The following is a 288,358-nucleotide window of genomic DNA, read 5'->3' on the forward strand; positions in this document are numbered from 1 at the left end:
CAGATGAGGTAACTCAGGCCCAGAGAAGTTAAGTGACTTGCCCAAAGTCACACAGCTGACAGTTGGCAGAGCCAAGAATTGAATTCTTAGAACCTGGCCAATATGAGATTATATAAGTAGGTGGGAATGCAATGGTAGCTCTAGGGAGGAGGTAACAGAGGGAGAGGGAAGGTAAATGAGGTAGATAAAGGGGAAAAAAATACTTGGTACTTCCCTCTCCTAAAATATTAGCCACATTTTTACCATACACCATACTTAAGACTGAAATATATAATTATTATATAATATATATTTATGCATAAATATATTTCAGTCTCAAGTATGGTGTATGGTAGAAATGTGGTGCAATATTGTGTTATTATTATTAATAATAATAATAATGGTATTTGTTAAGCACTTAAAAATGTGCCGAGTACTGTTCTAAGCACTGGGGCAGATACCAGATAATCAGGTTGTCCCACATGGGGCTCATAGTCCCAATCCCCATTTTACAGATGAGGTAACTGAAGCCCAGAGAAATTAAGTGACTTGCCCAATGTCACACAGGTAAGTGACAAAACTGGGATTAGAACCCATGACCTCTGGATCCCAAGCCCAGGCTCTTACCACTAGGCAATGCTGCTTCTCTGTGCTGCTTGTAGGAGAGGGAAATATGTATATATATATATATATATTTCAGTCTTCTTTTGGTATTTAAGTTTCTACTATGTACCAGGCATTGTATTAAATGTATTAATTATTTGTTAAATGGGGATTAAGACTGTGTCCTACCTATCCCCAGTGCTTAGAACAGTGCCTAGCACAATAGTAAGTGCTTAACAAATGTCATAATTAACTATTATTATTAGTTGTACTTAGAACAGTGTTTTGCACAGAGTAAGTGCTTAACAAATGCCAAAATTATTATTAAAATTATTTCAGTCAGGCATGATTTCTGAATGGCCCAGATTCACAGTGATTTAGCAGGTGGGATACCACTCCTGATCTATATGCAAGCAGTTCACCATCTTCCCCTGCCTTTATCTTGGTGAAGTTCTGGAAAAACTGAGAAACCACATGGTCTGGGGCCAATGAAATGGAGACAGACAGCTTACATATTTCTGTTCCATTAGCATTCAAGTATTTTAATGAACACCAGATTTTAACATTTTAACAGAGATATTTAAGTTTATAGTGGACTGTTATGTTTTCAAGGTTTAAAAAAAAACCTCCTTGATGAGATGTTACTGTAATTACCATTTCAAGGAGCCATGCTGCATTTGGTTAATGGAACAATTTTTATAAACAGTTACAAAAATTAATTTCGCATCCTTTCCATTTGTGATGCTACACGTGGTGCTTTTCATTTTCTTTAGAAAGCGCAAAATGTCTTTAAGTTGACCCTCTTCCTGTGAAGCATGAATACAAATGCACTAACTCATAAGAGACTAAGCAAGTACATTTAAAGGAAAACTGTACGACATAAAAGATATTCAAATTTTCCCTCTAAACACAAAGAATGAGTCATCCACAAACCCTAAAAAGTGTTTTAAAGACAGAAAGTTGAGAACTAAATTTACAGCTGACATCTTGACAGTCTGATGACCTAGTTTCAATCACAAGGATGAAAAAGTGCAAGATAGAAGAGGAAGCGGAAGAATGAGAGAAGGCTGGGAGGTTGGGGAAGAGAGAAAGAAAAAGAGAGATAGAGATATTTACATAGTGAATGCTCAGTGACTTCCTTTATGCAATTGTTTATATTGTTTATTCATGGGACCACTCATTGGAGCTATGACTACTTGCCTAGTTCCTCTGGTACTAGCTTAAAGATACACAGGATTTCACAAGATCCAGCTGACAATGACTTTGGATTCAAATGGTACAAAAGGAGCTAGAAGGATAAAACTATGCTGGTAAGAGAAAGTACGACTGTTGGTTAGTGGGGTCAGTCCTTTTAACAATTCATCATCATCATCATCATCAATTGTATTTATTGAGCGCTTACTATGTGCAGAGCACTGTACTAAGCGCTTGGGAAGTACAAATTGGCAGCATATAGAGACAGTCCCTACCCAACAGTGGGCTCACAGTCTAAAAGGGGGAGACAGAGACCAAACATACTAACAAAATAAAATAAATAGAATAGATATGTACAAATAAATTAAATAAATAGAGTAAAAAAAATATGTACAAACATATATACATATATACAGGTGCTGTGGGGAAGGGAGGGAGGTAAGATGGGGGGATGGAGAGGGGGACGAGGGGGAGAGGAAGGAAGGGGCTCAGTCTGGGAATTAGTCTAGGTCAATCAGTCTAGGTCAATTCAGAGTTGAATTTTGCTCCAAGTTAGCCTAGAAGCTCCATGTGGACAGGAACTATGTTCATACTGGCTATCTCATACCTACCTCAGTGTTTAGAACACAACTTGACACATAATAAACATTTGACAAGTACAATTAAAACACACACAGAGAGTCCTTACCTAACAGGAGTTCTTCTGGCTAGAATTGGTGTAGCATTAGTGGAATGTCCTCCTCCAACAGGACCAACAGCCAACAGAAGAGTTTTGCTCCCTGGGAAGACCCAACTCTTATTCCTAACAAGTGGCTAGGGTACCTAGGACCAACATCACATGGTGAAAAGCTCTTGCCCACTCATCTTTGAATCAACCCCACCTGAAGTAGAGTGCTTGCATCCTTTATCCTGAATAAGTGCTGCCTGGTGGAGCAACGTTGCAGCTGTGATTCTGACCCCATACCAAGCCAATAACACCCGAGGAAAACCTATTACAGACCAGCAAAAATGATCGAAACCTTCTCTCTAGGCACAAAGACTGTAGCTGCTTCAAAATCAGTGATCTGTAAACCTCCTAGACTGTGAGATTCATCAGGGCAGGGATCATGAATCCTAATTTCTATTGCACAGTCCCCAGTGCTTAGTACCATGCTTGGCATGCAGTGGGTGCTCAATAGTTTATTCATTCATTCAATCGTATTTACTGAGCGCTTACTGTGTGCAGAGCACTGTACTAAGTGCTTGGAAAGTACAATCTGGCAACATCTGAGCCCACTGTTGGGTAGGGACCATCTCTATATGTTGCCAACTTGTACTTCCCAAGCGCTTAGTACAGTGCTCTGCACACAGTAAGTGCTTAATAAATATGATTGATTGATTGATTGACCCCTACCCAACAACGGGCTCATAGTCTTACTATTGACTAATTGATCAACACATAGGTGGTGTTTACTAAATGCTACTAATGGACCAATCTGGTATGCCAGATTTTCTTTAGCACAAGACCAGTCCTGCATCCCCATCAGAGACTAGGATAGTGGCTGGGGTTGTATCTGCTGAGGCTGTTGCCCTCTCCATCCCCCCCATCTTACCTCCTTCCCTTCCCCATAGCACCTGTATATATGTATATCTCTTTGTACATATTTATTACTCTATTTATTTATTTATTTTACTTGTACATATCTATTCTATTTATTTTATTTTGTTAATATGTTTGGTTTTGTTCTCTGTCTCCCCCTTCCAGACTGTGAGCCCACTGTTGGGTAGGGACTGTCTCTATATGTTGCCTACTTGTACTTCCCAAGCGCTTAGTACAGTACTCTACACACAGTAAGTGCTCAATAAATACGATTGATTGATTGATTGATTAAAGCGCCAAGATGGGTGCCTTGGAGATTCTTCCAAGACCCAATAAGCCATTCTTATTTTGCATTTACCAGTGGATCAATCAATCAATCAATCGTATTTATTGAGCACTTACTATGTGCAGAGCACTGTACTAAGCGCTTGGGAAGTACAAATTGGCAACACATAGAGACAGTCCCTACCCAACAGTGGGCTCACAGTCTAAAAGGGGGAGACAGAGAACAGAACCAAACATACCAACAAAATAAAATAAATAGGATAGAAATGTATAAGTAAAATAAATAAATAAATAGAGTAATAAATATGTACAACCATATATACATATATACAGGTGCTGTGGAGAAGGGAAGGAGGTAAGATGGGGGGGATGGAGAGGGGGACGAGGGGGAGAAGAAGGAAGGGGCTCAGTGTGGGAAGGCCTCCTGGAGGAGGTGAGCTCTCAGCAGGGCCTTGAAGGGAGGAAGAGAGCTAGCTTGACGGAGGGGCAGAGGGAGGGCATTCCAGTGGATGTGAACATTAAGTACTCCTAGGACCAATCACTGTTCCAGGGTTCAAGGGGAGGAGGGCCTCGAGTCTAGGATCAGAAGGTTTCCCTAAACTGAAAAATCCTTCAATTAGCAGCAATCCCCAACACTCAGATTCAGTGGGCAATTGTCACAGATGAGCATCTGTGAAGCTGATTTGCCCTTGGTAGGCCCTAAGAGATAGAGTGAACCCCAAAAGTCACAAAGCCCTCCATTCCGACCTTTCTCTGCTATCTTCATTAGAGAAGCAGCACGGCCTAGAGGAAAGAGCATGAGCCTGGGAGTTAGAAAGTCATGGGTTCTAATCCCTGTTCTGCCACTTGTCTGTTGTGTGACCTTGGTCAAATCGCTTCGCTTCTTTGTGCCTCAATTACCTTATCTGTAAAATGGGGATTGAAGCTGGGAGCCCCATGTGGGATAAGGACTGTGTCCAATCCTATTTGCTTGTGTCCACCCCAGCACTTAGTACAGAGAAGCAGCGTGGCTCAGTGGAAAGAGCACAGGCTTTGGAGTCAGAGGTCATGGGTTCAAATCCCGGCTCTGCCACTTGTCAGCTGTGTGACTTCAGGCAAGTTACTTAACTTCTCTGTGCCTCAGTTACCTCATCTGTAAAATAGGGATTGACTGTGAGCCCCACGTGGGACAACTTGATCACCTTGTAACCTCCCCAGTGCTTAGAACAGTGCTTTGCACATAGTAAGTACTTAATAAATGCCATCATTATTATTATTATTATTACAATGTCTGGCATATATTAAGTGCTTACCAAATACCGTAATTACTATTATTTTTATTATTATTACTATTATTATCAATGGTTTTTATTGAGCACTGTATGCTGAGCACTGAATTATGTCATTCATTCAGTCATATTTATTGAGCGTTTACTGTGTGCAGAGCACTGTACTAAGTGCTTGGAAAGTACAATTCAGCAACACATAGAGACAATCCCTACCCAACAACAGGCTCACAGTCTAGAAGTGGGGAGACAGACAACAAAACAAAACAAATAGAGCAGCAAGGCTCAGTGGAAAGAGCCCGGGCTTGGGAGTCAGAGGTTATGAGTTCTAATCCCGGCTCTGCCACTGGTCAGCTGTGTGACTTTGGGCAAGTCACTTAACTTCTCTGTGCCTCAGTTACCTCATCTGTAAAGTGGGGATTAAGACTGTCAGCCCCACGTGGGAAAACCTGATTACCTTGTATCCCCTGCCAGCGCTCAGAACAGTGCTTGACACATGGTAAGCACTTAACAAATACCATCATAAAAAAGGAGAGAGGCATCAATAGCATCAAAATCAAGATAAATAGAATTACAGATATATACATACATAGATATGTACTAAGCACTTGTGAGATTACAGAGCTGGTAGACACTTTCATTGCCCACAATAAACTCTATCAAAAAAGACCCATGCCCCACCCATGAAAATCCCATCTTTATAGAGTCTGCCCTATGCCATACAAGTAACCTGAATTAGTTTCTTTGATCGATCTACACGGTGATAATGACTATTTGCTGTTACTGCACACTTTGCAGGGACTCTCAGTCTTTTCCCAATTTCCTCCAGAGATGGCTCTCAGCTGTTCCTGTATTCTACTTTACTGGGCTCTTCCCTAAATTCTCGTTTAGACTCATGACTCTCCCTCTATACTGTAAGCCTGCTGTGGGCAGAGAATGTGAAGACCAACTCTGTACTCTCCCATGCATTTAATAGAGTGCACACATTAAACACTCAATGAATATGATTGATTAATTGATTGACTGATCTGACCTGTGAAGTGACAAGAGCTCTTCTGGGTGTTTATGTTGAGTTTTTGGAGTAATCTAGCCAGAGGATAATTCATCACAAGTCCAATAATAACGATGATTGTGATATCTGTTAAATAATTATTAGGGGCCAAATCTTGTATTAAGTGCTGGAGATAAATCCGGTGCAGTCAGATCATTGAAAATTCAATCCATCATGAAATCCTGTCGATCCCACTTTCACATCATTGCTAAAATCCACCTTTCCTCTCCATCCAAACTTCTACCACATTAATACAGTCGCTCATCCTAGGTCACCTGGAGTACTGTACCAGCCTCCTTGCTGAACTCCCAGCCTCCTATCTCTCACCACTCCAGTCCATACTTCACTCTCCTGCCTGGATCATTTTTCTATGAAAACACTTGGGACTTATCAAACCTGCTCCTCAAAAAACTCCAGTGGTGGCCCTTCCACCTCTGCATCGAACAAAAACTCATAACCATTGGCTTAAAAGCACTCCACAGACTTGCCCCCTCTTATCTCAGGTCACTACTCTCCTTCTACAACACAGCCCACACATTTTGCTACTCTAGTGCTAACCATCTTACTGTGCCTCAGTTTCACCTATCTCACCACAAACCTCTAGCTCAAGTCCTGCCACTGGTCTGGAGCTCCTTCCCTCTTCAAATCCAAAAATTACTCTTCTCCCCAACCCCCATTCCTTCAAAGCCTGAGTGAAGGGACATCTTTTCCAAGAGGCATTCCCAGAATAAGCACCCCCCTTTCCTCTTCTCCCACTCCCTTCTGGGTCTCTCTGACTTACTCCCTTTGTTTTCCTCTACCCACCCCGCAGCCGCATAGCACTTACGTACATATCTGAAATGTATTTATTTTTACTGATATCTGTCTCTTCCCCTCTAGACTCTTAGCTCTTTGTGGGCAGGGAATGTATCTTTTATTGTTGTAATGTACTCTCCCATGTTCTTAGTACAGTGATTTGCACAAAGTCCTCAAAAAATACAGTTGAATAAATAAGTGAATTTATTGAGCACTTACTATGTGCAGAGCACTGTACTAAGCACTAGGGAGAGTACACTACAAGAGAATTAGCCCATAGCAAGCTTACAGTCTGGAGGGGGAGACAGACACTGAATGATTATGAATAAATAAGTACTTGAATATGAATAAATAAGTACTTAAATATGAATAAATAGATCAGTACTTCATAATACATAATTTGAAGATATGCTATGGGGTTGGGAGTGGGGAGAATAGCCAGTGTACCTGAATAACCCCTCATTTTTACTCTTCACCCTCCCTGCTGCATTCACTTGGATATGTATTCCTCAAGAACTTAATATTCAGCCCCCACCAGGCCCACAGCATTTATGTACATACCCTATAGACTGTAAGCTCATTGTGCACATGGAATGTGAATGCGTTGTCTGTTTATTGTTGTATTGTACTTTCCCTAATGCTTAGTACAGTGCTCTACACACAGTAAGACCTTAGTGAATCTCCCCCTTCTAGACTGTGAGCCTGTTGGTGATTAGGCCCCGTCTCTATCTGTTGCCAAAGTGGACTTCCCCAGCACTTAGCACAGTGCTCTGCATACAGTAAGCGCTCAGTAAATACGATTGATTGAATGAATGAATGAATATCATTAATTGTTAATCATAGATGGTTCCTCTCCCACTTAGAGATCACTGTCTAAGGGGAAGGGAAAACAGGTTTTTAATTAAATTATTATTCTGCAGATGAAGAAGATGAGGCACAGAGAAGTTAAGTGATTTACCCAAGATCACCAAGCACTAATAATATTTGTGGAATTTGTTAAGGGCTTACTAGGTACCAACACTGTACTACTGGGGTATGTACACATTAATAAGGTAGGATACAGTCCCTGTCCCTTATCAGACTCACATCATCATCATCATCAATTGTATTTATTGAGCGCTTACTATGTGCAGAGCACTGTACTAAGTGCTTGGGAAGTACAAATTGGCAACATATAGAGACAGTCCCTACCCAACAGTGGGCTCACAGTCTAAAAGACTCACATGCCAAGTGTGAGGCAAAGAGGTATCCAATCCCCACTTTACAGATGAGGAAACTGAGGCCCAGAGAAGTTAAGTGACTTGTCCAAGGTCATATAGCTAGCTCAGCATGCTAGATTTATCTTTTGGTGAAACTCTCCCCACCGAGCTACAGGAGTTCAAATCTCCTTTACACTGGAAGTGGCAGGGCCTAGTGGATAGAGCACGGCCCTGGGAGTCATAAGGACTTGTGTTCTAATCTCGGCTCTGCCACTTTCATTCATTCATTATCATTCACTCAATCGTATTTATTGAGCACTTACTGTGTGCAGAGCACTGTACTAAGTGCTTGGGAAGTACAAGTTGGCAACATGTAGAGACGGTCCCTACCCAACAAGAGGCTCACAGTCTAGAAAGGGGAGAGAGACAACCAAACAAAGCACATGGACACTTGTCTGCTGTGTGACCTAGAGCAAGTCACTTCACTTCTCTGTGCCTCAGTTACCTCATCTGGAAAATGAAGATTAAGACTGTGAGCCCCATGTGGGACAGGGACTGTGTCCAGCCTAATTACTACCTTGTATCTACCCCAGTGCTTAGAACAGTGCCTGACACATAGTAAGTGCTGAACAAGCACTGTAAAAGCAATAAGTACCAGACCTAGGATTAGAATTTAGCCTTTGTTCTAGGTTACACTTCTTCTCAAGTGGAAAATCCATTTTCTCCTTGTCTATTTAGACGAAGGACAAATTTTTTTTCACAATTTCACAACTATATGCACACACACTCACTCAACACCACACACCACACACAAACACTCATCCTACACCATCCATTGCTTCCAAGCAATAATAGAAGTAATGATAATGAAAGTATAAATAATGGTGATATTTGTTAAGCACTTACTGTTTGCCAAGCACTGTGCTATGCACTGATAGATATAAGCAAATCAGGGTGGACACTGTCTTAATCCCCATTTGAGAGATGAGGTTACTGAGAAACAGAGACATGAAGTGACTTGTCCAAGGTCACACAGCAGACAAGTGGTGGAGCCAGAATTAGAACCCCGGTCCTTCTGACGCCCAGGCCTGTGTTCTATCCATAGGCCATGCTGCTAAATCAATCAATCAATCAGTCATATTTATTGAGTGTTTAATGTTTGCAGAGTGCTGTACTAAATGCTTGGGAGAGTACAATCACAGCTATCCCTTTCTACTATCCCCTCCGCAAATCCCTCTTCCTTCAAAAAGCCATCTTTGATTAATTTCCAACACCTAAAGTTATGTCAACCTGACGTAACTTGAAACACATCACTTAAATATATTTACCCCATCCTCAGCACTTGGGAACAGAGGTATTCAATTACTTTTTTCAGTTCTCATACTGAAATACAAGTACAACTCCCTGTAATATCCTTGTTATTTCTGTTTCTTCTACTCCCAGTGCAGAGAATGTGGAAATCATTTCCTTATAAAATTTTACTCCTTTTAGAATGGAAATTTGAACAGCATGGAAAGTTAGGGTATGCCCTTTTGTAAATTCTCAAAATCAACTATTGGAATATAAGGATTCAACATATGTAAGATCCTAAAGTATTATAAATGATGAATCCCTGCTAAAATGATAGTTCTGTTTGGAAACCATAAAGGAATTACTTTGGCATATTGATTGGTAGGCATTTTAAATTCATATTAATACAGGCTATCTTTCCAGAGTTTAAGGAAAAGTAATGTAGTTCTTGATTACTGATTTAACCCAAAGGTTGAAATAAAACCCAAAGATACTGGACATGTCTTCATGAGCCTAACTAATCAATCAGTGGTATTTATTGGGTGCTTACTGTGTACAGAGCACGGTTCTAGGTGCTTGGGAAAGCCAATAAAATAGAATTGGTAGACATGATCCAGACCTAACCAGCAATAAATTTCCCCCCAGAATACCAAACACTGGATTTTCTTAACAGCACTAGCAAAGTCTACTTTAATATGATTCACATTGAAAAGAAATGGGAAGAAATATTTTTATTTAGTGTTTCGGGAGTATTCATTAGTTTTGAGTACCTATTGAAGAAGTAGCATGGCCTAGCAGAAACAGCATGGATCTGAGGTTCAGAGAAGTTAGGTTCTAATTCTGGCTCTGCCACTCGTCTGTTGTGTGACCTTGGGCAAATCACTTAACTTCTCTGTGTCTCAGCTACCTCATCCATAAAATGGGAGTAAGATCATGAGCCCCATAGGGGACAAAGACTGTGTCCCACTCAATTATATTTTATATACCTAACCACAAATACCACAATTATTATTACAGCTACCTCATCCGTAAAATGGGGATTAAGAGCGTGAGTCTCATAGGGGACAGGAACTGTGTCCCACCCATTTATATTTTATCTACCCAACCACAAATACCACAATTGTTATTATTGTTAGTAATAACATAAATAATAATAATAAAGGAGAAGGTCTGAAATGGGGGTAGCTGAATGCCAAGGAGGATGCCCCTCAGAACTTTTCCCCTGCCATCCCGCCTCTTAATAATAATAATAATGATGATGGCATTTATTAAGCACTTACTATGTGCGAAGAACTGTTCTAAGTGCTGGGGAGGTTACAAGGTGAGCAGGTTGTCCTATGGGAGGCTCACAGTCTTAATCCCCATTTTACAGATGAGGTAACTGAGGCTCAGAGAAGTTTAGTGACTTGCCCAAAGTCACACAGCTGACAAGTGGCAGAGCCAGGATTTGAACCCATGATGTCTGACTCCAAAGCCCGGGTTCTTTCCACTGAGCCACGCTGCTTCTCTTATCAGTCAATCAATCAATGGTATTTATTGGGCACTTACAGTGAGTAGATTTTTGTACTAAGTTCTTGGGAGAGAACAGTACAATAGAGTTGGTAGGCAAAATCCCTGCCTATAAGAAGTTTACCATCTACAGGTGGAGACAGAAATTAAAAAAATTACAGGTGGCTATACATGTATAGGAAAAAATATAGACAAAGGATCAAATAAATTCCAGTGCATACTGAACAAGAAATAATCCCTAGAGTAAGGCAATTAAATGCTAGAATTCCACAGTAGCCCCTCTCAGGGTCACACCTGGAGGGTTTCCAGTACTCTACCAGTCTCAACTACAGGAGGGAAAGTCCAGCAGAAGCATATCCATTGCATTCCTATCTTGGGCTGTGGCTAGCGAGTGGAAGGGAATCTGTTACAAGTCTAAACTCACCTGTGCTGGGCAGCAGCAGCACGGGAGAGAGTCGAGGGCAGAGATTCAGGTTTACTGTGTGGAAGGAGGCAAAGGTAAACCACTCCAATATTTTTACCAAGAAAACACTATGGACACACTACCAAAACGATTGCAGGTGAAGGTGGGACGTTCTGAGAGAGATGTGTCCATGGCAACGTGATAAATTCATTCAATCGTTCAATCATTCATTCATTGTCAGTCATATTTATTGAGCGCTTACTGTGTGCAGAGCACTGTACTAAGTGCTTGGAAAGTACAATTCAGCAACAGATAGAGACAATCCCTACCCACCAACGGGCTCACAGTCTAGAAGGGGAAGACAGACAACAAAACAAAACAAGGAGACAGGCATCAATAGCATCAAAATAGATAAATAGAATTATAGATATATGCACATCGTTAGTAAAGTGAATAGTGTAATAAATATGTACAAATATACACAAGTGCTGTGGGGCAGGGAAGGGGGTAGAGCAGAGGGAGGGAGTAGGGGTGATGGGGAGCAGAGGAGGAGCAGGGGAAAAGGGGGACTCAGTCTGGGAAGACCACCTGGAGGAAGTGTGCACTCAGAAGGGTTTTGAAGAGGGGGAGAAAGCTAGTCAGGTGGATATGAGGAGGGAGGGCATTCCAGGCCAGAGGTAGGACGTGGGTCAGGGGTCGACTGCGGGATAGGCGAGAACAAAGAACCGTGTGGACGTTGGTGGCAAAGGGGTGGAGTGTGCGGGCTGGGCTGTAGAAGGAGAGAAGGGAGGTGAGGTAGGAGGGGGCGAGGTGATGGACAGCCTTGAAGCCCAGGGGGAGGAGTTTCTGCCTGATGTGCAGATTGGCAGCCACTGGAGATTTTTGAGGAGGGGAGTAACATGCCCAGAGCATTTCTGTACAAAGATAATCCGGACAGCAGTGTGAAGTATAGACTGAAGCGGGGAGAGACAGGAAGATGGGAGATCAGAGAGGAGACTGATGCAGTAGACCATTCTGGATAAGATGAGCGGTTTGAATGGAGAGTAAAGGGTGGATCTTGGCGATGTTGTGAAGGTGAGACTGGCAGAATTTGGTGACAGATTGGATGTGTGGGGTGAATGAGAGAGCAGAATCAAGGATGACACCAAAGTTGCGGGCTTGTGAGATGAGAAGGATGGTAGTGCTTTCCACAGTGACGGGAAAGCCAGGGAGAGGACAGGATTTGGGAGGGAAGATAAGGTGCTCAGTCTTGGTCATGTTGATTTTTAGGTGGTGGGCAGACATCCAGGAGGAAGTGTCCTGAAAGCAGGAGGAGATACGAGCCTGGAGGGAGGGAGAGAGAACAGGGGAGGAGATATAGACTTGGGTGTCATCTGCATAGAGATGATATTTGAAGCCGTGGGAGCGAATGAGTTCACCAAGGGAGTGAGTGTAGATGGAGAACAGAAGGGGACCAAGAACTGACCCTTGAGGAATCCCTACAGTTAAGGGATGGGAGGGGGAGGAGGAGCCCACGAAGGAGACTGAGAATGAACAGCAAGAGAGATAAGAGGAGAACCAGGAGAGGACGGAGTCCATGAAACCAAGGTTGGATAACGTGTTGAGGAGAAGGGGATAATCAACAGTGTCAAAGGCAGCTGAGAGGTCAGAAGGATTAGGATAGAGTAGGAGCCATTGGATTTGGCAAGAAGAAGAATACTTGTATGTATTGAGTCCTTACTGGGGGCAGAGCACTCTACGTAGAGCTTGGTAAAGTACAATACAACAACAAAGAGACACATTCCCTGCCCACAAAGAGTTCATAGTCTAGAGGAGGAGATATGAACCTAAGTGCAGTGGGGCTGTAACAAAATGCTTAAGGAGTCCAAACCAAGTGTGCCTTTTACTACCTTACTGCCACCTCTTTGCCCGACCTCATTCTATCCTGGCCTAACTCCACCTTCCTGTTTTTTTAGCCCCAGAAGGAGGGCAATGCTGGATGCGGAGCAGAGAGGTCAACGATGGAACCCAGCACCAGCAGCAGCTGTTCCCAAAGTGAACAAAAGCTAAGAGAGCAACTGTCATGACCCCTATGCCCTAGACCCCTCGTCTCGTGATTCTTGCTAGTAAATCACACTCCTTGAAAGTAGAAGTCATCTGGAAAAGATATCAAGATGGAACCAAGAAGGACAGGGTGATCAAAGAGTCTCATAGGTCAAACTGAAGCCAGTCCCCTTTAAGAGTTTTTCTTCCCCAAAACACTATCCTAAATCCACTCCCTTTCCCCTCCTCCCTCAGGTGGAAATAATGTAGGACCAGCCAGATAGACGTGGTCTATATATTTATTCTACACAATTAAGAACTGACTAAGTGCCCTGCACAGAGTAGGCATTCAATGAACTCCATTGATTAATTGATTGTTGACTTAGGGTAGGGGAAAATGAATTGGGGAACGCTTCCTGGAAGAGAAGGAATTTCAGGAATTCTTAACAAGCATGGCCTAGTGGATAAAGCATGGGCCTGGGAGCCAGGAGGTCATAGGTTCTAATCTTAGCTCTGCCACTTGTGTGCTGTGTGACCTTGGGCAAGTCACTTCACTTCTCTGTGCCTCAGTTACCTCATCTGTAAAATGGGGATTGAGACTGTGAACCCCATGAGGGAAAGGGACTGTGCCCAACCCAATTTGCTTGAATCTACGCCACTGCTTAAGTGCCTGGCACATAGTAAGCACTTAACAAATACCATAATTATTACTATTATTATTATTATTATGTCGTATTTGTTAAGCATTCACTTCCACTCCTTCCACTCCTCTCCAGCTGCCATCACTCCCATATGCCCTGCCCGCCCTGGAAAAGGCTGCTAGCCAGTGGAGCCAGACATGACAATGGGAGGGGCCAAAATGGCCTAATCTTCAAAACATATCAGGATAAATAATAATAATTATAATAATGGCATTTATTAAGCACTTACTCTGTGCAAAGCACTGTTCTAAGAGCTGGGGAGGTTACAAAGTGATCAGGTTGTCCCATGGGGGGCTCACAGTCTTAATCCCATGGAGGGTTCACAGTCTTAATCCCCATTTTACAGATGAGGTAACTGAGGCCCAGAGAAGTTAAGTGACATGCCCAAAGTCACACAGCTGACAATTGGCAGAGCTGGGATTCAAACCCATGACCTCTGACTCCAAAGCCCGGGCTCTTTCCACTGAGCCACGCTGCTTCTCAAATAAAGATCCCAGTTTGGTGACTTGACTGGTGCATTTCAAAAGACTTATTCATGTAGAGATCCATTATTTTAATCTATTAAGTTAAATGTTTTTCTTCTAACCTATATTTAAAATAATACATTTTCGAAGATGGGCACATCTTGGAAAACATGCAGAAACTTTTTATGCTTCCTATCATGATTGCCCTGATCCATTCATTCTGTATAAATGTAAATCCCTTATACATGCATTACGATTCATATTTCACAAAAATAGCTAATGCAACCATACCAAAAAAAAATTTATGCAGATCTTATGACAATGTCTGTAAGCTTGCTGTGGGCAGGGAATGTGTCTGACAACACTGTTGTATTGTACTTTCCCAAGCACTTAGTTCAGCACTCTGCACAAAGTAAGCACTCAAAAAATATTATTGATGGATTGACTGATTGATCATTTACAGAGTATTTATAGCAAATCCTTAATCTAGAGGGCAGGGAACAGGTCTAGTAATTCTATTGTACTCCCCCAGGTGATTTGTACAGTGCTCTGGAAACATATTCAATAAATATTATTGATTTAGTGAGGCCTCATTTAACTTTTCAGAGACCTTTATACCCGTAAGTAAAGTGAATTGTGTCTTCTTTGAACACAAAAGATTTTTAGTGGAACTTGTTAAGCACTTACTATGTTCTGGGCACTGTACTAAGCACGCAGATAGATACAAGTTTATCAGGTTGGATTTAGTCTCTGCACTTGGAGGGAGAGAGATTAGAATGAGGATTCCAGAGTTTGGTTAAATCCTGGCAGTGACAAAATTCCTCACTAGTGTTACGCCATTGGGGTGGGTGTTGACCTCTATTAACGATGATGGTGTTTATCAAGCGCTTACTATGTGCAAAGCACTGTTCTAAGCGCTGGGGAAGTTACAAGGTGATCAGGTTGTCCCACGGGGGCTCACAGTCTTCATCCCCATTTTACAGATGAGGTAACTGAGGCACAGAGAAGTTAAGTGACTTGCCCAAAGTCACACAGCTGACAATTGGTGGAGCCGGGATTTGAACCCATGACCTCTGACTCCAGAGCCCATGCTCTTTTCCACTGAGCCACGCTGCTTCTCTATTAAGCCTTTAGGGTTTCATGTGGGACCAGGGTACATGAAGGCAATACTGTTTTGTGGAGACATAAGCTAGTTCTTGAGTGAATGAATAGTGTTTTGAAAGCTGCAGAACCAGATCCTCCCATGAAAACGTTCTATCAGAACAAACTATTTGAATTAATCCATTTATTCACAGGGGCCCTGTCTACAGAGTTCAAGCCACCACTAATTTCAGAAAAACAAACAAAATACTAAATAGTGCCTTACTCCATTTTCACTCAGATATGTCTCAGTGGAAAAGAGCATGGGCTTTGGAGTCAGAGATCATGGGTTCAAATCCCAGCTCTGTCAATTGTCAGCCGTGTGACTTTGGGCAAGTCACCGAACTTCTCTGTGCCTCGGTTACCTCATCTGTAAAATGGGGATTAAGACTGCGAGCCCCTAGTGGGACAACCTGATCACCTTGTAACATCCCCAGTTCTTAGAACAGTTCTTTGCACATAGTAAGCGCTTAATAAATGCCATTATTATTATTATTATTATCATTATTATTGTTGTCCAAAACCATTAATTTGGCTCAAGTTCAGCTGATATCATTGGGTTTGTCGAGGTTAGTTGGATTCTGAGTCAATCTGGATTCCTCGGTGCCTTCAGATTGAGCTGGGAAGCCACACTACAAGCAATTTATATTTTTTGTTGTTGTTCAGCTACTAAATGATTTCCATAGTCTCTCCTCTCACCCTCTTCTCAGCCAAAGAGATTGCCTGAATTGGAGGACACTGGAGAGGCTGGTCACCTTGCCTGAATCCCTTCACTCATTTCTTTGACTTAATGCCTCCATGTTGCCTCCTGACTGTGAGCCCACTGTTGGGTAGGGACTGTCTCTATATGTTGCCAACTTGTACTTCCCAAGCGCTTAGTACAGTGCTCTGCACACAGTAAGCGCTCAATAAATATGATTGATGATGATTCCCCCCATCCCATCCCGCCCACCCCCGACCCCAATGCCCCAATGGGTAGTGATCCTTTGGCTTGGAAAAACAAGCTCTTGAATTTGCATCTCGAATCTCAATTTGAATTTGAATCTTAAATCTCAAAAAAACTCTTGAATTTCTAGGATATTCCTTCTAGAGTTCTTAAACCCAACCACCGTAGCAGACTTTGCCATGGGAAAAAGAAATTTTGGTATTAGGGCTGAAGAAGAAGAAAGAGAGCACTTCTCTGACCCACCCCCTAAGGTATCAGCCAGGTTGCCCAATCCCCCCTCTCTCTCCTTCAGTATCAGGTGCCCTGTCCCCATCCATGTTCAGCCCCTGGAAAGGATATACTAGCAGGTCTGTCCCCCTTCACACCCCTTTCAGATGCTCCACGTATTCTCACCACACTAATCACAGGCTTTAGGACAAACATATTAATAATTATAATAATAATGGTATTTCTTTAGTGCTTACTATGTGCCAAGCACTCTTCTAAGTGCTGGGGTAGATACGAGGTAATCAGGTTGTCCCATGTGGGACTCACAGTCTTAATATCCCATTTTACAGGTGAGGTAACTGAGGCACAGAGAAATTAAGTGACTTGCCTAAGGTCACACAGCAGACAAGTGATGGGGCCAGGATTAGAACCCAAGTCCTCCGACTCCCAAGCCCATGCTCTTTCCATTAAGCCACGCTGCCTCTTATTGTCATCCGTATTGTGGGATGACCTATTGAAGCAGTGTGGCTCAGTGGAAAGAGCACGGGCTTGGGAGTCAGAGGTCATGGGTTCTAATCCTGCTTCACCACAGGTCTGCTGTGTCACCTTGGGCAATTCACTTAAATTCTCTGAGCCTCAGTTCCCTCATCTGTAAAATGGAGATTAAGACTGGGAGCCCCACGTGGGACAACCTGATCACCTTGTATCCCCCAGCACCTAGAACAGTGCCTTGCACATAGTAAGCACTCAACAAATAATAATAGTAATAATGATGGTATTTGTTAAGAGCTTACTATGTGCAAAGCACTGTTCTAAGCGCTGGGGAGGTTACAAGGCAATCAGGTTGTCCCACGGGGGGCTCACAGTCTTAATCCCCATTTTACAGATGAGGTAACTGAGGCCCAGAGAAGTTAAGTGACTTGCCCAAAGTCACACAGCTGACAGTTGACGGAGCTGGGATTTGAACCCATGACCTCTGACTCCAAAGCCCAGGCTCTTTCCACTGAGCCGCACTGCTTCTCTGCCATCATTATTATTATTATTAATCCCATAATTAATCACATTAATTAATAATTAATTATTAATTAATCTGATGCATCAAATGCCATCATTATTATTATTCTAATCATTATTATTGACCTATTGTCATCCCATGGCCCATTTTGTTGGCATAATCAGACATTTATAACAACCCATTATCAACTATAAATGAATATTAACCATTAAGATTAATTAATTTTAATTGAATCCTATTCAGTTCATAATAATGATAATAATTGTGGTATTTGTCAAGAGCTTACTATGTGCCTGGCACTGTAAAAACCACTATGGTAGGTACAAGATAATCAGGTCAGACACAATCCCTGTCCCACCTAGGTCTCCCAGCCTTAATCCTCATTTTGCAGATGAGGTAACTGAGGCCCAGAGAAGTGAAGTGACTTGTCCAAGGTCACACAGCAGACAAATGGCAGAGCCAGGATTAGAACCCAGATCCTCTGACTCCTTAGACTGTGCTCTTTCTATTAAGCCATGACGAGTCCATGTTTCCCCACTCCTCCTCAACAACCTCCTGTGGATACCCATCCACCTCTACATCCAACAGAACCTTGTTTCGTCACTCCTCTAATGCCAACCTAGTTAACATTTTTGTCTTAATTGACTACTAAACTATGCGCCAACCACTGTAGTAGATTCAAGATAATTAACTTGGATTTAGTTCCTCCTCCACATGGAGCTCAAGTCAAAGAGGGAGGGACAACAGTTGGTGCATCCTCATTTTGCAATTGAGGAAACTAAGACACAAAGAAGTTAAGTGATTTACTTAAAGTCAATCAATCAATCAATCAATCGTATTTATTGAGCACTTACTGTGTGCAGAGCACTGTACTAAACGCTTGGGAAGTACAAGTTGGCAATATATAAAGACAGTCCCTACCCAACAGTGGGCTCAGTCTAAAAGTCCCACAACAGGCAAATGGCAAAGCCATGTCTGAAACCCTGGTCTCCTCACTCCCCAGTCTGTGTCATCATCAGTCGTATTTATTGAGCGCTTACTATGTGCAGAGCACTGTGTCCTTTCCACTAGGCTATCAAAGAATAAATGCATCTTCCGAAGTGGCTGACTAGCTCGCAAAAACAAGCACTCCCTGGTTCTGGATCTGGTTGATCGAAATAATACAAGCAAAACCACACACACGCAGAATCATTTTATCAGAAATATAGTTTAGCAGTGCCATTTTTTATCTATATTTGCAAAGACTAATGTCATCCACTGCAGGGAATGATAGAGATTTTCATTCTGCAAATAAAATAAAATTACATTACATACTCCCGATACAAAATCAAATGTACATGGAAGGAAACTCAGCGTTTGACACATCATAAACAGCCACAATTCATCTTCACTCATATCTATGGTCTACATCAACGAAAGCACTTGGGTACAAGACATTTTAAACAGTAACAGATTTTAGCTCATTTTGCATTTTACCAACAAATTTGACGGACAATGTTGGTAATTAGCTAAATTGAAAAAATATTCAGCATGATTAATTAGCTATATCTTTTAGTTACAAGTCAGAATTATAAGTCAGGCAGCAAGGCACAGGCATGGCAAAGGGACCAACCTTCTGCAATGGAATTATTAGGAAGATTATGGGATGAGACTGGCCCTTCTGCCAATAACAAGACAGCTCCACCCCTGGGGTGGAACTAAATTGTCCTGAACTCAGAGCAAAGGAAACTCCTCATCTTCATTCACTTCCCTAGACACACTGGGAAAGGGGGGAGGAATCAGCTTCTTTCTTCCTTCCCAATGCTGCTTTCCCACCATTCCCTCATCCCTTTCTTTCCCAAACAACATCTGCCTTTAACACCCATTCCAAATATTAGTCACAGTTAATAATCATAATAATAGCATTTGTTAAGCACTTACTATGTGCAAACACTGTTCTAAGCGCTGGGGGGATACAAGGTGATCAGGTTGCCCCACACGGGGCTCAGTCTTCATCCCCATTTTACAGATGAGGTAACTGAGGCTCCGAGAAATTAAGTGACTTGCCCAAGGTCACACAGCAGACATGTGGCGGAGCCGGGATTCAAACCCATGACCACTGACTCCAAAGCCCATGCTCTTTCCACTGAGCCACGCTGCTGTTATCTATCACCACCCCCCAAGGTCCCACCTGCAAATTATTGAACAATTTCAATCCCTTCCTAACATTCTTTCTCTCTTTCTCCAACCCTACACTGATCCTTGGGTACTTCATTATCCACATAAAGCTTCCTGATGACCCATCCATTCTCTGTTTTCTATTGCTCCTCAACTCCACTGACCTCCTCCTGATCCACTCCAGCTCCCCCATTGCCCTACTTGGACACACACTTGATCTCATCATCTCTAGTCTCTATACAACCTCTACTCTCTACTAGATTTATTACTCTATTTTACTTGTACATATTTACTATTTTATTTATTTTGTTAACGACGTGCATCTAGCTTTAATTCTATTTGTTCTGACAACTTGACACCTGTCCACGTGTTTTGTTTTGTTGTCTGTCTCCCCCTTCTAGACTGTGAGCCCATTGTTGGGTAGGGACCGTTTCTATATGTTGCTTACTTGTACTTCCCAAGCGCTTAGTACAGTGATCTGCGCACAGTAAGTGCTCAATAAATATGATTGAATGAATGAATACTCTCACCAGCTCTGAAATTGCTTTGCCTGACCGCAACCTCCTCACCTGCCTTTTCTCCCACACACTTCCCGCCCACAAATCCATGCTCTTCCCTGACAGAGGTCTCCGATCTTTTGACCCCATCCAATTTTTCCCAACTCATCGTGCTTCGTTTTAGCCTCCCTATCCAAACTACCTTCCCTCGACGGCCAAGTTGACATGCTTAACACCACCCTCTCTACCGAACTCAACTCACTTGCCCATCTATCCCTTTGTCAATCTCGTACTATCAACCACAGCCCTGGATCACTTCCACAGTCCACTTCTTCACTTCTGTGTATGAGCTGCAGAGTGCTGCTGGCAGAAGTCTAGAAGTCTGGAAGTCTATCAGGCTGACCTTATTCACCTCAAACTTATAATAACTATAGTGATTATTATTATGGCATTGTTAAGTGCTTACTATGTCCAGACTGAGACAAACTAGCTCTCTTCCTCCCTTCAAAGCCTTACTAAGAGCTCACCTACTCCAGGAGGCCGTCCCAGACTGAGCCCCATTTTTCCTATCCTCCTCCCCATCCCCTCACCCTACCTCCTTCCCCTCCCTACAGCACTTGCATATATTTGTACAGATTTATTACTCTATTTATTTGGTTTGTACATGTTTATTACTCTATTTATTTTGTTAATGATGTGCATATAGCTGTAATTATTTTTATTCTGATGATTTTGACACCTGTCTACATGTTTTGTTTTCTTGTCTTTCTCCCCCTTCTAGACTGTGAGCCTGTTGTTGGGTAGGGACTGTCTCTTTATGTTGCCAACTTGTACTTTCCAAGCACTTAGTACAGTGCTCTGCACACAATAAGTGCTCAATAAATATGATTGATTGAATGAATGAATGAATGTGCCAGGCACTGTTCTAAGTGCTGGAGTAGACAAAAGATAGTCAGGTTGGACACAGTCCTTGTCCCACATAAAGCTCACAGCCATAATCCCCATTTTACAGATAAGGGAACTGAGACCCAGAAAATTTAAGTGACTTGCCCAAGGTGACACAGCAGACAAATGTTAGAGTCACGATTAGAACCCATGACCTTCTAACTGCCAGGCCCAAGCTCTATCTACTAGGCCATGCTGCTTCCCTATAATTATGGTATTTGTTAAGCACTTACTATGTGCCATGCACTGTATGAAACACTGGGGTGGATATAAGCAAATTGGGTTAGATACAGTGCCTGGGCCAAGTGAGGCTCACAGTCTTGGTCTCCATTTTACAGATGAGGCAACTGAGGCACAGAGAAGTGAAGTGACTTGCCCATCAACCTTGTGGGCATTAACTCTGCCCTCTCCTCTGCCCGGCAAAATTATTTCTCCATCCTTATTGATACCCATGCCCATTTCCCTTGCCAGTTTTTCCAGTCGTTTAACTTCCCCCTCAAACTTTCTGTCCCCACACCTCCCCTATATCTTGCCACAAATGACCTGACCACCTACTTCACTGAGAAAATTAAAACTACCGTGCATAACCTCCCCCAAATCTCCCCTGCTCCTCTTCAGTCCTTCCCTCTTGCTGTTTCAACTCTCTCATAATAATAATAATAATAAAAATGGCATTTATTAAGCACTTACTATGTGCAAAGCACTGTTCTAAGTGCTGGGGGGATACCAGGTGATCAGATTGTCCCACGGGGGGCTCACAGTCAACCCCCATTTTACAGATGAGGTAACTGAGGCCCAGAGAAGTGAAGTGACTTGCCCAAGGTCACACAGCTGACAATTGGCAGAGGCGGGATCTTTCCCAGCAGGACCTCAAAAGGAGATCTCTTGCCTGCTCTCAAAATTCACCCGATCCACCTGCATATCCAACTCCCTTCCTTCACATGTTATCAAAGCATTCGGCCCTTCCCGTCTTCTCTCCCTGTCCTCCATCTTCAATCATTCTCTCTCCAATGGCTTCTTCTCCACTGTTTTCAAACATGCTCCCCTATCCTAAAAAAGCCTCCCTTGACCCAACAGCTCCCTCCAGTTATTGCCCCCTCCCCCTCCTACCATTTCTCTCCAAACTCCTTGAACAAGTTGTCTACACCCAACCGTCTCAAGTTCTCTTCCAAGTCTCCCTTTGACCCCCTCCAATTTGGCTTCCATCCCCTTCACTCCACAGAAACTGCCCTCTCAAAGGTCACAAATTACCTACTCAAGCTCTTGGCCACCTTCAACACTGTCAACCTACCCTTTTTCCTGGAAACATTACCCAAACTCGGCTTCACTGACACCAACCTCTTCTGTTTCTCTTCCTATCTCTTTGGCTGTTCATTCTCAGTCTCTTTCACAGTCTCCTCCTCTGCCTCAAGGTTCATTTCTGGGTCTCCTTCTATTTTCCATCTACACCCATGCCCTTAGAGAATTCATTCACTCCCATGGCTTCAACTACCACCCTCTATTTGGATGATTCCCAAATCAACATTTCCAGCCCCGATCTTTCTCCCTCTCTCCAGATCCACATTTCCTCCTGCCTTAGAGCATGGCTCAGGGGAAAGAGCACAGGCTTTGGAGTCAGATGTCAGGGGTTCAGATCCAGGCTCCATCAGTTGTCAGCTGTGTGATTTTGGGCAAGTCATTTAACTTCTCTGTGCCTCAGTAACCTCATCTTTCAAACGGGGATTAAGACTGTGAGCCCTCCATGGGACAACCTGATCACCTCATAACCTCCCCATTGCTTAGAACAGTGCTTTGCACATAGTAAGCACCTAACAAATGCCATCATTATTGTTATTATTATGATTATTATTAAAGACATCTCTACTTGGATGTTCTCCCATCACCTCAAGCTTACCATGCCCAAAACAGAACTCTTTATCTTCCCGCCCAAACCCTGTCCTTCCCCTGATGTTCACGGCACTCTAGACAGCACCACCATCCTTCCTGCCTCACAAAAATGCAACCTTGGCATTATCCTTGACTCATCTCCCTCTCATTCAATCCACATATTCAATTTACCCCTAGATCCTGTTGGTTCAATTTCCATAAAAGTGTTAAAATCCCCCCTTTCGTCTCCATACAAACTACTACCATGTTAATCCAAGCATTTATCCTATCCCGCTTTGATTACTGTATCAGCCTCTTTGCTGAATTCCCTGCCTCTGATCTCTCCCCATTCCAGTCCACACTTCACTCTGATGCTCAATCAGTTTTCTACAGAAATGTTCACTCCTTAAGAACCTTCACTGGTTACCCATCCACCTCCATATCAAACAGAAACTCCTATCAACTTTAAAGCACTCAATCACCTTGCCCCCTCTTACTTTATCTTGCTGTTCTCCTGCAACCCAGCCCACACACCTAGCTTCTCTAATGCCAACCTACTCACTGTACCTCGATCTAGTCTATTTTCACTGTTGACCTCTTGCCCACATCCCTCCTCTGACCTAGAATGACCTCCCTCTTCATATCCCCCTGCTTCAAAGCCTTATTGAAGGCACATCATCTCCTCCAAGAGGCCTTCCCTGACTAAGCCCTCATTTTCTCTTCTCTGACTCCTTACTGAATCACCTTGACTTACTGCCTTTATTCACCCCTCCCTCAGCCCCACAGCACATATGTACATATCCACAATTTATTTATATTCATGCTGTCTCCCCCTCTATACTGTAAGCTCGTTATAGGATGGGAATGTGTCTACCAACTCCCAAGTGCTTATTACAGTGCTCTGCACACAGCATTAAGTGCTCAATAAATGATTGACTGACATTGACTGAAAACATTCTTATTGTTGTGAGCTGTATATAATCTGCTTCTCTGAGAGCCAACAATCTCTCTACCTCAACTATCATGAATTAAAAAAGGAAACTGGGCAGAGGGTGCCGTTAATCTAAATTAATCTAATCTAAATTACCATAATTTATGCTTTGACTTGGACTAAACTCTATTTCCCAGCTTCTGCTTCAAGCAAAGCTGTCGAGATGGCCCCAGACATCTACCTTCTATTAGTCAAATCTTCCACTTGGTCCTGATGGCCTTGAACCTCAGTGGCTCAACAATATATAAGTATTACCTTCAAACCTTGACTTTCTGTTGAATGTTTTCCGATCTAGAAGCAGCATGGTGTAGTGGATAGAGCATGGTCTGGGAGTGAGAAGGTCATGGGTTCTAATCCTGGCTCTGCCACTTGTCTGATGTGTGACCTTGGGTAACTCACAACAATAATAATAATAATAATAATGACATTTATTAAGCGCTTACTATGTGCAAAGCACTGTTCTAAGTGCTGGGGAGGTTACAAGGTGATCAGGTTGTCCCACAGGGGGCTCACAGTCTTCATCCCCATTTTACAGATGGGGTAACTGAGGCACAGGGAAGTGAAGTGACCTGCCCAAAGTCACACAGCTGACAATTGGCAGAGTTGGGATTTGAACCCATGACCTCTGACTCCAAAGCCCATGCTCTTTCCACTGAGCCACACTGCTTCTCTGATGAGGTTACTTCCCTGTGCCTCAGTTACCTCATCTGTAAAATGGGGATTGAGAATGTGAGCCCCACATGGGACAAGGGACTGTGTCCAAACCAATTTTTTTATATCCATCCCAGCGCTTAGTACAGTGCCTGGCACATAGCATTAACAAATGCCATCATTATTATTATTAATTATTATCTCAACTTGAATCTTGTCTCTTTGGGAATCTGTTTCAGCCATGGTCACTGGAACCTACCCAAGACTCGACTGCATCCCGGGCAGAGTTTTTAATCCCATATCTACCTTGGATAATATCAACCTAGGGTTAACAGAAATGCAGGTCCAATTTCTACCTCTTTTTGTTAATATACCTGTTAAGGCAGAATTGTATTTGCTTTGGAGCTAAATCTTAGATTTCCATCTGAATATATGTTCTTAGAGAAAATGAGCAATAAATTAACTAAATAGGATCAACTTGGAGATGCTCAGATGACCAAACTCTTCAGCAAGCATTTCCAAAGTAATGAGAATCCCATTATGTGACAATATGTAAATGCACTCAGTTATCAAATTTATTTACTATGCATTAAATAATATTTTCATGAAAGATCTGAAAAATGGCTTGGATATCAGTAAAGCACGTCATCAACCCACATGTCTTTCACTAGTAAGGATAGAATGGTACTTTTCCCCCTGAAAGTAGGATGGTTCTATATCATGGGATTATTGCAAAAACTCGTTTAAAAGAGTTTCAAGAACATTCCTGTTCACCCACACGGACTCCTTCTATTAGTGTCACTGCTGAATTTTTACAAATGATTGTCACATAAAATGGCTCAGTAGGCTAAGCAATAGACTAGATCTCAGACGTTTCTAAATGAATTATTTTATCTATAACCTATCAATGTCATTCCTTCTAAAATGGCTATTTTAGATTATTCCTCAGGGAATTTTCCAGGTCCTTCCCTTCTCTGACTTCTCTCACCTGGCCCCTCCATTTTTGTCCATGGCGATGAAGGTTCACAGGCAGAGGAAAAGCAGACAAAATTTAGAACGGTTAACTCATGTCTGTCTATTACTCTTTGTGGAGGATGACACGGTGATTCTAATTACATTTTTGGATTATTCACAGATAAATGAGATCTGTGATATCCCTATCTCCAATGGGAGGAATGACTCAGTGATGACTATTATGAAATGAATATATCTGGCACAAATGTGAACAATAGCTAGAAAAGTGTGGCAATGGGATTGGCACTTGAATGCCAACCCAGGCACAGAGCTGAAAACGGGAACGGGGCTGGATGTAGGAGGGACGCATCTGTTCAGAGTTGTCTGGGGGCACATCAATCAATCAGTTAATCAATCAATATAATTTATTGAGCATTTAATAATAATAATAATAATCATGGTATTTGCTAAGTGCTTACTATGGGCGAAGCACTGTTCTAAGCACTGGGGGGATGCAACGTGATCAGGTTGTCCCACCTGGGGCTCACAGTCTTAATCCCCATTTAACAGATGAGGTAACTGAGGCACGGAGAAGTTAAGTGACTTGCCCAAGGTCACACAGCTGACAGGTTGTGGAGCGGGGAATCAAATCCATGATCTCTGACTCCCAAGCTTGGGCTCTTTCCACTGAGCCAAGCTGCTTCTCTTTACTGTGTGCAGAGCACTGTACTGAGCTTGGGAAAACACAGCACAAAATCAATCAATCAATCAATCAATCGTATTTATTGAGCGCTTACTATGTGCAGAGCACTGTACTAAGTGCTTAGGACTACAAATTGGCAACATATAGAGACAGTCCCTACCCAACAGTGGGCTCACAGTCTAAAAGAGTAGGGGGAGACAATGCCTGCTCACAAAGGGCTTATAGAGTATAGGGAAGACAGTCATTAAATGAATTAGAAAGAGGGGAAAGAGTAGAGTATAAGGATATTTACATAAGTGTTGTGAGGCTGGGGTGAGTATCAAAATGCTTAAAGGGTATGTGGCTAAATGCATCCCCTAGCCTTCCTGCCTCAGGGCATTGCACTTTTAAATGCCCAAAAGCTGGGTGTAGGGAGGTGGTGAAAGATTGAGAGATGATGGGGCTTCACACTACTGCTATGTGCAGACAGTATTGTGAACTTTAAAAATGTAAAGACATTCACACCGGAAAACTGAGAAAGGATCACCAAAGGCAGAGAATCAACACTAATAAGACCTAGAGAAATGTTAGATCACAATGACATTTATTTTCATCCCAACAAATAGCCCTAGTGCACTTAACTAGAGATGTCTAAGGTCAGTGAAAATATAATTTGGTCTCTCCATTGTGTTATTTATTGTAGGAAGCTTTAAATCAGAAGAACTGAATATGGAACAGGGGACAGTGATTGCATCATTGGCTCTGCATACTGTCACTCTGAAAATCAGAACATCAAACACAACTGAGGTTGAGAACTGTGCTTGACTCAATCACATAATATGCATACTTCTTATGTAACATGAGGAGAGAAATCAGGTTTTATTGCCAGATGGGAAACAAAACTGTTTTATTTAAGGTGGGGAAACTGTGGACAGGGTTTCAAATTTAAAGCTAAAACTTCTCTGCTAGGATGGCAGGGCTAATGAGAACAGGTATAAGTAGCTCTAGGTCTTCACATAAGCTACTTTGACTTTCAGATGAGCTGGTTTTCATTCACAAGTCATTTTTTTTTTCTCCTTTTTAGCTTGACCCACCCCCTCAATTTATGTAGCTCTACAAGATCAAATTTTGGAGATTAGTATTGCATTGGATCAGGACAATTTATTCAGAATTCAATTTTATAAACACCAGGCACATGTCAATATTTCTCCATACGATTTTCATGAAAAGCACACCCATTTATCAATGGAACCCTGAGTGTTCCTTACCAGGACTTTCAATCGCATTGCATGATTGCTACAGACGGACATTACTGTTTTAAAAATTTAAAATATATCTTTGTTATCCAACCTAGGTGGAACTAATTCTTTGATTTCATATCACACATGATAATTCAACTAATAAATCTGTGAATTCACTGGAGAGTGTAGTAAAATACACATATATTTTTCATCCTAAATATTAGATTTCCTGTTTCAAAATTTGAAACAGTTCAATGGTCTAAGTGGTCTGGTTTCGGAAATTCATTCAATCATATTAATTGAGGTCTTACTGTGTGCAGAGCAGGAAAGAGCCTGGGCCTGAGATTCAGGGGACCTGGGTTCTAATGCTGGCTCTTCCACTTCCCTGCTGTGTGACCTTGGGCAAAACACTTAACTTCTCTGTGCCTCAACTTCCTCAGTTTTCCTCTGGCCCTCTAAAGTTGTGGAGGGGGGTGGTAAAAGCATTAAAGGGTATGAGGTTGGAGAAGTGGGTGTGAGATATACACAAGGCCTGTGAACCCATTTTTGGGTAGGGACTGTCTCTATCATCATCATCAATCGTATTTATTGAGCACTTACTATGTGCAGAGCACTGCACTAAGCGCTTGGGAAGTACAAATTGGCAACATATAGAGACAGTCACTACCCAACAGTGGGCTCACAGTCTAAAAGGGGGAGACAGAGAACAAAACCAAACATACTAACAAAATAAAATAAATAGAATAGATATGTACAAATAAATTAAATAAATAAATAAATGAGTAAAAAAAATATGTACAAACATATATACATATATACAGGTGCTGTGGGGAAGGGAGGGAGGTAAGATGGGGGGATGGAGATGGGGACGAGGGGGAGAGAAAGGAAGGGGCTCAGTCTGGGCCCCTCTATAGTCTTCTATAGTCTTCTATAGTCTTCTCTATATGTTGAAGACTTGTATTTCCCAAGCGCTTAGTACAGTGCTTTGCACACAGTAAGCGCTCAATAAATACGATTGAATGAATGAATGAATGAACACTTACCTAAGTGCTTAGGAGATTTCAACGCACTTCACTGCCTTCAAGAAGCCTGCAGTCTTAAGGCAGCAGCCTTGGCAGATAGCCCTAGTGACTGTGAGGAGTAGGTGGTTGGCACTTATAATAATAATAATAATAATAATAATGGCATTTCTTAAGCGCTTACTATATGCAAAGCACTGTTCTAAGCGCTGGGGAGGTTACAAGGTGATCAGGTTGTCCCACGGGGGACTCACAGTCTTCATCTGCATTTTACAGATGAGGTAACTGAGGCCCAGAGAAGTTAAGTGACTTGCCCCCAGTCACACAGCTGACAAGTGGAGAAGCTGGGATTTGAACCCATGACCTCTGACTCCAAAGCCCATGCTCTTTCCACTGAGCCACGCTGCTTCAAGGCATTTAGGGCAGAGTAAGGTCATGCCAGTGGCAGTGGAAGTTGTTTAGGTCCTGCACCCACCCCTTCACCTTCTGACCCTTCTCCACAGCTGGAGCTCAGAGGGAATACTGTGAGAGTCCAGAGGACCAGCCATTCGGGGCACCCTGAGAAGCAGGAAGGAATCCAGGGGCATCTGTGCCACAGAGAATAGAAATGGACACTGAGGCATAGAAGAGGAGCGGCCCCTTCCTTCAGTCTCCTCCTAGCACCTGCTGAGGGCCCAGGCGGTGCAGAGTGTCTCATCTGGATAGAACACAGAAGAGAAGCAGTCTGGCTCAGTGGAAAGAGCCCAGGCTTTGGAGCCAGAGGTCATGGGTTCGAATCCCAACTCCACCACGTCTGCTGTGTGACCTTGGGCAAGTCACTTAACTTCTCTGAGCCTCAGTTACCTCATCTGTAAAACGGGGATTAAGACTGTGAGCCCCACGTGGGACAACTTGATCACCTTGTATCCCCCCCCAGTGCTTAGAACAGTGCTCTGCACATAGTAAGCGCTTAACAAATGCCATCATTATAAAGAAGCAGCGTGGCTCAGTGGAAAGAGCACGGGCTTTGGAGTCAGAGGTCATGGGTTCGAATCCCGCTCCACCACATGTCTGCTGTGTGACACTGGGCAAGTCACTTAACTTCTCTGAGCCTCAGTTACCTCATCTGTAAAATGGGGATTAAGACTGTGAGCCCCCCGTGGGACAACCTGATCACCTTGTATCCCCCCAGTGCTTAGAACAGTACTTTGCACGTAGTAAGCACTTAATAAATGCCATTAAAAAAAACACAAAAAAAACACAGGCCTGGGAAGCAGAAGGACTCCCAGCTATAATTCCATTTATTCTGACGATTTTGACACCTGTCTACATGCTTTGTTTTGTTGTCTGTCTCTCCCTTCTAGACTGTGAGCCCGTTGTTGGGTAGGGACCATCTCTATATGTGTGCCGACTTCTACTTCCCAAGCACTTAGTACAGTGCTCTGCACACAGTAAGTGCTCAATAAGTACTATTGAATGAATGAAATGAATGAATGAAAGACTCAGGTTCTAATCTCGGCTCTGAGATTTGTCCATTGCGTGACCTTGGGCAAATCGCTTCAGTCCTCTGGGCCTCCATTACCTTATCTGTAAAATGGGGATTAAGACTGTGAGTCCTATGTGGGAAAGGCACTGTGTCCAACCCAATTACCTTGTATCTACCCCAGCACTTAGTACAGTGCTTGACACATAGTAAGCATTAACCAATACCACAATTATTTGTGAGCAGGGAATGTTTCTTCTGTAGTGTTATAGTGAACTCTCCCAAATGCTTAGCACAGCGTTCAGCTCACAGTAAACACTCAATGAATATGTTGCCAACTTGTACTTCCCAAGTGCTTAGTACAGTGCTCTGCACACAGTAAGTGCTCAATAAATACAATTGATTGATTGATTGATTGAATATGATTGACTGACTATTATTGGAGGTAAAAGAGAGGTTCTGGATTGGCTTGGGAGTATATCTCTCATCATACATCCCATATCCCCTTCTGGCCAGACTCCCCCCCCCCGCCTCTCTCTTTCTTTCTTTATTTTTCCTTTTCAGTTTGAGAGAGGAAGAGACAGATGCCAAAAGTGATTCATTGAGACACAAAGAGGTATATAGAAGGAGAAGAGGAATTGAGGCAGTCACAGATTGAAAAGGGTGGGCAAAGAGACAAACCCAGAGCGATGCAAATTGATGCCGCTGTGAGGGAACTATACATAGCCACAGTCTGTGGATCTGGCTCCTGCAGGGGTGCTCACTATAATACCACCAGAAGGGAACTCCTACCTAACCAATCAACATAGTTGGAGGAAGGGCATCCCCCTTGTTACCTAGACTTCACCAATCGATTAACCAACCCATCCATGTGTGCAGAGCACTGTATTAAACATTTGGGAAAGTACTGTACAACAGAGTTGATAGACACGATGTCTACCCACAAGGAATTTGTAGCCTAGCGTGGGACATCAAGATAAATTACAGATTCAGAGTGCAAAGATTTTCCTTTTTGAAGGCATAACTCCTCCAAGAGGCCTACCCTGACTAAGCCCTCATTTCCTCTTCTTCCACTCCCTTCTGCATCACTCTTGCACTTGGAGTTGCTCCCTTTATTCACCCTCCCAGCCCTACAACACTTATGTACATATCTGTAATCTTTTATTTATATTAATGCCCATCTCCACCTCCAGACTATAAGCTTGTGTTGGTCAGGGAACACATCTACCAACTCTATTACATTGTACGCTCCCAAGTGCTTAGTGTAGTGCTCTGCATACAGTAAAAACTTAATAAATATGACTGATTTAGTGATTGATCAATTTATTAAAGGTATGTATTGGATCTGAAGGAGGGGGGAATATCAAGTGCTTAAGGGGTACAAATCGAATGACAGGAAATGCAGAGGTGGGGGCAGGTAGGAGAAATGAGGGCTTAGGCAGGAAAGGCCTCTTGGAAGAGACATGGTTTTTGGATGACTGCAAAGGTGGGCCCCTCTCAGGGTCTCACCTGGAGAGTTTCCAGTACTCTACCAATCTCAGCTATGAAAGGGAAAGTCAAGCAGAGGCAAACCCATTCCATTCCTAGCTTGGGTAGTGGCTAGCAAGTGGAAGGCAATCTGCTACAAGTCAAAACTCACCCATGCTGAGCAGCAGTGGCACAGGAGAGAGTCAAGGGTGGAGACTCAAGTTTACTGCACGGAAGAAGGCAGTGGTAAACCACTTCTGTATTTTTACCAAGAAAACTCTATGGATCCACTAACAGAATGATTGCAGATGGAGAGTGGGGCGTTCTGGGAGAGATGTATCCATGGTGTCACTATGGGTTGGAAATGACTTGACGGCATAAGACAAGACAAAACGAAGGTGGGGCAACATCCAAAGGGGCAGGGAAGGGTTAACCACTCCAAACCTGTTGAGTTCAGGACTAGGAAGCTACTGCCCGCAACAATTAGGATCCTCCTGGCAATTGTTGCCAACTTGTACTTCCCAAGCGCTTAGTACAGTGCTCTGCACACAGTAAGCGCTCAATAAATACGATTGAAATTGCGGAAGGCAAGTCGACAGTAGAAACCACAGCTACAGAAACGCTCCTCCATGAAATATTGAATATGATATCATTCCTTTGTAATCTGCGCATGGCACAGTGTGATTCCCTCATGCCTCGTGTCGCGGGGTGATATTTTCAATCCTTGCATCAGGATAGCTGATGGCTGAAGCCGGCCCTGACTAATATTGTCAGAGATTTCCCTTTTCTGACTAAAGCAGTATTTGTGGGGGTGGTCTTTGTCTCCCCAGGGATGTCCCCAAACCTGCCTCTGCACTTCGCCTCAAAGGACTGAGAGCATTTAAGGCTTTGTTGCTTCCTCATCCCAGTCTGTGGTTCCTCTCCAGGTGACCTTAGAAAAGTTCTCAGAGTCCAAGCAAACTAGAGGTAGGACTGGGGAGGGAAGAATATCTGTGACCACCCCAAGATATCAACTGAGAATTGGGTAGATTCCAGAGCCCATCGGAAGGTGACTAAAGTATGCCGTCTCTCACCAATCCCATTCCATCTATGTGGTCGTCCTTTCATGTTGAATTATGGCAAAAAGTAATAGAAGCAGCGCAAATCTTGATTTTGCTAGTTCCATAGAAAACTTTTTTTTAACTTTTTCCAATCTAGAACTGTGTTCAGCCAGCAAGGGTATGGGCAGGGATTGGGTGTTTTATATTGCAAATAGGCCAAAGAAGCAGACCAGTAAAACTGAGTGTCTTTTTGAAAAGTACCACAGTGGGCAAGGAATGTGACAACCAACTCTGTTTGTACAGTGCTTGCACATAGTAAGTGCTCAATATATACCGTTGATGATGATAGAAGGATCACTTAAGGCCAAATATCTAGATAACTGAAGCAAAACAGTCACTTTGGTTTCAATTATCCGGACATTCCTTCTTTGGCCAACTAACTGGATTTTTGCTGATATTTAGAAAAACAATGTGATCTAGTGGAAAGAGCATGGGCCTGCAAGTCAGAAAGACCTTGGTTCCAACCCCAGGTCTGCCACTTGTCTGCTGTGTGACCTTGGGCAAGTCACTTAACTTCCCTGTGCCTCAGTTACCTCATCTGTAAAATGAGAATTAAGACTGTGAGACCCATGTGGGACACGGAATTTGTCCAAACTAATTTGTTTGTATCCATCTCAGTGCACAGTACTGTGCCTGGCATACAGTAAGCACGTAACAAATGCCACAATCATTGCTGAAAAAATATTTAGATATTTGAGGCCAAAGGGTGCTTTCTTACCTCAATTTTCCATATAACTTCTTAGAGACATACTATTTACAACAAAGGGTAGAAGATCCCGGAGACTGATAACAATATAAGGGGGACTTAAACATACCCTGACTACTTATACTTCCGTAAAAGAATAAGAAAGCATCTCACAATCCCAGACAAATGATTGTTCTATCTCGGGTACATTACATATCATAAGTTGAAATATGAGAACCATTCAGGGGCCTTATGTTCCCTGAAATCCAAAATATTTCTTACTGTCGTGGTTCTTTTTTCCTCCTAAGTGTGAATAACAAAAGATTGGCTCAGTTGGTAATCAACAATTAAGATTAAGAGAGGTGATGAAATAGAAACCATATGATTTTTCATAATCTAAAGAACTGCAGCTGAATCCTATTTACTTGTTTGCAATTAAAACACTTTTGTAGAGTTATTACTATTTTGGACCATGGTTCTACAAGTGCTTCTAATTTAAGCAATGGCAGGCTTCTTCTTCAGGCTGTTCTGGGGTTCGCTATTATTTCTTTCAGGTTTAGCGTTTGTTTTCAAAATAGTAATCTGGAGATCTTTTAGTTATGATTAAAAATATGTCAACCAGGGAAATACCAAACCAAATGTTAAATTGAGTTTATTCTAAAACCAGTTTTGGAAAGTCACAATAAGTTAACCTTCTGGCACCTCTCTAGTTTCCCTTAAGGGAGGTTTTGAAAGTTTCACAGTTTCAAGAGACAGAAATGACACACCTTATGCTTGGCACCTGTGGCTCCCTTTAGACTGTGAGCTCGTTGTGGCCAGAAAATATGTCCGTTTATGGTTATAGTGTATTCTTCCAAGCTGTCAGTACAGTGCTTTGCACACAGTAAGCACTCAATAAATATGATTGAACAAGTGATTCCAGCTAGGTCACTCTCTGTTAGTGTGTCTCTAGTCCCGCACCCCTCAACTTTCCAGGATCTGTCCTAAACCACTGGTGATGTCATAGCTCTTCACTATCATGGAGTCCCCTATCAAGAGTGATACACAATCCTCAGTCCTGAGTCCTGAGGACTGAAATCAATCAATCATAGTTATTGAACGCTTACTGTGTGCAGAGCACTGTACTAAGCACTTGGGAGAGTACAACACAACAATATAACTCACACATTCCCTGCCCACAGTGAGCTTACAGTCTAGAGCGGGAGACTGAAAACCTACTCTAGTAATTAATTTTTGGTCTCATGTTCCTACTGGGGCATGAATGGCAATGAGCAATTAGGAAGGCAGGGATGCAGCACCACGTGAAGTGCACATAGAGGCTTTAACATACATGACCCACTTATGGCCAAAGTGACCGCAGCGTAACACCACTCCTCTATTGCAGCACCTTAACATAGCAGGCTGCGTTGATGCTTCAGTCTTCTCTACCCATATTGTCTTGCCATTTTTCAGGATTCCTATTGTGCCTGTCCATCTCACAGAATGTCCCAGGTGGTCTTTCCTCAGAAAACTTCATCACTGATGGCCAGCCCCAGCAGGCATTCCCCTATTTGCCAAGATGGGACTAATAATAATGATCGTTGTGGTATTTGGTAAGCACTTACTATATGCTGGGCACTTTACCAAGCACCTGAGTGAATACAAGCAAGTCGGGTTGGACACCGTCCCTGTCCCACATCGGGCTCACAGACTTAATCACCAATTTTCAGATGAGGTAACTGAGGTACAGAGAAGTGAGTGACTTGCCCAAGGACATACAGCAGACAAGTGGCAGAGCAGAATTAGAACCCATGACCTTCATTAATTCATTCAATCGCATTTATTGAGCACTTACTGTGTGCAGAGCACCTAACTAAGCACTTGGGAAGTACAATTCAGCAACAAATAGAGACAGTCCCTGCCCACAATGGGCTCACAGTCTAGAAGTGGGGAAACAGACATCAAAACAAGGAAACAGGTGTAGAAGCAGCGTGGCTTAGTGGAAAGTGCACGGGCTTGGGAATCAGAGGTTGTGAGTTCTAATCCTGGCTCCACCACTTATCAGCTATGTGACTTGGGGCAAGTCTCTTAATTTCTCTGTGCCTCAGTGACTTCATCAGTAAAATGGAGATTAAGACTATTAGCCCCACGTGGGACAACCTGATTACCTTGTAACTACCCCAGGGCTTAGAACAGTGCTTGGCACATAGTAAGCACTTACCAAATATCATCATTATTATTATCAGTAGTATCATTAAAAATACATAGAATTATGGATATATAAATATCATTAATAAATATATAATTATGAATATGTACATATACACACAAGTGCTGTGGGGCAGGGAATAGGGGTAGAGTAGAGGGAACGGGTCGAGACAATGGGGAGGAGAGGGGGAGTGGAGGAAAAGGGGGGCTTAGTCTGGGAAGGCCCCCTTGGAGGATGTGAGCTATCAGCAGGGACCTTCTGATGCCCAGGACCATGCTCTATCCACTAAGCCCTTAGAACAGCGATTTGCACATAGTAAGCACTTAATAAATGCCATTATTATTATTATTATTATTATTATTATTATTATTATTATTAAGCCATGCTGTTACTCAGTTCAGCTCTCTTTATTTCCAGGGTTGTGCTCTGTGTATTGAGCCAACAATAAACCCATCTTTTGGGGGGGACAGAGGGGGTTTGGGTATTTTTGAGGGGGAACAGGTATTTGTTAAGTACTTATTATGTACTAATGATTAATATAATACATGATTCCAGCTGGGAGGTCACTCTCTACTAGTGTGTCTCTAGTCCAGCACCCCTCTACTCTCCAGGATCTGTCCCAGACCACTGTACTAGTATTAGTACAGAATTATACTTCAGTGATTCTAGTGCATTATAGTACTAGAAGACTAATCACTGTTCTAAGTGCTGGTATTGACACAAGTTTATCAGGTTGGACAAAGGGGCTGTTCCACATGGGGTTTACAGTCTAAGTAGGAGGGAGTTGATTTAATCTCCATTTTACACTTCAGGAAATGTGGCACAGAAAAGTTAAATAACTTGTCCAAGGTCACATAGCAAGCTAAGTCAGAGCTGGGTTTAGAACCCAGGTTGTCTAACTAGTAGGCCCATGCTCTTTCCACTAGGCCACACTGCTTCTCATACTGTCTGGAATTCCTGTTTCCTGATCATTAGGATCAGGGTCTTCAGCTTCAGCTTTGCTAATCAAAAATTACTTTGTGAGTAATTCTGTTCTATTTCCTTCTCCATCTATCATCATCATCATCATCAATCATATTTATTGAGCGCTTACTATGTGCAGAGCACTGTACTAAGCGCTTGGGAAGTACAAATTGGCAACATATAGAGACAGTCCCTACCCAACAGTGGGCTCACAGTCTAAAAGGACTGTGGGCTCACAGTCTATGCCTACTCCCTTGGAGAATTCATTCGCTCCCAGGGTTTCAACTACCACCAACTACATCTCCAGCTCTGATCTCTCTCCCTCTCTCCAGGCTCACATCTCCTCCTTCCTTCAAGACATCTCTACTTGGATGTCCTCCTGCCACCTCAAGCTTAACAGGTCCAAATGTTTAACATGTCCAAGACTGAGGTCCTTATCTTCCTACCCAAACCCTGTCTTCTCCCTGACTTTCTCATCACTTTGGACAGCACTGCCATCCTTCCCATATAACAAGCCCATAAAGTTGCTGTCATCCCTGACTCTGCTTTCTCATTCGTCCCATATATCCAATCTGTCACCAAAGCCTGCTGGTCTCACTTTCACAATACCGCTAAAATCTACCCTTTCCTCTCCATCCAAATTGCTACTTCATTAATGCACTCATCCTATCCCACCTGGATTACTGCCTCAGCCTTCTGGCTGACCTCCCAGCCTCCTTTCTCTCTCTACTCCAGTCCATATCTCACTCTGTTGCCCAGATCATTTTTCTACAAAAATGTTCAGGACAAAAAGTCCAGTGTTTGCCCATCCACCTCCACATCAAACAAAAACTCCTTACCATTGACTTTAAAGTACTCCACCACCTTGCCCCTCCTACCTCTCCTCCCTTCTCTCCTTCTACAACCCAGTGTGCATACTTTGCTCCTCTAGTGCTAACCTTCTCACTGTGCCTTGATCTCACCTATTTCGCCACCAACCCCTAGCCTATGTCTTGTCTCTGGCCTGGAACACCCTCCCTCCTCAAATCCGACAGACAATTACTCTCTCCATCTTTAAAGACTCACTGAAGACACACCTCCTCCAATAGGCCCTCCCAGACTAAGCCCCACTTTTCCTCATCTCCCACCCCCTTCTGCATAAGCCGACTTGCTTCCTTTGCTCTTCCCCTCTCCCAGCTCCACAGCACTTATGTACATACCTGTAATTTTTTAAAAAAATTTTATTGACGTCTGTCTCCCCGCCTCTAAACTATAAGCTCATTGTGGGCAGGGAATGTGACTGTTTATTGTTGTAACGTAATGTAATGAGAAGCAGCATGGCTCAGTGGAAAGAGCACGGGCTTTGGAGTCAAAGGACATGGGTTCAAATCCTGGCTCCACCACTTGTCTGCTGTGTGACTTTGGGCAAGTCACAACTTCTATGGGCCTCAGTTACCTCATCTGTAAAATGGGGCTGAAGACTGTGAGACCCCCCGTGGGACAACCTGATAAACTTGTAACCTCCCCAGTGCTTAGAACTGTGCTTTGCACATAGTAAGCACTTAATAAGTACCATCATTATTATTATTATTATTAATGTCCTCTGCCAAGCACTTAGAACAGTGTTCTGCACACAGTAAACGCTTGAATGAATGATTAAATGAATGAGTGATAGAAACACAGTAGCCCAGAACTGTGATGATCTGATGACAGTGATGAAGGTGATTGCAATGGAGTGAAGCTACTGGAGGCCAGACATTTCAAAACTCCAGTCGTGACCTGGCTCCAAGGAGTATCTATCTTTCGTCTTCATCGTTAGCAAATATTGTTGTCTGACACCAAATGACTGTCTATGCCTTATAGAGATGATACTTCAGAAGTAGAAGTCCATTAGCCACGAATGAGAAACAATGCTCTCATTTTTGCAGACTTTAATCAAGCAAAACTTCAAATACCAGAGAGTTTAGCCTATACTTTTAAGCAATCTTGATTACACTTAATGTTTCTAAAGTCTCTGGCAGGATATGGTACACAAAGTATGAGTAATATATGAGCAACAAAGACAGTCCTTTAACTATTGCTTATTATTTGCTTAGCACGTCTGTTTTCAAAGAGCTTTATAACCATTAATTAATCATTTCTTACAGCATCCTGGAGTGATGTGTTTTGTCAGCCTCTTCTTCCTGATGAGGCAACAGACATATTGAGATCAGGTGATTCTCCCAAAGTCATACCACAATTAAATGAGAGCATTGATAATAATGATAATAATAATAATGGCATTTATTAAGTGCTTACTATGTGCAAAGAACTGTTCTAAGTGCTGGGGAGGTTACAAGGTGATCAGGTTGTCCCACAGGGGGTTCACAGTCTTAATCCCCATTTTACAGGTGAGGTACTGAGACGCAGAGAAGTTAAGTGACCTGCCCAAAGTCACACAGCTGACAATTGGCAGAGCTGAGGTTTGAACCCATGATCTCTGACTCCAAAGCCCGTGCTCTTTCCACCGAGCCACGCTGCTTTCAGATCCTCTGTGCTCTCTTCTGTGGGTGGAAGGAAGGCAAAAAGGGGGACCAGTGAAAGGAGCAGTGCCAGTGTACCCCATCAATTATTCAGGTACCAGTCTATTTTTATGTCCAGCCCTTCAAGTACTATAAACTATCTCAGCTTGAAAGGCACAGTATATCTAACCTGAGACAACAGAGCTTGCTTCCAGAAGGGATCACAGCTTTCAATCTATTTTTTCAATTCAACTGTATTTAGTGAGAACTGCCAGAAACACCACTTTAATTTTGCAAAATACATTTAGAAGGAGAAAATAGGTATGCAGTGGCAAACTGATTATCTATACTGATCAGGACCACTTAAGATATGGACAATCTAAGTGACATTTGTTACCATACATGGTTTTGCATGCGGTTTTGTTTGGCTAGCCAAACTTTAAAGAAACTTTAACCAAACTTAAACCAAACTAAATCAGTGCATCCGTGGCTCCTTTTTAATGCCTCTAAGCTTATGTATAAATGTTGAGTCAATTTTTCCTACTTGGTTCTGAGAAACCAGGAGAAGACAAGTTTTAGGACACACAGGAATGTTTTAGAACCCGTGTGCCCTTGTGCAGAAGATGTGGGGAAATTCTACTTGCATGGGATAAATGGTGTGTCATGGAATCACCCCATGTATGAGGAGGTTAAGTAAACATCCTCTCAAAGGACTAAGGGCCTGGGGCAGACCCCTGGAAGTGGAGTGGGAAGAATTCTCCTGCACCATCGTTCTTCTCCAAAGCACTGATGAAAATGCCCATTCAGCAGCACTTCAGGGAATCAGATAATTCAGTCAAAGTGTTGTTAGACATCTGACTTGGGGATCTTTTACTTCTAGACCCTCAGCTCGTGGTGGGCAAGGAACATGTTGATCAACTCTATTATATTGTTCATTTGTACTCTCGCAAGTGCTCATTGCACACATTAAGTATTCAATAACTATGATTGATTGATTGATTGATTTGGGGGCAGAATTGTCCAAAAAAATGAAACCTTTCAGCAGTTAGTATGTGGTCAGCCTTACAATTTTAACATATATTAACTTACTTCATTATGAATTTAACTGCTTTGAGTGCTTCACCCCTGCTCATTCCACAGATCACGAGCAACATTTGGTTCCAAGATATGCCTCCTCAGCCTTGGGTTGCTGACATTTGACCTGGCTGCCGGCTCTATTTCCCACTGGTCAGATTTAGTCCTTAGGTAGTGAAAGATGGGAAAGCAAACAAGGAAATGAGTCCCCAGGAGAATACTCAGCTAGCAACCTTCTGCTTCTTCAAGGGGTGAATTTGACCCACAGTTTATGCTGAGAAGATTCTCTAAATGATAAGGATAGGACTTAATTCTTAAATCATAATCATAATAATAATGGTATTTGTTAAGCACTTACTATGTGCCAAGCAGTGCTCTAAGCGCTGGGGTAGATACAAGATAAGCAGGTTGTCCCAAGTGGGGCTCACAATCTTAATCCTCATTTTACAGATGAGATAACTGAGGCCCAGAGAAGTTAAGTGATTTGCCCAAGGTCACACAACAGACAAGTGGCAGAACCAGGATTAGAACCCATGACCTCTGACTACCAAGCCCGTGGTCTTTCCATTAAGCCATGGTACTTCTCTAAATGACTATCAATAGCTTTTCTGGTAGGCCCAAATGTTTCTAATGAAAATTACATAGATCGTGGTGATATAAATGGAGTCTAGGAGTCACTGTAGTCTATCATCAATCATCATAATCAAAGGTATTTATTGAGCACTTACTGTGTGCAGAGCACTTTACCAAATGCTTATGAGAATACAACATGAAAATATAACAGATAACATTCCCTACCTATAATGAGCATACAGCCTAGAAGGGGAGACTGACATTAATATAAATAGAAACTTTATATTATACAATTTATAGAAATGTGTATAGTCTAGCAAAGAATGTGGATTTGGGAGTCAAAGGACTTGGATTTTAATCACATGTCTGCCACTCCCATATAAATTAATGTCTCTGAGCTTTAGTTTCCTTATCTGCAAAGTGGAGATAACAAAGCCTGCTCTTCACTCTACCTCATAGGTATGTTGTGAGGATAAAAAACATAAAGTCTGTGAACATGCTTTGAAAAATAAAAGTATTTTACAAATTCAAGGGGTTATTAGACCCATTCAAGCATTATTACCTCAATCACATATAATTTATGATAGAAAATTGAGTCCAATATCATTTTTCTGAGCTGTGATGTATTTCCTTCAACAGCAAAAATACGTTCAGAACTGATGCCTTGTTAAGCTAATCAGAAAGATTCATTAATTAAGCTAATAAGCAACATTCATGGGTCCTGCAAAGAGGAGGAAATAGATTGATTATGTTTGTCTAGTAGATTTTCATGGAACATCTTTACAGATGAAATTTCCAGTAACCTAATGGGTCTGGGAAGTATTTTTGATTTTTCCAGAGTGGGCCTTCAGGAACTCTAAGAGGACAGCCACATTCTGAAGCAATTGGCAACTTGGACTCTATTGTCTCAGCCAGTATCCACCAACAGCCCACAAGTCACCATTCGTAACTTTTCTCTTCAAGCCCCAGCCACAGGTTGTGCAGGAGAGGAGCAGGGACAGACTAGCACAGCAATGAGTGTTTTCTCTGTGTGTTTTGAAGAGCCGGCTGTTAGGGATTTGGGGAACATTGTTCCAACAACTCACAACTTTCTGAATAGAGTTGATGTTCCATTCAACTTCTGATGTTAGAAGAATTGGCTATGGGAGTACTTGTGGTTTTGACACTATCAAAGCATGAATATACCAACTTTAGAGAATGTGGTGAGCCTTATGGTACAACAGAATGTTCGATCAAAATGAAAAGGATAGAAGAAGGGCTGGGAAAAAGTACTAAGTTTAAATTAAACTCTCTAGATAATTGAGGTCAACGTATTTTTTCCTCGTGTCTCTCTCCACTTCAATCCATACTTCATGCTGCTGCCCGGATTATCTTTGTCCAGAAACGCTCTGGACATATTACTCCCCTCCTCAAAAACCTCCAGTGGCTACCGATCAATCTGCGCATCAGGCAGAAACTCCTCACCCTGGGCTTCAAGGCTGTCCATCACCTCGCCCCCTCCTACCTCACCTCCCTTCTCTCCTTCTACTGCCCAGCCCACACCCTCCGCTCCTCCACCACTAATCTCCTCACCGTACCTCGCTCTCGCCTGTCCCGCCATCGACCCCCGGCCCACGTCATCCCCCGGGCCTGGAATGGCCTCCCTCTGCCCATCCGCCAAGCTCGCTCTCTTCCTCCCTTCAAGGCCCTGCTGAGAGCTCACCTCCTCCAGGAGGCCTTCCCAGACTGAGCCCCTTCTTTCCTCTCCCCCTCGTCCCCCTCTCCATCCCCCCGTCTTACCTCCTTCCCTTCCCCACAGCACCTGTATATATGTATATATGGTTGTACATATTTATTACTCTATTCATTTATTTTACTTTTTTTACTTTTATTTTTACATTTTCTATCCTACTTATTTTATTTTGTTGGTATGTTTGGTTCTGTTCTCTGTCTCCCCCTTTTAGACTGTGAGCCCACTGTTGGGTAGGGACTGTCTCTATGTGATGCCAATTTGTACTTCCCAAGCGCTTAGTACAGTGCTCTGCACATAGTAAGCGCTCAATAAATACGATTGATTGATTGATTGATTGATTGATTTTTCCTTCATTTTCCAAGTGCTTGTTCTGCATTTCCTTAGCACTGTAGACCTGTTGTTCTATCTCTGGGACCATTTATGAATTCTAAACTACAGAAAAATTATCATCACTAAGAGCAATCTTCAGTTCCATTTGGATTGGATTTCATCAAAGTTTTCCCAACCTCTTTGATCTCACATGAATTACAGAACTGGCAAAAGCTAAATCCCAATTACAATAATCAGTACATGCCAGTCGCAAATATTTTTCAAATAGGAGTTGTGTTCCTGAAACAAGCTTTTAGTTTAGTTTACCCTTAGTAGCAAAATATTTGATCATTTTGAAAATTTGTAATTTTCCAGGGAATATTTCACGTTGTAAATATTTGAATGGTTCCTTAAATGAAAACAAAATTTGATTTAGTGGACATTTGATTACAAATATGTCATTTTTTTGCATCAGTAGGAAGATGCAAACTGATGGAAATGTTTAAAACTGTAAACTTAGAAGAGTCTACACATTACCAAAAATATTTGGCAAACAGATGAGGTCAGGCTATCCCTGGCAAGTATTTTGCAAAATGCTGGGTGAACTTCCCTACAAATGTTCGATTAGGCAAGGACCAAATAGATGGACGTGAGTCTGAAAAGCAAATGACCATTTTTGTGATTTGAAATCAAAATGACTGAGTACTCTCATGCAGAATATGACACAATTACTAGCTATAATTCAGACCTATAAAGCCACTTTTGCCACTTTGTTCATCTTGACTGAAAGTGACTTGTTTCAAAAATAAGCATATGGCATGTAGCAAGTGTTGTGTTATCCATACAACAGCAATTAAGGCTAAGATACATAACATAATTTAACAGAGATACATCAACTGGCCTGGTAGAGATTTCTGTAATTAAAACTTTTTTTAATCAACTGAAATATGAAAAAATATCCTTGAAAGTCCAGGATCAATCAGCTAAGTAAGCTTAAAATATGCAGTCAGCTACTCCTGATTGGATTTAGTGAGATGAAATTGGATTTGCTGTGACTTCAACTCCACCCACTTTCCAAACTAATTAAAAAAGCACAGCAGCAATAGACTAAATCCAATGAGGAAGATAAGAAGGCTTCAAAACTAATCAAGAGCACAACTCAAATGAGAATGGCAATATATCATCCCAGGGCTTCAGAAAGCATAAGAATTACAGAAGCCCAGGGAAGAAGAAAGGAAAATGCCAAAGGAATGAACACTAAGGGAAAAATATTCTGCTGAACATCACCAAGAAGATAGCTATTTGGGAGAAATTAAGAGATGGAGAGAAAGAAGACTTGGGAAAAATCTCCCAGTTTCAATTTAGCCACTCTTCCATTGAGTGAGGGCAAAATGAATTATTCATTCATTCATTCATTCAATCGTATTTATTGAGCGCTTACTGTGTGCAGAGCACTGTACTAAGTGCTTTGGAAGCACAAGTTTGCAACATATAGAGATGGTCCCTACCGAACAGCGGGCTCACAGTCTAGAAGGGAGAGACAGATAACAAAACAAAACATATAAACCAAATAAAATAGAATAGAATGGAATAGAATAAATTACTGCCTTAACTCAGCCTTCTCCTCTGCCAGACAAAACTATTTCTCCTCCCTTATTAACACCTATGCCCATCATCCCCGTCAGCTCTTCCGTGCATTCAACTCCCTTCTCAGGCCCCCGGTTCCTCCCCCTTCTCCTTCCCTCACCCCCAACGATCTGGCCTCCTACTTCATTAACAAAATTAAATCCATCAGGTCCGACCTCCCCAAAGTCACTCCCCTACCTTCTCCAACCGCCCGGCTCTCAACACTCCCTGCTACTCTCCCATCCTTCCCAGCAGTATCCTCAGAGGAGCTCTCCTCCCTCCTCTCAAGTGCTACTCCGGCCACCTGTGCTTCTGACCCCATTCCCTCTCATCTCATGAAATCTCTCGCTCCATCCCTTCTCCCCTCCTTAACTTCCATCTTCAACCGCTCACTCTCCACTGGTTCCTTCCCCTCTGCCTTCAAACATGCCCATGTCTCTCCCATCCTAAAAAAACCCTCTCTTGACCCCATCTCACCTTCTAGTTATCGCCCCATATCCCTCCTACCATTCCTTTCCAAACTCCTTGAACGAGTTGTCTACACGCGCTGCCTCGAATTCCTCAACAACAACTCTCTCCTCAACCCCCTCCAGTCTGGCTTCCGTCCCCTACATTCCACGGAAACTGCCTCTCAAAGGTCACCAATGACCTCCTGTTTGCCAAATCCAATGGCTCATACTCTATCCTAATCCTCCTCGACCTCTCAGCTGCCTTCGACACTGTGGACCACCCCATTCTCCTCGACACACTATCCAACCTTGGCTTCACAGACTCCGTCCTCTCCTGGTTCGCCTGTTATCTCTCCAGGTGTTCATTCTCAGTCTCTTTTTCAGGCTCCTCCTCCCCCTCCCATCCCCTTACTGTGGGGTTTCCCCAAGGTTCAATTCATGGTCCCCTTCTGTTCTCGATCTACACTCACTCCCTTGGTGACCTCATTCACTCCCACAGCTTCAACTATCATCTCTACACTGATGACACCCAGATCTACATCTCTGCCCCTGCTCTCTCCCCCTCCCTCCAGGCTCGCATCTCCTCCTGCCTTCAGGACATCTCCATCTGGATGTCTGCCCGCCACCTAAAACTCAACATGTCCAAGACTGAACTCCTTGTCTTTCCTCCCAAACCCTGCCCTCTCCCTGACTTTCCCATCTCTGTTGACGGCACTACCATCCTTCCCGTCTCACAAGCCCACAACCTTGGTGTCATCCTCGACTCTGCTCTCTCATTCACCCCTCACATCCAAGCCGTCACCAAAACCTGCCGGCCTCAGCTCCACAACATTGCGAAGATCCACCCTTTCCTCTCCATCCAAACCACTACCCTGCTTGTTCAAGCTCTCATCCTATCCCGTCTGGACTACTGCATCAGCCTTCTCTCTGATCTCCCATCCTCATGTCTCTCCCCACTTCAATCCATATTTCATGCTGCTGCCCAGATTGTCTTTGTCCATAAATGCTCTGGGCATGTTACTCCCCGCCTCAAAAATCTCCAGTGGCTACCAATCTGTGCATCAGGCAGAAAATCCTCACTCTCGGCTTCAAGGCTGTCCATCCCCTTGCCCCCTCCTACCTCACCGCCCTTCTCTCCTTCTCCAGCCCAGCCCGCACCCTCCGCTCCTCTGCCACTAATCTCCTCACCGTGCCTCGTTCTCGCCTGCCCCGCCGTCGACCCCCGGCCCACATCATCCCCCGGGCCTGGAATGCCCTCCCTCTGCCCACCCGCCAAGCTAGCTCTCTTCCCCTCTTCAAGGCCCTACTGAGAGCTCAGCTCCTCCAGGAGGTCTTCCCAGACTGAGCCCCTTCCTTCCTCTCCCTTTGTCCCCCCTCCATCCCCCTCATCTTACCTCCTTCCATTCCCCACTGCACCTGTACATATGTATATATGTTTGTACATGTTTATTACTCCATTTATTTATTTATTTTACTTGTACATATCTATTCTATTTATTTTATTTTGTTAATATGTTTGGTTTTGTTCTCTGTCTCCCCCATCTAGACTGTGAGCACACTGTTGGGTAGGAACTGTCTCTATATGTTGCCACCTTGTACTTCCGAAGCGCTTAGTACAGTGCTCTGCACACAGTAAGCACTCAATAAATATGATTGATTGGAATGATTGATTGAAATAGAATAAATATGTACAAGTAAAATAAATAAATAGAGTAATAAATATGTACAAACATATATACATATATACAGGTGCTGTGGGGAGGGGAAGGAGGTAAGGCGGGGGGATGGGGAGGGGGAGTAGGGGGACAGGAAGGCAGGGGCTTAGTCTGGGAAGGCTTCCTGGAGGAGGTGAGCTCTCAGTAGGGTCTTGAAGGGAGGAAGAGAGCTAGCTTGGCAGATGTGCAGAGGGAGGGCATTCCAGGCCAGGGGGAGGATGTGGGCTGGGGGTAGATGGCGGGACAGGCGAGAACGAGGCACCGTGAGGAGGTTAGCGGCAGAGGAGTGGAGGGTGCAGGCTGGTCTGGAGAAGGAGAGAAGGGAGGTGACATAGGAGGGGGCGAGGTGATGGACAGCCTTGAAGCCGAGAGTGAGGAGTCTTTGCCTGATGCATAGGTTGATTGGTAGCAACTGGGGATTTTTGAGGAGGGAAGTAACATGCCCAGAGTGTTTCTGCACAGAGACGATCCAGGCAGCGGCATGAAGTATGGATTGAAGTGGGGAGAGACACGAGGATGGGAGATTGGAGAGGAGACTGATGCAGTAATCAAGTAGGGATAGGATGAGAGACTGAACAAGTAGGGTAGCGGTTTGGAGGGAGAGGAAAGGGCGGATCTTGGAGATGTTGCGGAGGTAAGACCGGCAGGATTTGGTGACGGATTGGATGTGAGGGGTGAACGAGAGAGCAGAGTCGAGGATCAATCAATCAATCAATAGTATTTATTGAGCACTTTTTGTGTGAAGAGCACTGTACTAAGCGCTTGGGAAGTACAAGTTGGCAAGGTTGCCGGCTTGTGAGACGGGAAGGATTGTAGTGCCATCAACAGTGATGGGAAAGTTGGGGAGAGGGCAGGGTTTGGAAGGAAAGATAAGGAGTTCAGTCTTGGACATGTTGAGTTTTAGATGGCGGGCAGACATCCAGATGGAGATGTCCTGAAGGCAGGAGGAGATACGAGCCTGGAGGGAGGGAGAGAGAGCAGGGGCAGAGATGTAGATTTGGGTGTCATCAGCGTAGAGATGAATAAGGCACAAGAATTGACAAGTCACAGCAAAAGATCCCAGCAAGGTCGGGTTTAGTGAAAGTCCTTTTTTTAACTGAATTTGTTAAGAGCTTACTGTGTACCAGGCACTGTATTAAATGCTAGGGTAGATGCAAGACAATCAGCTTGGACACCAGTCCATGTACCACATGGGGCTCACAGTCTTAATCCCCAGTTTACAGATGAGGTAACCAAGACACAGAAAAGTTAAGTGACATGCCCAAGATCAGACAAGAGGAGAAATCTGGATTAGAACCCAGGTCCTCTGACTCCCAAGTCCTGCTTTTTCCCCTAGGCCATGCTGCCTCTCATTTTATGTTCCTTGGAATCAGGGTCAGGCATATTTTTCATGGAGTAGGCAAAAGGGAAGAATGTTCCAGACACTGGCCCTACTGAGGCCCTACTGAGAGCTCACCTCCTCCAGGAGGCCTTCCCAGACTGAGCCCCTTCCTTCCTCTCCCCCTCGTCCCCCTCTCCATCCTCCCCATCTTACCTCCTTCCCTTCCCCACAGCACCTGTATATATGTTTGTACATATTTGTTACTCTATTTATTTATTTATTTATTTATTTATTTATTTATTTATTTTACTTGTACCTATCTATTCTATTTATTTTATTTTGTTAGTACGTTTGGTTTTGTTCTCTGTTTCCCCCTTTTAGACTGTGAGCCCACTGTTGGGTAGGGACTGTCTCTATATGTTGCCAACTTGTACTTCCCAAGCGCTTAGTACAGTGCTCTGCACACAGTAAGTGCTCAGTAAATACGATTGATGATGATGATGGTGAGCAAACTGTGACCTCACTGGTAACTGTAATCCTACTGGTTCCTAGGTAGATTGATCAATCAATCAGTGGTATTTATTCAGCACTTGTAATGTGCAGAGCATTTCACTATGTTCTTGGGAGGTACAATAGAATGGTATACATAATCCTTGCCCTCAAGGAGCTGACAATCCACCAGGGAAATAAGTTGGTGCTACCCAGACTGTGAGCTACCTTTAGATTGTAAGCTCACTGTAGGCAGGGAATATCATCATCATCATCATCATCAATCGTATTTATTGAGCTCTTACTATGTGCAGAGCACTGTATTAAGCGCTTGGGAAGTACAAATTGGCAACATATAGAGACAGTCCCTACCCAACAGTGGGCTCACAGTCTAAAAGGGGGAGACAGAGAACAAAACCAAACATACTAACAAAATAAAATAAATAGAATAGATATGTACAAGTAAAATAAATAAATAGAGTAATAAATATGTACAAACATATATACATATATACAGGTGCTGTGGGGAAGGGAAGGAGGTAAGATGGGGGGGTGGAGGGGGGACGAGGGGGAGAGGAAGGAAGGGGCTCAGTCTGGGAAGGCCTCCTGGAGGAGGGAATATGTCTGTTATATTGTTATATGGTACTCTCCCAAGCTCTCAGTACAGTGGTCCGCACAAGGTAAACACTCAATAAATATGATTGACTGGCTAACAGACTACAGACACTTCAGAAGTGAACTTAAAGCCAAGCTATTTCCAGCAGGAGGTTCTATGTTCCTCCTCCTCCGCCTTCTCTTCCTCCTCAGTATCGTAGCTATGTTAGTTCCAACCACATGGCCACCATGTTGGGGAGGTGGGGGAAGGGGCTATAGACAGTGTACTCTAGGCACCATCTGGTCTGGAGTACTCCTGGGTCACAGTGGCAAGTAATTTAAAACTTCTCCAAATACATAAGGCTGCAATCATCCTAAAAAGGAATAGGGGTTTATTAGATTATCTTTTGCAGTGAACATGGTCTGTGGATCACTCAAATGTTCTGTACTGCATCTCTGTCATTTGCTTTTCCTTCCCAGGCATAACGGAATAGTGTGTTGGAAAGCCCCGAATGACTGGAAACACTTCTGCTCACGTGCACCTGGTTTTCCAACTCATTTAATGGCACGGGGTTTTGTTTTTTTTTTCATCTGCAGTCAACTGGAAGCCAAAAGTCTATTTTCTTAATGAAAGACAGCTAGTCCTGAATTCGCTCGGTTCCATTAACAATCATGGCAGAACATTCAGAAAAAGTCTGAAGGAATACCATATTGGTCTCTGAGGATCAAATGCTAACATCCTTTGCCATTTGCTTGCAAAGGTATCCAATGATCAATCAATCAATCAATCATATTTATTGAGCACTTACTGTGTGCAGAGCACTGTACTAAGCGCTTGGGAAGCACAAGTTGGCAACACATTGATCCCAACTCTCTCCTAGCTGGGGACCGTCTGCATATCCCAGGGCACAGGAGAAAGAAGTGTCCTGTTTCTGGATTGTACTAATCCCCTAATTTTATAATTCAGCTTGGAAGCAATTACATTTGGAAGCTCTTTGATGTTAATAATCCTACTAACTCTAATTGCACTGTAGTCAGTCACTCAGTCAATCATATATATTGAGCATTTACTCAGTGTGGAGCACCATTCTAAATGCTTAGGAGAGGGCAATATAACAGGCATATTCCCCACAACCAGATTACAGTCTAGAGGGGAAGAATGACATTAATATAAATAAATAAATTACAGATATGTACATTAGTGCTGTGGGGCTGAGAGGGGGGATGTATACATGGAGCAAGTCAGGGGGATGCAGAAGGGAGTTGAAGAAAAGAAAGAAAGGGCTTAATCAGGGAAGTCTTCTTGGAAGAGATGTGCATTCAGTAAAGCTTTGAAGGGGGGAAAGTAATTGTCTGTCAGATAAGAAGAGGGAGGGCATTCCAGGCCAGTGGCAAGATGTGGGGGTGAGGTTAGTGGCAAGATAGGTGAGATCGAGGTACAGTGAAAAGTTCAGCGGAAAGCTCAGTGGAAAGAGCCCGGGCTTTGGAGTCAGAGGCCATGGGTTCAAATCCCGCCTCCGCCAAATGTCAGCTGTGTGACTTTGGGCAAGTCACTTCACTTCTCTAAGCCTCAGTTCCCTCATCTGTAAAACGGGGATTAAGACTGTGAGCCCCACGTGGGACAACCTGATCACCTTGTATCCCCCCCCCCCCCCCCCCCGGTGCTTAGAACAGTGCTTTGCACATAGTAAGCGCTTAACAAATGCCATCATTATTATTATTATTATTCAGCATTACTGGAGTGAAGTGAATGAGCTGGGTGTTAGTGGGAGAGTAGCAAGTTGAGATAAGAGGAGGCAAGGTGATTGAGTGCTTTAAAGCCAATAGTGAGGAGTTTCTGATTGATGCGGGGTCGAATGGAGCAGAGAGAAGTATGGGCTGTAAGCTCTTTGTAGGCAGCAAATGCATCTGTTTATTGTTAAATTATACTCTCCCAAGTGCTTAGTACAGTGCTCTGGACACAGTAAGAGCTCAATAAATATGACTGAATGAATGATTGAACGACTGGAGTGAGGAGCACTGTATGACTGGATCACAGCATTGAATGACTGGAGCACTGTACTCTTTCAAGTGCTTAGTACAATACTCGGCAAAGAGGAAGGGCTCAATAAATACCATTGTTGGACTGATTGATGGGTTGATTGAACTAGCCACACTCCCCAAGTCTTTTGCCACTGGCTGTAACCCCTTGAGGCCCCAACCACTCCTAGAGGGGGGGCACATCCCTCTCCCACCCCTCTCCCAGTTCCATATTGCTCCCGCATGCTGTTTCCTCTGAAGTAGGAGGAGCCGGTTGCTGGAAACCTTGTACTTCCCAAGCACTTATTGTACTTCCCAAGCGCTTAGTACAGTGCTCTGCACAAAGTAAGTGCTCAATAAATGCGATTGATTGATTGGAAACACAGGGACTTGAAAATAATGAATCAGAGCTTGGTGAGGGAGAAGGGAGACTCATGGCAGCAGCCACTGAGGCTAGAATTTCTCCTGAGGACTTGTCCAAAGGAAGTAATTCAAGAGTGGAGTTATGGAGTTAGCCATACCTACCTCCATCTTCAGTTGCGACAGGACTTCCAAACCTGCATAGGTCAGGCATCAATAGACCAAATGAAGACCAAAAAATTGTATTTCTCTGAAAAATCTAGATAGTTCAGACAAATGTTTGTTTAGCCACTCTTCTCCTAGCCTCCTCTTCACCTGACTAGTGTAGAGCAGAAAGTAAAATTAATAAAAGAACAGGCTCACCCTCCTTTGTAAAAAATGTCTTACCCCAACTCCTGGCCAACAATGTATCATTTTAACATATGACAAGAAATTATTTCAAAATGCTAAATGAAAAAATGACTATCGCCTTGAGTATTAATGAATCAGAGACTTTTCTACTAAATGGAAATAAATCTTTGAAGTGTCTGGCTGTAGCTCCACAAAGCCAGCAGGTATTTTGAAGCATTTGGAATCAGGTTTTCTAGTAAATATTCCTCTTTATAATCTTTAGCAGAAGATTCTGCATTTAATACCAACTGAAAAGCTCACCCTTGATGCCGAGTACTGAGCCCACCTCCTCCAGGAGGCCTTCCCGGACTGAGCCCCCCTTTTCCTCTGCTCCTCTTCCCTCCCCATCACCCCTACTCCTTCTCTCTGCTCTACCCCCGTCCCCTCCCCACAGCACTTGTGTATATTTGTACATATTTATTACTGTATTTTACTAATGATCAGTATATATCTATAATTCTATTCATCTATTCTGATGGTATTGACGCCTGTCTACTTGTTTTGTTTTGTTGTCTGTCACAACCCTCTAGACTGTGAGCCCATTCTTGGGTAGGGCTTGTCTCTATCTGTTGCCAAATTGTACGTTCCAAGTGCTTAGTACAGTGCTCAATAAATATGATTGAATGAATTAATGAATACTACAGTGAGTGGCCATTTCATATTGCACCTAAGCAATATGTACTGACTACTCCATGTACATATCCCCTTTACCTTCTTCAACCTCTCTATAATTATTGAAGCATCTGCCTCAATTGGTTTGTAACTTTATTGTTTGGAAGGGAATCATTTCTGCTAATTCTACCGTACTTGCCCAAGTAGTAGGTGCAGTGCTCTGCACACAGTAGACATTGATCCAATGATTGAATAAGTTCCTATTTTGTTCTAAGTACTATAATGACCGGAGGATGATTTAATAGAAGTATAAAACACAGTGCCTGCCCTGGAGGAGCCTTGCATTTTAATGGGGACTTAAAAGGGGCAAGCAGATATCAATCAGTTTATCAATCAATGATATTTATTGAGCACTTACTGAGAGTGGAGCACTGTACTAAGCATTTGGGAGAGGACAGCGTAGCAGAGTTTGTAGACACAGTCCCTGCCCATAACGAGCTTACATATATTGATAGAGCATGGGCCCAGGAGACAGCAGAACTTGGGTTCTAGTCCTAGCTCTGCCACTTTTCTCCTGTATGAACTTGGGCAAAGCACTTAACTTTTCGGTGCATCAGTTACCTCATCTGTAAAATGGGTATTATTACTGTGAGCCCCATGTGGGACATGAACATTTATTGATTACCTTGTTTCTACCCCAGTGTTTAGAACAGTGCCTGGCATATAGTAAGTGATTAAGTGCTTAGTACAGTGCTCTGCACAGAGTAAGTGCTCAATAAATACAATTGAATGAATTAATGAATTCTATGAAAATAGAAAAATATGGGAAAAGATAGAAATAGAAATACCCTTAGTGTTCACCCAGGCTCTTAGCTTCTCTGCCATAAGCCTAGGAATGGAGGAGGACTGACTGGCTCCAGAGTTATTTCCAGGAAATCCTGGCATGAATGCCTGAGGGTGGAAGTAGGAGAATTTGAGGAGCACATATTCTGCTTCCACTGCCTGTCACTCTCCTACCTGGCTCCAAACAGTTCTTTGCTTACTCTAAACTCCATGCCAATACCCAGACTATTAATGTACTCTGCACTAGTACTGGAGTCCAATTTGGCCCATATGGGCACCAGCCCACCAGGATTTCCCAAATATCCTCCCGGGCCAGACCAGCCCCACTAGTATCTACAGTTGTAAATATCGTTAGGTTTGTCATTCCATTTACAGTGTAAGCTCCTTGAGGGTAGGGAAACTGCTGCTTTCACAGTAAATAGCACCAAATGGATGCTCAATAAAAGATCCTTATTATCATACCCTTTCCTGATTCACAGAATAACCAGTTCTTTGGTTCTTCCTTTGGATCTCATATAATAATAATAACGATGATGGCATTTGTTAAGCACTTACTATGTGCAAAACACTGTTCTAAGCACTGGGGGGATTCAAGTTGATCAGGTTGTCCCACATGGGGCTCACAGTCTTAATCCCCATTTTACAGATGAGGTAACTGAGGCTCAGAGAAGTTAAGTGACTTGCCCAAAGTCACACAGCAGACATGTGGTGGAGCCGAGATTAGAACCCATGAGTTCTGACTCCCAAGCCCGGGCTCTTTCCACTGAGCCACGCTGCTTCTCATATTTCTTTCTTGTTCTGTGTTTTGGTTGTGGGGGACATCATTATGTTTACTCTGCCCATGAATGCAACAAATGCTTAGTATGGTGCTCTGCACACAATATGTAGTCAATAAATACAACAGTTTATCCAAAACTATATTTGATTTTTTTCCTCACAGATGAGTCTTTATTTTAGATATGAGACAGCTCTCTTCTAATTTTTGTCACTGAAAAGTGAACAGCGATGGGAAGCAGCATGGCTTAGTGAAAAGAGCACAGGCTTGGGAGTCAGAGGTCGTGGGTTCTAATCCAAGATCTGCCACTTGTCAGCCTTGTGACTTTGGGCAAGTCACTTCATTTCTCTGGGCCTCAGTTACCTCAACTGTAAAATGGGGAGTAAGATTGTAAGCCCCACTGGGGACCACCTGATTACTTTGTATCTACCCCAGTGCTTAAGACAGTGCTTGGTACATAGTAAGCGTTTAACAAATACTATCATCATTATTACTACTAACACAGTCCCAGGGACAGAGGAGAGAGAGCTTTCTACCCACCATTTCCAGATTCTTTCTAAAAGTCAGAATTCTCTATATTCCGGCAAAAGAGTTACCCTTTACTACTTCAAAAGTTTAACTGTGTTGGGCACATGGAAGTGGGTGGAGAGAATGAGAAGATGGGCAAGACATTGGGGCTGAAGTACCAAAGGAAGACTTACCATGGCGAGTAGTCCCACCAGTCTCTGTGCAGAAACCTCATATTTCACTAATGTCAGGGAGGAGTGATTCCTTCCCATGTGCTAGGTTCAGGTTTCCTCTCCTCCCTGTTATGGGCACCATAAATCACCCTCTTAGGTCATGAGGTATATCTACATACGTATTTAGACAGCTTACAGCTTCAAACTGTGTAGACCCAGAGGTCCACAGACACAGAGGGAAGTCATAAGTGGCCATCAAGGTAGCACAATTGCTCCCTTAATCCCTGGCTGTCAGCTTTCAAAGGTGCCATCAATAATAATCAATCAATCTTACTTATTGAGCATTTATTATGTGCAGAGTATTGTACAACACAGTGGGAGAGTACAGCACAGCAGAATTAGCAGACACATTTGTGGTGAGCCCACAACAAGCTTCTTTTTTTGTAACTGTGATTCTGTGAACGACAGCAATAAAGAAGAGACTTGTGAAGCACTGATGGGCTCTATTTGAGGCAGGTGATTGTAGACCTGTGGGGGTGGAGCATAGAGGGAGGTGCGGCTTTCTCTCCCTGTTGTACCCCATAATGGGCCCATACCATTCAATGACTGCTACGTAGAGTCCCGGCTGCTTTGTCTAAACCAGATAAAAGGCGGTTGTATTGAGGCATACCTGGGGTACCAGAAGCTATAGCATGCAGACAGAGGCATGCTGATGCAGAGAGAAGCAAGTACTGAAGCAGTAGAAGGCAGCAGCAAGAAGAAGCATTGGCAAAATGGGCTCCTTTGACCACAGATTGGTATTGGCCCCTTGGGTGGTGGAGTGATTGAGTGTATGTATGTGTCACTCCCTTGCATGTTGGTAAAACTAAGTAAAAATCTTTCCACAGTAACCTTGGTGATCAGAGGTGTGGTTTGAACTCTACTACATGTGACTGAATCTCCCCCAGTCCAGGAAGGTTGGTATCAAGTGGGGGCTCATGACAACATTCCCTGCCCATAACGAGCTTATAGTTTAGAGGGGAGGGACAGACAGTAATAAGAATGAATAAGTAATTTATCACATGTAATTTAAAGATATGTACATAAGTGCTGTGGAGTTGGGGGTGGGTCAAATATCCAGTGTCCAAAGGTCACAGATCCAAGTGCAAGGATGAAGCAGCATGGAGAGTGAGCCGGGGAAAAGAGAGCTTAATTGGAGAAGGCTTCTTGGAAAAAGTATGACCTTAATAATGCTTTGCAGGTGGAGAGAGGGGTGATCTGTTGAATGTGGAGGGGAAGGGAGTTCCAGGCTAGGGGGAGGATGTGGGAAAGAGGTGAGCAGTGAGACAGATGAGTTTGGGGTACAGTGACTAAAGTGGTGCTAGCGGAATGGAGGCGTGGGTTGGGCTGTAATAGTAGATTAGTGAGATGAAGTAGAATGGGGCACGCTGATAGCCAGGAGGTATGTTGAAGGAGCAATACTTTTGTGTCACTGTGGGCTTGAACAACCAGCCTCAGTGATGCCACAAATTCTAGGGCCAGTTGCACTTGGATTTTTTTTCCCATTTTTCACCCCTCCCTTAGTCTCACAGTCCCATATGCAGTTATGTACATACCCATAATTTTTTTATTCATACTAATGTCTGTCTCCCCCTCTAGGCTGAAAGCTCACTGTGGGCAGGGAATGTGTCTACCCTCCAGAATGTAAGTTCACTGTGGGCAGGGAATGTTGTCTGTTATATTGTTATAATTTACTCACCCAAGTAATTAATACAGTGCTCTGCGCAGTGTATGCATTGTATGCACTCAATAAATATGATTTTTTTTTAATGTGGGAGGCAGAATTATTTTTTTGTTGGCCATCCAGTCAAGCCTATCATCCCTGTACACAGACCATGGTCTTGATTCAGGCTGATGGTAAACTGTTTGCACTACCAACACTACTTTAAGGCTAGAACTGTATGAGCCATATGAAGCAGAGAACCAAGGCAGTTATCTAGATCATTAAAATTTATTGAGTGCCTTCTCTGAGCTGAGCATTATACTAGATTTCACTTTGCCTTGATTATCTGTGCATTACAAGATGGAAATTTTTTTATCGCTTAAAGTTTCTGGACAGTTAGCTTAATCTCAGTCTCTGCATTGGTTGATTAGAAACCTCACCCTGAGAACAATCCAATCTAGACTTCCCTTTCACGTATGTTATCAGAGTCCCAACTACATAGCCTGATTAATACAGAGATGCAAAATAATAGGTAGTTTAACAAAGATCCTTACTTCCTACTTTTATTCTAATGTTTCTAATCCTAAAACGAAGTTCCCTATGACTTTGAGAGCAGTTCCATTTTTTAAAAAGTGTCTCCAAGAAAACTTCATTTTGTGGTAAATATGATTTTGTAATGATATATAGAGGATAAACCACAAGCAAGTTGAAATTATGAAGCTAATAACCCATCAAGAGCCTCTAAACTTCAGTAATCGAGAGGAAAAAAATATTAAGACTGATACCAGGGGATCTTGAAACAACAGCATTATTTTGCTATACTATCCCTTGTCCACCTTTTAGGTTTTATGGTATTTGTATGAATGTTTCTTTCTGTTTCTGTCAAACAATTCATTGTGCTTCTGTGACTACTTACATTGTGAGCTGCAAGTGGGTCTCGGACTGCGTCCAAATTCAGTAACTTGTATCTACCACAGCGTTTAAAATAGTGCTTGATACATAGTAAGTGCTTAACAAATACCACAATTATTATGGAAAATATTATAGTCTCAATGCTGCTCTAGGACAGTTAAGAATAAACTGAGAAGCAGCATGGCTCAGTGGAAAGAGCCCGGGCTTGGGAGTCAGAGGTCAAGGGTTCTAATCCCTACTCTGCCACTTGTCAGCTGTGTGACTTTGGACAAGTCACTTAACTTCTCTGAGCCTCAGTTCCCTCATTTGTAAACTGGGGATTAAGACTGTGAGCCCCACGTGGGGCAACCAGATCACCTTGTATCCTCCCCTGTGCTTAGAACAGTGCTTTGCACATAGTAAGCACTTAACAAATGCCATTATTATTATTAGTAGTAACATTCACAGTGAGGGGTTGGGGGAAGATCAACAGTGTTAGAAGTGAATTTAATCAAATATATTTTATTAAAGCATCTGGTACAATCTGAGCCACTTTAAAGTGCATTTTTTGAAATAGAATTCTGAATATGCCATGCCAGACTGATTACAAAATACATGGTCTCGTTAGAATATGTCAGCCTGATTTCTAGGTAGTAATACAATGTAGATTACTAGGCTGTAATTGTAGCTATAGTATGTATCCAATATTTATGTTAAATGGAAGTATATTAGGGAAGTTATTTTTGTGGCTATCTTATCTAGCTAAACATAGATACATATATATATATATATATATATACACACACATATATTATAGCTATAGAGAGATACATATATGTATACATATATGTATATGCATTTATATATATATACACATATGTATATACATTTATATATATATATATATATATATAATTTTATGAGTGTTCATAGAGTTTTATGCAGGACTACCATAAACAAAGAATTATGTTCAGAGCTGCTACTAGAAATCAGATATGTCAAGAGGCCTATTACTCATTCAACTGGGAGTTAGTTGATGGCCCTAGGGTACTTCCTCTTGAGGGAAAGGGTAAAATAACTGAGTTTGAGGCCTGAAATGGAGCTGCAGTTCTTAATTACGTTGTTGATTTAAGTATACTGTGCATTTTTTTCATTGTCAAAATCTATTTTGGTGTGTTTGACATGGCTTGAAATTCAAAAGATGTCAACTGGGGGTCATGACTTTTCTTTCACTGTGCAATTCAGTACTTTAGTCCTGAAGCAACACACAAAGAAATTGGTAGCTGAAACATCATGCATGTTCCAAGAAAGCAATGTTTCCCCTGACTTGTACTCCAGGTACTAGTCTGATGGAGAAAATGTAGTCCCCTACATCGCCGGATGTCTAGAAGGGTGGGATTACCTTGACAGGTAGCTCATCTTCTAGAGTATACAATCATCCTTTAGACCGTAAGCTCATTGTGGGCAGGAAATGTCTCTGTTAATTGTTATATTGTAGTTTCCCAAGTGCTTAGTACAGTGCTGTGCACAAAGTAAGTGCTCAATAAATACAATTGATGTATTTGGTCATCTTACAAGCCCACAACCTTGGTGTCATCCTCGACTCCACTCTCTCGTTCACCCCATACATCCAATCTGTCACCAAAACCTGCCGGTCTCACCTCCACAACATTGCGAAGATCCGCCCTTTCCTCTCCATCCAAACCGCTACCCTGCTCTCTCAAGCTCTCATCCTATCCCATCTGGATTACTGCATCAACCTCCTCTTTGATCTCCCATCCTCCTGTCTCTCCCCACTTCAGTCTATACTTCACTCTCCTGCCCAGATTATCTCTGTGCAGAAACACTCTGGGCATGGTACTCCCCTCTTCAAAAATCTCCAGTGGCTGCCTGTCAACCTATGAATCAAGCAAAAGTTCCTCACTCTCAGCTTCAAGGCTGTCCATCACCTCTCCCCTCCTACCTCACCTCCCTTCTCTCCTTCTACAGCCCAGCCTGCACCCTCCGCTCCTCTGCCGCTAACCTCCTCACTGTACCTCATTCTCACCTGTCCTGCCATCGACCCCTGGCCCATGTCCTTCCCCTAGCCTGGAATGCCCTTCCTCCACACATCCTCCAAGCTTCCTCCATTCAAAGCCCTACTGAGAGCTCACCTCCTCCAGGAGGCCTTCCCAGACTGAGCCCCCTTTATCCTCTCCTCCTCCCCATCTCCCTTGCCCTACCTCCTTCCCCTCCCCACAGCACTTGTATATATTTGTACAGAATTATTACTCTATTCATTTTACTTGTACATATTTACTATTCTATTTTGTTAATGATGTGCATATTGCTTTATTTCTATTTGTTCTGATGATTTAGACACCTGTCTACATTTTTTGTTCTGTTGTCTGTCTCCCTCTTCTACACTGTGAGCCCATTGTTGGGTAGGGACCTTCTCTATATGTTACCAGCTTGTACTTCCCAAGTGCTTAGTACAGTGATCTGCATGCAGTAAGCCCTCAATAAATATGATTGAATGAATGAATGAACTGATTTAAACTGTGCCACAGTTTGACAATTGATATTAGCAGCTATAGTTACCAATTCCTATTCAAAGTTATTACTTGCTGTGGCTCATAGGCATGATTCCCCTCGTTCTACCTTCATTGGGACTCATCATTTTTTTTATATTGGAAAGCCATTTATAAGACCCTGCCCAGTTTCTCCAGACAGCCCCTTATCCCACTAGAAAAGTGGTTGTGGTTGGACAAGCATGTGTACTACTTTCAAGAAAAGATTATGTATTTTCTGAGTAAAACAAGGAATGAGAGACATGTCCTGACTGAGGTCAGGACTATGGGTTCCACATTCACCTTTTTGGTCACTCACACATGCATAGATGAATTTCACCACCAGTGGTGTTTTCTTCAAAAATGTAGGACAACTATATAAAAGAAAACTTATTTGATGATTCTTTATGGTCATTTTTTTAACCCTCAAACATTAATCTTTCTCTCAATTCATGATTGGAGCCCAGCATTCCAATATGGAATCTGTGTTATCAATGAAAGGTAGGTTGTGTTACACTCAGGTTCTCTCCTTCATATTTTCTTCTATTCTCATTGTTCTTACTGTTTTCTCCCACTTGCTCACCAAGTTTGAATTCCCAGCTGTTCTCTTCCCCTTTTCCCTTTTATAGGTGATTCTGCTTTTTGAATCTTCTTGGTCATCCTCTTTTGGTTAAGGTTCACTTTGGTGAATTTCAGTTTCATAGATAATCTCTCCCTGCTCTTTACTCTTCCCCACTTTCTCTAGTCTATCTATCCTATATTCTAATTGCCATTGTAGTAGTATGTTCCTTTCCTATAGGCCATTATTATTTCTTCTCTGAACCATTTCTCCAAATGAGAAGCAGCATGGCTCAGTGGAAAGCGCACGGGCTTTGAGGTCAGAGGTCATGGGTTCAAATCCCAGCGTTGCCAATTGTCAGCTGTGTGATGTTGGGCAAGTCACTTAACTTCTCTGTGCCTCAGTTACCTCATCCATAAACTGGGGATTAAGACTGTGAGCCCCTTGTGGGACATGATCACCTTGAAACCATCCCAGCGCTTAGAACAGTGCTTTGCATATAGTGAGCACTTAATAAATGCCATCATCATTATTATTATTATTGATGAATCATTAACTCTCAACTTGTAGCATTTGGAATGATTGTGGAGGAGGGGCATATTATGCTTAGTCTTAGGCTTCGGAGCATGAGATTCTAATTAAGAAAATTATCACTCATCTTTTGGAATATTACACTTAGGTTTTTGTGTTAAATATTTTTTTCCATTCATACCAAATCTTTTTTTTAAAAGTGGAAAGAATAACACAGCTAAATTCTAACTAAACTCATGCCCAATACAATACTCCAAATACAGTAAGCATTTAATAGGTAGGGAAAGGATCTACCAACTCGTTTGTATTGTATTCTCCAAATGCTTAGTACAATGCTCTGCACACAGTAAGCATTCAATAAATACCATTGACTGATTGATTGATACCACTGATTGAACTATATTACAGGTATCATACTTGCTTTGTAATGTCAGTGAACTGAAACACAGCACAAATCATAAACTGAGAACCAGACTATAATTTTTGTCCTTTATCCATAAGCATTCGAACAATTAATTGAGTTAGGATAAACAACCAGCACATTTTGACAAAAAAAAATTCTGGAAAGAGGTAAACAAGTTCCAGGTTTGTACAGCAACTACTTTATTATTTTCAAATGCAAACTTTTGCATTTAGTTTGCTATTTTACAATTTACAAACTAGGTATAAAAGACCATAAATAAATGACATAAGTTATGTGTACCTAAAGTTCATGGAGGGGAAAAAATTACAAATTAAACAAAATAGAAAATCTATATGTCTATGTCAGCATTCGCTCAAATTTATGACCCAAGCAATGTTCTGTTAGAATGTTTTCCAGTACGAACTAAATTAAAATATGCCTCATACATTCTAATTTTAACCACAGTCCTTGCATATTCCAGCATACTTGCAGTGATACAAAAAATAAATGCACTCTTCATTCTGTAGGTTCTTTGTTCGGAAGGTATCAAACACATGAACATTCTGTGTTTAAATCTTGTTTTCTGGTTTACATTTTTTTGTTCTATATGGTTATGCATTCTAATTAAGTACAGCAAGATACCTAGAAATACATCTACCAGCAGCGTGAAGGAACACAACTCTTTCAACGATCAAGAGCTGTTGTGCTGGTGTCCTATTGACAGTCTTTTTTTTAATTGGCAGTCAGTGGACAAAACTGGGATCGATTTGCTATTTTTTGGTGTTTTTTAAACCAATATTGATTGACACGTTGACATTCAAGCATGCTGAATTGGGAGCGCAAACACATGTCAAGACCCTACGAGGATCCCCTGCTTCCTGACCACCACAATGTCATGCACTCCGTAAGATGCTCAAAAGTTACTTTTTGACAGTGATTTTCTGTTTCATCCATGGCCTAGGCTCTTGGAAAACAATTTAGGATTCAACCCGTGGTTTTCTTCTGACATACAGAATTAGAGTTTCCATTATGATCACAGCCCTTCCTTAGCAACCATACTGTAAATAGAGAATGGCAGTCACTGAATTAAAAATGTAGAAAGACAGGAGGCTGCCCGGAGCTTAGGGTATTTCTGCCTGAGAAGGAAGAGCTTAATTCACACTGAACTCTTTAGCCTATAGATCTCAGATTATAGAAGGCTGGTGCTGTTCTTTGGGTCAGAGTAATTACCTTGATTGTACATCAATTCATTTACTATCTGCCTATGGAAACTGAGAAACTGATAGTTCTTAGGTACAGTTAACAACTGCAACCCCAACTATAAAAACTGATGCTTCATTCTCCTATGTTGGGACAGAAAGTGTTTCAACTACAGGATGTTATATTGTCAAGGTCGATACCTATATCCTTGTGCATCTTTGAAGTTATAAGAATTGCATATATCTGTTTGCATTTAACAAGTCCACCACTGTGAGCAAAAAAACGGCTACTTATTTTTCGGTTCAGGGTCACCAGATAAAGGTGTCCCCACCCTTCCTCTTTCATCAAGGAACTGATGACTCTGATAATGACCTTGATCAGAGTGAGAGATACTGATGTTGATTAATTTCACCGAAATGAAGTTTTGGTGTTTTTTTTTTCAATCACCACTTCAGAACTAAGGTGAAAATTCCTTCAGCCTAAATTGTGGAATTATTATTTAAGGTTAGTGTGGCAACTACAAAATACACTTAATAGGTACAGGAAATGGGAACGTTTTTGTATTTTCTTCCTAGTATGACAGACGTAGCCTATATAAGTCCACTATCTCATGTATCGCTTCAGCTTGGAACCAGTGGAGAACTAGAATGCCTGGCGGGGATCTTCCAAGCATTCACAGGCTGTTCTAAGCATGAAGAAAACTCATGCACACGCACACCCACGCGCACACATACATACATCAAGAGATAGCTCGTTATTTAGTCTAGAAAAAAAATATATTTATATCACTGCAATGGCACATCTTGTGTAAAATGTTACTTCAGCAATATATATAGGCAGCTCATGTGAACTGGGTTCTGAGTGGCGGCACCTAATCTGGCGTCCATGATAATACCTGTATTGCTCTGTCACTCGCATAGTCGTATGGATGCAACAGTGACATGCAGGAAAGATATATGGAAATATAGATAAATAAAACAAAGACAAAACAGGGGCTCTGCAGGGCTAGGGCTTTGATACAGTACATTCCTCGAGTGATCGTTGGAGGACAGATGCTGAATCTTTGAACGTGTTCATTTCTTCCACTGGAAAACAGTACTTGAAAGTCACACCCTCTTTAAGGGACCAGTGCTGTTTGCCGAGTGTCTCTGTTCCAGAATGTCTCTATCCCCGTAGTGAGTCTCTGTGCTGATGTGGAAGCAGGAGGCCCGTTGAATTTGGAAGGATTAGAGTTCAGTTGTTTTTGTTTTTCCCATGGTCGGTGTGATCGCTGTGTGATTGCAGTGTGATAGGAGGGGCTGTGAGGCCAAGGAAGCAGAATCTGTTTTCCCTAGAAAAGGAAGACAAGAATATAGGTCTAAATACAAAATGAACTGAAAACAGTTACAGGCCCAGACCTCCTTATTCCTCCCCCTCCCCTACACACCAATAAGGAAACAAGATCTCCTCTCTTTGCAGAAAGAACCAGGGTTGAATATAGCATCAAAATGAGGGCATACGGGTTATTAGTGCATCTTAGTTCTGCCACCACTGTCACTTTGAACAAGCAGATGAACTTTCCTGTCTTTTTGCTTTTGTTTCTTTCCCTCTGGCTCTAAAATCAAAATCCTGCCCTGCCTCAGAGGGCTACTGTGAGAAGCTGCTATTAAATTGAGTGAAAAACACTAAGTGGAGTAGCGTGGCTCGGTGGAAAGAGCTCGGGCTTTGGAGTCAGAGGTCCTGGGTTCGAATCCCGACTCCACCACCTGTCTGCTGTGTGACCTTGGGCAAGTCACTTAACTTCTCTGAGCCTCAGTTACCTCATCTGTAAAATGGGGATTAAGATTGTGAGCCCCACGTGGGACAACTTGATCACCTTGTAACCACCCTGGAGCTTAGAACAGTGCTCTACACATAGTAAGCGCTTAACAAATACCATTATTATTATTATAAGGTTTCCTAACTAGAAGACAAAACCAGGTTTGCCATATTTGGTCAACCACTTTAAATTCAAAAGAGAGCATGGGGAAATGCCAGGCAGTTGAACAAAACCTATAGGAAGAGGCAACCATCAAAGAACAAACAAGTAAGTGAGCAGCTAAGAATCAAGGAGCTAAAGACAGTTTTCCTCTACAATTAGATTGTGAGTCTCTGTGGTAGTGAGTGGGTTGGGGTCTTCACTGGATGTTCACTGCTCTAATAATGGCAGTCTAAAGCAGTCATAGACTACTTGGCAGTACGATGGGCTTTCAAGGACTTGTGCGGCTCAGTGGAAAGAGCACAGGCTTGGGAGCCAGAAGTCATGGGTTCTAATCCTGGCTCCGCCACTTGTCAGCTGTGTGACTTTGGACAAGTAACTTAATTTCTCTGCACCTCAGTTACCTGATCGGTAAAATGGGGATTAAAACTGCGAGCCTCACGTGGGACAACCTGATCACCTTGTATCCTCCCCCCAGTGCTTAGAACAATGCTTCACACATAGTAAGAGCTTAACATAGTTAAACAGCGTTGCTCAGTGGAAAGAGCCTGGACTTTGGAGTCAGAGGTCAGGGGTTCAAATCCCGGCTCCGCCACTTGTCAGCTGTGTGACTTTGGGCAAGTCATTTAACTTCTCTGGGCCTCAGTTCCCTCATCTGTAAAATGGGGATTAAGACTGTGAGCCCTACGTGGGACAACCTGATCACCTTGTAACCTCCCCAGTGCTTAGAACAGTGCTTTGCACATAGTAAGCGCTTAATAAATGCCATTATTATTAACAAATGTCATCATTATTATTATTATTATTGTTATTATTATTATTCTAGGGGAAACCTAGGGTCAAACAAGGTGAATGCAAAGCAATGAAATACTTTTTTGGCATCTTTATTTTTTTTGCTGCCCACTGAGCCATTTTCACCTTATTTCCACAAATCTCCTCAAAGGGAATGAAGTGATTTTCACTTCATTCATTTTAAATAGGTTAATACAGGCAATCTCATTAATCAGCTATCTCCAGCAGTGGCTGGCAGGATTTGGTACTATATCACCCCATGAGAAAAAATTGAAGCTTGGGCAAAAGTCTACCCTTGCATAATAGGCTGCTTTTTTCACATTCTCATTAAACGCCAGGAATTTTTGCCCAGAACCTGATAAATACGTTTTTTTTGTTTTTTGTTTTTTTAAAAAACCTCAGGAATATGAGGCTTTAGGGGATTCAGTAAGAAGGATTTGGCCATCTACAAATTCTTCTGTACACTATTTAAAATTACTAGTGCAGCTCCTAATTCATTCAGCTAGCACTTGATCTGTGCCATTCAGTGTGACTAATAAAGGATTTTTAGCTCTTAGGTTTTTCTTTTTTTACTATTCAGCCAGATTATCTCCCTGAAGTCCTTCTTGTGGCCAGAAGCTTGGGGAGATGCATTCTCTCCCATGGGCTGAGCAGCACTTACTACTGGAAGTGAGCATGGCAGTAGGGAGAATCTATTTCACATAAAGACTAAGGCTCAGTTTGGAAAATGAAGAAGAATGAAGACCCCTATCAGATGCAAATTTTTGGCTTCAGGATTAGGAATTCTGTCAGGGACCTCAAAGAACTTCTCTCATCTAATTCCCTTTGTTATTATTATCATAAGTATTACTATTAAGCAGTGTTGGGGTAGATAAAAGTTAATAAGGTCTAGCTGAAATAGTCACTGTCCCACATAGGGCTCACAGTCTAAGTAGGAGGAAGAACAGGCATTAATCCCCATTTTATAGATGAGGAAATTGAGGATAAGTGATTTGTCCAAGCTCATACGGCAGGAGACTGGCGGAGTCAGGGCTAGAACCCAAGTCCTCTGCCACCTATGTCCATTTCTTTCCACAAAGCCCTTCTGCTAACAATGATGTCATACAGCATTTTAACCAAAAATTAATCTCTTTTATTTTCCTGCTCCTCCCCATAAATGATTTTACTGTCCTCCCACTAGATTGCAAGATCACTGAGGGCAGGGATCAGATCTACCAAACCCACTGAACTCACCCAAGAGCTTAAGCTAATGCTCTACACACAGTGGGCATTCAATAAAGCAGTCTTGTGGCTAGTCCTGGGCCTGGGAGTTGAAAGGTCATGGTTTCTAATCCTGGCTTTGCCACTTTTCTGCTGTGTGACCCTGGGCAGTCCCTTCATTTCTCTGGGCCTTAGTTACCTCCTCTGTAAAATGGAGATTAAGACTGTGAGCCCCATGTGGGACAGGGACTGTGTCCAATCTCATCACCTCGTATCTACCCCAGCGCTTAGAACAGTGCTTGGCACATAGTAAGCACATAACAAATATGACTACTATTATTTTATTATCATTATCATTTTACTCGATTAATGATCTTACTGGGCAAGCCTTTATTGCCAAAGTCCTCTGGACTACGTGTATTTGGCTCACAGGACAGATTCATTTCAAGTGACCAAGTTTCAGTGGTCCATCCAAATTCAAAAACTAGACTTCATTTCATCCAGTCTTGGAGTTTTCAATTAAGAACAAAGAATCACTATGAAAGATGAATGAATAATAACATAGCAACAGCAACACCTTAATATCAGTGATTGCCTACTGCTTCCTCCAATATTCTATAGCCTTGTAACTCTCCTTCTGAGATTCGGGGGGCATCGTTATTCCTATTTTACAGATGAGGAAACTGAGGTACAAGAATGATGTGACCTTCTTAGGCTCACACTAAATATAATCTTTGAGATGGAAGCATTTCCAACTATGCTGTATTTTGTTTCATATTCCATCACATTTGTCTTCATGACAAGCTCTCAAGAGAGTCAGAGCAAAGGATTCTGGAGTTTAGTGATAATTTCTCTGCCACCCTGCTAGTTTTAGATCTAAGGAAACATCGAAAAATGGTAATTTGAAGCTGTTTTTGTTAAGAACAATATATTTTGAAGGTTCTTCAAGAAGAAGTTTTGTTTTTATTGAATGACTAAATTTTGCAACTGGTATATACACAAAGAAAATGACTGTCATTCTTAACACAACATCCAGGTCTCTAGCCTTCAGCTAAATGTGATAATGTCTGAATTGCTCATGTACTTTTTTTTAACAAAACAAATCCCAAATTCTTTCCTAACAAAAAAGCTTTTATGACTAATATTGCAGAGAAGGGTTTTACCAGGCTGTCATGATTTGACAGCATCAAATTTAATTTCCCATCTACTGAAGAAGTAACTTTGAGGATAAAGCTCAGGAAAGAAAGTGGCTAAAATCAACCTGTTACTGCAAAAAGTCATAAAAATGACAGATGCTAAAGTTAAATTTTTCCAATTGAAAAACCTAATGACTCTGCCTTTTGGAATAACAGAGACACTTCAAACTTCAACACATCACTTTCAAGAAAAAATATTTGGAATTTGCTGCTGTGATGTTGAAGTGGCACAAATTAAAGTTAACGTTATCAGCGACTGCTCCAGTCCTGTTCCAGAACCAGATTTCACACTGTTGAACTGGGCCCTTTTGATAGAGAGGTCCTACAGAACTGACCATGGTCTTGTCCCGACGGTCCAGTTTTTTACATGTTTTGCAGGGACATGGTGACGGGAGACAATAGAGGAGTGGGAACTGTCCTCTAGGCTTAGCCTTCTGGCCAGTGAACTCACAGGCCAGTGATGGTGAGAACTCACAGGATGTGTTGCAGAGGCCCCTTTTGTGCCAGCCCCATTCCTGTATAGAGTGGGAAAAGGGAAGGAGAGAGAGGAAAAGGCTCTTGTTCAGTGCCTGATCCCAATCCTTCTCCTGGAATCCCGGGCAAGCCAGGTTGATGTGAGAGGATAGAAGGTAGATTGCCCCATGTCAATAAGAACCTTCCTCCCACTCTCAAGGGATAACTGAGACAGTCCACAGATAGCTAAGATAGGCCTATTTCACTTCTACCTTCATGAGAGCAAAAGGTCTATTGAATCTAATCCCCGTAGTCAATCAATGAATCCATCAATCTTACTTACTGAGATCCAATTAGGTGAAGGGCACACTATTAAGTGATTGAGAGAATTAGTATATATGATCTCTGTTCTCAATAAGCTCACAGTCTAGCAGACTGATGTTGGACCTGGTTTTCTTCTATCTACCCCAATGCTTAGTACAGTATTTGGAAGGTAGTAAGAATTGAACAAATACCACAATTATTATTATTGCTATTATCATCATCATTTATATTCAAGACCATCCAATATATGGTGTCCTAGCAGAAAACCCAGGCAGTGGGGCTGAACTCTTCACCGAGAAGCATCATGGCATAGTGGATAGAGCACGGGCTTGGGAGTCAGAAGGTCATGGGTTCTAATCCTGCTCTGCCACTTGTCTGCTGTGTGACCTTGGGCAAGTCACTTCTCTTTGCTGTGCCTCAGTTACCTCAGCAGCAAAATGGGTATTGAGACTGTGAACCCCACATGGGACAGAGAATGTGTCCAACTCGATTTGCTTGAATCCTCCCCTTTGCTTTAATACAGTGCTCGGGACATAGGAAGCACTTAACAACTACCATTATTATAAACTTGAGGAAAGGAAAAAGACAAAATGAATGACAAACTCTCAGCATGTGGCAATGATGATGGGCTGCTGCCTTACAGCATCCCAATTTTTTTTTCTACTATACCTTCAGCTATACAGTTTCCCAATTCATTTACACTGTAGTCTATCCATGACACCAACTGACACTTGGCAGCTCTGACCTAATTCCCACAGGACTTGAGAGCAAGGAAAAACACAAGAAAATGAGGCAGCAGTGAAGCACTTGGGCCTGGTTTGGAAGCTCTAGGGAAGAGTTTTAACATGACAGTCATGGCAGTTTCAGCATGGTGGTAAAATGCCTGGTTGAGAAATATGTCAGGCAACAGGGCAGGGCACTGAAGAAAATAGTGAGTTATTCCTCACAAACATTTAAAGCTGGTTTACTGAGAAGAAGAGGAGAACTAAGGGCAAAGGCAAAGGAAACCAACTTATTTAGGGCTTTAGAAGGTAAATGGAGATTATCCTATCAACTGCTTCTCACTCTAGCTGAAAACCACTGTGTTGCAAGCTGTAAATGAAGAACACTTTCTCTGGTGGTATTTCAAGACAGAGACACGTACACCATTTCGAAAAAGAGAATGCTGGCTCTTTCCACTGACCTTTTAGCTTTAGGGTGGCTTCTTAAAAGGAGGTTAGTGTGAAAGTTCTCAAGAAAATCATCACAGCCAGTTGGCAGTAAGAGGGTTGCCATTCGTTCCAAGAGTTCATCACGTGAAGACTCAATTTGGCACAAAAGCAGCCAAAAAACACAGACCCATTCTGTCCAGCGTTTGGGATTTTGTTTGCTTGCTTGTTTCCATAATCCACCGGGTCACTAATGCCCTTGACTGGGCAAACACCGATGATGAGGCCCCGATCAACCAAACCAAATTCTCACTGAGGACTCTTTCCACGGTATCAGTGATGCCCTGCAAACCAAGACCAAGTCGGAAGAAAAAAATCCCAGGGCAGCCTCTTTGTTTCAGTAAAATATGCACAACTGTGGTTTATCCCACAAACAAAATACTCTGGTTGTAATTCCAAGAAGAGAAGTAAGTACAGTATCTGGCTGCAAACACGGAACCAAAACTTGAAGGTGATGCTATATTTATATAGATACATGTATATTACATACTGTTGATTGACAAGAGAAATATTATTTCGAGAAACAATTTGTTCCAGGTCTGGTTTAAATGACGGGTTGTCATTTCTGTAGGCCCCACAGTTTCAGCTATCTGTACACCAAGCAATGCTGCGGATTTTTATTTCAGAGGGCGAGGACGGAGTAAAAAAAGTGCAGTTCTTCAATTAAAGTGCATGGATGAGGTAAACTAATTTCAAGAGTTTTGAGTTTATTCAGTACTGTCTCAGACGGGAACCATTCTGCCGTGCATCTGTTGCATTTGGGTTCGCATTGACTGGACGCTGCCCAAAATCTTGTTCTGATGTGTGATGGCGGTGATGCCAATTCTTGTCAGGTCGCTGTGAACAAGAGAGGAAGAAAGAGAAACAAAGGCTGAGGATCTCGGGGGCCAACACAGCAGCAGAGATTCACAGTCGAATCAGCCACGGTTCATCCAGCAAAACAAGAAAGGTGTATAGAAATGTTTAATTAAGCAATTTAATGTGGCAATGAAGGTGCTCTATGGAGGCTTTGTGAAATTACACTCAATCAAAATGAGAGGCATTCCATTTTTAATGAGCAGAATGAAATGCAGCTCAAAGCGAAAGCAGACTGATTAAATCTAGATTTACCCTTTTTGGTTATATGGCGGAGTACTTACTCCTGGTTCATGTGCACCACAGCCTCTAGGGTGGTGTAGCCTGCAGCTGTGAAGTTATCCTTGTACCGTTCCATTTTAATGGCCTGGAGCCAGTCAGTCACTGACACCACAGCAGAGAATTCAGGAGAACTCGGGTCCAACAAGGCAGTATTAGGTCTGCATGGGAACAAAATGGGAACAGATAACAGAGAGCAATGAAAAAGCCGCACAACACTGAGGTATGTTGGGAGAAGTTCAGTATGAAAGGGTAACATTGGGATTTCCTCACCTGGCAATCGGCTGAAAAACATAATCGACATGATTTTTTTTTTTTAAACGGGGCCAGAAGTGACCATGTGACCTGCCAGACTCTATTGATGCACAGAAAACAGTGAGACTTCAGGTCAAGCATGTTTCCAGCTAAGTTGGCAAGCAGGCTCAGTGCTTTCAGACAAACCTGAGACAGCGGGGAGTTAATCCCTTCTTTAATCAATCCATTCCTGACCAGCACGTGTGCCAGAACTGCCGGGAATAATAGCCACTTTGATCGTTGTTTGTGCTGTGGAATGTGCTTCTTGAAGCCCCTCATTGGGACTGCAAAATAATGATTTTAACAAATTAAAGGCACTTATTATTATGTTATTTATTAGTGTATGCATTTCTTGCCCCAGGTGTTTTTCATTAGGCTACTGGAAAGCCCTCCCAAGGATCTAACAGGATTTCTGCAATCCCAACAGCATGAACCATGTCGGAAGAATGATCAAGCACGAGGGTTGTATTAGTTACCATCACCATGATCATGTTCTGGGAAAGATTTTTGAGTCTCTGGAGAATTAACCTTGGAAGATGCATATATTGCTACTGCTTTAATAAGACTGTTGTCTGTAAATTACATTTTTCAAGAAAATCAAAACTCAGAAAATGTACCCTGCCAATCATCTACCAATATTAGCAATGATTAGCATAGCATTTGGGATAGAGCATGGCCTGGGAATCAGATAACCTGGGTTCTAATACTGGCCCTGCCACATGTCTGTTGTGTGACCTTACGCAAGACATTTAACCTCTTTGGGCCTCAGTTCCCTTATCTGTAAAATGGGGATTAAAAGTGTACCCCATATGGGACTGTGTTCAGCCTGATTAGCTTGTATCTACCTTAGTACTTAGAACAGTGCCTGGCAAATGGTAACTGCTTAACAAAGACCATTAATATTATTTGATCTATACCTTTCAGTTTATCTTTGTGTGAATAGCTAGAGGGATCGATAGATACAAAGAAGGATGGGCATTTATTTGGAAATTAGATTGTGATCTAGCCTAACACTTCAAGGGATTTAATAGCAATATTACTCTTTCCATAATCAACTGAATATGTGAAAGTGGGGTACGCTTGAGATTATATAGCAACAATTAAGACAATGTAGAGGAACTATGGAGTAAAGAGATTAAGAATGCTAATGGTCTTTGGTACTGTAAATGGCAAGAAGTCATTAAAGTCTTTGCTTATATATACATGAAATACACCATTTTCTTTAAATACCAGTATATCAGAGGTTCTGCTAAGAATGTTCTGGTCTTCCAAATTGGTCTTTTGTTTCCAGAAAACATAGTCTGGAGGTCTTACTTCATTATATAGTGCTATTTGTAAAACACAGCAAGTTACTTGAGTGATATCTCTTTCACAAGTAAATGCGTACTTCTCTTGTTTCATGTGTCAAAATAATTAGATATCAAAAAGACTGATCACTTTGTAAACATTTTTCTTAGCCTACTTCATATTTTAGGTAGTATGACCTAGTGGAAAGAACAGGAGATTGGGAGTCAGAAGACCAGGATCCTACTCCTGGATCAGTCATTTGTCTACAGTGTGTGACCTTGGGCAAGTCACTTAAATTATTTTTGCCTCAACTACAGACTGGGGATTAAACACCTGTTTTTATTTCCTCTTAGACTGTGATCTTTGTGTGGGTCTGTGACTGTTTATGACCTTAGCACAGTGCTTGGCACATGGTAAGCACTTAAGATACCATTTTTATTCTTATTATCATTAATCCCAGATATAACTGAGTCACAAACAACATGCATTCAAAGGTGCTTTTATCTGGCTTTGTTACATTTTTGCAAAAGTTCCTACATGTAGCTTCATAGCTCAGTCTGCTTCTTGTATGACCACTCTACTTCTGTCCATTTTATTTAAAAAGTCCTACTGAAGGTACCATGGGAACTAAGAAAATATAGGGATTTTTTGCTAATCACTTTTTTCCATAAAATTCAACTACAGCATCACTCTGGGCTCCTGTATGGTTGAGTTCTACTGCTAGTTTTATCACTTGCAAATCCATTATGGATTTTTGGTTTATAAAGTGTGACTTTTTTGTTTTTCCTATGCAATCTCCCTTCTTATTCTTCTGTATCTGGTGCACCCTTCTAAGTCCTCTGTCATAAATGCTTCTACCTTGCTCATTATTCTCCTAAAAATTCAATTTTCTGGCACACTACTTTTTTTTACAAAGCCACACTCTCATCACTCTTTCAATATTTGCCAGGCAGGCAGCCCAGAGGTGATTGATTTGTATGTTTACTGTTTATTGCTCTTTGAACACCACCAGTTAGAGCAACCCCAACTAAGAATGGTCACAAAGATTGTTAGCAATAGGGCAGATTTTCCACTGGAAAAACAAAATTTCCCCAATTGGCGAGATTCTGTGAAGCATCTTCTAAAGGGGGAACAGGTGAGGGTACAGCTTGCTTGTCGACTTTAATACACTTCCTCATAGATCACCATTAAGCAAGGGCAGCTGACCTGGAGCTCTCTGTGCCCGTCCTCTTCAAGCTGTTTGGGTTGCGGATGAGTTTGTCCAACATATTGACAATCTGTCCAAATTTAGGCCTGTCGCTTCTTTCTTTCTGCCAGCAGTCAAGCATCAGCTGATGGAGTGCAATGGGACAGTCCATAGGGGGAGGTAGTCTATATCCTTCTTCGATGGCTTTAATTACCTGTCATTGACAAATGAAATGATTGTTATTGCAGTTTGATTTCTTGTTCCCAGCAATCTGGCCTGACAAGAGCTCCTGGGTGACTTTCAGATAAAGAAATCACTCTGGCTCTTTTGAGGTGGACATCTCCAAAGACATCTAAGCATCCCCTGACACAAAGCAAGTGCTTAACAAGTACCATAATTATTATTATTATCCCCAGAGATAACAGAAATCCATCACCTTAGTCTGCCACTTGGGTTGCCATTTGAGCTACAATGCGTCCTCGAGACATCTGAATTGGAAACTTATTTCCTATTCCCTCTCCCTGTTCCCATATTCTCTGCCTGTATTGTTCTAGTGGAAGATGAAATGTCTATTTCTACCAGGGACTTACTCCTTACATTACAACCTACTCCTTACTCCGCTTAAATGACAACTCCCAATACGCTCCCTGAAGCATATGGGAAGCCCATTGGATGGAGTGGTAGTGGCAGTTCAATTTACAGTATCATTAGAAAGAGGGCACCACCATTCTGACTCTGTTTCTGTCCCTGTGAACTTGAGTCATTTGTTGAAGGGATGGTGCAATGTAATTAAAACAATGTAAGCTTCAACAAAGTAATTTCTCCTTCTCCACTAAGCCTGTGTCTTTTCTGATAATATTTCCATGTGTGCAGCTAAGTTCAACTTCAAATGAATTATAATTTAGGCTCCTTGTTTTTGCATTTTGATTTAGAGGACTGCATTGTGGACTCATAGCCAATGTGTCATATCTACCCGAAACCATGAATTTTTTTTTTTTTTTTTTTTTGGTGTGTGTGTGTGTGTGTGCAAATAAGAGAAAATTGAAAAGGGACAAGTCATTCACATTCTGCATTTCTGGAGTTGGTTTTTTTTTCTCCCCAAGTGTACTCCCTTTGAAAATTCTTATTGAACTGCATCCTGCTTGCTTCCGATTACTTTTCCACCCCTTGGATTTTGATGTGAGTCATTCCCCTAAGCTATTCGCATTTCTGGATGTATGCTTTGAATTCCTTCTTCCATTTCCCTTATGGAAATGTTAAATACACAATACTAGGCCCAGCACTACCTGCTACAGAACTCCCAGGTTCACCCTCGTCTATTGCTCAATTATTTCCCACCAGTCATCTGTGAGAACTACCAAACAGCTGTGAGATATAGTCAACATTTCCCCCTGCAAACTGATCAATACTTCATGGAGGACAAAATTAGAGCCTTTCTAAAGTTAAGTAAAAAATGACTATCAGTTCTCTATGTGCCAGGATGTCATTAACTCCCAGGCCTGGAAATAATCTTTCAATTATATACATTCCATAAGGTAGAGATCATCTTGTGCCAGGATTTTAGAATATAACAGACCATAATATTTGAAGGTAGTCACTTCAGCACCAAGCAGAGTCAAGCACGTGAGGGTTCTCAAATGAATGCTATCTAATAGTGATAAATCTAGGCCCCGTTGGTTCTTACTCATAAGATTTCAAACAGCCAGACACATTCTATATATGAAATAGAGGGATCCAAAATACAAGGCAAAATATAAGCCTTGTCTAAAATCTCCAAAATTGCAAGAATTTGCTAAATATATACAGTCTTTGTCAGAGGCACAGGGCCCAAAAAAGTCATGGCAGGGAAATTGGCAACATCTGGATATATTTTTTAATGCTCTGCTTTTGTGGAACTTGACTTACTCCAAATTGTAGTAAGCACATTTTAAAAATAAAAACAGAAACATTGCATGTATTAGAGTGTTTATCTGCAACTCCTTAATAGTTTCCAAGCTGAATCAAAATTCATCTGGAGGAAGCATTTTAGGTTCTCGCCATAGCATAATTACACCGATTAATATATTGTACTACCCTTTACAAGTATGCAGTCTTTCCCAGCCCTTAATTATCTACAAGCTTCACTAGCTGCTGTCTTTCTTCCAGTAACTCCTCTTTGATAAGTTAATGCTAATGTCATATTAACATAACCAGCTCCACTCATTTTGGGAATCCTATGGATCCTTCTTGATCCAATAGATATAGAGGGCCACTTGTCTTCCTCTAGGAATCTTTCATCGATAAGGAGACGGCATCATGTTTCTTAAGTGCACCTGGTTCTTTGTTTAATTGTGAAGTCTTGATGACTTCCTGTTGATTCAGGAGGGCAAGGCAGCATGCCAGGAAACATTCCACATCAGAAGGAAATTAAAAGGAAATCCTTTTTAAAAAGAGATAGATTTAATACCATCCACATGTAAACTCTCATAGCCAGCATTCTGCCATACAAATGAAAGATAGCTTGAAAACTATCAAGTTGGCATTTTGTAATTCCACTTCCATCCTTTTTTCTAAACCTTTTCCAATCAAGCTCAAGGAATAGTAAAAAGGTATCACCTTGCAAATTCTCCAGGAAAACAATTCTGACCCAGATATTGCTATTTTTCACTGGAGACATTTTAAAACAAATTTTATTACTATGGAATCTTAATAGTGTCAGTATTGAATGCTTTTCTGAAATTGGTGATATATTCCCTCTGGCCTGAAGCTGTCCAGATGGTACAGTTAAAGGGATGTACATAATTTATGAAGGGTCATTTGGAGTAGCTTTTTTTGATGTCCTCTAGGAGCAGCTATTCTGCTATTGAGAGGATGGTGCAAGTTTTAATTAGAACTACAAAAGCTTTAAAATACTAACCTCCCCTCCTCCACTAAACCCATGTCTTTTTCAGAAATATTTCCACGTGTGAAACTGAGTTCAACTACAAATTACGTATAATTTTCCTCCAGATTTCATAGTATGATGATGCTTTTATCTTGGTTTCGAAAGTGAACAAAGTGAAATGATTTTCTAACCCTGGTTATGCTCGTTTTTAACTTGGAAATCACAGAATCACCATTTTACATTAGTATGCCACTTAAATTTGAAAAACACTTTGCAGGCTTCAGGATCTCAACCCCACCAATCTTTCAAAAATGCAGATGTTGTGGTATAATAATAATAATGATGGTATTTTGTTAAGTGCTCACTATGTGCTATGCACTGTTCTAAGCGCTGGGGTAGATACAAGGCAATCAGGTTGTCACACGTGGGTCTCACATTCTTAATCCCCATTTTACAGATGAGATAACTGAGGCACAGGGAAGTGAAGTGACTTGCCCAAAGTTACACAGCTGACAAGTGGTGGAGCCAGGATTAGAACCCACGACCTCTGACTCCCAAGCCTGTGCTCTTTCCATTAAGCCACATCCAAAATCATTTGTTGCAGAAACAGACAACTCACATCCTGATTGGACATGTCCCAGTACGGTCTCTCCCCATATGACATCACTTCCCACATTACAATTCCATAGCTCCACACATCACTTGCTGATGTGAATTTACGATATGCGATAGCTTCTGGTGCAGTCCACCGGATGGGAATCTTGCCGCCCTATGAACGGAAAGTTGTAAGTTACTTCTTAGGCACGTTGCTGATCTGACAGTATAATTTCAGAATGACATGACTGCTTTTTTAATGGCATACAGAATTTCTAAAATAGCTCCCTGAGCAATTTCAGAAGTTGATACCTCATTTTGTTTCACCTAACTCTTCTGTGATGAGAAAAGAGTCCATCCAATTATTTTTGTTAATCACACAGATGCAAAGCAGACTTCTTTTTTTTTTTTATCAACTCAGATCTCTGCTTTTGGTAACACGTGAAAATGCTTAGATTTACAACATCATTATTTTAAAAAAAAATAAGGATAAACAGCTAAAGAGGGACAGCACTCTTGTTTTTTTTCTGCTAGACCTGCTCATTGGCTACATAAAAACAGGTCAATCATGTGACACTGTAAAATTAAAAGGAACTAAATTGAGTGCTGGCTCTGAATTTATAATCTCTCTTCCATGCATAACTCCACTCTGATCCCCACAGTTGGAAAAGCATACCCAACATGGTTTGTATACTAGTAAAGTCAATAGAGAACAAGAAAAACATCAGAATTATCATAAATTTGAAAGACATTTATCTCAATGGCTAGAAAAGGAATTCTTTTTTTTTTAAGGTTGTGGAAATCTGATTCCTGTTTATTTAATTTTCTTTTACTGTACTAATCCAGTGCCAAAATTTCCTCTATTTGTTTATGCTACTGCACAAGGTGTTTTTAATTGATCATTTCCTTTCCTTCTCTTCCATCTGGGGAAACCTAACTTTACTTAAACTTTAACTTAACTTTTACATTAACTTTCCTTCTCATCCAACTGGGGAAATCGATTCAAGTTGAAATCAGGTTTTTAAAGTTTATTGTCTAGGCATACTTCCTTATGGATATTAATACACAACAACGCACTACTGAATAATAAAAATTTCATTGATTTGCTGCAATTTGTTCTTAAAAATATGGCACTGTACTGTATTTATCTCACTGTTTCAGTGGCTTTAACCTTACCCTTATACATATGCCTAACTTTTAGCTGTTTGACTTAGACTCTTTGTGGGCATGGAGCGTGTCTACCAATTCTGTTATAATGTACTCTGCCAAATACTTCTTAGAGTGCTCTGTACGCAGTAAATGCTCAATGAATACCAGTGATTGATTGACTGATTGGGCGTATGTTTCAATGTTTCTCTCAATCTTTTTAGCTATAGAAAATAGAGCATCTTAGTATTAACATTGAGATTAATTTAGTTTAGAACAATTATTTCCAAAACAGATGAACTGTGAATCGGGAATAAAAAGAAAAAGTAAAATTAGAAACTAGAGGAACAAAAATGGGGTATGGTAAATGCATTCTGTGCTTGGGAGAACAGTGGGATACTAGCAAGTGTATATATATATATATATATATATATATAAAATACCCAGATTCTGTAACTTTTTCTGTTTAATGTTAATTTTAATGGTGTTAGTCTTTACGGTCAGTAAATGTTTTTATGTGCCGCTGTGTTTATTCCATTAGTATTTTATATTGAAATTGCTAAAACCAAGACAGCTAGTCATTAAATGTGTACTGATAACTCTTAGTGGTGCCTGAATCCCTGCTTATCTCTGAACAATAAAATTCAGACCATTAGTAATGGGAAAAACATTTCCTTAATGGAAATGTGGAATAAATCCAATACTCAAATATCTTCTTTCTAAACCAATTGGAAAATGCTTTTTTCTTCAGTTAGTCCAAAAACATTTTAAAAGATCAGAAAAATTCCCTCTCAAAAACTCCAAAAGGGGGAATAAAGGAAAGAACAAAGTGAAGTACATGGGTTGACTAACTCATATTATATCCAGGGTTGAATGCCCAATTAGCGCAATGTTTTTCAAACATTGCCCTCCTGGCAGAGTTGGTAAGTTTCCAAAGTGTTGGCGAGCTCTGAATAGAGGCACAACCTCTCCACCCCTTATCGAGTTCTTCTCTTTTCCTAACTACTGCCTTTTCCTTCCTCTTAATACCACACTCCCTATCTTCATAATTATCAGCTCGTTCGAAGCAGGGCTCTTCTTGTTAACCTTTCTCATCAAAGGCAGATGTGATTATTACTTCTCTCTTCTCAAGATCACATAGGAGTGAGTGCAGGGAATAGAACCGTGAGTATGTCAGAGCCCTAGTGCCTCAGGAACAAGTTTGAGGTTAGCCGCGTCCTATATCCATGTCGCTTTCACCTCCTCTTCTTGCTGACTCTCTCAAACATTTTTCCATACATTAGAGCTTCCTCCAGAAACTGGCAGGGGAGACAAGATGGAAAACTGAAATCATTCTATCAAGTTACTAGTTGGTAGAATTGATACTGCTCTTGGTGTGGGTAGATGGTCAAAATGAAGCCATTCTTGGCAATTGCTCCTGTCTTTGTTTCTGCGGATTATAAAGATCTTCTTCTACCACAGAAAAAGTTTCCACCAAGTAAAATACCTCAATGGATAAGTCAAACCCTTTGCCATTTGGGGCGATCAGAAAAAGAGGAAGTGGGGGTATGCTTTGGGAGGACTAGAAACCTACAACTCTAAAGCAAGCTAAGAATCTGTGTGAGATTCTAGAAGCTAAGTCACTTACATTTTTCTGTTAGAGGAAATAATACAGAAGCTCTTTAATCTTACCCTTGTCGTATAAGCAGCTTCGGGATCATCCTCAAGTACTCGAGACATGCCAAAATCAGACACTTTGCAGACCAGGTTACTATTTACTAGGATGTTTCGGGCTGCTAGGTCCCTATGGACATAACTCATATCGGATAGATACTTCATTCCCGAGCCAATGCCACGAAGCATCCCCACCAACTGGATGACTGTAAATCTGCCATCATTCTTCTGTATGAGATAGGGAATAAGGAGAATCCTATTAACTATTAGCAAATGAAATATCACCTGATACATTACAACTTGTATCATTTCAATATCTTCTCATGAAATTAAGCCCATCACTGTTTCCTGGCATTTCTGACCAGAGCCACCAATTCACGAGAAACCTTTATGAAATCGTATCTTCTCCAGAAGGCCATCCCTCTATAATCTCTCATGTCCTAGTTAATTTCCCCCTCCAACTACTGATACTCCAAACTGCTGCATCACCTAAGCATTTGGATATCCACTTTCTCTACTCCACTATAGCTTAGAACAATGCCCGGCGCTTGAAAAGTGCTTGGCATACTGCGAGTGTTTAATAAGTATGATTATTATTATAGCATTTGTGAATATATCTGTGAACTCCACTGCTTCCTGTCATTTATTTCTGTGTCTGTCTCTCTGATAGACTGCAAGCTTTTTGAGAGCAGGGATCACATCTATGATCTCTCTTATGCTCTCCCAAGCATATGCTCTACACAGGGAAGCAGTGTGGCCTAGTGGAAAGAACAAGGACTTGGGAGTCAGAGGACCTGAGTTCTAACCCTGGTTCTGCCACTTATCCGCTGGGTGAACTTGGGCAAGTCACTTCTCTTCTCTGTGCCTCAGTTCCCTCATCTGTTAAATGGGGATCAAGATGGTAAGACAGGGACTGTGTCCAAGCTCATTATCTTGAACCTACCCCAGTATTTAGTTCAGTGCCTGGCACATAGTAAGCACTTAACAAATACCATAAAAAAGTAAGTGCTCCCTATATATGATTGACCGACTGATTGCTCGATTGGTAGATTGAAGAGAACCCAAGGGGTGGTTTCTAGCTTCCCTGTGAGAGACGAAATGCGTCCAGTTGAGATGAACCTATGGCACTCAACCGGCCACTCTGAGATGGAATAAATCAAAAGCAAACTAGATTAAACATGTATTATTTAATAGCCTCTTTTAAAAAACATTACCTTGACCCTTGTATTTCCTCTTGACTAAGTCAATAAATACAGTCAAACAGAAGGAATGCAAAGAACCCTTGTTTCCCAAGCACAAACATCCCTGGTTTTATTAAGAAGCAATCACATACCCTCAGGAACGCATCTAAGGATCCATTTTCCATGTACTCGGTTATGATCATTACTGGCTTACCTAGAGTTTTCAGAAAGAAAAACACAATTCCTTGATGAACTCTGCTGTTAATGAGATAAAAATAGGCTACACACAATTTTACTGCCAAGACACCTGTCTTGTGCGATCTAATTTAATTAAAAGAAGCCAAGCTTATGCTTCAGCTGTGGGAAGCTGGGAATGAAATATTAATAGGACGTGTAGGTTGAAGCTCCATCTGGAAGCTTAACCCTTTGGGTGATTTGTTGACAAGGTCTTTAGCTTAAGTGCCCTCCGGTATCCCGGGATCATGAGAACAAATAATTGCTCGTTTACAAAAATGGGGGTGAAAAAGATGGATAGGCCCCATTTAAACACACCACATTTTTAGGATAATGAGATATTTACTTCGAAGTTACACCTGTGTGGTATAACACAGAAACTGGAGCTCTTTTTCTTATTTAGACAAAACCTGACTTTCAGGAAGATGAAACTCAGTTATTTCATAGCTCTAGTCCTAAACATACATAATGTAAATGCCTTTCTCTTTGCATTTCTTGCACCAGAATCTGTTCCCTTTTTTCTCCGCTGACTATAAATAAACCTCATCCATTTGCCACACACCACGAAAAGCCCAACAGATAAGTGATTCAATGGACTGTGTCTTGTAAGGTACAGAATTGAATCCTGTAGCAGCATTTCACTGAACTTGCACAGTTCAGAGGAGAAAACCTACTGTATAAAATCGGGTGTTGGGGGGTCGGGGAGCAGGAGGGGGAGGGAATGACCTCCAAACCACTTTTCTTTCTTTTCCTTACAGTTTTCAGCTTCTTGGTTTCTGTGTCAAGACTCAATGCCTTAAAACGGCCTTTTTTTCCATGGAAACCTGCATTCTCATTTAGGCGATCTAAAAATCTCTTCCATAAAAAACAATTTTCAACTTTTTTGTCCAGGATCACTATGAACATGTCTTTGATGGAGAGCAAAATACTAGTTGGACCCATCACAATGTTTATGCTTTCCTTTCTGCATTTACCATCAGTTTTCCTTTTGCCATTCGGTAAGGGAAGATGGCTCTGGAAACCGTTCAACTTTCAAAAGCCCTTATCATTTTTCTACACCAAACCATTTCCTCCTCAACAGGCCCACTCTACTTGAAATTTGGAGCTCTTCATATCAGGAGTAGAATTTTTGGATTTGGGGAGCAATGCCACAGTGGATACTATTGTCTTTTAGACTGCGGAAGGCAGTCAATGGTTACACTTTTTACATGGTAAAAACAGAAAAGTATAAAGGCATTTTCTTTTTCCCTCCCCTTTACATAGTTGCAGAAAGAAAAAAAAAAAATCCACTAATGCCTCCATTAGTACAAATGGAAACCTCTAACCTGATCAGCATATATCCCAGTTTAATTTACCCTTTGCATCTGTGACTAGAGCCGTTTGACAGAACAAATACATCTAAATGAGATTTAATTAACCTGCTGCCATCAAAACACACTTTGTCAACTAACAAGAAAGGGTGACTCTCTCTTTCAGTACATTAACACATAATTCCATTACTCAGGAGCTGCTTGCGTTAAGGGGACAGAGAGGGAGGGTGAGAGAAACAGAGAACAGAAAGGAGGTGGTGGAGGGGATTTATGACAGTCCTGTCAATAAAAATGAAGTTACTCATCCAGTAATGAATTCATAATCTCCATCTCCTCCTGAAACTCTGCAAGTGTCACCACCACAATTTTTTAGGCATTGTTATGTTCAATTCATTAAACTCATCGTAGGCTTTTCAAGTGTTTAAGAGAAAGTGAGATGAATGTCAACTTAAGTGGCAGTGTTTGCAGAGCATCTACAGTTCCCAAGTAGCCAGGCTGGTCTACACCAGAATTCCATCTCAGCAGGAGACAGACAGAGGGAGGCAGGCAGGGGATCAGCTCACCCCCTCCTCCTCAGTGGAAATTTTAAATCATGTTAAATTCAGTGACAACTGCATTATGCAAATGCATCCAGGTCGTTTATAACAGTTACAGCTGTAATAGCTATGTCTTTTAGAGCCACACTGGGATTTGAATACAAAGATCCCCCTGTTGCAATTCTCCTTTCCAGAGGTGCTATTAAAATCACTGTCTATGGCAAAAAAAAAAAAAAAACCGACCAGCTGAACAGAGACCCCTTTTTAGAGGACAGACCTGCAGAAGTATTTAAACGGGCTGTTATGTTTTAATTAAAGTACCGAGGGGCTAGGAGCATTCCGCAGACCACGCACAACAACAGAATATTCCTTTCTCTGAAAGCATGCTTGAAAAACTTAATGCATTAGGATAGTCTACTCTAATTACATCCCCCAACATAGAAAAATATCAGCTGCATAACAAGGTGTTGTTTTAAAGACTCTGTCACAGGGAGAGTTATAGCGCTTAGGTTTGGTTGGGGAGATCTTTATATGATAGTTATTTCTCATCATAAAGGATGCTTTCCTTTTAGATGTCTCATTTCTTTAACTCTCTCCCCTGCCCCCATTCAATCCCTGATCCCACCAGGCTCTCTGTCACCTTATGCACCAGCAACTTTGAATCCTACATAGCGTGATGCACACACAACTTCACTGCTAATAAGACGAGCCATGTATTTCCTAGGCCTCATTGAAAACATACTTCTGTGCTTACAATATCCTTGACTTGGAGTAATTGTAGCGAGATCTGCACAAGTCTAGTGCACTGCCCCTGGAATTGAGCCATCGCAAACAGTAACAGCCTCTACCCCACCGTATCTGTGGCACTTTACGAAGCGGGGCCTTACCAGTCTCACAGATGCATTTCGGCTCTGGCTAAGAAACGGCATCTGTTGAGCTTTGCTGTATTTTAACTGAGGCATAGTTCATAGGCTCGGTGAACGTTAATGGACTGAAAATGAAAGGTCCAACCAGGTGTTACTGTAAACGGGAGCTAAGCCTCAATCATAAATCAGAAAGAGTGGACTAGCGAGTCTTGAAGCATGGTAGAGTCTCCCTGCATCTGCATCTTACATTTTCAGCAAATGGATGGTGAGATTTTGCTCTGTAGATTAAAAAGTAACCCTAAATACTAGCTAGACACGATCTGAACTCTGGCCCTGGCATCTCTGAAACCTGATGTATCCATTTCCCTGTACGTTGTTGCACAAATTGCCTTGAGATAAGGGGTATCAGTTGAAACATCAACCCATTTATAGCTGTCTGCAAGATTAATGACTTGTGCTGCACTGATTTCCTCCTATTAGCTATCAGTAGATCTGCTCCATCTGTCATTTCCCTGGAAAAAATGAGGATTTAATTTCCCGGTGACTTTTAACTCGGCCGTGTGGAAGTGACCTACTTACATTGGTGACGACGCCTTCTAAGTGGATGATATTAGGGTGGTCAAATTGCCCCATGATGCTGGCCTCGCTCAAGAAGTCTCTCCTTTGTTTGTCGGTATATCCTGCTTTGAGAGTCTTAATTGCCCACACAGATCTCCCTCTTGCCAGGCACTTTGAGACGCCCACTGCATACTTCGCCAAACTCACCTTTGGGAAAGAGACAATACTGTAGGTCTAGGAGACACATATGAAAGACTATGTGACCAAGATTACCTGGCACTTTCTAGGACAGAAATATACATATAATTATATATATATACACATACATATATAAATGATGACATTTGTTAAGCACTTACTATATGCCAAGCACTGTTCTAAGCACTGGGGTAGATACAAGGTAAACAGCTTGTCCCACGTGGGGCTCACAGCCTTAATCCCCATTTTACAGATGGGGGAACTGAGGCACAGAGAGATGAAGTGACTTGCCCAAATTCACACAGCAGACAAGTGGCAGGGCCATGATTAGAACCCATGTCCTCTGACCTCTCAAAACCCTTGCCTTGCCACTAGGCCATGCTGCTTCTCTCTCTATATATATATTTGCAAGTACATTTCTGCCTATTGAGCTCTTCCCTTTCCTTTGAGCTCTACAGTCCAATAATGTGTCCTGTCACAAGTGTTGGGGGAGAGAATGCTTCTTCTCTGACTTCTGCCATATTCTCCTTTTCAGACAACCAGGAGGGGAATTGGTCCTCAAATGCTAGCAACATCCATGGCTGCAACTTGCATAACTTCTAGGTATATCTCAAAGGCAGAAGCAGCACTGTAGCACCTAATTACAACCTTGGCAGAACCACCAGAGCATACAGCCACCACCCTCTTCTTAAATAGAACTGATCTAAGATAGGCATATGAGTTTGCATTTGTGGTCTGAAATACATCATAATATGCCCCTGAGTAAATGGGCTTTTCTTCATTTTCTCTCCTATGTAGATCAGGCAACTGGGCCCAAATACAATGTCTGGACAGAGCTGGGATGAACAAACTTCCCAAAACTCACTTGTGAGCTACTGAATCCTACAGACTTATTTGCTTGTATTTCTTGTGCAAGTCTGAGCCCCCCCTTTTCCTCTGCTCCTTCTCCCCTCCCCATCAGCCCCACTCCCTCCTTCTGCCCTACCCCATTCCCCTCCCCACAACACTTGTGTATAATTCTACATATTTATTACTCTATTTTATTAATGATGTGTATATAGCTATAATTCTATTTATTCTGATGGTATTGACTCCTGTCAACTTGTTTTGTTTTGTTGTCTGTCTCCCCCCTTGTAGACTGTGAGCCCATTACTGGGTAGGGACCATCTCTATATGTTGCTGATTTGTACTTCCCAAGTGCTTAGTACAATGCTCTGCACACAGTAAGTGCTCAATAAGTATGATTGAATGAATAAATGAATGAACAATATTAGGGCTTGGAAATGATTAATTCATGTCCCTGAATCTAGGAGGTTTTGGGGTTGGGTGGTATCATTGGGTAGACTCAATCAGAGAAGCAGCATGGCTCAGTGGAAAGAGCCCAGGCTTTGGAGTCAGAGGTCATGGGTTCAAATCCTGGCTCCACCAATTGTCAGCTATGTGACCTTGGGCAAGTCACTTCACTTCTCTGGGCCCTCAGTTGCCTCATTTGTAAAATGGGGACTGACTGTGAGCCCCACGGGGGAATACTTGATCACCTTGTAAACCTCCCCAGCACTTGGGAAGAGTGCTTTGTACATAGTAAATGCTTAATAAATGCCATCATTAGACTCATAGACTCTCTAGACTATAAACTTGTTGTGGGCAGGGGAATGTGTCTGTTTATTGCTGTATTGTATTCTCCCCAAGTGCTTAGTTCAGTGCTCTGCACACAGTAAGTGCTCAAGAAGCAGCATGGCATGGTGAATAGAGCATGGTCCATCATCATCATCATCAATCGTATTTATTGAGAGCTTACTATGTACAGAGCACTGTACTAAGCGCTTGGGAAATACAAATTGGCAACATATAGAGACAGTCCCTACCTCAGAGGGTCATGAATTCTACTCTCAGCTCCCTCACTTGTCTGCTTTGTGGCCTTGGGCAAGTCATTTAACTTCTCTGTGCCTCAGTTACCTCATCTGTAAAATGAGGATTAAGACTGTGAGTCCCAAGCGGAACAGGGGCTGTGTCCAACTCAATCTGCTTGTATCCATCCCAGTGCTTAGTACAGTGCTTGGCACATAGTAAGCACTTAACAAATACCACAATTATCTTCTAGACTGTGAGCCCGTTGTTGGGTAGGGATTGTCTCTATTTGTTGCCGAATTGTACTTTCCAAGTGCGTAATACAGTACTCTGCACACAGTAAGCACTCAATAAATATGATTGAATGAATGACTAAATGAATGAGTAAATATGATTGAATGAATTGAACGAATTCATTAAAAGTGGTCAAGGGATCAGCCTGCCAAACTGAGAACTGTTGATAAAGATACTGGTGATCTTCCCCACACTTCATCCTGCTCTATGTTCACCATTTCTCCCTTACCCTTCCTGAAAAAGGGTGAGGACTTGGAGTAGCTTGAAATATTCTCTCTCAATAAAGAAATCAACTAATATTAGGATTCCCGAGCTATCGTTGGAGGTGTAAGTCTTCAAACACTTTGATAATATCTCTACTGATCAATTTCTGCTAGAGTTCAAATGGGTGATTAACATTGGTCCAGCCCAGTACAGATTTGGAGAAAACTCAAATTTTCAACTAAAGTTTACCTTCAAAGAGTGAATTTCCTCGGCCAGATGAACCCGTAGAATCTTAGTAAAAATTAAATATTAAACTAGCAGCAATAATGTAAATATGTGAACACTTACCAACTCCAATGACTTTTTCAATCTTGATGCAAGAGGCATCTATTTCCTTGGGCAAATTCCCGGACAGCTTGGTTAGGATCTTCATAGGTAAAAGGATCTCCACATAGGTTCTCACCCCTAAGAGTAAAAAAGGTGTGACTTTGTTTGAAAATACTGGCTGTACCTACCACGCTACCTGAGATACATGTTTCCCTATTTCTACATATAGTTTGGTAACAGCTCAGCAATGGAAAAAACTCAGGTTGCTCATATTATTTCACTGTATTTACCGAGGGGCAACTAGTTCCTTAGCGTGGTACTGTAAAAGAAGTAAAAGACACAGTCTCTACCCTCAAACCATTTTGTATGTTAAATTTTAATTGTGAGTATTCTAGACCTGGAGCCCAAATGAATCTCTAGTTCATTCAGAGCTTTTGCACAACTTGGGTTTCAGATAAATATTAAAGAACAGTGAAAATGTCTTGATAGTAGGGATAAAATAGCCACACTTTCAATGAGATAGCAGCAATTTTGAGAGACCTGTCTGACTCTTCCTTCTACTTCCCAAATGTCTCATTTGGGATCTTATCAGGAGCAACTATTACCAACATAGAGTATTTGCTACTATGAATATAGCTAGAGTGAGCCAGCACCAAGATGGTGAGATGTCTGTGATCCTAGAGAAGATTCAGAAGTGCTGTAGGGTAACAGTGACTCACTCAATGGCTGCCTTATACCAATGACTACGGAGAAGGGAAGGCCTCTTGGATGTAGAAAGACTGTGGAACTATCTGGAAGAGATGGGATTCTAGAGCAGGATAATTCTGCACAATTCTGAAGAGTTCACAGGCATATTCATTCTCCCTCATCTTCAGAGACTATTTACTTAAAACCGCACAAGGGCTCAGTTGCCACAGTTTTCCCACAGAGGGATGCTGTAGACGTCTGGCCATCTTGTGAATGTGAGCGTGGGTGGATGAATCTGTTTGGATGAGAGCATGAATGTGTATGAGTAAGCTGATCCTTGGCACTGGAGGCTAAGTGTTGAGATAGAGCAGTTAGGAGACAGGTCAACAGGATGAAGCAGCTAGTTCCCTAATAGGAGGTGGAGAAAAAGATATGGGTGTGAGTGTGGGGTGTGTAGGTTTAAGTTGCATTTTGATGAGACAGGAAGGGAGACAGCATACATCTCCGCTGTCTCTGTCTCATGCTTGTATATATCTCTCTTGGTGTAACGTTCCTCGGCTCTTCTGCCGTTTCTCCCCACTAGTTTTAGGGACAAATGGTCTCGCTTTATGGATGCCCCATCCGTGCCCCACTTCAACTCTTCAAAATATAGAGAGAACTTTCAGTGATGAATTAAAACAACATTATGCCCTTGTTATGTTGGAACAAGTTGAGAGTAGGAAAAAAAACTGGGAGATTCCTGGAGAAATTCAGTTTCCCTTTTCTCACCATGCAGTCTTAAAAAATACTCCCTTGCAGCTTTCTAGCCATTAGAAGTGAATCATTTTGGAGGCTTGCACAAAGAAAAACAGAAATGCATATCATATTCCACTTCTTCACATAAAACATGAAGCAGTTTTATGGATAAGATTACAAAACCCAAGCTCTAAACCTTCTTACCTTGATTCAAATGTTTCTCTTCATCTGCCTCTTGCTTAGCCTTACTGTATTTACTGCGTTCTGTTGAAATGCAAAAAACAGCATTTAACTATTACAACTGAAAATAAATGTCTTGCTACATTAAGTCAAGGCGAGAGCCAGGCTCTTACCTACCAAAAATTTTAATCTGGGTTAGTTGATGACATCACTAACACCTAAAACAGAACAGGGAACTGCATTCTTTACCTTTGATGGAAGCTTTTAGTGATTCAGTTTCAGCAGAGAGAAAACAGATCCCCAAAGTGAGATTTCTTCATACAGGTAAAGAGAAATACACTTTCACAGAAAATATGATTCACTAGAATTTTTAAATCCTTAGCTTATCTGAGGTTCCCTTAACCTTTTTCCAGGAAGATTTTGTGTGCCTATGCTGACTATAAGATGCATCTTAAGGTCAGGATGAAAAAATGAATGATGATTGAATGAATGAAGGAATAAATGTTACTAGTAATCACTTTTTTAAAAACTGAAAGCAATTTACTTGAGTCTTACATATCTGTTGTTTTGTACACTCCCAATTAATAATAATAATAATGATGATGGAATTTGGTAAGCGCTTACTATGTGCAGAGCACTGTTCTAAGCACTGGGGAGGATACAAAGTGATCAGGTTGTCCCAAGTGGGGCTCACAGTCTTAATCCCCATTTTACGGATGAGGGAACTGAGGCACAGAGAAGTTAAGTGACTTGCCCAAAGTCACACAGCTGACAAGTGGCGGAGCTGGGATTTGAACCGATGAATGATGATGATTCTTACAGATATCAAGCATATTGGGGTGGGAAAGATGTTTACACTGCTCTAAATTTGAAAAAAACAACAACAAGAGATGGAGGGTAATGGAGAGCAAGAGAAGGGGGACACTTGTGCAAATAATAGTAACAATTAATTTTCTAAGCCTAATTTTTAATTCAATCCATTCATTCAATCATATTATGGAGTGCTTACCATGTGCAAAGCACTGTACTAAGTGACTTGGGAGAGTACAATGTAAAAAACAGACTCACATATTCCTGCCCACAATGAACCTCATAGTCTAGAGGGGGAGACAGACACTAATATAAATAAATAAATAGATACATAAAAAATAAATACATTTTCATCATTATCATTTTTACTAGAAGAATAATGGAAAATCATACCTTCCTAGGCTTGATACAATAGTGAAATCAGCTACTTGGCTTTAAAGAAATTGGAGTGAGAACTCCTATAAGCTCTTTGTTTGAAAAAAAAAAACACTTCACCTACATCATATCCTGAGTCAGCAATTGACTATTAATTCAAGCATTTTGAAATCCTTGGCTAGAAAATCTTCAGGAGTATAAAGTTCTTGAGCCTAGCACTCCACCTACACAGAGGTGTGAGTTGTCCTGTAGCCCCAACTGAAGACAGGCTTGCACGCAGACAAACTAGTTTGCTCTGGGCTGTTACACCCTCATTCTAATGCTTTCTCTTGTAGGGGTGGCTGTTCATCTGCTTCCATACTCAATCATCCAATTTTCAACTAGTCTGTTCTCAGTCTGGCACTGATATAACATGACCCCTTAATGTCTAGTATTTATCGTTTTAAAATGCACATCTTTCCTCTGCCTCACCTCGGGCCTCTGAGCCCTGTGGCTCAAAAGTGATGGACCTGTTTATAGAGACCTGGGAAAGAAATACAACAGATCTGTCACAAACTGAGTGGTCAGAAGGCTAAACCCTAAGTCCTGTACATTTCTCTTTTTTTATGGTATTTGTTAAATGTTTACTATTTGTCAGGCACTGTACTAAATGCTGGAGTAGATACAAGATAATCAAGGTGGACTTAGTCCATGTCTCACATGGGGCTCACCAATCTTAATCCCCATTTTGTTAGATGAGGTAACTGAGGCATAGAGAAGTTAAGTGACTTGCCACAAGTCACAGAGTAGACCTAGTGGCTGAGCCAGGATTATGAACCCTAGATCCTTCTAACTCTCAGGCCCATGTTCTAGCCATAAATGGCAGAGCTGGGATTAGAACCCATAACCTTCTAACTCCCAAGCCTGTGCTCTATCCATATACGCCATGCTGCTTTCATTTTGATACCTAGAATGCTGTTCTTTTGGAGCCCACAAGTTCTTTAAATTTCGGATGAGTGAGACTGAAAACTCTGTCTGTGTAAATCTGATGCAGTATCATGAAGAAAACTACACGAAAACACAATTAAGTATAAGTAAAACAAAACCTATTGATGCTAGAGAGAACCATGGCTGTACACAGAGGCTAGGATATGGCTCTTAATTCCTGCGGGACTTTCATGTTATCAGAACAACTAAAAAATGTTATGTAAAATTGTAAGAATGTCTTCAAAGTCACTTTAGATCTAAATATAGATTTAAGCCTGTTTCCTTTAAAAAAATGATACAAGGGACTGGTAACTTCTCTACTGAGTTTCAATTTTGAGATAAATTGGAAGAGACCCAACTTTTCCTTTATTCAGTGGCTTAGTACAGGGCATTGACTGCTCAAATGACTGCTCAAAAAAAGATCTCTATTACTATATCAAAAGTCAGGTATCCAGTGTAAATAGCCACAGGCCTGTAGCTCAAGTAGCAGTTTTTATTTTTAACCGTTTTATCTCACAAGATCCAATTCATTCTGGGGAAAGATCTTATTTAATTTTAATTCAACATTATATTTCAATTTAGGTATAACACTATCATCCTGAGACCATGGGGATGAGGAATGAATGCAAATGGGCTTAGGTGGTGGTGACATTTTCTCATTAAAAACTCTTTAATGTTACTTCAAAAAAAGGCGTTTCAGGGCATGTTAAAAAGGAAACCACAGGATTACTGTTTACTACACTAATTGTAGCTTACTAGCTTTTTAATACATACCTTCGAACCATAAAAATTCTCTACTTCCAGTTCTACCTTTGTCACCTGATGGACCTTTCCTCTCTGCCCTCATGGTGGAACCACTGCAGTCTCTTATTGTCCTGAAAAAAAAAACCCATGGAAACTCATTATTCAGTCAGTGAGCCAATGGGGAACCTAAACAGCAGACAGAGGAGTGGAGGATGAAATTGACATTCAGAGGCAACTCACCTGAATGACAGAAGGAACCTTTGTCGCCAGTTAGAATTTTATAAATTATAGGGATTTCGGGTGCTGAGAGTAAAGGTCGGGGGTGGAGGATGGGGGGAGAGGAGGGGAGTTGCTGGTTTTGGAGGGGGAGGTGGAGGTGATGCTAAGGAAGGGAATACAGAGCTTTCAGAACCACAGGGGCCAGAAAGTGAGGCAAGTCTCATCTGTAATATAATAATAATAGTAATAATAATAATAATAATAATGTTGGTATTTGTTGAGTGCTTACTATGTGCAAGCACTGTACTAAGTGCTGGGTGAATACAAGCAAATCAGGTTGGACACAGGGCCTGTCCCACATGGGGACTCACAGTCTCGAGCCCCAATTTTATAGATGAGGTAACAGAGGCTCAGAGAAGTGCAGTGACTTGCCCAAGGTCACACAGCAGACAAGTGGCAGAGCTGGGATTAGATCCCATGACTTTCTAACTCCCATGCCAGTGCTCTGTCTCCCAGAGGAGAGAGGGATTCCTCCCCAAACCTTTACATGCATATGATAGGGACATTAGTGGGTATATGTGGTATAGTAGCAAGTACCGTGCTTAGTTGCAGTGCCTGGTACATAGTAAGCCCTTAACAAATTCCATGAAAAAAGGAAAATTCCACCGTATCTCCCCCCGAACCAGTGTGCTGCTCAGGGCACCTTGACCATTCACAAACAAAACAAAAATGGGGGAAAGAGGGAACAGGAGGGTGAGGCCCGGCTTAGATTATAAGTGCTAAACTTTGGGGCGCAACGCAGAAGGTTTGATTGATGTGGTTCATCTGTTCCATAGACTAATTAGGTAAAAGGTAGGCAATTTATTCAACTTAAGTGCATATTAAAGAAGGAAAAGCAATCTAATAACAAGAATTGCTCCTCTCAGACATTTTTGAGGATTTAAGTAATTTACTAGTGAGGAGTCATAAAAGCCATTTTTCTTTTTTCTTCATTGTGTCTGTCCCTGAAGTTTTAAAATATCTGTTCTTTCTAAGTTCTCATTTGAAATCGTTGAATTAAGCACAGCAATTGGAAAAGCCTATTTAACACTACTCAGGCTTCCAGGCTGCCCACTAATTTACATGACACCATCAGAGTCATTTAAAGTGGATATATAGGGATTTCATTCTTTTGTGCTCACCAGTCTTTCAGAGAAGCATAAGTAATTCACTAAGGAAAGAGTGCAAGGTTGTTCAGTTTGTCATAAATTAATGGTTTCTCAGTGCCTCAAAGAATTTAACCTCCAACCAAATCACAAAGCAGTTTTTCACCATCTTCCTTTACCACACGTTATACTTCCCATGCTCATGTATATCGCAACTCGATTCCAGTTTGGGCACTTGCAGAAACAATAAGATTACAGAATACCACGACAGCTTTAAAGAATTTGCTCATGAAATGCCCGGGTCCTAATGCTCGCTAGCCAACCGGTAAAACTCATGGCTTGCTATACTCCTAAGCAGTCCAAGAAACTGCACATTCACAAGAAGTAGGACATTCAGCAAAGGGCATTGTTGAAGTTGAGCTACTTAGCATTTTCCAGGCTTTGTTCTGTCTATTTCTCTTCAAACCACAAGGAGACACATCTGAGGGACATCTTGGAACCCCCTTATCCCTTTTACCCCCCTTTTGTTCCCACTCCCACTAAGGCTAGCGCCAGGACTTTTGTCCCCATTACCAATCTGCTCTTTACCTGTTCTTGTCCTATTTAAGCACTCATGGGCTGAGATAACGAAACCAGACAGCCAGAACGGAGAGAAGAATTGGTTTCCTGTGCATCTGCCACAGGAGCCTGTCAGCTACCTGGGCTCCGGGCAGCCTTTCCTTCTGACAGCTTTATGGCTGATACTAAAGAGAGAATCAATATGAGGGCAAGGGGTTGACATTTCAATTTTCTAAAAAAGTGATCCATTGAGGGCCAATCACCAAGCAGTGTTTATCAGCCTTGGGAAGTGACAATTTTATTTTTATGGGGGAGGAGGGGAAAGGAATCACTCCCCATTGCTTCACCACAGGCTCGATCTCCAAGGTGGCGACTCATAATTAGAAATCGATGCAACCCTGCTATCAATCCTGCCTTAAATAATAAAGTGATCAATAAAAGCAGAAAGGAAATTAAGTCGTCATGCTAGATAATGTTCTTTTCTGTATGAATGGCTTATAATAAACCTGTCTCTCTGCATTACGTTTTCACATGTTCATTTTCCCTTTCTTCCTGCCAGCATGAATGCTTTAAGCGAACACCTCCACCCCCCAAACCCACTACAATGAATGTCTATCTGCAGCTGATTAGGTGGCCAAGGGTTTAGACCATTTTAAATGACATGGAATAAAACAAGAGTAAATCTGACCAGGATAACCATTGTATGAGCCACATTGTCCACCTTCCATACAAAGTCAGATTCCCATTTTCTGGGAGCCGCTTTTCATTGTAGAGATACCATAACCCCATACATCCTCTTTCTACATTTGTGACAGATAGAGAAGAAGCCCATACTGATCACAGAATGGGAAGGCTGTTTCCCCAAAGATTATAAGCCTCTTGAAAATGAACCCCCCCCCAAAAAGAAAAAAGCAAAACACATGCAACTCCCCTAACACTTTTGTTTTTTTTTTTACCGTTTTACACTCCCTTTAAACTGTGAGCCCCATGTGGGACAGGGACTGCACCTGACCTGATAATCTTGCAATCTACCCCAGCTGTCAGTATAGTACTTGGCATATAGCAACTGATTAAAATAGCACCCCAGGTATCATCATTTACTATTTATTCTGTGTTTATATTGGCATGTGGTGTCACTACCTAGTCATGGAAAAGGATTAACTCACAAATTGGTGGCATTCTTTACACTCAATTCATTCATTCAATCGTATTTATTGAGCACTTACTGTGTACAGAGCACTGCACTCAATGGAATTGCAAACCCCAACAGAGCAAATGGCCAATTCCAGACATGTGACTCTCCCCAACTTCTCTCATACTTAGCATCAAGTTCAATGTTGTCAGTATTTATTTAGCACTTACTGTCTGGATTGTAGGAAACACAAAATAGAAGTAATCTCTTCACTCAAGAAGTTTAGAATCTAAGAGGAGAGTCCTTAGAGAAGTTTGATTATATACCCTTCCTTTTTATTTTTTTTTTAACAGCATCTGTTAAGGACTTGCTATGTTCAAGGCTGGGGTAGGTAGAAGATAATCAAGTTGGACACAGTCCCTGTCCCACATGAGGCTCGCCGTCTTAATCCCCATTTTAAAGATGAGATAACTGAGGCACAGAGAAGTGAAGTGACTTGCCCAAGGTCACATAGCAGACAAGTGGCAGAGCTGGGTTGAGAACACAGGTCTTTTTGACACTCAGGTCCGGGATCTATCCTCTAGGCCACATTGCTTCCCTACTTTAGTTAATAAAGAGAAAACAGAAGTGAGGTTAGGCCAACTAGGCCCAACCAAAAAGAGATGGATTTCAGCTTGCCTGGAGCTTGGGCTGAGTCAGAACTCATCATTTTGGCCAATGAAGGGCACTGATACAAAATACATTCAAGACAGTAAAAGTCTTCCAGTACAGTTTCTCTTTCTATTGTGGGTATGCTAAATAAATACTGATGATATTGAATTTGGTGCTAAGTACGAGAGAAGTCGGGGAGAGTCACATGCCTGGAATGCTTTCTATTATGAATAGCGTAACCAGGCTAGGAAGATTCACTCTGCAGTATAATCAATGCCAAATCATAGGGTTCAGAAATTACCAACTGGCTTGTTTCTCCACAGCAGATTACCAGATTCTACTTTGCAGTTGACAGTGCATAGTTTCACCCTGCTGGGTACTAACACTAGAAAAACTAGGGCTCCAAGGGAGAGACTGTGTAATGCAAATCCACTGTTTTGGATGCTAATCAAGAAATGTAGCTTTCCTTGGAGAAGGCCCAAAGATCCTTCTTAAAATAGGATGAAGAACAGGAAAGGGGAAAGGGAGAGGAAAGAAGAGAAGGAGAAAGAGAAAGAAAATGAAAAAGAGGGTCTTACCTTCTGCTGATGACAAACGCAGCAATGAGAATGACTACCAGAACAACACTGCCCGCAACTGAAGCCAGGAGTACTGTGGAATTGGTACCATCTCCAATGATTCGTGAAGGGACTAAGTACAAAAAAAGTTACCATCAGGCACACTTCTTCTGTTTAACAACATCTATCAACGTTAAGGATATAAGGGATAGGAAATACTTCAATCTAATTTGCAGAGACTATTTATTTATTTATTTTACTTGTACATATCTATTCTATTTATTTTATTTTGTTAGTATGTTTGGTTTTGTTCTCTGTCTCCCCCTTTTAGACTGTGAGCCCACTGTTGGGTAGGGACTGTCTCTATATGTTGCCAACTTGTACTTCCCAAGTGCTTAGTACAGTGCTCTGCACACAGTAAGCGCTCAATAAATATGATTGATTGATTGATTGATTTTGCAGACTACTCTGAGCCTCTCATGAACCTTCACCAAATTCAGTTTCTAGGAGGCCGTAATGAAGACAGTCTATTCCATAATGATTTGGAAAACTTCAGCTTGCTAAGAACAAGGACCGTTTCTTGCTCCTTCTGTCTCTCATCTCAGATCAGCCTCTGATGAAGTATTTCATGGTTATTTTGATGCCCACTGAATTGTTGCCCCCAGATGCTCGTTACAAAAGGGAAATCCAGCTGAACAAGTAGTCTCTTAATATTCACCCTTGACCAGCTTTGCCGTATTTTGAGATTTGTCACTTCATCCCCAGGGTGTGTTAAAAAAGACTGGTCTGACCTGGCCTGGTTTAAACAGCATGTGCAAGAGAAAAAAATGCTTTTTTCACGCCTTCTGTTTAGGCTGGCTAATTAGCAAGACACTGAATTTAGTGTGGAAGGGTTCAAAATACCTGGGAAAGAATGGTGGCCAGGAAGCCCTTTGTTTATATCAAACTATTACAAAAGCATAAATGGCAAAGTGTTCTCTCTTCTTTTAGAGGAATAGATTTGTTAGAGGAATAATGCAGACTAGATTTAAGGCAATTCAAGAATTTCAAATGCTGACCCTGGGTGAAAAAATTACACTGAAAGAGAGTCTCTGGTTTTTCAGAAACACACTGAAATATACATGCCTAATGATTCTTAGGGCAAGATGTGTTGTTAACCTCATATTTATTGAATCGGTCACAATAGACCTGTATTCACGGGTCATTCACCATGTGGAAGAATTTGGAGTCAATACCATCTTCAAGGAGGTAAACAAAAGACTAATCTCACTACATAGTAGTGAGATTAGAATAAGTAGTGAAGCTAGAATAGAGTAGTGAAGCTAGAATAAGGTTGCTGTAATCAATATGAGAGATTTTCCTTTCTAAATGTAAGAAATTAGTTACCTGTGTTGGTTGTGAATTCAAATGGTTCGCTGAAATCTCCATATCCGGCTGCAGTCCGGGCCCGCACATGAAATACATAGGAAGTCAAAGGATTCAGGCCTTTGATATCAGTGTTTCTGGATGCCGTCCTAACAATTCGGTAGCTGCGTTCATTTTGATCCTATCACAAGAAAGGATGTGGGAAAGAATGAAGAAAAAATCCTCAGTGCATTGTGAAAATTGCTGGAGCCATTTGACTTAGACAAAGGATTGGGGGCCTGGAAGTAGATGGAGACAGAGTGTTTCAAAATATCTCCCAAATACTCATCATCATCATCAATCATATTTATTGAGCGCTTACTATGTGCAGAACACTGTACTAAGCGCTTGGGAAGTACAAATTGGCAACATATAGAGACAGTCCCTACCCAACAGTGGGCTCACAGTCTAAAAGGGGGAGACAGAGAACAAAACCAAACATACTAACAAAATAAAATAAATAGAATAGATATGTACAAATAAAATAAATAAATACATAAATAGAGTAATAAATATGTACAAACAGATATACATATGTACAGGTGCTGTGGGGAAGGGATTGCATTATTATGTTGGCTAGAAAAGACCCTAGAAATTCAGGAGTCAATGAGCATTTTTAATATGGGCCACTGGAAACCACTAGCAAACATCCTGACCTTCAGTACCTCTGTTTTTGAGACCAAAGAAGGTTATACGTTGATAGTTTGGCTTTTCTTCCTTCTACACCCAGGGACATGACTGCTAAAAGTTAAGTTAAAGTCCTCCTTTTGGGCTAGAAATTGTTCCAGGAAATATTGCAATCTATTTTCAAAGACAATATACTGCCCTTTTCCATTGGGATGATCTCAAAAGAGAAGAATAACTTGTTCTTTTTCATACAACTTAAAAGCAAAAATCAACTTTCAACATCCTATATTTATGCAGGCAAATTATTTGAAAATACCATTTTTCCCTAACTGAGCAAGTCTCATGAATGTAAATTTTTTTTTCATTATTTTTTTCTTCAAAGCTATTAAGCCCACACAATCATTCTGAGCAGCAGGTATCAACTTAAACAGATATTATGACTATATTATTATATGACTATAATCACTTTTCATGGCTTTCACCTATTACCCTAAGCTGTAAGTGGAGGCTCTGGATTTCTCTTGGTTCTATTGATTTAAAGTATAATGCCCTTTCAGTAATAGTGTAGAATTCTGTTTATAATAATTTAAGAGAAAAAAGAAAATAACCACATTAGATGCAGTATATTATTCTGATTGTTAGTGTACCATTCACGCACTTGAAGTCCACAACTGGATATGATTGTGAAGCCAAATATACATTGCCTGAAAATGAACTAGTTTAAGGAACTGGCGTTTAACAGCATTTATTGTGATATTACTGAGTGCAGAGTGTTATACTGAGTGCTTGGGGGGGGAAGATTACAATACAGAGTTGGTAGACACGTTTCCCTGCCCCCAACAAGCTTTATTAGTCTAGAGGGCGCACAAATAAATAACAATTAGCAATCAATTTTTTCCTTTAATTATTCATACCTTCTCATAATTTTGACTGCATACTCCAAGATGACTCCCATTTGGGCCTATCAGGCTCTAACCAAGCTAACGCAACTGCGTAATCTTGTTATTTCTTTAGGCCTGGATCAAAGCAATTGAAGGAAGGAGCTATGAGAGAAAAAAGACAAAATGGATTATTATTATTTCTTACCATTTATTATGGCAATTTCCATATTTGTTTAACCTTGATGATCTTGTCAGTCACGAGTTTCCTACCCAAGACTGGAGCTCACAGCAAAGGGCAGGAAAACAGGTAGTTCATCCCCATTATACAGTTGGATCAGAGAAGTTGTCACTTAACTATGATCACACCAGCATGTAAATTATCTGAGCCAGGGATTAGAACCCAGGTCTCCTGAGTCCCAGGGCCATGGTTTTTCTCACTAGGGCCATGTGGTTTGGCCTTAGCTATTAATGGTTTTATAATTCAAATGAGTCCTAAACGCCTTCGATTATATTATGACTCTCATGTGCTTTCCACACATATAATTAATAATAACTATGGTATTTTGTACCATACGATTGATTATTTGTTACGGCACTTACTATGTGCCAGACACTGCTCTAAGCGCTGGGGTGGAGAAAAGCAAGTCAGGTTGGAAACAGGTCCCTGGTCCCATGTGGGGCTCACAATCTTAATCCCTATTTTTACAGATAAGGGAACTGAGGGCCCAGGGAAGGTGAAGTGACTTGTCCGAGGTTACACAGCAGACAAGTGGCAGAGTTGGGATTTGAACCCATGACCTTTGTGACTACTAGCCCATGCGCTATCCACTATGCCATGCTGCTTCATCTCACTCATATTTCTTGATGCATTGAGAGGACTGAGTGCTGCAGTCCCTTAGGCCTGGAGTGCCACATTAAGGGCACTGGCAACTGTGTGTGGCCTTGGCAAAGTCACTTAACTTCTCTGTGCCTCAGTTACCTCATATGTAAAAATGGGGATTAAAACTGTGAGCCCCCGGGTGGGACTACCTGATTACTTGTAACCTCCCCAATGCTCAGAACAGTGCTTTGCATGTAGTAAGTGCTTATCATAATGGCCATTAGTTAAGGAAGGAGAGGGAGAGAAGAAAACAAGAGAGAACTAGAGGGCATGTCTTATTCAGGGGAAATGGTGATGGATCGCTAAAGATTGTCTCAGAAGTCACTCGAGTGGCAAAGGGTGCCATAGAGGTAATAGTATTTATTAAGTGCTTACTGTGAGTAGAGCACTGAAACTAAGGATTGGGGGAGAGAATAAACAGGTGGGAATTAGACAATGCTCCTCCTGTTCCTCTGGGTGGCAACAATGCTGACATAACCAGGACAGCTAGTTTTGGCTCTATAAACCTTATTGTCTTCCCTCCAGAATAATTCGTAGAAAGTCACTTTTATTGGTTTTTAACGTTCAAGTTACATTGAGAGGTTCACAGTTTCTGTTACAGAAAAGTGGTGGTTGCATCGTATACTTTTAATTCCCTTGAGAGGAAAACATGATTCTGTAAACAATGCACGGAATTCGCCATAGGAAATTAAAGTGCCGAATACCTTTATGAGCAATAGTGAGTACCTCTCAATTTTTTGCATCTGCAGGCGATAGAGATATGTCCAGCAAAGATATATACCAGTGGGATCATTTTCTGCCAGTTCCACAGCAGCCGGGGGGTTTGCTCTATATTGTCGAGCAAACAATGCCGTCCCCCTTCGACTGTGACGGGAACAGATTCGGGGGCTTTGCTCAGGATAACATTTTTCTAAAGATTTATGAACCAGACTGTCCAATTCTAGTTGTGCTGCTACTGTGTGGTCACGTCTCTAGCCAGCTGTTATCGAGCCAGGCCGCTACTGACAATAGCTGGTACAAGATGGGGGATCTCCAGGGATAAAGGGGGACATTCATGAAATTTTAAATCTTATCTAACAAAGCTGTTTCTGTAGAACTAGAGATTAGAGGTTTTTTCTTACAGAATGCATTTTTATTTTTTTGCCCTGGAACTGTGGAATTTTTACGAGGATATGAAAACGAATGGAAAAAGGACAGAAATGACGAAGTCATATGTCCTTTTCCCCCTTAAATTCAGAAAAGGACAGATAAGTAAAACTGTCACAGAAAATGGAAAGAAAATTGAGTGTAAAATGTTTCAAACTCTCTTGACCATATCGGACATCTCCGCTGACGGAAGTGAAACAACAACCAGGAGACATCACAAAATCGAGAAAAAGAGTCTCCCAGGGCTGAAGGGAGGCCATCAGGGGAGCAACTCAACTGATTTATTGTTCGACAAGCTCGGCATCTCTGTTAGAGATGTCACCAGCCTCTCTTTCTTAAAGCTTTTTTTTTCTCTCCCACCATTTGTCATTCCATGCCACAAAAACAAAATTTCAAAAAAGAGCTAAACAACAGGGAAGAATCGAAATATGTTTCATATACACCTGAAATCCCTCCAAATATGCCGTCTTTACAATAACAATCAAGCTATACCTGCCAAAACGTGAGTCACTGAATGAGGAAAACCTGGTTGCCTCACTTGGCCTCACTTGGGAGTTTACTAAGGATCCTCTTTTCTGGTGGCTCACCTTTGGGGTAAACTGCAAAGACTGGATTTCCTGAACAACATAATATAGCGTGGTGATCATTGACTGTGAGAGGAGCCATTTCCTTACAGGGTTTATTATACCGTCTTTCAGAATTCTTTAGGCATACACTCTGTGAAAAAGGGCTTTTTTTGGTTTGAATGCCTAGTACTAGAAAGAATGAATTGGGAAAGAGGAGGGCGGGAGCCAGCATGAAGAAGGGGAATTTATAAAATGAACCTTCTTCATCAAAGGATGGCTGGGGGTCAGATCAGGGTAATTGACAAATTCCCTTGGGAAAAAAATTGCCTGTCTGCCCTTGGTGTGGTGCACGTGATCAACTAAGCAGGTTTTTCTCTGGTTGGGTTTTTCACTAATCTTGCTGGGGGCATGTGGAAAATGAACCTTACTTCCATTTAGAGTAGTGTGAGTAGTGAATGCTAGTTGTCATGGAAAGCAAAGGGAATAAATCCTCAACTAAGGAAAGCCAGCAGAAACTAACCATAAAATGTTACATAAGATTCACTTCTCCATAACACCTGTTTTCACTGATAACTTTTGGATAGAACACTGTTAGGGAGTTAAGAATAGTCCTGGCAAAGCACATCTTTCTGGTACAACATGATTATCCTATCCCGTCTGGACTACTGCACTAGCCTTCTCTCCTGATCTCCCCATCCTCGTGTCTCTCTCCACTTCAATCCATACTTCATTGCTGCTGCCCGGGATTATCTTTGTCCAGAAACGCTCTGGACATATCATACTCCCCTCCTCAAAAACCTCCGAATGGCTACCGATCAATCTGCGCATCAGGCAGAGGACTCCTCACCCTGGGGCTTCAAGGCTCTCCATCACCTCGCCCCCTCCTACCTCAACCTCCCTTCTCTCCTTCTACTGCCCATCCCGCACCCTCCGCTCCTCCACCACTAATCTCCTCACTGTACCTCGCTCCCTCCGCCTGTCCCGCCATCGACCCCCGGCCCACGTCATCCCCCGGCGCCTGGAATGCCCTCCCTCTGCCCATCCGCCAAGCTAGCTCTCTTCCTCCCTTCAAGGCCCTGCTGAGAGCTCACCTCCTCCAGGGAGGCCTTCCCAGAATGAGCCCCCTTCTTTCCTCTCCCCCTCAGTCCCCCTCTCCATCTCCCCCCCCCCCCCTCCTTACCGCCCTTCCCCTCCCCACAGCACCTGTATATATGTATATAGGGTTGTAACATATTTATTACCTCTGTTTATTTATTTATTTATTTATATTTACTTGTACATTTCTATCCTACTTATTTTATTTTGTTGGTATGTTTGGTTTCTGTTCTCTGTCTCCCCCTTTTAGACTGTGAGCCCACACCTCTCACGGGTAGGGACTGTCTCTATGTGATGCCAATTTGGTACTTCCCCAGCGCTTAGTACAGTGCTCTGCACATAGTAAGCGCTCAATAAAATACGATTGATTGATCTGATTGATCTGAATTGATATATCAAAAAAAAAATGTTTAGTATGTGTGCAACATCAGTTGACCTATGTAGTGTTACCACACAAGTTTTCTTTGAAGTGAGTTTCTTTAGGAATGTTACCCCCCATAATTAATTCGGTATTTATAAATATTTCAGTACTCTCAAAAGTCCATGTGTGCAAATATCAGGTCAAAACAAAGCGGGGGGGTGCTCTGAGGAGAAGAGAATCGAAATCGTTCATGTAGCTGTCAAAATTCCTTTGCCGGAAGTGGAAAACACACAGAGATTGAGAAAAAAGAGGATATAGGTGTCCATAATGAAAAGAACCAAGAGGGGAAACCATGGTGGGAAGGATCAAAGAATCTGTGTTGAAGTTTGGGCAGGGGAGAAAGAACTGATTTTCCCAATGTTTCAGGGCCAGCAGAGCAGAGGGAAAACGGTTACAAAGAGGAGTTGTTTTCAAATCTTTGTTAATTATATTGTAATATTTAAGTTTATTTCATAGCCTTCCGTCTTGTCACCGTTTGCTTTCTAGCTAGATTTTTCAAGGGCATATAATGCAGTTGAACAACAATATTTTAATCTCAGGTCAGTCATTTGAAACAGTGGGCATGCGATGTGATCCAAAGCAAATTCTAAAATTCCCAGGCCCACACCCTATCACCAGGCCATGCTGCTTGTCATAATGTAGATATCCATATTTTATTCATTTAGTTTAATATCTGTCTCCCACTCTAGACTTGCAGTGTAGGCCTAGCAGATACAGCTTGAGCCTGGGAGTCAGAAGGTCGTGGATTCTAATCCTGGCTCCGCCACTTGTCTGCTGAGTTACCTTGGGCAAGTCACTTCACTTCTCTGGACCTCAGTTACCTCATCTGTAAAATTGGGGAATTGAGACTGTGAGCCCCACACCCGACAGGGACTGTTTTCAACCTCATTTGCTCATGTCCACCCCAGCACTTAGAACAATGCCCAAATACCATTTTTTTACTATTACTTTTATTATTATTACTACTAAGTAATAAAAAATGCAATTGATTGATTTGACTCACTTTAAGATCCTTAAATGTTATTACTACTCCAGGGGGAAACAAATGTAGAAGCAAACTATGATGAAGTAGTAATAGCAACCAAAGCTCTTTAAATTGGATAAATTTTACCTTCCAGATAATAGTGAATGTAGCAAATTGGAAGAGATTTCAGATTTTGTTTGGAGGTAATACACAGAATATGGAATCTATAAAATGTATATACGGGGGCTTTGGGATAATGCCCATAATACAATGCATATATCTCATTTCCCTTATTTTGCCCTCCCTACTTTCATTCCCCAAGCACTTGTATCCGTACCTCAAGCGTTTGATATTCATATCCCACTCCCAGTCCCACAGCATTTGTGTACATATCCTTATACTCTCCAATTTTCCCTACCTCTAATTTATTTTACTATCTGTCTCCCCATCTTAACAGTAAGCTTGTGGGGGGAAGGAATCACCTCTAAAAATTTTATTGCATTGTACTTTCCCCAGCACTTAGTCCAGAGCTCTGCACATGGAAAATGCTCAATAAATACCATTGATTGATTGATGTATATACTGTGTATATTGATAAGCAAAGATTATTGGGGGGTTCCCTAACTGATATAGTCTCACAATAAAGCATTATAGACCTCTCCTTTGGTATGAAACAAAAGTGGCTGTCTTTGATACAGTGGCACATTTAACTTTCTTTAGTTCAAAAAGCCCAGGATTTTCACCTGCATTAAAAACTTCACTCCCCACTGATGTGAATGCTGCAATTTTCTTTTATTCACTTCCTCAATAACCCACCATTAACACCTACTAGTAGTTTTACTGGCTGCAGTATGGCAACTCGTGGCCTTTGAACTGGGAAGTAAAGGTAAAGTGTGAAGAAGCAAAGGAAAAAGGGGGAGAGAGAATGTGAAACGGATGCAACTTCACTGGGATTCTATAAAAGCTATTTCTCGGGGCCACCTTTGTGCTAAATTTAAAAACTCTTTGAGGCATTTGAAAGAACAGCAGAAATAACCTAAATTAGGTGATAGGGAGGAGAGGGGGAGGAAGGAACAGGGAAATAAACACATGGGATGAAAGGTCTCAGGGCCTACAGGCAACTAGCAGTGAAAACAGACCCTTTATGAAGTCCTGAAACCAAAGCTCTTGGATGTCTGGCACACACAATGCCCACTGTTTTCAGTGAAGATGCCTTTTTAACCACAAAAGCATTTACTTTCCACTCCCCAGGATTTGAATTTAAAAGATTCTGTGTTTATTCAAGAGACCTTTGGCTGATTGAAATATATACCTATAGTTTATTACATTATCTACACTAAACCAAAAAGCATATTAAATTTAATTACTTGAAGCTTAAGATTTTTTTCTCCTGATTGAATTCTACTGTTCTTATTTTTCTTTATCAGTGACTGTGCCTTTCAGAATGCTGTCAAGCATCCAATCTAAATGCTTGAGAATGCTAATAATATTCCAGTGGTTATTGGTTTCACCTCTACAGGAGATTGAAGGAGTTGGTTCTATATTAATTGAATTTTTTTTCCTACATAGAGGGAGGGATTCTTAACCATTTACTCAGTATTGCCCAAGGAGCCTAATCCAAAATTTTGGTTTCTGTGGTCTTCAATCTGCTGAGTGTTTGACTTACCCTTGCAAGAATTGAAATGTGATCTTAGGTTAAGGGAAAACCCACAAAACTAGTCAGTGGCAGTAGTAGGATTCAAAGTTAGATTTGAATCTGCAACTCAGCAGATAAATACTCCAAAAATCAGAAGGGAAGTATTACTTTAATTTTAAAGTTAAGATCTTGTACACTTCACTACAACTAGAGGAAATCGTGAAAATCAAAAATACACATTAGTTTCTTTTCTTTTGTTCTGAAATTAAAAATCTAATTTATGCAGCCATTTAGGAAATTCTGAATGAAAGGAAACACATTTATATTTAACTCTCAAAAAAGACTGATTAACAATGAGTAAAAATTACTGAGACATAAAGAAGCAGCATTGGCCTAGTGAACAGAGCAGGGGCTGGGAACCAGAAGGATCTCGGTTCATATCCCAGCTCCAGTACTTGTCTGCTGGGATTTGTTGACCTTGAGCAAGTCACTTAAATTATCTCATCTTTAAAATGGGGATTAAGACTGTTGAGCCCCACGTGGAACAGGGCTGATGGGGTTTGTGTTTACCCTAGCACTTAATACAGTGTCTGGCACACAGTAAGCACTTAACAAATACCACAAAAAAATGGTTATCTCAGTTTCTTATGCTCTTCCTTTTCAGTTAAGTCAGAGAAGACAAGGTAAGAATGGTTGGCTTTAAGGAGCTGCTTGAACATAATGAAGACATAGATAGGGTGGAGCATTATATGCAAAGGGTGTGACCAGAGAAGCCTGGAGGCAAGAAGATGATAACCAAATGAAGGAAGCATTGAACACAATTATAGAAGAGTGAAGGGAGTAAACTGGGGAGTGGGAGGAGATAAGGGAATTAAGATAACCAGCTGAGCAAGTGAGGACTCCAGACTTGATTCCTGGAAAAAGGGAGTGCGGTGGTACGGAAAAGTCAACGACACAGATGGAGAAAACAATTTTAGCAGTAGTAATAAGAATCAAGAGGATGGTGTGCGATGTGTTGAGTTCAGGGAAGAGAAGTCCACACAAGAAATGATCATCCTAGACTGTGAGCCCGCTGTTGGGTAGGAGCCGTCTCTATATGTTGCCAACTTTGTACTTCCCAAGCGCTAAGTACAGTGCTCTGCACACAGTAAGCGCTCAATAAATACAATTGAATGGAATGAATGGTGTTTCTGCATACAGTAAGCACTGTATAAATACGATTGAATGAATCATTAAATTTTAGCTGCTCCCCTCTAGCACGGCAAAAGACTTGATGAAATGATGAAGAGAATTATATTCCAGAGCTTTTAAAGAGGACATATTTGTTGCCTTTCCTTTGTGACTTTTGTATTTACGGCATTTGTCAAGTGTTTACTGTGTACCAGGCACTGTACTATATGCTGGGGTAGATACAGGTTAATCAGTTTGGACAGAGTCCATGCCCCACATGGGGCTCACAGCTTCAATCTGCAAACAGTAAGCACTCAATAAATACGATTGAATAAATAATCTCCATTTTACAGATGAGGTAATAGGCACAGAGAAGTTAAGTGACATGTCCAAGGTCACACAGCAGACAAGTGCAGGAGCTGGGATTAGAACCCAGGTTTTCTGATACTTCAGGCCCATGCTCCTTCCACTAGGCCATTCTGCTTCTCATTGTTGAAGATTGCTGACTGTCTCAACTTGTTGAATATTTGATGCAGTTTATCCATGAAAGTCCAGTGAATTTTGTGTCACTTGTTTGATATAAAATAATGATCTCACAGCTCTGCACATCTGAACCTCACCATCTGGAGTGAGTACGCTATCAACCAGTGGTATTTATCGAGTGCTTACTGTGTGCAGAGCACTGCACTAAGCTCTTGGGAGAGTACAATATGACGGAGTTGGTAGACATGTTCTGTGCCCACAAGGAGCTTAGAGTCTAGAGGGGGAGATTGTGCTTTATGAGAAGCAGCGTGGCTCAGTGGAAAAGAGCACAGACTTTGGAGTCAGAGGTCATGGGTTCAAATCCTGGCTCTGCCAAATGTCAGCTGTGTGACTTTGGGCAAGTCACTTAACTTCTCTGTGCCTTAGTTGCCTCATCTGTAAAATGGGGATTAAGACTGTGAGCCCCCTGTGGGACAACCTGATCATCTTGTAACCTCCCCAGTGCTTAGAACAGTGCTTTGCACATAGTAAGCGCTTAATAAAATGCCATTATTATTATAATGCTAAATAATACTTCCACCATCATTGTAGCTATTGGTATGGCTTGGGCAATTGGCCATATAGTTATAATTGTATCATGCTACATAATTATTTTATGGCTAGAAACCAAACTGTGGAGGAAGTGGGTAGAAGGACTCATCCTGGCGTTATTTAGGCATTACAACTCAGGCAGGCTCTCTGTTTAGTCTGAGTGCCTGCTTGTTTTCTTAGTACTTGCTTGCTAAGACGTCCTATTGGCATGTTCTGACAAGGATAACCTAATACTTGCCAACAGAAACATGGCAGGATTTTGTATGTGTATTTCCTGCAAGTATGAATGCCAATTCAAAGCAAACAGGAAAACAGGGCTTTCAGCTGGAAATCAATTCATATAAATCTGAGTAATATGAATACTATATTAGAAAAACCAAGCCAAAAAATGCCTTAATGCCTTGGCTATAGTCATTACTCAAGGGAAGGTGGATTGGAGAGACCAACCTTTTTGAGAAGTTCCTCTTTCTAAACAAATGATCAGATGTGCAATTAATGAATGGCTTTTGCATTCCCTCATCTTGGGGTGGAGCGGTAGGGACGGGAAGTCAGAGAGGTGGAGTAGGAAGAGTTGAGTCCTGAAAAAATATGGAGCTCAAACAGTTTGAAAAAGATGCAAATGAAAAGGCCCACTAGACGGGGCAAAGGATTATCTGTTCTGCGTCATCCTTCTGATCTTCCAGCAGACATACTATTTGCAAGGCTTCAAGGAGTCCAGCTCTGGATAAATAAAAGCTGTGCTTCAGAGCTCTGGTTCTCTTTGTTACCTGGACAGTGTGTAATTGACCTAATCGATCAGTAACTAGGAGCACAATGGTGTAATATGTCTAAATAGGTCTCCAATTAAAGATGTATTAATCTGGAAGATTCTAACATCCTGACTAATCTCAACACACAGTAAATCTCTCCCTTTGCCTTTTCCTTTCTACACTGAGAATTTTGGCATTGATAAGCAGAAATGCTAAAAGCCTGCTGGAAAACCACCTGCTTACCCTCTATCAAACGCCTGAAGATTGCTACCTCTGGAATTCTTTTCAGGCAGAGAAGAAAGACATTCATCATTTTGTTATAGTAAACAGATCTGGTGAGGTGGTGTCATCTTGACTTCTAATGTGTTAAGTAAGGCTAACTCAGGAGTAAATTCATGCTTTCTGGGTTGCTAAATAAATCATGCTGTATCAGACTTCAGAGCATGTAAGAAATATAAACAATAAAAGAACACATATTTTGCATTCACACAAAGCTACATTCAGACTCCTTCCAGGACCTGTGATTTTGAAACTGGGCTTCAGTACAGGAATCCTAAAGCCATCTATTTCATTTGTTCAATATTAGATCAAGAAACTAGAATAATAGTTTAAATATACTAAGGCAAATGATGTTGTGATGATGAATGTCATCGAATCACCAGATTACAAAAATCAAAAACCCTGACTAGCATCAGCTTTAAGACATTCAATCAGCTCTTCCTTTGCAACCTTACCTCATTGCATTGTACTCCCCCAAGAGCTTAGTATATTGCTCTGCACATAATACGCACTTCAAAAAGATCATAATTGTACATATTTACAATTCTACATATTTTGTTAATGATGTGCATCTAGCTTTATTTCTGTTTGTTCTGATGACTTGACACCTGTCCACGTGTTTTGTTTTGTTGTCTGTCTCCCCCTTCTAGACTGTGAGCCCGTTGTTGGGTAGGGACCATATCTATATGTTTCCAACTTGTACTTCCCAAGTGCTTAGTACAGTGCTGTGCACACAGTAAGCGCTCAATAAATAAGATTGAATGAATGAATGAATGAATGAATCATTGATTGACCTCCTATTACGACCCAACCCCCACACTTACTCACAGGGCCTCGGTCTCATCTATTTTGCCACTGACCCAAAACGAGTGCTTGGTACAGAGCCTGGCTCATAGTAAGCGCTTAACAAATACCATATATTCTCTGGCCTGGAAAGTCCTCTCCCTTTACATCTGACAGACCACCACTCTTCCAAACATTAAAGATATATTAAAATCACATCTCCTCCAAGAGGCCTTCCCTGACTAAGCCCTCACTTCCCTTAAACCCCCTCCCTTCTGTGTTGCCTCTGCACTTGGGTCTGTACCCCTTACAAAGGGCAAACTCACCCCACCATCACCCCATAACACTTATGCACGTATCCTTAATCTCCACGCTTCCCCTATCAATCAATCAATCAATCATACCTATAGAGTCCTTATTGTGTGTAAAGCATGTATTAAGTGCTTGGAAGAGTACAATATAAGAGAGTTGGTAGGCACATTCTCTGCCCACAACAAGCCCTTTCTGTAATATATTTTGATGTCTGTCTCCCTAACTATATTGTAAAATCCTTGAGGGTAGGGATAGCACCTACCAACTATAACAAACTCTCCCAAGTACTTAATACAGTGCTCAGCACACAGTAAGTGCTCAATAAATACCATTGATTGATTGATTGATTGACTGAAATGGGCTCGATATGACTTTTCCTTCGTGCGATTAGTTCTTGCCAAATTCTATAGTTCTGCCATGGCAGAATAAGAATAAGAACTCACATTTCTGACTCCTTAAATTTAGAGGAATGCTTAGCATGAGGACTAGATTAAGGCCACTTCCAAAACTTTAATTTCTCTTCCTATGAAGGGAGTCTAAATATGTCTTGGATAGCCTCAAAGCAAGCTTTTTGTTACAGATTTTTATGTCCATGAGGCTCCATACATTTTCACTCAATCAGTGTCACTTGTAATACGAACACCTGTCAAATAAGACATGGACTAATCTATTTACATAAACCATCAAGAGGCTGTCAGATGGTAAACACTTGGGCCGCATTAATTTAGTCTATATTTAAGTGAGAACTTAAAGATATACCATTTAGCATGTGCCATCTAATTTTTTTATCACTTTTATCTTATATCCCTTTTTTATCTTCACTCAGTAGTAGAAGTAGTAGTAGTGGTAGTAGTTGTAGTATTTACCAAGTTTCTGTTTATTAAGATTTTCTATTTTTCTTAATTTTTCCTAATGACCATCTTAAAAGGCTAATTTGTGCACAGAAAATCAAAAAGTATGATAACCAAAGCGTGGCTAGCAAGACTCTCAGGGCTCAGCAACCCTTTGCATGTTTTTTTTTTCTGAACTTTATTTAGTTTTGAATTTACCTCACTGTTCCTTGACCCAGTTGAAATACACTACATATCATGGGTCAAAACATATGCCATGAAAATAATTTATGAAGAAGAGATAATGTTGCTGTAAACCACATACTTAAAAGGTAACAGTATCTCTGTGGCAGTTGAGTTAAAAGCCATGAAAATGGTTGAAAACTTGAATGTAATTTATGGGAAGAGACTTGGAGTCTGGAGACCTGTAACATTAGAATTAAACCCCAATTGTGGGGTGTCAGTCGGAGATTGTCACAGGCACGTGACTTTAAGCTCCCGTGAACATTAGAAACCTAAACTATCTGAACTATTTAATTTTGGGCCAAATAGATCATTTTCAATTGGTTCTGGATCTAGGAAACAAAGATCATTGTTGCACCAAAGACGAAACAAAGAATGATAATATCTTCAAAATTTCTAGGGATTTTCTCTTAACTGGGTTTTTCCTGGTGCTTTACTAACTATTGCCACCGGTGTTTTACAGTGTGTGCTCCAATGAGCACAGTCTTTCTCCCTGAGACATAGTCTTGAAAGATCAACATAGAAATCCAAGAAAATCTTTATGCCAATGTTTCCCCAATATGAATTTACCTAAAACGCTATTAGAGGTTTTATAACAACAACAACAATAACAATGTTGGCATTTTTTAAGCGCTTACTATGTGCAAAGCACTGTTCTAAGCACTGCGGGGGGATACAAAGTGATCAGGTTGTCCCATGTGGGGTTCACAGTCTTAATCCCCATTTTACAGATGAGGTAACTGAGGCTCAGAGAAGTTAAGTGTTTGTAAATCATAACTCCTATGTTTGTAGATCATGTGTCAACTCTGCATTCTGCAAACATTTCTCTCTGCCTCATGCCACCCTCGTTATTTCTTCAGGTCCTGTCTGAACATCGCTATAGCTGTTCTCACAGGCATGAAATGAAGAGAAGATATGGAAAAATTGCTGGAGCCTTAAGACTGTAATAACCACACACTCCACTTTGAATTTAAAAAACGAGGAAGATAGACGTAAAAGCATGAAAATCTCTTGGAAATACCCCACAGCTTCCATAAAGTCCTTGAACATCTATGATGACTTGCAAGATCCCAACCACAGATTTGCATGGGGCTATTGTTTCTATAATAGTAGGAAAGACCTTGATTATTTTAGGAATAGAAGTTAAAATAGGTTCAAGAAGGTGCTGGAAAAAACTCATGGAGAACAGTTCCAAAATAACTCATTTGAGAGAAAATTTAGGGATGATAGAGAGTACATCCCAGACCACTAGATTTGAAGTCAAGGAGGGCATCTATCACACTGTTTGACAAAGAATCATGCACTGTCCTTGTTAAAGCAGAATATTTGGCTGGATAGACCCAATGTGATCTGATAGACCCAGCCTGGATTAGGTCAGGAGATCTGGGTTCTAGTTTCCATTCTGGCACTAGCCAACTGGGTGACCTCAGGGCAAGTCATTAAACCTCTCAGTGCCTCAACTTTAAAATGGGGATAATCATACACCAAGGTGACTTTGTTGAGAAAAAAAATAATTGATGTGAAAGCGCTTTGAAAAAAATGAAGCAGACTAGACAAATTTAAGGGATCGTTACTATTAGCATCGACATCATCATGATCTTTACAGACCACTGCATAGGTTCTTTACACTTGAGTAAATAGTCTGATACTTGCACATTTGAAGCCCTTACCTCTGACTTACTTATGTCTGAACAGAGGTTTAGTGGTTTGCTTCTCTCTGTTTTTCCCATGCATACGCAATTATGCTCAAAATAGATTTAAAGGATGCAATATTTAATCTAGACAAATGCAATCTTCCCAGAGAGCTAGCAAACTAGTATGTCATGGGAGAATACTTGTCTGCTTTTTATGAGTGCTCAAGTGAATAATATGATAATAATGTATATGCACATTAGATAATGATATCTTCTCTTGTGATGGTATAGTAATAATTTTAGCCCTCACAATCATCACTATCTTTGTAAAGCTACAGAGATTACAATACAAATACAAATAAGTTTTCAAAGACATTTCATGACTGCCGTACAGCTTTTGGTAAAGGGGTCTTTTTCTTTGAAATACTGAAGCATGGTTATACCTTAAACTGCATCACAACATCATATTCCACATATCAGAGTTCCTCCTTGACAATGTCTTGATGAGGAAAAACAAAGATGAAATACACAAGAGTTTTATAGTCTCATTAACTTTCTATAAAATCTTTGAAAAAAGATTTTGGAACAGCCTCATCAATTTTAGTTACTATCAAGATGAAAAATATTGTTCTATAGGAATCCATTGTAAAGTTACTTTGTGGTTTATCTAACGATTAAGTCAGACTTTTGGAAGGTGGTTTTGAAATATAATAATGGTGGTAGCTTAGGTAAATCAAAGGTGACTTGGTGAAATCCTTCAAATGAATATTGGCCTTGTGCAAAATGCCACCTTGGGATGAAGAAATTTTCACTGCAGAACTACCAAACTATTGTAACATAGTAGCCAAGCCTGTATGGGACAAAACCAACATTCATTTCAATAGGAAATATTCAGTCTCCCTTATTCCATTATGACTTTTCTAATTCATCTGGCACAACGGTGCCTGTGTAGCACTTTTTCGTGCAACTCAGTAGGATAGAGTTGAAATATTATTATTAAAGTTGGGGTCACAGAAATGTATTTTTTTCTTTATGATGACATGACTATCCTGAAGCTCTGTAGGTTGGCATGTGGGAGAAGGTCTAGGACTGAGGCCTGGAAAAGTCTATAATTCAGTCAGTCTGTCAATCAGGCAGACAAGGTTTTCATCAATATTCCCGAGGCAGGCTTTGGTGGGACTAGTTTGGCCTAGCTCCATGTCTTCACTGGACAAGCCATCCTAAAGTCAGCTTCAATCTTAAAAGTTAGGCCCTTCCTAAAGTTAGCTTGGAAGCTAACTTACTAGCTTGCTTACTTACTAACTTACTTACTAACTTACTAGCTTGCTTGCTAGCTTGCTTACTAGCTAGCTTGATGAGTTCAATAGCTTGGAATGAAAATTATTATTATTAATGTTATTATTACTTGGATCTTAAGATTTAGTCTTTCCCCTCCGACATCCCAGACAAAAAGGAAATTTTCCAATGAAAGATTCTTTAGAAAATAATTTGCCCCATGTAAACTCGGCTTTTGTGTGGTGCAACTCCCACATGGGAAAAATGTGAAGTGACATTTCCTGAAGCAAGAGGCAGTGTTCACTAGGGAGGCAATCAAACAAATTTAAAGGTTTTCAAGCAACAGATTTTGGATTATGAATTTCAATTTATCATATTCAAAAGATAAGGAATGATACAGAACTGAATTTGCTTTAACCAGCTATTTGAGAAATTGTTGGTTTTGTCCATTTACAGTCACAATTTTTAAAACGCAAATGGACAAAGCCAACAATTTCTCAAATAGCGGTTTAAAAAAACCCTAACCACAAGTTAAATTCCTGAATTGAACAGATCTTTCCCTACCGCAGAAACAATTGCAAATAGTTTAAATAGCTAATTGCGATACAATCCAGAAACTTTGGGATGTAGAAACTGGCTGTGTTTACTCGTGCTACATTGCTTGGCATTTTAATTAGTTGCTCTGTGGATTTAAGACCTCTGAATGCACAACCAGGGTCAGTTGTGCAGTACTGCCTTTGTCTTTTCAGAGTGCAAAAAAATCCAGTTTGAAGACACCAGTGGGGGGCTAATGGAAGCTTTGATAAAGTTTCTCTGAAATTTGTTATTGATGCTCAACTGCAGACTGGGCTCTGGTGTCTTTCTGACTCCTTTCTGGATATAATAATTAAGAAAGTCAATTAGGGCAACAACTAAAAATGTAGAAGCCTGTTGGAAACATGTGGGAGCCACAAACGAGTGTCTTGCATTATTTTCAGTTCCTGGCTAAACATTTATTATTCTGAGATGTTGATGGCTCCTCCACAGGGTGTACAAGCTGGTAGTGTGTAATATCACAAGTGTACTGCCAAGAAATGAAAAAAAATCAGATCCTCACCTATCCCTGTGTTAAGTGAAAGCCAGGGAATTAATTTTCCTTCTAATATATGCATATGTAAAAATCTTGATGAGTTCAATCAGTGGGGTGAGGGAAGGAAGGACAGAGAGAGGAAGGGGAAGAAAGAACATAATTTTAGGTAGGCACTACTTAATGTTCATTTCACATAGCAAAACATTATCATTTCTTAAAAATAGATTTTAATGTAATCACGATTTGGTTCTATACATGTGCTAGTTCTCTAAGCTTATTTACTGAACCCTGGTGCTGGTAATTTATTAAGGTTCTTTGCAAAACTTCTATCCTCTTCCAGGGCTTGAGTCAACTGTCTAAAGTACAATTTTTTGGAGATACTACTCCTAACAGTAATAATAATGACCGGGTGTTAAGCACTTCCTATGTGACAAATGCTGTACTAAGCACTGGGGCAGATAGAAGATAATCAGGTCCCACATGGGGCTGAAATCCTAAATAGGATGGAGCACGGGTATTGAATCCCTATTTTGCAGACAAGGGAACTGAAGCAAAGAGGAGTTAAATGACTTGCCCAAGGTCACAGAGCAGACAAATGGCAAAGTCAGGATTAGAAACCAGCTCCTTCTGTCTCCCAAGCCCACGCTAATCCAACTAAGCCATGTTGTGTCTTGAGTAGTGCACATGTTTGCCTCAACAGTTAGTTATATCCTATTTGATTTTCATTACTCTCACCCTCACCTTCCACTTTCTTAATGTAATTAACAAGGAGAATTGTAATGATAATTGAAGACACTAAAATTCCCCTGAAAAGCAGACCTGTAATGATGAAAGCCTTTTTTTTTCATTTCTTATTTATGGGATCAATTTGAGCTTCTAAATATTCATTTGATATGTGCAATCAGTTAAACCAGCAGACCAAGTTTGGACAGACCAAGTCCCTTCTAGACTGTGAGCCCATTGTTGGGTAGGGACCATCTCTGTATGTTGCTGACTTGTACTTCCCAAGCACCTAGTACAGTGTTCTGCACACAGTAAGTGCTCAATAAATATGACTGAATGAAATGAATGAATGACAGAGTTGTTAATAAGGAAATTACAGCTGGGGTAAAATACTCCCTGTTCTAGTGTGATATCTCATGCCTGCAATATGATGAAAAAGGAAATACTTCATTGATCGTTGCTCTTTTCTAGTTTCTAAGATCTTGAGAGTTCTCATACCAACAGTCGAGGATGAGCAAATGAAAGAGATTTCTTAGGAAAGGAAATACATCTGATGCATTCTTTATTTCTCCTTTAGGTCACCTTGCTTATGAAAAGTTTCCCGAAATCAACTACTAAGCAGCATGGCATAGTAGCTAGAGCACAGGCTTGAGAGTCAGAAGGTTGTGGGTTCTAATCCTGGCTCCACCACTAATAATAATAATGATGGTGTTTATTAAGCACTTACTATGTGCAAAGCACTGTTCTAAGCGCTGGTCTGCTGTGTGACCTTGGGCAAGTTTCTTCACTTTTCTGTGCCTCAGTTATTTCATCTGTAAAATGGGTACTGAGACTGTGAACTCCATGTGAGATAGGGACTGTGTCCAACCTGATTACCTTAGATTCTCCCTAGCACATAGTAAGTGCTTAACAAATACTATTATATGAAGAAGCAACATGGTGTAGTGGATAGAACATAGGCCTCAGAGTCAGAAGATCATGAGTTTTAATCCCGGCTCCACCACTTGTCTGATGTGTGAATTTAGGCAAGTCACTTCACTTCTCTGGACCTCGGTTACCTCTTACCTCATCTGTAAAATGGGGATCGGGACTGTGAGCCCCATGCGGGGCAGGGACTGAGTCCAACCCAATTTACTTGTATCCACCCCAGTGCTTAGTACAGTTGTCTGGCACATAGTAAGTGCTTAACAAATACGATAATTATTCATTATTATTATTATTAATGTTGAGTCAGTATAGTCTAAAGTCATTAGAAATCAAACACAACAGAGAACTGTATTCCAATCTAATAAAGAAAATGCGATTTTTATAAGGAAGATGTCCAGAATTTATTTGAAAACATTAAGGACATCATTGTAACTAAAACTATAGCAATATCTAATATTTCATACTACTGTAAACCTATATAGCCAAGCAATTATAAGGCATAAACATGTTTGAAATTTGAAGTATTTTATGTAACCAGTTTTTGTCTTCTTAGACCCGAAGAATTTTAATAATAACTTCCTTAAATTCCATACAGCAACTGTAACTGGAAAGTAAATCAACCACTTAAATATATAACATTTGCCTACACTGAAGCACATTACACTGATCCTTTTAATTTGCCTTGTTAAGGAACTTTGGCCCTCCTCTCTCACTGTGAGTTTACTCTTAATTTTGAACAGCTTCCCAGCATTATTCTCTGTGAAAACTCGATATGAGTCCAAGAGTTGAGCTGTTCAAGCCTTCTGGCATTATTACTTGCTGAATTAACACACACACACACACACACTCCCCCACATACCCCCAACTCAGTTTCATAGAAGTGATTCTTGCCAGATGGATCCTGAATAATGTTTTTATGGATTCTTTTATTTTGAGAGGCTCATTAGACTTTCTTTCTCCTAAACTCTCATATCCAAATCAAGTTAAAATGTTGCCTTAGGTTCATACATACAGCTTTAAAGTCTTCAGAAAGAACAAATGCAATATTAATTTCAGTGGAAAAGGAAAAAAAAAATCTCCTCAGTTTCTGAAGCTGAGGGTGCCTGCCCTTAACACATATTCTAGTTGCTTCTCCTCAGCCATGCACATCATATTGATTTGACAGGATGGAGCATCACGAGACTTACTCTTTCTCACAACCCCAACTTGCAGCATCACTTAGAAACCATCAGTCCATTCCGCAAACACATTTTCATCTCCTGAATCAAACAGAAACTCTTTACCACTAACTTCAAAGTTCTACACCGATTATCTCTAACATATCCACTAGATTGTAAACTTGAGGGCAAGGAGCCTATATCTGACCTCTACTGCTCTCTTCTAGTGCTTAGTATGGTCCATATTGCAATAGACACTCAGGAGATGCCCGTGATTTCACATCAGCCCTCTTCACTATCTGGTCCCCATCTTGCACTCTTCGATTCTCCCAAACGCACTTTATAACTGAACCTCAACTTTCTCACCTCTGACCCCTCACTCCCACTGTTCCTCCGGCCCAGAACTCTTCTCCTTCCCAACACTACCAGACCACAGCTCCTTCTGTTTTCAGAGTCCTCCAAGCACTTAGTGCAGTGCTCTGCACACAGTAAGCATTTAATAAACATGATTGAATGGATATCCCACTTCCTCAAGGAAATATTCCCCAATTAATTCACAGCATCTCAGTTGCATCAACACAATACCCACTCTTAACACTTTGGTATTTTGTTCCTATCTTTGGCACTTGTATATATATATATATATATGTATGAATAATGTTTTTATTCATTGATTTACCTGTATATTTACCTTACATTCAGCCAAATGATCAGCTATTTCAGTCTGAGTTTGTTGTAGTGCTTTCTGTTTACTATCTCTACAATATTTTTGTCTGTCTCCTCCACTAAACTGTGAACACTTTGAGGGCAGGGTATGCGTGTCATGCTACTATTGTATTCTCCCAGGAGCTGAGTAATGTGACTAATCAATCAATCAATCAAATGTATTTAGTGCTTAGTGTGGAGAGCATTGCACAAAGAATTTGGAAATATGTTCCCTGCCCACAACAAGCTTACAGTCTAAAGGATATTGACCAGCACTCAGTAGTCACTGAAGAAATACATTGTGGTAAGCTCCTGGGGAAACACTGGACCTCAACCTTCAAACCTTATTTAAGGCACATCTCCTCCAAGAGGCCTTCCCTGACTAAGCCCCCTTTCCTTTTCTCCCCCTCACTTCTGCATAGTCTTGACTTGCTCCCTTTGTTCACAACACTTCTGCACTTAGCTGTAATTTATTTATTTATATTAATGCCTGCCTTCCCCCCACCCCAACTGTAAGCTCGTTGTGGGCAGGGAATGTCTTTCCTTTGCTGTGTTGTACTTTCTCAAGGGTGTACTGTGCTCTGCAGACAGTACGTGCTCAATAAATATGATTGATTGAATGAATGAAATAAACTAGATCGATCCCCTGGTCTGCAGGAGGGTGTTTGGACCTTCTAACCCCAAGGAGCTCTGCTGAGCCCAAACAGAGCTAATTCCCAAGGTGCAATGTCCACAACAGCATCTGCCTTCACCTGACTATGTAGGCAACAATGTGTTGTATTGGACATTACATCACTTTCCTCCATTTCTCTTTCCACTCAATTTAAGTAAAATTAATCAAGTTCATATCTATGGAATTAATGGTACTTTAGAAAATCACTTTAAAGAGAAATTAACAAGTAATTCAAAGCTCACTTCTGGTTCAATTGCTTTAGATAGCTGAAATTAAATACATTTAAAAAGAGCCCGAGTACATCTGCTCCCTGTTGATGAAGGAAAATGTGCCTCCTGAAATAGATGTGACCAAGTAAATTTTCATTCTTATTCAGTCCTATATTCAAATTTTCGGATTATCACCCCAATTCCACTGCCACTATTCCCCAAAGCTCTGTGTGTTAATGTCTTCAGAAAACCTGTGCATATGCTGGAGTGCCTGATAGCCATCCAATTTTTGTCCATATGAATCTAACATATTATGGCCAAATGTACTATAGGACATAGTACATATAGAATGTCATATAGAATCAAGACTAAAGGTTTAAATATTTAGGAAACTTCAATTTAGGATTATTTATTGTATAAAAATTAAGCAGGGAAAAATCAAACCTACATCAAATCCAAATATAACAGAAATAGATTGTCTGTTTGCAATCTTATTTGAAAGAGTCAGGCTGGGAAAAAGATTTGAAACCAAGATGAAGGTAACCATTTTGATCCTGCTGTCCGAGGAAAGTTCAACAAACCCATATAAACAATGAAGATATATTATTGCAAACATAGAAAGGAGTATGTTATTTATATGTTCAGATACCTATGCAAAGCCTATCAATGGCCCAAAGAATTCCAATGAAATTATTTCAAAAGCTACAGTGTTGGGATAGAAGAAAATGACACTCTTCAGTGACTTGAAAAAGAAAGTGAATTGAATCCCCAGTAAAAACATTCCGGGTAAAACATAGAAATAGTATTACTATTATTATCAATGGGGTCTTCATTTTCCTCCTGAGGGTGGGGAGAAGGGGGAGAATGCATAAACTTATGGAATGGGGAGGCTTTCCATTTAGCAAAAAATCTAAGCAAAATTGCTTGCTCATTCCACCAGACCGAACACTGTTCATGGACAATAAAATTGTAGATAAATACACATCAAAAGACATAAACAGGCATTAACATAAATAAATAGAATTATAGATATGTACATACATACCAAGTGCTATGGGGTGGAGGGTTTAGAGCAAAGGAGTGAGTTGGGACGATGGGGTGGGGAGGGGGAGATGAGGAAAGGGGGGCTTAGTCTCGGAAGGCCTCTTGAAGGAGGTGAGCCTTCAGTAGGGCTTTGAATGGGGAAAGTGTGATTGTTTGGTGGATTTGAAAAAGGAGGGCATTCTAGGCCAGAGGTAGGAATATGGCCAGGGGTCGACGGTGGGACAAGTGAGAATGAGGTACAGTGAGAAGGTTAGCACCAGAGGAGCAGAGGATGTAGAAGGAGAGAGGGAAGGGATGGGTAGGACACTGGTTTTGGAGAAATGGCAGGCGGGACCGTGTTTTGGATGTGTGTGTGTGTGTTGGGGGGGTGTTTGGGTGTCCATCCCCCCATTTTCTGACAGAATGGACAAGCAGAGTGCTTCAAGAACAGACGCCTCCACACACATCAGATGAGGGGTGGGGAGATGGAGCTCCTCTGGCAATCAGTCATTATGCTAAGTGATTAACAAATGCTAAAACAATAAAATCAGCAAACAGTAGAGCCGAACGGTCCAAAAATTGACTGTTTAGTTACTTTCCCTCTTGCCGTTTTGGTCACTAGAAGAAACATGAATTATTATCTCTGCATTCTTTACCATCATATGCACTCTTTACTTCACCAGAAAATCCCACATCTTTTAACATCACTCGCTAATTCAAAAGTCATGGTTACCTCTGCCCAATCAATACCAATATCTTTTCAAAAGGTGACCGAGATTCCTACCTGCTTGATTGGTTGTAACTGTGACAGAGACTGATTGGTCATGGCTGGGGTTGTGTTTGGATACTCCGTTCACGGCCCAGATTTCAAAGGTGTAGTTCGTGTGCGCCAAGAGGTCGGTAATGGAGACTTTGGTGCTCTTCAAACCATTTTGTTGGGGGGTGTAGTGTACTCCACTCCCACAGGACCGACATCGGCTGAGATCACTGGTGCCGCATTTCTTGCATACCACATTATAGGAAATATCCTGTCGACCACCCGTGTTCTGTGGACTGCTCCACTCCAAATTCACTGATGTCTCATTGACTTTGGAAATCAGGTTGAGGGGAGCTGAGGGAGGACCTGGGGAAAAAAAAAATAATGGACTCATAAATTGTAAAGATCTTTTCTGAATGTTAGGAACATCTGAACAAAGCATTCATTGCTGGTCCATTCCAGTGGTCATTCAGGCCCACTGTGTTATCTCTGACAGTGTCACCAGGATCATTCTTGACAACCACTATTTTGTTTTAGATATACCATCTTCCAACCCCTATATTTTCCCTTTGCATTTATAACTATCTTTTTACTAACCCACTATAGATATGTCATCCACAAAATTATCCAAATCTTTACCTTCAAGCTTCAGTGGATCTATTTTTGTGAGATTTAGTGGCCAATTCCATTTTTTCCCAGTCCACACCCATCCTGATTTGGTAGACTTCAATCTTGTTTCCTCTCAGTCCTCACCTTTCAAGCTGAAGAGAAACCTTTCTATTTATCCTCATATGAAAGCCTTTCTCTTCCCTCTGTCTCTCTCCAGACCTATTTTTAAGGACTTACATTGTGAATAATGATTACTGCTAGAAATAAAATGAGTTTAAGAAATGGAGAAAGAAATCACATATTTTGGGCTCAAGATCAAGGCTGCTTCCCGTGAATAAACTCGTATTATCTGCATTTATGATTCATGAGACAAACATGCATAGTCCCATGAACCAAGACATTTATGATTCATGAGACAAACATGCATAGTCCCATGAACCAAGACATTCACTTTGAAGGACTAGAGAAACGACATATGTTCTTTCCATGTCTCAATTACATTACCTGGAAAATAGGCAAAATAACACAATGCAGGTACCAGGACTGCTGTGGGACCCAGTTAATTCATGTTTTTAAAACAATTTGAGAGGATGAAAGTGTTCGTTACAATAGCAGAGAATACTGGATCATCATTATCATCATTTTAACAGGTGTATCACTGTGGCAGAACCTTGAATTTATGGGGTTAAATGGTTGACCAGTAATAGAAAGTACTGGTTCGTTCAGGTTGCAAAGATGCAGCAGATAGCTGTTCACTGATCTCATGTTTGGAACAGACTGGATTGGTACTAGACCCCACCTCTGTCTCTTCAAAAGCGACATACCCAAGACCCCATTGAGCCTTTAATTAGCACGCTTATTCCCGTCAACTTCAAACAGATTGCAAAACATGGTCTGAGGGCTCAATGTGGGTCCAACATATTCTCCAAAATGTGTGCTTGAAGGCCAGTGGTTGTTTGGAACAAGATCTATTGATCACTCACAGTTGCAGCTGGAGTGGAGAGAGAAGGGCAGCAATAACTCTGCAGCCCTTTCTTTTCCTGGATGTGCTCCTAGGTAGCAAATATTCAGCTGCCAGGAAGCTTCACACAGACAAGAAACACTGAGAGCATCTCTAACTAGTCCACTGACTCAGGCAACAAGAACTTTATTCACTCTTTATTTCTGGCATGTGGTAATAGACCTAAAAGAGTTTAGCTAGTAATATTTATTGAGATAACAGTTCTCTTTCCTTCACTCCTCACGCATATGAACTGAAGCCATTGTTCCCACCTTGTAAAATGTGCCATTTCTCCCAAGGGTCTACTTATCCTTAACCTCTCAACACCAGTATCTGCTCATCATTCTTCCATTACCTTAATAGGCAAAATCATTTTTAAACCATGACAGAACAGAAAAAGCCAAAAAGAATCACCTTAGCAGTACTCAAAAGATGGATGGGTATACGTTCCTTAGTCTTCAAAATACCTAATTTGCTCCCTTCAAGAGAACAGACAGTTGACACAACTCCCTATTATATTTCCCCACAGTTCACCCAATACAAGTTCTGCAGTTAAATAATAAAGTCATAAATAGAGGTCAGTGAGCTATAATTTTCTGTGAAAACTTGCTCAGACACTTTTTGAAATAATATAGAAGATGTTGTGTTGAGCCCTTCTGATGAAATGTTGCTGTGGTTCACCTTTCAGAACAGAGATGCAACCTGTTTCTATTTTGCAGGGCCTTTCAGTTTAACCAGGAATGACTCTGAAGTCCATTAAGCTACTTGCCAAGGTTCTACATCCAGTTTCACGTGGGAAAATGTGCCACAAAGAATCAAGCCTCATAGAAGCAAAAAGTCAGTAATTAGTATGTAGGACGGGGCATGGAAGTGTCTAAACAGAGAATCAGTGGAGTGGAAAACTAGGGAAGCAAAGGCTTGTAGGTCACAAAGATAAGTACACCCTCTTCAGCATGAAACGGAAGGGGAGTTACAAAATGAAAGGTTGGAGCTAAGAAATAGAGCTATACCAGGCCAGAGTTTCTGCACTGAACTACACTCACAGTGAACATTAATGTCTCATTCACTCCCCTCCTTCATCTTCCTCCATATTACTTTTCTACCTTGAACTATAAAGATTTGAAAAATATAAATATGAGAGATATATTTACCTACATTATATAAGAGGCTTTTGTCTGGCAAACTCAATTTCTTATGTCAGGAATAAACAATGCTTGGATTGAAACCGGTTTCCACATTTAAATCATTACCACCCACAAGTGAATGTACCAGGTAATTCTTTCCCCAAATGCTTGTTTACCACACTGCTGAGACAAAATATTTTGTTCCATCAGCCTTCCTTTTGTTCTCTCCTTACTTCCTTAGAGAGTTTAAGGGGTGGCGTTCAGGGAAGCAGTTTTCTTAGCAAATTCAGATCCTCTTAGATAACAGATAAATTTAATCTTAAAGGGATTTTCCATTAATAGACAGAACTGCATCTGTTTGTTACAAGAGGTAAGATTTCCTGCCTGATGGATGCAATGAGATATTTCTCTAAAAAAGAGAAGATTTCTCTCTATGCTGCAACAACCATCCTTAATATAAGATGACCAGATGCCCTGTGGAAGATTTTATCCTGCCACCCAAAAACCCATGGCAGGACTCACTGGTGTCTTCCCTTGAACTGGAATGACAGGAGTAAGCTCCTCTCTTGCAGAAGTGGTGGCAGGAAGGAAAAGCTAAGAGTGGGCAGAGAAGATGGGACAGCTGCTTCTCCTCCTTCTCTTCAGCAGTGGCAACAATTGCCACCATTTCTCTTGCTGAACTGGCCTTTGTGCACCATTACTGCAATCTCTGGCGCTGTTGTAGTCGTGTCTTCGAACCGTGCCAGAAACTCTGTCAGTGGTATGGAAGATTGCTGACCATGGGCATGGTATCTACAGCCAGTCATGCCTAACAGATGTGGCATTTCCAGGCTGTTACCTGTTCTTTGAGGACTGGATGGTGGTGGAGTACCAGGAGAATATGATGTTAGAGCTGGTGATGGCAGATGGGTGAGACCCCATTCTTTCTCTCTCTCTCTTTCTCCTCCTTTTTTACCTCCTTTGTTTCCCCCTGCTCTACATTCTATCTTTTAGTCCTCTTCCATTTATCCTCTCTTCCCCTGGCTCCTGTTTTCCTGTTTTCAGTCCCATTCCAACCCACCTTAGAACTTTGGAATCTGGTCATTTTATCTTAGCAATGCACACAAGAAAAAAATGATCCTTTTCTGCAGAGAAAATTAGGGACACTACCATCAAAATACCATTGCCTATGGAAAATCCTTTTAAAGCTACCATAAATTTCTGCCCACAACTATCTCATAACCACCACCCTCCTAAAAAAAAAAGCAAAAACACAATTAGGCCAGGTCTACAAAGAACCAAGCATCTTTTCAGAAGATATGGTTTTGATAAAGAAATCTGGGACCATTAATCTTTCTAGATCCCTATCCTCTCTACCTAGAGGCACTAAACTTAGCCTATGTTCTACTTCAATATCAAAGGCAAGGTGGTGATAACATAAAGGGAAAATCACCAGGACCCTGGTAAATTTCTGGGCCTATCAGAAGACACACATGAAGCAATCGTTCTTTGCTTACATCTACTCAATCCAACAACTGTCCCCAAAAAGTGCAGGCATCAAGCCACCCTTGTATTAACTAGTTAATGAGTCAGGCACCATTAGCACCATTTGGAAAGATCCATTTCACAAAGTCATGGCGAAACCTCCATGAAAGTCTTTATGTAATGATAGAAGAGCTAACGACTAAGAAGGATAGAATCATGGAAATGTAGAGCTGGAAGATACTTTAGGAGATCATCTGGTCAAGCCTGTAACCTTAGGAAAGTGAAAGAATAAGTCATTACTTAGAGTTCTTCAGGAGTGGGAATGCTACAACTTTTTCTTAGTAGTACACTCCAGTGTTTTATTGACTTGAAAGTAAAAATTGTCTAGCATTCAATCAAAATCTCTCCTTCAATGCAAGCCATTTGTTCTTTTCTGGCCTTCAGTGGACTCAGAGAACTGGTCAGTCTCATCATCAATGGTATTTATTAAGCTCGTACTACATTCAGAGCACTGTCTCCTCCCCATAAAACCCTTTCTTATAATTGAAATGTCATCCTTTAGTCTTCTCTTCTATAAACTAAACAGCTCCAAATTGCTCTCATCCTTTCTAATTCCTCAGGAATCTTATTTCCCAATGATCTAATTAAATTGATTATTCTTAACTAGATCCTTTTCAGCTTCCTACAACTTTTTTTTAAGTGTGGGTGATCAAACTGATACAAATATAAGGACTTGATCAATGCAGGAATGGGGAAAAGTATTCTATCTCTTGCATGTCAAACTCCAATAGATACTAATAATAATAATTTTGGTATCTGGTAAACCCTTACTATGTGCCAAGCACTGAACTAAGTGCTGGGCTAAATAACTGGGTTGGACACAGCCTCCAATGGGGTTCTCTCTCTAAGTAGAAGGCTGAGCAGGCACTGAATCCCCATTTTGTAAATAAGAAAACCGAGTCACCTAGACGTTGTGACTTACCCAAGGTCACACAAGGTGCAACCAGGATTAAAACCTGGTTAACGCTTAGAACTGTGCTTTGCACATAGTAAGCACCTAATAAATGCCATTAAAAAAAAAAAAACAGGTCTCCCGCCTTCCAGCCCCATGATCTTTCCACTAGGCCATGCTGCTTCTCATCCCAATACTGTACTGACATTGTCACTGGTGGTATTATATTGCTGAATCACATTCAGCTTTGGGTCTCTGTAACCAACAGGGTTGGGTTTTTTTTCTGCTGTACTTGTGCCTAAGCAGTCTTTTTCTAGCCTGCATCTGTGTTATTTTCCCACCTAAAGTTCACTGTTTCATGCTTGACCCCGTTGAATTTCATACTGTTTTATCAGAACCATTTTCCAATTTTTCCAAGTCAGTAAGGGGATACATCTTTCAGGTTTACTGAAGGACAACTGTTGCTGAATAACAAAGAAAGGCATAGTAGTAACAAAGGAAGCTGTCTGTATGTTCTTGTCTCTGCTCCACCTTCACTAAGAAGCAGACCTATCCCATCTCAAAGTGTCTCCTGTTTCTGAACATTCTAGGCACCTTCTAAATGCCTACAGAGATAAAAGAACTAAGCAGTTTACTTTCTTTCTGTCTTTTGCTTATTCAATTCCTTCCTTGGGTTGTTCTGAGGAGTTAGATAGTATCCTCTTTAGTGTCTGGTGTTAATGAGCAGGTTCTTCAACAGTACCATTAGCAGTAATAATGGTTTTGTGAATACACTATGCCACTAAATGCTTGGAAAAGCACAACAGAAGAGTAATAGAAGACAGGGAAGAGCCACAAGGAGCTTACACTCTCACTCACCCATCTCCACTTCTACTGCAGTTCTGATCTGTTTGCTCCCACCTATCCACTATCGGAATTTTTTGCTCTAAATTAACCTAGCTTTTGATTCATGGCACAGTAGCTGATTAAAGGTAAGACGTAGCAATTAAATGATAGTTGTGGCCCAGTAAGAGTTATCATAAGCAAAAGAGTTAAAATAAAAGTTCCCTTCTCTTTTTTATCACCTCAAAATCTCCTCAGGCTCCCATGTCTCTATGTGAAATCCTTAATAACTGGCTAACTCCCAGGTGATTCATACTTGTGTTTCAGGAAATTGTGGGTGAGCTGCTGCTGTGACTAAGATTTTAATATCCATGCTTTTACATATTATATTTTTATTAGCAATTTGCCTTGTAAGATGGTTCACTGGAAGCCTAAACCATTGTGTGTAGTCTGCTCACAGAATGAAGTTTTCCTTTAGCTGAACCAGATCGGCCAGTTTGGAGCAGTCAATGCCATACAGACAGGGTCAGTGTGTTAATAAGGACAGAAGTAAAAAGCCGTAAATATCCAAGAAGCAAAATGAATTCCTGGCAAAGAAGAATCTATGTCCCTTTGTTCTTTTAGTTCTATAACCATACTGTTATGCCTAGAATATATAGTGTGCTGTTCTATCAATCAATCTATTAATCATTTATTTAATCCTGGACAATGTGTTATTTTTTCAGCAAGAAATCTACAAATGTCAGCAGGAACCTTAAGAAGCTGGCCACACTCTGGCCTTTTCGATCCAGCTACAAGATTCACTTTCTTCCTCCTTCTTAAGCCCTCACTTTGTTTTTATTTCCCTCTCTCAAGTCTCTAGAAATACAATGAAAAACAGAAAAGGTTATCGTTTGTAAATGTCTGGGTGTTCCTGTGTCTGAGTGTCTCAATCCCCATGGCTGATATTCCCTGCATTTGGAAAACTGCGTAATAATTCCATACACTCCTTCCAACTGGCTGCCTTTCTTCCCCCTCAGGCCAATTCTTCCCCATTTTCCCCCTTTGTCTTCCATTCCTCATTCACTTCCCCTCCACAAATTCCTTCTTCCTGGGTAAACCTTATAGACTATAAGACTGTTCAACAAAGGTTCATGGCACAGCATCAAGTTCAGGAATCTCTCACCACATGTAAAATCTGTTAGATTCATGAATAAATTAAGATTTTGTAAAAAATGACCACCCAGCTTGCTTAGCAAAGAAGACAATTAGTTCTATAGTTTGTATTTCCTAAAATTATATATTCACTATCTTGTTTCATCTTAAAGGCCAAAGCTCTGCTCATTGACAGAATTTTGGCTAGGACACTGTTGGTGAAGTAGGGAATGAACACCTGAAAATGTGAATCTGTTCACAAACAGTGTGAAGTGGTGGTAGAAGATGGGTTTGCGTGTATCTCTAGACAGTGAGCTCATTTCTAGACTGTCCCCAGTTCTGTAGTATTGTATTCTCCCAACTCTCCAAAGCACTTAATACAGTGCTCTGCACATAGTAAGCCCTCAATAAGTAGCAATGATTGATTGATTGAATGGTCTGCAGGGTATTACAATGGATGAGTACTATGTGGACCGGGAATGTGTCTGTTATATTGTTGTGTTGTACTCTTCCAATCACTTAGTGCAGTGCCCTGAACACAATAAATGCTCAATAAATACAATTATTTGATATGTGGTGGATAGGTGATCCTTAATGCAAAGTTTTGCAAGACTACAACTCCCCTACTAGAGAACTGGAAATACAGAACACGCATTTATCACCATGTGGACTACCAAGTTGTGATTTATCCATTTTGGTTTCAAGTTGCTTCCATCCAGACCACCAGTTCTGTAGGGTTTCCTCACCTGTCACTCAAAGCCAGTCCCACATTCCTCCCCACCTCCTCTGTACTCCCAAACATGTCTCCTTTGAGGTTTCCTCTCTCCCTATCTTTAGTTCAAATGGTCCCATATTATTATAGATAATTGGAAATGTACTCTGTGATGCCTAAGTTGAGGAGCAAGAAAAATATCACCCCATGATAAGGAGAGAAGATGAAAAACAGATCATAGAGACTTTTAATTCCTTTCTGCTTTTACCTTTATGAAAAAACATGACATATAATCAGTTAACTGGAGCAAGTTCAACTGGCAGAAAATCAAACTGGAAGAGGGAAAGGAGTGGCTAATAAAACTAAAAAATAATAGCTTAAGAATATCTTCAGAATAGTTTTGAAGATGTGGCTTTGAGACTTGATGAATATTATTGCACAGCAGCTGTCTTTTAATTTAGGAGTGTTAGAGGAAGAAGTTCTTGAAAACTAAATCACAGGCAAGTAGTGGATCTACCATTTAAAGGGAGATAAGACTTTGATCAGTGCAGACCAGTCAACTGAATTTCCGTATATATTAAGATACCAAAATAATCAAGTAATCAATTTGTAAATACCTAGATATTCGGAAGCAAGCAACATGTATGTTAGGGTCAATACAAATCATTCTTGGGAGACTGAATAAAATAATCCATGTTAAAAGGTTAAAAGAATTGCATTTTTTAGCCTGAAGAGAAGGCTAGAAATGACTTATTATCTGGGTTCAGGTATATGGAGGCAGTTATGAAGAAAACAATGATCAGTTGTTCTCCAGTGCCAAAAAAGACTTAACAGAAGGAAATGGGTTTAAATAATAGTGAGAACGCTTGATTAGACATCAGATGGAACATCTTGTCTAGCAGGGTGATAAAATACTAGCATATGCAAGTAAAGATGGTTGAGGACTTTCTATCCTAGGAGTTCTTTATGAAAAGATTGGAAGCCATCTGTTCTCGAGGTAGGGAGTGAGGTAGATGAACTCAAAGTTGGGGATTTTTCTATTTGGAAAAAGTGGTAAATCTGTAAAATTTCAAATTAATTTACTATCTGAGAATCGATTTTGAACAAATCTATTAAGTAACTAACTCTCTTTTAATATATATTAAGGTTTAATATCTGTGTGTGTGAGCAAGTGTAGACATACATATGCAAATCTATATATTTATACAGTTATGGGCATATATACATATTACATGGATTATATATGCATATATATATATATATATATATATATATATATATATATATATTTCATTTGTCTTTGATTACAGTGCAAATAGTAGACTTCTTTTAAAAATACTATAAATTATAAACCTTCCCTAATACAGGAGTATAACAGAATCCATCTCATACCCCATCTAGTTTCCAAAGTACAATGTGACCAACTTCCATTCACCTTGATATGCTAGCTTGGTTCCTTCCCTGTAATTCTTTAATTTTTGACTCCTTTGATGGTAAAGTTGACAGGAATTCTGTTTGTGGCATTAAGTAGTGATAAGGTTGAGCTGAATTTTGGAACTAAACCTACCCTTGGGCCATGCATAAACGAAAGTGAAAATAAGCTTATTCTCTCCAGTTCCATATTAATCAATCAAGTGTTAATTGATAAAATTGAAACCATCAGGCATAATCTCCCTAAATTTTCCCCTGCTCTTCTTCAGTCCCTCCCTCGTGCTGCCCCTTCTTCAACATTCTCATCTTTCCCAGCAGTATTTCAAGAGACCTCCCTCCTCCTTTCAAATTCCACCCCCTTCATCTGTATCTCCAACCCCATTCCTTTGTACCTTACAAAAATACTTGCCTCATTTACCTCCTTCCATTTCTCTCCAAAATCTTTGAGTGAGTTGTCTACACACCCATTGGCTTCACTTCATCTCCTCCAAATCTCCCTTTGACCCCCTCCAATCTGACTTCCACCCCCTTTACTTTATGGAAATTACACTCTCCAGGGTCAACAATGACCTCCTTCTTGCCAAAACCAATGGCTTCTATAATAATAATAATAATAATAATAATAATAATAATTGTCATTTATTAAGTGCTTACTATGTGCAAAGCACTGTTCTAAGTGCTGGGGAGGATACAGGGTGATCAGGTTGTCCCACGTGGGGCTCACAGTCTTAATCCCCATTTTACAGATGAGGTAACTGAGGCCCAGAGAAGTTAAGTGACTTGCCCAAGATCACACAGCAGACATGTGGTGGAGTTGGGATTCGAACCCATGACCTCTGACTCCAAAGCCCGGGCTCTTTCCACTGAGCCACGCTGCTTCTTGGCTTTAGCCAAGATGGTAGCTGAGTCCTTTGCTCTTTTCATTCGTTCATTATCATCATCATCAATCGTATTTATTGAGTGCTTACTATGTGCAGAGCACTGTACTAAGCGCTTGTACACTGTCCTAATTCTCCTTGGCATTTCAGCTGCCTTCGACACTGTCAACCATTTCTTCTCTTGGAAACATTACCTAACCTTGGTTTCACTGACACCGCTTTCTCCTGATTCTCCTCTTCTCTCTTTGGCCACTCATTCTCAGTCTCTTTCATGGGCTTCTCCTCTGCACTCACCCCCTAATTGTGGGAGTCCCTCAAGGCTCAGGTCTGGGTACCCTTCTGTTCTCCATCTACACCACTCTCTTATTTGTTCCCAGCTCTATGAGGATGATTCCCAAATCTATCTGCATCCCTTATCTGTCTCCTCATCAGCAGCATCATATTTCCTCCTGCCATCAGTGCATCTCTACTTGGATGGCCCATTGACATCTTAAAATCAACAAGTCCAGCACAGAGTTCCTCATCTGTCCACACAAACCTGTCCTGCCCCTGACTTTCCCATCACTTTAGACAACACCAATCCATCAATTGTATTTACTGAGTTTTTACTGTGTGCAGAGAAGCTTATTAAGCCCTTGAAAGAGTACAATATAACACAATACATAGTCACATTCCCTGCCCACAAGGAATTTACAGTTTAGAGGGGGAGACCAACGTTAATATTAATTATCATTTGAATATATGCACATATGTACCACCATCCTTCCTGTCTCACAAACACGTAACCTTGGCATTATGCTCAATTCACCCATTTCATTCAACCCACATATTCACTCTGTCACCAAATCTTGTCAGGTCTACCTTCACAACGTTGCTAAACTTCATCCTTTCCTCTCCATCCACACTGTTATTATGCTGATCCAAGCACTTATCCTACCCTGTCTTGATTACTGAATCAGACTCCTCACTGACCTCCCTGCCTTCTTTCTCTCCCAACTTCAGTCCACTCCACTCTGCTACCCAGATGTTGAATCCATACTTCTCCACTCCTCAAGAATCTCCAGTAGATGCCCATCTACTACCACATCAAACAGAAACTCCTTACCATTGACTTTACCAGAGAACGAGTGTGGCTTAGTGGAAAAAGCACAGGCTTGGGACACAGTCAGAGGACCTGGGTTCTAATCCTGCTTTTGCAATTTACCTCCTATGTGACAGTAGGCAAGTTAATTAAGTCCTCTGAACCTCATTTCTCTCACCTGCAAAATGGAGATTCAATACCTGTTCTCACTCCTACTTAGACTGTAAGCTCCATGTGCGACCTGATGGGACTGTATCTGCCCCAGTGCTTAGTACAATACCTGGCACACATAAGAACTTAGCAAATACCACAGTTATCATTATTATTTAAATCGATTGATTTGTTCAGCACCTACTGTGAACTATAAGTGTTTAGGAGAATACAGTTGTTAGTTGTTAGTACACATGATCTTTGCCCGCATGTTGGAGAGAACAGTCACTAAAGCGATTTAGAAGAAAGTAAATGGGATATGTACATGAGTTAGTGCTTAAGGAATAGGATATGAAAGACAAATACCTAAGTGATATGGAAGTTGTAAATACACAAATTCTTAGTTGGCAAAGCACTAACACTAACGTGACCATTATAAGGACACTTAGGGAGAGTGGAAATTCATTGGAGAAGACCTCCTGGAAGAGCTGTGATTTCAGAAGGGCTTGAAGATTCATAGAGTTGCAGTCTGTCAGATTTGAAGGAGGATGCCCCAGGATGGGAAAGGGGTGTGAGCAAGAGGTTAGTGGCATGGAAAAAAACATTAAGAAAGAGCTCTCAAAAATGTATTCTTCAGTCTTTCCAAATGTCAGTTATTCTAAGTATTAGAAACAACATTTCTATCAAGTAGCAGTATCTTGAGATTCTCCTAGCTCACCTGGTCATGGGGAAGCACAGATGGCAAGTCTTGGTTGCAAGCTAATTGTCAATAATATGTGCCAGTTACTGAATTCATGGACCTATTCCTTCATTTGCTCATTGACTTGGCTTTATTTCTTGCTGTTATTAGTACATTTAATGAAATACTTGCTCCCTTCATTGATGTAAAATGATGTTTCCGAATCACACAGCAGGCAAAGCGATAGGTGTTACTTTGGATAATTATCATTTCCCAGTGAGTGTCACCCTGCACTTAGTCCACATTTACTTGACACTGTGACTCCCAATGGAACCTGTAGTCAATTTCCACCAAGTATTAGAGAAGTTCTTACTAGTGAAGAGGACCTTTACCATCTTTAATCACCTCTGTGCTCCCCACTGGGAAAAGAAAATCACCTATCTTGATTATTTCAGAAAGCTAACACCTTAAAAACTTGGCTATTGAAGATAGGGAACCACACGAACATCATAAGCAAAAAATAAAATTTTACAATCTCAGAATAGTATAAATCATTTTCCAAAAGCAAGTATGGCTCGTTACAAATTGCACTAGAAATCAGCATGGCCTAGTGGATAGAGTGGATGGTACAGCCTGGGAGTCAGAGGACCTGAGTTCTAATCCTGGTTCTGCCAATTGCTTGCTGTGTCATCTTGGGCAAGTCACTTAACTCCTCTGTAAAATAGGGATTAAATCCTACTCTCTCCAACTTCGAGTGTGATCTCCATGTGGGACAGGGACTGTGACCAACTTGATAAACTCATATGTGCCCCGATGCTTAGAACGGTGCTTGACACGGAGTAAGTGCTTTACAAATACCATGAAAAATATGGCTGAAAATAAAACTATTTAATATGGGAAAAGGACCTAGTGGTGTCATGAAGAGAAAAAAATAGTGCGCCTAGGATAAATCTATCAATGATATTTCTTGAGGGCTTACTACGTCCAGAGGGCTTGGAAGAGTACAACACCAAAGTTGGTAGACATGTTCCCTGTTGATAATGAACTTTCAATTTAAAGGGGGAGACAGACATTAATGTAAGTACATGATTTACAGATGCCTAAATAAATTCTGTGGGGCTGAAGGTGGGGTGAATCTCAATTGCTCAGAGGGTACAGGGCCAAGTGGTACAGAAGGGAGAGGGGATAGGAGAAAAGAGGACTTAATTGGGTAAGGCCTCTTGAAGAAGATGTGACCTTTGAAGATGGGGAATGTGCTGGTCAGGTGTATATGGAGGGGGAAGGAATTCCAGGCCAGTAGAAGGACATGGGAAAGAGTTGGCAGGGGGATCTGAGCACATAGAGTGAGCTGATGCTAGAAGAGCAAAGTGTGCAGGTTGGGCTGTAGTTGGGGATCAGTGAAGAAATGTAGAAGAGGACAAGCTGATTGAGTTGAGGAAAACTAGAAATTAATATATTCCTAAGCAGAAGGGTAAGTGTCCTAGGCTACTGACACCTACTGATATCTGTTGAAGCACTGCTAATCTACTAGTAAGCACTGAAAAGGAAAAATGTGGGTCATCAAAAGGAAATCTTTTTCTAAGGCTACAATAATGACAATACAAAGTGTCAGGAATAAGTAACCTGGCTGGGTTCCTGTAATGAGCGTTTTTCTGGGCTGTTAGAAGTCATTTAACAGTAAACTGTCTTTTAATCACTATTTCAAACTTCAACTTTCAAGCTGTGAAATACGATCTAAAGGGGACTGAAGAATTCCCAAGTGCATAGGCAGAAATGTAACTCTTAAATGATCAATTTTTTTAAGCTCTTATGTCTTCCCATTAAAATGCCAAGGCAACTGGTTCAAGATATATCTTCTAAAGACGCATCTAATACTTCTTGTTCCATTTCATAAGGTTTCATTAATCATGGACAACTTGGAACTATCACTAATGCTTCAGATTCCAGGCTGTAAAAGCCTTCAGATAAGCCTATATTATTAATCCCTCTCCCACTGAAAAACAACTCATAGGGTAAACACTGGGGATATTATGGCCTTTTAAACTCTGAAATAAAGCACATGTTTTCCCTGGACAGTTTTATCCACTGCTCCCAATAATGACTTATTTTCATCAGTTGTGTTCAGCCCTCTTGTTGAAGGCCTATATAGCTATTTCTATATTTATTCAGATTCACGTGTGTGTGTTGGGGGGGAGTGCGTGCGTGTGTGTGTGTGTGTGTGTGTGTGCATCTGTTTTTTCATGGTCAAAGACAATGTAAAGATGCAATGCAAAGACAAAAATGGGGAAATATACTAGGAAAATGTGGCTGACAGAACCAACGCATGAGGAACAATTCATTTTATCATATGGGTGAAGATTATAACTTCCTTAGCTGTAGTATTTATGATTCACAGCGCTTAACCCCATTTTTAACTCTCTCTCCTCGTATCATAATTTTCTACTCTAAAATAATCTCCCCTTCTAATTACTGTGCAACAGGATCGTCTATCTTCTGTTTTGTTTTGTTTTTCCCTTTTTAATGGTACCTACCAAGTGCTATGTGCCATGGTCATTGTACTAAGCTCCAGGGTAGATGTAATATAATTAAGTTGGATATAGAGCCTGTCTCAACTGGAGCTCACTGTCTAAATTGGAGAGAGAATTTATTCCCCATTTTACAGATGAGGTAATTGAGGCACAGGGAAGTTAAATGACTTGTCCGTGGTCTCTCAGCAGACAAGTGGCAGAGTCGGTATTAGAATCTAGGTCCTTTGACTCTTGGGCCCATGTTCTTTCCACTAGGCCATGCTGCTTCTGGTGTTGCCACTTGGCTGGCTATAGCTACAGTGTAGTGTTTTGCTTTGCTGTGTTCTTAAAACATATCTTCGGTATTCCTTGTTTTACTCCTTCTAAAAACCTTTTTAGACCAACATCTCAAATCTAATCCTCAGTAAAGATAGGTCATAAGGTGCATTGCTTTAAGACTGGTAGGTAAATTGTGTTTCAGGAACTCATCGTTTGATATCTTGCTATTTGTTGTAAAATAGGGCAGTAGATGGCCATGAAAGAATTGCTGTTGAAATAACTGGACTCAATATGCCCAAGACCGAACTCCTTATCTTCCCTCCCAAACCCTGCACTCTCCCTGACTTTCCCATCACTGTCTACGGCACTACCATCCTTCCCGTCTCACAAGCCTGCAACCTTGGTGTCATCCTCGACTCTGCTCTCTCTTTCACCCCTCACATCCAATCTGTCACCAAAAACTGCCGCTCTCACCTCCGCAACATCGCCAAGATCCACCCTTTCCTCTCCATCCAAACCGCTACCCTGCTGGTTCAGTCTCTCATCCTAACCCGACTGGATTACTGCATCAGCCTCCTCTCTGATGCCCCATCCTCCTTTCATTCATTCATTCATTCATTCAATTGTATTTATTGAGTGCACACTGTGTGTAGAGCACTGTTCTAAGCACTTGGGAAGTACAAGTCGGCAACATATAGAGACAGTCCCTCCTGTCTCTCCCCACTTCAGTCTACACTTCACGCTGCTGCCTGGATCATCTTTGTGCAGAAATATTCTGGCTATGTTACTCCCCTCCTCAAAAATCTCAAATGGCTACCAATCAACCTTCGCATCAGGCAAAAACTCCTCACTCTCGGCTTCAAGGCTGTCCATCACCTTGCCCCCTCCTACCTCACCTCCCTTCTTTCCTTCTACAGCCCAGCCCGCACCTTCTGCTCCTCTGCCGCTAACCTCCTCACTGGGCATCGTTCTCGCCTGTCCCACCGTCGACCCCCGGCCCACATCCTCCCCCTGGTCTGGAATGCCCTCCCTCTGCACATCCACCAAGCTAGCTCTCTTCCTCCCTTCAAAGCCCTACTAAGAGCTCACCTCCTCCAGGAGGCCTTCCCACACTGAGCCCTCTTTTTCCTCTCCCCCTCCCCACCCTCCCGCCCTACCTCCTTCCCCTCCCCACAGCACCTGTATATATGTTTGTATATATTTATTACTCTATTTATTTTGTACATGTGTACTATTATATTTGTTTTAATTTGTTAATATGTTTTATTTTGTTGTCTGTCTCCCCCCTCTAACTGTGTGCCCGCTGTGGGGTAGAGACTGTCTCTATATGTTGCCAACTTGTACTTCCCAAGCACTTAGTACAGTGTTCTGCACACAGTAAGTGCTCAATAAATATGATTGAATGAATGAATGAACTGCTCTACAAGTCATATGAGGCATATTTGGTAAGTCAGGAGTGCAGTACGGCTTATTGGATAGAGCCTGGTCCTCAGAGTCATTAGGACCTGAGCTCTAATCCTGGCTCTGCCCCTTGTCTGCTCTGTGACCTTGGGCAAGTCACTTCACTTCTCTATGTCTCAGTTTCCTCATCTCTAATATGGGGTTCAAGACTGTGAGCCCCATGTGGGACAGGGACTGTGTCCAACCTAGTTAGCCTGTATCTACCCCAGCACTTAATACAGTGCCTGGCACACAGTAAGTGCTTAACAAATACCTTAAAAAAGTTCAGTTGTCAAAACCACATTGAAGGTTGGACACTGCAGTTTCTCTTCTCATCTTTAGTTGAGGTGAAGCTCAATGGTATATGCCAGTGTAAGGCTGTCAGTTTCCCAACAGATATGCTGGCTTTCATGATATTTTTAGCTATCTTGTGTATCCTTGTAGCATTGGAATACATGCTGCTTTGGTGACGATATTCACTGACATCTATCAACTGTCACCAGTGGAGATTCCCAGTTTTATTTGTGTTTTATGAAACTGCAGCCTGGTTCACAAAGTTCTTCACACTAATTGTCGATCCATTTTGCTGGTTCTGAAAGTTGGCTCATAAGCACCGGCATGCTTTCTTGTGTGAATGCTGCGCTTCAAGTTCAGAGGTCAGAAGCCTATGACTTGGGAGGCCAATCTGGCTTTTCTTGGAAACCAACGTGGTCCTGAACTAGGGAGTGGTGGAGAGCCATTTAAAATGGCTGATTAGGATGAAAGCTAGACTGAGGGGAGGGCTTTGAAGAGCCAACAACCCGTTTAAAAGACAAAAGTCAGTGAATGGCTATTGGGCTCCATCCAGATCTCTGCTGGTGGGAGCAGGGAATGGAGGAAGCAGAGAGGCAGCAAGAGACAGCCCTCTAGGCCCTCCACTGGGTTGAGCAAGGGGCATCAATGCCCGGAAGGCCATGGACACAGCTCCACACACTAAGAACACCCAGAGGACTCTGGGGCTAAATGGGGCTGTATCCACAACCCTTGGACTTCCCACCCTATGCAGTTCAGACCAGGCAATCCTCACCCTTCTCTGCCTAGGGAGGAACTTCCTGGCCTTTGGGGAGCAGAATCCTCCCCATCCCAACTATGCAAACACCCAGCTCTTCAGAGATGGGAGGGAGGAAGGAGGAGTTGAGACACGGGACTAAGTTTTAGACAGACACCATACAGCACTGGGAAGCCTTATCCCCACATGAACAGCACAGATGAAACTTGGAGCTAGCCATGAGGTGGGGCAGAATGGTATCCTGATCTGAGCTGGCGAGAGGCAGACCAGCCTGTCCTCAGAGACTTCATTGCAGTCCCCATGAGGAAACAGAGAGGAGGTCCGGGTCTTGTGCTGGTGGATCCAGGTGGGAAATAAGGGGCAGCGTCAAGCCTAACTGTGCTTAAATGTATGGCCACTGTCTTCTCGTATCCCTGGGATGAGGAGAATAATAAGGACAGTATCTGTTAAGTACTTACTATATGCCAAGGCACTGTACTAAGCGGTAGGATGGATACAAGCAATTTGAGTTGAGCACAGTCCCTGTCCCATGTGGGGATCACAGTCTCAATCTCCATTTTCCAGATGAGGTCACTGAGGCCCAGTTAAGTGACGTGACTAGCTTAAGGCCACTCAGCAGACAAATGGTGGAGCCAGGATTAGAACCCATGATGTCCTGACTCCTGGGCCCGTGCTCTATCCACTATGCCATAGGGAGGAAAGAAGGAAGAAAGAAAGGAAGGAGGGAAGGAGGGAAGGAAGGAGGGAAGGAAGGAGGGAAGGAAGGAAGGAAGGAAGGAAGGAAGGAAGGAAGGAAGGAAGGAAGGAAGGAAGGAAGGAAGGAAGGAAGGAAGGAAGGAAGGAAGGGAGGGAGGGAGGGAGGGAGGGAGGGAGGAAGGGAGGGAGGGAGGAAGGAAGGGAGGAAGAAAGAAAGAAAGAAAGAAAGAAAGAAAGAAAGAAAGAAAGAAAGAAAGAAAGAAAGAAAGAAAGAAAGAAAGAAAAAGGGAGAGAGAAAGAAGAAGGAAGAAAGAAAGGAAGGAAGGAAGGAAGGAAGGAAGGAAGAAAGAAAGAAAGAAAGAAAGAAAGAAAGAAAGAAAGAAAGAAAGAAAGAAAGAAAGAAAGAAAAGAAAGAAAAAGAAGTTTAAGAATCCAGTGTTACACTTCTTCCTTCCCCTCTCCTCTCCTTTCTTTCCCTTTGCTACTGCTCTTCTCTTCCATTCCTCTATCCCACTTCCCCACTAGCAGCAACAGTTGTTTCTATGCATTTGCTGCAAGAACCAATGAAGACATCCAATTGTATTGTGCCCAGGGTGGCATAATGATAATAATAATAATAATAATAATAACGGTATTTGTTAAGTGCTTACTATGGGCCAAACACTTTACTAAGTACTGGGGTAGATACAAGGTAATCAGCTTGTCCCACGTGGGGCTCACAGGCTTCATTCCCATTTTACAGATGAGGTAACTGAGGCCCAGAGAAGCCAAGTGACTTTCCCCAAGTCACAGAGCTGACAAGTGGCAGAGGCAGGATTAGAATTCATGACCTCTGACTCCCAAGCCTGTACTACTTCCAGTAAGTCATGCTCTTTCTCGTTACATGGGGGCCCCATAAAACTAAGTAATCCTGGGTCCTAGGGAGTGGTAGTCAATTAGGCCAGCAAGGGCCTGCCAGCACTGAGTGGGTGTTGCATGGGGAAGGTTTGGTGGGGAGGCATGTGAGACAGTTAGATTCACAAAGAAATAAACTAGGTTAATATGGTTTAAATTGCATAATCATCTCTCTGTGTGTCAACTACTCAAAAGTTGCATTTTGGTTGGTTCTTCTGGACAATGCCCATTCTAGAGCAATTCTGCTGTGTATAGGATGACAGAGGAATCCTATAATTTGTAGAGAGATATGCACTTTTATCCTTGTAACAGTAAGGATTATGCATATTTACAAATGATGGGACAAAGTCCCAGCTGCCTCCCAAAACTGAAGCCCTGCCCTTATCAAACACATTGCCTCTCTTTGGAAAAGTTTAGGTTTTTAATAAATTAACCGAGTACCCCAGTCAGGGGTGGATTCCTCCTTTTTCTATTTACTCCTTCATGGTTCCTTCCAGCTAACCTTTGTGATAATCTTTTGTTTTTCCATTGCTGATCTGATGCCTGGCTAGGTTTCCTCATGTCTATACAAGTGTGACATTCAATTTTATATGGGATAGTTAATAAAGTTCACTTAACTGATACCTAAGAGTAGTAAAAAAAATACAACAAAAAACCTCCATTAGTGGCCAAAATGACCCTTCCAGAATTGAAAACGGTAAGACAATTGCATTGAACTCTAAATTATTCATAGGGAATGGGGAAAGCCTGGTTAAATGAAATGCACAAATAGCCCAAATACCTATAAATTCAACTTCTTCCTGTCTAGGCCTTTTGCCAGAGCTATTAACAAGAAGCAAAATGGAGTTTCACTTCCCCAGTTCTCTCTTTGCTAATGAGCATTGAAAAGGCAAAAGGCTGACAGCAGGAGGGAGAAGTAAAATATCTGGTTAATATACCAACTGTGTAAACAGTCCTTGAATAATCAAATTTTGACTACTGAAGCAGACTAGCTTTAGAAGTAAAGAACAGGTTTAACTCACACTTTTGCTAGCATATTCTAGACCTTAATGGGACTCTTACCTTTTTTGACCCATTCGTTCTAAGGATGCCTCTCTAAAAATGGTCACTGAAAGAACTTGAAAAAAAGGCAAAGTGCATGCTTAGAAATGTATGGTAGTTTCCCCAAAGCTGATATTAATATTTATTCAGAGCTGTGTACCCAACATCACCCAAAGCATTTGCCAGGATACCATGGATATAAATCTTCTAGGGGTTCATGATGGATGTTATTGCATTCACAGGCATAAATTAAAATGAATGTAAGATTTGCAAAATGAAAGTACTAAAAAAAAGCAAAACACATTTTTAATCTCTGTCCTTGGAAACAACTAAGGACAATGTTATTTTAATTTACATTCAAATTTTAACAACACAGTCACATAGCACCAGTGGAATCCACAGAGTTTCCACTGAAGATTGCTCATCATTTCATTATGGCTCATTATGATGATAACTGTCAGAAAGCATTAGAAGCAAGGGCTTTGAGTAATAGGGTTGAAATGCTAATTTAAAAACAATATACTTTCTGGAGGAAATACAGCAGTGCAGTAAATTCAATTAGAAAAGGCAACTGTAAAGACAAACTAAGGGATGTTTGTTGTTTGAACTAAGGTTACTTCAATTTCTTGCTAACCTAAAACTGTAGGTCACCTTGCAAATAGGCTTTTTCGGGAGACAACTTGGAAAATTTGCCCTTATTAGCGTTAAACTCCTCCAGTATAATCTGCCCTAAATGCTGCAATTTGAAGACTATTTTAAGGCCAGTCTAAACACCAGTCAATCGGTCTTTGTGCAGCACTGCTAACTAAATTATTCAAAGCCTTTTACCTAAAGACAGACCTATGGTAGTTCTCCAACTCACCCAGTGTTAAATACTCTTGAATTTAAAAAGCTTTCTTAATCATAAAGCACGAATAAATTTTACCAAATGTTAAATAAACTTCTCAAGCACTCCGAAAATGAAGTTCAAATGGCAAAATGGCATAAAATTATCTTTTGAACCAAGCTCAGAAAAAAAATCATGAAAAAAAGGTTACTGCTTCCCAGGAGTAGAAGCAGTCACAGTCTACTTAAAGACTGATCTCATGACAAATCCACCATCTCAGCAAATGCAGAAGTATAATGAAGACTGGACTGTTTGCATCAATATAACTTTGGCTCTGCTTCTATAAAGAAAATAAGACTCAGTTCTCCACAGTCTATTTTTAAAACCAGAAGTTGAAGTTTTGACTTGAGACACAAGTACGTGTGAATAGGTGAATAGGAAATGTGAATGCAGAGGACCAAAATCAGAAGATTAATTTCATCAGCAGCACTTATTTCTATTAAGCGCTATTTCTATTAAATTCATGATCATTCCCCAATATTAGGTGGTACTCTACTTTCTATTGCCTGCTAAAATAATGGAAAAAATGCCTGCTATCCCATCTGACATCTCGACTTCAGTGATGAGAATCATAAATAATAGTTTTTGAACTTTTGTTAGACTCTCTTAAATAGGAAACAAACTTCAGAGGTTCAGAAAGTTGAGTTGCATGGGGACACAGTATTTTATAAGGTACACCACAGCTATACTGACGTTCTGGCTTAATTTCCATCTGCATAGACACTTGTATATTTACTTCCCAAGCGCTTCGTACAGTGCTCTGCACACAGTAAGTGCTCAATAAATACTATTGAATGAATGAATGAATGGTGTGCTGTCAGCTAGTTCGGTGGTTTGAAAGTCAAGAGCTGTAGAGGACTGTTAGAGATGTAAGAGTGCACTTATTTATTCATACCTTCTCTCTGGCTTTAGGGCACTGGAGGAAAAGAAGGAGGGCAAACATGGCTAGGAGACCAGCACAAGAACTCATCAGAAATCATTCTGTTTTGGCCTTAAATCCACATTTTATGCTTACATGCTCACTCCCACCATCCAGGGCTAACCTGAAATGCATTCTAAAATCAAATTCTAAACTACACTTTAAATGTATTTTATTAACAGAAACACTTGCCAAAAAAATACTTTTAGTAAAGAATGATGTGAAGCCCAATAAGTTTTAGTACAATATAAAAAATATAAACAAATCACTGAAAACTAATATACTTATCTCACTACTTGCATACGGTTGGGGATCAAGAAATATCTTTAGCCAAACGTACACATTTCTTCCTCAACTGTGCTTCTTCCTCTTTTCTAATAAGGGTGGAAGGCAGACTCTGATTTACAGTTCTGCTCTTTTAAAAAAGAATCATGAAAAAAGCAACTCATAAATTCTGGTCAGACACAACAGTCTGTCAAAGTTTCCTTAGTTGATCTGGGAGACCTAACTCAGAATATTTGAGGGAATGAAGGGAAGAAAAATCTATGCACATTGTTAAACATATGAAAATAGGCCCTTTTCAATTTACCCTAACTGCTTGAGTTCATTGCTAATACCATCCCAACCCCTGCTATAACATCCCTACAAAACTCAGGTTAATCATGGCATCCTTTAGGAATTCACGGATAAAAACCATCAACTAGAACATATAAAGACTTTGGTCCACATCCCCACTGAACCGGTGATATGAGGATTCGGTTATTTACAGCGCAATGGAGTGAATTCATTTCCATCGGCAAGGGAAACATGGTAAAATTTCCATTATTTAAGTGTGGACAGGGCAACTTGAATGCTTTTCTAAAAGTACCAATATGTCAATGAGGGGACCTGGAAAATCAGAGTTAATCTCTTCCGGCTAGTAAAAGCGAGAAATGTTGAACTGGGTACTAGAGAGATCTTGACTCTTATCTTGGGCCAGGACTGCACCCAAGACAGCTTCCTATTGTCCTCTTAAAGCATCAAAAAAGGCATCTAATTATCTGACACAATAGCCCATTAGAGAGTCACCCAAATAACTACAGATCACTTTCATGAGCTATTATGGTTACCGAAATCAGTTCTCAAGGAATAGATGTTACCAGAAGTCCAAAGGAGGCTGAAGTTCATCTCACCATATCTGAAGCCAAAGGGTGGCCAGGGGAAGATATTCCAGGTGTTTTTCTCTAAATTGCCCAACGCTACTTTTATTCACCTGGTCTAATAGTTCTCCTGGTGAACAAAAACCTGATTTTACAAGCCAGTGGAGCAGAGTCTATCTGTTGCTAGAAGAATGGGTCTCAGATAGTGTGTTTTATTTCTTCATTAGTGTGCCGTCACACTGAGCGATCACTAAATGCAGGGCTGAATAAGAATGCCAGGGTTAAAGACAGCATAATGAACAAAGAAGGTGCCTGATTATTATGGCTGTCAGCACAAGGGAATTGGGTTTGTCACCTGGTTTAACCAACTGGTAAGAACTGATTAGAGCCTGAAATCAGTTTGAAAGAATCTCTGATGTTTATGTTCTCTTCCATCCCCACAACTTGTCAAGGGAACAGGACAAAGCTGAGGGGACTTCAGCCAGAAGGGTTATTTGAAACACAGGCCCTTTGAGAAGCTCAGATCCTCCCATCCCTTGAAATGTCTACAAAGCTCAAAATGTGCATTCTAATCGGAGGGTGAGAGTATAAGGTTAGGAGAGAAGACAAAAGGATTCCGTTCCTAATTCCGTCACTGACTCACTACTGAGTGACCTTGAATGACTTAAGTCATCTCTCTGATCCCCAGTCATTTTTAAAATGAGCATAATCATCCTTGCTGAACAGGAGACTTAGAGACAATAATTGATTCATTAATTAATCTCTGAAAATCCTCACAATGAAAGACAAGAAAACTGCAAAGCGGAGCTAGACCTAAACCATTGTTTGGATGTATTTGGTACACTCATCTTCTTGAGCAATGATAGCTTGACCAGTTGAAGGTTTTCTTTGTTTGTTTGCTTTATGGCATTTGTTAAGTGCTTATGTTCTAAGTACTGGGGTAGATACTAATTAATTAGGTTGGACATAGTCCCTGTCCCACATAGGGCTCACAGTCTAAGTAGGAGGAAGAGTAGGAGAACTGAGGCACAGAGAAGTTGAGTGACTTGCCCAAGATCACACAGTAAGTACTTGGCAGAGCTGAGATTAGAACTCAGGTCCTCTAACTCCCAGGCCCTTGCTCTTTCCACTAGGCCACACCACTTGTCATTGTTGAGATCATCTTAATGACTAAAGAAATCTGAAGTTAGAGATCATCATCATCATCAAGCGTATTTATTGAGCGCTTGCTATGTGCAGAGCACTGTACTAAGTGCTAGGGAAGTACAAATGAATGTGGGTTTCCAATGTCCTTAAATGTATATAGCTTTGAATCCATATTTACAAGTGTGTAGTAATACATGTATAACCATCAAAATACTGCAAGTATGAACAAGGTCATTGTTCAGCAAAGCTAAGCAGAAAAAAACTTTTCCATAGAGAGCATGCTGTCCAGAGAGAAAAAAAGAAAAGTTTAATAAGCATTATTACTTCTTCTTCCTTCTCACTTCCCCCACTATTTCCTTTTCTCTCTGCATGAAGGGAATGATGATATACCATTGGGCATGCTTCCAGAGCGGCTGTCTGTTTATCATTTCTAGCAGGAAAGTCTTCTTAAAGAGAGAAGAATTGAGAAAATGAAAATGAAAAAAAAATGTGTCTGACTTACGAGTGCAGGGCATAGAGGCGGCATCGTTGTCCGCTCGGAAAAATCCTCGGTCACAGGTGCAAGAAGTGGCTCCTTCCCAGACGGAATAGCTGTGAGGAGGACATTTGGCACAGGAAGCATCGGTGGAAAGGGCCTTGTAGTATCCAATTTTACAGGCTAAAAAAAAAAAAGTCGGGGAGGAGATGAAAAGCGTCAGTGTGTCATTTATCTGGGCTGGCAATTCATGGCCATCTTGTTGATTTGGAACAGAGGTGGGCACAAAGATTCCCATAACCATTGAGACCCAAGTTAGAGCCAGGTGTGAAAGGAACAAACCAATACATTTCTGATAGTTACTGCTACTGCAGGGTCACCAGAGTTATTTCAACAAAGACCTTAGAAATGACTGCTCATAAATTTAGCACTGGCATTGGCAAACCAGATATTTGTCTCAACTCCCGTGAAATTTTTTGTCCTCTTGCTACTGCGCATATGCTTAAACAAATGCTCTCCTCCCCACCCCTCCTGCTCGCCAAATGGGTAAAGGTCTGCGGTCTCTGATAAAATGAGACTTGTTTTACTCAGACAGAAGACACTGTTTGGGGAGTGAGAAATCTAACATCCAAAGTTATCGACAGTGAGTTTTGTGGGTTCAATCGTTCATGATATGTCTTCTCTGTGGTTTGACAAAAATTATATTTATACTCTCCTAAGAACTTAGTACAGTGCTTTGCACACAGTAAGCACTCAATAAATGCCAATGATTGATTGGTTGATTGCTAGCCAAAGGAGGAAAATCAGCACATTCTTTTTCTCCTTGCAGATAGGACAGAGGATATAGAGTAGATGACTGGAACGTCAGCTCTTTTTACTACTTAAGGTTTTCGTAACATCATTTTCATAAATGGTTTGCAAACCGTTCAAAGTCACATCAAAAAACACTCAGTAATATTTGCTGAAAAATAATCATTTAAGTAAGAGAATCCTACCACCACAATTCTATCATACTCAAAATCTTCCCCCTGGCCAGAGATAAAAGTGACTTAAAACTTAAGCGCTTAGTACAGTGCTCTGCATACAGTAAGCGCTCAATAAATACGATTGATGATGATTGTGGGCAGGGCATGTGTCTGTTTATTGTTGTTTTGTACTCCCCCAGTCACTTAGTACAGTGCTCTGTGCACAGTAAGCGCTCAATAAATGCGATTGATTAAAACCAATTTTTTTCAACCCTTTCAAGAATAAGATATTGGAAAAGAATTCAGTCATTCTATGAGATGAAAGAGCGAAAATGGGAGTTAGCCCCGATATTTCAAGTGTGACATTTTAATTTCTCTTCATTTATCACGCCATCCTTTGAGTTCCCTTGACGTTACTCATACACCAGGAATCAGTATGTCTCCCAGGCTAAAGTCTGTTGCTCTCCTTTGCACATCCTGTTGGTATTTTGTTAATCATGCAAGTCTAATGGTAAGCGGAAAGGGATTTCAGGAACGAGCTTAAGAAAGGAGCAAGTTACTTCACTCATTAACCAAGGCTGTTTATGGAATTTACTTTAACGAGCCTAAATTTTATGATGTGTGGCACCCAGACAATAAAAGTGCTAGGGGATCAATCTCTCACTCATTTGCTTTGTCCTTCACTGGACCGAAGAATCTTAGAAAAACAAGTTGCTCTACTGACTAAGATTTATGCTTCCACAGTTTATACACATCACATAATTAGATAAGGTTCAACTTGCAAGGTGCTTTTTGGCTACACTTCAAATGGCCCTAGGGTTTCGATTAAAATCAGAAACCACAGCTCTGGCAGGCAGAATCACTGGGGTCAAGCCTAGCCTCCCCACATCAAACACAATTAGTCCCTGAACACAAATACAAACCCACTGGGTACACAGCCTGTCACTCAGTCAGTCACAGTAAACAATGGCAACTTGTGTAGAACAGGTTATTCTGCAGATGGAAGGGCTGCCAAAAAGACACAAATTACTCTTATTATTATTATTCACCTTTGAGTTGAAATGTTTGAGGAATGAGCTGAAGGTTAGTTACTAGCTCTACTTCACAAATGCCATTTTTAAACTTTTTAAAATCAAATGAAAGAGACAGATGCATAGGGAATGCTTTATTATTATGTTAATAGGCAGGGAGTTGAAAGAATAAAGTCAGACATGGTATTTCCCATCTGTTCATCCCACAATAGGTATTTCCCGGTTCTTGGTCTGATCCACATGTAGATGCACTTTACAATCCTTCGGATTAATAAATTTCTAGTTCTGATAAATTGTGTGTGTGAGGGATGCTTGTATCACCCTAATATCAAAAACAGACCACACCACAAAGGTCACTTCTACCTGAGACAAGTGTTTTAAACTCATAATGGTTTTTTAGCTGACTCTGGGGCTCCAAGGCCCAAGTCGATCCAAGCAAACAGTTAATAAAGCATCTTAGGAAAACTAGCCTATCGCCCCATCCCAACAGGAAGATTCTCTTCTTTTCCCACCTAAAAGACGAGATTCCTGTTCCCTACTCAGCTGTAAGGCATGGAACGGCTCAACTCGGAGGACAGGTGTTGAAAGATCACGAAACTCTCAGAGGAGCGAATGGTCCACAAAAAAGCTCTTCTGTGTCTTTATAAGAGTTCCCAAGCCTGAGATCTATTAGTAAGGGTGACTGACTGCCTTTCACAGATGGACCAGAAGGATCAACTTGGAAATTTTAACAATTTGCCAGGTTAATGCCAACTAATCAAGACACAGACACAGGAGACCCAGTTGCCAACCAATCATGAAACAGTTACAAGAGTCCAACAGTTACAAGAGCCCCAGATGCCAATCAAATATGAGACGCACAAGAGGCCCAGCTGCTAACCAATCATGAGACATACAAGAGGCCCAGCTGCCAACCAATCATGTGACATATAGAGCCCCAGCTGCCTGATCAGCAATACTTGTTGTATTTCCATGGGAGAAATTTACTATGGTGCATAAAAAATTTGCAGCAGTGTGATGGAATAGCCGGTGCCCCTGTGCATCCTATGATCTGGCATGGAAACCGCCACAGGAACATCCGAATTAAGATCTGGATACATGTCTGGCCCTCTTTTGTTGTTTGTGTGTTTTTATGATACAATATTTGATTTGCTTCTGGGTTATATGAGGATATAAAAAGCACTCCTGCCGTGGATTTAACATTTGAATCGCAATATTAGAAGGCTGGTGTCATTTAAAGGTCCGACTAACCTTTACCCTTTTTTATATTCTAGGCTTTAATCAAGAGAAGCATGGGAAGATGCAATCTTGCAATTTTGTTATTCTTGGCAATTTCTCTTGCCCCACCCTAGTACCTCAGGACATCCTTTTCTTTTCTCTGACATTAAATAGCATCATTATATTAAGTAATTTTAGAAAAGCCCTTTCGATATGCATTGATGATTTTTTTGCAGCTCTTAGACATTTTGCTGTATATATTCTGCATGACCTGATTTAAATAGATGGCTGGGCATTTCAGTGTACTCCACTATTCCGTTTTTCAGGGCTGTTTAAATGAAATATTGCATTTATTTAACTATTCTTTTGACTTTCCTAGTTTACAGAACAACCAATACACTTGCCTTAATCGGTAATCAACTTTTTTGATGAGACACTACACTTTACTTTTGGATTTGCATGGTTAAACAGTCAGTATAGAGCCTCAAAGACTTAATAACTGCTCAAGAGTTTCCTTCATCCTACTCGTTTTCTGATGAGGATTTGCTGGATAGAACAGAGCCTGAATGGTCTTCCTACACAGCTTTCGAAGGGTGCTATTGTAGAAAGATTAGTTCACATGTGCAATGCAAACTTTGAATTTAATTCCTTTAGCTTTGCCTTAATTACTTCTTTCTGTTAGCTAAAAAATTGAAAAATAAAACCCTTTTCTTCCCACAGGATCAATCATCTCTCCTTGAGGATACATTTTAAGATATAATCTTCTTGGTGGTTTCCACGGTGAATTCTTAAACAAAAGTACTCAATAAAGAATAATAAATAAATGCAGGGCATCTGTTTTTTGGGGGGAGCTATCATTTCTTTCAAGATATTTGCTTACATTACATTTAACACTTATAGTTAGTAGACCTGTCTTCCCTCTACTTGATTTTTGAAGAGCTTAGTACAATGATCTACACACAGTAAGCACTCAATAAATATGATTGAATGAATGAATGAATGAATGAATCTCTTCTTTGGTATGCACCCTGGAAGAATACCTAGATTATCTGAACTCAAACCCTGTTATTTGTTCCCGTTTCTTTTCATTAGTAAACAGTCATTATATTTATGGAAGGATGGATATGGAACTTTCCTTTTTATATATCCTCTGTCATTCCAAACATACCAAATAATCTATTTTAAATGGTTAAGTTAATAAAGATGCTCCTTGGTTATCTATTTCTAAATTATGACAATTTTGCAACCTGCATAACTTGGAAATGATGATGGATGGGGGAAAACCGTTATTTTCAAGTCTTTAATATTTTCCAGGATAACAAATAAGCCACTACAATAAAACTTTTTTTAAAAAATGGCGAAAAATACTTTAATGAAAAATCGAAATAAAGTTAGACCTGCCGATATCTGATTAAATTTTCAACAACTCTGACAGCTTGGAAAATCTTTGAAAGTGCTATGCAATGAAAAACATAGAGCTAATTATTGGACCGCAAACTTCTTTAAACAGTGTTTCTCTCAACTGACATTATAAATGAATCACATAGCTACAATAAAACAAGCTAGTTATTTAAACCCTCTACTTGTTGGGATCAATTCTGAGTGCAATTACAGGACACAATTGTTTAGAAAGTTAGTACTTTTAGATGAGCTAGTGGCCCTGCACCATGACCACCCCCTCCTCACTGATTGTACAAATGCTTTAATTCCAGATGTTCTTATAGGATTTCCCATTGCAAAGATCTTCGAGTCTTGAATTCTTTTGACCCAGGATTAAGAGAAAGGGAGTCACTTTTGTCTCTTTGTCATGAATACCCTGGGCCTCTCTGTCTGGAAGATTTAGTGAGAGCCAAAAGCTTTTGAGAAAATCAATCAGTGGTATGCTTGCTGTGTGCCGCAGCAATGTACTAAGCACTTGGGAGAGTACAATACAACAGAGATGGTAGACATGCTCCTTGCTCACAAGGGGTTTACAGTCGAAAGAGGAGCTTACATCTAGAGAATTCTTACAGTCTAGAGAAAACGTCACCCCACTTCACCTACCCCTAACATCTGGTCCAGGAGGAGGAGCAAGATCTAGTGGATAGACAAGCCTGGGAGTCAAAAGATGCTGGGTTCTAACCCCGGCTCTGCCATTTGTCTGTGGCGTGACCCTGGGTCAGTCACTTCACTTCTCTGTTCCTCAATTACCTTATCCATAAAATGAGGATTAAGACTGTGAGCCCACTATGGGACAGGGACTGTGTCCAACCTGATTAGCTTGCATCAACCACAGCACGTAGAACAGTGCCTGGCACATAATAATAATAATAATAATATCATTGATTAACCACTTACTATGTGCAAAGCACTGTTCTAAGCACTGGGGGGGTTACAAGGTGATCAGGGTGTCCCACGAGGGCCTCACAGTCTTCACCCCCATTTTACAGATGAGGTAAATGAGGCACAGAGAAGTTAAGTGACTTGACCAGAGTCACACAGCTGACAACTGGCGGAGCCACGATTTGAACCCATGACCTCTGACTCCAAAGCCCGGGCCCTTTTCCACTAAGCCATGCTGCCTCTCTACGTAGTAAGTGCTTAACAAATACTATTAAAAAAAAATCTGGTTCAGTTCTAGGTCGACTTCAGTGTGGCAGCTCCATAGCCCTAGAAGGTCTGGTCAGGGAAAATCAGGTTGGGTCCAATTAATCAAAGGATTCTCATCCATGGGGGGGACACGGACTGCGAGTGGTCAATTATCCTGAATCTAACCCAGGGCTTAGCAATCAATCCGTGGTATTTACTGAGCACTTACTATGTGCCGAGCTCTGTATTGGGGGAGTACAATACAACAAAGTTGGTAGAAATGACCCCTTTTCTCAAGGGGCTTAGAGTCTAGAGGGGGAAACATTAAAGAAGACTACCAATAGGGGAATGGCAGAAGATAAGGCTACATATATAAGTGCTTGGGGGGCTGTAGGATGCAGTGACTATCAAAGTTCACAAACCCAAGTGCACAGGCAATACAAAAATGAGGGTGAATTGGATGGGTAAATGAAGGGAAAACCTCTTGGAGGAGATGTAATTTAAGTATGGCTTTGAAGGTGGGGAGAATGGTGGTCTGTAAGATATGAAGGAGACTGTGTTGCAGGCCAGAGGGTGGATGGTAATCAATTATTATTATTATTATGGTATTTATTAAATACTTTGTCTCAAGCATTGCTCTAAGCGCTGGGGTAGATACATGATAATTTAGTCATGTAAGGGGGTCAGTGATGGGACAGATGAGCTGAAGTGTGCTGGCTGGATTATAGGAAAATAGTAGCAAAGAATGGTAGGAAGGGGAGGGCTGATTGAGCAAATGGTTTATGAATACCCCATCCTACAAACTGACTCTTTGGCAGGCCTATTTGACCAAGGTGAAATCACTGGCTAAACAAAGTAATTCAACTGTCTCTGAACATCTTTCCTTGCCTGGAAGAGCCAGACCATGCTAGAGCAAGCCTACAAGGGGAAGAAAGTGAAAGGTCAGTCACCTAAATGGATGGCAAATCTCCACCCCTCCCACCAATTCTCAAATATCCTAGGGGAGGAGGCTATTCCAGATCATTAGATAATTGGTTTTGGGGTGGAAAAAAGAAGTTTTAAATAGAACGAATTAATGAGCTCTTTGTAAAGTTAAGTTATTCTTCTGGTCCAGTTTAATTACTCCCTGTAATTCCCTTAAGAATGATGATAAAACAGATCTCTAAGAGCCAATAGAAAAGGAAAAGGGAGGTGGAGTGAACACTTATGCAGAAAGACGTGTTCTTAGCTCTTCCTGAAAGTCAAATTGGGGGATTCTGTGGACCCAATATTTGTCACGAACAGACATAGTGCATTCCTCCCCTTTGGGGTACATTTTTATGGTGCCTATTCCACCATGCTTTTGAATGAGAAATGATTATTTCCCTAAAGGAAAGTTCAGAGGCTGCTATGGGAATTCCAAAAAACTGCTGACTGCACATGGAAAAATGCACCGGACAAAGGGTTTTTTTGTTGTTTTTATTGCTGTTGCTGTTTAAACACGGAACTGTTTTTGAAATTCATTTGAACTGTTGAAGGATTAATAAGAACAATTTTCTGCAACATACCCTGATGGAAGGAGATTCATTAGCAAAGTCTACACATTAATTAGCTCTAATCCCATTGCCAGTAAATCCTTAAAGCAGGCCTCTCCAGTCCACCTAAAAGTATTTAATGACATATAAGATCTATATCATTGGCCTAGGCTTTAGCTCTCATTGCCAAAATCTGCACAGTTCTGTAAAAGGCGGTCAAATTTCCTAAGTGGGATGAAAGCTAAGGACACACTAGCAACTAAAAATGTTTGTCAAAAGACCTAGCATGTTCTGTTCTCAGTTACAAGCTTGAAATGCCACATAATGCCATATCCCAACAATGGAATCCTGTGCTAACTCCCACCTACATGTCTGTTCTAGTGTTGTTCGTGCCCAGCTGGGAGGTGGGTAGCTCAGCGTGGGTACCAGGCAGGCATCCTCGGGCTTACCGAGGAGAGAGGAGAGCCTATGCAAAACCAGGGAAAAATACACAAACAGAAAAGGGATCTAAAATTCTGCCTCAAGGACAAAAGATATATTTTAAATCGCCCAGTCTGTGACTCACAGGGGACGGAAGAGATGTTCCGTCTTTGACTCAAGCAAAGCTAAAATTCAGAAGGTTCAGAGTGACACTCTTCTGAAGGAAATCCCACTGCTTTAAATAATTTTAAAAAACTCCCATAACCCTGCCCTTGTGCAGAAAGTTTAATCCCGGGAACATAATGTGAAGGAGATTTATCATCAGTATGAAAAATGACGATTAAAAAACAGACCAAATCATAGCTCTGTAGTTGAACATTAATTACAAAAACAGCCAAAAAAACTTCAGAAGTACTCAAAGAAGCATCATGGCATCCACTATCAATCCTCATCTAAGTAATACATCAATCAAAGTAGTGGCATGCAAATCACGATCCATTAGCAGCACCACACTTGATTACCCATGACATTTCAGAGAGGGTCATATAGTTGATGAGTTGCTTTTGTCTTCTTTACCCTTTGATATTTGGGGTACAGAAAGAATAGTATCTCATTATAGATTCACTGATTAAAAATAAAACATGTCACACTAATGAATAAGGAAGCAGTTGCCTTTCTTTGATTCCCCTTTTCATTAATCGATCTTTACCAAATTTTCTTCCCATTTCTATGTGTCTCTCGTCATTAAAAAAGCCAGAAGTCCTTATCCTGTACTGTCTGTGATCAGTATCAGAAAATTATACATAAACCAATCCTAAAATGTTCTGCCTTGCCAAATTAAAGAGAGCAGTTATTTGTAAAAAGAGGTCAAGAGTACTGAGTGTCAAGTATCCTGGCCCCCATTTCTAACTAATAATAATTATTTTTATGATGGCATTTGTTAAGCACTCATTATGTGTCAGGCACTGTTCTAAGCACTGGGGTAGGTACGAGATAATTGGGTTCAACACAGTCCCTGTCCCACAGGAGGCTCACAGTCTTAATCCCCGTTTTACAGATGAGGTAACTGAGACACAGAGAAGTGAAGTGACTTGGCACAGGTCACACAGCAGACAAGTGGAGGAGCCAGGACCAGACCCCAGGTCCTTCTGATTCCAAGACCCGTGCTCCAGCCACCAGGCCACGCCGCTAGCTCTTTGTGGAGTGTATTGCTTTTTACTTCAGTTTTTGTATTTGAAGATGAGGAAGACTAGATTCACTTCTCCCCACTGCAGAGGTAGAAATCGTGTTCGCTTAAGCCCATGGGGAGATGTATTTTTGCCATTCCTAGAATTTCAGCAGGGATGGGGGAATGTAATATCTTGCTACACCGAAGTTGTTGGATCGTATGACAGACATGATCTTTCACCCCATTTTATAAATGACCGTGCCTAATCTGAGATTTTGCTGATAGAGAAGTAGTACCAAGTATCTTTTGGTTCAAGGATGACACTACTGACATGGTGAGCTTGTGTCACACTGAAAATCCCTTGCTCACCTGAACACTTTAACCGTGACAATATGGTAGTATACCCCAAGAGAAGCAGCAGCCTCTACGACAAGACACTAAGATCATCATCAATCGTATTTATTGAGCGCTTACTATGTGCAGAGCACTGTACTAAGCGCTTGATGTGTATGAGACTGGTTCAGTGTTAATAATAATAATTATGGTATTTGTTAAGCACTTACAATCTGCCAGGCACTCACAAAGCACTGGGGTAGATACAAAGTAATCAGGTTGGGCACTGTCTCTGTCCCTCCCAGGGCTCACAGTTTCAATCCCCATTTTACAGATGAGGCAACTGAGGCACAGAGAAGTGAAGTGACTTGCCCAAGGTCCCACAGCAGGCAAGTGATGGAGCCGGGATTAGAACCTAGGTCCTTCTGACTTTTAGGCCTGTTCTCTATCCATCCATTAGGTCATGCTACTTTTCAGTTGTTGTTAGTGATAACAGAGACTAACAACTTTCTTACAGCAGTTTTCTCCCTTCATCCTTTATAAACCTGGTTCTGAGGGAGAATTTAAGGTGGGAGGGGAGAGAAAAAGAAGGGAAATAAAAGATGGTTCTGCTCCATGCTATCATTAGCCCAAGAGGGTACAATGTTGTGTTCTCTGGGGCCAAAAAAGAGTGAATTCAATTCAATGACAGTGCCTTGTGAAAAATCTGATTAATCAATCAACACATTCACTAAGTGCTTTCTGTGAACAGAGCATAATACTAAGCACTTGGAAGAGTACAATAGTGTAAGTAGACATGATCCCTGCTGCCCTTAAGGAGTTTACAATCTAGGAGTGGTAAGCAATTTTAAGAAAGTGTCTGGTCACTTCAAATTGGGCCCTAAAATATATTTTCAGACCTGAATTTTTCAAATTGGCTGCCCAAATTTCCCAAATCCTTAGATATTTGCAGTTTTCTTCATCAGAAATCACATCAGTTAATCAATGGTACTTATTGAATGTTTACTAGGTAAACTGTAAACCTTTTAGACTGTGAGCCCACTGTTGGGTAGGGACTGTCTCTATATGTTGCCAACTTGTACTTCCCAAGCACTTAGTACAGTGCTCTGCACACAGTAAGAGCTCAATAAATACGATTGATGATGAGGTACAGAGAACCTCACTAGGTACTAGGCACTTGGAAGAGTACAATACAGCATAATTAACAGATATGTTCCCTACCCCTAACGAGTTTAGGCCAGGAGGAAAAATAACAAGTGTGCTGTTGTAAATTACAGAGAGAGAGAGAGAGAGAGAGAGAGAGAGAGAGAGAGAGAGAGAGAGAAAGAGAAAAAGAGAGAGAAAAAGAGAAAGAGAGAGAGAGAAATTGAACATTTGGGCTTGGCACTGGGAGATCTGGAATAAAAACTTCAGGCAAGTGGCTGCCAGAATGACCAGACTGAATGTGTCAATATGCGATGGATCTGGATAACACAGAACATGACAAGAGGAAGGTCTAGGATGTGAAGACTTATAACAAAATGACCTGCTTAAGCATATTTAGCCAAATGATGAGAGTTTATGGGAAGCAGAGTTAAAATATCCAGACTGCGTTATTTTTAAGAGAAGCAGTGTGGCTCAGTGAAAAGAGCACAAGCTTTGGAGTCATGGGTTCAAATCCCAGCTCCACCAACTGTCAGCTGTGTGACTTCGGGCAAGTCACTTAGCTTCTCTGTACCTCAGTTCCCTCATCTGTAAAATGGGGATTAAGACTGTGAGCCCACCATGGGACAACCTGATCACCTTGTAACCTCCCCAGTGCTTAGAATAGTGCTTTGCACATAGTAAGCACTTAATAAATGCCATCATCATCATTATTATTATTATTTAAGCTACACTGGAAATATGACTGGGAGACAGTGCTTCTAAAGTAAGAATATATTGCATTTTCCACTCTGTTGTATTCAGTTTTCCTCGGGAAGAATGGATGCAATAATACCTTGTAGAGAAGTTTTCAATAATGTTTAGAAAATATGTTTTGAAAGCATCTAAAGAAAGGAGATGGGCTTGAAGTAGTTAGTATAAACAACTAACAAAAATGTAAAGTGAGGCCAATAAGCGCACAGATTTAACAGAGATGACAGAGAAACTTGTCAAGACTTGGCCGTGAGTTATCTGCATTACAGAATGTCAAAAGAATGCTCTCTAGAGCAGGTGGAGGAGGAGAAAGAAGCTATAGTCACTGAAAGTTACTCCAACAAGTCATAGTTCCCTGTTTCCATTTGGTATTAGGACATAGCTAAACTGAGGGAAAGAGCAATTGGTGAGGTATTTGTTACATCTCCCACTCTTTGGTGCTCTGATGGTTATACCTGGAATGTGCTGGGCAGCTGGCGCATTCTTCTGTCAGCTCTCTATTCCATGGGAAAAGGCAAAATGCCAAAAATGCTCACAGGTAAATTCTTTATCCCTTTCAAGTTCATCTGATTTACACCAATGCCTTGTGAGAATGTTTATCTTTGTGTTTTCTGCATTATGAAAAGGGTCAGTGAATTCCTTCTGTATATAAATTCTACGTCAAAAGTAGGAATGTCTGTCAGTCAGTCAGTCAATCTTATTGTGTGCAGAACACTGTACTAAGCTCTTGGGAGAGTACAATATAGCAAATACCAGACACTTCTCCTGCCCAGAATGGGCTTACAGTCCAGAGGAGGAGACAGACATTAATCCAAATAAATAAATTACAGATATGTACATAAGGGCTTTGGGGAATAAATGGAGCAAGTCAGGGTGGCACAGAAGGGAGTTGAAGAAAGGAAACAGGCTTAGTCAGGGAAGGCCTCTTGGAGGAGATGAGCTTCTAATAGGCTTTGAAGTGGGGAGGATAATTGTTTGTTTGATATGAGGAGGAAGAGCATTCCAGGTCAGAGGCGGAGGTTGGCAGTGAGTTAGACAAGATCAAGGTACATTCATTCATTCATACAATCGCTTTTATTGAGTGCTTACTGTGTGCAGAGCACTGTACTAAGCGCTTGGGAAGTACAAGTTGTCAACATATAGAGACGGTCCCTATCCAACAGCGGGCTCACAGTCTAGAAGGGGGAGACAGATAACAAAACAAAACATACTAACAAAATAAAATAAATAGAATAAATATGTACAAGGAAAATAAATAAATAAATGGAGTAATGAATATGGACAAACATGTATACATATATACAGGTGCTGTGGGGAGGGGAGAAGGTAAGGCGGGGGGGATGGGGATGGGAGGAGGGGGAGAAAAAGGAGGGGGCTCAGTCTGGGAAGGCCTCCTGGAGGAGGTGAGCTCTCAGTAGGGCTTTGAAGGGAAGAAGAGAGCTAGTTTGGCAGATGTGCGGAGGGAGGGCATTCCAGGCCAGGAGGAGGACGTGGGCCGGGAGTCGACGGCGGGACAGGCGAGAACGAGGCACAGTGAGGAGGTTAGCAGCAGAGGAGCAGAGGGTGCGGGCTGGGCTGGAGAAGGAAAGAAGGGAGGTTAGGTAGGAGGGGGTAAGGTGATGGACAGCCTTGAAGCCGAGAGTGAGGAGTTTTTGCCTGATGTGTAGGTTGATTGGTAGCCACTGGAGATTTTTGAGGAGGGGAGTAAAATGCTCAGAGCATTTCTGCACAAAGATGATCTGGGCAGCAGCATGAAGTATAGATTGAAGTGGGGAAAGACAGGAGGATGGGAGGCTGATGCAGTAACCCAGTCGGGATAGGATGTGAGATTGAACCAGTTGGGTAGCGGTTTGGATGGAGAGGAAAGGGCAGATCTTGGCGATGTTGTGGAGGTGAGAGCAGCACTTTTTGGAGATGGATTGGATGTGAGGGGTGAACAAGAGAGCAGAGTTGAGGATGATACCAAGGTTGCGGGCTTGTGAGACAGGAAGGATGGTAGTGCCGTCAACAGTGATAGGAAAGTCAGGGAGAGGGCAGGGTTTGGAAGGGAAGATAAGAAGCTCAGTCTTGGACATACTGAGTTTTAGATGGCGGGCAGACATCCAGATGGAGATGTCTTGAAGGCAGGAGGAGATGCGAGCCTGAAGGGATGGGGAGAGAGCAGGGGCAGAGATGTAGATTTGGGTGTCATCAGCGTAGAGATGATAGTTGAAGCCATGGGAGCGAATGAGGTCACCAAGGGAGTAAGTGTAGATAGAGAACAGAAGGGGACCAAGAACTGACCCTTGAGGAACCCCTACAGTAAGGGGATGGGAGGGGGAGGAGGAGCCCACAAAAGAGACTGAGAATGAATGACCGGAGAGATAAGAGGAGAACCAGGAGAGGACAGAGTCTGTGAAGCCAAGGTTGGATAGCGTGTTGAGGAGAAGAGGGTGGTCGACAGTGTTGAAGGCAGCTGAGAGGTTGAGGAGGATTAGGATAGAGTACGAGCCATTGGTTTTGGCAAACAGGAGGTCATTGGTGACCTTTGAGAGGGCAGTTTCTGTGGAATGTAGGGGACAGAAGCCAGACTGGAGGGGGTCGAGGAGAGAGTTGGCATTCAGGAATTCAAGGCAGTGGGTGTAGACGACTCATTCAAGGAGTTTGGAAAGGAATGGTAGGAGGGATATATGGTGATAACTAGAAGGTGAGGTGGGGTCAAGAGAGGGTTTTTTTAGGATGGGGAGACGTGGGCATGTGCAGTGAGGTTAGCATTAGGGGAGTGAAGTGTGCTAGCTGGGTTATAGTAAGGGAGTAGCAAGGTGAAGTAGGAGGGGGCAAGGGGATTGAGTGCTTGGTGAAGAGTTTCTATTTGATATGGAGATGGATGGGCAACCACTGGCGGTTCTTGAGGAGCTGGGAAATATAGTCTGAATGTTTTTGAAGGAAAATGATCTGCACAGCAGACTGGAGTAAGGACTGGGGTGGGGAGAGACTGGAGGCTAGGAGATCAGCAAGGAGGCTGGTACAGTATTCAAGATGGGATAGGATGAGTGATTGGAATGCCAACCAAATGATCAAACAGAATGAAAATCTGTTCATTTTTCCAGTATTTTCAAGTATGCTGAATTTTATGGACAAAGATTTTTTTCCCTGTCTCTTTATTTGCTTACCCAGGAAATGGAGAGTAAAATCATTTGAGCAAATAATACAAAATGTTTATGAGGCATTCATAAAAACCTGTAATGTCATTCTTGATGACTTAAACAAAAGGTATCCAAGAAAAACCTTAGTAGGACATTCAATGGTTCTGACCCTGGGTGCCCTGAATTAACTCTGGGAATTCCTACAGTCTTCACTCCCAACCCTGAGGCTGAGTTGAAGATGGTGTCAACAGAAAACCATTCCAAGAGACCGTTTTGCTAAGATAACTTGCCTTCTCTTCTTATCGTTCATAATTTCTTCAATGTCTCCATTGTGGGCACCGCCTCCTCCACACATTCATTCAACTGTAGGTGTTTGTCAAAACTTTGTCCTGGATCTATTACTGGTTTCCTTCTCTGCCACCAATCATGAGGAGCTCATCCACTTTCATGGTTTCTTCTATCATTAATGTCCAGATGAACCCGAAATCTATCTTTTGCCTCATGATTTCTCACTTTACAATCAGTCCCAGATTATCTAGCCCCTTTTTGATGCCTTGTTGCCATCTCAAACTCACTCCAAAGGCTCAACAACCCCAAGTCTTCTCTGTTGCCCAACTTCCCCACCACAATTAGGTCTCTTTTCTAGCAAAATGTGCTTCCTAAGAGCTTTCTGTAATGTTTACCTTCTCTCTTCTCCACAACTTTGCCCAAGCTCTCTTCCATATCACATGCCCCATACAACCCCCTGTTACAACCCTTCAATTTCCGAAGCTTTCACTAATTAACCCCATTCGTTTTTTTAATTTGCCGGCACAATCACTCACCCACTGCTCCTCCCCTTTCACCTCACTCTTGAAATTATTGTACCTATGTTATACAGTCTCAAATGTCGCATGTAGCAGAGCAGTTGATTCTTTGGAAGACAGCAGTGTCTTTGCCTCGTAAACAGCAACCAGGAAACAGAGAGTGCCCTGACAGTCAGTACTACAGAACAACATTTTCTCAACATATTCATTCAGTCATATTTATTGAATGCTTACTGTGTGCAGAGCACTGTGATAAGCGCTTGGGAGAGTACACCATGACAATAAGCAGACACATTCCCTGTCCAAAATGAGCTTAGCATTTCTACAAGAATGCAACTCCTGTGTCACAGAACTTGGGGGAGAACAAAGGAGTAAGCTGGACTACCAGATGGGCAACTCCTCCTCAGAACCTTTCACCTAGAGAGCAAAATTCATCCCTGTTAAAAACTGCTATCAATCTCTCCATTTGCATGTACAAACATATGATCTATTTGTGCATGTGGCTGTCCTTTGATTACAAAGATGGCATTGGTGAAGGTAAGCATTTGATCTGATTGTACAGGAATGCATCCCTGATATTCGGTCATGCTTGCGAAGACAAAGGCAGGATTGATGGGGAAAGGCCTAAGAAAGTTTCTGCTGTCATTGCTGTTTCCTTTCCTTTGCAAAATTCTCAGAATCTGGGCCAAGACCTAGAATATAACACCTGGCCTTGTTGGTCTTTCAAGCAGCCACTCAGTGGCTTATCAAGTGCTTATGATATACTGTACTAAGCTCATGGAAGAGAGAGTACAACGGAGTTAGTGGACATATTTCTTGCCCACAGTGAACTTGCAGTCTTTCATGGTGGATAATCATAAAGTAGGTAATAACATGAGAAGTTCTAAAGGGAGCTTTAAAGTCCAAACCATAGTAGGTGGGTAGACCACTCTAGACAGGGCAAACGGCCTAGGTTCCACCTTTCCCCCACCGAGGAGGATGTCAGCTATCGGCTGCTGCATGGGGAGGCGGGAAAAGAGCGGGAACAAAACTCTAACCAAGACCCGTGCCCTTATCTTTCCCCTTTGTCTGACCCATGTGATGACAGTTGCCCAGAGACATGATGGGAGGAGCCGAGATTGGGAAGATGACATGGCCATCTCCCGGAGTTTTGGGCTAGTGCTCTGGACATCCCAGGACTCCATGAGGTAGGAGGTCCAGCCCCTTTCACAGCTGTTCCTTGGCTGGAGAGTGGAGAAAAGACAAAGCCCAGAGAGGCTGCAGGGGAAGGGTGAGAACTGGTGGATTTTCTTAAAGGTCCACTGCTACACGATGTTGATTTGGGATGGGAGGGGCAATGAGACGTTGAATGGGATTTAAGGACAAGACTTCCGCTCTTTCAGTATGCTCTCTGACTGACAGGATCCAGGTTGCTTAGTTGCCCCGAGCTACTCCTGTCACTACAGAGGGCCGTGGCTCAAGCTTACAACTGAGACATTGAGATGGAGTCCTGGCTCTTACTGATTACAAAATAGGAAGCTGTTTCTTTTTGCTTTTCCTTCCTGACCTAGAAGTAGGAGGTTTCCAAAATGCTCTTCCGACATGAAAATAGTAGAGTCTTGAAAGCTTTAGGAGCTTTTTCTAAGCTCAGTAGAGTTCTGGCAGGTGGCCGATCACCTCCAAGAACAAAACAAAGCTGTTAAATTCTGCTGGTACAGAGTAGAAGCCAAAGGGGTTCCTTTCCGTGCAAAGACATAACTGTAAACAGATACGGTTTCTACAACCTGATATCCTCAGTACTTCTGCCATCTCACAGATCATCTAACAAAACTCAGTGTTATTGACCAGTCTAGTTCAATTTACAGGTCTTTCTCACCTAGGGCTCAAATATCTCTCCAAGGGTCAAAGAAAACTAGTATGTAGCTAAAAATCTATCTAAGGGTAACTAGCTAACTCTAAATTCAGCTGCATCATCATCTCTAGACTGTAAGCTCATTGTGGGCAGGGAATGTGTCTGTTTATTGTTCTCTCCCAAGCACTTAGTACAGTGTTGTGCAAACAGTAAGCACTCAATAAATACGACTGAATGAACAAATGAATGAAAAATATCACTTACTTTACACAGAAAACAGTACTAGAAATGGGGAAACTTTAAGTAATAATGAAATCATTTATTATGTAGTTACTACGTGCCCAAAACTGTAAGTACTGGGGTAGATACAAACTGATCACATCAGACACAGTCCCTGTCCTTCAAAAGCCTGCCAGAGTCAGAGGAAGAAGAAAACGGCATCTCCATTTTATAGATGAAAAACAGAGACCCAGAAGCAGGTTAAGTGACTTGCCCAAGGTCACACAGCAGGCAAGTGACAGTCACAATTAGAACTCAGGACCCCTGATTCCCAGTCCTCTGTACTTTCCACTAAGCCATGCTATCTCTGTAGCAATACAATTAGTGATGTAATCCTGTGCTCTCATGAAGCTCGCAGTCTTACTGTGAAATAAAAAAATGTAACAAGCCAACTGTTCAGATTTAAAGAATAAAATAGCAGTATAAAATAGCTATTAATGGTGAAAGAACTGGCACAACATTCAGATCAATGGAAGGGTCAAGGCAGTTAGAGTAGTGACTACCCAGGCTCCAAGGACTAGCCTCTCCCAGTAATAATCTGCTATGTATTGTTGTTACTGAATTGTTGAAATTCTATTTGATTTTTCACCTTGCATTCATATTTTCTGTTATATTGAGATTTCCCTCTGGATTTGGGTTTGAATCAATGTACTAGACACTGAACCTCTTGAATCATGAGATTGAAACTGGGGAATTCTAGCTCTGGAACTCAAACTATGATCCAAATTAACCACCCTGTATTTAGGGAGATCCAGGGAAGGTGCAAGGTTTAAGGGTCCAGCCGGGACCCAACTGAGAGATTTGTGAAGACCTCAGAAATCATGGATAAACCTGATTCCCCAAGCAGATAAAGACCAAGGTCAGGTCTTCATCAGTACAACTAGGAAAAAATAGCAACAGAAAACATCAAAGGTGATGTTTAGAAGATATTATTCAAAGTCACTGAACTTCAAAGCTGCAAAGGCCAGATTTGATGATCTGATTACCAGAAAGCAATTACCGTGTTGCTTACAGCATATTGCATATATTACAGATATTGCTTGGGGAAGTGGCTGAACAAAAGAATTGAGCCTAAGAGTAACCCCAAATTAACTCACCTAGCTTCCTTCTCACCCCAGGTATAGTTTAAGAGAGAAAAATACTTTTTGACCACATGGATTGTTTCCTGCTGGGGTTTCAGGGTATTAAGTAGGCCCACAGACTACACCTAAAGGAAGTTCAAAATTGAACTTGGCTCTGTCTTCCAGAGGGTGGTACTTGCCACTACTGGCAGAGAAATCAGGCTGTTCCAGTAGCTTCTAGGAAGTGTATGCAAAACCAGCCCTTTGCATTGTGTCCCTCCCCTACAATTATCCTGTCACCTCTGCTTGGATAAGATTTTAAATTCTCAGGCTCTGGCTGTGACCCACCCTGTTGGTAGCTTCCTGTAGACCAGGAATTGGGTTTCAATCAATGCTTAAGGACTCTCCCCATGGTTGTACATATTGTACTAACTCTACAAAGTGTAAAGTTAGAAAGTTGACTCTACACTAATTCTGGAGGCCTGATTCTCTGAATTAAGCAGAGGTGTGATGGTTAGAGAGTACCCTTGGTCATTTGTATGATTTGCTCTGCTTCAAGATTGCTCTCCTAACTTCCCATAGTGGTTTTGTACATATTGATTTTCATACTTTAGACGTGTATTTATTCACCTCTTCATCTTTCCATTCTTTTGGCAAATCATTGGTAAATTATTTTGCGTCTGTTCCTCCATTATACTGTAAGCCTCTTGAAGCTGGGATTGTGTCTTCCTATTTTTATGGTCCTGCCCACGTGTTTTAGTATGCTGCTCTTGACAGGGCTTGATTATTCTGTATCTAACCCAGTGCTTGCTACAATGCTGGGTATGTAGTAAGAACTTAACAAATATTCTATTATTTTAGAAACAAATAGGCTTTTCTTGAAAGAAATTGAGGCATCCACATGCGTTTCAAAAATGAGTAGTATCTAGGTTCAACTGAAGGATCAACTCAGCTCCCTCCCCATCGCCCATATTCCCTCCCTTTGCTCTACCTCCTCGCTACCCAGCAGCACTTGTGTACATATCTAAAATTCTATTTATTTATATTAATGCCTCTTTACCTGTTTTGAGGTGTGTATAGCTATAATTCTATTTATATTGATGCTACTGATGCCTGTTAACTTGTTTTGATGTCTGCTTCCCCCCTTCTATACTGTAAACCCATTGTGGGCAGGGATCGTCTCTATTGCTGAATTGTACTAATGAAACACTTAGTACAGTGCCCTGAGCACAGTAAAGTGCTCAATAAATACAACTGAATGAATGAATGAAAGAAAGGAAGAAAGAAAGAAAGAAAGAAAGAAAGAAAGAAAGAAAGAAAGAAAGAAAGAAAGAAAGAAAGAAAGAAAGAAAGAAAGAAAGAAAGAAAGAAAGAAAGAAAGAAAAAGAAAGAAAAAGATCTCGGGCATCGCTTCTGCAAATGATGGCAGTAGATAATAATTCACTTTCTACTTCAACAATCCACTAGAATCTTTAACTATGCCCAGCATGGGCCACTGTTCACATCAGCACCACACCTTTTTTTTTTAAAAAAAAAAAAAACAGCCTGTTAATATCGATCAAAAGAGTTTTAGTCTAGAGGAATCAGAGAAGGCACCTTATTACCGTGAATGAGTCTAATTTTTCTAAACCTGGAGTACTAACAACAGTGATGGAAATTAATTAAGAGCAATTAAATCAAAACAGACATAAAATGGTTGTTGGAAGGGGTGGTTGTGTTAATTTAGAAACAGTGAGTCATCTCCCCATTTCTGCTAACAGTTCTGGTAGATTAATAATTATGACATTTGTTCATTCATTCATTCAATCATCTTTATTGAGTACTTACTGTGTGCAGAGCACTGTACTAAGCACTTGGGAAGTACAAGTTGGCAACATAGAGAGACGGTCCTGACCCAACAGTGGGCTCACAGTCTAGAAGAGTTGTTAAGAGTTTACTATGTGTCAAGCACTGTACTAAGTGCCAGGATAGATTAAAAAATAATCAGGTACCTCATGGGGCTCACAGTCTAAGTAGGAGGAAGAGCAGTATGGAATCACCATTTTGCAGAAGAGGAAAATGGGGCACCGAGAAGTTAAATGACTTAACCAAAGTCACACAACAAACAAGTGGTCATCCCAGAATTAAAACCCAGTTCCTCTGACTCCCAGATTACCTGGTGAAGACACAGTAACATCCAGAAATCTGGGAGAAGTGACAGGATGGTACCTTCCTGAGATTGAGTGCCTATTGTGAGGACACCTCTCCTTTTCTAGCTCACTGAATGCAGTGTTTTGGGGTTGTTGTTTTTCAGTGGTATTTATTAAGCATTTAATCTGTGTCAAGCATTGTTCTAAGCATCTAAGTAGGTACAAGGTAATTAGATCAGAAACAGTCCTTGTCCCATGTGGGGCTCAAAGTCTGAAGAAGGAGGGAGTAGGGATTAATCCCCATTTTACAGATGAGGGAACTGCACAGAGAAGTTGAGTGACTTATCCAAGGTCACACAGCAAACAAGTGCCAGAGCTGGGATTAGCACCCAGGTCTTTTGACTCCCAGGACCATGCTCTTTCTACTAAGCCATACTACTTCTCATATTATCTCTGGGATAACAGGCACACCACATTCAAAAATCTTGGGTTGGTCTCTGGGTTACTTCACTCATCACCAATGATCCCTTCTATGTGGGAAAAAGGAGTTTAAGAAAGAAAAACACTCAGGCCTTTTGGTAACAGGTAATCCTGGCTGATCATCACTAAATGTGTACTGAAAGCAAACCCATTCATCAGTCACATAAACTGCATTTATTGAGAGTTTACTGCGTGCAAAGCACTATTCTAAGAGCTCAGGAGAGTACAGTAGAACAGATCTGGGTGATGTGTTCCCTGCCCATAAGGAGTTTACAGTCTAGAAGAGGAGCTTACCATCTAAAGAAGGAATTTACCAGTGCCAATTGTAAACAAACACCTCCAAAATAGCAGTTCTACTTTTCTTGATTCCTTGATGGGTTGGCACATTTTACATTGTGAATTGCTAATAAGGCAAAATCCCTCAAAGAGATATGATAAACAAGCGGTATATAATGGCCACTGATCAATCATCTCTTAGTTCAAATTGTTAGATCTCCCAATCTTGCAAGTAAGGGGAGGTGCCAGGGAAGGGGAAGGTGGGACTTTGTGAAGCTCCAAAGGAGGTAGAGACTCACATGTGGGAAAAGAGGAAAGAAGGGTTTAGTTAGGGAAGGCCTCTTAGAGGAGTTGAAGCGGGGGAGAGTGATTATTTCTCAGATTTGAGAAACAAGGGCGTTCCAGGTCAGAGCCGGGATGTGGGTGAGAAGTCAGCAGCAAAATAGATGAGATCGAGTTCCAGTGAGAAGGTTAGCATTAGAGGAGCTAAGTGTGAGGACTGGGTTGTAGTAAGGAGAATAGCAAGGTGAGGTAGGAGGGGTCTAGGTGACTGAGTGTTTTAAGCCCCTTTTCTTTTCATTTGATTTGCCACTGTTTAGCCAATGAATTCAGAAAGATTTATTCCCGTACTTGTCCTGGAGCTGCAATAGGAAAATGAGAAACCAACTGTAGTTGAAGCAAAAAGTAGGTCTAATTGAAAGGGTCACAAATTATGATGTTGTTCTGCACCATTAGACCATATTTTCAATAAAACATATGCAAAGCAATGTTACCAAAATGATGAACTTCAGTGAGTGCAGCAGGTAAGAGTTCCACCCAACAAAATAAGTAAATCAAACAAATTAGCATGAACTTTCACGACACCACAAAATGAGGAGCCGCAAAATGCACTCACTGACGACGTCCTTTACTAAAATCTTAAAAATCAGAACATTAAAACATGGAGAAAACTGGGGAACTTTAGGATGCAAAATATATGTAAAATCCCTGAAAGTTGTGTTTTAGCTAATAAAATGTGTGAGATGAAGAAGAAAAGTACACATTGTATATTTAAATAAATCACTATTAAAGATTTGCATTTTAAAATTTGTCGTTGATTTCTTTCTCCAAGAAGTCTTGCAGATTCCATATTGCATAACCTTCTAAAGTGCTAGATTTGTATTTTAATGATGCTGAAAGAATTTCAAGAATAACAGGCCTGCAAAGATGTATCACTTTTCATACAATTTTAAGAAATCTAATGAAAAAGTTTGAAGGTGAGAAGAGTTCAATGTGACAGACACTTTGGCATTATGCCTACTTTTCCCATAAATTAATTCCAACTTCTGTTCCATAACCAAACTTATCTATCTGTTGGTTTGAAATCTCAGATGAAACTTTGCATACAGAGAGATGATAGTATGAATAATCATTTTACTGTAAATATAATAAAACCAGTCTGATAAGCAAAAGTTTGCTAAAAAAAATAACATTCCATGTCATATCCTACTATTCTCTTTTAGAAAAAATAAATGAATACATTCTTAGACCTATGGGTGTGGCTTACTATTCAAACATTTACACATTTTTCACATTGTTTCAAGAACAAATGATGAACAAGCACCACCTTTCCTGTATTCAAATGATCCTGTTAGCTGATGCATTTTGATTAAAATACTCACAAACACAGTATTTCTTCTTGTGTATAATTAATGGAATAAAAACAGAGCCAAGAATTTCAGATAATGAGTATGGAAATAGATGAAAGTGGCTGAATTTTGAATGAGAGCAAATTTTGGCCAATAATAGCCTATACCTTATTGCTAATGTCAAATACTCTGCAAGTATTGAAATGGCCCAAATGTAGGAGTCCCCAAATTGCTTTGGTGGAGGAGTTTAGATAAAAATCATTCATGTACAATAACAGAGTTAACTTGTTTATAACATGTTAACATAAAAAAAAACCTTATCTGCTAGATTGGTGAGGCAGTTCTGGTCTCTCTCCTTTGTAAATGATACAAGATTCTTAGAGTAAAGAATCTTAGACTGTGATCCCTAGACAAGGTCTGATAAAGGGTCCTCTTAGGAGAGAGAACAGCTACATCAATCAAACAGGAGAATTCCTTCGTTCAGGTAAACATGCAGAGTGGAAGGGTCCTGAATATCCACAGAAAAGGAAGACAAATGCCCTGTTAGAGAGTTGGATGTTCTGGGACTTCTGAGATACCCCAGGTAATGCATCCTTTTACCATAATGCCAGCCTCCATCAAGGTTGCCAGCCCATGGAAAGAGGTTGAATTCTACCAGATGCTGCAATGTTGGGTAAGACATTTATAACTTCAAATTTCAGTTATCCACCCTCCTAAGAAACCCCTCTCTTTTTTAGCTAACCCCATCAAGCCAACTCCTACCTCTCAGCCTAAACTGAAAATATAGGATATAATACCATAATATACAATATAGTGCTTATAAGATACAGCTACAACTATATGCTGTATAAAATATATGATGCAATCTTATAATATATATTATGTAAGCTACTATAAGATGCTGCTACAACTATATGCTGCATATTATAATAATAACGGTATTTGTTAAGAACTTACTATGTGTCAAGCACTGTTCCAAGCACTGGGGTAGATACAAAGTAATCAGGTTGTCCCACGTGGAGCTCACAGTTTGAATCCCCATTTCACAGATGAGGTAATTGAGGCACAGAGAAATGAAGTGACTGGCCCAAAAGTCACACAGCTGACAAATGGCAGAGTCAGGATTAGAACCCACAACCTCAGACTCCCAAGCCCATTCTCTTTACACGAAGTCACGCTGTATATAATATATGAGATCATAATATAATACATAAGTAGTGTTATATCATATATTACATACAGCATATAGTTGTAGCAGGATCTTATAAGTACATGCCTTTTCCATAAGACCCTATTAAAATTAAACAACATGACTTTGAAACACCTTAGGAAAATAAAGACAAACTTCCTTTTTTTAAGAATGTTTTGATGTGGCTGAGATTCTCTCTGTTCCTCACAGAAGGAAGGGCCACAGGAGCAGCAGGAGGCAGGGCAAAGGATGTGCTGTTGTGCCTGGTTGGGGAGGATTGTCTTTTGGGGAAAAAAAATGGCATTTGTGAAGCATTTAGTATGGGCCAGACACTGTACTATGCCTTGAGATAGATATATGCTAATCAGATTCAACACAGTCCAAGTCCCACATGGGGTTCACAGTCTTAATCCCCATTTGACAGATGAGGTAACTGAGTCCCGGGGAAGGTAAGTGATTTGTCCAAGGCTACATAGCAAGCAAGTAGCAGAGCTGGGATTAAAACCCAGGACTTCTGACTCCCGGACCAATTAACTTCTCTGTGCCTCAGTTCCCTCATCTGTAAAATGGGGATTAAGACTGTGAGGCCCATGTGGGACAAGCTGATTACCTTGTATCCCCCGCAGCAGTTAGAAAGGTGCTTGGCACATAGTAAGAGCTTAACAAATACCATTATTATTATTATTACTCTTTCCACTAAGCCAAATGCTTATGAGTAGGCGTGTTGTGAGTAAAATGGAACCTGAACAACACTGGACATCATGCAGAGGGGACTCTGACTCTGAGCCTCGCATCATCCACAAGAGTAAAAAGCCGTAATACCTCTTCCCAACCCCAAAATGTTGGCCCCCTGATGTGATGAACTAACACAGAAACTCAGAAACAGAAAAAACACATTATGAAAGAGTGATAACATTCATCTTCCACTGGGAAATCCGGTGGGATAACAGGATGCATAACTCAACAATCTGAGGAGCATAGCTGGACTCCTTTAGATAAGAAAACCCTGAAAGACTTGGAGATCCTTAATATTGTCAGGACAATTCAGTGCTGGCTATTAGAGTATTTATTAAACACCCTTAATGTTCTTGGCTCTTCCAGAACTTTTAAAAGGTATGGTTCCTCTCTCCAGGACTTCAGTCTGAGGGAAGTAATAATAATAATAATAATATTTGGAAAGCACTTACTATGTGCCAAGCACTGTTCTAAGCTCTCGGGTAAATACAAGGTTGACCCACGTAGGACTCACAATCTTAATCCTCATTTTACAGATGAGGTAACAGGCAAAGAGAGGTCAAGTGGCTTGCCCAAGGTCACACAGTCGACTAGTGTCGGAGCAGGGATTAGAACCCTCATCCTCTGACTCCCAAACCCGTGCTCTTTCCATGAAGCCAGGCTGCTTCTCCTGAGGAGACAGGGAGAGCCATTTAATATGTTAAGCATGTGCTTTTCTGAAATCAAACAGAGTTGGATTCATCACTGATTTAATGCAGGTAATGGGGGAAAATGTCCAGAATCTCTGGCTTTACTAATTGGTGACTACTTGTACAATGATACTTGTGTGATTGCTTCAAAAAAGTAAAATTATGTCGTGTTATTTTAGCTGAATATGAAAATGATGAACACCCAGAGCAAACAATCCAGTATGGGCAGGTAATAAATCATAATGCTTGTGGGAATCAGATCTCATTAGGGTTGGAACAAGAGGCTCTGTTGCACAAACTGATGATGATTAGTACAACACTCCCTCTCCTATTTTTATTTAATTGGTGCAGAGCCCAAATCTTGCATGCAGTTAAATTTCTCTTCTTACTGTGCACATCTCAGTAAATTCCCATCAGCTGTTATTTGTTTTTAAAGTATCCGGGTAGACAATAAAGTGACAATGGCTGCTCATAATTTTGATCAAAGAAAGAAAGATCATGATCATATCATTACTTTGGTCTTGGGAAATGTTTAAACATCCATTACAGTCAATGGCAATTAGCACAGGCTAATAAGAACATGGAATGTAAGGCAAGCTTTCAATAAGCTTTTGAAATGCAGTATATTTCAGACCTCCCCCCCAAAAAGAATACTGCTTCCATCAGTTCAGTGTGACAATGGAAAAAGCTATTTTTCTAAGTAGGATATTTTCCAGAAATACAATTGGATTTGGTACTGTATTTTTAGAAAGCAAAGTTCCATCTAAGAGGGCAGTCAGCAAAGAGAGCTTAAAATTATCCTTGGAGGTTAGGAAAAACGGTGTAGAGAAAAATCAATTTCAAGCTTTCAGCAACTTGCTTCTAATAACTTACATATACCTTTAATATATCACTGCATTCACGGTTTTAGTAACAGAGACTAATAAATTAGTTTCATAAATTGTAAGAAATAAAAGAAATGTCTTTTGAGCTGACTTTGATAGTTGAAGTCCACCTAGAAAATGCTGGCCCTATGGCTTTCACAGTCTCTTCTGGTCTAGCTAAATTCCCTCCTATGCCTGTGACATACTGATCATTTCTTGCATTCTTCAAAGTATTAGGCTTGCTCCTACTTGTCTTATGTGCTTAGTAAGATGGAATAGTAAAAACATTCACTGGACTCTAAATCTCTTTTGAAATACATTACCGTGGTATGGTTTTGTTTCAAAACTACCAATGGTCTCCCTTCTTAGGAGGGATGGGAATTCCAAAGCAATTCGAATAAAAAGGAAATACAATTGAATTTTTTTACTCAATTCAAAATTCAAATGGAAAATGTTGGAGACTCAATTTTCCAAATGTCAATGTTACTTCCCATTTTTAAGTCCACTATACCCAGACAAAACATTTAAATATTAGGAATTAACCTAGACAAGAAATTAGATTTACTTTCATGTGGAAATGAAAGTTGGACGCTCAAATTATTTATGCCACTTGACTTCTAACTCTGTAGTTTATTTCTACTACAAGCCTCTTATTTCACGATATGAAGTCCCTGTCTTGACTTTATGAAATACTCTATTATCTGATTTTTAAATGAAAACAGCCACGTAGGACTTTACAAGATGTTTAGGTGTCCATTTTGGGGAAAAGAATGCCCTTACTTTATTAATAATAATAATAATAATGATGGTATTTGTTAAGAGCTTACTATGTACCAGGAATTGTATTAAGCACTGAGGTGGATACTAACAAATCAAGTTGGACACAGTCCCTGTCCCACCTGGAGCACAATCTTAATCCCCATTTTACAGATGTGGTAACTGAAGCTCAGAAAAGTAAAGTGATTTATCCAAGGTCACACAGCAGACAAGGGTGGAAGCAGGATAAGAACCCATGACCTTCTGACTATGCTCAATGCTCTAGCTCTACACAATGCTGATTCTCTTACTTTAGAAGTAGTTTTGTTAGGGCTTTGAATTTAGATGACATAAAGTCTATTAAAATTGGGGACTATCTTGCATTAGTTTGGGAATGTAAATTCTGCCAAGGCCAAGGTTCACGTATTAGGTTGATTGGCCCTTTGCTGCCTGGAACAAAGTGTGTTTTTGAGAGGGAGAACAAAATAAATAGTCCTAGGGTGTTTGTGAAATTAATTTCAAATGTTGTTCAGTAGTCACAGAGTGAGCTGAATATTTTTCTTGAAAGGGGAACTAAACTGAAATACTTCAAGTGAACTACTGGATTTTTCCATAATAATGATAATGGTATTTATTAAGCGCTTACTATGTGCAAAGCACTGTTCTAAGTGCTGGGGGGATACAAGGTGATCAGGTTGTCTGTCCCATGTGGGGCTCACAATCTTAATTCCCATTTTACAGATGAGGTAACTGAGGCACAGAGAAGTTAAGTGACTTGCCCAAAGTCACACAGCTGACAATTGGCAGAGCCGGGATTTGAACCCATGACCTCTGACTCCAAAGCCCATGCTCTTTTCACTGAGCTATAACTTGCGTCACTCTGAGTATTTCTAACTTCCTATATAAGCAAATGGAAATGGTTCAAGAATTGACCAGTTTTGTATTGCAAGACAAAAAAAAATCATTTAGGGCATGCCATCTTTTTAATATAGTCTCTTTGCTGGCCTATAAAACTTTCAACTTGAGCCCTAAACTATCAATAATGTCCAGTCTTTATATAACTGGTTTATTAATTTATTCCTTCATTTTATTAAAAGTCATTCCCCAAACAAAACTTCCAAGTGCACTTTGCACTCAGCATTTGCTCTCTTTTCTCTGATGGTAGGAGAAAGGTATGACTATAACAAAATGTGTACTTTACCCTTCACTGTAATGTGATTCTAGCCAAAATTCTATTCACTAAGGTGAGGTAAAATAGAAGAAATTTTGTTACAGATGCTTTACGTTTCAAAGTCATGAATTAAAAGCCCTTGGATATATAACTTCATTCATTCATTCTTGAAGTGCTTATTTGTGTGATTAATTTTTTGACTTGTTAATGTATTCTTGGTGTGTTTCAGTCCAAAGACATGGCAAAAGTCTCATTTCATGGTAAATATCAATTTGATTATATATCCACATATAAACCACATTCACTCTGGGATTACGGCAATTCTCCAAAACCATGAGTGGCAGTATAATTGTTATCCCGGTTCCAGCACTTGTCTGCTGTGTGACCTTGGGCAAGCCACTTAACTTCTCTATGCCTCAGTTATCTCATCTGTAAAATAGGGATTAAGACTGTGAGCCCTACATGGGACAACCTGATTACCTTGTATCTCCCCCAGTGCTTAGAACAGTGTTTGGCACATAGTAAGTGCTTAATAAATGCTATTATTATTATTATGGGTTCAAAGTCCACTGCAAGGCCCAAGTTATCCTTATATTAATTACTAGAGCTATATACCAGCTAATAGTGTAATCATTTGGATTTGTCAAAGGGGAAAAAAGAGGCTGGCAGCTTGATCATTTTTCTGAAAAATATGATTTGCTAGAATTCACATAACTCAAAAGTTAATCCTTTCTTGGCAGTTGACTAAACCCATGAGTTTATACTGGCAAACAATATTAGTGCTGAATGTCTAAGTCCCTTTTTGATCTGGTAAATAAATACATAGAAAAGTCAACTTCAATTATGGAGTTCAAATTTATGACATCTCTAGTACTGTAATAAACTGTTGACAAATGCTGAATTCAGGTTGATAATAATACGTAATGCTCCAAGAATCAATGGCCTTTGACAGGTTACCAGAATGTATTTTAACAATCTATAGCTTACCACATTTGTAAATAAAGAGCATTTGATTATTGTTCTACTTAATATCAAAAGCACCATATTTCATTACATTTTCATTTTATCTACTGAACAGAAGCAAGAAATTGGCTTCATTAATATAATTTATGAAGTTGTTGGTGAAATTTAATTTGGGCAAGTACATGGTCCAAAAATATGTGGTAAAAGTGATTGTAACTGGAAGATTCCATTTTATTTTAGAGGTTTTTACATGATATGATTTAAGGAAACCATTTTAAATCTGAAGGGTTAAGGTCTTCTAAAAAGAGAGGGATGCAGAGAAAACAACATGCTGGAAAAAGGATAAAAGATCCCGGTTCTATTCCCAGCTCGGCTACTGAATCATTTTTTGTCACTGGGCAACCCACAGATCTTCTCTGGGTCTCAGTTTGCTCAGCTTTAAAATGGGGTTAAGATATATCTCCTTTAAACTAAGCCCTAGGTGGGACAGGGGATAAGATATATCCCCCTTGAACTAAGCCCTAGGTGGGACATGGACAGCATCTGATCAGGTTGTCCTGTATCATACCTTGCCCCTGGTGGAGTGCTTGGCCTAGAAAAATACTTAATGATTATTATAGACAAATTCCATAAATAATAACAACCACCAAATTGCTCGGCCAAACACTTTAAGTCAAAAACCCCATCTCTTCTATCCAGAGTTTCCAAATGTTCAACAATTCAGTTAGAGTTGTGCAGTGGAAAACAACTCCCCCTGCTTCAATCAATCACATCAATAGTATTTATTGAGCACTTATTGTATGCAGAGCACTGTACTTGGGAGAGTACAATTTAACAGAGTTGGTAGACAATTCCCTGCTACACCATAATAAGCACTTGGAAGAGTACAAAATAACAGAGTTGGTAGACAAATTCCCTGCCCAGAAGAAGCTTAGAGTCTGGAGGGAGAGACAGGTGTTAAAATAAATGATAAATATGTACATAAATGCTGTGAGGCGAAGTGTGGAATGAATGAAGGGTATAAATCCAAGAGCAAGGGCAACACAGAAGGGAGAGGGAGTAGGGGAAATGAGGGCTTAGTCAGGGAAGATCTCCTGGAGGAGATGTGATTTTAATAAGGCTTTGAAGGTGGGGAGAGTGATCAAGAGAGTTGGTAGACATGGGCCCACAACGAGTTTACAGTCTTGATGATGGTTATGAGAGGGGGAGGGAGTTTCAGGCCAGAGGGAGGACACAGATGAGGAGCTGATGACGAGATAGAGGAGACAGAGGTACAGTGAATACACTGGTGTTAGAGGAGTGAAGTGAACATGTCGGGTTGTAGTAGGACATCAGTCAACTAAGAAAGGAGGGGGTAAGGTGACTGAGTTCTTTAAAGCCAAGGGTAAGGAGTTTCTGTTTGATGCAGAGGTGGATAGGCAACAACTGGGCGTTCTTGAGGAGTGGAGAAATGTGGACTGAACCTTTTTTAGAAAAGCTCAGAGGGTCATATAACCCCCTTGTTCACAATACAGTTTAGTCCAAACAAAAATTCCAATAGCTCTTCCTGCAAAATAAAATCAATCAACTAATCAATAGCATTAAATGAGGGCTTAGTCTGTGCTAAACACTATACTAAGCAATTGGGAGAGTCAATCAACCAACCAATTGTACTTATTGAACACTTACTGTGTGCAGAATACTGTACTAAGTATGTGGGAGACTATGCTATAACAGAATAGGTAAATATGTTCTGTGCCCAGAGGAGATTACAGTGTAGAGGGCGAGACAGTCATGGAAATAAATAATGGATATGATAATAATAATAATAATGGCATTTATTAAGCACTTACTATGTGCAAAGCACTGTTCTAAGCACTGGGGAGGTTACAAGGTGATCAGGTTGTCCCATGGTGGGGCTCACAGTCTTAATCCCCATTTGACAGACGAAGTAACTGAGGCACAGAAAAGTTAATTGGCGGAGCCGGGATTTGAACCCATGATCTCTGACTCCAAAGCCCGTGCTCTTTCCATTGAGCCACGCTGCTTCTCCTAGCCACACTGTTTCTCCTATGTACATAAGTGGTATGAGGCTGAGGGTGGGATGAATAAAAAGTACAAATTCAAGTTCAGTAGTGACACAGAAGGCAAGAGGGGGTAGAGAAAATGAGGGTTTAGGCAGGGAAGACCTCTTGGAGGAGATGTGATTTTAATAAGGTTTGGAAGGTGGGGAGACTGAGGCCGGTCAGATATGAAGGGGGAGGGAATTCCAGGAAAGAGGCAGGAGATGGGGGAGGGGTCAGTGATGATTTAGACAAGATGGAAGACAGTGAGTAGGTTGGGATTAAAGGATTGAAGTGACAATCCATCAGTTACTGGACACGAGACCTGCACTATGGAGGCATTTCACTATTAATATAAATTCCTCCCACTCCCATCTCAAGAGAATATTAAGGTGCAATATTGGTATTTACTGAAGAAGAAAAAGAATGAAAAGTTGGATTGATTAAAACTGGCAATGCAAAAGTCCCTTCTTTTACAGGTCCACATTTTGCCTGCCATTTTGAGACTCTGTCCTGATTTGGAATGACATTTTCCAGCCTAATTCCCTCATGTTCAGCTCAGCAAAATACAATAGGAGTCTTCTAGTCTCCATGTAGAAGGGTAAATCCCTGGGGGAGGGAAAAGCTACTTCTATTCACTAGAAAGGCAGCATGGCTTATTGGGAAGAGCATAAACCTGGGAGTCTGAGGACCTGGGTTCTAATCCCAGCTCTGTTACTCATCTGCTATGTGACCTTGGGCAAGTCACTTAACTTCTCTGAGCCTCACTCAGTTTCCTCATCCGCAGAATGGTGATTTAATATCTGCTCTCCCTCCTACTCAGCCAGTGAACCCCAGTGAGACCTGATTATCTTGTATCTGCCCCAGCCCTTAGTACAGTGCTTGACACATAGTAAACACTTAGAAAAATACCACAGTTTTTATTACTTTTAGGGGTTTCTTGAGTCACTGTCCTAAATTTTAAAATAAGGATACAGAGGTGAAAGGGCAGGAGGCATGAAGAAAGGGAACCACGCACTGTGGTAATATTCTATGTCAGTTACATTGTACGCTCCCAGGTGCTTAGCACAGTGGTCCGCACACAATAAGCGCTCAGTAAATATGACTGACTGACATTATTCAACTACACAGTGGATTTAGAGAACAACAGAAGAGCGCCAACAAAATCAGCCTTAGTAAGATTAGGCTTAACATAGGATAGAATACCAGGAAAACCCAAATATAGGAACGCTCTAAGGTTGGCTTAGTAACTTGGTTACATGGCAATTAATGTACTGGCTTCATAAGGAAGCAAAGATTAATCAACCCTGCAGGGACTGAAACCTGTGTTTCCAGTATATGTAGCTATTTCAAACCTGTTGCTTGTCCATTAAATCATTCCCTCCCACTTCATGAAACTGAAAGGATAAATGAAGAAAGGGGAAATCAACAGTTTCTGAGCAATGACCTGACATTGTGACAGTTGACTCCATCATTTTTTTAAATGTTTCATTTTTAAAACATTGCTTTCATCGGTCTGAAAATTCAGTGATACTCATATTGGGGATTCAGGGGAATACCAAGATAGTGTGAGAAACAATTTCTTAGAGCAAATGATCAAAGTAATGAATATAAATGTACCTGAGGTTATCCCAGATTCTTGTAGGATTGTCCCAGATTCTTGTAGGCCTTTCTGGGCTATTTTATGAAAGGGTACTCTTTTTTTTTTCCAGAAGTAGCACTGTCTTTGTAAAAGACCTATACCTACCCTGCAATGTTTTCTCCCTAATTTTACTTGCTTTAAATGGTTGAGTTTCCACATCCTGCAAGTTTAAGGACACAGCACTCTGGAACTTGTGGTACATTTGTTCTAAAATGCTGGGATCCTTAATCTTGCAGCAGTCTAAACCCCCAGACTATCCCACTCCATAGCTAAAAGGGAAGGGGAAATTGTATACATTTGGGATGATATTCGATTATTCCAATTTTCAACAAAAGCAATAGGGCCAGCCTAAGTATATGACAAGATGTAAAAAAAAAAAAATATGAATCACCTAACTGTAACTGCCAACAGCTGCGGTGCATAAACCAAGACTTCTTAGTATTTTTTTAAACAAGCTTTTAAAATAGAAAGGCTTGGTTTATTATTGTAACTTTGAATGGAATAAGTCATTAAAAGAAGCTTTATCACTCATAATGATATTGATGGCTACTTTCACTTCAGTGTTCATTTCATTAATTAGAATTGCATGAACATGAGGAGGAATGCCCATTTATGGAAGCATGCAGTTAGCCCCATCTATCTTTGTTTTACTGCTCAGGGACATTTACATCCAATTGACTCAAACGTTAAGATTTCCTATGTGACTAGAAATCCCAGCTTGGGTGGGATGCCACCCTTTCGGGGAGGTGTCTGTCCCACCACAAAAGCAGGACTCAGTAGGGGTGCTACTTTGGGCCATTGTGGTGAAAGAGAACTTCTCAGGGGCAGTAATAGGGTGGCAGCCACCACTGCTGCTGTGGTATTGTTGTAATTGCTGACTGCCTCTCTGGGGCGATGGAGTGGGGATATTTTGCATGGCTGGAAACACATCATCCAACTGTCCATGGAAGGACCAGTATTTACTCAGGAAATGACTCTCCTTCAGCAATCACCTTCATTCAGCAGTTGCTTTCCCTCAGCCACGGTCACTTCCCATTGGCCTTGGTGTGGGAGAGGAGGACAATGTGTGACATATGAAGGGAAGGGAAGTCCTCCACTTTGTCCTTATGTCTCTCCAATACACATTATCCCCTCTTTCAGGCTGAGATTTGCTAATTCTCTTTTCTGCTTCCTATCCCCATTGTGCTTACTTCTCTCTCCTCATCCTCAATTTTTTCCCCATCTTCTTTCCTCTCTCTCCTTTCTCCATTTCTATTTCTTCCCGCTTCCCACTCTGCTTCCATCCTCTCATACTCAGTCACTTTCCTCATATGCTTTTTAAACCACCTCTATACTAGCTAGTAAACAGGGGCATACACAGACACACAAACACACACATAAATATGACATATATGTACATATATGGGAGACATATATGTGTAGGACCTATATATGATTTATAGGATATACATTTATTTCCTATAAATTGCTGTATTAAAAATTATTTTGTACATCAAAACATCTGTTTACAAGCAGCCTGGGTAAACCTTTGGGCTCCCTCACAATTATAAAAACATTGTCTTGTCTCGAATTTTAAAATCCATGCTTATTTCAATCCAAATTTACTTTGTGCCACCAGTCACAAATAAGCCAGTATCATAAACATTAATGAAAAGAATAAGAGAGAAATACAGATTACAAAGTGTTGGAGAAAAACTCAGATTTTTTTCACCCAGCACTAATAGTTGCTGGCAGATTTTTTTTTATTTTTTTTTTCAGCTGACAATTTCAAGCAAATATCAGAGTCAGCTAAAATCAACAAGCCCTAGTTGTTCAGTTTCTTACATTGTCACTCTCCCTTTTAAGCCAAGTAATAGTCTAAACCTCTCTGGATTTATTGTGCAATATTTAATGACTTAGAAGAGGTATTTGACCAGACTGAACTGCCAATGAGATTGTGAGAAGGTGATTCCTCACTTGTCTCAGAAGTTGTCCTTCTAAAGATCTATCCTCCTCATACTGAGTAAAGTTGAAGGGCAGTTTACATCACTCACTGCAGAGGTACAAAGTCAAGGAATGGTAATTGCTTGATAACATGGTTTTAAAATGAGACCCACAATTTTAATAATCACATAATCCAATTTCTCTTTGCATAAACATTTGGAAATAATACAGAGACCACTAATTGCCATAGATGTCTGAATTTCCTACACAAAACCTCTGGAGAGAATTGATAAAAACAATGGAAAAACATGCTTGCTTGCAGGTCTGTTGAAAATATATATGGTTACACATCTTTTGCTGTAAGCTTAGGGGGCAGAACAAAGGACATTTCCCATAGAGCTGTATTTTGATATCAGTTAGGATACACATCATTAAGATTGAAGAACTATTTTCTGATCACTATCAAGCCAGGTTTTTGATGTGATTATGATTTTCAAAAAAGATAGCGGATTTCCCACTGCACAATAAAAACTGAGAGCATATCACCTATTCCCTTTGCTTACAATTTTTCCAAAATAAGGACTCTTGGATTTGTCAGCCTTTGAGATACTGGGTGGACTAAATCCTACTCAGGTCTGGAAGAGAATGTGATAGATCTCATGAGGTCATGGTTTTTTCCCCATTACTCACCAGTGGTATTTCATTGAGTGCTTACTATGTGCAGAGCATTATACTAAGTGGTTAGGAGAGTACAGTTCAGCTTGTAGACGTGATCTTTGCCCTCAAGGAGATTACAAAATGCTCAATTCATGGCCCCAAAATTGTTCTTTGAGTCTGGGAATATAACTGCTGCTCTCATTCCACCAGAAATGAAAAATAGGTATATTAGAATTGCTTCAGTCCTACTCTTTAGGTTATCATTCTATATTTTTTGCAAATGTGTTTGGACATGCCAAGATTTAAAAGCATTACGGTTGAGTTTGGCTCCACATCAGCTTTCCTTGGAGTCAGACGTATCTTTCCCTAATAGGATATTAAATATTTTCAACTAGAGTCTTGTTAACAGTTAAGCTTTTGATTAACGAGTAACTGAACCATGCACAACGACTAACTGCAGGTTTAACGATTCTATTTGCTTTAGCTTGCATGCTTCAAATCCACAAGTAATGAGAAAATTCAATAAAGTAATTGTGGATGAGAAACGTGTAGAATTCGTTCTTCTTCAGTGAAGGCATTACAGGTTGGGAAAAGTCAAGAGCAAGTAGAATAGATGTTTTAACTATTTAAAATACTTCATTTTAAAGGTGAACAAATAGGTTTGTGCTTTTAAATCATCAATTTTCATGCAGAAGGGCAATCCTTTAAGATGACTGCTTCACCCAAATGAGCTTTTGTTTTTTGGAGAAGGAAAATGAAAGGTATAAATAAGAATCTTAAACTAAAATGAAAAGTTTTTCAGTCCATCATACAGCAAGAAGAGTGATCTCCTTAAACAGCATTCATTCATTCATTCAATCATATTTATTGAGTGTTTATTGGGTGCAGGGCACCGTACTAAGCACTTGGGAAGCACAAGTCGGCAACAAATAGAGATGGTCCCAACAGTGGGCTCACAGTCTAGAAGGGGGAGACAGACAACAAAACAAAACAAGTAGACAGGTATCAATACCATCAGAATAAATAGAATTATATCTATAGAATATAGCATGGATTCCCAACCGGGGGGAATAGTATTTTACTATGCTAACAGGACTTGGCAGGGCAATTAACAGAGCCTGCTGCTTCCAACTCATATTTAATATGAGGCAAACCTCCCCTCCTTCATCTTTCCCGTGTCTTGAACCCACAACCTCAGTGTTATCACATTTAGTCTGTAGCTAAGTTCTTTTTTCCTCCACAGAGTTACCCCACTCTGCTCTTCCTCTCCATCTAAAAGGCTATCACCTAGGTCTAGGTCCTTATCATAATGTGACTAGTCTTCTGTTAGCCTCTTCTTTGGTCTCCATGCCCCGAGTCCCTCTCTCCCCTATCCAATCCATTTACACTGTGCCCTGGATTACTGTTTCAAAAATGTCACTCTTCTTGTATATTCCCACTCCTGAAAAACCTTAAATGGTTATTCATTCCTCTCAGTACCAAGCAGAAATTCCTGACCATTGGCTTTAAGGCAGCCCGTCCTCTCTCTCTGACTTAACCATTCTTTTCACACACTACATCCCAGTTACACTCTTAGTTCTTCTCCATCTGTTCTATTTACACATTCACTGCACTTTGTTCTCATCTCTCCCACCCCTTACACCTTGTTCACAGCCTTACTACTGTCTGAATTGTCTCCCTTTTCAAATCTGTCATCAACACAGCCCAACCCATCTTGAAACCCCTTCTGAAAAATGAAATCCCACCCTGTCCTGGAGTTCTTCCCTGATTCTTTTCCCCAGTTACCTCTTCATCACCTTTGCACCAACTCCACACTTAATGCACATAAAATCACCCAAAGTATTTCTGTAACATACAGTACAGTTCTCTGCACACAGTAAGCGCTCAATAAATACGATTGAATGAATGAATGAATATTGACTCATATACTTAGCTATTTAAGCACTTACTCATCCACATATCCATCTTCCCATTCTCTTTCTCTTCCTATCTGTAAATTATTTTGTGTCCAACTCCCCTAATAGACTGTAATAATAATAATAATGATGGCAATTATTAAGCACTTACACTTAAAGCAGTGTTCTAAGCGCTGGGGAGGTTACAAGGTGATCAGGTTGACCCACAGGGAGCTCACAGTCTTCATCCCCATTTTACAGATGAGGGAACTGAGGCTCAGAGAAGTTAAGTGACTTTCCCAAAGTCACACAGCTGACAATTGGCAGAGTCGGGATTTGAACCCATGACCTCTGAGTCCAGAGCCCGTGCTTTTTCCACTGAGACATGCTGCTTCTGTAAGCTTCTTGAGGGCAGACACCTTGTCTTCTAACTCTACTGAATCCTCCCAAGTACTTAGTACAGTGTCCTACATACAGTGGGCCCTGAATGAAATATGATTTGTAGGTTTATTGGGATGCTAATTTTGATAGTCACTGCTATAGGCTATCATTTTGTAAGCCTACACTGGAAACGTTAAAAAGTAGATTATATTTATTGCTTTCTCTGTCTGAGGAAGTCCCCAAGTCAGTAGTAGTAAAGTAGTAGCAATAGTATTCATTGAGTGCCAGTTAGGTGATTGGAAGGTCAAACAGAGATGAGACATATTTCCTGACCAAAAGAAGTTTACGTTTTAATGGGGAAGACATACATAAAAATATTTACACAGAGAATGATCAAAATAGATAACAAGATATAATTGCACAAGTATGTTCAAAATTACTCATAATGGGAATAAATAAGTTAAAAAGTGCTGAGGAGGCTTGTAGATTAGTATGACTTCAGCTGTCAGAGGTAATCAGGGAAGCCTTTTTGGAAGAGATGGAGTTTTAGAGGAAGGATTTTGATATAGGAAGAAAGCCATGGTCTGTCAGATTTGGAAGGGGGAGCTACAAGACTCTGGGAATAGAAGGTGAGTTGGAAGGAATGAATACACTGAACTGGGGAGTAGTGGGTGAAGAGAATTGATTTATGAGAGGGGGTGAGTTGGTGGAAAGCTTTGGAACTTGGGTATGAGAGGGTTTGGAATGATGTGGAGAACAGCAGAAGACTAGTGGAGGATTTTTGAGGAATGGAGAGAGATGTGCCACGAGGATCCATATGGCTGCATGCAATATAGATTGGAAAAGGAAAGGCAAGGAAGCCTGTTGTTGGGTAGGGATTGTCTCTGTTGTCGAAATGTACTTTCCAAGTAGTTAGTACATTGTTCTGCACACAGTAAGCGCTCAATAAATACAATTGAATGAATGAAGCTGATTTGATCTAGCCACGGCCGGGGCTTGGACCAGAGTCGTGGTTGTTTGGGTGGAGTGGAGTGTGTCTTGCCAACAAGATCTTTAGTAGTGTGAGACTGGATCGACTATCAATTTGTGCAGTGGAAATTGCTTATGAAAAAAAGTAAGTTAAGTGTGAGGCTGTTTAAGGCAGCACTCTTTTGGGGAGCTTGTTCCAAAAGGCCAATAAATGTTACTTTTCAGAGGTCCAAGTCTAATAACTATGCTGTCCTTTCCTCTACCATCAAGTCTTTTCCTTACTTTTATTAAACTCTGAAGATCTTGGCTGTTTAGGACTGTTGATGTTCCCCTTGCAAAAAGAAAGGTCCTTAATAAATGAACAGTGAATGAAGATGTTTTTTCGGATATAGTTCCTTAATACAATTTTGTTGAGGAAGACGTAGTAGTGAAACCACAACTTCTACCACTTGTTAATTGGTACCTTTATCATCATCAATCATATTTATTGAGCGCTTACTGTGTGCAGAGCACTGTACTAAGCGCTTGGGAAGTACAAATTGGCAACATATAGAGACAGTCCCTACCCAACAGTGGGCTCACAGTCTAAAAGGGGTCACAGTCTAAGTCTAAGTCTAAGTCACAGTCTTTACCGCTAATTAAGTGGGGCAAACACTTTACTGTTGACTATTTGGAAATTTATGAAGTCAGGAAGTTTGAATCTTTTTGCTTCTCTTTTTTCAAAATTGGGGTTTACACACCCCTAAAAAGGAATCCTCTCTGCGCACAGGGTGCTACAAAATTGAGTGCTTTAACAACTAAAGATAAGTTCCTTCAACTAGTGCCCTTGTATTGATCTCCCGTTTCTCCCAACACTTTTCTCTAATCCTCTCCATAATTACATGAACTGCCGGAGCTTTCCAGAAGTTGTCAATTTCCCTTACATCCATTTTCAAATGACCATCCTAGAAACTACCTGGGCACTGGATCAAGCTGTCCGTTACCCACATTGCTATTGACAGTCCCCTTGAAACATACTGGCACATCTGTCAAGAGCCTCCTTGTACCATTCACATTCTCCCCACTAAAGAGAGGGTGTTAGGGGGAGGGGAGAGGGGAAGATATCGATCCAATTCTTTTAACATGTTAATTTGCCCAGGAACTATTTCAATCTTTGCCAGACTGGATACTTCAAAAAGAAACTGTTTTTGTAGTAATGTCTTTTTTTTCAACCAGAGAATACAATTAAAATGGAAAACAAGTGAATTCAAGCACCAAGTTCATCAAGTAAGGTGGTTGTTGTTTCCTCGAACTTTTTTCAGATACATTTGGTGCATGGAAAGACAGAGTCAACACTGTCAGGAAGTATCCAGGGCAAAAAGAATGTTTGGTCCCCTTAAAATGGCATGCATCCAAATGAAAAAGTTCAATAAAAAAAATCCTGTAACCTATTGAAAAGTTGAATTGATGTTTCTTTCAGCCACCTGCTCTTCTTGGGGTAGAAATTAAACTAGCTGTAATTAAACTGTTGTAATTCATTAACAGCATTGATGCTGATGAATGCTCAAGTCTTTCCTTAAAGTGTGATAATAGGAAATTAAGCTGATTGTTCATTTCATTACACCTCTGATGGGAATACACCATGAAGGCTAAACCCCAAAAAGTGCAACAGTAACATTATTAAACTGGCTGTGTTATCAGCTATTAAGTCAATAAATAATTGAAACATAAGAATAGAAATTACAAGAAGATGTAATTATTTTAAGATTGCAAAGACCACAGTACTACCAAATTAGGGTTGAAAAATATCATTCATCAAAAGCAGCAATCTCTTCGCAGCTTTTGTTATGCATTTCTAGAGACATTAGACTTGAGTGATAGTTAATGGGAGAAATTGTATAGAAGAGAATGCCCATAAGTTTATGAAGAATTTACTATGGAAACAGTAATTGTGAAATTCTTAAATCCTTATGGACAAAGGCCCCAGAGAAAAAACATTCCAAGCTGAACTGGGTATTAACTAACCACAAGGTTTGCCCATATTTACCTCCTTTGGTATTATGGAAGAAAAATCAGTATTCTGTTAACCTCTGACCCTCTGGAGCCTAACCAGACAAAGAACCAATCTGAAGCCATGGGAGAGCACAGCCAAATGGCAGACAGCAGGGAATCAATTGTTCAGGAGGCATTTGGCTTTGGAGCAGGCGATTCCATCGAGTCAAACTGTTATTCACTGAAACCATGAAGAGTTAGCACCATAAAATATGAACAAGACAGAGATTTTTTCCACCCTTGCCACCAAATTGTTAGCGCTATGGGATTTCATGCTGAACACTATGAAAAAATTCAATTTGCTTTGAAGCACATTAGTCTAACATACTAATTATTGTTTACATTGCCATTTGCCTTCTATTAAGAATGAAATAATTACCCTGTGCTTCATAGTTTAAAAATACAAGCAAACAGGATTATCTGGATAATTAAGACACTGTACTGAAGCTTTGTACTGCTGCCACGGAAAATATCTGCACACAGGAGGAAATGACAACTATCAATCAGCTTCCTTCAAATGGTATTTTAAGCATTTTGAGCAATTTGAGATCTGCAACATATTAAGAAAAGGTTAGTGAGATCACCTTGGAGAAGTGTGGATCTACTTAAATCCACCCCTCGAAACCTGAGACAGATAAGCAGCTGAATTTTCTCATCGAACTAATGACACCAAAGCACATACCATGCATAGAGAGACTTCTGGTGTTCTTTAATCCTAATAATCCATCCCAAATGGACTTTGAATAGCGCCATCCAACTTTGTCAGACATGTTTGGCTAAACCAAAGCTTTTGCACGTTTCAATGTTGTTTTAACTGACCTTACCTCCGCTTAATTATTCTATGGAGTCTGTTGCCATGCCATTTTCTGCCCTGCAAAATTAACTTTGAGCTCAAAACTAATTGGACTTCAAAACCTTTGAGCAGAATCCTCTTCTGTTTATGTGTAGAATGTATATGGCTGTTGCTCTCCCACCATATGGCTGATTTATAAGGCAGAAGAATAAAAACAGTTTGATGGGGGGAAAGCAATACCTGTACATTGCGTGTGTCCCAACTTAAATCAATAAACTCTTCCACAAATCCAGCCTAAACAAATCTGTGTTTTGGGAGCATTTAATGAGCAGAAGGGATATTCTAATGCAGGCAAAAGGCAATATTGAGTAAAATTGGGGGTAGGGGAAGTGAAGGTAAATGTCAGTGCAAAATCTTACCTCCTTCCCTTCCCCACAGCACCTGTATATATGTATATATGTTTGTACATATTTATTACTCTATTTATTTATTTTACTTGTACATATCTATTCTATTTTATTTTGTTAATATGTTTGGTTTTGTTCTCTGTCTCCCCCTTCTAGACTGTGAGCCCACTGTTGGGTAGGGACTGTCTCTATATGTTGCCAACTTGTACTTCCCAAGCGCTTAGTACAGTGCTCTGCACACAGTAAGCGCTCAATAAATATGATTGATTGATTGATTGATTGATTGGGGTAGATATAAGTTAATCAAACGCAGTCCCTCTCCCACACGGAGATCATGGTCCAAATAGGAATTGAGTAAAACTTTTCAGATGAGGGAAACTGAGGCACAGAAGAGTTAAGTGACTTGCCCAAGGTCACACAGCAAAGTGGAAGAGCCAAGGTTAGAACCCAGGTCTTCTGACTCCCAAGCCCATTCTTTTTCTGGTAGTCCATGCTACTTCTCTCTATATACATTTGTGTCATTAAAATGTGGATACACAGATGTCCTAAGTGAAAAGAGTGACTACAGTTTCTTACCTCCACCCACCCACATAGAGCACCATGCAAACTGTTCAGGTTTCCATTTTGGTGAGGAGCACTCCGAACCTTTCTTAAATAATTCTCTGTCTTCCACTTTCCCATTGGTTTGTAGTATCCCTGGTGGACAGTTGCATGCATTTCCCCAAATCTGGGTAATTCCTTCCCTAAAAGTCATAGGAGCAACACTAGAAACTGCAGCCGAAGTAGTCATTGCCCAAGAAACCTGGGAGCTTCACCAATGTGCAGCTCTTTCCCAAAGGTCAAACCGAAATGAGCAATGGGCTCCATTTGTTTTGCAGATCAAGCAGGAGAGAATGACAGAAGGCCGTATGGGCAAAGCGAGGAACTGAGGCAAAAAAGAGTCCTGGGCAAATAATACACCCTCCCTCCCCTCCCCACTACCTCTAGGTCTTAAACAAAGCATTCAAATCAAACCGAATTAATTTGCATGAAATCCAAATCATTGAGCTAGGCATAAGGAGGAGGTTTTGGCTGGGATTCCCAAAGGAAGCTCTTATCTCCTTTGTGAAAGGGGGGAAATGGGTGTGCTACTTTGCATGAGGGTGCATACAAAATATGCAAATGAAGAATCTGCTGCATGCAAAAAAAAACGCACTGGCAAGGCAGCTGACAATCCCCATTCATGACTGAAAACTTTCTGAAGCTCCAATAGGAGGGCAGAAAGGGGACAAACATGCATGCTTCTCATGGAGGTGCAACAGCCTCTGAATATTCATCAAATGTCCATCTAGGCATGGGAGTGTTAATTATCTGAAATCTGTAAACGGGGTGATCTCACCTGCTCCCAACAAAATATAGCTAAAGAATGACATGGATAAGATGAGAAAAATGAGAAGAATTTTAGTCTACAAAAAATTGAAAAGATGGAAACTCAAAAGGGTGCAGTGAAGTTTGTTCTTAATAATTTCTTCTCCCAAGAGCGACAAAAGTTGAGAAGAACATGTAATTGGGCTCAGATCAATGGCACTTCAAACTGGTACATAACAATAAATAATCTAAAAGTGGATTGCCTATATCTTAATTGTATAAAATGGCCAAAAATTATGTCGTAAATTCTTCCAAACAAATACATTTTGATATTTCTTTATGGTAAACAACAATTTAATTTCATTTAAATGAAAATGTGTCAGTTTCATTTAACATAAAGGAAATTCAGTTCATGTGCAGAGCCATCAAATTCTAAAGGTTTTTTTTGGATGAATGATTTAGATATGATTTTAAGGGAACCTAACCATGGTTACCTTGCAACCTCAAAACGATGGAAAGCACACCAATATAAGAAGCATAGTATCAACTTCTCTAGGGCTGAATTGAAACAGAGAAATATTTTCTAGGAATGTAATGGGAGTCCATCAGATGTCTGAATTCCATCTGCATAAAATAAGTATAACTCATGAAAGCAATGTACAAAGTTAGCCTTAAAAAAAAAAAAGAACAGCTCTGGTAAGAAGAAAAACTTCCCAGCCTAGCTTTGTAACTGATTTCTAGTCGAGGCAGACCTCTCCACATCCCATGTTTTAGCAATCTATTTTTGTGAGTTTAAATACTCAGGGTCCCCTAAAAGGTGACAAAGAATTGGCTCAGAATGAAATAATTTGATCCATTTTAAATGGAGGAACTCAAATTTCTTATTCTTTGGTAACTGTTATGATATCTTTTATGCGGCCAAAATAGGCATCAATAAGATCTCTACAAAAATCTCTACTGTAGGGAGTGCAAAAGAAATATAACTGAAGGACGACACACTGAATCCCTTTTTTTATACAAAATGAATTGCTTCTCAATCAACACAGCTTCGCTCAATAGCCACAAGAGGGAAAAATAGATATGTCATTCAGATGACTGCTTCTATAGACCACCATTAGCAGAGATAGAAAAAAAATAACAAGGATACAAAACAATACCCTCCAGAGACTAGATCTTAGACATCTCCTTCCTATTTTCTGTCGTACTTCTAAATCCTAAAACAACGCATTAGGAAAACAAGTCAACATTCTCTGATCTCTATTTCTCAAAGAACATGAAATTGGAACTTGGTTTCACAATCCTAAAATTATCATTTTCAATTCCAATTCAATTATTTTAGATTTTCATTTTTTCAACAGAACATTTATTTCCTTGTGATGTAGTGTAGCTAAATATAACCTGGACCATATTCAGTCATATTATTTTTATTAGAATACCTTTCTGCAAAAATAAATTTCTATGTCACGACTGTTCTAAAGTCAGAATTATCTTGGTAATTATGACGTCTCACCAAAATTACTACTTCTTTCATCAATAGTATTTATCTTGAACTTGCTCCAATAATGTTGATTGTTAATACAGTTTAGAAACGATAAGGTAACTTCATATAACTCCCAAGAGGAAACTTCATCATTTTTAACTGAAATGGAAAACAACTGGTTGAAAAGCAATTTGTTGTTGTTTTTAGCCCCTTAAAAACTGCCTCATATTTTCATGGCAATGAAAAAACACTACATTACATCTGGAGCATTTACTGAATAGAAAAAGGCTTGAGGTGAATCTCTTTTCCTTTTTCCTGACAGGATGACAAGGTCTCAGCAAAACAATTATCCTCAGCACCGTCCTCTCTGCAAGTTCAAAATGTTGTTAACTCCAGTCATACATTCTCCTTGAGAGGGCATAAGAGATTCTTAATGCTTTTTTGTTGTTTCGCTGTGACTGAACAAAATCATTTCAGAAAACGTTACTCAAGAAATGAAGCTGAAATGAACTTGCAGTTGCTTTGGAAGGCAAAGCAGCTGTCTCCTTGTAAACTCTTGACATGTCTCTTGATTCCCGCCTCCTTAAGCGTGTACCGCTGAGGGGTGAAAATGGCAAAAGGAAATGTAGTTCTATCCTCTAAAGTTCCCTGAATACTCCATCAGATGATGAGGGTTAGGTCTCACACAACAAAATGCCCCAGCTCCCAACCTGTCTGGACCACATTTGCCCACCAATCCTTTGTCAAACTCCTTAAGATCTTAATCAATCTTTACCCTGACCTCAGGAGCACCAAAAGAAGATGGATGAGGAAGCAGGTGACCTTTCACCTCTTCTTGTATTTCTTCTTCCACTGTCAATCCATTGAAAACACAATTGGGGAGGAACACACTTCCAAATTTTCAACCTTAGGCCAATGCTCCTTTATAGGTTTTCTTCGGCTCTCTTTACCCCGTCTCATGTCTGCCTCAGCTCCTTTCATCCAGCTCATTCAATAAGGAGTTTTATTCTGTTCCACAAAACCGTGAATTAAAAGAGACTGGCTAAACAAAAATATCAATGGGAATATGAAAAGTATGGAAAATCGATTTGGCTCGTCCGATGCAACATTCACCATAACCTCGGCCTCGCAGAATACCAATGAAGAATAGACTCAACTATAACCTACCCTTTCAAAAAAGTTTCTAGATCGTTGTGACCTTGACTTGGGAATGATGGAAAAACTAAATGTAAAATCCATCAACACTTCAAATACAGTGAGCCCACTTGGCAAGATTTACTTTGATTTCAGTGTTTGATTCCCATGGTAGAAGTCTGCCCTGGGCTCTTGGACTGTTTTAGTGTATCTAAGGACCCTCCCGAAGACACACAGAAACCTTGGGGCCAGGTAATAACAATAATAATAATAATAATAATGATAATAATAGCTGCAGTATTTGCTAAGCACTTACTATGTGCCAGGCACTGTAATGAGTGCTGGAGTGGATACAAGCAAATCAGGATGGATGCCGTCCCTGTCCTACATGGGGCTCGCAGTCTTAATCCCCATTTTACAGATGAGGTAACTGAGGCACCAAGAAGTCAAGTGACTTGCACAAGGTCACAAAACAAGAAAGTGGTGGAGTCGGGATTAGAACCCTGGTCCTTCTGTCTCTCAGGCCCATGCTCTATCTACTAGGCGATTATGTAGTTGATCTGGAGAACCCTCAAGGTTCTACCCAAACAGTGGTATTTATTGAGAGCTTATTATGTGCAAAGCAACCTATTAAGATCATGGGAGAGTACAGTCAAATTTAAAGTAGCATGGTCTAGTGGAAAAAGCCCAGGCTCAGGTGTCAGGGGACCTGGGTTCTAATCCCAGCTCTGCCACCTGCCTGATGTTTGACCCGGGGCAGTCACTTCACATTTCTGTGCCTCAGATTCCTCCTCTATAAAACGGAGATTCAATGGCTCTTCTCGCTCTGCCTTAGACTGTGAGTCCAAAGTGGGACCAGATCAGATTATTTGAATCTACCCCACCATTTAGTGCAGTGTTTAGCACATAGGGAGCACATAACAAATGCCACAATTATTAGTATTAAAGGACCCTGGGATGGGCCCATCTAAAGCGTCCAGGGGGCCCTCAGTCCATCAGAACTCTTCAGAGCAGGCAGGATGGAGCTATAATCAGCCCAGACCCCTCGGAGATTTCCAGACGAGGAGAGAGTAGTATGGCCTAAGGAAGGCTGAAATCAAATGTAAGAAAAACCAAGGCTATCACTTGCTCCACTTAATCCCCCAGGAAGAGTAAGGTCTCGAAGCTGCTCAGAAGGGCTGTAAGATATGTCTGAATGCACAAGATATGCCTGCATCAAACAGAAACTCCTTGCCACTGGTTTTAAAGCACTTAATTGGTTTTCCCCCTCCTACCTTACTCCGTTGATTTCATACTACAACCCAGCATGATTGCTTTGCTCTTCTTACACCAACCTACACGCTGTACTTTGGTCTCCTCTGTCTCCCCACCAAACCCTCATCCACGTCCTGCCTCTGTCCTGGAATTCCCTCCTCATTCATATACAAAAGCTCATCCGTCTCCCCACCTTCAAAGTCTAATTAAAATCACATCTCCAAGAGGCTTTCCTCAAGTAAGCCCTTACGTACCCTACACCATTTTTCTTTTATTCATTCATTCAATTCACTCAATAGTATTTATTGAGCGCTTACTGTGTGCAGAGCACTGTACTAAGCACTTGGGAAGTCCAAGTTGGCAACATATAGAGATGGTCCCTACCCAACAGCGGGCTCACAGTCTAAAAGGGGGAGACAGAGAACAAAACAAAACAGATTAACAAAGTAAAATAAATAGAATAAATATGTACTAATAAAATAAACAAAGAAATAGAGCCCTTTACAATAGCCCTTGCACTTGTATCCTTTATTCCCCCCCACTTTTCCCCTGCCTTCAGCACCTCAACATTTACATACACACTGTAATTTATTTTAATGTCTGGTTGCCCTCTAGACTGTGAACTTCTTATGGGCAGGGGACTATCATATTATTCTCTCCTAAAGGCTTAGTACAGTGTTCTGTACACAGTGCTGAGAAACAGCATGGCCTAGTAGAAAGAGCATGGGCCTGGGTGTGAGAGGACCTGTGTACTAATCCTGGCTCAACCACATGTTTGCTGTGTGATCTTGGACCAGTCATTTAATTTCTCTGTACCTCAATTAGCTCATCTGTAAAATGGGGATTAAGAGTTCGAGCCCCATGTGGTATAGGGACCGTGTCCGAACTGATTACCTTGTATAATAATAATAATAATAATGATGGCATTTATTAAGCGCTTACTATGTTCTAAGCGCTGGGGAGGTTACAAGGTGATCAGGTTGTCCCTCGTGGGGCTCACAGATTTAATCCCCATTTTACAGATGAGGGAACTGAGGCCCGGAGAAGTTAAGTGACTTGCCCAAAGTCACACAGCTGACAATTGGTGGAGCTGGGATTTGAACCCATGACCTCTGACTCCAAAGCCTGTGCTCTTTCCTACTGAGCCACTCTGCTCTCTTGTATCTACCCCATCCGTTCGAACAGTGCATGGCACAAAGTGGGTGCTTAACAAATTACTACACTTATGATTATTATTATTATTATTACTGCTCAATAAATGAGACATTGAAAATTAGTCAGGGATAGGGTGGTCTGGAGCATTAACAGCCAGCAAGATTTCTTCTTTCCACAAAAGCTTCAGGAGCAGCTTCAGGAGCACCGAATCATCCTTCCAAAAATTTGTCAAGTCTGAAAAGATGGATGAAAATACTCCTAATTGACGCAATTTAGTAAACACCACTGAGTGTGAAGCTTTGTACCAAGCACATAGGAAAGACTAACAAAAGCAAGTTAAATCATTCCGTACCTTCAAGGAGCTCACAACCTATTCTAAAACTGCTCTACCTAATCCCCCATATGGATACTGCTTTCAGAATGACTTCTTCGGAAAACCTCTGAATCATTTTTGTAAAGGGTAGCTCACTGAGAAATGTCTAAACATATAAATTCCCCCTGTAAGCTTGTTGTGGGCAGGAAATGTGTCTACCAACTCTGTTATATTGTTCTATTGTACTCTTCCAAGCACTTAGTACAGTGCTCTGCCCACAGTAAGTGCTCAATAAATATTATTGATTGATTGATTGATTGGATGATTGATAAGAACTGAGTTGAGTAGAGGAAAGCTCACTATGGGCAGGGAACATGTCTACCAACTTTGTTATATTGTACTCTCCCAAGTGCCTAGTACGGTGCTCTGCACACAGTAAGCTCTCAATAAGTACAATATATGCAACTGATTGATTCATAATGTTAACCCTATCTTGCTAGGACCTGCCTTAAAATACTCCCAGAATAGTTATGATTATTTCAATAAAATCAATCATCCAAGAGCCCAATTTCCTTTCCATTCACTTTCCCGTTCATCTTCTTCTCCCCTCTCCACCTAATTTGGAATATAAAAATGTCAGAGAGCCTCACATATAACAATAAATGAGTTATTGGGCTCCGTGACAATTGAAAAATCAATGGCATCAGATACACAGGAGAGCAAGTGAACATTTAGCAAGAAGTGAGAGCCAATGTTTTACATGGTTCTTGACATATAAAGACATTTAAGTCTCCTGTCTTACAAAAAGAGAAAAGACAGAGTAATTTACTTTAAATGTGGTGTGCTGTCACTGCACTGTTCATTTTTCAATTTTCACTGTGAATATTGTAATTTAGGTGCTGATAAGATGTGCTTATGCTTCTCGTAACGAAAATACCAGAATAAAGAAGATTGGCCTGCAGCTGTTAATTCAAGGACATAATAATGATAGCAAGGAATTCAGAGTTTGGTGGGATTTTATAATGCAAACTACCTCTTGTTGCCCTGGGTCAATAAAAAAAGCAGACAAATGTTCTATTTCTATTATCACTGTCAAAATTTGAATTATTAGCCAAAGGATTTCAAATTACTAGACAAAAGAAAAAGGAGACGAGTTGAGAAACTGGGAGAACTTGTCCAATCATTCTACCAAGTAATAGATCTAGAAAAAGGAGTTGCTCCAGCACTTTGTTACTAATGGCTAGTATATCTGTTATTATTATAAATGTGGATTACTCATATTTGTCTGGTCTGAAATAAGTAAAACTACAGAGAAAAAACTACTCCTGTATGGTTGAAATAAAAATGTTCTGGTTATGTGGCAGATATCCAGAAATACTTACTATCTTCTGACTTGAGCCTAAAAAGCAATGAATCCTGGATTCTTTATTGGTTTAACTAATATTTAATAAATTTCTCAGTTAGCAAGATGATGTCTTGCTTTACTTTGAATGTTCTTTAATTTTCACATTTATTTCAGCTCCTCTGTCAGACACAAATATTTCTTCATTGGTGTATGTTTGAGAGATACTTTTGCTTAGGGTAAAAAAACCTCCACTGTTTAAGTTTATCAAGCAGGAGAGGACCTGATTTTTTGTTCAGCCCAAATATGTATTTAGATACTAGTGGACTTAATGCCAACTGCTTTCCAACATGAAACAGAATAACAGTAATCATAATAACAATATTCATTCACTTATAAACCATTTAATATAATAAGTAACAGATTGGGAATCTTTTTTATGGCATTTGTTAGGCACTTACCAAGAACTGTACTTAGCACTGGGATAGATCAGGTTAGACACAGTCCCTGTGCCATAGAGCGCTCACAGTCTTAATCCCCATTTTATAGATAAGATAACTGAGGCACAGAGAAGTGAAGTGATCTGCCCAAGATCACACAGCTGACAAGTGGGAGAGCCAAGATTAGAAGCCAAGTCCTGACTCTCAGTCCCATGCTCTATCCACTAGGCCACACTGCTTCTCTCCCAACTTGAGAGAAAATATTATTTCTGTCAGTTTTACACCTTTACACGAAATTGTATAAATATGACTTTCAGTCCTTCTCAAAAGCATCAGAAAATGGTTAAAAAATTTGCAACACGAGAATCCCCTATCTCTAATATTTCAAAATTATTTAATGAATCACTGAAAACTGGTTAAGCAGTCTACAGTCATCAAAATGAATCAGTCTTTGCAGGCTATTAACATATATCAAGCTCTTGATACAGTGCTCTGCACACAGAAGGTGCTCAATAAATATGATTGAATAAAGCAAGTAGGGTTGCTATACAACCTATAAGGGAAATAAAGATAGCACATGACAAGACTAAGTTCTCTTCAATATGTTTCTGGGCTGTACTGCATCAAGCCTCTTTGAGGAAAGAAAACCCGTTTGAAAAGGAGCTGTTCACTTTAAATGAGGATGAGTTAAGAATTTTTCTTCAGTGAATTTATTCACATTTCAGAGGGCACATCAAGCCAATTCAGAGCTAAGTGCTTGTTAGCAAATGTGTTTGGCCTTCTGCTGATCATAGTAGCATCATTTATTTTGTCAGTATTATCCATGACTTAGCCCTGCCACCTGGAGCTATTGGAGTTGCTCATTAGAACCCCTCTGTCCCACCACATCCCAGGGGCGGCTAATTACTGGCTTTACTCCATCTAGTCTCATCTCTGATTCAATTATATGCACAAAGCCCTAATGAAAAGTAGAACATGGCTGGTCTTACCTTGACATTCTCCATTGCGCTCTTCGTGCCCAGCATTGCACACACAGTTGCCAATAGGCACCAACCATTCACCATCTGCCCCACAATACATCTTTGGAACATCCTTCTCTTCCGAGTTATTAACACAGGAGCCTCGGACCTCCACCAGGGAGGATGTGTCAGCCCCAGTGACGGTGTCGGGAAACTGAGCCAGGTTGCGAACTGTCAGTGGGCACTTCTTGTAGAACACCCGTACTGATACCAGGGCAATGCAGGCCCCGACATCCTGAAAAGCCAGATAAAACCCCTTCTTGCTCAGTGGCCCCACGTCACGGATTTCCGTGTTTAATTTCATGATCCGGTCACCGATGTCCACTTGGGTGAAGCTTTCATCAGCAGCGATGGTGTCGATTTTAGCAAACTGACTTTCTCTGATGAAGCGCTCTTTATCGTTGTTTGATTCGTAGTAGTAAAGATTGAACGTCTCTTTACAGGTTCCCATGACACCTGGCAGGCTGTTGCAGTCTCTCAGTGTGAATTTAATCTCGATATACACCCTCTGAGCCCCTTCGCGGGGAATCCAATCAGTTCGTAGCCAATTGTTCTGGCTGGGCTCCATCACGTTGCAGACTTGGTAGGTGCGTATTGGAGTATTTTTCTCATCCATAATGCTCACTTCCTCCCACTGTGAAAATTCAAAGGGAGATGCAGCATTTGTGAAGTCACATTAAAGCATCGACAAAAAATCGTTCTTCCTATAGTAACACACTAATTTTCTTTTCAGTACTATAGAAAGGTCATTAGGTCCAGGCACTGCGAATGCTAGGACCCTCCAAAAAGTTCCTGAACCCAATCACCGCAAGAAATGAGAATGTCTTTGTAGTTAAATATATTTTATTATTTTCATTGATTGGCTGAGCACCGAAGACTCTGCCAGCCTTTTATAGGGGACTCTTGTTATTGGACTGATCTGGTTAAACAGTTCTGTCTGGAGGGCTCCCACATTAAACTCACTTATTACGACACCATAAATTTTGAATGGCAATGGTTCAGATTACTGAATTCCAATTACGTGTATTTTTTCAACAGTTAAGCACAGACTAGCAAACTAAGGGCAGGAACTTGCCAAAGGAAGACAATTCAGAGTTAATTAGAAAGAAGTATTCCTGTTGGAACCTTTCTCTCTAATACCCAAAAATGCCAGACTTGGAAGGAAGAAAGTGTGGGGGAAGCATATTGACTGCCAGTTATATATTATATATATATATATTTCACACCATTCTAATTAATTAATCATTTACTGAGCACTTACTGTATACAGAGCACTGAACTAAGTGCTAGCGAGAGTTCAATGCCAGGAAATGGATGGTTAAACTTTAAAGACAAAGATAGTAATACTGTTATTTGTAATGATCTATCAAACTATAAATGCAATTACTGCAAGTAAACGTTTGTGAATTTTCTTCTCTTGAAATGCTGAAATTTAAGAAAGCTCAGTAGCATTTCAAAGACTGTCCCCATTGTGCTCACTCAATTTATTTGTGCATTTAGTTAATTTTTTAGACACAAGCAGTGGAAATGATTGCTCTAGCCATGAGGAAATTAAGAAATGATGCAGAAAAGGAATGGCTTTTTCATTCTTTCTTTTTCCTTTCTAACATAAGAATTCTGGAGAAAAGAAGAAAAATAGGGATGAAAAGTAGAGGAGAAGAAGGCATTAAAAAATTGTATTACACTAGAGACTTTCCCTGCCAGGGGATACAAAGTAACTTCTACATGTTCCCTATGAATTTTTCTTTTTTTATTGAAGGTACAGCCTTGATTCACGAAAATATTACCATGTAAGAGATTGTGATGCACAATATTGTATTCTATATTCTCATCATTTGTTAGCCCCATAAAAGTGCTGTTTTAGTTGGAGAAAAGTGCTAGGATGAATCTACATTTCCGTTCATTCGTGTATGACAGTTGACATAGAATCACCAGTACTGTAGTATTCTCCACATTTCTTGTAAATTCTTTGAAATTAATATTGAAATCTAGACCCCCTGAATCAAAAGTTAGCATGTCATTCCATCTCAGAGCAAGGGCAATGTTTTAAAACCATCCATCAGTATAAAGTACAATGCTGTTTTAATAACTAGATGGAATCATTTAATTTTCTATGGCCATTAAATTTGGTTAGGGTAATAACTTGGCCTTGGAGACCATGTTTTTCCATTTCCCTTATCTTCTGATAGTCTTTCCTTCCAATCAGTCAGTCAATCAATCAATGGTTTTAATTGAGCGCTTATTGTGTGCAGAGTAAGTACTAAGCACTTGAGACAGTACAAGAGGAGAATGAAATGGCAGTGGCTTAGTTTTCTACCCACTTTCTTGACTTTTTGTTTCAAATTACATTTTTTTCATTAACAAACCACTGAAGGTGGGTTACATAGGTTGACAGCAGTTGTTAATCTAAAGCAACTTAAATGTCCTGTTAAGAAAGATATAAAATGTCGCCACCACAAATATACCACTGAGCTATCCAGGTGAGACACACTCTTACTTTCCAGGTTGGTTTACCTTTTAAAATCAAATTCTTCCCATATCTTCACATGATGTAATATAAACTTTTCAAGGCATACAGCAAAACATTAAATAATTTTATAATTCAATATATGGATTCCTCCAGGGCTACCGTATATTCAGTAATAGCTAGTTCTATCCACTAGTAAATTTTTATCTCCAGGATTTGCTATTAACTCATAAAGTGCTGCCTTTCTGGAATCCATAAAATAGTTATGAGTTTTATAAAATAGACTATACACAGTCTAAAATAAAGCAAATTTCCAAAGAAGACCAGAGAGTTGAGAAAATTTTGTACCTAGAAAAAATGATAAGGTATTTTGTATTACACAAAATATTTGGTATATTAACCTTCAGTACATTGTAAAAAGCTTTGAAGCACTCTATCTTTTGGTTATTCTTTATCCTCCTCTGTGCTTCACTATTCTCATATGAAACTCACACTAGTGGTTAGGTGAAACTAGTCCAGCCCAATGCAAAACCGAATTCATTTGCTCCTCCTACACGATAGCAGCTTTCAAGGAGGGAGATCCAATATGAAATGACTGAATGATTCACTGACACCTTCAGCCTTATATATGGTAGCAACTATTAAAGGAGCAGTAGAAAAAAACTGTCTGAATCAGTGACCTCTCCAGAGTATAGGAGTAACAAGAAGTCTGACTCTCACTGAGACAAAGCTGTACCTTTTCCCCAGTCATGGGATGAGAGCCACTGCCAGTCATAAGCAGTGAATACAACCTGTCTTACACCGCTGTGGGCCTGGTAATCCCTTTCTGCCTTTACAAAATGGTTTGAGAGATAAATTAGCGAACTCTGACACAGGCAAACTTGAATCGCCATCAAATTTAAGCAGCCACCCATAAGCCAAGACAATATTTCATGTTTTCCTGTCATATGAATAATTCAAAGATCAAATTTGTAATCACCTCAAAGAAATAGCCCAAAATCTCAGATTCTAATAATACTTCTTTCTCTTGCCATCTTTTTTTTATAAAATAAATCATATCCATCTGCAGTAGGACTCATAAATCCATGTGCCACATTCCCTCAGTGCTAGAACCTGGTAAACCTTCAAAATTGCTAACCCACTGTTTTGACTCACTGAATTTTAGTTACAGTTTGAGTGCTTGTAGAACTATTAAGTAGTGCCAACTGTTTAATTTTAATTTGTGAAAAACAAGATGTGCAGTCCTAACGATTTTCTACTTGATTACTGTGACCAGGAAAAAAAATCATCATTCGTTTATTCCATTTTCTACATCTACATCAGAATGTCTTCAAATGACTGAGGTAAATTAACAATGATTTTTTTTTTATTAAAGTGAGACCTATACAATAATATACTACTCTAGTCCTTTAGGCCCAGGTCCAGATCCCTTCACTTTTCATTCAGTACAAACAATGCGCAAACTCAAGCTGTTGGGATGTTTCTGCTTAAGACATGCCTCTGGCATGAGTTCAGATGGCTTTCCCACAGTATAGAAAGAAACACCATTGATTTGGGATTGTGATAGTGAAACAGAAAGCGTTCATGCTGCATATACTCAGAACTGAACCTGCGCTTGCGTAATCACAAATGTCGTCTCCCATCTATAGTTGTTTATCAATTTTCTTAATCTGGGAGCAGAACAACAATTGCTCTAGAGTTGACCCTGTCAGGTCTTCCACGGCTAGATTCAAATGTGTCCTCCAATCGCATTTCTTGCCATTATTTTAGTTTTAAATAGGAATCTAAATTCAGGCCTCAGCCAATTTCCTAATTTTAAACCCCTTTCTGCCCTTTTGCTTTCCAGTTCTTCCGTGACAGAACAATCCAAGGGGAGTATAGGATTTCTCCAACAAAGCGTAATTCACTTCATAGGCCATGGAGGAAATCTGACCTCCTCACCACAATCAACAATAATCGAGCCATTAGGACTCTCCAGAAACTTACTAATCACTTCTTTTTATACCCTTTTAATCAGATAGTAATTCAGAACTTACCCCTCCTTCTAAAGGACTTGCTATCCATCCAAGCTCTCCCTGCACTGATCTGGAATCCAGCAAGGTAACTGAGAAAAACAGAAAGAAAAATAGATTAATTTCCAATCACTAAAAACCAATATTGAGAAACTACTTGCTTGAACGTTTCCATATGTGGGAAGAGGAGTTCATCCAACTCTGATCTACACTCAAACTTTGCTTCAGTTATGTAAATAATCATTATTCACTCGATCTCTTCTCCGCTTTAAATCTGCAATTTTTTATTTGTTTAACTTGCCTAGCAGTTAAAATTCCTCCAAAAGCCTGCTGTTAATCTATTTTGTTTACAAATGAAGAATTCAACATGAAATGCAGAAAAACAAAGAAACATAAAGCAGTTATCAAGCTCGAAAGTAATATATGCATACACTGTACATCACCAAGTGGCAGAGAGCAGAACTGTAGTCATTTTTACAAGTTTCAGCTAACTTTTGAGAATGGCAGGGTCTCAGATTCAAAAAGAGATTCCCAAAAGTCCTAACGAAATGTTTATCTTCCTCATCCATTCTTTGCTGCTTAACCTAACAAAATGTGTATGTGAGCCTGTGATAGCTCAAGAAAATAAGTTTCAAACTAGAGGACGACTCCCTTGTTACCAAACAATGCCATAACATAGGTGGGTAACATCCACAGCACTGAAAACAATAATAGGTTACTTTCATATTTTGGTGAGGATACTTTTATTGATTTTGTTCACAGTTTAGGAGAAACAAGAGTCTGAATTTTTCTAACTGAATATCATTTCAGTAATCGTATATGTGCGTGCTACATGAAACTGAGCTACAAAGCAGAGTATTGTGGAAGAAACCAAGGAATTGCTCCTGTTCTCTTTTGGAAAGAGACAAGAATGGTTGCCTTCATCATATTAAAGCAATGGATTGATTCCTCCAACTCTTCCGATCCTTTTCCTAGAGAACGCTAGCAAATCTGGAAGTCCTAAGAACACAATAGAGTTTACGATGAATAAATCAAAGGCCCATCTAAAAGGAAGCACAGGATTATTAACTGACCAACTGGGCCACGTAGGGGGATTGGATGTGCTGCATAGCAATTTTGTCCAAGGAGGTAGCTTTCATCTAAATTTGGGTTACCTAAATTGCTCCTGAATTCTTACGCCCAAAAAAGAAAAATCCTTTTTTAGAAAAATCAATCCTTTTCTCCGAGGAATCTGCATCCCAGTGATACTTTCAGTACATTTAGCTATATTTTAAAATATAGTTATCTTCCCGGATCCCTGGCAGACCGTCCCTAACTTCCCCCCTTTCCCCTTCTTTCCTAGAGAAAAGCAGGCTCCATCCATTTGGATTAAAGTAAGGTGGATTAGGGAAACAAAGGGAACAATGCAGCCCAATTTACAAAAAAGAAAAAGGGGGAAGGGGGGAGAACAGGGCAAAAGGGGGGAGAAAAGAAGACGTGAGGCGAATCAAAAGAAGCAACAAAATGAATTAATTTAAAAAAAAAGCTGGGGGGCGGGAGAGGGAGGAGGGAAAAGTGGAAAAGGAGGGGCGCAATGGTTTCTGCAGCAGCAGTGAACGGACCTGAAAGCGGTTTTTTTTTTAATCTGTAGCTAATTCATGGCTCCCAAGTTCAGCACTTAAAAAAAAAGGGGGAGAAGGAGAAAAAATAGGAAAAAAAAGGAGACTGCCTCTATGCCGGTAGGATGCCGGCCCCAGAGATGTGAGATCAAGTCCACGGCCGAGTAGGGCGAGGTCGCGGTGGACGATGGCCCTAAGCGCTTAGTACAGTGCTCTGCACACAGTAAGCGCTCAATAAATACGATTGAATGAATGAATAGCCCTGACTCAGGGGGCTACAGAAGACTCGGGGGACGCAAAGGGAAGGTGCAAAGGAAGCACACCTCCCTCCCTCCCCCCAGGCCCTCGCAGCCAGGTGTGCGCGGTTCTTTCCTGATGATGCTTGGGCATCTAGCCAAGTCTGTCTGACTTGTGGCATTTGATCCCTCGCGATTTTCCGCGGCCTTTCCCTCCTTGGAGGAGCCAATGAGTTAAATTAACGGATGGATAGAGGCTGGGAAGAGCATCACCTCGGCGGGGAGGATGGGATGGACGAGGCTCCAGTTGATCATCATCATCAATCGTATTTGTTGAGCGCTTACTATGTGCAGAGCACTGTACTAAGCGCTTGGGAAGTACAAATTGGCAACATGTGATACCCACCATCCCTTCGTATTCAGATGTTTTTCCTCTCAATTTCTCTCACTTGCACACACACACACACACACACACACACACACACGTGTCTTGCCTTTCCAGCTGAGAACCCCAGGCGAACCATCACCCGTGTGTCCCTTGTGCACTGGGACTGTCTCTCTTTATGGCTGTATTGTACTCTCCAAGCGCTTAGTACGGTGCTCTGCACATAGTAAGCGCTCAATAAATACGATTGATTGATTCCTCGGACAGTCCAGGCCTCCTCCTCCTCCCAGCCGCCCTCCGAGATGCCCGAAAGACAAAGACCGGGTCTTCCCTGGCCCGCACCAAGCCCGGATCCCGGACGACTCAAGGTCGGGTGAGGGTGGGCAATGTTGGAGGGGAAAGGGGGATTTGGAAAGGGAAAACTCTCCTCCACCTCCCCTGGTCCTCCTCGGGAAGGACTTTAGTGCTTGGCACCTAGTAAACGCTTAGCAAATTCCAACTTGTACTTCCCAAGCGCTTAGTACAGTGCTTTGCACACAGTAAGCGCTCAATAAATACGATTGATTGATTGATTGAAATACCATTATTATCATTATTTAGGGTCTAGTGGAGGAGAGGCTGCACTCCAGCCATTAGGGAAGCAGCGAGGCTCAATGGAAAGAGCCCAGGCTTGGGAGCCAGAGGTCATGGGTTCACATCCCGGCTCCGCCAATTGTCAGCTCTGTGACTTTGGGCCAGTCACTTCACTTCTCTGGGCCTCAGTTCCCTCATCTGTAAAATGGGGATGAAGCCTGTGAGCCCCACGTGGACAACCTGATCACCTGGTATCCTCCCCAGCGCTTAGAACAGTGCTTTGCAAATAGTAAGCGCTTAACAAAGGCCATTATTAGTTATTTATTATTTATTATCCTGGAGTCAAAGTACTACTGGGCAAGTCACTTCACTTCTCTGTGCCTCAGTTCCCTCATCTGTAAAATGGGGATGAAGACTGGGAGCCCCCCCCCCGTGGGACAACCTGATCAACTTGTAACCTCCCCAGCGCTTAGAACAGTGCTTTGCGAATAGTAAGCGCTTAACAAAGGCCATTATTAAGTTATTTATTATCCTGGAGTTAAAGTACTACTGGGCGAGTCACTTCACTTCTCTGTGCCTCAGTTCCCTCATCTGTAAAATGGGGATGAAGACTGGGAGCCCCCCCCCGTGGGACAACCTGATCAATTTGTAACCTCCCCAGCGCTTAGAACAGTGCTTTGCGAATAGTAAGCGCTTAACAAAGGCCATTATTAAGTTATTTATTATCCTGGAGTTAAAGTACTACTGGGCAAGTCACTTCACTTCTCTGTGCCTCAGTTCCCTCATCTGTAAAATGGGGATGAAGACTGGGAGCCCCCCCCGTGGGACAACCTGATCAACTCGTAACCTCCCCAGCGCTTAGAACAGTGCTTTGCACATAGTAAGCGCTTAACAAATGCTATCATTATTACTTATGGCATTTGTTCTGCGGGATAGCTCTTTTCCTCTCGGGTCTCGGTCGGGAGAGGGAGGAAGGGGAGGTGGAGCGGGCCTATCCGTAAGAAATCAGGTCTCCCTAGGCATCCAGCACCGTGCTGTGCCCACAGGAAGCGCTCAATAAATACCACTGAATGAAGGAATGAATCCAGCAGCTCCGCAGCCCGCGGCTGCCCCCGACGAGCGAGCGGGCAAGAAACTTTCAGAAAGGAGAAGCATCCATCGATCCCACTTTCCCAATCCCCCACCCCTTTTTCCTCTCCATCCTCCGCCTAAACCTCCAACTAGCTTCTGGGCAAAGATGCTCTTTTGGTGGTCAAGGACAGGGAAAATCATCACCGGATCGATTTGGTCCTCGCACCTTTCAGAGATAGGCCAAGGAGACTCATCAGCTCGGCTCAGGCCTGGAATCGTCTCCCTTTATGGCTGCATTATATCAATCAATCAATCAAACAATCAATCGTATTTATTGAGCGCTTACTGTGTGCGGAGCCCTGTACTAAGAGCTTGGGAAGTACAAGTTGGCAACACATAGAGACAGTCCCTACCCAACAGTGGGCAATCGTATTGATTGAGCGCTTCCTGTGTGCGGAGCACTGTACTAAGCGCTGGGGAAAGTATGCTACACAGATAGCGCTTAGTACGGTGCTCCGCACACAGTATTAGAACAGTGCTTGGCACATAGTAAGCGCGTAACAAATACCATCGTTATTATTAAAAGCTCGGTAAATACGATTGATTGAATGAATGAAGGAGAGTTGAGACCCCCCTTTTCCCTCTCGGCTAGGTAACTGGAAAGCGCTGGCATGGTTATTATAAGCCTGAACAGTGCTTGGCACATAGTAAGCGCTTAACAAATGCCATCATCATCATCTTTATTATTATTATTAGGTCCAGGGGTAGAGCCCTAGCCCCGCCCCCGTGCCCTGGAAAAAAATTGATCGCGTCCTGAAAGGCAGATGATCATGAACTTTGGCCCCTCTTGCTCTTCAAACTTCATTCATTCATTCAGTCGTATTGATTTCTCCCCCTTTTAGACTGTGAGCCCACTGTTGGGTAGGGACTGTCTCTATGTGCTGCCAATTTGTACTTCCCAAGCGCTTAGTCCAGTGCTCTGCACATAGTAAGCGCTCAATAAATAGGATTGGTGATGATGATTGAGCGCTTACTGTGCGCAGAGCACTGTACTAAGCGCTTGGGAAGTACAAATGGGCAACAGATAAGGAGAAGGTCCCTATCCAACAACGGGACCCGCAACGGGCCCCCATCCTGGGTCCCCCGGGAGCCTTCCTCGCCCTCCTCTCCCCCCAAAAGACCCCCTTCCCTGTCCAATCCCTAAGGGCAGAGGGTACCCCTCCGTACCCACCGAGGGCTCTGCAATCTCGTCTTCTCCCACTCCACCGTCCCCCGAAAAATTAAAAAACCCAAAAAGCTCTCACCTTCATTGGCGGGATAGATCCGAGAACCGGTCACCCCGTGGCAAATCCCAAAGAGCAGCGAAAAGACGATGAAATAGAAAATCCCAGCCATGATTTTTTTTTTTTTTTTTTTGTCGGAGCCAGGGCTGGCTCCAGCCTCCTCTATCCCAGTGGAATAAATGCTTAAGTTGGGAATGCAGCAGCCTGTAGACATTGCCAAGGGGGAGGGGATAACGGTGACGTGGACCCGCCACTCAAAAAAACCAGGCCTATCACTGGGAGTGCCGGACACCTTGTCCCCGGGCCACCTCTCCCCCCCTGCCTTCCTCCTCCTTTAATCTCCTCTTCCTCCTCCTCCTTCTCCTCCTCCTCCTCCTCCTCCTCCTCCTCCTCCTCCTTTCCTCCTCCTTTCCTCCTCCTTTCCTCCTCTACCTTGGAGCTGGGCAAAAAAAAAAAGATGCGCTCACGCTCCTAGAGGAAGAAGGAAACCCACTGCACACGCGGCCATCAGCGCTTAGAACAGTGCTTAGCGCACAGTAAGCGCTTTTTTTTACGTCATCAATCGTATTTATTGAGCGCTTACTATGTGCAGAGCACTGTACTAAGCGCTTGGGAAGTACAAAGTGGCAACATCTAGAGACAGTCCCTACCCAACAGTGGGCTCACAGTCTAAAAGGGGCAGACAGAGAACCAAACCAAACGTACTAACAAAATAAAATAAATGGAATAGATATGTACAAATAAAATAAATAGAGTAATAAATATGTACAAACATATGTACATATATACAGGTGCTGTGGGGAAGGGAAGGAGGTAAGATGGCATTTTATTAAGGGCTTACTATGTGCAAAACACTATTCTATGCTCGGGGGTGGGGTTGCAAGGTGATCAGGTGGTCCCACGGGGGGCTCACAGTCTTAATCCCCATTTTACAGATGAGGGAACTGAGGCACAGAGAAGTGAGGTGGGTAGGGGACTGTCTCTATATGTTGCCAACTTGTACTTCCCAAGCGCTTAGTACAGTGCTCTGCACACAGTAAGCGCTCCATAAATACGATTGATGATGATAATGATGATGAAGTGACTTGCCCCAAGGTCACACAGCTGCCAAGTGGCGGAGCCGGGATTTGAACCCACGACCTCTGACTCCAAAGTGCTCTTTCCACTGAGCCACGCTGCTTAATGACAATAATAGCAGTAATAATGATGGTATTTGTTAAGCGCTTACTATGTGCCAAGCAAAGCGCTTAATAATAGTAATAATGGTATTTGTTAAGCGCTTACTATGCGCCAAGCACTGTTCTAAGCGCTGGAGTAGATACAAGGTGATCAGGTTGTCCCACGTGGGGCTCACAGTCTTCATCCCCATTTTACAGATAAGGAAACTGAGACACAGAGAAGTGAAGTGACTTACCCAAAGTCGACAAATACCATTATTATTACTATTATCTCTACTGGGAGGAAAGGGGGACGAAGGGATGGAGGGAAAGGTGAAACGCACACAGAGATGTGGGAGGGGGAAACTGGGCAAGCGGACATTCACTCCATCCTATTTATTAAGCTCATACGGTGCGCAGAGCACTGTGCTAAGCGCTCGGGGAAGTACAACGCCACATCAATTTTCTCGGGTCCGAAAAACCTCAAAAATGGGTAGGAAGCTTTGCCCTTCTTGGAGAAGAGAGGTGGTTTGTTCGTTTGATGGACTTTCTCCAGCCGGAGCCAAGGGATGTCAGGCTAGGTAAATGTCGCTTTATAAAGCAAAGTTTGAATACTTTCCAAGGGAACCTTTTTTTTTTTTTTAACGTTTGACCTTTTGGTCGTTTCATTTCTCCTCTTTGACGGGTTGATCCTCCGTGGCCCCTGGGGCTTTGCCCTCGGTTTAGGGGGGATGGCATCCATCCTTGCCCCTGGGCAGACGACCCTCTTGCCTAAAATCGGTGACCTGTCCCGGATCTTTTCATTTTTTCCTGCAGTGCTTGGCACACTCCGTGGCTCAGTGGAAAGAGCCCCGGCTTGGGAGTCAGAGGTAGTGGGTTCTAATCCCGCTCCTCCACTTGTCAGCTGGGTGACTTTGGGCCGGTCACTTCACTTCTCTGGGCCTCATTCCCCTCATCTGTAAAATGGGGATTGCACTGTGAGCCCCACGTGAGACAACCTGATTACCTTTATCAATCAATCAATCAATCATATTTATTGAGCGCTTACTGTGTGCAGAGCACTGTACTAATCGATCAATCGTATTTATTGAGCGCTTACTATGTGCAGAGCACTGTACTAAGCGCTTGGGAAGTACAAATTGGCAACATATAGAGACAGTCCCTACCCAACAGTGGGCTCACAGTCTAAAAGGGGGAGACAGAGAACAAAATCAAACATACTAACAAAATAAAATAAATAGAAATAGAATAGATATGTACAACTAAAATAAATAAATGAATGAATAGAGTAATAAATATGTACAAACATATACACATATATACAGGTGCTGTACTAAGCGCTTGGGAAGTCCAAGTTGGCAACATATAGAGACGGTCCCTACCCAACAGTGGGCTCACAGTCTAGAAGGGGGAGACAGAGAACAAAACAAAACATATTCACAAAATAAAATAAATAGAATAGATATGATGTACAAGCAAAATAAATACACCCCCGCAGCGCTTAGAACAGTGCTTGGTGCATAATAAGCGCTTAACAAATACCATCATTATTATTGAGCGCTTACTGTGTGCAGAACACTGTGCTAAGCTCTTGGAGAGTACAACTGGGCACATATCTATTCTATTTATTTTATTTTGTTAGTATGTTTGGTTTTGTTCTCTGTCTCCCCCTTTTAGACTGTGAGCCCACTGTTGGGTAGGGACTGTCTCTATATGCTGCCAATTTGTACTTCCCAAGCGCTTAGTACAGTGCTCTGCACATAGTAAGCGCTCAATAAATACGATTGATGATGATGATGATGACCAGATGGAGACAATCCCTACCCAACGGGCTCACAGTCTAGAAGTGGCACATAGTAAGCGCTTAACAAATACCATAATAATTATTATCCTGCCCAGAAGGAGCGGGAGTGGAACGAGGGGTCTGGAGCGGCCATGTACTGAGCAACCCGGCCACTCCCACCCCTCCATTCATTTATTCAATTGTATGTATCGAGCCCTTACCGTTCGCAGGGCACTGTACTAAGCGCTCCTCCCTTCTCGGTTCTCCTCTGGTGTCGCCTTGGGAATCTGGGCTTTACATCGTCAACCCAAAAATTGACGACCCCCTGCGACCCCCTCCCTCCCCAAATCACAAGCGTCGCTGCCTCTTCTCTCCTGGGTGGGATTTGCCCACTGAAAGTGCTTAGTACAGTGCTCCACGCAAGGTAAGCGCTCAATAAATACGATCGAATACCTGTCCACTTGTTTGGTTGCCTGTCTCCCCCTTCTAGACTGTGAGCCCGTTGTTGGGGAGGGACCGTCTCTACCTGTCGCTGATTTGTACTTTCCAAGCACTTAACACAGTGCTCTGTACACAGTAAGCGCTCAATAAATACGACGGAATGAATGAAATACGACTGAATTCTGCACTGGAACAGATGGAGAAGTTCCAGGCCTCGTCCCTTTAGACAACCCCGGCTCCGCCACGTGTCGGCTGCGTGACCTTGGGCAAGTCACTTCACTTCTCTGGGCCTCAGTGACCTCATCTGGAAAATGGGGATGGAGACTGTGAGCCCCACGTGGGATAGGGACTGTGTCCCACCCGACAATAATAATGGTATTTGTTAAGTCCTTACTATGTGCCAGGCACTGTTCTAAGCTCTTAGTACAGTGCCTGGCACATAGAAAGTGCTTTACAGGGATCATTTCTATAATATGTAACTTTTACACTGTGAGCCCACTGTTGGGTAGGGACTGTCTCTATATGTTGCCAACTTGTATTTCCCAAGCGCTTAGTACAGTGCTCTGCACACAGTAAGCGCTCAATAAATACGATTGATTGATTGATTGATTTACAAATGCCATTACTCATCACTGTAAAGGGACTATGACTATTTAGGAGCTTCAGTGGTGTGAAAGAGCTACCTGGCACGTAGTTAAATGCTTGACAAATGCCATTATTATTATTATTTATTATTATTATCAAGCCGGTCGGGTTCCAGGCATGTGAGTGAGAGGTCGGGGGCTAGGATTCACAAGTCCAGGATTTCTTGCGATTGTAATTGATTTCCCTTTTCTTTCCCCCCACCTCTCCCGGGTTTCTCGGGTTGTCCCTCCTCCTCCTCCTCCTCCTCCTCCTCCTCCTCCTTCTTTTTTCAGGGGGCGGGGGGGGGGGGGGGAATTTCCTCCGAAGCCTGGATGTGCAATGCGCCAGGGGTGGGGGGACTGTGGGGGGACTGGGACTGGGGGCTGGGGGATGAGGGGGCCTAGGCTGGATGGGCTGGGGAGGGGGCTGGGGCCTGGGGGGGGGGGGGATCAATCAATCAATCGTATTTATTGAGCGCTTACTGTGTGCAGAGCACTGGACTAAGCGCTTGGGAAGTACAAGTTGGCAACATATAGAGACGGTCCCTACCCAACAGTGGGCTCACAGTCTAAAAGGGGGAGACAAGGAACAAAACCAAACGTACTAACAAAAGAAAATAAATAGAATAGATATGTATAAGTAAAATAAATGGGGAGGGGGCTGGGGGGGCTGGGGCTGGGGCCTGAGGGGGGCATGGGGAGGGAGCTAGGGGGCTGGGGGCTGAGAGGGCCTAGGCTGGGTGGGCTGGGGCTGAGGAGGGGGCTGGGGGGTTTGGGGGCTGAGAGGCCTAGGCTGGGTGGGCTGGGGAGGGGGCTGAGGACAGGGGGGGCTGGGGGCTCTTTGGGGGGGCTGGAGGGCTGGGAGATGAGGGGGCCTAGGCTGGGTGGGCTGGGGAGGGGGCTGGGGACTGAAGGGGCTGGGATGGGGGGGGCTGGGGAGGGGACTGGGGGGGATGGGGGCTGAGGGGGCCTAGGCTGGGTGGGCTGGGGAGGGGGCTGGAGACTGAAGGGGCCCACTGTTGGGTAGGGACTGTCTCTATATGTTGCCAACTTGTACTTCCCAAGCGCTTAGTACAGTGCTCTGCACACAGTAAGCGCTCAATAAATACGATTGATGATTGACTGACTGATTGATGGGGGGCTGGGAAGGGGACCGGGGGGGATGGGGAGTGAGGGGGCCTAGGCTGGGGGGGATGGGGACTGAGGGGGGGCTGGGGAGGGGGCTCGGGGATCATCATCATCATCAATCGTATGTATTGAGCGCTTACTATGTGCAGAGCACTGTACTAAGCGCTTGGGAAGTACAAGCTGGCAACATACAGAGACAGTCCCTACCCAACAGCGGGCTCACAGTCGAAAAGGGGGAGACAGAGAACAAAACCAAACATACTAACAAAATAAAATAGAATAGATATGTAAAAATAAATAAATTAAATAAATAAATAGAGTAAAAAAAAAATATGTACAAACATATATACCAGGCTGGGTGGGCTGGGGAGGGGGCTGGGGACTGAGGGGGCTGGGATGGGGGGCTGGGGAGGGGACTGGGGGGATGGGGGCTGGGGAAGGGGCTGGGGGCTGAGGGGGCCTAGGCTGGGCTGGCTGGGGGGACTATTGGGGGGGCTGGGGGGCTGAGGGGTGTGTGGGGGTCTTTGGAGGGGTCTGGGGTGTGGGGAGGGGAGATGGGGAGGGGGCTGGGGGTCCGGGGGTCCGGGCTGGGGGTGAGCCGGCCGGCAGCGGGGTTTCCTTCGGCCCAACCGCTCCCCCTGGCGGACGTTGGAGGACGTGACGGGTCCCGGGAAAAAGGAGGAGCGGCCGGGCCGAGGGCCGGGCCCAGCAGTCATTCAGTCATTCATTCAAGAGGCTTTACTGAGCGCATACTGCGGGCACAGCACTGGACTAAGCGCTTGGGAAGGACAGGTTGGCAACACAGAGAGAGACGGTCATTCATTCATTCATGCATTCATTCAATTGTATTTATTGAGCGCTTACCGTGTGTGCTAAGCGCTTGGGAAGTCCAAGCTGGCAACATCTAGAGACGGTCCCTCCCCAACAGCGGGCTCACAGGCTAGAAGGGGGAGACGGACGACAAAACCAAACATTTTAACAGAATAAAATAAGTAGAATAGATATGTACAAATAAAATAGAGTAATGAATACGTACAAGCATATATACAGGTGACGTACGAACGTTTATTGAGCGCTTACTGTGTGCACAGCACTGGACTAAGCGCTTGGGAAGGACAAGTTGGCAACACAGAGAGAGACGGTCATTCATTCATTCATGCATTCATTCAATTGTATTTATTGAGCGCTTACCGTGTGTGCTAAGCGCTTGGGAAGTCCAAGCTGGCAACATCTAGAGACGGTCCCTCCCCAACAGCGGGCTCACAGGCTAGAAGGGGGAGACGGACGACAAAACCAAACATATTAACAAAATAAAATTAATAGAATAAATATATACAAATAAAATAAATACGTACAAGCATATATACATATATACCATCTTACCTCCTTCCTTTCCCCACAGCACCTGTATATATGTATATATGGTTGTACATATTTATTACTCTATTTATTTATTTGTTTTACTTGTACATATCTATCCTATTTATTTTATTTTGTTGGTATGTTTGGTTTTGTTCTCTGTCTCCCCCTTTTAGACTGTGAGCCCACTGTTGGGTAGGGACTGTCTCTGTGTGTTGCCAATTTGTACTTCCCAAGCGCTTAGTACAGTGCTCTGCACATAGTATGCGCTCAATAAATACGATTGATGATGATGATGATGATATACAGGTGACGTACGAACATTTATTGAGCGCTTACTGTGTGCAGAGCACTGGACTAAGCGCTTGGGAAGGACAAGTTGGCAACACAGAGAGAGACGGTCATTCATTCATTCATGCATTCATTCAATTGTATTTATTGAGCGCTTACCGTGTGTGCTAAGCGCTTGGGAAGTCCAAGCTGGCAACATCTAGAGACGGTCCCTCCCCAACAGCGGGCTCACAGGCTAGAAGGGGGAGACGGACGACAAAACCAAACATATTAACAAAATAAAATTAATAGAATAAATATATACAAATAAAATAAATACGTACAAGCATATATACATATATACCATCTTACCTCCTTCCTTTCCCCACAGCACCTGTATATATGTATATATGGTTGTACATATTTATTACTCTATTTATTTATTTGTTTTACTTGTACATATCTATCCTATTTATTTTATTTTGTTGGTATGTTTGGTTTTGTTCTCTGGCTCCCCCTTCTAGACTGTGAGCCCACTGTTGGGTAGGGACTGTCTCTGTGTGTTGCCAATTTGTACTTCCCAAGCGCTTAGTACAGTGCTCTGCACATAGTATGCGCTCAATAAATACGATTGATGATGATGATGATGATATACAGGTGACGTACGAACATTTATTGAGCGCTTACTGTATGCAGAGCACTGGACTAAGCGCTTGGGAAGGACAAGTTGGCAACACAGAGAGAGACGGTCATTCATTCATTCATTCATGCATTCATTCAATCGTATTTATTGAGCGCTTACTGTGTGTGCTAAGCGCTTGGGAAGTCCAAGCTGGCAAAATCTAGAGATGGTCCCTCCCCAACAGCGGGCTCACAAGCGAGAAGAGGGAGACAGACGACAAAACCAAACATATTAACAAAATAAAATAAATAGAATAAATATATACAAATAAAATAAATACGTACAAGCATATATGCATATATACCATCTTACCTCCTTCCCTTCCCCACAGCACCTGTATATATGTATATATGGTTGTACATATTTATTACTCTATTTATTTATTTATTTGTTTTACTTGTACATATCTATCCTATTTATTTTATTTTGTTGGTACGTTTGGTTTTGTTCTCTGTCTCCCCCTTTTAGACTGTGAGCCCACTTTTGGGTAGGGACTGTCTCTGTGTGTTGCCAATTTGTACTTCCCAAGCGCTTAGTACAGTGCTCTGCACATAGTATGCGCTCAATAAATACGATTGATGATGATGATGATGATATACAGGTGACGTACGAACATTTATTGAGCGCTTACTGTGTGCACAGCACTGGACTAAGCGCTTGGGAAGGACAAGTTGGCAACACAGAGAGAGACGGTCATTCATTCATTCATGCATTCATTCAATCGTATTTATTGAGCGCTTACTGTGTGTACTAAGCGCTTGGGAAGTCCAAGCTGGCAACATATAGAGACGGTCCCTTCCCAACAACGGGCTCACAGGCTAGAAGGGGAAGACAGACGACAAAACCAAACATATTAACAAAATAAAATTAATAGAATAAATATATACAAATAAAATAAATACGTACAAGCATATATACATATATACAGGTGACGTACGAACGTTTATTGAGCGCTTACTGTGTGCACAGCACTGGACTAAGCGCTTGGGAAGGACAAGTTGGCAACACAGAGAGAGACGGTCATTCATTCATTCATGCATTCATTCAATTGTATTTATTGAGCGCTTACTGTGTGTGCTAAGCGCTTGGGAAGTCCAAGCTGGCAACATCTAGAGACGGTCCCTCCCCAACAGCGGGCTCACAGGCTAGAAGGGGGAGACAGACGACAAAACCAAAGTAACAAAATAAAATTAATAGAATAAATATATACAAATAAAATAAATACGTACAAGCATATATACATATATACCATCTTACCTCCTTCCCTTCCCCACAGCACCTGTATATATGTATATATGGTTGTACATATTTATTACTCTATTTATTTATTTATTTGTTTTACTTGTACATATCTATCCTATTTATTTTATTTTGTTGGTATGTTTGGTTTTGTTCTCTGTCTCCCCCTTTTAGACTGTGAGCCCACTGTTGGGTAGGGACTGTCTCTATGTGTTGCCAATTTGTACTTTCCAAGCGCTTAGTACAGTGCTCTGCACATAGTATGTGCTCAATAAATACGATTGATGATGATGATATAGAGGTGACGTACGAACATTTATTGAGCGCTTACTGTGTGCAGAGCACTGGACTAAGCGCTTGGGAAGGACAAGTTGGCAACACAGAGAGAGACGGTCATTCATTCATTCATTCATGCATTCATTCAATCGTATTTATTGAGCGCTTACCGTGTGTGCTAAGCACTTGGAAAGTCGAAGCTGGCAACATCTAGAGAAGGTCCCTCCCCAACAGCGGGCTCACAGGCTAGAAGGGGAAGACAGACGACAAAACCAAACATATTAACAAAATAAAATTAATAGAATAAATATATACAAATAAAATAAATACGTACAAGCATATATACATATATACAGGTGACGTACGAACGTTTATTGAGCGCTTACTGTGTGCACAGCACTGGACTAAGCTCTTGGGAAGGACAAGTTGGCAACAAGGAGAGACACGGTCATTCATTCATTCATTCATGCATTCATTCAATCGTATTTATTGAGCGCTTACTGTGTGTGCTAAGCGCTTGGGAAGTCCAAGCTGGCAACATCTAGAGATGGTCCCTCCCCAACAGCGGGCTCACAGGCTAGAAGGGGGAGACAGACTACAAAACCAAACATATTAGCAAAATAAAATAAGTAGAATAAATATGTACAAATAAAATAGAGTAATAAATACGTACAAGCATATATACATATATGCAGGTGACGTACGAACGTTTATTGAGCGCTTACTGTGTGCAGAGCACTGTACTAAGCGCTTGGGAAGTACAAGTTGGCAACATAGAGAGACGGACATTCATTCATTCATTCAATCGTATTTATTGAGCACTTACTGTGTGCAGAGCACTGTACTAAGCGCTTGGGAAGTCCAAGTTAGCAACATATAGAGATGGCCCCTACTCAACAGCGGGCTCACAGTCTAGAAAGGGGAGACAGACAACAAAACAAAACATATTAACAAAATAAAATAAATAGAATACTAAATATGTACAAGTAAAATAGAGTAATAAATATGTACAAACATATATACATACATATATATGTGTGTATATGCATACATATGCATGTATATGTATGTATATATGTATGTATATGTATGTATATGTGTATATATGCATATATATTAGTACAGTGCTTTGCACATAGTAAGCGTTTAATAAATGCCATCATTATTATTATTATATATACACAGGTGCTGTGGGGAGGGGAATGAGGCAAGGCATGGGAGATGGGGAGGGGGAGAGGAAGGAGGGGGCTCAGTCTGGGAAGGCCTCCTGGAGAAGGTGAGCTCTCAGTAGGGCCTTGAAGGGAGGAAGAGCGCTAGCTTGGCGGATGGGCAGAGGGAGGGCATTCCAGGCCAGCGGGATGACGTGGGCTGGGGGTCGATGGCGGGACAGGTGAGAACGAGGCCTAGTGAGGCAGCCCTCCCTGAAGCCCAGCCGGCACCGGGGGACCCGACCGCACAGAAAAGGACATCTCCGGGAACCTCGAGGTCACCGAGGGTCGGACCCATCCCGACCGGAATACATCGCCCCTGCTTCGAGCCCCAGGTGGGGACCGCGGGACCGCTCCTCTTCTAAAAATAAGAATAATAATGATAACAATAAATAATAATGATTGTATTCATTAAGCATTCATTCATTCAATCGTATTTATTGAGCTCTTACTGTGTGCAGAGCACTGTACTAAGCGCTTGGGAAGTATAAGTTGGAAACATATAGAGACGGTCCCTACCCAACAGCAGGCTAGGTGCTTAATAACAACGACGATGATGATAATAATAGTAATTGAGTATTTGCTAAGTGCTTACTATATGCCTAACACTCTACTATGTTCTGGGAGAGATACCTCACGCCACTGCCCGGATTGTCTTTGTCCAGAAATGCTCTGGGCATGTTCCTCCCCTCCTCAAAAATCTCCAGTGGCTACCAATCAATCTGCGCATCAGGCAGAAACTCCTCACCCTGGGCTTCAAGGCTGTCCATCACCTCGCCCCCTCCTACCTCACCTCCCTTCTCTCCTTCTCCAGCCCAGCCCGCACCTTCCGCTTCTCTGCGGCTAATCTCCTCCCCGTGCCTCGTTCTCGCCTGTCCCACCATCGACCCCCGGTCCACATCATCCCCCTGGCCTGGAATGCCCTCCCTACGCACATCCGCCAAGCTAGCTCTCTTCCTCCCTTCAAGGCCCTACTGAGAGCTCACCTCCTCCAGAAGGCCTTCCCAGACTGAGCCCCTTCCTTCCTCTCCCCCTCGTCCCCCTCTCCATCCCCCCATCTTACCTCCTTCCCTTCCCCACAGCACCTGTATATATGTATATATGCTTGTACATATTTATTACTCTATTTATTTATTTATTTATCTTACTTGTACATATCCTATTTATTTTATTTTGTTAGTATGTGTGGTTTTGTTCTCTCTCTCCCCCTTCTAGACTGTGAGCCCACTGTTGGGTAGGGACTGTCTCTATGTGTTGCCGACTTGCACTTCCCAAGCGCTTAGTACAGTGCTCTGCACACAGTAAGCGATCAATAAATACAATTGATTGATTGATTGATTGATTTGTTAAGTGCTTACTATGTGTCAAGCACTGTTCTAAGCGCTGGGGGAGATACAAGATAATGAGGTTGTCCCACGAGGGGCTCACAGTCTTAATCCCCATTTTACAGATGAAGGAACTGAGGCATAGAGAAGTAAAGTGACATGCCCAAAGTCACACAGCTGATAGGTGGCAGAGCAAGGATTAGAACCCATGACCTCTGTTTCCCAAGCCTGGGCTCTTTCTACTGAGCCACGCTGCTGTTAAGCGCTTAATATGCACCAAACACTGTTCTAAGTGCTGAGCACTGATGCTGGGACTTCGTAGTGGGAAGGCTATGTCTCTCTTTATTGCTGGATTGAACTTTCCCAAGTTCTTAGTATGGTGCTTGGCACATAGTAAGCACTTAACAAATACCATAATTATTAATTATCATTACTGTGCTCCACACACAGTAAGCACTAAATAAACATGCTGTGAGCTCACTGTCTGCTGGCATTGTCTCTTTTTATTGCTGGATTGATTTTTCCCAAACAGGAGAGCGATCTGCACACAGTAAGCGCTCAATAAATACGATAGAATAAACAAATGATTGAATGAATGAAAGGCTGTTGCTCGCTTCTCCGATTTCGGGTTGGGAAAGTGACAAACAATTCCTACAGATGCGTTGGGTGTTCATAAAAACAATAATTTTGACATTTATTAAGAACTTACTATGTGCCCAGCACTGTTCTAAGCACTGGCGTAGATACAAGGTTGGACACAGTCCCTGTCCCACTTGGGACTCAGTGTCTCAAGCCCCATTTTACAGATGAGGTAACTGAGCTACAGAGAAGTGAAATGACTGGCCCAAGGTCACACAGCAGACAAGTGGCAGAGCCGGGATTAGAACCCACGTCCTCTGACTCTCAAGCCCAGGCTCTTTCCACTAGGCCACGCTGCTCATGACTGAAGGGGTCTGGTGGGAACTGGAGAGAGCAGGCAGTCACTAAGCCAGAGTTTTGTTTCAGCAGAGGCTTTACTAGGTTTCTGGATACTCTAGTCATCCCTTCATTCATTCAATCGTATTTTTTGAGCACTTACTGTTTGCAGGGCTCTGTACTAAGCACTTGGGAAGTACAAGTCGGCAACGTATAGAGATGGTCCGGACCCAACAACGGGCTCACAGTCTAGAAGGGGGAGACAGACAGCAAAACAAAACACGTAGGCAGGTGTCAAAAACGTCAGAATAAATAGAGTTATAGCTATAGGCACACCATTAACAAAATAGTAAATATGTAAAAGTAAATAGAGTAATAAATCTGAACAAATATAAACAAGTGCTGTGGGGAGGGGAAGGGAGCAGGGCAGAGGGGGGAATGGAGAGGAGGAGGGGTAAAAGGGGGCTCAGTCTGGGAAGGCCTCCTGGAGGAGGTGAGTTCTCAGTAGGGCTTTGAAGGGAGGAAGAGAGCTAGCTTGTGTGGAGAGAGGGCATTCCAGGCCAGGGGAAGGATGTGGACCAGGGGTCGACGGTGGGACAGGCGAGAAAGAGGTACAGTGAGGAGGTTAGTGGCAGAGGAGCGGAGGGTGTGAGCTGGGCTGGAGAAGGAGAGAAGGGAGGTGAGGTAGGAGGGGGAGAGGTGATGGACAGCCTTGAAGCCGAGAGTGAGGAGTTTTTGCTTGATTCGTAGGTTGACAGGCAGCCATTGGAGATTTTTGAGGGGGGGAGTGGCATGCCCAGAGCGTTTCTGCACAAAGATAATCCGGGCGGCAGAGTGAAGTATAGACTGAAGCGGGGAGAGACTGGAGGATGGGGGATCGGAGAGAAGGCTGATGCAGTAATCCAATAGGGATAGGAAGAGAGATTGAACAAGCAAGGTAGCGGTTTGGATGGAGAGGAAAGGGAGGATCTTGGAGGTGTTGTGGAGGTGAGACCGGAAGGTTTTGGTGACGGATTGGATGTGTGGGATGAACGAGAGAGCAAAGTCGAGGATGATACCAAGGTTGCGGGCTTGTGAGACGGGAAGGATGGTAGTGCCGTATATAGTGACAGGGAAGTCATGAAGAGAACAGGGTTTGGGAGGGAAGATAAGGAGCTCAGTCTTGGCCGTATTGAGTTTTAAGTGGCGGGCAGACATCCAGATGGAGATGTCCTGAAGGCAGGAGGAGATACGGGCCTGGAGACAGGGAGAGAGAGCAGGGGTGGAGATGTAGATTTGGGTGTCATCAGCGTAGAGATGATCGTTGAAGCCACAGGAGCGAATGAGGTCACAAAGGGAATAAGTGTAGATAGAGAACAGAAGGGGACCAAGAACTGACCCTTGAGGACACCCCACAGTAAGGGGATGGGAGGGGGAGGAGGAGCCCACAAAGGAGACTGAGAATGAATAGCTGGAGAGATAAGAGGAGAACCGGGAGAGGAAGGAGTCTGTGAAGCCAAGGTTGGATAGCGTGTTGAGGAGAAGGGGGTGGTCCACAGTGTCGAAGGCAACTGAGAGGTCGAGGAGGATTAGGATAGAGTAGGAGCCATTGGATTTGGCAAGAAGGAGGTCATTGGTGACCTTTGAGAGGGCACCTTCATTCATTCCCCCTTCCCACCGGTCAATCACCTTGCCTGGAGGAAAGGGACTAAGGAGTTGTTTTTTATATTGGCATTTATTAAGCACTTACTATGTGCAAAGCACTGTTCTAAGCGCTGGAGTTGAATTCCAGAGTAGCAATAGAATTCCTAGTAATAGCAGTAGCATTTTCTGGGGCTCTATTAAGCGAGAAGCAATGTGACCTAGTTAAGAGCCCGGGAATCCTGACTCCTCCATTTGTCTCCTTATGGCCTTGCAAAGGGTACTTAATTTTTCTGTGCCTCAGTTCCCACATCTGGAAACTGGAGATTCAATATGAGTTCTCCCTTCTGTTCAGACTGTGAGCCCCGTGTGGGACCAGATTATTTAATTTCTGTCCCAGTATTCAGTACAGTGGGTTCTCATCCCAGCTCTGCCACCTGCCTGCTGGATGACCTTGAGTAAGTCACTTCACTTCTCTGGGCCTCAGTTACCTCATCTGTAAAATGGGGAATTGAGATTGTGAGCCCCACATGGGACGGGGCTGTGTCCAACCCAATTTGCTTGAAATCACCCCAGTGCTTAGAACAGTGCCTGAAACATAGTAAGCGGAACAAATGTCACTGTTATTATTAATATGATTATTGCAGTGCTCGGTAACCAGTAAGGGCTTATCAAATATCACAATTATTACTATTGCCGTGTGTGGAGAGTTGTACTAAGTGCTGGGAGAGAATACAGAGGTGAGGAATTAGACTCCCTCTGGGGGAGTTCACAATATAGAGCTCAGGATTCCAGGACTTCGGTCTTGAGAGGGCCAATTTAATATTGTTGGGCTTCACTCTTCTGTGTCCCAAGGTAAAATATCACAATACATAATCTATAAATCTCTAGAGAATCAGCATGGCCTAGAAGATAGAGCATGGTCCTGGGAGTCAAAAAGACTTGTGTATATTTGTACATATTTATTATTCTATTTATTTTATTAATGATGTGTACATCTCTATAATTCTATTTATCTATTTTGATGCTATTGATGCCAGTCTATTTGTTTTGTCTTGTTGTCTGTCTCCCCACTTCCAGGCTATGAACCCGTTGTTGGGTAGGGATTGTCTCTATCCAATTGTTGCCGAATTGTACTTTCTAAGCGCTTAATATAGTGCTCTACACACAGTAAGCACTCAAAAAATATGATTGAATGAAAGAATGAATGAACCTGGGTTTTAAACCCAGATCTGTCACTTGTCTGCTGTGTGACCTTGGGCCAGTTACTTAAATTCTCTGTGCCTCAGTTACCTCATATGTAACTCTCATATGTTGAGAAGCAGTGTGGCTTAGAGGAAAGATCCTGGGCTTGGGAGTCAGAGGTCATGGGTTCTGATCCTGGCTCCACCACTTGTCAGCTGTGTGACTTTGGTCAAGTCACTTAACTTCTCTATGCCTCAGTTTCCTCATCTGTAAAATGGGGATGAAGACTGAGAGCCCTATGGGGGACAACCTGATTACCTTGTATATCTACCCCAGCGCCTAGAGCAGTGCTTGGCACATAGTAAGCGCTTAATACCAAAATTATTATTACTATCATTATTATTATTATTATACGTAAAATGGGGATTAAAGCTGTGAGCCCCATGTGGGACAGGGACTCTGTCCAACCTGGCTAGTTTGTATCTACCCAAGCACTTAGAACAGTGCTTGACACATAGTAAGTACTTAACAAATATAGTTATCATTCTTATCATTATTATTATAAATAGTCTGCTTTTTAGTGAATGTTAATGGTTGCTGGGGAAAGTGCCCAGTTTTGTTAAAAAAAATGATCATTTTGTTTCTCAGCATCTCTAGTTCCCCCTGGCAAATTAGGACACCAATAAATTAACTACAACTAGTATATTTACTTGAACAACTTCATTGCTTGCAAAGCAACTTATTTTCATTAGACTATATACTTGGAATAAGCCCGGGCAGCTGTCGGGAACCTAAAAAAAAAAAAAATGAGTGAAATTCTTAGAACGTGCACCGACTTTTAGGAATATGCACAGTGAATATTAAACAAAGCCTTTTCCGGCCACAGCTGCCTGGAACCAATGCATCATTTTCTCTGGTCCAGGCAATGACTTTGTCTTTATTCTAACTTTTCATTTTGAGGCCCCTAGGCAGCTCAGTAATCATCAAGGCCAAGAACTGGGAAATACTGACTGGAAGACCTGCCACGTTAAATGCTCTTTTGAAATAATACTGAACTGCAGGTCAGACATTGGATTTCCAAAATCCCTTCGCATCAAAATCGAGGCAACACATTTTATTACAACAGTGATTAAGAGTTTTTCAATGTGCACTAGGATCATAGTGATATTAGAATAATGCTCAATTTTTTAAACTGTGGAATTCCTGCTGTTGAAATAATCATTTTATTCCTTTGAGGGGAAAAAAATAGCAGACCTGCGATATATAGCGTTGGCAGACCTATGCTATTATATAGTGTTGATCCTTTGGACTTATATTAGCAACTTTGTCAAATTCCTTTGTATGCAAACATTGTGAGCAAAGAATTTAGAAGCATAGACTCTTGCCTTTAGTTTAAATTTTCCACTCTCAGTCTAGGTACCTGGGTGTGTGGATATTTAATAAATGCTATCCTGATCTGAATCTGAACAGTCTTTCAGTAACTAAAAGATATTTCAGAAAAATATTGTGAGCCTCCCTAAATATTACTGAATTAGAAATGGCAAACTATATTCACAAGGGAAAAGGAGGAACGGGTCAATGGAATATTGAACAAAGCGTAGTGGAAAATAATATTTCTTGTTATTATCAATCAGTCATATTTATTTAGCACTTACCGTGGGCAGAGCTGTAAGCGCTTGGAGAGCACAACACAACAGGATTAGCAGACATGTTCCAGCATGGCCTAGTGTCAAGAGTACGGGCTTGGGAGTCAGAGGATGTGGGTTCTAATCTTGCTCTGCCACGTCTTCTGTGTGACCTTGGGTAAGTCACTTAACTTCTCTGTGCCTCATTCATTCATTCAATCGTACTTATTGAGCACCTACTGTGTGCAGAGCACTGTACTAAGTGCTTGGGAAGTACAAGTTGGTAACATATAGAGACAGTACCTACCCAACAACGGGCTTACCTCATCTGTAAAATAGGGGTTAAGACTGTGAGCCCCACGTGGAACAACCTGATTTCCTGGTATCTACCCCAGGGTTTAGACCAGTGCTTGTCACATAGTAAACGCTGAACAGTCTGTCTCCCCCTTCTAGACTGTGAGCCCGCTGTTGGGTAGGGACCGTCTCTATATGTTGCCAACTTGTACTTCCCAAGTGCTTAGTACAGTGCTCTGCACACAGTAAGCGCTCAATAGATATGATTGAATGAATGAATGAATGAAATACTATAATTATAATTATCATGAATTATTATTCCACCTCTCCAATCCCCCAGCCCATGAGTCCAGGCCCCCTTCCTCCCATCCCTCGAGGTTGGAGAGTCGGGGGAAGCATCAGTAGTAGTATATTTATTGTTTACTATGGGTCAAACACTGTTTTTAATGCTGGGATACATACAAGTTGATCAGTTTGGACACAGTCTCATAAGGGACTCACCATTGAAGTAGGAGGGACAGCAAGTACCATGGGAAGCAGCACTTTACAGTTGAAGAAACTGAGACACAGAAAATTGAGTTGAGCTCAGTTTCTGCTTTTTCCACAGACTCAAGACCCTGGATTCATTCATTCATTCATTCATTCATTCATTTATTCATATTTATTGAGTGCTTACTGTGTGCAGAGCACTGTACTAAGCACTTGGGAAGTATAAGTCGGCAACATATAGAGATGGTTCTTACCCAACAACGGGCTCACGGTCTAGAAGGGCGAGCTTCATCAGCTTCTGATGATTTGTTATTTCTGTGTGACTCTATTTGTGGTAAAATAATGTCCATTAGAGGTGATTTTCTTTAATACTAAAAAAAGGAAAACATGGAAATGTACAGCAAAATGATAAAGAAACAAAATTTAAAGAAAAGCAAAATGCAGTCAGTGCTGTTCTAGAAGGTGCTTTGTCAATGATGCAGCTGGAAAATCACACTGGATCATAGTGATTTCTATTTGCATCAAACCACAGCAGAAATGAAATAAGAAGGTAATTGTGATGGCAACACTTTTTTAAGGAGTTTAAGAATGAGGAAGGGAGGGTCAATGAGCCAGATGTCAGAAAGGCATTAGATCATCTACTGATCTCAGACTTTGTATGAGAGAATGTTCCCCAAGCAAAAGTGAGCAGAGAACCAAGTCAATAAGTAAGTGATTGTCCAAGAAGATTACATTCCTAAAATAAGACAGAATATTTAAAGTCAGTAGCCAAAATTATTTTCTTCACTCTGCCTCATATAAGTGTTTCAGAGATGCTGATCCTTTGTTAAGAAGGATCTGGGTAGCAAACTACTTCACCTTTATATTCTACTGTGTAATGCAGGGAATTATAGCTTGGGCCTGACTTTAATGAATGAAAGCCAGACCTTTAATGAGTCCAGTTCTTTGATTAATAGATGAGAGGTCTTCATGAATAATCTCCAAGACTGAGGCCAGAAAAATTATTCCGTATACAGTGTGTTTGTGTTAGTTCATTCAAATTGCAAGTGCTTAACTGCGTATTATAAATCCTTTAGACTTAAAACAGTAAACACCTTGGATGTGAAACTACTATCTTAGATCTAAGATCTAAAATTGAAGATTTTTAGTTTCAAGAAAATACATTCCAAATCTGCTCTTATCAATTTCAAAAGTCATTACTGCAATATTTTCTCTGATGAAAAATTGCCAATAACACATTAGTATTCCGCAATTTTGTTTTATACTTACAAAGAGAATGAGAAAATGTTCTGGCCAACACCAAAATAGCAGTTATTCAGCAATTGTTTGGAAGAAAAGTTAATTTATAACATAAAATTGCAAGAAAGAAACAGTGACAGCAAAGATTTTCTTTTTTCTGAAAGGTACTTAAAAATGAGACTGCTAGTTAGAAGATCTAGGCACTACTCATCACGGGTACTCTTAATTGGTATGAAACACTTCCTTTCCAAAATTTATTTTGAAACTTTAAAAACCAATATTCTAGAGAGGTATGAAATGATAGTTAATGTATTTCTTTAGGTAAAATATCAATGATTTAAGTCCTTGATTCAATAATGGAACTCTCTAAATGGGGAATGCAAAGGGAATGTAACTTTTGAAATGTTCAGTTGCCTTAATTTAATTATAGATTTTGGATGATGGAAAGGAACTTTCCCATAGAATGGGAATTATCTCTTAGTGGCCATTTATTGAAGAGTGAAGGAAACACTCAGTTAAAACCAACTGAATACTTACATTTTGTTGCCTTTTGCATTCTTCTAGCATTACCTACAGAAATCCATATTATTAAAGGCAATTAAATATGTGGACATGTTGTAATATTACAAAAGCAAGACCTGAATTTCAAAGATAAATGAAAATGGTACAAATGATTGTGGAATCTAAGTGTTTACCATGTTCCAAGCAGTGTATTAAATGCTGAGGTAGCTACAAATAGCCAGATTAAACACAGTTCCTATTACACATGGGTCTCACAGTCTAAAGGGGAAGGAAAAAATGAATTCCCCTTTCACAGCTAAGGAAACTGAGGCATAGAAAAATTAAGTGATTTGCCCGTGCTACCTATGTGGATTAGTCAATCACTCACTCAATCACTCATTTATATTTATTGAGTGTTTACTGTTTGCCGAGCACTGTACTAAGTGCTTGGGAGAGTACAGTACAACAATAAACAGACACATTCCCTGTTCACGATGAGCTTACAGTGTAGAAGTGAGACAGACATGAATATAAATAAATAAGTTACAGATATCTACTTAAGTGCTGCGGGGCTGGGAGGTGGGATGAATAAAGGGAGCAACTCAGGGTGATGCAGAAGGGAGTGGAGAAGGAGGAAAGGAGGGCTTAGTCAGGGAAGGCTTCTTGGAGGAAATGTGGCTTCAATAAGGCTCTGAAGCGGGGGAGAGCCATTGTCTGTCAGATATGAGGAGGGAGGGCGTTTCAGGCCAGAGGCAGGACGTGGGTGAGAGGTCGGCAGTGAGATAGATGAGAAGGTATAGTGAGAAGGTGGATGTTAGAGGAGTGAAGTGAGCAGACTGTGCTGTTGTAGGAGAATACATATTTATTACTCTATTTATTTATTTTACTTGTACATATCTATTCTATTTATTTTATTTTGTTAGTATGCTTGGTTTTGTTCTCTGTCTCCCCCTTTTAGACTGTGAGCCCCCTGCTGGGTAGGGACTGTCTCTATATGTTACCAACTTGTACTTCCCAAGCGCTTAGTACAGTGCTCTGCACACAGTAAGCACTCAATAAATACGATTGATGATGACGATGATGAGAATAGTGAGGTGTGGTGGGGTGGGGAGCAGGGCGAACAAGTGCTTTAAAGCCATTGGCTTTAAAGCCAATAGTGAGGCAGCATAGCTCAGTGGAAAGAGCACGGACTTAGGAAGCAGAGGTCATGGGTTCTAATCCCAGCTCCGCTACTTGTCAGCTGTGTGACTTTGGGCGAGTCACTTAACTTCTCTGTGCCTCAGTTACCTCATCTGTGAAACGGGGATTAAGACTGTGAGCCCCATGTGGGACAATCTGACTACCTTGTATTCCCCACCCCCCAGTGCTTAGACTGTGAGCTCGTTGTTGGGTAGGGGCCATCTCAATATGTTGCCAACTTGTACTTCCCAGCGCTTAGTACAGTGCTCTGCATACAGTAAGCGCTCAATAAATATGATTGAATGAACAGTGCTTGGCACGAAGTAAGCACTTAACAAATGCCATCAGAAAAAATGTTGAGAAGTTTGTGTTTGATGCGGAAGTGAATGGGCAACCACTGGAGTTTCTTGAGGAGTGGGGAAATTCATTCATTTATTCAATCATATTTATTGAGCACTTACTGTGCGCAGAGCACTGTACTAAGTGCTTGGGAAGTACAAGTTGGCAACATATAGAGATGGAACCTACCCAACAACAGGCTTACGGTCTAGAAGGGGGAGACAGACAACATGTGTATCCTGAAGGTTGTTGTGGGAAAATGATCCAGGCAGCAGAGTGAAATGTGGACTGGAGTGGGGAGAGACAGGAGACTGGCAGGTCAGCAAGGAGGCTGATACAGTAATCAAGGATAAATGCTTGTTGGATTAACAAGGTTAGCAGTTTCAATGGAGAGGAAAGGGTGGATTTTAACGATGTTGTGACAATTGAATCAACAGAATTTAGTGATAGATTATGTGGGTTGAATAAGAAAGAAGAGTCAAGGATAATGCTGAAGTTACAGGCTTGTGAGATAGAGAAGATGGTGGTGCCATCTACAGGGATGGTAAAAAGTAAGGGGGAGGACATGGTTTGGGTGGGAAGATAAGAAGTACTCTTTTAGACATATAAAGTTTGAGGTGACAGGAGGATGGGTAGCGTGGCTTAGAGGATAGAGCACAGGCCTGGGAATCAGAAGAACTTGGTTTTAGTAACAGCTCTGCCTCTTGCCTGCTATGTGATCTTGGGCAAATTACTAAATTTCTCTGTGCCTCAGTTTCCTCTGCTGTGAAACGGGAATTAAATCCCAATCCTTGTGGGACAGGTACAATGCCCAACCTGATTCACCTCCTCCAGGAGGCCTTCCCAGACTGAGCCCCTTCCTTCCTCTCCCCCTCATCCCCCTCTCCATCCCCCCATCTTCCCTCCTTCCCTTCCTCACTGCACCTGTATATATGTATATATGTTTGTACATATTTGTTACTCTATTTATTTATTTATTTATTTCACTTGTACATATCTATTCTATTTATTTTATTTTGTTAATATGTTTGGTTCTGTTCTCTGTCTCCCCCTTTTAGACTGTGAGCCCACTGTTGGGTAGGGACTGTCTCTATATGTTGCCAACTTGTACTTCCCAAGCGCTTAGTACAGTGCTCTGCACACAGTAAGCGCTCAATAAATACGATTGATGATGATGATGATTCATTCAGTCGTATTTATTGAGCGCTTACTGTGTGCAGAACACTGTACCAAGTGCTTGGGAAGTACAAGTTGGCAACAGATAGAGATGGTTCCTACCCAACAACGGGCTCACAGTCTAGAAGGGGGAGACAGACAACAAAACAAAACATGTGGACAGGTGTCAAGTCATCAGAAAAAATAGAATTAAAGCTAAATACACATCATTAACAAAATAAATAGAATAGTAAATATGTACAAGTAAAAATAAAAGTAAAATATTATATTGTATCTATCCTAGCCCTTTGTACAGGGCATGGCACATAACGAGTGCTTAACAAATTCAATATTATAATGATGAGGGCTTATGAGTAGGAATGATATTAATGAATAGCACATGAATAGCTATCTCAAGTTGTTTTGGTCCCCATTGTTTCCCCTTCTCATTAATTCCTTCCCCACTTTGTCCCTTCTCTTCTTTCAATTGGCTTTCAGTTTGAATTGTATCCTACTTCTCTGGGAATTTCCGGGTGTCCTATACTTTCCTCCTTAATGTTCAGTTTTTTTCCTTCCTTCTGCACTTCTTTCCCCCTCCCTTTCCTGTTCTGTCTTCCATCTCCCCATGCTTTTATTTTCTTTCCTATCTGGATCTTTTGCTTTCCCTCTCTCTTTTTATTTTAGATTCAAGTTTTGAGAACTAGAACCTAAGGGTCTGAACATCCCCTACTGGGATTTTGTTTTGGGAAGCTCTCAGGGTTGTGTGAGGATTGCCCAATTGCCCAAATTCCCCCTTTTCCCATTTGCATCATATTGCATCATATAATAATAATGATAGCATTTGTTAAGCACTTACTATATGCCAGGCACTTTACTAAGTGCTGGGATGGATGCAAGTAAATCGGGTTGGACACAGTCCCTGTCCTACATGGGCCTTACAGTCTCAATCCTCATTTTGCATACGAAGCAACTGAAGTACAGAAAAGTGAAGTCACTTACCCAAGGTCATACGGCAGACAAGTGGCAGGGCCAGGATTAGAACCCATGACCTTCTGAGTCCCAAACCCATACTCTATCCACTACATCGTGCTGCTTTCTGCAGATGTTCCAAATGAATCAGATCCCATCTTTGGGATCCCATCAGAGGACCCAGCTCATTAGTGAGTCATAAATCAACTATTTTGGTTGGTTAGATGATGATCAAACGGGTACCCAGCTACACTCGTAATCCAGTCAAGTGCTTCTTTAGAAATTCTCAGCATTGTCATCTCAGTGGTATTTATTGAGAGCTTACTGTGTACAGAGCACTGTACTAAGCACTTGGGAGAGTACAATATAACAGAGTTGGAGGACTGACTCACTGCCCACGACTTTAAAATCTAAATGTACCCCTCAGTTTCCTCATCTGTAAATTGGGTATTAAATACACATTCTCCCTCCATTTCGACTGTGAGCCCCATGTAGGATAGCGATTGTTGTCCAACCTGATTATCTTGTATCTACCCCAGCACTTCATACTCATTCTTCTCCTCCTCCCCAACCCCCTGGCCCTCCCCTTCCCCTCCCCACAGCACTTGTATATATTTGTACAGATTTATTACTCTATTTATTTTACTTGTACATATTTACTATTCTATGTATTTTGTTAATGATGTGCATTTGGCTTTAATTCTATTTGTTCTGACATCTTGACACTTGTCGACATGTTTTGTTTCGTTGTCTGTCTCCCCCTTCTAGACTATGAGCCAATAATGGTTGGGTAGGGACCATCTCTATATGTTGCCAACTTGTACTTCCCAAGGGCTTAGTACAGTGCTCTGCACCCAGTAAGCACACAATAAATACGATTGAATGAATGAATGAATGAATTCAATTGTATTTCATTCAATCATATTTATTGAGTGCTTACTGGGTGCAGAGCACTGTACTAAGTGCTTGGAGAGTACACTATAACAATGAACTGACACATTCCCTGCCCACAGCCAGTTTACCGTAAAACAATACTAAGTGCCTAGCAAATATCATTGTTGTTATAATTGTTGTTATTATCATTATTAATTATTCTAATTATTATATGGTTTTATGGTACTTGATTAATTGACAATCCAATGCACCTAACCAAAATTTCTGTACCTGTGCCTTTTAGCCCGGTTACTGTGACTGTGACTGTGTCTGTGACTGTGAGCCCACTGTTGGGTAGGGACCATCTCTATATGTTGCCAACTTGTACTTCCCAAGCGCTTAGTACAGTGCTCTGCACACAGTAAGTGCTCAATAAATACGATCGATTGATTGATCGATTTGGGGCAGAATTCTGTTGTAATCACTTAAGTCTGGAAACTTTTTTCTAAGACTTGGCTGTTTTTTGGTGGTTATAAGAAAGAAACTAGAAAACACATTCAGAGCTATGAGAACTAGCCTGCCCTGTATGAAAATGGAATACTCTTTCTTTGACCCTCTGGGTATTCATCAGGCCCTAAAAATATTACTCAAAAGCCTAAATCAACCCTACAATATATAATAGTAGCCTTTTTAAAACAAATGTTTCTAATGGTTTTTTTTTAACATATAGAACAATCTCATCATTGTAGTAGAAGCTGCCCTACTTATATTACAGTCACCAGCGATCAGAGGTGATTTAACTTTGAAGGAAACTAATCAGGTCGGCACCATTAGATAGGCAGTTTAATGCAGCTCAGCAAAGCAAAGCCAAGTTTCCTCCATTTATCTCATTATGTCCTCATCTCAAACTTTTACAAAGCTTTTCACTTGAGTTGTCACAATTTAAAATAATCTGTTAAATGTTGGATATGTCTATTGCCTAGCGGTCCTCCATGATTAAATTGCAGGGCAAACAATTTATATGTAGAAATGATATAGGCTGAAAAGTGAAAGAGGAAATTCAGGTGATTTGGGGTCCGCAAGCTGCAAATGTATTTCTTTATCTGCTAGTGGGTGACATTGTGTTTTAACATGTTTCATGATACAGATAATCTAGAGATCAAAAACACTAGCTATTTGTATTTCCATATATTTGAATAGAGGGTCAGTGTAGGAGTTCAAAATTGGATTAATGCTAACATGGAAACTACTTTACATTTGTAATTTGCACATTCAACAATTGCTGCAATTATGTTCGGAAAGCACCCAAGCCCTCTTAAGAGCTATGGTTTAGGACCTTCGCTTTGCTGTATTCTGATTTAAAGATCTATTTAGCCCTCGTTTTTTTTTTCATGTCCACCTACTCATGTCCGTCCATCTCCCTTGAAGCTTTTTGCTGTCAGTCAAGTGACAACTGTAGTTGGATGCTTTGTACTCATAGGCCTCCTGAGGTCCAGTGCTACATTTAGATGGATAAAAGGGAGAAACACAAGTGTTTCCTTTAGTATGCAATTCTCACTCAGAGCTGGGGGGTGGGGAAGGACCGGTGGGAGGGAGTTGAGACCCTGCTCTTTCACGCAAAAATGGAAGCATATACCAAACTCCCACATATGCAGCTCTGCACCGCTTTAGAAATTGAATGTAAAATCACCCTAGGAAGTTTAGTACTCCCATGTCACAAGGAATAATCCACCAAAGATGTACTTCCAACAATGTAGGTGCCAGAAAATAGCGCTGGTTTCTTTTTCAGTACGAGTGATCCGATGGGTCTAGCTTTCCCAATCCTGGATTGACAGAATCTTAGCTGATCTGTAAGTATTCACATTTATTCATAACATTAATTGAGGACACTTACAACTGATATTTGGAGTCTAACTGAAGCTTCCTTTTGGAACCCTTCAAATTTAAGGTGTGTCTATCTGGAGGAGTTTGCATTCCATTATGTAAAGCCAAACCAGTAAAGCATCTATATTTTTACAATAATTTATGTCTGTGAAAAGATGGATCACTAGCAAAATTAACATACCAGTCTATATAATTATGGCTGAGCAAAATGATAGGCACTATAAATTATTTCATCTGGGCTTAGTGGCATCTACATTGTGTTTATTAAGATTATGAACCTTTGACATAATTCTTGTTACAAATTAGAGCAATTTCACTTCAGGGTCAACACTTCATTTTACTATAATAATATCAATATCTTAAATGAAACCTCCAATGTTTGCTTAAATTAGTGGGAACACTACTGCTATCATGGTATAGAAAGTGCTTTACAAATTGCAGCAGAAAATGAACAAATAATCTAAAACCAGTGAATTGTCTGAATTTCTGATTTGCTTTATCCTTCTAAACAGAAATGAACATTCAAGGGCAGCCAAGAGCTTATTGGGAAAAAAAAATACGGAATAAAGTATGATTTTGTCAATTTGGATCGTCCTCATCATCTAATAAGCAAATCAAAAATCATAATTAAATGTATCATCTCTCTTATGTGTCTAGAAGAACAGTCCCTCGTGACAATTTGGGCTTCTAATTTACAGATAGGCAAGAGGCACGCTTCATTTCTCTTGTAACAGAGTAACTGATAAACCTGTGCAAATAACTTTATAACCCCAGAGCTTGTATGGGATGTTAGCACAGATGCTTGGCAGTCCTATTAGGAATGTTTGGCAAATGTTTGATTCACAGGTTATATAAAACTGTTAAGGATAAAGATAACCTAATGTGATAAAATGCTTTATCATTCTTGGGGCTTCATGCTGTGAATACTCAAATCAAAAGCTTTGCTTTTTTCCTGGTGCACTGTACTATTATTTCCAAAAGTCAAAGCCAATAGCCCACAGAAAAATTCTTGAGAAGCAGGAATCCTGAGAGTATTTTGAAGAAGCAAGTAAAAGTAAGATGAATAGTTCAGACAAAGAAAATACAAAATGGATTTGCCACAGAATTGATATATTTTAGTTAAAAGATGTATAATGTCAATTTCATAAAAATCTTTAAAGTCGAGGCTTAGTTGAAGGGTTTTTTTTTTTACTCATAAGATTTCTAGAAATCATAGTTTGTGAACGATTATCCACATTTTACTTGCTGTGAGTCACATACACAATTCAAATATATCTTATCAACTAAATTTTGATTGATTTATTCCAGTACATTTCCAAATGATGAGAGTAATGAGAAAAATGTTTGCTCAGCATAAGAGTCTCTGGAAATTCCTAGAAATGTTCAATTCATGTTAGGAGTTGAAACTGTTTTTAAGTTAGATAATTTATTAAACTAATTCCAAGATGAGTGAGTAAGTCCTGGAAATTTTTGTGTTGATTTGGAGGATTTCAATCAAAAATGTTCTGCAGGTTTTTTTTATTCCATACTACACAAACGAAGCACCACTCCAAAAGACCGTCTGTCAAGTCATGTGGGTTTACTGCTTTTAAGAGGAATGTGCTTCATGGTTTAAAATAAACAATTATGGACAAGAGAAAAAAGAAAATGTATGTGTGTAAAAATTAAAAGTTAGCTATCGAAACCATGATTATCATGATTTAATTTTCATTTAAAATTAAGTGTTTTAAGTACACTAAAGTTTTCTTTAGTTCCTTCCCCTTCAAAGAGGAAAATGTTGATTTTTGACAAAGATTGGACAGTGGAAAAGGCTATTCCAATATGTGGGTGTATGCTGTGTAACTGATTGATTAAGACAACTGAATTTTGCCAAATTATTCTACTCTGAAATTTACTTTTATTTTGCATTCAATTCTTCATTAAGGTTTATCATTCAGTTTAGTGGATTTAACATATCTATTAACTGCTGTAAAAGAAAATGAAATTCAAGTCAGTCAATTTTGCTATTAGTAGTTGTGGTAAAAGAGAAAGTGAGTATTTTTATAGTTCCATTTTGTTCCTACCTCGGTCTCCAATGATCACAAATGATATATTGGATAGTTATCAGGCTTTATTTCTTGAGCAAGTGCATTTGGACAGAAAGAGATATTTCAAGAAAATCCACCTTCGTGTTTGAGATTCTTATGTTCCTTTTATAATAACAGAAGCCATCATGCTTTCTGAGGCTTTAAAAAATGGTTTTTCCACTGCGCTAAAATGTAGAAATTTCTATAATTATAAACTATGGAGTCTCATTATGCATTTTTCTACCTTATTTGAAATGTGTATCCCTATCCTGCAGCAATAATTTGTTCTGGTTTAGAAGGTTCTCTTTGCAGGGCATGAAAAATGTCCCTCTGCTTTAGTTGTCTAAGGTCCAGGTGAGAATGGGTTCTAAGACTATCACACTCCCACCCCCACAGGTGAAGAATTGGGGCAAGAAGACGGCTCAGTTTCTGGACTTACCGCCTAATTCTGGGGCAGAGCAGGAAACGGTGATTCAAGAGAATTGCAGTGGCACAGCCCCTGCTTTTGCGCCGTTTCCCACAATGGACACAGATGCTCTAGTTACAGGGCACCTCGAAGGTCACTTTGTCCAGGTGCAGTGGTTAGAAGGGTCACTGCAGGAGTCAGGGAACTGCCTCCAGGTGCCTAATCCAAGTCCTGGGAAAAGGTTTAGGGCTTGGAGGTCATTCCCATTCTTGTCCGTCCTTTTGGGCTCCGTTGCCTAGGACTGGAGGGGAGAATGGAGTCAGAAATGGGGAAGCTGCCTGTCCAGACGCTGGACCACTTCCCTCTGCTAAACCTCTCGACCTCCCGTGAAGCCAAATAGGCTTGCCACAGGGAAGAGGTCAATATACTGTTCTTCATTAATCACTGTCATCCTGAATTCACTGGCTTTTATGGTTTAGTACTCCAAATGGCACTGCGAAACCTCCTCTCAGTGCAATGGAAGCACCCACACCATCCCCTCCACTGGTTCTGCCATGGTGGCTGGCCTGTCTCTGTTGAGGGTAGGATTATGAGGCCAGTGGGAGCTCCCCATTCTCCGGGTGTTTTGCCCAAGTTGTACTGTCCTGATTCTGATTCAGCAAAATTCAAGCCCGTTCCTCGTTTCAGAAACCCCGTGAAGGGGCTGGGTGAATTCTAAATCGATCAGGCACCTTTATTGAGCACTTACTGTATGCAGAACCTGGGAGAGTACAATATAAAAGAGTTGGTGAACACATTCTCTGTCCACAAGGAGCTCACAGTCCAGAGGAATTCTCTGGACTCCCTCTGTCACTCCAGCAGCATGAGAAGCAGCATGACCTAGTATGTGGAGCACAAGCAAGGGTTTCAGAAAGACCTGGGTTCTAATCCCGGCACTGCCACTTATCTGCTGTGGGAACATGGGCAAGTCACTCAATTTCTCTGTGCCTCAGTTCCCTCATCTGTAAAATGGGGATTAAGACTGTGAGCCCAATGTGGGACCAGGGCTGTATCTAACCAAATCATAATAATAATAGTGATGATAATAATGGCATTTGTGAAGTACTTACTCTATGCCAAGCATTGTTCAAAGTGCTAGAGTAGATACAAGGATTATCAGGTTGGATGCAGTTCCTGTCCCATGTGAAGCTCACAGTCTTAATCCTCATTTTACAGATGACGACTTGACACCTGTCCACATGTTTTGTTTTGTTGTCTGTCTCCCCCTTCTAGACTGTGAGCCCATTGTTGGGTAGGGACCATCTCTATATGTTGCCAACTTGTACTTCCCAAGTGCTTAGTACAGTGCTCTGCACATAGTAAGTGCTCAATAAATATGATTGAATGAATGAATGAATGAGGTAACTGAGGCATAGAGAACTAAAGTAACTTGCCCAAGGTCAAACAGCAGATAAGTGGCAGAGCCAGGATTAGGACTCAGGTCCTTCTGTCTCCCAGGCCCAGCCTGTATTCACTGTATCACACTTCTGATTATTTTGTATCTACTCCAGTGCTTAGAACAGTGTCTGGAACGTAAGTGCTAACAGATATTATTATTATTACTCCAGGGGCATCCACAGCTTGGTGCAGGTTCCTTATCATCATCATCAATCGTATTTATTGAGCGCTTACTGTGTGCAGAGCATGGAAGACCATGGGTTAAGTCTGGGACATACATACCCCTGCTGCCTAAGGAGCCTTGAAGGTGTAGGTAGCCCACTGTTGGGTAGGGACCGTCTCTATATGTTGCCAACTTGTACTTCCCAAGCGCTTAGTACAGTGCTTTGCACACAGGAAGCGCTCAACAAATATGATTGAATGAATGAATGAACGGCAGTACTGACCAGTAGCTTCACTAAGGAATACGTCAACTGTCCAGCTCCCAAATGGCCAGTCAGTCAATCAATCATATTTATTGAGCACTCATTGTATGCAAAACACTGTACTAAATGCTTGGGAGAGTACAATACAACAATAAACAGACACAATCCCTACCTACAACAAGTTTACAGTCTAGAAGGGGAGGCAGACATTAATTTGATTAAATTATGCATACGTATGTAAGTACTGTGGGACTGGGAGGGGACTTAATAATAATAATAATGATGGTATTTGTTAAGAACTTACTATGTGCCAAGCACTGTTCTAAGTGCTGGGGGGGATACAAGGTGATCAGCTTGTCCCATGTGGGGCTCACAGTCTTCATCCCCATTTTACAGATGAGAGCTGAGGCACAGAGAAGTGAGGTGACTTGCTCAAGGTCACACAGCTGACAAGGAGTGGAGCTGGGATTAGAACTCACGACCTCTGACTCCCAAGCCTGGGCTCTTTCCGCTGAGCCACGCTGCTTGGATAAAGGGCAACATAAAGGGGAATGGGAGAAAAGGAGAAGAAGGTTTAGTCAGGGAAGGCCTCTTGGAGGAGATGTGCATTCAAAAGGCTCTAAAGTGGGGAGAGTAATAGTAATAATGAGGAGCGAGTACGTTCCAGTCCAGAGGCTGGATGTGGGGGAGAGGTCGGCTGTGAGATAGATGGGATGGAAGTAAAGTAAGAAGGTTAGCACCAGAGGAGTGTATCGTGCTCCACGATATTGGGAGCGCTCAGAGAACATTTACTCACTCAGTTCATCTAAAGCAGGGGAACTCTTTGGGTCCCCCTGGACAAAGTTTTCTGATTCTGACTGATTTGGTTGAGTCTGACTGAATCAAATGAATTCAAGGCCGACTCCGCCACCTCAGGAGAAAGGAATTCACACTAATATCCTCCTGATGCCGTTTTAATTTACATTATGCTGTCAAGTAAATTTTAAGAGAAAGTGCAGCTCCTGAAAAGGACTCCGGTGAAATGAGGAGAGAATATTTAAAGACGCCTGATGCAAAGGTTTGAAATTTTTAGGAGGTTGCATTGGGAATAAATCTTCAGTGATTGATGGAATCATTTATTTTTAGCTGGAGAACAAAGACTAAGTTAGTAGCTTTCAGAGAACATTTAAGATGTCAAAAATGTCCTCAGTAATGGCCCTGATCACACAATAGAAGGATGTGATTCCCTGTGAAATTCCTTCCTGGTTCAGTTCCCATTACTCACTCTTTGTCTACATGGTACACGGGAGTTTATCATCACCCAAACATTTAAGCCCTCATCTGTGCCTTAGCATTCTGCTAGTTACTGAATGGGAAACTCTCTACCAGACATGCATTAAAATGTCGGCACTATCAGGTCTGGTTTGATGAGAATGACTCCGAGATTAAACAGCTACTTAAAGCAAAGTCAATGTTGTGTCGTCAACACCTTGCAGCTCTCCATGACCCCGATGAAAGAGATACCTTTAGAAGCAAATGAATGAACGTGTGTGACGGGGGAATCAATCAATCAATCAATCGTATTTATTGAGCGCTTACTATGTGCAGAGCACTGTACTAAGCGCTTAGCACTGTACTAAGGGGAACGATGTCAAAGTTGAAGAAATTTCCCAGAGGAGTCCATAATCAATCAATTGTATATGTATATATGTATATATGTTTGTACATACTTATTACTCTATTTATTTATTTATTTATCTTACTTGTACATATCTATTCTATTTATTTTAGTTTGTTAGTGTGTTTAGTTTTGTTCTCTGTCTCTCCCTTCTGTGAGTGGCTGTGAGCCCGCTGTTGGGTAGGGACTGTCTCTATGTGTTGCCGACTTGTACTTTCCAAGCACTTAGTACAGTGCTCTGCACACAGTAAGCGCTCAATAAATACGATTGACTGATTGATTGATTGAATTGTATTTACTAAGTGCTTACTGTGGGCAGAGCACTCTAAGAATAAGAATAATTAGGCGCTAACTATGTGGCAAGCACTTACTAAGCACTGGGGTGGATACAAGTAAATCGGGTTGGACACAGTCCCTGTCCCGCATATGGCTCACAGTCTTAATCCCCTTTTTCCAGATGAGGTAACGGAGGCCCAGAGAAGTGAAGTGACTTGCCCAAGGCTACACAGCAGACAAGGGGTGGAGCCGGAATTAGAACCCATGACCCAGGCCCATCCACTATCCACTATGCCATGCTGCTTCTCTGTACTAAGCACTTGGGAGACCGAGAGCCCCATGTGGGAGAGGGACTCTGTTCAACCTTATTATCTTATATCTGCCTCAGTGCTTAGTACAAGCACTGAACAAGCACTACTATTATTATTATTATAGAATAATATAACAGAGTTGGTAGACACTGAAGCAGCATGGCTTAGTGGCAAGAGCATGGACTTGGGACCGAGAGGATGTGGGTTCTAATCCTGCCTCTGTCACTTGTCTGCTCTGTAATAATAAAAATAATAATTGCATTTATTGAGTGCTTACTATGTGCAAAGCACTGTTCTAAGCGTTGGGGAGGTTACAAGGTGATCAGGTTGTCCCACGGGGGGCTCACAGTCTTAATCCCCATTTTACAGAAGAGGTAACTGAAGCACAGAGAAGTTAAGTGACTTGCCCAAAGTCACACAGCTGGCAAGTGGCAGAGCTGGGATTTGAACCCGTGACCTCTGACTCAAAAGCCCGTGCTTTTTCCACTGAGCCACGCTGCTTCTCAACCTTGGGCAAGTCACTTAACTTATCTGTGCCTCAGTTACCTCATCTGTAAAATGGAGATTAAGACTGTGAGCCTCACGTGGGTCAACCTGATCACCTTGTATCTACCCCAGCACTTAAAACAGTGTTTGGAACATAGTAAGTACTTAACAAATATCATAATAATTATTATTATGGGATTATTATTATTATTGTTGTTGTTCCCTGCCCACAAGGAGCTTTCAGTCTAGAAGGAGTGTAAATCCATATGGCTCTATGAGCACTGTTCCAACAGTGCCATTGAATATGCGGATGACTTCACAGACAAGAAGGGAATCCTGAAGAGTTGGCAATAGTACCTGAATGGTCTCCATAACATACCTAGCCCTAACAAAGATGAGGCTCTTAGAAAAACAGTTCACTTTGCCAACATATAAGGACATCTGATGAAACTCATACCTCAGGCATGGTCTCAGAGAATAGTGAAGCTCCCAGAAATCATGGCTTCCTTCTGAGGTGTACAAAAGGGAGAGGAAATCTATGGTTCAGAAGCCTCCACAGTCTCTTCCCCAATCAATCAATCAATCAATCAATCAATCGTATTTATTGAGCGCTTACTATGTGCAGAGCACTGTACTAAGTGCTTGGGAAGTACAAATTGGCAACACATAGAGACAGTCCCTACCCAACAGTGGGCTCACAGTCTAAAAGGGGGAGACAGAGAACAGAACCAAACATACCAACAAAATTAAATAAATAGGATAGAAATGTACAAGTAAAATAAATAAATAAATAAATAAATAAATAAATAAATAGAGTAATAAATATGTACAACCATATATACATATATACAGGTGCTGTGGGGAAGGGAAGGAGGTAAGATGGGGGGATGGAGAGGGGGGCGAGGGGGAGAGGAAGGAAGGGGCTCAGTCTGGGAAGGCCTCCTGGAGGAGGTGAGCTCTCAGCAGGGCCTTGAAGGGAAAGGCCCTATCTTCCCTTTACTATCTTCCCCAATAAGATAGTAGCAGTATCACTCTAACCCCACTGGACTCGCTACTGAAAAGCATCATTAATTATGCCCTTCATAAACAACTATGAGGTTCTGGACCATAGAATGGAACAGCTTTCATGACTAATCAATCAACCAATCAATCAATGTATCTTCTAGACTGTGAGCCCGTTGTTGGGTAGGGACCATCTCCATATGTTGCCAACTTGTACTTGCCAATCTCCAGTAGCTACCAATCAACCTACGCGTCAGGCAAAAACTCCTCACCCTCGGCTTCAAGGCTGTCCATCACCACGCCCCCTCCTACCTCACCTCCCTTCTCTCTTTCTCCAGACCAGCCCGCACCCTCCGCTTCTCTGCCGCTAATCTCCTCACTGTGCCTCGTTCTCGCCTGTCCCGCCGTCGACTCCCGGCCGACGTCCTCCCCCTGGCCTGGAATGTCCTCCCTCCGCATATCCGCCGAGCTAGCTCTCTTCCTCCCTTCAAAGCCCTTCTGAGAGCTCACCTCCTCCAGGATGCCTTCCCAGACTGAGCCCCTTCCTTCCCTCCCCCTTCTTCCCCTCTCCATCCCCCCGCCTTACCTCCTTCCCCTCCCCACAGCAGCTGTATATATGTATATATGTTTGTACATATTTATTACTCTATTTATTTATTTAACTTGTACATATTTATTCTATTTATTTTACTTTGTTAATATGTTTTGTTTTGTTGTCTTTCTCCCCCTTCTAGACTGTGAGCCCGCTGCTGGGTAGGGACCTTCTCTATATGTTGCCAACTTGTACTTCCCAAGCACTTAGAACAGTGCTCTGCACACAGTAAGAGCTCAATAAATATGATTGAATGAATGAATGAATTTAACGCTCACTGTGTACAGAGCATTATACTAAATGCTTGGGAGAGTGCTATATAACAGAGTTGGTAGACATGTCCCATGCCCACGGTGAACTTACTTACAGTCAAGAATGGGAGACAAATATTAATATAAATGAGTAAATTGCGGATAAATACTATGGGGCTGAGGGAGGGGAGAATGAAAGTCCATTGTCTCATGTCAGAAACAGGAGAAATTTGGAGAGCACCACCAGTACTTCTTTCTACAAGTTGCTTGGCACAGTACTAGCTTCAGATGGTAGTCAGTCATTCAGTCAATCATATTGATTGAGGACTTTCTGTGGGCAGAGCACTTCAGAGAGTGCAGAATAACTATATAACAGACACATTCCCTGCCCACAATGAGTCTACAGTCCAGAGAGAGAGACAGACATTAATATAAATAAATAAAATTATAGATATGGACATAAGTGCTGTGGGGCTGGGAGGGGGGATGAATAAAGGGAGCAACTCAGAGTGATGCCGAAGGGAGTGGGAGAAAAGAAAAGGAGGGCTTAGTCAGGGAAGGCGTCTTGGCAGAGATGCACCTTCAATAAGGCTTTGAAGGTGAGGAGAGGAATTCTCTGTCGGATATGAGTAGGTCGGGCAATCCAGGCCAGAGGGAGGATGTGGGCAAGAGAGAGAGGCAGTAGCTTCAGACTCACCACCACGGTACAATGCGGTTAAGAAATGAAAAATGCCTGTCCCAATCAGAAGTGACACTTGTGCCAACAGGGACCTGAGAAGAGAGTAGAGTGGTTCTGGAGCTAGCCTGGGGAAGTCAAAAGGGTCTCCACCCAAAGAAACAGTCCAGGTTTGAGGTTTTGAGCAGACTACCATTTGACAGTGTTATGTTACTCTGCATGCTACCCTCCCACTGGAACTGTCCTCAACTGGAGGAGCAGTTAGACCATTTGGAAGGTGGCAGCGGTTTCTCACCAAAGAATACCTGATTGGAATGCTGTGGTACTCACTCACTCGTATTTGTCGAGTGCCTGTTGTGTGTGAAAGCGCTGGACCAAGAACTAGGACAGTAAGGGCTCAATAAATACGACTGAATGCCTGAATGAAACAGAACACTAGAGGATAAATAAGACTAGGTCTCTGCCTTCAGGAGTTGACAATCCATGAGAAGGGAGCTAAAAAGGTGGGGATGGGAAGCTTGGAACGATCAAGCAATTAATCAGTTAGTTAAAAGTACTTACTGGGTGCTTACAGTATATGAGCATTCATAGCTCTCATTATAGTGCTTGGGAAAGTACAACACAATAGAGTTGGTAGGCATGTTAACTGCCCCAAAAAGTTATTATCATCTAGAGGGGGAGACAGATACTAAAATAAATTACAGAGAGGAGAAACGGCAGTGTTTAAGGGTATTTTTGTTTTGGGGCTGAAGGTGGAGTGAGTATCAAGTGCTTAAGCAACACAGATCCAACCCATGTCCTCTAATTCCCAAGCCCGAGCTCTTCACACTAGCTCATGCTGCTTTCTGATTGTTGTGTTGTATTCCCCCAAACACTTAGTCCAGTGCTCTGCACACAGTAAGTGCTCAGTAAATATGACTGATTCTTTCTGAGGTTGGCCCTAATAGCTGATGTCTGGCACCGTTAGAGGCTCTATGTCCTTCTACCTCCTTCCTACCATCATAACATTGATAATAATAGTGGCGTTTGCTAAGCACTTCTTCTGTGCCAGGCACCATACAAAGCACTGGGGTAGATACAAGATTAATCATGTCGGACACAGTCCCTGTCCCACATGGGTTTCACAATCTAAGACCAATCTTAGAAAAGCAGCGTGGCTCAGTGGAAAGAGCCCGGGGTTTGGAGTCAGAGGTCACAGGTTCAAATCCCGGCTCTGCCAATTGTCAGCTGTGTGACTTTGGGCAAGTCACTTAACTTCTCTGTGCCTCAGTTACCTCATCTGTAAAATGGGGAGTAAGACTGTGAGCCCCCCATGGGACAACCTGATCACCTTATATCCCCCCAGTGCTTAGAACAGTGCTTTGCACATAGTAAGCACTTAACAAATACCATCATTATAAGACCAGTATTGAATCCCTATTTTTCAGATGAAGAAATTAAGGCACAGAGAAGTTAAAAGAAGTCCAGCAGGCCAGAACCAGAAATAGAACACACGTCTGCTTACTCCCAGGCTTGTGCTCTTTCCACTGGGCCAAACAGCTTCTCCTCCTGCCATTAGCATAATAATAATGATAGTATTTATTTAGCGCTTACTATGTGCAAAGCACTGCTCTAAGCACTGGGGAGGTTACAAGGAGATCAGGCTGTCCCATGGGGGGCTCACAGTCTTAATCCCCATTTTACAGGTGAGGGAACTGAGGCACAGGGAAGTTAAGTGATTTGCCCAAAGTCACACAGCTGACAATTGGCAGAGGTGGGATATGGACCCATGATCTCTGACTCCAAAGCCAGTGCTCTTTCCACTAAGCCACTCTGCTTCCCTCAACCATTAGCATGTTTGTACTCTGGGGATTACTCTCAGCCCACCAATGATTCGGATATCAAAACTGGAATCAGCAAAGTCGGATGTCCTTTCCTTCCGTCGCATATTCAATCTGTCACCAAATATTATCAGTCCAACCTTCACACCGCCGCTAAAATCCAATCAATCAATCAATCAATCATATTTATTGAGCGCTTACTATGTGCAGAGCACTGTACTAAGCGCTTGGGAAGTACAAATTGGCAACACATAGAGACAGTCCCTACCCAACAGTGGGCTCACAGTCTAAAAGGGGGAGACAGAGAACAGAACCAAGCATACCAACAAAATAAAATAAATAGGATAGAAATGTACAAGTAAAATAAATAAATAAATAAATAAATAGAGTAATAAATATGTACAACCATATATACATATATACAGGTGCTGTGGGGAAGGGAAGGAGGTAAGACGGGGGGATGGAGAGGGGGACGAGGGGCAGAGGAAAGAAGGGGCTCAGTCTGGGAAGGCCTCCTGGAAGAGGTAAGGCCTCCCTTCCCTTCCACCCTTCCCTCTCCATCCAAACTGCTACCATGTAAATAATAACAATAATAATGATAATGGTGGTATTTGTTAAACACTTACTGTTCATTCAAGCATATTTATTGAGTGCTTACTGTCTGCAGAGCACTATACTAAATGCTTGGGAAGTACAATTCAGCAACAAATAGAGACAATCCCTGTGCAAAACGAACTCACTTACTATGTGCCAAGCACTGTACTAAGCGCTGGGGTGGATACAAACAAATCGGGTTGGACACAACCTCTGTCCCATGTGGGGTTCACAGTCTCAATCCCCATTTTATAGATGAGGTAACTGAGGTACAGAGAAGTGAAGTGACTTGTCCAAGCTCATATAGCAAATGGTGGAACCAGGATCAGATCCCATGACCTTCTAAATCTCAGGCCCATGCTCTTTCTGCTACACCTCCTTCCTCTCGCCCTCCCCATCCCCCCCGCCCTACCTCCTTCCCCTCCCCACAGCACCTGTATATATGTTTGTACAGATTTATTACTCTATTTTACTTGTACATATTTACTATTCTATTTATTTTATTTTGTTAATATGTTTTGTTTTGTTGTCTGTCTCCCCCTTCTAGACTGTGAGCCCGTTGCTGGGTAGGGACCGTCTCTATATATTGCCAACTTGTACTTCCCAAGTGCTTAGTACAGTGCTCTCCACACAGTAAGCGCTCAATAAATATGATTGAAAGAATGAATGAATACACCATGCTGAAAATCCAAGTACTTATCCTCTCCCACCTTGACTCCTGCATCAGCCTCCTTGCTGACTTCCTTGCCTGTTCTGTCTCCCCACTTCAGTCCATACTTCACTCTGCTGCCCAGATCATTTTTCTACAGGAATGTTCAGTCCGTGTTATCCCACTCCTCAAAAATCTCCAGTGGTTACCAATCAACCTTCGCATCAGGCAGAAACTCCTCACCCTGGGCTTCAAGGCTGTCCATCACCTCGCCCCCTCCTACCTCACCTCCCTTCTCTCCTTCTACAGCCCACCCTGCACCCGCTGCTCCTCTGCCGCTAATCTCCTCACCGGGCCTTGTTCTCGCCTGTCCTGCCTCGACCACCGGCCCACGTCCTCCCCCGGGCCAGGAATGCCCTCCCTCTGCCCATCCGCCAAGCTAGCTCTCTTCCTCCCTTCAAGGCCCTACTGAGAGCTCACCTCCTCCAGGAGGCCTTCCCACACTGAGCCCCCTTCTTCCTCTCCCCATCCTCCCCCTCTCCATCCCCTGCCTTACCTCCTTCCCTTCCCCACAGCACCTGCATATATGTATATATGTTTGTACGTATTTATTACTCTATTTATTTATTTTACTTGTACATATTTATTCTATTAATTTTATTCTGTTAATATGTTTTGTTTGTTCTCTGTCTCCCCCTTCTAGACTGTGAGCCCACTGTTGGGTAGGGACTGTCTCTATATGTTGCCAAATTGTACTTCCCAAGCACTTAGTACAGTGCTCTGCACACAGTAAGTGCTCAATAAATACGATTGAATGAATGAATGAAAAAGTACCTCCAGTCATTGCCCATTCACATCTGTATAAAACAGAAATGTCTTATCATTGACTTTAAAGCACTCAATCACCCCGCTCCCTCCCACCTCATCTCTGATTTCCTACTACAACCCAGAGCACACACTTCACACCTGTCAGGAGAAGCAGCGTGACTCAGTGGAAAGAGCCCGGGCTTGGGAGTCATAGGTCATGGGTTCAAATCCCGGCTCCGCCATGTCAGCTGTGTGACTTTGGGCAAGTCACTTAACTTCTCTGTGCCTCAGTTACCTCATCTGTAAAATGGGGATTAAGATATTGAGCCCCACACAGGACAACCTGATAACCTTGTATACTGCACATAGTAAGCGCTTAACAAACACCAAAATAATAATAATTATTATTACCTCTAATGCCAAGCCACACACTGTACCTTGATCATGTCTGTCTTGCTGCCAACCCCTTGCCCACATCCTGCCTCTGGACTGGAACTCCCTCCCTCTTCATATTTGTCAGACTATCACTCTCCCCACCTTCAAAACCTTATTTAAAACACATCTCTAAGAGGCCTTTCCCAACTAAACCTTCATTTCCTCTTTTCCCACTCCGTTCTGCATCACCCTTGCAGTTGGATTTGCACCCTTTATTCACCCCAACTTCACCCTACAATACTTACATATTAATGTATTTCTCCCCTTCTAAACTGCAAGGTTATTTTTTTAATGGTATCTGTTAAGTGCCAGGCACTATGTGCCAGGCACTGAACTAATCGCTGGGGTAGATGATGACTTGCTTCCTTCATTCATCCTCTGTCCCAGTCCCACAGCACATATGTATTTATCTGCACAAATACCAACGTTATTATTAACGTATTTATTTATGTATATTAATGTCTGTCTCCCCTTCTAGACTATGAGCTCATCGTGTGCAGGGAATATGTCAGTTTATTGATGTACTGTACTCTCCCAAGTGCTTGGTACAACGCTTTGCACACAATCAATCAATCAATCAATCAATCGTATTTATTGAGCGCTTACTATGTGCAGAGCACTGTACTAAGCGCTTGGGAAGTACAAATTGGCATCACATAGAGACAGTCCCTACCCTACAGTGGGCTCACAGTCTAAAAGGGGGAGACAGGGAACAGAACCAAACATACCAACAAAATAAAATAAGTAGGATAGAAATGTACAAGTAAAATAAATAAATAAATAGAGTAATAAATATGTACAATCATATATCCATATATACAGGTGCTGTGGGGAAGGGAAGGAGGTAAGACGGGGGGATGGAGAGGGGGACGAGGGGGAGAGAAAAGAAGGGGCTCAGTCTGGGAAGGCCTCCTGGAGGAGGTGAGCTCTCAGCAGGACCTTGAAGGGAGGAAGAGAGCTAGCTTGGCGGATGGGCAGAGGGAGGGCATTCCAGGCCCGGGGGATGACATGGGCCGGGGGTCGATGGCGGGACAGGTGAGAGCGAGGTACAGTGAGGAGATTAGCAGTGGAGGAGCGGAGGGTGCGGGCTGGGCAGTAGAAGGAGAGAAGGGAGGTGAGGTAGGAGGGGGCGAGGTGATGGACAGCCTTGAAGCCCAGGGTGAGGAGTTTCTGCTTGATGCGCAGATTGATCGGTAGCCATTGGAGGTTTTTGAGGAGGGGAGTGATATGTCCAGAGCGTTTCTGGACAAAGATAATCCGGGCAGCAACATGAAGTATGGATTGAAGTGGAGAGAGACACGAGGATGGGAGATCAGAGAGAAGGCTAGAGCAGTAGTCCAGACGGGATAGGATGAGAGCTTGAATGAGCAGGGTAGCGGTTTGGATGGAGAGGAAAGGGCGGATCTTGGCAATGTTGTGGAGCTGAGACCGGCAGGTTTTGGTGACGGCTTGGATGTGAGGGGTGAATGAGAGAGCGGAGTCGAGGATGACACCAAGGTTGTGGGCTTGTGAGACGGGAAGGATGGTAGTGCCGTCAACAGAGATGGGAAAGTTAGGGAGAGGACAAGGTTTGGGAGGGAAGACAAGGAGCTCAGTCTTCGACATGTTGAGCTTTAGGTGGCGGGCGGACATCCAGATGGAGATGTCCTGAAGGCAGGAGGAGATGCGAGCCTGGAGGGAGGGGGAGAGAGCAGGGGCAGAGATGTAGATCTGGGTGTCATCAGCATAGAGATGATAGTTGAAGCCGTGGGAGCGAATGAGGTCACCAAGGGAGTGAGTGTAGATTGAGAACAGAAGGGGACCAAGCACTGAACCTTGGGGAACCCCCACAGTAAGAGGATGGGAGGGGGAGGAGGAGCCTGCAAAAGAGACTGAGAAGGAACGACCAGAGAGATAAGAGGAGAACCAGGAGAGGACGGAGTCTGTGAAGCCAAGGTCAGATAGCGTGTTGAGGAGAAGGGGGTGGTCCACAGTGTCAAAGGCAGCTGAGAGGTCGAGGAGGATTAGGACCGAGTATGAGCCGTTGGATTTGGCAAGCAGGAGGTCATTGGTGACCTTTGAGAGTGCAGTTTCCGTGGAATGAAGGGGACGGAAGCCAGACTGGAGGGGGTCGAGGAGAGAGTTGTTGTTGAGGAATTCTAGGCAGCGCGTGTAGACAACTCGTTCAAGGAGTTTGGAAAGGAATGGTAGGAGGGATATGGGACGATAACTAGAAGGTGAGGTGGGGTCAAGAGAGGGTTTTTTTAGGATGGGAGAGACATGGGCATGTTTGAAGGCAGAGGGGAAGGAACCAGTGGAGAGTGAGCGGTTGAAGATGGAAGTTAAGGAGGGGAGAAGGGATGGAGCGAGAGATTTCATAAGATGAGAGGGAATGGGGTCAGAAGCACAGGTGGCCGGAGTAGCACTTGAGAGGAGGGAGGAGAGTTCCTCTGAGGATACCGCTGGGAAGGATGGGAGAGTAGCAGAGAGTGTTGAGAGCCGGGGGGTTGGAGAAAGGGGGGAAGAGACTTTGGGGAGGTCGGACCTGATGGATTTAATTTTGTTGATGAAGTAGGAGGCCAGATCGTTGGGGGTGAGGGAAGGAGGAGGGGGAGGAACCGGGGGCCTGAGAAGGGAGTTGAATGTACGGAAGAGCACACAGCCAGCGCTCAATAAATAGGATTGAATGAATGAATGAATGAATGAAAGGTACAAGCTAATTGGGTTGGACTCAGTCCAGGTCCCACATGGATCTCACAGTCTTAATCCCCATTCTACAGCTGAGGTAACTGAGGCCCAATCAATCAATCAGTCAATCAATCAACCATATTTATTGAGTGCTTACTGTGTGCAGAGCACTGTACTAAGCGCTTGGGAAGTACAAGTTGGCAACATATGGCCCACAGAAATTAAGTGGGAAGTCATACAGCAGAAAAATGGTAGAGCTGGGATTACAACAGTTCAGCGCTTAGAACAGTGCTTTGCACCTAGTAAGTGCTTAATAAATGCCATCACTATTATTATTATTATTATTAGAACCTAGGTCCTTCTGACTCCCAGGACCATGCTGTAATCAGTAGACCACGCTGATGTTTTGTGCTCATGGTGGGCAGAGAACGTGTCTACCAACTCTGCTATTATGTACACTCCCAAGGGCCTGGTTCAGTGCTCTGAATGTAGTAAGTGCTCAATAAATATGATTGATTGAACAGCATGGTGACATCAGACTTCCTAAGACAGGCTCAAAGGTGGAGCTACTTGTGCATGCCTCCAGGAAAAACAATAGTGATCCTAACTGATTCTCCCACAGCCAGCATTCATTCAGAAGTGAGTTCATGCTTGCATCCTGCAGCTTGTTTTCGGGGACCCAACGAGGGTGACTGTATTTCCCATGTCGATCCCGGTTGTCATCATCAATGGTATTTATTGAGCATTTACTTGTGTACAGAACACTGCATTAAGCACTTGGGAGAGTACAATATAAAGCCTAGAGTTGTGTTCTGCTTTGTGTTTAGGAGCTGTCTGGGGAAGAATCTGGATAAATGCCATCATTTCTCTGATTTCTTGAAGAATCTCACATTCAGGACCTAAGCTGTGTGAAGAAGCAAAACTGTTTCTTCTGAAATTTATTCAGTCATTCATTCAGTTGCATTTATTGAGTGCTTACTGTGTGCAGAGCACTGTACTAAGTGCTTGGGAAGTACAAGTCTGCAACATATAAAGACGGTCCCTACCCAACAGTAGGCTCACAGTCTAGAAGGGGGAGACAGACAACAAAACATGTAGACAAGTGTAAAAACCATCAGGATAAATAGAATTATAGCTATATGCACATCATTAATAGAATAAATAGGATAGTAAATATGTACAAGTAAAATAGAGTAATAAATATGTACAAATATATAGAAGTGCTGTGGGGAGGAGAAGGAGGTAGGGCAGGGGGAGATGGGGAGGGGAGGAGGAGAGGAAAAAGGGGCTCAGTCTGGGAATCACATTGCATTCTATTCAGATGGACATATGTTGTCTGGAGAAGCTCCTCTAACTCCCTAATAGCATTTTATATAATAATAACAATAATGATGATGATAAGCACTTACTATGTGCCAAGCACCATTCTAAGTGCTGGGGGAGATACAAGGTAATCAGGTTGTCCCACGTGGGGCTCACAGTCTCAATCCCCATTTTACTAATGAGGTAACTGAGGCACAGAGAAGTGAAGTGACTTGCCAAAAGTCACACAGCGGACAACTGGCGAGCCGGGATTAAAACTCAAGACCTCTGACTCTCAAGCCCATGCCCTTTCCACTGATCCACGCTGCTTCTAGTAAAAACACTTGTTGCTGACTTGTACTTCCCGAGCGCTTAGTACAGTGCTCTGCACACAGTAAGCGCTCAATAAGTACGATTGAATGAATGAATGTGAAGTGGGAAAAATGCCTGCATCTATCATCTATTTGTTTTCCCTTCTGTCCATTCTGTATGAGCAAGTTTTTCTTTTTTCTTTTCTTTTCTTTTCTTTTCTTTTCTTTTCTTTTCTTTTCTTTTCTTTTCTTTTCTTTTCTCTTCTTTTCTTTTCTTTTTTTTGCAGTTTTCATTAAGTGCTTACTATATTCCAGGCACTGTGCTAAGCATTAGGGTAGATACAAGTTAATCAGATTGGACACAGTCCCTGACCCACAAGGGGCTCACAATCTTAATTCCCGTTTTAGATGAAGAAATTGAGGCACAGAGAAGTGAAATGACTTGCCCAAGGTCACACAGCAGACAAGTTGTGCAGCCAGGAGTAGAATCCCGGTCCTTCTGACTCCTAGGCTCGTAGTCTATTTACTAGGCCATACTCTTGTTACTTATTTTCGGCCACAGTATAGTCTAAATAAAAAGACATCACACCATGATTGTAGGTAGGGAGAGAGCTGCTTTTCATCAGTAGAACTAAATGTGGATATAAATTGGGTATTTTTTTTGACAACGATAAACTTTTCCAAGTCTAGAAAATGTGAGACCAGTATGAAGCTTAGTGAACTCGTTTTTTTCAATAGGCAATTTTGGTTTTGTGTTATATCTCAAAAGATGAAGCAAGAGGGAATTTGAGAAGTTAATTGATAAAGCTTTACTATACCATTTCAATAATGTTATTTTACAATTGTTGGGACTCAGTTGAAATATATTCTCAGGTTTTTGGAAAAGAATCTGTGCCTATTACAACATTCTATGAATATATTTAATTCTGTGCATTTTCCTCACTCCAAGCACTTCGGGAAAATTAGCATTAGAAAAGTATATTTTAAAAATAAAATGTATTCAGGAAGCAGTTTCACCAATGGTTGCCATCTGAGATAAATACTAGTCCCCAGGCTTGGTTAATATTATAATTTCTTAGGGTAATCAAATCCTTCATTCTTAAATACATTATCTTTAGTAGCATTAAATGCGTTACCATCTGCATACACACTAGAAAAAGGCAGGTGCCCCTAGCATTTTACTCCTTGACAGTGAGTTCTGTTAATTATTTTTCCCTTTTTCAGTTCCAGCTCGGGCTATTGTATTGCAGACCTCCACTTTTCTCTTTGGGATTACATCGTTCGGTACACTTCATGCAGACTAGTCAAAGCATATCCAATAATTTCATCATAGCTGCTGAAGTAATTGTACCTATTTAATCATTGAATAATTTATAAGCTATCTATCTTCTTGGAATTTTATAAAAGATGAAATATTCAGACGGTACTGAATTAAAACAGGTTCTTTTGAGAAAGACGACAAGTAGACTTTTATTTAGCCCAGACTAACACCAATTAGCCGGTGGTTGCACGTGGCTCAGTGGAAAGAGCACAGGCTTGGGAATCAGAAGTCCTTCCCCCCCCTCCCCCCCAGCCCCTGCCACTGTCTATCATCATCATCATCATCAATCATATTTATTGAGCGCTTACTGTGTGCAGAGCACTGTACTAAGCGCTTGGGAAATGCAAGTTGGCAACATATAGAGGCAGTCCCTACCCAACAGTGGGCTCACAGTCTAAAAGGGGGACGCTTACCGTGTGCAGAGCACTGTACTAAGCGCTTGGGAAGTCCAAGTTGGCAACATATAGAGACAGTCCCTACCCAACAGTGGGCTCACAGTCTAAAAGGGGGAGACAGAGAATAAAACCAAACATACTAACAAAATAAAATAAATAGAATAGATAAAACCTTCTCGAGACACGTCTCAGCACCGAGAATGCGTCTGTTCAGTCAATCAATCAATCAATCAATCGTATTTATTGAGCGCTTACTATGTGCAGAGCACTGTACTAAGCGCTTGGGAAGTCCAAGTTGGCAACATATAGAGACAGTCCCTACCCAACAGTGGGCTCACAGTCTAAAAGGGGGAGACAGAGAATAAAACCAAACATACTAACAAAATAAAATAAATAGAATAGATAAAACCTTCTCGAGACACGTCTCAGCACCGAGAATGCGTCTGTTCAGTCAATCAATCAATCAATCAATCGTATTTATTGAGCGCTTACTATGTGCAGAGCACTGTACTAAGCGCTTGGGAAGTACAAATTGGCAACATATAGAGACAGTCCCTACCCAACAGTGGGCTCACAGTCTGTTCTGTTGTACCCGCCCAAGCGCTTAGTACAGTGCTCACCCACAGTAAGCACTCAATAAATACAATTGACTGACCACACACCCACGGGACAGAGAGGGCTCTCCATGGGCAGCCAGCACGGACCTCCCTCTTCTCCTTTTGACTCTAGCCCTCTTTTTTGTGTTTGTTTTTAATGGTATTTGGTAAGCACTTACTACATGCCAGGCCCTGTACTAGGGAGGAGTTGAAGCTAGCAGTAGCTGGCCAGACCAAATGCTGGAAGTTTTCTTTTTTAATGGTATTTGTTAAGCACTACCTATGTGACAGGCACTGTGTACTAAGTGGGGCTAAATTTGTTCATTCATTCATTCAATCGCATTTATTGAGCACTTACTGTGTGCAGAGCACTCTACTAAGCACTTGGGAAGTACAAGTTTGCAACATATAGAGACGGTCCCTACCCAACAGTGGGCTTACAGTTTAGAAGGGGGCTCAGAGTCTAGAAGGGGACTATACAAGTAAATATTCAAGACAATTCATTCATTCATTCAATCGTATCTTTTGAGTGCTTACTGTGTGCAGAGCACTGTACTAAGAGCTTGGAAAGTATAAGTTGGCAACATGTAGAGACGGTCCCTACCCAACAGTGGGCTCACAGTCTAGAAGGGGGCTCACAGTCTAGAAGGGGACTATACAAGTAAATATTCAAGGCAATCTTAGGTTGAACAGAGGCCCTTTCCCATATATGGCTCACCATCTTAATCCCCATTTTACAGATGAGGTAACAGACACAGAGAAGTGCAGTGACTTGCCCAAGGTCACACAGGGATACCCATAGCCTGGAATGCCCTCCCTCTTCCCATCCGCCAAGCTAGCTCTCTTCCTCCCTTCAAGGCCCTACTGAGAGCTCACCTCCTCCAGGAGGCCTTCCCACACTGAGCCCCTTCCTTCCTCTACCCCTCGTCCCCCTCTCCATCCCCCCCATCTTACCTCCTTCCCTTCCCCACAGCATCTGTATATATGTATATGTGTTTGTACATATTTATTACTCTATTTATTTATTTATTTATTTTACTTGTACATATCTATTCTATTTATTTTATTTTGTTAGTATGTTTGGTTTTGTTCTCTGTCTCCCCCTTTTAGACTGTGAGCCCACTGTTGGGTAGGGACTGTCTCTATATGTTGCCAATTTTTACTTCCCAAGCGCTTAGTACAGTGCTCTGCACACAGTAAGTGCTCCATAAATACGATTGATGATGATGATGATGATAGTTAGGGGGTGGAAGGCAGAGAAGGAACCCACAGAAGAGACTGAGAAAGAGAAGCCAGAGATATAAGTACCAGGAAAGGAGAGTGTCAGTGATAAGAGGTTGGATAACCTTTCCAGTAGAATAGGGTGGTCAACAGTGTAGAAGGCAGCTAAGAGATTGAGGAGGATTAGAATGGAATACAGGCAGTTGGATTTGGCAAGAAGGAGATCTTTTGTGACCTTTGAGAGGGCAATTTCAGTGCTAAGCGCTTCGTACAGTGCTAAGCACTTAGTACAGTGCTCTGCACACAGTAAGCGCTCAATAAATACGACTGATGATGATGAATTTCTGTGGAGTGAAGAGGACAGAAGACAGTTTGGAGGGGGTCAAGGAGGGAACTGCTGGAGAGGTACTGGAGGCAGCAGGCGTAGACAATATTTCATTCATTCATTCAATTGTATTTATTGAGCACTTACTGTGTGCAGAGCACTGTACTAAGTGCTTGGGAAGTACAAGTTGGCAACACGTAGAGATGGTCCTTACCCAACAATGGGCTCACAGCCTAGAAGGGGGAGAGAGACAACAAAACAAAACATGTGGTTAGATGTCAAGTCATCAGAATAAATAGAAGTAAAGCTAGATGGATATCCTCAAGGAGTCTGGAGAGGAATGGTGGGAGGGACATGGGGCAATAACTGGATGGAGCCATGGAGTCAAAGGAGGTTTTTTTATTTTCAGGATGGGATGACATGAGCATTATTTGAAAGCCATGGGGAAGAAGCCATTGGAGAGCGAATAGTTGAAGATGGATGTCGGGGAGGGAAGAAGGGAAGGGGCAAGTGTTCTGATGAGGCATGAAGGGATGGAGTCAGATGCACAAGTTGACAGGGTAGATTTTGAGAGAAGGCAGGAGATCTCCTCTTGCAATACTGCAGGGAAGGATGGGAGACTTGAAGAAGGGGCAGGAGGAGGGAGGGACCAGAGAAGTGCAGAGGAGACTTTAGGGAGATCATTCATGATAATTTCAATTGAGACACTAGTCATTTGAAGAAACTATACCTCATTTAAGGTGGACCATCACTCTAAACAGAGTAATTTTGTTTTTCTGACTTAGAGTTTAAACTCCGAGACAACAGCGATGCCTTTGGTTGTGTCTCAAAGAGCATAGAGAATCTTATCATCTGATCTAGAGTACATTCTTGCACCGAGAACTCCCAAGGATGCAATAATCCTTCCCTTGGGAACAGTGGAAGGGAAACAACCACACACTTCTCTCCTTTCATGCTCTGAGCTCATGCTGCTTTAGCGACTTTCTCAGCTCTTCTTCAATATGCTTTTCTGTGTAATGTGGAGAAGCTGTCAATAGAGGTTGGTAGGTTGGTGACCTGGTGGCAGAACTAACAGTGCTTTGCACATAGTAAGCGCTTAATAAATGCCATCATCATCATTATTATTATTATTAGAAGTGTGGCCTAGCAGAAAAAAGAGCCTGGGCCCAGGAGTCTGGAGGATCTGGGTTCTAGACTCTTAATGACTACTTCCCTGTTGTGTGACCTTAGGCAAGTTGCTTGACCTCAGTTTCTTCATCTGTAAAATGGGGATAAACTACCTGTTCTCCGTCCCACTTATAATGTGATTTTTCTATGTAACGTACAGTAAGCGCTCAACAAATCCAATTGAATTGAACTGCGCAAGTATGGTTCTCCCCACATTCAATGAATCCAGGAAGAGGTGTTGGTGCTCTAACTGCCGGGATTGCTCTCAATACCATAATTTGGGGCAGAAATTCCAGAGAGGTAAAGTAATTTGAAAGGCTGATGGCGCTGGGAAATGTACTCTTTTGGCAGTAGATAATTCTTCTGGCCCTGGCTCTTCAAGATTCTGAGGCTATGCCATTTGTGGGATAGGGATCGTGTACAAATTAGATTATTTTGTATTCAACCCAGGTTTAAAACAGGGTTCAGCACTAAACAAGTGTTCAGTGAATACCATGGCACGGGCCTAGGAGTCAGAAGATCACGGGTTCTAATCCCAACTCTGCAAATTGTCTGCTGTGTGACCTTGGGCAAGTCACTTCACTTCTCTGGGCCTCAGTTGCCTCACCTGTAAAATGGGGATTGAGACTGTGAGCCCCACGTGGGACAGGAACTGTGTCCCATCCGATTTGCTTGTATCTACCTCAGCGTCTAGTATAGTTCCTGGCACATAGTAGCACTTAATAAGTACCATGCTAATAGTTATTATTATTATATTCCTATTACTAGGCTATGCCCAGAGGGGCTGGCAAGCCCCAGCATATTTGAAACTTTAGGTATTCCCTCTAAATTCAGTGGCAACTTCTGGTATCATAATGCCTGTAGAGGGATAGAGTTAGGCCTTCCTTTAGTGAATATATTGCATCATCTCTCACCTCAATTTTATGATATATCAATCTATCAATCAATCGTATTTATTGAGCACTTACTGTGTGCAGAGCACTGTACTAAGCGCTTGGGAAGTACAAGTTGGCAACATATAGAGACAGTCCCTACCCAACAGTGGGCTCACAGTCTAAAAGGGGGAGACAGAGAACAAAAACAAATATACTAACAAAATAAAATAAATAGAATAGATATGTACAAGTAAAATAAATAAATAAATAAATAGAGTAATAAATATGTACAAACATATATACATATATACAGGTATATATGTATATATATATAGATATAGATATGTATATATATATAGATATAGATATAGATATATATAGATATATCCTCCAGAGCCTTGATGCAAAGGTAAAATCATTCCAACAGAAGATACACTCCTATACAAGTCACTTATTTATTTTATTTGTGCATATTTATTTATTTTATTTTGTTAATATGTTTTGTTTTGTTCTCTGTCTCCCCCTTCTAGACTGTGAGCCCACTGTTGGGTAGGGACCGTCTCTAGATGTTGCCAATTTGTACTTCCCAAGCACTTAGTACAGTGCTCTGCACACAGTAAGAGCTCAATAAATACAATTGAATGAATGAATGAATGAATGAAAGTCATGGATCCTAAATGAGAAACATGCAAGGATTAGGGATAAGGGCAATGATGTTTTCATTTTGTACGAGATGATTTTCCACAAGGTACAAGTAGAACAAGAATAGAAGCCATAATATTAATCAGTCTATCGTTCATTCATGCAATCATATTTATTGAGCATTTGCTGTGTGCAGAACACTGTACTAAGTGCTAGGGAAGTGTACTTCAGCTACAAATAGAGACAATCCCTGCCTACAACAGGCTGACAGTCTAGAATGGTATTTATTGAGTGCCTACTGTTCAGAGCACTGCACTAAGCACTTAAGAGAGTACAATAAAATAGACACATCCCCTGCCCACCCTGAGTTTACAGTCTAGAGGACTGTATTATGATAACCAATGCGTATAGTAGATTCACCAACAAATCCGTCATATAGACATTTCTAGATGTTTAAAAATCATGTAAGATTTGTCAGTGCAGCTGGGAAAATCGAGACACTTTTTGAGATACTAGTTTTTCAAGCAGAGTAGTTCCAATCAATTCACATCAAATCAAGACTTGCCTTATCTATCAGTGCCTGCTTGCCTAGAGATTTTGCAAATACTATAATCTGGTGTTATATGTACATTTGGGAATGGGCATTGGGTGGAAAAACTACTATTGGTAGTTTCTAAAAAGAATATAAGTTGAAGTTTAGTTCAATTTAAAAAAAAATAAATCATTCTACTCTGTCACAGATGTAGTATAAGCAGCAAGGTCTAGTGGCAAGAGCTTAGGCATGAGAGTCAGAGGACATGGGTGAGGATATGGGTTCTAATCTTCACTCTGCCACTTGTCTGTTGTGTGACCTTGGGCAAGTCACTTCACTTCTCTGGGCCTAAATTACCCCATCTATAAATCGGGGATTAAGACTGAGACCAATCTGGGATTATTTTGTATCTATCTCAGTGCTTTGAACAGTGCTTGGCACACAGTAACCACTTAACAAATACCATAATTATAGAGAAGCAGCGTGGCTCAGTTGAAAGAGCCCGGGCTTGGGAGTCAGAGGTTATGGGTTCTAATCCCAGCTCCTCTGCTTGTCAGCTGTGTGACTTTGGGCAAGTCACTTCACTTCTCTGTGCCGCAGCTACCTTATCTATAAAGTGGGGATTAAGACTGTGAGCCCCATATGGGACAACCTGATCACCTTGTATCCCCACAGCACTTAGAACAGTGCTTTGCACATAGTAAGCGCTTAACAAATACCATCATTATTATTATCAATTATTATTACTGTTATCACTACATTAACCAAAGGTGCTCAGGAATGCTACCTTCCAGGAACCAGCTGATCCCTCTACTGAGAAGTCTCTCAATCTTGAGGCATAAAGAACAGAGAAATGTCAATAACCCTGAAGAAATGGAAAAGCCCTCCAATCTACACTCAGAGTTTTAGGTCTCTGGAATTGGCCCAGAAATTCTGCCTCTGCTATCTGTTTGAAGGGCTGGTAAGCTGAAAGACATTATGAAGAAGGAACTACTGAGAAGCAGTGTGGCCTATTGGACAGAGCACAGGCCTGGGAATCAGAGGACCTGGGTTCTAATCCTGACTTCACCACTTACCTGCTGAATGACCTTGGACTAGTCGCTTAGTAATAATGGTATATTTTAAGCACTTACTATGTGCCAGGCACTATACTAAGTGCTGAACTTCCCTGTGCCTCAGTTCCCTCACCTGCAAAACAGGGATTCAATATCTGTGTTCTCTCTTGCTTAGACTGTGAGCCCCATGTGGGACCTGATTATCTTATATGTACCCCAGCGCTTCAGACAGTGTTTGGCACATATTAAGTGCTTAACAAATATTATTATTATTGGGATACTAGGTCCATTTTGGAAATTCCTAGGAGGAATCCATTTCCAGCAAAACTCACAGCATGCTCTTGAGACATGGAAGTCTCGGGAGAAAGGAGTATGGACCGTCTCTCTATGTTGCCAACTTGTACTTCCCAAGCGCTTAGTACAGTGCTCTGCACACAGTAAGCGCTCAATAAATACGATTGATCGATTGATTGATTGAGTATGCAGATAATCTAGCCTCTGTCCCAGGAATTCCACATGAGAGGGTGCTATCTAGAATAGAGAAGCCCTCCCATGGTCAGTACAGTTTGGAGTAGGACTTCCAGGATACTTTTTACCTAACCAAACTCCAGACCAACCTCTTGGACTTCTCAAAACTGCTGGGAATTTCTGGATTGGGAAACCACAAAGCAAGAAAATCAGCCATTTGGTGATCAACCCCGCTCCAGTTTGGCAAATGCAGCCTCTAAGCGGCTGGGAGCTCCTTTACTCCCCAGGAAGCAGCATGTCCATGAATTCCCCATCAGCCTAAGAAATGAAATTATCCTACTTTGCCTTGTCAAATGCCAAATGAGTGGCTTAATCTATCCCTTCTACCATTCTTCTCTTGATGGGGGTGATTTGGTTTTCCAATCTGTGCACAAACCCACTGCTTAAAATGAGGCAGGGAGAGAAAATTGAGACATAAGGCATTTGAAGCCCAGATACTAATGCGACTCTTGGGCCAGATGTCCACATGGGAGTTACTGATTCTCAGTGGTGCCCTAGATTGGCCTATATTGTTCTGGTCCTCAGAGAGCAGTGTGGTTGTGCTAACATGGTTATGAGATCCTGCAACATCTGGCAGGGTTGGCACCCTGCACTTACATCGATTGTCACTCATGTCAACGGACAAATGTGCTTTGACTGCCTGTTAGCGTGTGCAATAATAATGCTCTCAGTGGTCGCTGGGGAGTTGCGGGCTTTCTTGGTCTTCCCTGTCCAGTGAAATGGAGGGCCTACAAAGGAATGGTGGCAGGAAGCACAAAAGTGCTGATGCCAAAGGGACTGACAAAATCTGGGTGGCCCCTGACATCTCTTGGCTTTGGGCTGTTGTTGACTGTGATTTATGCCACCATCGTGATTGATGACTTTCAGATCCTTTCCATTATATCATTATATCATTTCGTAAGAAATTCTCCCTATCTTCAAACATCTTTTTGTTTCCACCAACCCCAAACCGCAGATGGCATCTACCCACGCATTTCCATTGTGTGAAGTCCAGACACAGAACTCCACCATTCTTTCAGGGTTATACTCACGGATGAGTTGCTAGTATTTAATTAACACTTGAAAGCATGGCTTTGGGCTATTTAACCTCTTTGTCACTCTGAACATTTGGGAATGAGACGTCACTAATATATGTTTTAATGCCTAAAAAGAGTCAATCAAGAGATTAAAAATAAAAGAGTTTTCCATCATTAAAAACTGTATATTCATCTCTTTCGTAATGGATTCCCTCCCAAATATTCATGCATGGATTTATAACAGACTGTCAAGACAGCTTCGTATTCTTGGTCTTGGCATAACCTTGCCATAATTCAACTCAGAAAGGTGGTTAAAGATATTTAAATATCAATGCTTAGGCTTCAAAAAACTTAGTTCAGTGGCATAGATTTTGCCTGTTTATGAGACAAATCTATTTCACTCTGAAAAAAACTACCAATTTGATTGATAGTAAAAGGACACAGGTTTAACTGTGATTGTTGCTTTTAGTTCCTTCACTGTTTTCTGATGATTTCTCTGCTTACCATCCACCCCAAATAAATAATAAGCTCCGAGCTGCAGTTTCTGAAGTGACCCAACATTACACAATGAGACCACTCTCCCAAACTCCCAAGTGCTCAGAACACAGTAAGTGCTCAATATATACCTTCTTGAAACTAGAAAACCAGTATCCTTAGAGCACATCATTAGTTATTTCACATTTCAATTAGGCAACATAACACTTGGCAGACTGATCGTGAGGATTTGTGAAGACTGGGTACAGTGAGTTCTCCTATAATGTGAGAGTTGTATTCTTGGGAAATCTCATGTTATAGAAAACTCACACTTTGTTGACTGATTCCGTGTGCATGCACAAAGCCATTTTATCTAACTCCACATCTACTGCCGTCATCACATGGACTGCATCGTGTCTAAATGAGCTGGGTTGTGGGAAGAGAAGCAGCATGTTCTACGGGAAAGAGAAAAGGCTGGGAATTAGAGGATCTGAGTTCTAATCCCAGCTCTGCCCATTGCCTGTGCCTGTGCATGACCTTGTCATTTAACTTCTCTGTGCCTCAGTTTCTTCATCCGTAAAACATAGATTAAGTACCTGTTCTTTCTCCTACTTAGTCTGTGAGCCCCATGTGGGACAAAAGCTGTGTGCAAACCTATTAATTTGTATTTACTGCAGCATTTAGAATAGCGTTTGACAAATAATAAGCATTTAACAAGTACCATAATTATTATTAATAATAATAATGAGTGTTCCCTATTCCATCCAAATTGCATAATGCAATCAAGTCTTATAGCAGAACTGACTGTACAGAGAGAAAGGATATGAAACAGACAGGAGGTCTTATGTGGAATAAACACTTTAACACAGCAAGAAACTATTTTTGTTCACAAATATCGTGGAAGAGAAGTTTGTTCAAGCTTCCTTCTTTGTCAAACTATACATTCATCCCACCTAAAATCCTACCTCCTCCAAAAGCTTTCCCTGACTGAACCCCCAGCATCCCTAATCATATCACCCCTTCAGCCAACTCTAGCACTCCCTCCTACCTAGAGTTGTGCGTCCATGTGGGATCTGATTATATTGTATCTACCCCAGTGCTTAGTACAGTGCTTGGAACTTAGTAAGCACTTAACAAATACCACAATCATTATTATTATTGGTATTATTGTATATGAACTTAATTTATCCTTTCCTTAGCACGCGCGCATACACAGAGAGAGAGAGAGATATCAACTCACTTTGTTTATTTTGACCACTCTAGGTGTAAATAATTTTGTTTGCCTCCCTCATTTTAGTGTAAGTCCTTTTGTGAGCAGGGTATCACTAAATTATTCTGTACTTCCCAAACTTCTAGAATTTATTCTAATGGTTTTGACACTTATCTACATGTTTTGTTTTGTTGTTTGTCTCCTCCTTCTAGACTGTGAGCCCGTTGTTGGGTAGGGACATTCATTCATTCATTCAATCGTATTTATTGAGCGCTTACTGTGTGCGGAGCACTATACTAAGCACTTGGGAAGTACAGGTTGGCAACATATATGGATGGTCCCAAGCGCTTAGTGCAGTGCTCTGCACACAGTAAGTGCTCAATAAATATGATTGAATGAATGAAAGAGTGTATGTCAACAAGTGGGTGCTTAATAAATGCCACTACTACTACAAGCTCATTGTGGACAAGGAACTTGTCTGCCAACTCTGTTATAGTGTACTCTCCCAAGCACTTAGTATGGAGTGCTGCACGCAATAAGTGCTCAATAAATGCAATTGATTGACCGATTACTACTACATAGATTTAAAATAATATTTATAGAGCAATTACTAAGTTCTAAGTGCTGGAGAAGGATTCAAGATGCTTGACAAAATCTTTGTCTCACATGGGGTTTCACCGTGATAGCATCAAAAATGAATAACAGCAATGAATATCTTGTTCAAGGTGTGTCAAAAGGAGGAATCAATATCATGACTATTTGCAGTTCTGACACTGAATACTAACCAATCAAATGTCAAATCTCAAACTCTCAACAGGTCAAAATTAATACTGTTTTAATTTATCGTGATATTTATTAAGCACTTGCCAAGAGCCAAAAGCTGGGATAGATAGATACAAGATGCTCCAACTGAACACTGTCCTACTTGGTACAAAAAGTAGAGATTTTATCTTCATTGTAAAGATGAAGGAACTGGGGCCCAGTGATCTTATTTCTTACCAGTCATACAATAGTTTACTGGAAGTGATGCAATTAGTACATGTGTATGCTAGCTTCCGTCCCCATGTACCTTTCCATGAGACCACCTACTTCTCACAAGAAAACCTAATTAACTCCCTAGTTCTAGTCCTTGTCTCATCTTGTCTTATGCCAACGAGTCATTTCAGACCCATAGTAACACCACTGACATATCTCTCCCAGAACGCCCCACTCTCCATTTGCAATCATTCAGGTAACATATCCATATAATTTTTTTGGTAAAAAAAGGAAGCGGTTTACCATTGCCATTACAGTAAACTTGAGTCTCTTCCCTCAACTCTCTCCCATGCTGCAGCTGCCCAGCATGGTTGAGTTTTGACTTGTAGCAGATCGCCTTCTGCTCGTTAGCCACTACCCAAGCCAGGAATGGAATGGATGGGCCTCTGCTTGATTCTGCCTCTTATAGCTGTGATTGGTAGAGTACTGGAAACTCCAGGTGTGACCCTGACAGGGGAAGTTATAGTCCTAACTCAAACTATATTCCTAACCCAATTCCAAGATCTATCTAACCATGACTCCAATGCCAACAAAGTGACCACCTGTCCTCCGCCCCTCCCCCGTGGCCATACCTTGGAAGAAAGAGACTAATGTATAATTCAATTAATAGAGGAATAATTTTATTGGTGATCAAATTCAGATTCTAAATATCATCAGTTTTACCCACCAAGTCATCTTTTTTTGCATTTTGATTTAGATAATTTAAAATACAGAGGTCTCCGGTCGCTCTTGGCTTTCTTTATAGAGCTTAGGGACTGAATACATACATACATACATGCATACTTAAATATATATAATCATACATAAATAATCCCACCTCTGTCACTTGTCTGCTCAGTTATCTTAGGCAAGTCACTTAACTTCTCCGTGCTTCATTTACCTCATCTGTAAAATAGGGGTTAAGACTGTGAGCCCTAGGTGTGATATGGACCGTGTCCAACGTGATAAGCTTAATACAGTGCCTGGCACATAGTAAGAGTTTAACAAATGTCATTAAAAACATCTATATACATACTAATGTACAAGTACTTGGTAAATATTATTGGTTGATTGATCCATATATTGTCAGTGAAATTATGTGAATAGTCCTTCCATTCGATCAATCATGATCCTTATTGAGCACTGTACTAAGTGCTTGGGAGAGTACAATAATAATAATAGTGGCATTTGTTAAGCGCTTACTATGTGCAATGAACTGTTCTAAGCACTGGGGGGATACAAGGTAATCAGGTTGTCCCACATGGGGCTCACAGTTTTCAACCCCATTTTACAGATGAGGTAACTGAGGCCCAGAGAAGTGAAGTGACTTGCCCAAAGTCACACAGCTGATAAGTGGTGGAGCCAGGATTAGAACCCATGACCTCTGACTCCCAAGCCTGTGCTCTTTCTACTGAGCCATGCTGCTTCTCTAATAAAACAATAAAACAGAGTTGGTAGATATGATTCCTGCTAACGGAAAACTTACAGTCTACAAGGAGAGACAAACATTGAAGTAGAAAAGGGATAGGGGAAACCCAATCCCTATAGTTCCTTGGTCACACCCTGGGCTTAATTTTGGCCTAGGCTTCCTGAAGCTCAGAAAAACCTTAACAGTCATTAGGATTGATTGAGCAACTACTATGTACAAAGTACCCTATTAAGTGTTGTGCTGCTTCTTGCCTGATTCCAATCTCTTGTTCAAACTAAGCCCTAGACACATGATGTTGTTCACAGAAAAACATAAATTAGGTCTACGAAGTGTGGTATTGAAATTTTCTGATTACTAAGACCAAAAAGTCTACTTTATTATTCTTTCAATCAGAGAACAAGTGTGAGTGTTCAAAAGATGCATAGTAAAGGGTTTTTTTCTAACTTTTATACCAATATCAACTTCTGTATCAGTCAACAATAGTATTTTTTGGGTGGTTGTTATGACCAGTTACTCTACTAAGCACTTGGGAGAGGGCACTGAAGTTAACAGACATGATCCCTGCCCTCAAGGAGCTGATAATCTAGAAGGAGAAAAAAACATTAAAATTATTTACAGAAAAGGGGAAGAAGTGGAATACAGATTTATTACATTTTCTGTTTCAGTTTACTAGTGCGGACCTTAAAGGAAGCTATGAATTCATTTATACATTTATTTAACACTCATGTATATATGACTGCTTTATTTATTTTGACCACTCCAGTTGTAAATATTTTTACGTTTGTCTACCACCAGAGTGAAAGCTGTCTGTGGGCAGATAATGTGAAGCGACACAGTGTGCTCGAAAGAGCACAGTTCTGGGAGTCAGAAGACCAGGATTCTTCTAATTCCAACTCCACAACTTGTCTGTTGTATGACCTTGGGCACGTCATTTAACTTCTCTGCACTTCAGTTATCTTATTTCTAAAATGGGGATTAAGTCTGTGAGCTCTTTGTGGAGTGGAGACTGTGTCCAGCCCGATTTATCTTTTACCTATCCCAGTGCTTATTACAGTGCCTGGCACATAGTGGATGCACAATGGATACTACTGCTGTTACTACTCTTACTTCTACCACTTGATCATTTCTGATTCCACAAACCATGAATTCATTTAAGGTTATAAAGATTCTCTCTAAATTGAAAATCATTCCTAAGAAAGCCTTTGCAGACCAAGTATCAGTGATGATGATGATGATGATGGCATTTGTTAAGCGCTTACTATGTGCAGAGCACTGTTCTAAGCACTGGGGGGGATACAAGGTGATCAAGTTGTCCCACGTGGGGCTCACAGTCCTAGTCCCCATTTTACAGATGAGATAACTGAGGCTCAGAGAAGTTAAGTGACTTGCCCAAGGTCACACAGCAGACATGTCACGGAGTCAAGATTCGAACCCATGACCTCTGACTCCAAAGCCCGTGCTCTTTCCACTGAGCCACGCTGCTTCTCAAAGAGCCCAAAGACTCATGTTAAGTGGCTCATGTTAAAGTAACAATTTCCTTTCAGGTAGCCACATTTTGCTGAACACGAAGTTGGAGGTGAACAAGGTAGCTAAAATAAACTGTGGGCTGGTAAATATTTTTCTTTCCCTGTGGAGTTCTTTAAAGGGTATGGCAAATCTTGCTTTGGAGTTTTCACTGGGTAAGAAATACTCAGAATACCCTCTTATGACAATGCTATTTGTTAAGCGCTTACAATGTGTCACATACTGTTCTAAGTGCTGGGGTAGATAAAAGCTAACCAGATTGGACACTTTCCCTGCCCCACATGGGGCTCACAGTCTTAATTCCCATTTCAGAGATGAGGTAACTGAGGTGCAGAGAAATTAAGTGACTTGCCCAAAGGCACACAGCAGACAAGTGGTGGAGGCAGGATTAGAACCTAGATCCCTCTGACTCCGAGGAGTGCTCTATCTTCAAAGCCATGCTGCTTCCCTAACACTGAGGGGAGAAGATGGTGACAGACAGGCTCCTGAACGTGGCTGCAGAGAATGCTCAATCAATCAATCATATTTACTGAGCCCTTACTGTGGGCAGAGCCCTGTACTGAGTGCTTGGGAGAATACAACAGTATAACAGAGTTGACAGACACATTCCCTGCCCACAAGGAGCTTAAGTCTCTATATCCTTAGGTGGGCTCAGGGCAGTGCAGAGAGTCCAATTCATGGGCTGAATTTCTGACATTCAACCTGACCCAGCTGGACCTCACGTGATCATCCTGCTGTTCACTGAAATTACAGGACCCTGACTGCCCAAAATGCAATCTGAAATTGTATAAAGTAATACAAATGAAAACCAAAGAATTGTTAGTGCAGGGCTGGTTTATAAAAAGGCTGTGATTATAAAGACTATAAAGATAGCTGCCTTGGGACTCTGCCCAATTGTATTAGCTATGCAGTCCCACTCCAAACTCTCCAGAATAATAGAGGGAAAATAAGTTATTAAATGTCATCTTTGCTCTGCTTTTACCCGCTGATGATTGAAAAAGAAATCTCAGTGTTTATTAAATTTGTCCTTCCCTGTTGCTAATCTCTCCCGATCAACACAGGTCTTAGCTGTTTAGCTGGCCAGTGTGTAGGAAGTAGATTAGGGGAAGAAGAAAAGAGTTAGGAAGTTCTATCCAAGCCCACTCTGAATCCTACTGGATTCAACTCTGGTCCAATAGGATCTAAAGCAGGGCCTGGATTGTTCAGTGGTATTTGCTGTGTATCATGGGGTAAGTGCCAAAGTCAACTCAAACCTTAAATCCACTGGGAAGAGTTGGGTTGGTGACTTTACCACTCATGCTAGGGTCTGTTCCTATAGCAACATTGGTTTTTCTTCCATAGAGCTGGGTAGTGTAAAATAATAATAATAATTATTATTATGGCACTTAAGTGCTTACTATGTGCCAAGCACTTTTCTAAGTGCTACCCATTGTTGGGTAGGGACCATCTCTATTTGTTGCCAGCTTGTACTTCCCAAGCGCTTAGTACAGTGCTCTGCACACAGTAAGCACTCAATAAATACGATTGAATGAATGAATGAAGTGGATTCAAGTTAGTCAGATTGGACACAGTCCATGTCCCACATAGAGCTCACATTCTTAATCCCCATTTTACAGATGAGGTAACTGAGGCCCAGAGAAGTGAAGCGACTTGCCCAAGTTCACACAGCAGACAAATGGAGGAGCCGGAATTAGAACCCATGATCTTCTAACTCCCAGGCTTATGCTCTATCCACTAGGCCGTGCTTCTTCTCCATTCCTGCTTTAAAATAGTCAACTCTGCTTGGAAAGTGCTGTTTGAAAATGAGTGTGGCCTAATGAAAAGAGCACAAGGAGTCAGAAGGTTCTAATCTGGGCTCTGCCCCTCATCTGCTGTGTCACCTTGAGCAAGTCACTTATCTTCTCTGTGTCTCATTTCCTCGTCTGTAAAATGGGGATTGAATATCTCTTCTCCTTCCTACTCACAGTGAGCCCCACGTGGGACAGGGATTTTGTCACATCTAAGTATCTTGTATCCACCTCAACTCAGCGTGGCTAGAGAAGCACCGCGGCTCAGTGGAAAGTGCACTGGCTTTGGAGTCAGAGGTCAGGGGTTCAAATCCTGGCTTTGCCAACTGTCAGCTCTGTGACTTGGGGCAAGCCAATTAACTTCTCTGTGCGTCAGTTACCTCATCTGTGAAACGGGGATGAGACTGTGAGCCCCCGTGGGACAACCTGATCACCTTGTAACCTCCCCAGTGCTTAGAACAGTGTTTTGCACATACTAAGCACTTAATAAATGTCATTATTACTATTACTATAGTGCTTGGCACATAGGAAGCACATAACAAATACTATTATTATCTTTATTACTAGTAGTAGAAATACTACTACTAATAATAACAACCATAATAATAATAATAATCCTTAGAAGCTTTCAGTCATTCACTGATTGATTGGGCTTAGGAAGGTTGAATAGCATGGGAGTGTGCCTAGTGACTGGCCTCTGACTAAGCCCTACTTCCCATGTAGCCCACCAGCAATTATTCTTTTCTTTTTCTCCTAGCTAACTCCCATCCATTTTCATGCCCCTCTCAACACCTGATCTGATATAATCAATTGAACACACAATGGCCACATACTTACAATGAAAAACATACTCAAATTCTTACACAGTGGAAAGAACATGGGCTTAGAAATCAGAGGAAATGGGTTTTCATCCCGGCTCTGCCACTTGTCTTCTGGGTGACCTTGGGTAGGTGACTTAACTTCTCTCTGCCTCAGTTTTCCTATCTGTAAAATGGGGATGAAACACCCATTCTTCCACCCGAGCCAAGAGTAGGGCAGGGTCTGTGTCTCAACTGATTATCCTGTATCTATCCTAGTGCTTTCCCCTCTCAGGGTCGCTCCTGAAGAGTTTCCAGAACTCTACCAGTCTCGACTACTGGAGGGAAAGTCAAGAAAAGGCCTGTCCAATTCCATTCCTAGCTTGGGCAATGGCTAGCGAGTCGACGGCAATCTGCTATAAGTCAAAACTCACCCGTGCTTGGCAGCAGTGGCATGGGAGAATCAAGGGTGGAGACTCAAGTTTACTGCATGGAAGAGGCAATGGTAAACCACTTCTGTATTTTTACCAAAAAAACTCCATGGATACGCTACCAGAGTGATTGCAGATGGAGGTGGGGAGTTCTGGGAAAGATGTATCCATGGTGTTGCCATGGGTCGGAGACGACTCGACGGCATAAGACAAGATCCTAGTGCTTAGTACAGTGCTTGGCACTTACGAAGCACCTAAAATACGACAGTAATTATTATTATTATTACAATTTTGGATGAACTCATGACTCATTCTCTATGACCTTCGTTCATGTCTTCCTTTCAGGCTCGTGTCTCCAAAGAAGGCTGCACCCCTTGAGCCACTAGTGATTCCAGGTTGTACAAGATTCAAGGACAGTGAGAGGATTTCCCAGACCCCTCACTATGGCCTGGCCACATTGTATGTGGAAAAGTGAGCCATGTTTGGAGTTCATAAAGAAAATTCACATTGAGTGGAGTAGAGATGTATATGTCCTGAAAGTTTTCATACTGCTGAACATTTGCCTTATACAGACAGACATTACAGTAGTGTCTATCTCCCCCTCTAGAGGCTTAGTACAAGCACTTAGTACAGTGCTCTGCACACAGTAGGTGCTCAATAAATATGATTGAATGAATGGAGGCTGTGAGCTCGTTATGCTCAGGGAATGTATTATATTGTACTCTCCTCAGAGCTTTGTACAGTGCTCTGCACACACTAGGAGCTCAATAAATACTACTGTTGGATTAATTGCCTGGGAGAGGGATATTGTGCTTTTTAAGACTCCAGAATTATGTTTTAGAGGAGAATTCTGGAAGAAAACTCTCATTTGCCTAGGAAAATAAAATAATTTTGGAGGATAGCAAATTACCTACAAAGTATTTTGTAGACGTGCGTGCCATTTTCAAATTCAGTTCTACTCTAGTGCTTGGCAAATTCAACCGAATCTTAGTTCCAGAAATTAATACATTTCAAATGCAAAGTGAAAATTTACTAATAATTTTTAAATTTTTTTGTTAGTGCCTCCACTTCTAAATTATAAGATCTTTATGTGCAGGGAGCGTGTCTGCTAATTTTGTTGTATTGTAATCTCCCAAAAGTTTAGCATAGTGCTCTGCAACTAGTATGCGCTTAGTAAATATGATTGATGATGACTGATGACCTATTGCCTTTTACAAGGTACAATGAGCAAATCATCCTTTAATAAATATTCTCTGAGGAGAGTGACACTTGCTTGCATTCTCCCTCTTTCCTTGAACTCCCTTCCCCTTGACATCTGACTGATCAGCACTCTCTCCATCTTCCAAGGCCTATTAAAAGCACATTTCCAGGTAGTCTTCCCTAATTGTGTTCTCATCTTATCCCCTCCCTGGTGAATCACCTAATCATGTAAGTTCATACCTCCAAACACATAGGCACTCACCCCATGCCACTCTCTATCTGAGGTATTTGTTAAGTGCTTACTGTGTGCCAGGCACTGCACTAAACACTGGGATAGATAATGATTATGGGATTTATCGTGTTGGACACAGTCCTTGTCCCACAGGGGGTCACAATCTTAATCCTCATTTTACAGATGAGGTAACTGAGGCACAGAGAAGTGAAGTCACTTGCCCAAGGTCACACAGCAGACAAGTGGTGGAGCAGGGGATTAGAATCCATGTCCTCTGATTCCTGGGTCCATGCTCTATCCACTGGGACATGCTGCTACTCTATAGTATTTAGGTAGACTTTGTAGCATTATAAAGCATTTAGGTACACATTCTTACACAAACCCGTTTCCCTGATTTGTAATTTATTTTGATTTCTGTCTCCCCCATCAGACTATAAATTCCTTGAGGGCAAGGATCATGTCTACTAACTCTATTGTACTCTCCCATGTGCTTAGAACAATTCTCTGCACAGACCAAGTACCCAATAAATTCCATAGATTGATTTGATTGATATATAATCCCCCATATGGGCTTTCTTTCTGAACAAAAGGACATTAATAATAATTCATAAAAATAATGACAGTATCTGTTAGGTGCTTACTATGTTCCATGCACTGTACTAAATGCTGGAGTAGATACAAGATAATCAAGTCCCACATGGGGCTCCCTGTTTAAGTAGGAGAGAGAACAGGTTTTGAATCTCTATGTTGCAAGTGAGGGAACTGAGGCCCAGAGAAGTTAAGGGATTTGCCCAAGGTCACACAGTAGATCCATTTACGAATAGAAGTTAGTTCCCAGGACCTCTGACTTCCAGGTTCATGCTCTTTCCAGTAGGCTAAGCTAAGAAATTACCTCTAGGTATTTTAGGTTTAATATTTTGAATGGTACTTTTGGTTCCATTTTTATGATAAGAATGAAAAGAATTAGAAAACTGTAGAAAAAAAAATCTGTATTTACTTTGAGGCAGCAAATTAATTTAAATTTAAAAATTGGAAACTTGGATCTTGCAAGGTGACTTTTTGAACTCAATTACAACATTCAGTTAGTGCTTAATTAATTTCTTTTCTGGGGTATACGTATTCCTTTTCTTAATGCCTTACCTGCAAAACAGTCTTTAATCTTGTGTGACTAGTGATCAATAGCATTTGTGAAATAATAATACCAATTTGACATGCTTATCACTTTGCAAAGAGATGATTTTCTCCATGCTACAAGCTTTGTGATGTGAATTGTGAAATTAAGTCAATTTTGTACTTCACTGTAATTCTGAGAGGATGAATGCAATGATTTAAGAAAAAAAAACACTTTCTTCCAGTGACTAAATTTACTTTTACAGCAAGTTAGACACTTTAAGAGGAGCTTTAATTCTTTCAGACCACAAGCGTTGTGCCAAATAGTCCTCTAGTGATATGAAATAGTTTCCAGGTAACTGTAGGCACTATTAGAACTGGGCTCATTATTAATTTAACCATATGTTTCACTATGCTACAATTGCAATCATGATATTCCGCTTGTCTCCTCATTCCATCATGTAGGATATATTTTCTAGTAAAAGTAGTTTTTTGTGATCAATAAAAGGTAAAAATAACCCACCATCTTTTAATGTAAGGTAACCATGGTAGGAACTGGTATCCATTTTAGCTAGTGCTATGACACCGACAGGCAAGAAGAATGTGGTCTCAGAGGTTTTCATGGTTAGCGTCAGTACAGCAATATTGTTCTCTAAGGCTGTTAGACTGTGTCTACATTTCTCAATTGGATATTTCAGGCGACTTGCAAAATGGAAGCAATAGAATTTTCTAAAACTCTGGACCACAAAAATCGATCACATCCTGGAATTAGCTTTACTAATTTAAACAAATCATTATTGGAGGAGAATCTTTCTAGTAAGGGAAATATTCCCAGGACACAAAGCATATTTTAGTAACTGGACCCGATGATACAAACCACAAGTGCTTTCTTTCTGAAGCAAAGACTGTACTGGAACATTTAGCATTAGAAGCTTGATTCCCTTCTGTGAAATAAATCACATTTCTTAACATCCATGCATTTTATGCAAACACAGTGGCACTAGCCAAATCTGTTGGTTCATTTACAGTTCATTAAAGTACAACCAACCTACTTAATAATTTCCCTTGCAGTTCTCAATCTGAAAGCATTGTATGATGGACCCTTAGGCTTTGAACCGAGACTTAACTTCACATCCAAGAATACCTATGTTTTGGAATCATTACCTCTTTAAATAGGTTTGTTAAAAAATTAAAGGCTTTGAGCAATTGAAAACACAGGTAAAATATAGGACCTAGAAAACCCTAGGAGTACAAGTGTTATTCTATATGTAAAAATGTAAGAGCATTTTTTAAGGGGAAATCACACCTAATGACTTCCTTAATCAGGACATTAGTGTCATAAAAATGAATCACAAAAATACATATAGCTCCCAAAGTTATTTAGTAGTGCTCTGCTTTTCTTCTTATGTAGACATGTGTGTACATATAACAGGTACAAGAGAGCACTGACTCTTAAGAAATGAAGGGTTTATGGCAATGTGGTCAATCAATGGAGAAAACATCCTACATCCCGCATCCTCCCAAGCTATTTTGAATGCAGGTTTGATGTTGATGGTATTTGTTAAACACTGTTCTAAGCGCTGGGGTAGATACAAGCTAATCAGGTTGGACACAGTCCCTGTCCCACCTCGGTCACACATTCTTAATTCCCATTTTACAGCTGAGGGAACTGAGGCCCAGAGAAGCAAAGTGACTTGCCCAAGGTCACACAGCAGACAAATGGTGGAGCCGGGATTAGAACCCAGGTCCTACTGACTCCCAAGCCCGTGCTCTATCCACTAGGTCACGGTACTCCACTAAAGTTAATTTTACAAATTTATGTAAATGAAATGAGTGCTCCAAATGGGCTTTTTACCAGCTTTCTTGCACATATTAGCTTTAGGAGTCAAAACACTTTCCATATATCATAATTTTTTTTATTTATGGGGAAATGCAATTATTTGCCTCTCTTCTATTGTTTTGCCCTTTTCCCATATGCATTAAATTAATTATTTCATTTTAAAGAGAAGAGCTGGTCTCATGTGCTGCTTCAGTTTCAACATTTCATGTACACTTGGAAACGTTCTCAGTTGTATGTTGATTTAGACATCCAGAAACATGAATTTTTTTTCATACGAAAATCTAGTATTTAAAGGATATGATGAAATTTTTTTTAGTCACTTCTCGAAGAACACTTTCCCATTTTAGGTTAGCCTAGTGATAAACTATTCAGTTTTCACTCACAGGAAAATAAATGTATTTTTCTCACCTTGTAGTCAATTGATTTCCTACCGAACAGTTTTTGTTTGTGTAGAATTCTCAACGCGCTCAAGACATTCTGTTCTGGGTGAACGCTGCACTTCTTATTTATGGTAATTGCACTTACATCTTTGATTCTGGAAGAGATCTGTTGTGCATACTTTGTTCTATTTATGCCTTTGATCTGGTTTCTTGTTTTTCGGACTGCCTTTAATTTCAAACATATTCAGCCCATAGCACAAAATGGGATTTTTTAGTTGGTGCATATGACATTGTCTTGCCTGGTATATAGCAAATGAAATGTTCTAAAGGGTTTTTTTGTGAGTAATTATTGTCGTTTGAAGGGAAGTGTGTCCGCTTTTCATTTCGTTGTTTAAAAAAATGGGCATTATGCCACCAATGCCAAGAATTCACCTAAGCAGGTTGGAGGTGGTATGTACTACTAATAAGATTATAATCCAAGAAGTTAACAGTTACCAGTCGCTGAAGTGTTAGTGGAGTACCTTGAAACAGGGGGGTGCCTCATGGGATCCAGAAGGGTGTATGACAAAAACCAGTCACCATAGCAACATTTGAGCAGCGGGAAAGAGCTGAATAGAGCGTTGCAAAACTTCAGTGGCCCCATCGCAATGAACTGCCTACGATTTAGCTCGAATGACTTGTTATATAATCTATTTTCTGAACTAGGCAAATAACTAGAAATTGGAATATCCAAAAGTTAGTCAAAATCCACACTTTTTTTTCAGGCAAAATGAGGAATTGGAATGTCTCATAAGGTCCAACTCTGTTTTTGTTGATTCTGACTCTTGGGATATGGATGGGCTGCGGCTATGGAGAAGCAGCATGGCCTGATGAATAGAGCACGGGCCTGGGTGTCAGAAGGTCATGGGTTCTAATTCCGGTTCTGCCATTTGTCTGCTGTGTGACCTTGGGCAAGTTACTTTACTTCTCTGTGCCTCAGTTACCTCATCTGTAAAATGGGGGTTGAGACTGTGAGCCCCACATGGGACAGGGACTGTGCCCAACCCGATTTGCTTGTATAATAATAATAATGGCATTTGTTAAGCGCTTACTATGTGCAAAGCACTGTTCTAAGTGCTGGAGGGATACAAGGTGATCAGGTTGTCCCGCGTGGGGCTCACAGTCTTCATCCCTATTTTACAGATGAGGTAACTGAGGCTCTGAGAAGTTAAGTGAGTTGCCCAAGGTCACCCAGCTGATATGTGGTGGAGTTGGGATTTGAACCCATGACCTCTGACTCCAAAGCCCAGGCTCTTTCCACTGAGCCATGAAGCTTGTACGTAGCCCAGTGCTTGGTACAGTGCCTTGCAAATAGTAAGTGCTTAACAAATACCATAATTACTATTATTATCTCAAGAAGAGCCATGTCCCCTCAGGAAACATGGAAGGGAGTCTAAGCTCCCTCTTATCTCTTCCTGACCGCTGATTTGTAGTAGGCTTACACCAACCAGTAGCCTGGGCTCTCAATCATTTAATCATATTTATTGAGTGCTTACTGAGTGCAGAACACTGTACTAAGTGCTTGGGAGCGTATAATACAACAGAGTTGGTGGACTCATTCTTGCTCTGCATTTTCATTCTGCCCACAGGTGCTCACTGCAGATATTCTAGCAGTATGGAGGAGATACATCACCCTTGCACTTCTATTCGCACCCTTTATTCTCCCCTCCTTCCACCCCACAGCACTTATGTACATATCCTCATTATGGGCAGGGAACCTGTCAGTTAATTCTATTGCATTGTACTCTCCCAAGAGCTTAGTACAGTGCTCTGGACATAGTAAGCGCTTAATAAATACCATTGATTGATTGCTTTCCATAGTTTACTTATTTATATTTATGTCTGTCTTCCCCTCTGGATCGTAAGTTCTTTGTGGGCAGGGAACGTGTCTAGAGAAGCAGCGTGGCTCTGGAAAGAGCGCGGGCTTTGGAGTCAGAGGTCATAGGTTCAAATCCCGGCTCTGCCAATTGTCAGCTGTGTGACTTTGGGCAACTTCTCTGTGCCTCAGTTACCTCATCTGGAAAATGGGGGATTAAGACTGTGAGCTCCCTGTGGGACAACTTGTTCACCTTGTAACCTCCCCAGCACTTAGAACAGTGCTTTGCACATAGTAAGCGTTTAATAAATGCCATCATTATTATTATTACCAACTCTGTTTTATTGTTCTCTCTCAAATGCTCAGTTCATTGCTTTGCACACGGTAGGAGAGCAATAAATACCATTCATTGATTGATTGGTTGAGAGAAGAGAGAGCTGTAGTTTCCCTGCTGAAAGCAAAAATCACTTCTGGCACTTTCATTCATTCATTCATTTAATTGTATTTATTGAGTGCTTATTCTGTGCCCTGTATTAAGCACTTGGGAGAGTACAATGCAACAATAAACAGACATTCCCTGCCCACAGTGAGCTGACAGTTCAGAGCCGGGGAGACACTTACCAGTTAACCTACCCCAAGTTGTTGGTGGCTTGCCCTTCACACTGGTATGTTCTCTCCCTCATATAATAGCCTCTTCCCTTGTGCCCCATTGCAGGTTTATCACAGTGCTCTTTTCCTAACTGATAGTAATGATCTCCTGGATTCCTTTTCAGCATCTATCTCAGAGTGGCTCTGAGTGGAACCACAAATAACTCTGGATTGTCTAGATCACTGGTGTGAGCATGCTGTAATTTGGAATAAGAAACAGTAATTAAAATTCCAGAACATGATGAGATGATTCGGTCTGATCTGCACAAGTGTAGTCAAGTTGAAAGTTATACAATAATGCAGTGAACTTTATCAATCCAGACCGCCAATTTAGATCAATCAGGAAAAAAAATTACCCTCTTTTCTTCATAGGAGGAGTTTATTTAGAAGCAAGTCGATTCAACACTATTTCATCCAAAGGTGTGATCCTGCAAAGCTTCTGGATCATTTTAACATCACAGTGCTCAATAAAGTCACCCTTTAGAGAAGCAGCATGGCTCAGTGGAAAAGAGCCCAGGCTTTGGAGTCAGAGGTCATGGGTTCAAATCCCGCTCCGCCACTTGTCAGCTGTGTGACTTTGAGCAAGTCACTTCACTTCTCTGGGCCTCAGTTCCCTCATCTGTAAAATGGGGATTAAGACTGTGAGCCCCACCGTGGGACAACCTGATCACCTTGTAACCTCCCCAGCTCTTAGAACAGTGCTTTACATATAGTAAGCGCTTAATAAATGCCATTATTATTATTATTATTAAAGTCATTCATTCATTTAATCATATTTATTGAGTGCTTACTCTGTGCAGAGCACTGTACTAAGCTCTTGGGAAGTACAAGTCAGCAACATATAGGGACAGTCCCTACCCAACAACAGGCTCACAGTCTAGAAGGGAGAGACAGGTAACAAAACAAAACATGTAGACAGGTATCAAAATAGTCAGAACAAATACAATTATAGCTATATGCACATCATTAACAAAATAAATAGAATAGGAATTAGTAATAAATGCTAATACAACTACTAATGCAACTGGAGGAGACACAGTGGCTGGATTTTTTTGGGACCTTAACTTTGACTAGGCAACAAGATTTACATCCCTTGTGTATTACAGCCTGGTCCTAGGTTTTCCTGATTATCTTGATACTTGCCTCTACTCTTCACCTCACTTTGCCTAGGTAAACACAAGGAAATATTATTTTTCAATGATAAATTTATGTGATTCTGTATTTAAGAAAGTTAGACCAGGTCTGTACATGCAGCTTCTCCTATAATTTGGCATGAAAATGCATTTTTACTTCAGGGATTTAGATGAACTACTTTGGAGACCAGAAATATCTGGGTGAATTAAAAGTGTATTTTTAGGCCTGAATTACCCAGGTGTTTGCATGTGTAGACCCAGAAATAAAGTAGTCTGTTAAGAGTTTTAATAAGAATTTTCAGAACACAACTCATGCCTAAAAAGTAACTGTGCATGTTTATGCTATTCATAATAATAATAATAATGATAATAATAATAATAATAATAATACTTGTTAACTGCTGCTTAATATGTGCCAAGCACTGTTATAAACACTGGGGTAGATAAAGTTAATCGGGTTGGACACAGTTCCTGTCCCACATGGGGCTCATACTCTTAATTCCCATTTTACATATGAGTTAACCAAGGCCCAGAGAAATGAAGTGATTTGCCCAAGGTCACACAGCAGTATTGTTAAGCGCTTACTAGGTGCCAAGCAGTGGTCTAAGCACTGGGGTAGAAACAAGGTAATCAGGTTGTCCCACGTGGGGCTCACAGTCTTAATCCCCATTTTTCAGATGGGGTAACTGAGGCACAGAGAAGTGAAGTGACTTTCCCAAAGTCACACAGCAGACAAGTGGCAGAGCTGGGATTGGAACCCAGGTCCTTCCAACTTCCAGACCTGTGATCTATGTCTGCTGTGTGACCTTGGGCAAGTCACCTCCCCCTCTGTACCTCAGTCAGCTCATCTGCAAAATGGGAAAACCCGGGCTTTATTTTTCACTTGAAATATTCATTTAGACTGTCTACCTTGAACATCTGAGTCAAAATGTTTTTTTTTCTACTCTGAATTTCATTTTAAATTTTCCAAATATTGAGTCTTATCCATAGTGGACAATGGGAAGAACACTCAGTGTAAGTTCTACCTGGACTTTTTTTATCCTTTAATTTGGATGGGATTCCACACCTGAACCTTCACAATTCAGTGTGTCAGTCAGTGGTATTTACTGAGTGATCACTGTACACAGAACACTATATAGAGCACTTGGGAGAGTGCAATAGAATTGTTATTATTTTATTATTATTGATGATAAAATGGTATTTGTTAAGTGCTTACTCTGTGCCAAGCACTGTTTTAAGCTCTGGAGTAGAAACAGGTTAATCAGGTTGGACACAGTGCCTGTTCCACATAGGGTTCACAGTCTTCATCTCCATTTTACAGATGAGGGAACTGAGACTTAGAAAGTGAAGTGACTTTCCCAAAGCCACACAGCAGACAAGTGGTGGAGCGGTATTAGAACCCATGACCTCCAGATTCCCAGGCCCAAACTCTATTCACCAAGTCATCTAGACATGAATCATCATCATCATCAATCGTAATTATTGAGCGCTTACTGTGTGCAGGGCACTGTACTAAGCACTTGGGAAGTACAAGTTGGCAACATATAGAGACAGTCCCTACCCAACAGTGGGCTCACAGTCTAAAAGGGGGAGACAGAGAACAAAACCAAACATACTAACAAAATAAAATAAATAGAATAGATACGTACAAGTAAAATAAATAGATAAATAAATAGAGTAACAAATATGTACAAACATATATACACATATACAGGTGCTGTGGGGAAGGGAAGGAGGTAAGATGGGAGATGGAGAGGGGGAGAGGAAGGAAGGGGCTCAGTCTGGGAAGGCCTCCTGGAGGAGGTGAGCTCTCAGCAGGGCCTTGAAGGGAGGAAGAGAGCTAGCTTGGCGGATGGGCAGAGGGAGGGCATTCCAGGCCCGGGGGATGACGTGGGCTGGGAGTCGATGGCGGGACAGGCGAGAACGAGGTACGGTGAGGAGATTAGTGGCGGAGGAGTGGAGGGTGCGGGGTGGGCTGTAGAAGGAGAGAAGAGAGGTGAGGTAGGATGGGGCGAGGGGATGGACAGCCTTGAAGCCCAGGGTGAGGAGTTTCTGCCTGATGCGCAGATTGATTGGTAGCCACTGCAGATTTTTGAGGATCTTGCTTTCAAGGCATTTATTGTCTAGCAGGGGCACTTTCAATCTATGAATCAGTAATGATCATTGATCCTTCTGTACTGGGAAAGTACCACTATGCCCAAGTGAATCTGTGCTACGCTTTTCTCAGTGGTGACATGTCAACAGAAGGCAAAGACATGGACAAGCTGTGTTACAGTGCAGTTGGCCGGAGGACCAACTGGCCTCAAATTACTTTCAGGGTACTGTTGCTGGATTGCCACTCTGCAAAAAAGTACCTCTTTTGAGGGCGAGGGTGGGCAGGGCACTTACTATATGCCAAGCACTATTCTAAGAGCTGGGAAAGATACAAGTTAACGAGGTTGGACACAGTCCCTGTCCCACATGGAATCACAGGCTAAGCAGGAGGGAGTAGGATTTAATTCCTATTTTCCAGATGGCATAAACTGAAGCACAGAGAAGTGACTTGGCCAAGGTCACACAGCAGATATGTGGTAAAGTTAGGATTAGAATCCAGGTCCTCTGACTACCAAGGCCATGCACATTCCACTAGGCCAAGCTACTTCCCTATGGCTTCCTGTTCCATAAAAGATCAAACTCCTCCTGCTGGTAAAACATTGTCTCATCTGAAGGACCATAAACATCGGGTGGTTACCTCCCCTCTTTATCCAGGAAAATGGTTAGCCAGGACTCTGCTATAGATGAAAAAGGGAAATTGACCTCCCTCTCCATCAGAAAGACATGGAACTCCAGTATACAGTTTACTTTCTCTGAGACTCTTCTACGAGCCTGGGGCCTTCTCCTGCAGGAAAGAGAAATTTCCTTTTGCTTAAGTAGCACCAAAGGGGCCTTACATGCCTGCTCCTCCAGAGCCTCTTCCACCACCTTTTCTTCAGGATCTCTGGAATTTGGGGAAGCTGGAGTTCCTGCAGCCTCAGGAGTTCATCAAGGCCTCACCCACCTGCCATCTGCACATAGTATCCCTGCCCTCCTCTCTCACCTCCATCCAAATCACCATCCCCAGCAACTTATCCTGACACTCATTCCTATTCAATTGGTCTTTTGTACCACCTCCCTCCCCTGTGCCTCACCCTACAACCATTCTCTTTCCCCACCCAGACAAGTCTCAAGCGATCGTCAATCTACTACTGAAATTGTACCCCATTCTCTCTCACCTTCTAAACACATTTTCTCCTACCTGTCTTCCCTCCCTAGTCACCATCTTCCAAACCCTTCTTAAATCCGTCTAGGTAATTTCCTTGATTTTATTTTCTCTCCTCAGGTCACATTTCTCCCAATTATCATCATTATCATTATATCATTACCATTATAATAAGCGCTTAGTACAGTGTTCTGCACACAGTAAGTGCTCAATAAATACGATTGAATAAATCACCTCAATACTTCTGTACAGCCTTAGCACTTTGTCACCCAAAGCCTCTCATCACATATTTTTACGTATATTCATTCACTGGATTGTATTAACTGAATGCTTACTACAGATTTGCATTCTCTGCTATTTGTGCACCTTTTCCTCCTCTTTGTAAATTGTTTTATGTCTGTTTACCACCTTAAATTGTAAGTTGCTTGGCAGTTTCATGTCTTCTACCTTTATTGTACTCACCCAAGCCCAAAAGGCACTCAATACATTCTACTGAGTGATTGATTAAAGTTGATTGCCTGTTTGCACCACGGCCTGCTATGCCTGCCTATTTATTTCCAGGAGTCAAACAAGACCTTGATTTGAATCAATAAGGCCTAAATAACATCATTTTGAAAAAAAGACTCATGGGAATATTCCTTCCACCCAACCCACAACTTTCATTGTCCTAAAGAGCTACTGTAGAACTGGTCTCCTGACTGAGAGGACATTCCTGGTAGCTGACTCTCATTCATAAAATTCCTTTTGTCTTGGGGTGTGGAAGATTCACATGTTGGTAGTTCTTAGAGAAACTCGTGCAGATCAGCTTTTTACTGGAGTGAACTGAGTCATAACATGGTATTAATAATTTGTGCTTCGCTGTTTTCACTGAAACACAAGGTATTGAAAATAATATATGAGACCTAAAGAGAAGCTAAATTAACTTAGTTGAAATCATTCAATCTACTAAAAATTTATGGGACTAGAATAAGTGGCTCTGATTAAAATAAAATAGATTGAGATCAGATAGTATATTTCAGCCTATGATAAAACTGCCGGATAAAGCATTTAAACTTTTTTTTTCCAGTTGATAGCGTATGTATGTCAGACAACTGGAGGGATAAAGAATCAGTGATGTGACTCAGGCATTAAAGTAATCTGAGCATGCCTATGAGAGCAGAGATGATGAGAGGGATGAGGTAGGTGAGGTTGCTTAGGGAGGGGACCAGGAGATGGGGATGTGGCAGTTGGCAACCAGGTTGAAGCCAGAAGCCTCGTGGCTAGTCAGTCAGTTAGTCAATCGTACTTATTGAGCACTTACTATGTGCAGAGTGCTGTATTAAGTGCTGGGGAGAGTACAATATAACAATAACAATAACAGAGAAACAGCATGGCTTTGTGGAAAGAGCTCAGGCTTGGGAGTCAGAGGTTGTGGGTTCTAATTCTGGATCTGCCACTTGTCGGCTGTGTGACTTTTGGCAAGTCACTTCACTTCTCTGTGCCTCAGTCACCTCATCTGTAAAATGGGGATTAAGGCTTTGAACACCATGTGGGACAACCTGATTACCTTGTTTCTACACCAGTGCTTAGAACAGTGCTTGGCACATGGTAAGGGCTTAACAAACACCATCATCATTAATATTATTATTATTATCATTATTATTATAACAGATACATTCCTTGCCCAAAATGACTTTATAGTCCAGAGGGGGCTTAGTGGAAAGAGCCTGGGCCTGGGAATCAGTGGACTGGGATTCTAATCCTGGCTCAATCACTGTTCTGTTATGTGACCTTGGGCAAGTCACTTAACTTCTCCATGCCTCTATTTCTTCAGAAGTTTATATTACTAATTTAATTGAATAAATTAATGAGGATTAAATCCTACTCCTTCCTCATTAGACTGTGAGCCCTTTGTGGGGCAGGAATTCTGCCTGCCCTGATCATCTCATTCATTCATTCATTCATTCAATCATATTTATTGAGCGCTTACTGTGTGCAGAGGACTGTACTAAGCACTTGGGAAGTACAAGTTGGCAACATATAGAGATGGTCCCTACCCAACAGTGGGCTCACAGTCTAGAAGGGGAAGACAGACAACAAAACAAAACATATTAACAAAAAAAATAAATAGAATAGTAAATATGTACAAGTGGAATAAATAGAGTAATAAATATGTACAAACATATATACAGGTGCTGTGGGAAGGGGAAGGAGGTAAGGCGGGAGGATGGAGGGAGGAGGAGGGGGAGAGGAAGGAGGGAGCTCAGTCTAGGAAGGCCTCCTGGAGGAGGTGAGCTCTCAGTAGGGGTTTGAAGGGAGGAAGAGAGCTAGCTTGGCAGATGTGCGGATGGAGGGCACTCCAGGACAGGGGGAGGACGTGGGCCTGGGGTCAACGGCGGGACAGGCGAGAACGAGGCACAGTGAGGAGGTTAGCGTCCGAAGAGTGGAGGGTGCGGGCTGGGCTGTAGAAGGAAAGAAGGGAGGTGAGGTAGGAGGGGGCAAGGGGATGTAGAGCCTTGAAGAGGAGAGTGAGGAGTTTTTGCCTGATATCTCATATCTACCCCAGCTCCTAGTGCTGTGCTTCGCATATAGTAAGCATGTAATAAGCACCATAATTAATTATGGAATTAGTAAGGAGCGGCAAGAGATGTAGTCTGGGGATGGGTATACCAGCAGAATCTAAGGCCGATAGGGTACAAGGTTGAGGCTAGAAATAGTTATGCATAGATGAGAAGCCTTAAGTAAAGGGCAAAATGCACACAGGCAGGAGAAATGAAGATTTCACGGTGGTGTGAGAGGGAGGGGAAGGACCCCTGTAGGTAAAGGTTAGTTGGTCCCAGGGAGAGAACAAAGACAGGTAAAACTGAGATCTGCCAGAACAAACTGCATGAACTGGACATGACTGAAACAAATGTCCAAAAAAATATTCTTCATGATCCTTAGCTAGCGTAAAAAGATAATGAGAAGTAGCAAGGCCTAGTGGGTAGAAGGCAGGCCTTAGAGTCAGGAGAACTGGGTTCTAATCTTAGCCCTGCCACTTTCAGCTGAGTGACTTTGGACAAGTCCCTTAGCCTCTCTGTCCCTCAGTATCCCCACATGCAAAATGAGGATTCAATACCTGTTCTCCAACCCCTTTTTACTGTGGCACAGGAACTCTGTACAGCCTGATTACCTTGTACCTATCCATGGCTTAAAATAGTGCTTGACACAGTATAAGTGCTTAGCAATTACCACAAGTTTATCATTTGGTTTATTATTGTTATATTGATTATATAATATATATATATATATATATATATAATATCCATAATTTATTTTAATGTCTGTCTCCCCTTCAGACTATAAGCTCACTCTGGGCAGGGAACATGGATATCAACTCTTTTATACTGTACTCTCCTAAATGCTCTGCACATAGTGTTCTCTCAATACCATCGATGGATTAAATGATATAATTAGATTTTCTGTATATTTTGACTATGTTCCCCCCTCGAGCAATTAATTGGATAATGACACAGGAGTTTGCAAATCACTATGCTTTGGATGGGGCTCTGTGTAGGCTGATTTTTTTCTTGTTTTTCCACATCTGTTCTCTATCATAATAAAAATATCCTCATCTATCTGGGGAAATGGAACAGACAGATCTATTAAGCCCAATTCTCCTTTGGGAATGGAAGGAGTGGATCATTACAGGGACATTCTAGGCTGGGAAGAAAGATCAGTTTCATTACCCTTGACAAACCTGGTAGAGTGGACATGCTGTGTCTTGGGAGTTTCCAGCCCTGGAACAAGAACATGGCCTGCAGAGCTGAAAAGAGGAAGTTGCCTCGCAAAAATGGTAGGGAATAAAGGTCTGATGCCTTGTTAATTTTATCGAATAAGTTTGGATACCTGAATACAAAATATACTGCAAGTGAATTGCAAATTTCCCACTTTATATGTAATCCAGAGAAAACCGTTTCCCTACAGCCAGACTTTCCTTCAGAACCAGTGAGTCAACAATCTCTGTCCTTCAATTTCAGAGAGGGCCCTGACAGGCGATCCTGAATAAATATTCATTTCACTGTTTCTTGTTTTCGTTCCAGAAAAAAAATGCTTTTATTTTGTGGAGAAGTTTGTCACCGATGTTATTATGGGTGCTCTAGCCCCAGAGGCATATGATTGGAGTTGGAGTTAATGGAGTTTCTCTTTAGTCACTGGCTTTCAGAGAAATATTCTGTTTTCACAGTACTTATTGAGAACTCAACTATATGCCAAGCACTAGGCTAAGCAATGGGTTAGATATAAGACATTCAGCTTGATTACCATAGTAATTTACACCCTTGACCTACTATTTTATATAGTTTCTATAACAATGAAATGGGTAGGGGCTTTTACACAAGGTCACTTTAAGAATCAAATCAAGCAAAAGGAGAACAGGAGAAAAAAGAGGAGAAAAAAGAGGAGTAAAGGAAAGGAGAAAGATAAGAGGGTACTTGAGGCTGCATCTTTTATTTCTATTGCATGTTCTCAAATGCAATAGGTGCTTAACAACAACAATAATGATAATAATAGTAATTGAGTATTTGCCAAGTGCTTACTATATGCCTAACACTCCATTATGTTCTGGGAGAGATACAAGATAATCAGATTAATAATAATAATAATAATGGCATTTGTTAAGCACTTACTATATGTGAAACACTGTTCTTAGCACTGGGGGGATTACAAGGTGATCAGGTTGTCCCCTGTGGGGCTCACAGTCTTAATCCCCATTTTACAGATGAGGTAACTGAGGCTCAGAGAAGTTATGTGCCTTGACCAAGGTCACACAGCAGACATGTGGTGGAGCCGGAATTAGAACCCATGACCTCTGACTCCCAAGCCTGGGCTCTTTCCACTGAGTCACACTGCTTCTTGTCCACAACAGTTCTTGCAGTCTAAATAGGAGAGAGAAGAAGTATTGAAGCCCCATTTTACAGATTTGGAAACCTAGGAGAGGAGATGAGGAGACACAGAAAAGTTAAGTGACTTGCCTAAAGTCAGACAACCGTCATTTATCTGGGAAAATGAAAGTGGAGCCAGGATTAGAACACAAGTCCTGTGATGTCCAGGCCTGTTCTCTTTCCACCAGGTACTGCTGCTTTTCACCTCCTTTTCTTTCCCCTAGAACATATTTAATTCAGAGAAGAAACTCCCCATTCCCCGGGCACATGCCTGCCTCTTCTGAATTATAATGTTCTAACCCTTCTCTGCTTCTCACCAAGAGTGCACCCACCTTGAAGAATAACTTCCTTCCATTATAATAAAAATGATAACTGAGGTATTTATTTAGACCTTCCTCTGTGCCACCATTCTTCTAACCACTGGGGATATTGTCCCTCTCCCACATGAGGCTCAAAGTCTAAGAGGGAGAAAGAATAGATGAGGAAACAGAGAAGTGAGTTACCCAGGGTGTGAAACAACAGGCAACTAGTAGAACAGGAATTAGAACCCTGGTCTTCTGACTTCCAGTCCTGTGTTTTATTCACCAAACCACATCGCTTCTCCACCTGTGTCTACCACCTCTTCCTCCCTTCAAAGCCCTACTGAGAGCTCACCTCCTCCAGGAGGCCTTCCCAGACTGAGCCCCCTACTTCCTCTCCCCTTTCTCCCCCCTCCCCATCCCCCGCCTTACCTCCTTCCCCTCCCCACAGCACCTGTATATATGTATATATGTTTGTACATATTTATTACTCTATTTATTTTATTTGTACATATTTATTCTATTTATTTTATTTTGTTAATTTGTTTTGTTGTCTGTCTCCCCCTTCTAGACTGTGAGCCCGCTGTTGGGTAGGGACCGTCTCTAATGTTGCCAACTTGTACTTCCCAAGCCCTTAGTACAGTCCTCTGCACACAGCAAGTGCTCAATAAATATGATTGATTGATTGATTAAACCATAGAGTTTAAATTAAAACTTCCGAGATGCATGTCCATAATTATGCCATCCTTAACAAGGTTTAGTGTCTTCAAGAAGCATCAGAGTTTCAAGATGAATAAAGAAATAATAGAATTTTCATTGCCCAGTTCCTTTTCCCTGAAGGGAATAAAATTCATAATTCGTTGAGCCATTTTTATGTTCTCTATGTCATCAATAATGTTAGAAGGCTTTCCTCAATTGCTAATGTAATGAAGAAGCAAAAAAATAATTTCCTATCATCTGAATCAGTGTCCCAATCTTCAGTTACTGTACTAAAGAAAAACTATAAAGTTAATGGAATATTAAAATCTGCAAGATGCTCTTTTGTTGGGGAAAGGAAATGGCTTCTTCACCTAGGGTTTTAACACTTTAGCAATAAAATAATAAAAATCAATAATTACCATTCAAAAACCAGGCAGACAGAAGTAGGCCTTGAAAATCTGTTCTGCCTAGAGAATCAAAAGTCCCTTTGGAAAGGCACTTCTCTTCTAATTTTTAATCTGCTGGTAAATGACAATTACACTCTCTTTTCAAATGTGGTATAAAAATGCACTGTTGAAAATTCAAACATTTACTCTTTGCCTTGGCTGGTGTGATTAAAATGTTAAAGGCCCAGCAGAGTCCCTGAGCTCCTTGACAGCTGTCAATGCTACTGAACACAACTCCACAGGCAAAGGCAGTGTTATCGTGAAACTGTTCTGCCGGGCCAGAGACAGGTTCCTTCATTTCACACAAACATCTGTTGCCACATTTTGAAGCTTTATTCCCCAAGCTTCAACAAAAGGCAAAAATGAGGAGCCATATGCATTTCTGCCCCTCCCTAAGCAACATTTGGGGGCATGTCCATCATTGCAACAGAAGGTTTTGTTCCACAAAATTCATGAAGTCACTTCTGTAGTTCTTTACTTCTTCTGTGATTTACATTTTGCATCATGGAAATATTGGTATTAGGAATTGCTAGAAACACAGGGAAACAGTATACTGTATGTGAGCATTTGGGATGAATTTAATAGTTTTAAGGCCAGAGATTATATATCCTTGGGCACCGGGTAGTAGATCTAATTAGTGGCCGAGTCAAGAGACCAGGAATCCTGATTTCTAAGGCTCTGTGCTCATCACCAAATTAAAATCCATGCAGTTTAAGGTCTTTTCCTTAGCACTAGAAAAAGATGAAAGTTCTTGAGAAAATAGCGTACTTCAGAGGATTAAACTGAGAAATGGAAAGTAGAAGTAATTCTGGTTTTAGATACACTATCTGGGTTATGGACAGTGAACGCGTCTACCAACTCTGTTGCATTGTACTCTCCCAAGTGCTTAGTACAGTGCTCAGCACACAGTAAGTACTCAATAAAAACAATTGATTGACTGATCTGGGATAAACCTCATAAACCTCTTAGCATCTCAGGAATATCCCCTTAATAATACAGTGACAGCAATGACTTGGATATATATATGTATATATATATATATATATATATATACGAAGCAGCATGGCCCAGTGGAAAGAGCCCAGGCTTTGGAGTCAGAGGTCATGGGTTCAAATTCCGGCTCCGCCAATTGTCAGCTGTGTGACTTTGGGCAAGTCACTTCACTTCTCTAGGCCTCAGTTCCCTCACCTGTAAAATGGGGATTAAGACTGTGAGCCCCACGTGGGACAACCTGATCACCTTGTATCCCCCCCAGCGCTTAGAACAGTGCTTTGCACATAGTAAGTGCTTAACAAATGTAATCATTATTATATAGTGCTCTGCTTGTCACTGTTTATTGTTGCATTTTACTTTCCCAAGCTCTTAGTACAGTGCTCTGCACACAGTTAGTGCTTAATAAATATGATTGTGTGAATGAATGAACGTCTAAAGGACACAGAATGAACAGAGTTTTCAT

At 41.4% G+C, this 288,358-nt stretch overlaps 1 protein-coding gene and 1 non-coding gene across 2 annotated transcripts; one reads left to right on the top strand and one right to left on the bottom strand.

Moving 5' to 3' along the window:
• The first annotated feature begins 31,603 nt into the window (after window positions 1-31,603).
• Window positions 31,604-31,741, top strand: LOC119933625. The gene has a single exon (XR_005452581.1). It is a non-coding gene; the product is annotated as a small nucleolar RNA SNORA7 (small nucleolar RNA).
• Window positions 31,742-61,374: 29,633 nt separating this feature from the next.
• EPHA4 (EPH receptor A4) lies at window positions 61,375-206,795 on the bottom strand. The gene is given in 22 exon segments (XM_038744794.1): window positions 61,375-63,721; window positions 69,497-70,358; window positions 70,661-70,816; window positions 73,443-73,636; window positions 76,905-77,054; window positions 79,697-79,906; window positions 81,012-81,073; window positions 84,381-84,507; window positions 84,509-84,570; window positions 87,256-87,304; window positions 87,306-87,353; window positions 87,356-87,372; window positions 88,861-88,919; window positions 96,015-96,126; window positions 97,380-97,539; window positions 98,093-98,241; window positions 100,907-101,011; window positions 121,233-121,571; window positions 145,739-145,894; window positions 197,000-197,663; window positions 201,533-201,600; window positions 206,676-206,795. Coding segments are annotated over 21 exon segments (3,093 nt in total). The 5' UTR covers window positions 206,767-206,795; the 3' UTR covers window positions 61,375-63,721; window positions 69,497-70,243.
• Window positions 206,796-288,358: the final 81,563 nt, after the last annotated feature.

This window comes from Tachyglossus aculeatus, chromosome 1, assembly GCF_015852505.1.
Source record: "Tachyglossus aculeatus isolate mTacAcu1 chromosome 1, mTacAcu1.pri, whole genome shotgun sequence".
In the NCBI taxonomy this organism is placed as follows: domain Eukaryota; kingdom Metazoa; phylum Chordata; class Mammalia; order Monotremata; family Tachyglossidae; genus Tachyglossus; species Tachyglossus aculeatus.